The 288,358-nt window shown below is 42.1% G+C and overlaps 1 protein-coding gene across 1 annotated transcript; it reads left to right on the top strand.

Annotated features, from left to right (window-relative positions):
* Window positions 1-88,146: 88,146 nt before the first annotated feature.
* LOC130141923 (amyloid-beta A4 precursor protein-binding family A member 1-like) lies at window positions 88,147-225,463 on the top strand. Its single transcript, XM_056323222.1, has 13 exons — window positions 88,147-88,287; window positions 134,043-134,120; window positions 142,640-143,831; window positions 154,340-154,438; window positions 158,226-158,265; window positions 162,657-162,802; window positions 202,675-202,761; window positions 203,401-203,586; window positions 216,510-216,689; window positions 217,462-217,674; window positions 220,623-220,742; window positions 221,390-221,530; window positions 221,900-225,463. Exons 3-13 carry the CDS (start codon window positions 142,740-142,742, stop codon window positions 221,969-221,971), a joined length of 2,376 nt encoding a protein of 791 aa, XP_056179197.1. The 5' UTR covers window positions 88,147-88,287; window positions 134,043-134,120; window positions 142,640-142,739; the 3' UTR covers window positions 221,972-225,463.
* The last annotated feature ends 62,895 nt before the right edge of the window (window positions 225,464-288,358 follow it).

Raw genomic sequence — 288,358 nt, 5'->3', positions numbered from 1 at the left:
TTACCAGCAGCCAAGCCTGGAAAAAATATTGAAGCAGCAATGAATTCCTCATAATTCCATAATTTTACGTTATCATCACAGTCCTTTTTTAATTGGACCGTTGCATCTCTTTTCCAGCGTGTGGGATGAGTTTTATTGGGGTGATGATGTGGTAGTGCTAGACTTAAACGACCAAATGTACATGGGCCACCAATAGGTCAGAAAGGAATTCCATTCCATGCTCTATTACCACAAATAAGAAACAATCCGGTTGGCAATTTCCTTGGGAAGGTGGTAGCAGGTGTTAGACCCTGATAGGTTTTTGTGTCCCTTTTCTTGCTTGCTATTTGCTGTTGCTGTAGGTGCCCATATGCTGCGGTTCTAAGTTCCCATTCTTCACATCCTGTTTACATACCTGACAATTTGTGGCTTTCTTAAAGGTACACGGCTCAGTCTTTGAAGTCAACTAACTTGTCTGCAGACCCCAACAATTCCCCCTTTTTGTTTTTTGAACAGCTAGTACCAGGTTTGTCATGTTCTGCAGGGCCCTTGCAAACATGACGGCAACCAAGGTAATAGCAAACAAACAATACTGCCAACTGAGTGAATTGATGCCAAAATGGCTGACATTTTCTCAGATTTTGGTAACATGTTGCTGCAATGGGGCGCCTAAAATCCATGCAGCACATACCATCAAAATCCTCACAGCCATGTCCTTGAGCCAACAACAAAAACCATCAAGAATTTCAGTAAGATTCTTCATTCCCTGCATACATTCACTTTTTTGCAACAATGTCTGCAAGTCAGTTTCAAGGAAGGGCACACCAAACAAGGACTGGTTCAGTAAGGAGGCCACACATTAGTTGTTGGGTTGACTGCTGGCAGCAGTGCTCCCACGATCCGGTGCACTAAGCTCAGGCCACACACAGCGAGCAGGTATCCATCGTGGACCTTCATCTGCAGAAACACAAGCATAACCTCTCCCCCAAGTTAACAATTCATGCGGTCCCGACCAATGCCCAGTACGAGGGTCTTTCATGCGTACTGACACCTTCATGCTTTTGCTGCTTGTCACCAATTGACACAAAATGTCGCACAATGGGAAGCACCGCATAATTGACACAAAATGTTGCACAATGGGAGGCACCGCATGGTCGGCAGAGATTTTCAGAAAGTTCAAAACATAACATGTTTTCTCTAATCGTGCCTCTGGGGACATTCCCTTAATTCCCCCCCTTTTTTTTTATTTTGAGTTAGCGCCACTTTATTAATAGACTCACACCAATTTATACCCCCAGCTAAAAATACACACACTACGCAGGCTTTGTTATTTAAAAGGCGATGGGTTAAAACTACTCATTCACACGCTTCCACCTCCCCTATGATTGGTCCCAGTGTGGTGCCCACACGCTGCTCCTCCCTTGTGCAGGCATCCTGTTTTTTCTCATCTTTCTGTCCAACTCTCTTATCTCTCTGCGAATACACAGTTTCTTTGTCTCCCTTGGCCTTGCATATGACCTTCACAACACTTGCAGCTTGTTACAGTTTCGGCCTGCTCGGCCTCTTATTACAACAAAGTTACTTGGTCTGGATTGCTCACAATATGCCCGTTGTCTTCCAGCCATTCCACAAATCACCCTTTTTGGTTTTGAGCAATCCAGACCCCTTCTATCATTTTGTTCATAATTCTCATAAAGCAATTCCACACACAGATCAATACCATTAAAAAGATTACAATGGCAATTAATACCGTTATCCCGTGTAGACACAAATCTTTTAACCATCCAGTAATTCCGAAACTCTGTAGCCAGTCCATTAACCCGTTCTCAATCTTTATAGCCTGTACATTTTTTTTTAACTCAGCAAGCTGCTTATGAATACAGTTTGAGTGATCAGTCAAATTTATATGCTTTCCTTAGCGCTGTTCATTACAGGCTACTCTCTACTGTTCATGCTGTTTCCTTATCTTCTAGGGGTGAGATCACATTCCTCCTCTGTTTCTGTCTCATCCTAGTTTCTTCTTATACTCCCCCAAAGTTATTTAACTCTTTGCTACAGGATCTCAGCTGCACATCATTCAAAGCAAGGCCAAAACTGCACATTATCAATGTCAAAACAACCCACTGTCTCTGTTCTGTTGTTCTGTACAATTTTACAATTCCCTAATTCTACAGTTCTGCGGCGAATGAGGAGACGGGACGCAGCTTGATGCAAGCAAATGTCGGTTTATTGTACAGAAGCACAACTTTATATACACTTTCAAAGGCTGCGCGTCTTAAACCAATTGGTTCCTGAGGCTAAGCCTTGCATACTAGGCAATCCCTGATTGGCGGCTAATTAACAGCAAGGTGTTGCCTTTCCTTGGCGCCAACTTTGGCGCCATCCGTTTCCCGCTCCCCTGTGCTCTGCAAACAGGCCTCATCATGTTAATTGCTGTCTAGACAAGCTCATCATGTTGATTGTTGTCTAGACAAGCCCGAGCACATTCCCCTCAGCTAACTGATTGCCACGCATGGTCCTAGTTTCCAGCCTGCTCCTGCACAATTCCTTTTTTTTTATTTTCTTTTTTTTTTTAACAGCAAAATACATTTCAACCGCTGTTAATACAGTAGAGTATAGACAGCTTTTGTGCGTGACAGAACACAGTCACCCCGTACTGCGAAACAGTTTTTTGCAAGTCCTGTACTACTTTCCAAGCAAATGGTGTATGAACGTGAGGATTACCAGCAGCCGCATCTCCCAATACAATAGGATATGCGTGCGGTGCATCGGTGGAAGGCATAGGAAGATCAAGGAGAGGTCCGCCTATCAGTTCTACTAAATCCCAGTTCCCGTCTTCAAATGCCCCATCTCTTATAGCCTGCCAAAATCGCTGAGGGTCGCACATCATTACTGTACCACTGGAAACTAGATTTTTACCACCTCCACCTTTTTCATTGCCTGTGATTGATAACGTTGTCGTAGCTGGATCCGAATCTGGGTTTTTGGCATTTCCACCCTGGGCAGTCAGGGCCGGAGCCGAGGGGGCGGGTGGGACAGGAGTCACTGAGGACGCAGGCGGGGGGCCCGGAGCCGAGGGGGGAAGGCGTGCTGGCTGGGGGGAGTCAGGGGGGCTGGGATCGGTCCACCGAGGCTTCTGCTTGTCGTCCTCATCCTCGGAATCGGTATCAAGTATAAGTCGATGCAGTTGGAGAGATTTAGGGGATTCGGGGCATTGGGGAGTGCCGTCTGGTAAGGGACACAGACTCTCCCCCTCCCCCACCCCCTCATCCTCTTGTCTGTATTCTGGAGGGGGATACAGGGGAGGTTTGAACAATGTACCCTCATTCGCATTTTGCTGAGTTTTTAAGCCCCCACTTGCGTCTTGCAGACTTTGCAAGTCCCCACTTGCGTCTTGCGGACTCTGCAAGTCCCCACTCGCATTTTGCTGATTTGGCAAGCCCCCAATCGCAGTTTGCTGATTTTGCAAGCCCCCATTCGCATTTTGCTGATTTTGCAAGCCCCCATTTGCGTCTTGCGGATTCTGGAAGCCCCTTACAACATGTCTAAGCAGTCCCCATGTAGGCAAAAACCCGGACGCCTTTTTATTCCTTTTCCAGGGCTTCTGACAGTGTTGATCCTAAATTGTCCCAGGTCCACACACTAAGAGCAGTCGCGGGGGACATTTCCACTCCATGTGTTTTGGCCCACTTTCACCATTCTACCACATCAAAAAGTGAGTTGGGATCCTGAAAACACCCCTTTTCCTTTCCTAATGCAACTAAACCCAATAATTGCTTAATGCAATCTACACCACCTCGCTTTTCCAAAAAGTGTTTTAAAAGATCTAGGGCTACCTCGAGATCCATGTCGCCGGTACGCTTTCTGCTCCTTGATTAAGGCACTCGTTTTGCGCCTTGATTAAGGCACCTTGATTAGTCCTTTTACATAGTCATCTGTTGCAGCCTTTGCAGTAGCCCTCACAGACGGCGAACCCCTTTTGGATGGTTCAGGCTCCTTTGGTCGACACACCGAGCAAGTCAGTGTTCAGTCGATCTTCGCCCCCCGGTCGCTGCTACTACCGGTGCTTCTCTGTGTCTGCCGCTCCAAACGAAGCTGCATCAGGTCCCTGTTCGGGCGCCACTTGCGAGCGACGGGGAATAACATGCAGCCGACTCAGTATGAGTGATAAAGCATGATTCAATTTATTAGCCCGAATAGCTCTTATTTATACAGTGTATCTAATTATGCATACTCAGCAGATTGGCTAGGATCACTACCTACTCATTTACATGGTCCTCCTACTTGCAGTTAGCTAGCTTAAGCAACTTCTTTATCTTTACTACACATACTTCCTTAGAGTTGTTTGTGAAACTTGTTAAGGTCGCAGTGTCCTTGCAATTCTGCAGCCATCAGCATGGCTGGCAATTTCAGCTGAGGCCTAGTCTTGATAGCACACCGGTTAGACTTGGCTCTGCTCGTACAAATGCTCTAATGATCTGTGACCCTTCTCATCCAGCCATCCTTCAACATATGGGGACTTCATTCTGCTCCCCATCCCTGTCTTCCAGCTCAGGAAGCTGAGTACCCTGAGGGTAACTGGTCTTACTATTAAAGACTGAGGAAAAGAAAGCATCAAGTACCTCAGCCTTTTCCCCATCCTTTGTGACAATGTTCACACACACATGCATCCAATAAAGGATGAAGATTATCCTTGGATCTCCTTTTGTTTCTAATGTATTTGTAAAAATATTTTTTGTTATCTTTTATGGCAGTGGCCAGCCTGAGTTCTATCTGGGCTTTCACCTCTCTAATCTTTGCCCTGCAGAATCTCACGACTTCCTTATAGTCCTCCTGAGTTGCCTGCCCCTTCTTCCAAAGGTGGTAAACTCTCCTTTTTACCCTGAGTTCCAGCCAAAGCTCTCTGTTCAGACAGGCCGGTCTTCTTCCCCACTGACTCGTCTTTTGGCACATGGGGACAGCCTGCTCCTGTGCCTTTAAGGCTTCCTTCTTAAAGGATGTCCAGCCTTCCTGGACCCCTTTGCCCTTCAGGACTGCCTCCCAAGGGACTCTGTCAACCAGGCTCCTAAACAGGCCAAAGTCGGCCCTCTGAAAGTCCAAGGTAGAGGTCCTGCTGACCCCATTCCTCACTTCTCTGAGAACTGAAAACTCTGTCATATTGTGATAGCTGTGCCCAAGACACCCTCTGATCACCACATCACCACAAGTCCTTCCCTGTTTGTAAACAGAAGGTCCAGCAGGGCATCTCCCCTGCTTGGCTCACTGACCAACTGTGTCAGGAAGTTATCTTCCACATATTCCAGGAACATCCTAGGCTGTTTCCTCTCCACTGTGTTGTATTTTCAGCAGACATCCAGTAAGTTAAAGTCCCCCACAAGAACGAGAGCTAGTGATCGTGAGACTTCTCCCAGCTGCTTGTAGAATGTTTCATCTGCCTAATCATCCTGGTTGGGTGGTCTATAACAGACTCCCACCAGGATATCCACCTTGCTGGCCTTCCTCCTGATTCTTACCCATAAACATTCAACCTTGTTATTACCAACATTAAGCTCTATGCAGTTGAAACATTTCCTAACATACGGAGCTACCCCACTGCCTCTCCTTTCTTGCCTATCCCTTCTGAAGGGTTTGTAGTCATCCATTGCAGCACTCCAGTCATGCAAGTTATCCCACCATGTTTCCATGAAGGTGACTATGTCATAGTCTTTCTGCTTCACGATCACTTCCAGCTCCTGTTTGTTGCCCATGCTTTGGGCATTGGCACAGATGCACTTCAGCTGTGCTGTTGATCTTGCCTCCAACACTGACATGCCGCCCCTAGGTTCATCTTTAATGAGCCTGGTTTTATTCCTTTACCCTTTCAAATCTAGTTTAAAGCTCTCTCAATGAGCCCTGCTAACTCCTGACCTAGAATCCTTTTCCCCCTTTGAGACAGGTGAACCCCATCTGTTGTCAGCAGGCCTGGTGCCATGTAAACTGACCCATGATCAAAACCCCCAAAATTTAATGAGTGACACCAGGCCTGGATCCAGGTATTGATCTGTGTGATCTTCCAGTTACACTCACCATCATTCCCTGTGACTGGCAGGATAGAAAAAAACCACTACTTGTGCTCCTGATCCCTCAATCAGTCACTCCAAGGCCCTGAGGTCTCTCTTGATGCCCTCAGACTTCTTGTCTTTTGGACTTCATCATTGCCCACTTGGAAAACCAGTAATGGATAATAATCAGAGGTCCATACCAGACAAGGGAGTTTTCTGGTAACATCCTCTACCTGGGCCACAGGGAGGCAGCAGACTTCCCTGTGGGTTGGGTCTGGTCAGCATATTGGCCCTCTGTTCCTCTCAGAGTGGAATTACTGATGACAGCCACTTTTTTCTTAGCAGAGATGGTCATGATGCGTGGGGTTGACTGACTCTGCCCAGGCAGCTCCTCCAACCTGGACGGTCTTTCATTCCCATCATCATTTTCCTGGCCCTCAGGTTCCAGAGCTGCATACCTATTGTATAAGGGTACCTGGGAAGGTGAAGTAGGCCAGGAGGTGATTCGCCTGCTGCCCTGAGCAGGGACCTGTTTCCATTCCTCTCCATCTCTTAGGGCCCCACCTGCCTGGTGGTGAGTAGGTAGGGGAGCCTCCGCTTCTTGTGATGTGTCCATCCGGTGCATTTGTCTCAGTGATGATAAAGAGTGGCTCCACCAGTCTATCTCCCTCTCACACTCCCTGATACTCCTTAACCTTTCTGCTTCCTCTTTCAGCTCTGCCACCAGGCTGAGCAGATCTTCCACCTGCACCTCACACAGATGTTCTCTGCTGCCCTCCTGTAGCAGTGACAGGCTCAGGCACTCCCTGCAGCCCATGACCTGGACAGCTCCATGTTTATGTGGGAGCTCTGTCTGGGTTGCCACATGCCTTCTGGCTTCTGTTTTTTTTTTCTTACCGGTTGGGCTCCTGGTTTCAGCTCAGTTTTTACTGGATCCACGTTTTTTGCTCGTCTCGGGATCTCTAATGCCCAAATTAGTGATATAACTGCATCCAAAACTTTGTCAGGAATCTCCTCCTTCATAGGTTTTTCTTTGGTGAGCAGGCATATTTACACTTTCCATGAATTTTCTGGAAGAATATGCAACTGAGCAGAGTCCTGAGAAAAGGTTAATTGTTCATTCATTTTACAAAGCAGATCTCATCCAAGCAAAGAGTAGGGACATTCTGGTATATAACGAAATTTATGTGTTAATTTTGCATCCCCAGTTGTTAATTCCATTGGTTATAAAAACAGCCTGAGGGACTCCCTCCTTGTTGCACCAACATTTATTTTGGTTTTACTTAAAGGTCCCTTACAACTAGTAACTACCAAATTAGTAGCTCCGGTGTCTATCAAAAAATGTATTGCTTCATTCCCCAGCTGGAACCAGAGGATTGGCTGGGGAAATAGTAATAGATGTAATAGACGCCTCCAGTCCCCTTCAATCTAAACCAATTTCTGCCATAACTCCTACTGCTCCTTCTGACTCCCTTTTCTGCATACTAGTGGACATTCTTTCTTCCAGTGCCCCTCCTGCCTGCAATAGACGCATTGGTCAGTTTGCAGGGGTAGTTCACCACATCCTCACCCCCAACCTTGTCCTCTCAATCCTCCCTGTCCTCGGACACTCATTCCCCTTCCTCACCCTTGTTTATTAATTAAAGCAGCTAACAACAAAGTCTGGAATTTGGCCTGGCTCTTTTTCTCTTTTTCCTCTACTTCATCTTTATTATTATAGACTTTATAGGCAATGGACATTAGCTGTGAAATCACCATTCTGTCTGCCCCTTCAACCTTCTGAAGTTTCCTTCTAATATCTGATGCAGATTATCTGATAAAAATCATATTGAATAACATCCTACTTCCTTCGCTCTCAGGATGTAGATCAGTCCTCTTACAAGCTGCTTCACACAGTCTCATAAAAGGATGAAGGAGATTCTTTCCTTGTTTTACCCTATATAATTTTGTGAGGTTCTTAGGTTTCTCTATTCCACACAAGATTAACTTTTGATATGTTTTCAATAGATCTAACTCTGCACTCTTATTCGGGTGCCATTTTGGATCCTCTCTGAGGAGAAATTCATTGAGACTCAAGAGTTCCCGTTATTTTCAGATCCAAACTTTCAATTTTTCCTAATTACTCCTTGGGCTTTTTTCCAAAACCACCCTCTCTCTTCATGCGTAAACAGATATTCTAATAGACCTTGAATGTCTGCCCAATTAGGATTATCTGTTAATATCACCATTGTAATCATGCTATACATTCTGTCTGGATTACTACAAAATGATCCAATTTCTTGTTTCCAAAGTTTAGAAATTTGCCTTTTAAGGGTCTGGCTCATCCTCTCTACCTTCCTACTGGATTGAGGCCTCCAAAGAGTATGCAGATCCCATTTGACCTGTAAAAATTTTGAAATTCCTTGTACCATTTCTGCTATAAATGTGGTCCATTATCTGAAGACATTCCCTCTGGAATACCAAATCTCAGAATTACTTCCTTTAGTAATACCTTTACTACTTCCCTTGCTCTGTTGGTGCAACAGGGAAAGGCTTCAGGCCAACCAGAAAAAGTGTCCACTAGCACTAACAAATATTTATATCAGTTATATCTAGTTAGCTCTGAGAAATCTATCTGCCAGTATTCTCCCAGAGTAATTCCTTGCCTCACATTTCCTCCAGTAAGTCTTTTTTCAATCTTGGGATAATTGGCACAACAAACAGAATATCTTCTAAGAACGTCATCTGCATTTTGTATTTTTAGTCCTATAATATATTTTTTAATAGTCAGTACCAATGCATCAGAACCCATATGCATTTCTTGATGTAGTTTCTTCAGCAAAAATTCCATAGTCCTTTCAGAAATGAGTATCTGTTTCAAAGGTGTTACTCACCAATCCTGGCTGGTTTTAGTACTGTCTAATTGTTCCACTAATTGATCTTCCTTTTCTATATAAAAAGGTAAAGGTAATTTTAGGGGTTAGGTCCTTCTATCATTGACTTCTGTAGGGCCACTACCTTCACTACCACATCTGCTTTCCTATTTCCTTTAACCATTTTACTACTTCCCTTCTGATGAACCTTACAATGTATTATAGCAACTTGCTTTAGTTGAAACACGGCCTGTAATAGTTTCATGATTTCTGAACCGTATTTAATGGGAGTTCCTTGCAAATTCAATAATCCTCTTTCTTTCTAGATTGCACCATGGGCATGTACAACATGGAACACTTATTTTGAGTCTGTATATACATTTAGTTTATTTCCTGTACTCATTTCTTATGCTCTGGTCAGCACTATTAATTCTGCTTTCTGAGCTCAGGTATTATGAGGTAGCAGATTTGCTTCTAGTATGTGTTCAGCTGTCACTACTGCATATCCAGCACATCGCTTTCCATTTAACATAAAACTACTCCTGTCTGTAAATATTTCCAAATCCGGATCGGGTAGTGGAGTGTCTTGTAAATCAGGCCTACTACAGTATACTTGCTCAGTTGTCACCAAACAATCATGTTGTAGCTTGTCGTGATCAGAGATAAGTAAAAGGGTTGCAGGATTTAAAGTTGTAGTCATGGAGAGAGTAACATCATTTAGCTCTAATAAAATAGCTTGATATTTTGAAAGTAGACTTGGGGAAATCCAACGATGTCCTTTGTTTCCTTAAAGGATTATAACAGCGTGGGGTATGAACACTGTAACAGGCTCTCCTAGGATCAGCTTCCTTGCTTCCTCAGTTAGTATTAATGTTGCAACAACAGCTCTCAAGTGGACCAACCTTTACTGACTTAATCTAACTGGAGAAATAACCCAACGGCATTTTCCAACTTCTCAAAGTTTGGGTGAGGACTCCCAACACCAGTTGTTGCCCTTCATGTACATACAAATGAAAGGGCTTTACCAAATTTGGAAGTCCTAGTACAGGAACTTCCATAAGCTTTTTCTTAATTTCATCAAAGCTTTGTCAGCACTCAGCTGTCCATTCCAGTATTCCTTCTGACCCTTTGGTGGCAGCATAGAAGGGTAAAAAAATCAGTCTGAAAATGGGAATCCACAGTCAACAACATCCAGCCATTCTTAGAAACCCTCTTAGTTGTTTCTTAGACTTAGGCACTGCATGTAACAGGTTTGCATGGCAAGGCTTTAGTAGCGGGGGACCTACAGGAGTGGCTTCTGTAAGAAGATGCCAGAAGCTTCCCCTATGTCCAATGGAGCCAGTGCCAGTCAGCTCCAAGACAGATCCACTGCTGTCCAAGGCTGAGCTAATCAGTGACAGTGGTAGTGCCTCTGTGATAGCATATTAAGAAGGAAAAACAAAATCTGCTGTCACAGCACTCTCCAGACTATCAAGCTGCAATAAGGTCTTTTACCATCTCATACCAACATACTCTTCATATGCCAGTCCCTCTGCTGCCTTCTCCTCATCCAGAGCATGTGTTCTCTCTCCTCTTGCTTCTTCCTCTCTCCATCTTCCTTGGCTGATTCCTCTTCATTGGCTGCCCAACCACTTAACAGAAACAGCCACACCTGCACCTTGTCTACATCAGCCAATATGCTGCCCCTGAAGCCAGCCCACAGTTGTATATTATCAATGTTAATTAGCCCAGCTTCATTCCTCTACAATCTGCAACAGTAGGAAAAAGGAATGAGAATATGTGAGAGCAACAACTCTGCAGAAACCAAGGTCAATGAAGAAGGAAGGGAAGGGGCTCCATGTGCCAAGGCAAAGATTCCCCTGCAGTCTGTGGTGAAGACCGTAGTGAGGCAGGCTGTCCCCCTGCAGCCCATGGAGGAGCAGATATCCACCTGTAGCCTGTGGAGGACCCCACAGCAGAGTAGGTGCATGCCTGAAGGAGGCTGTGACCCCGTGAGAAGCCCGTGCTGGAGCAGGTTTGCTGGCAGGACTTGTGACCCCATGGAGGACCCACACTGGAGCAGTCTGTTCCTGAAGGACTGCACCCCTTGGAAGGGACCCACGCTGTGTGTGAATAACTGCAGCCTGTGGGAATGGTAAAGATCGGTGGCATCCAAACCCCCTTGCTTTCTAACCTCACCAAAGTGGGAAGCTAGGTGCAGCTGGGTAAGGAGTTTGATATAATAAAACTCAGTAACAGTGGACTGTTATTAAGCAAGGCATCCTTTATTGCAGCACTGGGGATAGCTCTACCATAAGTGCTCCAACAATCTGGCAAACTTTTAGAGACTATATACTATAAAGCTATACATATTCACAAGAATTCCAAGAACTCATTTACATACACATGAGATTTCCTGGAATTCATTAACATATGCAAATGTCTGGTCTGCATGCACAGTTGTCTTCCCTGGTGGTCTTTGGGTGGTCATCAGGGTCTTCAGATGAAGGCTTGTCGTCTTCTTCACTGCGCCCACTGATTGACCTTTACTTCTGCACAAACTCAGTTCTGGGATCAGTAGACCATATCCTTCGAGGATATTGTTGCCATTCTCTTGTATATTCTTATCTTTATGGTCCTGTGTATCTGTTCTCTGAGATTATATGAGTGCCCCCTTATCGTACACCCATCCCTTATCTCACAACCATTTGGAGCCTCTTCTGTTCAACTAAGTATCTAAAGTACTTACAATATCTTCCTTGGTTTTGGGGCCTTAACCCTTCCAGGAAGGAATCACATTGGAGAAGTTCATAGAGAACTGTCTCCCATGGGAGGGGCACCATGCTGGAGCAGGGGAAGAGTGTGATGAAGAAGGAGCCGCAGAGACAACATGTGATGAACTGACCATTGTTTTCCTGACTGACTGGATACCAAGCAAAAATGGACTCTAAATCAAATATAAGAATAAATGCAGTTTATTATATTACAATATAATAAAGGAAAACAGCATGCAATATGATAAAAGGAAACAGTACTAGTTATTATGCACACTATGATAAAAGAGCAATAGGAGCAAAGCATCAGATCATTACTGCAAAGTGTTACAGAGACTAAGAAAAGGATACATCACCAGTTACCACGTTAACATCATCCAGGCCCACACTTTGGCTGGGAAGCCTTGTTGCAGCTGGTGCTAGGAGTCTCTTGGTAACTGGGATGTTCCTATGCAGTGTGTCCACCCGTAGGCGAGGTTTCTGGCCCAGTCCTGGAGCTTGCCTGCTTTTATACTCAGTGAAAACAAACCATCTTACATACCTTGTGTGTGCAAGCTTTTAAGTTTATGCCAAGTGCAGGCACGCACTGTCTCATGATTCATAAGGCCCACACATGCCAGGGACATTGACCAGATGTCCAAGCATGGTCAAGTTACTGTCATGACACAGCTGCACACAATATTTATTGTCCGGATGGTCCTGCTCACATCCTGCCTTTTCAGAGGGCCCAGAACAAGCACCACATGTTGGATTCATTAAATGCAATTTATAGTTGTCCTTGAGCTCACTGTCCAAGTTAAACAATTCCTAATTAAATACATGATCAAAGATTTTTTCATAAGCAGTAATCAATCATTATTTAATAAACTCTCACCACAACTGTAATTCCCATTCCCATGCAGTGCTGAGGGGGAGGAGGCAGAGAAATCAGGAATTAAGTTAAGCCTGGGAAGAAGGGGGGGAGGGGGGGGAAGAAGGTGTTTATCAGATTTGAATGTTAATAAATTAAACTAACTTTCCCAAAGTTGAGCCTGTTTTGCCCATGATGGTAATTGCTGAGTGATCTCCCTGTCCTTATCTCAACCCACAAGCTTTTCATTATATTTTATCTCCCCTGTCTGGATGAGGACGGGAGTGATAGAGTGGTTTTGGTGGGCATCTGGCCTTCAGCCAGGGTCAAACCACTCATGGTGAAAATCTATTAAATTGATTACTGCTTATGAAAAAGCCTTTGTCTTTAATTAGGGCTCACTTAACTTGGGCAGGGAGCTTAGGGAGCTCAAGGACAGCTTTAATGAGCAGGTGGTGTTTGTCCTGAGTCCCCTGAACAAGCAAGATATCAGCAGGACTATCCAGATAATAAATATTGTGTGCAACTATGTCATGACGGTAACTCCACCACACTCAGGCATATGGCCAGCATCCCTGGTGTGTGTGAACCTTACAAATCATGAGATAGTGCATGCCTGCACTTAGGCTAAACTTAAAAGTTTACATATACTAGGTGTGTAAACTATTTTTGTTTTTCACTAAGTATAAAGGTGGGCAAGCTCCGGGACTGGGCCAGAAGCCTTACTTACGAGTGGACACACCGCATAGGAATTTTCCCAGTTACCAAGAGACTCCTGGCACTGGCTGAAAAGGGGCTTCCCAGCCAAAGTGTGGGCCTGGATGATGTTAACGCGGTAACTGGTGATGTATCCTTTTCTTAGTCTCTGTAACACTTTGCAGTAATGATCTGATGCTTTGCTCCTATTGCTCTTTTATCATAGTGTGCACAATAACTAGTACTGTTTCCTTTTATCATATTGCATGCTATTTTTCTTTTATTATATTGTAATATAATAAACTGCATTTATTCTTATATTTGATTTGGAATTAATTTTTGCTTGGTATCCAGTCAATCAGCAAAAAATAACTACACTGCGTTTCTGCATATTACCTGTTTTTGTTCTGCACTCAGTTCCTGTTGTCCTTGTGTAACCTCAAATCCCGTATATTGGACTTTTATCTTTGCAATTTGGGGCTTTTTCTTAGACACCCAATAATTTTCTAGCCTGAAAAAGTTTAGTAATCTGATTGTGGCCTCCAAACATTCACCATAATTATTAGAGCCAATCAGTAAATCATCAACATATTGCAGCAGCCATGTGACTGTGATTACCTTGCCACTGTTCCAATTCTTTAGCCAGTACATTACCAAAGTGGGGCTGTTCTTAAATCCTTGTGGGAGGACAGTCCAGCAAAGTTGAGATTTTTGTCTGGTAGTCGGGTTCTCCCATTCAAAGGAAATATGGTCTGGCATTGCTCATCAACTGGGACCCAAAATAAGACATCTTTCAAATCTAAAACTGTAAAATATACATTAGTTACAGGTATTGAGGCAAAGAGTGTATAGGGGTTTGGCACCACAGGGTGAACATCAATAGTTATCTGATTGACTTCCCACAGGTCTTGGACCAACCTATATTCCTGAGAATTAGGTTTTCTTACCAGTAGTATGGGAGTATTCAATTCTGACTGACATACTCTCAACAGTCCGTTCTCCAAAAAGGAGTTTATAAGTGGTTCCAATCCTCTTTGGGCTTCCAGCTTTATAGGATATTGTTTTTTCCTTATCAGTTGGGCTCCCAGTTTTAGTTCAGTTTTGCCTGGTCCCATGTTTTTTGCTTGTCCCAGTCTCCCTGTTGTCCATACCAAAGGTATTACTGCACTTAAAACTTCCTCAGGAATATCTGTATCCTTCTTGTCTTCATCTTCTTTGATCAACAAACATATCTGTGCTCTCCATGCATTTTCTGGAGGAATGTGTAACTGAATAAAATTTTCAGAGGTTACTTGTGCATTTAATTTACAAAGCAAGTCTCGTCCTAGTAGTAGCAGTGGACACTCTGGCATATAAACTCATGAATTGCCCTTGTGTTTCCAATAGTACATTCCATTGGTTGTAAGAATGGCTGCGAAGTCTTTCCCAGTGGTACCCACAACATTAACCTTTTATTCAACGGTCCCCTACACTGTTATTACTGAACAAGTTGCTCCACTATCTATTAAAAAATCTATTCTCTTGTTCCCCAGCTTTATTGGAACCAGAGGATCAGCTGGGGAAACTTTAATAAATTCCGCCAGTCTCCTTCAATCTAATCCTGTCTCTGTCAGCACTCCAGCATCCTCTTCTACGCTTCTCCTACTGCTCACAAGGCATGGGCATACATTTTTCCAATGGCACTTGTTTACAATATGCACACTGATTTGCTCCTAAAGGTGTCTCACATCGATCCTTGTCCCTGACATTTCTTCTGCCTCTTCCCCTACCTTTTAAGCTTCCTCATAAATTTCCTCTTCCTCTGCCTCTTCTTTGGCTTTCTGATAGGGCTGCTAACAGAGAAGCTTGCAGCTTCATTCAGCCTTGTTTCTCCTTCCTCTATACTTGATCTTAGTTATTACATACTTTATATGCAATTTCTATCAATTATGAAATAGACATCCCGCCAGCACCATCTACTCATTATAGGTTTTTTTCAAATGTCAGCCACCGATTGTCCAATAAACAGCATATTGAACATCTTTTGATTACTGTCTTCCTCAGGAAGACAAATCTGTCCACTTCTTTGCTACCTTGCATAGCCTTTCATAGAAAGTCAATGGGCTCTCATTAGGTTCTTGCCTAACTTCATATAACTTAGGTAATTTTTTTGGGTTTTGCATTCTGTATTGTATTTCATACAAAATCAACTGTTTTTATTCTCACGATCTTTCTAGCCCTGCAGAGATATTAAGGTCCCAACTTGGCTCCTCCCTAGGTAGATATCGAGTAAGTTCACCTGCCCCATGTCACTGATTACATTCCTCCCTAGCCTTCTCCAATATCATACTTCTCTCTTCAGTAGTAAATAAATATTCTAATAGAGCTTGGATGTCTCCCCAACTAGGATTATGGGTCAACATTACAGTTTTAACAATTCCATACATTCCCTCCAGATTGCTCTGGTAAGGCCCAACTGAATGTTTCCAGTTTAACAAATCAGAAGTACTAAATGTGACATGTACAAACACCAGTGCCCCTTTGGGTCCTACTGCTTGTCTAAGGGGAGCTTGGATCACAGGGTGTTGTCCTCTAGTTCTACCTACCACAAGGCTAACAACACCATCATCTTCCTCACTTGAGGAGTAGGGGTCTTGAGGCTTTGGGGGGCTACCAACAACTGGGTATCTTCCTCAATCCTGAAAACCTTTCCCAGAATTACAGCTGCTACAACAAGGGCTCTTTATCCTTTTTTCATTCAATGAATATATCCCATTCTGATATTTTGATCTAACCAAACCACATTTTGTCCTAGTATCCCAGTCATTTCTCAAAGTACTAAACAAATCTACATAAGGTACTTCATCCCATTTTCCTAGCTGTCAGCAAAACAACATCAATTGCAATACAATATTATACTTCAAAGATCCATTTCCAGGCCATTTTTCCCCATTGTCCAGTTTATAATTTGGCCACCATTGATTACAATATTGTTTCAGTTTTTCTTTGGTTATGGGGTCCCCTCTAAACCTTTTCCAATTCTTTAGAATTCATCCCAAAGAAGAGCAGGGAGGTACTTCCTGTGAAGCAGCTGAACCCATTTCAGTACTGAAAAAGAATTTCCTAATCCAACATTTCATACACTCAGCTCTGATTTCCTATTGGCAAAGACAAAGGATCCTTCCCTTTGTCATGTGTCTGCATGTAGAAACAAAGATATGCTGCTGCTGTGCATCTTCTTGATGTGTCTTATGCAGAGCTCAAAAAAAAAAGTCAGAACAAAATGCCAACTGCTTTTGCATGAGTTCTTCCCTTCCTCTCCCCCTTTTACCCTTGACAAATACCTCTTTAGATGCGTTGCACTGCTGTGTCGCTCACTGCCTGACAGTCAGAGAACAACTGGTGGAGCCCCCAATCAACAGGTCGGTGTGCACTGAAATCCCTCTTAGTCTGTATCCCCTTCCGTCAGGAACAGCAAGACGATCCAGGCAAGGCCATTAAGGCAGTCCCATCTGGGTTACCAGAAACTGTTGTCCCAAAAGTGGGATTGTTACCCAGCGTGCATTAGCCAAATCACACACAGAGTCGAGGTATTTGTTTATTTTACAAATCTTTGCAGAGAAGTGTGCTAGGCGATAATTTGCAAAGCTAGTGCACCAATCCTTACAATGTTCTTATATTTATACATTTAGATTTCTAGAGATACTCCCATTACACCCACTACCCTTAAATATTGGTTACAACTTTCCTCGCTTTAGTTTAAAGTTATAGTCAATGAATTTTTACTATGAATGTTCTCTGGGTGGTGGTCTTCTTCTGGAGGTGGGTAGCTTTCAATGAGGAAGTGTGTTTTTCTATTAAAATTAGTGTATAATGAGGATGGTTCACTTAAAGTTCAAAGCGTTTCAACAATTCTTGCCAAACGTCATGGTTTGCTAACTAGGTTCATCAATCTCAGGCCCTATCTCCGGGCCTATTCAAGTTCCTCTTCATAGGTAACTAATTCCTATTTTGTTTTGACAGACATCTTTCTTATGGTTTTCTTGACCTTATCCTTTGATTCATGCAATGTTCCATCTTACATCATTTACCCATGCAATGTTTCATCTTACAGTTGCAAGGGTCAGCAACTTGTCAAGGATTCTATGTCAGGTAGTATTTTTCTTTTCTTAGTCAGTGGTTGAACTTGCTGGAAGGAACTCAGCAGGAGCCAGGAACTGCTGTTTCCCAAGGGCAATATCCCATCACCATATAGTCAATAGTTCATCTGTATGTGAAATACTAGTTTCTGGCTATCACCAAGTCCTAAGTCAGGCAGTGAGGGCAGTAGCTTGTTAATCACATTTTCCTTTTCTTCCCTGTCCATATCTGCTCCTAGTACTTCTGTCTGTGGTGATGGTTCCAAAGATCGCAGTCTGTGATACCAGCCCACTGTATCAAATTTGCCTCCTGACACTGAGACATGCCCTGGAGGACACCAAATAAAGCCAGATGCAAAAGTCAGGGGAAGGAAATGTAGCTGAGCAAGAAAAGATATAAAGGAAGATGAGAGCCTGACACCTAAAACACTGCAGGAGAGCAGAGTGACAGCAACTATCAGGTCATCCCTGAGAACATGGAAGGTTCTAAGAAACCTTGAGCTACAAATAAACTGCAAAGCAACTTTAGACTATAACTTACACAACATTTGAGGAGTTTTCCTGGGGGTGGAAGTGGTGCACAAAGGCACTATAGGTCAGCTTTTTTCAAAATGAGATATGGAATACATATTTACACTAAACATAGGTACTTATTGTGAATGTACTGCTGTATTTCCAGGTATTAATGGTCTCTATAAAATATGCATATTCTTATTGATGCACAATTAAACTTGTAGTGTTATATATAAATGTAACATAAAAAAAACATCATGGATCTAAAAAGATATGATTAATATATTCCAGTAACCCTATAAATAGTATGCATTGGACAGTACATGGACTAATAGCTCAATCTTTAGTGATAAACTAATGAGTACCATAGAACTCTAAAATAATTTAGTAAATAATTTAGAAAGAAATCTCTGAAGGCACTGTGGTCCAATCCTCTTCTCAAAGCTCAAATTATCCACCATCAGCTCATGAGAGAACAGTGCACTCAACACATCCAAAGATAAGATTACCCAACTGCATGCTAATGTTTTTCAAACATTTAATTTAAAAGAACCAGCATATACTATTGCTGTTACATGTTGACATGCGTGTAATATACAGTATGAAGCTGCCAACAGGGACCTACCAGGAGAATGTGAACATAACCTGAGAAATTTTCATCAAATCAAATGTATTTAAAGTAATTTGTTAATGGCTCCTTTTGATTCAAGCTTATCAGGCAATTAATGAGTGACATAAGAATTTATAAGCATTTCTGAAATACATTTATTCACATTGCTAAGGATTGCATATAAAATATCAGGATAGTGAAAATATTAATGCTTCTTGTTCAATAAACTATCATCAGTGAATGAATTGGGGTTTTAGTTCATTCTGATTATCACAAACAGACATATAATAAAATTCAAGTAATATGTTATGAACTAAAGCTTTGGAGCAAATACTAGCAAGCAGTTTCATACAGGATCTATTCAGAAAAGGCACTAAAGTATGAACAGGAGCAGCCTATGTGTTTCAGGACATATTGATATTAACATGACTTGAACCTGATCTTGAATACATACATATCTCCAAGAAGATTCTCCCACACCTTAATTAAATATAGACACAATATATTTAAATCAGCATTTACAGGCTGAATAACAAGTGGCCCAAATTACAGAAGAAAGGAAGGGCAAAAGAAAAGGGACAGAAAAGTGACAAAGAAAGGAGTAGACGATGATATTGTAAAGAATGAGGGAGTGTTAGTCTACGATTACAGTAATGATTTGGTTTCTATGTTACATCATGTACCACTAACATTTGTCTGCCTTTTTCTTTAATCTTTTAGGACCTCTGATTCTGAGACAAGGTCTGCATCTTTCCACATGTTTATACACCAGCAAGACAATGAGCTCCTAGTCCAGACTGGGATATTTGAGTGCTGCAACAAAAACAAAAAGAAATCACAAAAAATACAAAATTATGTTCTTGGAAGTTAAAGCTTGATTATAAATATTCATGCCAGAATTTCAAGTAACAATGGCAATTTCTAAATTGCAGCCTTGGCTCTAGAAGCGATGCTTCACAACCCAGTGTAGGAGATGCTTTTAGGCTATGATTTATCTCTCTCTGGCTTATCTCTTAAGGCAAGTTTTTCCTGCTGTTGGCACTACAGAGGACTTTCAGCACTGCATCAGTCAATGTAACTATAAGGCAGCAGTGAATGAGGGATTCTCTAAAACAGAACTTGGCTTCAGTTTTATTGATGAGAATGTATTTCTTCATGAGTCCCACAGCCTTTCCTTGTAGCAACAGGCTCCAGCCCTTTGTGTTTTGTAACAGCTCAAGCAGAAAATTTCAAGCACAGGGCTGTCAAGATCCCATTTTCTAAATATGTTTCACTTTAAGGCAATTAACTATATAGTATTCCTGATAGCTCTCTTCCTGGAAATCAAGTGGTATCTCACTGTATTGATTTCTGTCTAACAGGTATATCATGGAAAAATATAAGAAAGATTTGTCAGTAGTTTGCCTGTAGCAGATTTCCCCTCTGTAAGCTCCATATACACAGTTTTTTCAAGAAGCTCATTTCAGGGGTGTTGGACTAGATAACCTTTAAAGGTCCCTTCCAACCCAAACTATTCTATAATTCTATGATCCTATACTGAGAAGTCACAAGCTGTAGTATCAGAAAGCCAATGTTTCCAACCATAAGAACAGCTTAATATATATGCAGCATGCTAGAACAGAATAGCTCTTCAGAAGCTGGGTGTCACCCCATGTGTGAATTCATGGGAAGCAAATTTATGGTTGTTAAAGAAAGTCGAGCTGAACATACCACAATCACCCTGTTCAGTATTTTCCAGTATTAGACAGCAGGACTAGCAGTTATGAAACAGAGCAACTTAAAGCATAAAGTTGTCATTTGTTATTACATCTTTGTGCACAGGAACATGTTAGCTGGTACTTCACTCTGCTTCAGTTGTGGCAAATTTTTTAATGTTGTGTTGCTCTATGATCTTGCTTTCCCTATAGAAATTAAGAAGTACGCCTTGAATTTAGAAGGATGAAGAGGTCAGTGATAGATCTTCCTAAGACCAGCCCTCACACAAACAAGTTATAGCCTTAGTATGGAGAGCTCCACTGTGCAATGGAGCAAGCACACTCTGAAGCCTAGTCAGGCACCCCCTGTGCTGTTCCTGCCATTCTCTGCAGTTGAGAACCAAGAATATGAGATCCATTTGAAATTCTGTGCCTTGTAAGCCAATTATCATACAACATGAAGAAGCATGTCATGTGATTTTGTTCTACACTAACCGGAAATTTGTTACAGCCTGTCCAAAACACAAGGTGTGAATAACCATGGCCAGTCATAATTTGTCTGACTAGGACTATTCCCTTGCTCACTGGGAATGATAGAAAGTGTCGCTTACATGTGTTTTTTAAGAGTTCAACATCAGAAAGGAATCCAAAATTACATCTATGTAATACAAACTGACTGTGAATATACATCCTGTAACAAAGGAGACTGAACCATGGCCTTGAGTTTCCAGAATGCCTTTTTCTATTGCTAGTATCACTTCTTTCAGCTCATATTCAGGCTCAGTTCAGCTATTCTTCACACATGACCTTATTTTGTCCAAACACTAGATTACCTTGGCAATGAAGGACTGACTGACATTTTCTGGAATACTTGTCACTGGCCATACTTGTGGCAATGTATTTGGAAGAAAAGGGACATCTGGCCTATCAAAAGTTGCTCTTGCTCTAGCAGCTTGATATGATTAAAAGCTTTATCTGCTCAGCAAGGCTGCAAGGTTGTGTGAGAAAGACACCTGGAACAAAGAAAACAGGATCTTTCGCAGTTAATCGGGCAGAAAAACAGGAGCTGAGCTGGGAACTGATGACCACAAGAATGTCAACAATTTTAATGATGGAACTAACCGATTGTATGCTTTTAACCAATTAGTATCTGTATAGCAGCATTTGAACAGTGTATGTAACCAATAGAATTAAGGTGTGACATGTGTACGAATATTAACATTGTATATAAGCTTGCAGAAACTTAAGTAAAGTGGCTTCAACTAGGATCATATTGATATGTCGTTGAGTCCATGATTTTGCTCCTGCAATTGGCGCCCGATTGTGGCTTTACATTTTCGCATTGAAAACGAGTTTGCATTGAAAGCAAGGACGCAGGAGGACCTGACCAGAGGACAGACCAGCTGGACTGGTATGGGAGAGTCAGAGGATGGCTCGGAGAAAGTTGCTGCAGTGAATCACCCAGCGAGGTGAGCGGTTGGGGGGGGGAGGAGAAAAGAGAAATGGGAAATAATTTGACTAAAGAAGAAGAACCAGCAGTTGTGAAACTCCTCCATATCCTCTCTAAGAGAGCAATTAAATATGATGAATCTTGCTTAAAGCGACTACTTGAATGGAGTAAAGAAAGAAATTTATTAACTGGAGTAGGAACGGCTTTTGAACTATGTACTTAGGAAGCACTTGGAGCTGCTCTGTGGGATGAGATCAGTGACGGGTCTAAAGAGGTGAAAGGGTTAGCTAACCTCAGGAAGCTAATTAAATTGACCTTGCAAGAAATGAAGGCAGAAAGAACAGCTGCCTCATCAGCCTTTGTTGCCTTGTCTCCAAATACTGGAGCTCATCCAAAAACTGCAAGTGGAGGAATTAGTATTTTTGATGCTGTAGATTCGCCTTCACTAGCATCAGCAGTTGCTCTACAAGGACTGGAACAATTCTTGCCTGGTACTGCACACAGACCGAAAGAGCAGCAACCCTCCACATTTGACCCTAAGGCTGATGTTGGAAGAAGGGTTCGCCGGAGTCAAGAAGTCGCTCAATATGAGTTATGCATCTTGCTCCACTTTATTAGTTTCTAACACTACTTATATAGAACCGATACACATGCATATTCGTAAAGCAGAAATATAATTGGTTAGTAGTCTCTAAGCGTGCGCGGTTCTCACACCCCTAATTATCATGACTAAAATAAGCATTCTATCCATGTAGCTAATTGTGTTGCTATGCTTCAGCCTTGTAGTTTGTTACTCCCTATATTCCTATATCGCTCCCTATCTTTCTTGGCCCTGCACCTGCTTTCCCAGCAGCTGTAGCTTGTTACAGCCACGGCCTGTTGGCACAACATAATTACTTGGTCTCAGGATTCAAGAATAGCTCAAGGCTACCTTTCTTGTTAACTTCAGCACAGCAACTTCAGTACAATTCTGATTACAGGCCTATTCTAATACCAGGCCTGGATTGTGCAGATCTTCAGAGATTCTAAGGCCATGCTTCTGCAGCCATTCTTCTACAGTTCCCCCTTTTTTCTTTTGCACAAGCCAGGCCTCATTGGTTATGTTAAAAACAACTCTCTTTAAACAAGAAAAAGCACAGCTAAGAACTAAAAGCATTACAATAATGATTATAACAAAGCGTATTCCTTCCATCAATAACCTCTTTAACCAACCTGTTATCCCCAATCCTCTCAACCATTCATCAAAGGGATTATCATCAGCAAGAATATGCTTCATGTTTCCCTGCAATTGTGACAACTTCTTGTGCATAGATATGGAATGATCGGAAAGGTTCACACAACACATCCCTTCAAAATCCTCACAACCGTGTCCATGTGCTAATAACAAAAAATCTACTGCAGCTCTATTTTGTAATGTAGCATGCCTAACACTATCTACGTCAAGCGATAATGAACTTAAAATCTGCGATGTAAGATTAAATTGTTTCTCTCCCCAACACGCTAACCTTCGGATATTCTTAGCATTTAATGAAGTCATTGCTCCTGGCATAAATATGGAGGCTAAGACATTTGCTGTTACAGACTGCAGATAGACTTGGTCATTACATGTTTCATCAAAGGTGCGCAGTGCCCTCCGTGATCTATGAAATTGTGGAGTCATTTTACTAAGTCTTTCATATGTGGAGCAAACAAAGTCAAACGCCCTAAATAACATGGTCCACCGACAGGATTCAAAGGAATCCCTGGCCATGCTCCATCTCCACATATTAAAAAGACTCCCAGCAGCAACTGATAGCCCCCTGATACATTTACATGGAAGACTCTAGTTTTCAATTCACCCCAAATAGGTGAACCGGTTAGATTTTGAAACCCTGTATAAAACCCCCGTTCACCTTGATGTGTTAGCCATAACTGCCACGGGTCACCAAACCTAATTACTCCAGTGCCATTTACGGGTTGAAGTGGTGATGACATGTGGGTACAGTCTGCCATATCAGTTGCAGTTACATTAACATATTCAACAGGTACAACGCTAGCCAATAGGTCTAACTCCTGCAAAGGTAAATTATGTGGCTGATTTAAATTCTCAATAACCATCTTCTGCCACGCTGCATTACGCATAGAAGGCCAAACAAATTGCCCATTCGGACTCAGGCATGTTCCCTTTTCATTGGAAGTCAGATTCAGAGCTGCAACATTCCAAAAACCATCAAAATCCGTTTCATTCTCCTGCTAGGGAATAAAAATTAAGCAAGTTCTAAAGGGTTTGTCGGCTTGCTGCAAACTTAAACAAAAGTCTGTTACCCCTGTAATATTCGCCCATGTCACCCATATGTTTGTCCTAGGCAAGATGGTAAAAATACCTTGGCCAATGGGTAAAAAATTCACCAAGACTGTAAACCAAGTCCACCATTTAAACATGTTTACTCCTACAATTTCCACCTTTTTTTTTTTTTTGTCACATTCCACCCCACAAATCTGTGCTTTCACAGATTCTGATGATGTATACTGTCTCCAATCAGCATGGTATTACACTAGTCATATGTTTTCTCTTGCTTCATGTCCGGTTACTAATCAAACACATACACTCTTTACACCATTTACATTTAAACTTTGGCTTACAGAACCGTTTTACCCCACATAGCATACATTGGCACAATACCCACGGGTTACATCCCCTACAACATAGACAGTTTATTCCATCTGCTCGCTCTGAGTCTTCTCTTCTGTCTTCTGATCCTGACATACAGGTCGCACAAACTTGCTAGGGACCCATATAGGTCCTTTATCCGTGGAGATACAAAAATAACCTCTACCGATAAATAACACCGGATTAGGTCCTTCCCATACACCTGAAGTCATATTTTTATACAGAACATTCAAACCAGGAACTGTAGTTGTTTGGTTCCCTCGTGCTGTTTGGTGATGTATAACAACAGGTGGTCCCTCTCTATCCTCCAAAAGGGAGAGATAGTTTAAGGTAAACAACACCTTAGTCAACTGTTTAGTTACATCTATGTCCTGCGATACTTTCTGTCTCTGAAGATAATCCTTCAGGGTACGGTTTGCCCTTTCAACAACTGCTTTCAGTTCTAAGGTTTGAAGGTTGTCCCGTGGTTCACCGGTGATCACATGTTTCTGCCACTGATTATTGGATTGCCAAACACACGCAGCCTTCTTCATCTTTTGTCCTGCATCTGTGAACACCGTTGGCCCTTCAGCTGGTCTTTTTGAGCATAATGGTCTTGCAATCCATTGATAATGTTCTAACATCTTCCAGAGAGGTCCTTTTGGCCGGTTGTTGTGTACAACACCTGTATACTCCATCAAGGCTTCCTGTATGGCTGTTGAATGTCTCAGGAGCCACTCATAATCCTCACCACGGACTGGAATACTGATATCTGCCGGTTCAGTCCCATCATTTTCAACAAACCTGTCTCTTCCTTTTCTCACCAAGGCTGCTACTGCTTCAGGGCGACTTAAAATACGATGTCTGGGTTGCAATGGCAAAAACAACCACTCTAAAATGATCGCTGTATTTTCCCCCTTTTTCTTTTGCCATTGCAAAATAAGGTCAAAAGGTGAAGTGGCAACATTAAAAAACAAAAAGGATAACAGATGATTCGCCATTCGGCGACCACACCAGCCAGTCTGAATCTTGCGGGACACAACTTCTAGGGCAGCCCGCTGTTCTGGTGAACAAGTTTGAGGACTGTTGGCTTCGGTGCCATGCAACCAGGATCGGAACGGTTGTAAATCATCCTTAGTGAGTCTCTTTGTGTGTCATCAGGGTGTAAGGGAATCGTGAAAAAAAACCAGTCTTTCAAGTCTGTCACAACAATTTGCCAATTCTGAGGGATCATCATAAAAGGTGGAAGAGCAGGTTGCAACACTCCCATTGCTAAAATCTGATCATTAACCTTACATAAATCATGTCCCAGTTATGTACATCAAGATTATAAATCAGTATTGGACAAGCTAACGAGCTAGTCACCTGCCAATCACCCTCCAAAATAGCATCACGTACAACACCAGACCAACGCTGTAGAATTGGATCTTTTCTCGAGTTCAGCATCGGTGGGGTAGTTGGGCTAACTGGAGGAATTACAGGTATTGAAGTAGTAGGCAGGTTCATTTTAACTCGCTTTACCCGGTTTCTTAATTTATCTATTAACTCCTGTAAGGATTTCTCTGTATTGTTATCACAAAGCTTTTCCCCGCCTTCCTCCTCAAATTCGTCAGATGATGTTTCAGGACGAGGAGGGTACGACGTTGCACGGCGCTTCTGCCCGCCCTGACGTGATTAGTGCAGCAGGACTCGCTGCCCCGCCCTCCTGGGGAGGCTCAGCTGCCTCTTCCGGGTTCGGCTCAGTTACCGCAGGCTCCCGAGGAGTAACTTCCGGTTTGTCCGCTGTCTTATCTAAAAGCTCCGGCACTGTTGAACACGCAGGGGCGGACATACCCTTCATAGGACGAGTATGCCCAACTCCGAAAAGTGTAGCTAAGAGAGAAGGCTTAGGTGAATCATCCTTCTGCTCCACCGACTTTTCTACACATCTCTCCCCAACGCTTCTATGGCTGCCGCCGCTACTTTTTTTTTTTTTTTTGCTTTCATAGTTTCCAGAGTGTTAACTATCGACCGCCACCCCAGAGGCAATTTCCCACTTCTCTTCATTCCGCAATACTAAACAATAACGCGGGCTCGGGGATCTTATTCTTTTTTTTTTTTCCGTGCCCAGCGAACTAAGGTCTACACTTCTGTCTCTTTAACGCCCTCCCCTCTCTTAAGGAGGATGCCAGTTAACAGTTTAATTGCCGCGTCTAATTCCATCGCGGTCTTCTCAGAGCTCCCCCCTTTCACAGAAAGGATATCAGCGCGGAGAAGCCCTGCCGCGATTTACTCGTCGCGGCCTTCCGTAGTGCCCCCACACACACACTCTCACAGAGAGGAATTTAGCGTAGAGTCCTGCCGCGATTTACTCGACGCGGTCTTACCACCGGCGGGGGTGCAATCTGCAGCTCTACACCGAACTCTGGACTCCCACTTTCGCCAGCAGCTGGGGGGATCCGTGGCGGTGGGTGGGTGGTCGGGCAAGCGGGGGGAGCTGCGGGGCACGGCACGGCACGCTGGCGGGGCGCGGGGTACCGTGCTGGTGTAAGAAGCAATCTGGCTAGGGAAGTACAGTCACTGGGTGTCATGATTTCAGAGTCAAACAAATAATTCAGCAGGTGCTTGACTGGTTCTGATTGCAAATCGTATTGTGTAACAGTTTGTCGTAGCTGCTGCATAAACTTCCAATCAAAAGGTTTCCACGCTGTGGCTGCTGAACCATCTGGTAAAGTGGTGGTCCGCACCGGACATGCAACAGCAGAAGCAGCCTGCCACTCTCCCTCCAATATAGCATCTTGTATAACCCCAGACCAACGACTTTGGGGAGCGGCAGGGTGGAGGATAACGCCTTCCTGGGTCAGGACCCAAAGATCATGACCGGCAGTAGGCAGATGACATTCGTTCAATTGCTGCTGCAAGCGGTTTAGAGTCCGGTCGGAGGGTTTTGTTCGGGGATGGGGCATCGGGGCAGGTGCAGCTGGGGTGGGCTCATTTTCTTTATTGGACTCTGTGCTCTCATTCAGAGGCGTGCTCGGACCCACTCTAGTACCCTCCTCCTCATCTAGCAGGGGGGGCGGCTGTCGGTGTGGAGCACCCGTTGCAGCGGCACCTAATAGCTCTGTCGCAGATTTTTAATAGACACAATTATGCCTTTTGCAGATGGAGCGCCTTGACCAAATAATTGGGTAGACTCCGACTCGATTTCCCGACCGAGGAGGTCTGAGGCAGCCATAGCCATTTTTTTCTCCGCAACCATTGATCATAAATGGTTCATGACCTCCCGCTAGGTAGTCCCCAAGTCCTTGGCCAACTTGCTGCCGCTAAGGATTGCATCTCAAAGGGAATCTCTGATCTCTCGCCACTCAGTCACACTAAACATCAGTTGCGGGTCTTTTAAGTGTCCTTTTTCATTCGCCCACCTACAGAGCTCATGGAGCTTCTTTGTGCTCACACTAGCCTCTCGCTTAGCAAGAATTTCAGATAATAGCGTGAATGCCGCCTCCCTTTCCATTATCGAGGGAAAAACAGTCTTACCGGTGCAGGTCCGCGCACAACGTCAATGCCGGATTCAGACGTTTTTACTCCTTACGGACGCCTTCCTGCTCGAACTCCTCTCAGCGACGCTCAATTCGCAAAGCCCACTGTCGCAATGCAAAGGCAGAATTTTTCCAGCTTTCCTATGGTTTGGGTGCCAATTGTTGGGAGAAGAGTTTGCCGGAGTCAAGAAGTCGCTCAATATGAGTTATGCATCTTGCTCCACTTTATTAGTTTCTAACACTACTTATATAGAACCGATACACATGCATATTCGTAAAGCAGAAATATAATTGGTTAGTAGTCTCTAAACACACGCGGTTCTCACACCCCTAATTATCATGACTAAAATAAGCATTCTATCCATGTAGCTAATTGTGTTGCTATGCTTCAGCCTTGTAGTTTGTTACTCCCTATATTCCTATATCGCTCCCTATCTTTCTTGGCCCTGCACCTGCTTTCCCAGCAGCTGTAGCTTGTTACAGCCACGGCCTGTTGGCACAACATAATTACTTGGTCTCAGGATTCAAGAATAGCTCAAGGCTACCTTTCTTGTTAACTTCAGCACAGCAACTTCAGTACAATTCTGATTACAGGCCTATTCTAATACCAGGCCTGGATTGTGCAGATCTTCAGAGATTCTAAGGCCACGCTTCTGCAGCCATTCTTCTACAGGCTGAGGCTATTGGTGACAAGTTAACTGATACGTCTGTATCACAATTGACTCTAGAAACTGCATAATTATTGCATGAAAATAAGACGACAGAAAAGACTCTGTCTCCACCACCCACCCACCCCAGACTCTGTAATCCAATTAGAGAAGGCTGATGGAGGATATAAAGATGATACCGTGACTGGTGGTACAGTCTCATCTTTGCATCCTCCTTTACCGCAAGCAACACCACCTACACCAGATGAACTTAATAATAAGACAGATTATTTAGAAGATCAAGTATGACAACTGAAAGAAAAACTAGAAAAATTAGAAGCGATTCGTCAGGAGCAACCTGTATCCTTTTGACAGGCCGTGCTTCCCCACCCACACCTTGTCTCCCTGTCCTCCCCCCGCCGTGCCCCTCCCCCTCCCCCCCATCCCCCGGACAGCTGGTGCCCCCCTGGGCAGCGCCGAGGAGGTGAGGAGGCTGCCTGTCACCTCAGCCCTGCCCCCCCCCGGGCACCGTCGCACCAGGACCCATGGGTTGGTGTTGCGACGGAGGGAAGACACAGTCGCTCAATATGAGTGATCAGCAGACTTCGTTTATTGTACCTTACAGTCACCTTTTATGCCTTCTTATAATTAGCTCATACATATTACAAAAGTTAAGCTCATTATTGGTTAGTTGCCTAAATACCAAGCCCACCCCTAGTTTCTCTTCTGTAGTTTTCTGTTCCCACCTGCAACATTCTTTTCCCACCAAAATCTTCCTGTTATTGTGTAACAAGGACAGCCAAAGACAGTGTATTTTGCTTTACTTCAGATAAGCTGAGAGCGATGTGCATTTTTGTCCAGCCAGCTGGACTATGTCTATGTGACCCTTTTCAGCTAGCCAGTTATCCACAGGTTGGTACTGGGGCTGCGAGAATGCCAGTCACAGTTCAGTATTACTGGACAAGCTCTGGGAAACTTCCAGCAGAGCACGAAAACCCAGCGTGCGCACACACAAATGCAAGGTGTTTGGACTGCGTCCCCTCCACAGGAAGTGCTGGAGTGGACGTGGCAACATTATGTCAAATATATGTGGCTTGGGCTTTAAAACCAATTAGAACAAACTATCCAGAATTATTAATTTATCACTATATGGATGATATCTTGGTAGCTAGTAACAATATGTCCACTACAACAATTTTATCAGAATTATAATTTTATCTGGACAGTTCTGGCCTTAAAATAGCCCCAGAAAAGATTCAAAAAACAAAACCTTGGGATTACCTGGGTTGGGTTATTAACTCAGCTCAAGTAAAACCCCAAAAGATTGCAATAAAGACATAAATATCTACAATGTCAGATTCTCAAAAATTGATTTGGGATATCCAGTGGATTAGAAATCTTTGTGGAATTTCGAATGAAGATTTGGCACCATTGTTGCCATTATTATCAACTAGTACAAATGCTAAGGAAAGTAGAAAATTAACAGAAATTCAACAAAAGGCTTTAGATCATATTGGACAGAAAATAGTTAATTCGGCAGCAGCTTGGTATGATCCTGATTTGCAAATACAATTGATCATAGTCAATGGAGAAAAAACTAGTAACCACCCTTTTGCTCTTTTGGCTCAATGGGATAAAAATTGTAACAACCCTTTTGCGGCGAATGAAGAGACGGGACGCAGCTTGATGCAAGCAAATGTCAATTTATTGTACAGAAGCACGAGGTTTTATACACACTTTCAGAAGCTGCGCGTTTTAAACTAATTGGTTCTTGAAGCTAAGCCTTGCATACTAGGCAATCCCTGATTGGTGGTTAACTACCAGCAATTAACAGCAAGGTGTTACCTTTCCTTGGCGCCAAGGATGGCACCATCCCTCTCCCACTCCCCTGTGCTCTGTAAACATGTCTCATCATGTTAATTGTTGTCTAGACAAGCTCCAGCACATTCCCCTCAGCTAACTGATTGCCACGCATGGTCCTAGTTTCCAGACCGCTCCTGCATCTCCCCCTTCCTGTTGCACAAAAAGAACCCCTGAAACCGAGCAAAAACAAGGCACAAGTAATAGAACAAATAAAAAACCAACTAAGACATATTATCAATGTCAAAATAACCCACTGTCTTTGTTCCGTACAGTTTTACAATTTCCCCTTCTTGTTTTTGAAAAGCTAGTACCAGGTTTGCCATGTTCTGCAGGGCCCTTGCGAACATGACAGCAACCAAGGTAATAGCAAACAAACAATACTGCCAATTGAGTGAATAGATGCCAAAAAAAGGCTGAAAGTTTCTCAGATTTTGATAACATGTTGCTGCAATGGAGCGCCTAAAATCCACGCAGCACATACCATCCAAATCCTCACAGCCATGTCCTTGAACCAACAACAAAAGCAGTGGCAATTTTGACTCACATTCTTAACTGCCTAACAAACAAGGTGATTTAACTCTTTAATGCTTTCCCTGCTGTTACTCTGGATAAGAGAAGAACCGCTGCGACACGTTCCCATCATAGCCTCCTACTACATTAGCATCTACAGAAAGACAATTATCGATAAAGTGTAAACAATATCAGCTTCTTTTAGATTAACATTATACATAGATGGAAGGGCACACCAAACAAGAACTGGTTCAGTCAAAAAGTTTGAAACATCGCATGCCTTCTCTGAACATACCTCTGGGGTCATTCCCTTCATTCCCTCTCTTTTTTATGCAAAGAGAAACACTTTTACCATAACAGAGAAGCCCCTATTTACATCTGAGACCGGACACAAACCGCAGCTGTATGCTCCACCAGGCTCAGGGCAGAAATCATTCATGTAGTTACATAACTATATATCTCTACAAGTATGCAGACACCTATTAAACACTAGATAACCGTGTTTATCTTTCCTAGTCTCCTTCACAATACCCAGCTGTTCTATCACCTCTTGTTAGGTCAAATATTCTCCAGCTTCCTCTCCTACATCTCTCTTCAGACATTCTCTGTCCTCCTCTTTTTTGCTTGTTAATTGCGACAAGGCAAAGGTTGTGTGTAGCTGGGTGACCATTGTTATAAATTGAGACCACAACGGATCATAATCCAATTAAAATTTTATTAATTATAGCAAGTAGAATATGAGCAAAAACAGCGCTGGACGGCAGGGGAGTCTGCGCTCCACCAACTGCCGTACTGAGCAGTTCAAACAGTCCCTTTTTATACATCTTTACTCCCGTGTTCATGAGGTAGTGGAGGTACTCTGCGCATGCTTCAGTTGTTGTTAGGGGGTCGTTTTCTGCCTCCTGGTGGTCGTTGAGGCCGAAGTAAGAAGTCTTCCTCCTTTGTCCCATAGTTGACCCCTCACTCATATGTCCTTATATGGGGTTGTTTGTCCTGTTTCTGTCGGTTCCTGGACATCTGACGGTTATCTTATCTTGCACAAGCGGTATCTGGTTTAGTTTGTGTAAGCGATTGCGGTTATCCTATCTTACACAAGCGGTGTCTGGTGGCTGTTTGCATAAGCGATTTCATATCTTTCGTTGCCTAACCTTTACATTGGGCTTAACATAAATCTTAATAAACAATACCCTAGTCCATAGTTTCTTACAATCCCCCCTTTTTCTTTTTTTTTATCCTTTTATTGTTTATTAAACACTACTTTCATTCTCGGCACTGCAAGCAAACCTTTTTCCACAATCCCAACATTTATCATAACACTCACAAGGTAATACCTCACAATTACAATAGGCGTAGTTCTCACGTGGCATAACGCATTCGCAACAATCTTCATCCTCATTAATAGATACACTCTTATATTTTGCCCCAGACCTCGTAGTTAAAATAAGCAGTTTAGCTATGTCAAACTGTTCTTTAATAAAGTGTAAAATATAGCGTAATATACAAGGCCCAAATATAAGTCCCAAAATCAACATGATAAGCGGTCCTGCTAAAGCGGACAACAAAGTGGTTAGCCAAGGTGAAACATTAAACCAGTTTTCATACCATGACCTGCCCGTCTCACGATCCTTCTTACGTTGATCTAACCTTTTCCGGAGTTCAGACATGGTGTCCTGGACTACTCCCGTATGGTCAGCAAAAGAACAACATTCTTCATTGAGAGCTACACATAACCCTCCTTCCTTTAAGAACAATAGATCTAATCCTCTTCTATTTTGCAGCACTACTTCTGATAGAGACTTTACTGAAGTGGCTAAATTTTGGATAGATTGTTCTATTCTTGTTAAATCCTCATTTACAGCCATCTGCAAACTTTGTAATTCCTGACCTTTTACTAGGGAGTGAATTGCCCGATTAGTTGACATGGAGTTACGTTGAATGTTGGGCTGCCAGGTCCTTGAAATTCACCAACGACTTGGCTTGTATCTAATTGCAATAATTTCCAGCTCATTGGCTCATGAGGGTTTCCATCTGCTTGGGTTATTATCAATAACAGAACTAACGGCATAACAGGAAAAAGGGTGTCTGTCAATTTTGCCAATTTAAGTATATTTTTACCAGTCCTGGGGAAGTTCGGCCATTGTTGCTTTTGTGTCCCATTGTTCTGGTTCTTTTCTCCACAGTTTGTTCCTCCTCTGCCTTGCCCGTCGACTCGGTTGCTTCGAGCCACGGGGTGTACCATCTTCTCGGCAGCAAGGGGATTCTTCAGGAGAACAGCTGTTTCGGGCTTTCTGCCTGTTTACATAGGCTTCCCACTTTGCAGCTTTAACTAATGGGGCAAAGCAAAACACGGTTAGTACTTCCCTTCTGCACTTTATAGCCAAGATTTCAGCTATAAAGGGGACTGGTTCGTTGGAGTGGTAACAATAATATTGAGGGTTTATTCCTTTGGCAAAAATTTCCCACCACTCATGGGATTCTCGAATAATTTCTTGTTTAGACTCTAATTGTTTTAATTTCCACTCAGTGAGAGTTCTTTGGATTTTTCCAACACTGTGTGCAAACTCCTATCGGAGGGTATCTACATTCACAGTGTGTCCACCATTTATCCTGGCATACCTTACACCTGAAACAAGCAAATGGATAACAATTGCAGTTCAAATTATTACACCTAATTCGTATATCTAGAGTACGTATATTATTTACATCAGCATATCTTCTATACTTAATATTGTGTGGTTGCATAAGTTTAGCAATTTCCTTCAACACACTTTGTACGCTTCCATATATAATAGATAAAAAAGAAATAATTATAGCAAATATAAACAGCAATACACACTTTATACCAAAAGGCAATGCGGCAAAATAATCAAATAAAGTCTCTATCATTACGTTATCTTTTCAGGGTTATCTTGGTGTCACCTGGAGTACTGATTACTTTCCAGTGGGGTCTCGTCACTGGGCCTTTAATGCGACTGGCATGAGTCCATCCACGCTCAGCAGTCCGGACAGCTGTTTCTTCCACTATTCGAGATGACCCATCTATGAAAAATATTTCTCCATGTTGTAATTCCTCTTCTTCTAGGTCTGGTCGAATTCGTGTTTGTTGTTCAATCGTTTGAAGACAATCATGTACTAACTCAGTACTTTCCCCTGGGTATAGAAATTCTGCAGGGTTAACCGCTCCGATAGTCCTTAGGGATAGTTTTGGAGATTCTATGAGTATTCCCTCATACTTTAGTAGTCAGCTATCTGTAAGCCATTTTTCTGCTTTTTGTTGAAGCACCCCCCTTATATTATAGGCGCATATAGGACAACTTCTCCATTAAAGGTAATACGATTCGTTTCTTCAAGTAATAGGGCAGCAGCAACAATGATTTGTAAACAACTCGGCCAACCCCTGCTCACAGGGTCCAACAGCTTTGATAAGTATGCCACCGGTTTCTTTTGTCCGGCCCATTCCTGAGTTAATACTCCGAATGCTGTTCCTTCATGTATGTTAACGAATAAATGGAATGGCCGCTTTAAATCTGGGAGGCTTAAAACCGGTGCTTGACTTAGCTCCCTTTTGAGACTGGCAAACTGCTCTTGATCCTGAGGGGTCCACTTGGGCATTTTGTCTTTAGACAGTTCATATAAGAATTTAACTTTAAAGCTGTAGTTCTCTATCCATTGCCTACAATACCCAAATAGCCCTAATGCCTGCCAAATTTGCCTCTTAGTGACAGGCATAGGTAATTCCAGAATTCCTTTAATGCGCTCTGGATCCAATATCTTCTTGCCGTTAAACAAATAATGCCCCAAATATTTCACTTTTTCCTCCACAAATTGTAACTTTTCTTGTGATACCCGTAGTCCCTTTTGTGCAAGAAAGTTTAGGAGTCGAATGCTTTCTTTTCTTACATCCTCCTTATTATTCCCTGCTATGAGCAGATCATCTACATACTGTAACAGTACGTTTCCTGTTTGTACTTGGTATTCTTTTAAGAGCTCTTCCAGGGCCTGTCCAAACAGATTAGGGGACTCAGTGAACCCTTGGGGGAGCACGGTCCATCTCAATTGCTGTCTACGGCCTGTCTCTATGTCTTCCCATTCAAAGGAAAATAATCACGGTATTCTTCTGCCAGTGGACAGGCCCAAAAGGCATCCTTTAAATCAGCCACACTATACCAGGAGTTATGGGGTCCTAGCTTGCTTAGCAGTGTGTATGGATTTGCTACTACAGGGAACCGGGTGATAGTTCTTTTGTTTATTTCCCTTAGATCATGTACGAGCCGATATTTCCCATTTGGTTTCTTTACAGGCAGAATGGGGGTGTTAAAGGGTGACATACAAGGCTCTAAGATTCCTTGTGCTAACAATCGATCGATTTCTGGTTTTAATCCCCTCCGTCCTTCTAGGGATATGGGATATTGCCTTACCCTCACAGGTATGTGGGGTTCGGAAATTTGGATTTTAATCGGTGGGATTTCCAGTCTACTAATTGTGTCTGGAGAGTACCAGACATCGGGGTTAATTTGTTTTTGATTATCCACGGTCAAAGGATAAGCAGACACCGTTAGTTCTTGATTTTTTACTTTAATTTCTAATTGCAATTCAACAATTAAATCTCGTCCTAACAGATTAAATTCTGCTTCAGGGACGAGCAAGAGTTCACCCATTCCAAATTTATTTTCAGTTTCGAATACCACATTTTTGATTTTGCTTACTTTAAAGGGTTCTCCTTTTGCCCCAATTACTTGTACTTTTTTCAGGGGAAGCTTTACATCCCTCAGGTATTTGCTTAATAGTCGATTTCTCAGCTCCAGTGTCTACTAAAAAGGTGAACCCTTGTTTATGGGGACCTATTTTTAATTTTATCAAGGGCTCATGATGACTCCGGTCCCCTAAGATATAGAGCCCCTGACTCTCCTATTCCGTTTTCAATATTTCCTCATCCCTGATCCTTTCTCTGCAATTCTTCTTTATATGTCCCTTCTTTCCACAGTAAAAACAACATCCCTGTTCCTTCTTTACTACTACGTTCCCTTGTTTCTTTTCAGCAGATCTGTGTTCACCAGTCCGCCCTTTGTGATTCTCTCTGACCGCTGCTACCATCATTTTTACTTGTCGCTTGCTGCTCTCTTCTTCCCGCCTTACGTAGACTTTCTGAGCTTCCCTCAATAATTCATCCAACCCTCTATTCTGCCAGTCTTCTAACTTTTCAATCTTCTTTCTGATATCTTCCCATGATTTTGCCACAAACTGAGTTTTGAGGAGCGCTTGCCTTAAAGGGTCGTCTGGATTTACCCCAGAGTACAGCTGAAGGGCTTTCCTCAGTCGTTCCAGCCACTCAGTAGGGCTTTCATCTTTCTTTTGCATTTCATTAAATGCTTTATTGATATTCTGGCCACGGGGTACTGCTTCCCTAATCCCCTGAATTACTATAGTTCTCAGGTCCTGCATATCAGTTCTATGCACTGGATCCTGATTATCCCAATTAGGTTTTTGAAGTGGCCATTTAATATCTGCTTGGGGTCCCTAGGCATGCTGAGCATCCCACAGTCTCATTCCTGCTCATCTAATCATATCTCTTTCCTCGGTAGTAAATGATTGACCAAGGATAGATTACATCTCATCCCAAGTATAAAGGTTTGGTCCCAAAAATTGATTTAATCTTTCTGCCACTCCGAGTGGGTCCTCAATTAAGTTTCCCATCTCGATTCTTTTAAAATCTCGTAGGTCAGCCAAGTTTAGGGGTACGGAAATATATCCGATCACAGGTCGAGGTCCCCCCATGGGTATTTCCCTTAGGGGGTATATCTGAGCTGCCCCTTTTTGACTTCTAGTTACGCGTCTAGGAGGAGGGGGAGACCCTTGTTCCGACTCTGGTGGGGGAGTGGGCGCTCTGGGGACCTCTGGAGGGGCTGCGGGAGCAGGAGGAGGAATGTAAGGAGGGGGGGTTAGAAGGGTTTCGTCTAACTCTTCCTTCTTTTTTCTTTGTTTAATTTTTATTTCATTCAGCGGGTAAAGTCTAGCTCCCGGTCTTTCTAGCCACACTTCCGCATATTGACTCTCCTCCGGGTTAAGGGGTTTTTTTTATTATTAACCCAGAGGTTTAATTGCTGTCTTACCCAATCTTCTTCTGACCCATAGACTGGCCAAAAGACATTTTTTAGAAATCTTCTTCCCTCCCCATATCTTAGTACAATATTCTATCATCTTCTGCTTATCTTTCCCTAGGGTTCCAGGGAAATATCTCCAATTGTCTAAGATATATGCCAGAGGGGTATTCTTAGGTACAGTGGGTACCCTTCCCATGGGAGTCGAAGGCTTGCTGCCCTTCGCCCCCATCTTCTGGTATATCCACAAACATACACTCACTTGCTCCCCTTGTTCCTGGCCCAGTCCCTCGCGGGAGATGGGAGACGCAGTACTTAAGAGTCCACACTCGCTTGGTTCAGTATATCGAACCTCTCACTCGTTATATCCCAGGAAACCCAATCCCGCCCGAACGGCAAACCCGCGAACAAATTCGCAATATACTTACGCGTCCTGCGTCTTTGTCCGGACTCCCGTGCACAGAATTTTATGGGATTTTACCGGTCCTTTTTTGCTCAATATCCTAGAATTTAGGTTCGTCGGTAAGGTTGGAGTAAGCTGTTGGTCGCGGGGCCGCGAAATGTCGCGGGGCGCCTCCCCGGAGGACCAAAGCCCACCGTTCCTTATCCGAGTCACGGCACCAGAAAATTGTTATAAATTGAGACCACAACGGATCATAATCCAATTAAAATTTTATTAATTATAGCAAGTAGAATATGAGCAAAAACAGCGCTGGACGGCAGGGGAGTCTGCGCTCCACCAACTGCCGTACTGAGCAGTTCAAACAGTCCCTTTTTATACATCTTTACTTCCGTGTTCATGAAGTAGTGGAGGTACTCTGCGCATGCTTCAGTTGTTGTTAGGGGGTCGTTTTCTGCCTCCTGGTGGTCGTTGAGGCCGAAGTAAGAAGTCTTCCTCCTTTGTCCCATAGTTGACCCCTCACTCATATGTCCTTATATGGGGTTGTTTGTCCTGTTTCTGTCGGTTCCTGGACATCTGACGGTTATCTTATCTTGCACAAGCAGTATCTGGTTTAGTTTGTGTAAGCAATTGCGGTTATCCTATCTTACACAAGCGGTGTCTGGTGGCTGTTTGCATAAGCGATTTCATATCTTTTGTTGCCTAACCTTTACATTGGGCTTAACATAAATCTTAATAAACAATACCCTAGTCCATAGTTTCTTACACCATGACCTGATTTATGTTACAATCAACTAAACACTGAATACAGGAAAAAAAAGGCACGGGAGACATAAGGCAAACATCAATAAGGTGGTTAAGGTGATAATTATAATAAATCCTGTAATACTTTTGAGTCATGGCCCAAAGTTTTCCAGCCGTGAGAAGAGACCAAAGGCATCCCGCCCCTGGCTCTGTTGCAGATCTTTGTTTTAAGGCTTTTGAGTTTTGTATACTTTTGTAAATTAATTCACAGTGGTCACTCAGATTCACGTAACACATCCTATCAAAGTCTTCACACTTGTGTCCCTGTGTTAATAATAAAAATCAATAGCAACTCGGTTCTGTAGCAACATATGATGGACAGAATCAACATCTGTTAATAAGCCAGAAAAAAAATAGCATTTGTAGTATTACTTTCTTTAGCAAGCTAGCAGCCTAATTCACTAAGCAAGTTAAGAGCGTGTACTATTCTTACAGAAGAGATTAGAGAAGCAAAAATCTGTTATGCTGCATTCCAGAACTCAGCCTGAGAATTACAGTCTGCTGTGAGTTCTGCATTAAAATCATTTGACACATGTTGGGGTTGCGATTGTGAAAGTTGCCCATTTACAATTTTCATTGACATTATCACAGCTAGTTGTTTTAAAAGCAACCCTTGAGCTTCCTGATGTTCGACTTGTTGCAAAATATTCTGAAGCCAATCAATAAAGTTAGTATTAAAGTTAGTGACTCTCTAGGACCCTGCAAGACTGTGGCAAGACACTGCCTTAATAGCCATCTCATTCATTTGCAAATAGTTGTCCCTGGCATACCTTGCCTGAGTCACAGAATCGGCACAATTATTTTCTCCAGCCAACTGCTCACAGTTAACAGCAATTCCCCGATTAAGGTTTTCAGTCAAGGCCACTACACATAGCTCACAAAAATCAAATAACCACATCATATACTGTATCAGTTAGTACCATACAAAGCAATAACTTCCAATCATGCCGTGTGAGTGTATAAGGCTCTGCCATCACTTCAAGAAGGGACATAGCAAATGTATTATGAATCCTCCCTTCCCGCACTGCTTTGCTTAACTCTTTACCAGCCTCGTATTGCACAGGCTGCCACTCTGCAGGTTGATTTGTCTGACAAAATACCGAACATGCCCTAGCGACTCCCAAAACCCCTCGCTTAAGTGTTTCCCACTTGCATTCCTGCCACCAATCCCTCAGGCTCCCTTTCACCCGCCCCAAAAATACAATCAATGCATCAGGAGAGACAAGGGGGTGGGGGAAAGGTCTAGCTCCTTTTCCAGATCTATAGGACCTGGATCAAAAGGTTTATCAGTGTCAATAAAATCATTGTCCGAGTTGTCCTGTTCCCGTGCTTGCTCCTGTGTTGTGAGGGTTGCTGCAATCAGTGACAGAAGCTTTGGGGGCAGAGGAGGTGTGGACGGAATCGCCATCGCTGACGGTGTCTTGAGAAGAGTCGCGCTGTCGGTGGAATTTACAGCTTCCTCTGGTTTAGCACCGTTAGTAGAATTAGTCCACACTTGGCAAAGAGTAGTCAGAATTTGCCACCAAGGTGTTAAATGCATTCCCGACACGGAGTTCCCCTCCGCGGCAGCATCATACAATTGGCTGCTGTATGTACACACTTTCATTCTTTCAAAGTCTCTAAAGTTTCTTGGCTGCTCACCTGTCTCGATGAATACAGGTGTTATCCTCGGGGTTTAGGTTGTCCGCCTGGTCCAGACAGCAAGACGATCGTTCAGCCAAGCCGTCTCCTCCGGAACGCAGCCCTCTTCCACGAGCTGTCTTTTTTCCGTCCTTATTCTTCCAAGGCTTCGGAACACCACCATAGGGGTCACCATTTGAGGAGACTGAGGCACGAACTCCCTGATCGGACTAGAAGACCCTTTATGAGTCCATATACGTCTCTTTCTGGGGACGAAGCCTGATTCCCCATTACGGATTTCCCACAGCTCACCTCTCAACTCCGGAGGGATTTATGGCCGGCTCCTGCTTCCTTTCAGCAGATCATTCAAAGTTCTGTGGGATTCGCTGCATGTCGCTCAGATAGGCGCTTCGAAAGCCCTTCATGTTAGATCCTTAAACGCATCACGTCGGGGTCACCAATTTGCGGCAAATGAAGAGACGGGACGCAGCTTGATGCAAGCAAATGTCAATTTATTGTACAGAAGCACGAGGTTTTATACACTTTCAGAAGCTGCGCGTTTTAAACTAATTGGTTCTTGAAGCTAAGCCTTGCATACTAGGCAATCCCTGATTGGTGGTTAACTACCAGCAATTAACAGCAAGGTGTTACCTTTCCTTGGCGCCAAGGATGGCGCCATCCCTCTCCCACTCCCCTGTGCTCTGCAAACATGTCTCATCATGTTAATTGTTGTCTAGACAAGCTCCAGCACATTCCCCTCAGCTAACTGATTGCCACGCATGGTCCTAGTTTCCAGACCGCTCCTGCAAAACCTCAAACAGTATCTGCTACGTGCAGTATTGCTCTTATTTACTGTTTCCTTGTTCTGTCTGCCTGTGCTATGTGGCTTCTTGGTGAGAGATTACTGCTGTAAACTTGGATCTTAATTTTTTTGAGGAGTTTCTGGAAATCTATTCACCAACAACCTTCTATGATTGATGTGGTGAGCCTGAATAGCCTTAACACCTTTCTGTGGTGGTTGTGGTGTGATCTGTCTGGCAACACAATGTTATTTTGGCTATAGTCTGAAATTGTCATCGTGAAAACAACCCTAAAATGAATATAGGTATGTGTCATGATGAGTTATCACCTACTCATTTGTAGGTCACTTGAACAGTAACTCTCACCTCCCTGAACTAGAGAGCTGGTAACTCCTCATATGACACATACGTGTATTCATTTTGGGGCTGTTTTCATGATTTATGAATCTTTTTTGATTAAAATAATTTTTAAGAGTTCTCTTCACTCAGAATGATTTCCATTTTTCATGATTGCTGATGTTTTTTCAAAAACTTATTCACAGGCTAGTCATAAAACAATGCTGCTGTTACTTTGTGCATATAGAGTTTGACTTCAGGGGAGTTATTAGGTTTTCATAGGACACTGCCTGAAGAATCAGTTTAAGATTTGGGCATAAAGGCTTAGTGCTTACGTTTCAAAATGGTAGCTGGATGTGAAGAGTAATAAAGCCCCATATGACTTGGGTATTAAATGGGGTGATCTCATGGTGTGTGAGTTTCTCATGTCTGTCTTCACTGAAGCAATCTCAGCATTTCAACAGGGATTTTCCTCTTTAACTCACAGAACATGTTATCTTAAGGACTGTCATCAGCAGTGGTTCTAAATTCAACATGTTGCTTTTACTGTGTAATATTTTGATAAACTTTGATTCCCTTGCCACTTTAGCAGACTTGACTATGAAAGTAACCTGACAAACTTCTAACATTTTCTTTCTCTATCTCCCTTTCCTCTTCGCTTAATGTTGTAATGAACTAGACTTGGCAAGGAAGAACTGTTTCACTTTGTGGTCCACAACAACTACATAGTAGAGAAAATGTTTATTTGGCTTTTTTTTTTTTTTTTAAATAAAATTCTGAACTGACTAGCTTCTTCAGTGTTAGTTCAGCATCATGTGGAACTTTCACCTTAGGTTCTTAATAGACTGTACCAGTTTGTAAAACAGAAGACTTTGGGCTGTCCTGTGTAATTGCTAAAACTTCTGAGTTTTTTGCTGTCCAGACTTGCAACTTAGTCTGAACTCAAAGTAGTCAATGGTGAAAAATTGATGTTTAGCAGCACTTCTTCTGAATAATGACCTTATGTCTTAAACTTCTGATATAGCTTATATGCAGGTGTGCTAGGATAGTTTTAAATTATTTTTTAGTAGCTAGTATGGGGCTATGTTTTGGATTTGTGCTGGCAACAGTGCTGACAATACAGGGATGTTCTAGTTACTGCTGAGCAGTGCTTATACAGAGCTAAGGCCTCTTCTTCTCACGCCACCCCACCAGTAAGTAGGCTTGGAAGGGCACAAGAAGTTGGGAAGGGACACAGCCAGGACAGCTGACCCAAACTAACCAAAGGGATATTCCATACCATATGATGTCATGCTCAGCGCATATAAAGCTGGAGGAAGAGGGAAGGGGAGGATGTTCAGAGTGATGGCATTTTGTCTTCCCAAGTACCTGTTATGCATGATGGGGCCCTGCTTTCCTGGAGATGGCTGAACACCTGCCTGCCCATGGGAAGTGGTGAAGGAATTTTGTGTTTTAACTGTCTTTATCTCAACCCACAAGTTTTCTCACTTTTACCCTTCCAATTCTCTCCCCCATCCCGCTGTGGGGGGAGTGAGTGGTTTTGTGGTGCTTTGTTGCAAGCTGGGGTTAAACCACAACAGCAGTTTATTTTTTAATAATGAAAGAAAGATGCAAGGCATACTTCATATAGGTCAATAAGACTAGACAAGATATTTAAGTACTGATATATCAATACCAAGCTATAATCCCATTCCTTAAGCATCAGCACATCCAAGCCATCTGTTTCTACAGATAAAGATAAACAGTATAATGTAAATAAAGTATCTATTCACAAGAATTAGAAACCAACAGCTGCATGATGGCCAATCTCAAGCCTTAACAGCAGTCTTTGTATGATTCACCAACATAGGTGCTTCAGTTAAGACTAAAATAATAGCCATCAATCACTCAGCAGAATCTTGATTTGTATCTATACCTGTGAGTTTATTACTTGAAGGCCACCAAAATTTGCTATACAAAGATTTTTATACTAGAAATATTGCTGATTAGAAGATTTGGCAATTAGGTTATAAGCATTTATATAATGTTTTACTAGCAAGACATTTATCATCAGACTATTTAAATGGAACTGAGAATCAAAAAGCCATTTTTGTTACATTCAAATACTCTTACTGGGCTAAGTATGAAAACTATAATACGGTTTTAAGTGCAATACATCTTTACATGTTCATTACAAGTATATGGTAATAACTAAACCAATCTATTTTTGCTTATTAGGAATGTAATGTATTCCAATATCTGAAAACTAAGTTTTTACCCACCCCTGCCTTTCTGCATTTTAAAATCCCAACTGGTTTCACAAATTTCAAATGAAGTCACATAGCAAATACAGCTAAACTCAGAAGAGTATTCTCTTTTTGTTTAGGTCTTCAGGCACTGAATAAAACCAGCACATAAGAAACTATTTCAGTGTCTTCACTTGCTCTGACATTTATCAAAAAACCTGCTTGCTAACTAAAGCTTGTTGTGCTCTATTAGGTATAGATCTAAATTATTAATTACATAATTAGTAATAATTATGTAATTCTTTAAAGCTATTTGAATTGCAGAAGGATCTGAAGCTCCCAAGAACCCTGATGCCAGCTACAAGCTAGGTGGCAAGAAGCAGCTCCACTTTCCTGCTAATTGCTAAAAGCAGCTGAACAGCAGCAAATGCAGCTTCCACACTGAAAAAAAAGAGGAAACAGATACAAAAGGCAAAAAAAGTTTTGGTTTTTTTTTTTTTAAAGAATGTTCAATATGTTTCTCTTGGAAAAAGTATTTGGTATGACAATCAGTGCCACATTAGAACAGCAGCAATGTCAGCTAAGTACTGCATCATTTTAAAGTTATTGGTTTTCTTTTTGGTAACTACTTATTTCAGGTTAAACAATATTTCCACAAAACTATTAAAAACTGCTGGTGTTTAAATCGTATGGCCCAGGTTAATAAAAATATACTGTAAATCACCTGAAGGAACATAAAAGCCAAGACTTAAAAAGCAATAGCCAACTTATAAGTAAGGAATAATATGGAGTTATCACAACTTTTCTTTAAAGTAAAATGTTTTTCATATGAATTCAAAATAAGATTAATCTTTTTAAATAAATGCCGTTTCTATATTCAGCTGTTTTCCAGACTTTGAACACATTTTATCTGTCCTGAGAAGACTGATTTACACATTGGAAACAAGTCCAAGTCTCAGCTATTTTGCACTTTGGAATTTTTAGTATCCCTTTCAAGGGAGCAAAGAAATTATCTAGTTTATAGTACTATTCCCCTGTACTCAGCTTCTGAAAGGCAGGAGAACTGAAACTCATGCTCCATCACCTGCAATGGAAGATTAGGTGGAAAACCCAGTCACCTACAGTACAGGAAACAAGCAGTTGTTACCATAGTGTCAAAAAATAAAATAATATCACACTGCAACTCAACACATAACTGATTTTAGTCTGGTCTGATGTATTTTACTTTTTCCCCTGCTGATCAATGAAGTTGCAAGATTGAAGTTACACACCTCTGAATCCAAAAAGCAGCTATCAAAATTCTTTCTAGTGTGTTAAAGAAAATGTATTTTGAATTAAGAAATTTAAAGTGCTGAAGCTACTAAATGGCAGAACCAGGCCTCAGCCCTTGTATAGCCCTAATCCAAGGCTGGTTTAAAACCCAGTCAAGTTAATCAGTGGGAGAATAGAAAAACAATAGATGATCAATTTGTGTACACAGGTGATCTCAGAAACGCAGATGTCTTTAGAAAAATTAATATAGATGAATAGGAATTGCTTGTTCAAAGACTAAGTGTGCTTGAAGGATTGTGTGAGTTAAAGCTAGCAGAAAGAAGATCATGATCCGAGGAGGACCTTGGAACAGAGGCAGACACTGGAACCAAATAGATGAATCAACTGGGACAGGGTCAGATGATGGATTCACAGAATTGACAAGACCAAAGAAAACTTCTGAAAACTTTGGATATTGTGATAGAAAGATTAGAAATTACTAGATTAATAGGATATGGAAAACTTAGAATAATTAAAATTCTCATTGTGTGTACAAAAAGGAGTTTCACAGTGTGAGTTCCTTGCCTCATTTGCAAAGTCACAGTATGACTTTGCAAATTAGGCTCAGTCCTGAGGCCCTTTGTACTGATAAGGTGGACCTGGGATGCTCTGTGTGCTGATAAGAAGACACTGGTATGCGAACATCTGTGCCTTGAGATAGGAAAACTGGATCTGTCCTGTTTTATGGTTTGGAAGAAACTCAAGGCACCACCAAGTCTGTGGGAAGAGTGAAGGTGAAAAGTTCAGAAGTTCAGAGCGAGGGAGACTACTAAGCCTTCATCCTAAACGACACCCCCCCCCCTCCCCCATGACCACCACCAGGAGACCAGGAGACAGTGCGCAAGCGCAAATGGGAGGAAACTTATGTTAATGACTTCGGTAGACTAATTATCCTAACCCAACCTATTCTCAGGCATCTATTGAATATGTATGAATGTATACTTTAAATCACATGTGCACAAAGAAGTCCGGGCAGCAGGTGCTTTTGGAATTATCCACCCTGATGCCTGCCGGTGAATTAAACATACCTGCTTTATAACCTATCCTGAGTTATAGAGTTTAATTTCGCACGTCAATTGACTAATGATTTTATAAGTGTATATAAGCTGTGCTGTATCCCTTTGTTCTCTGCCGCTCACTGATGTGGTGGCCCAACTGCTGTCACAGTTTAATCCCAGCTGGCAACTAAGCATCACAAAACCACTTGCTCACTGGTCAGGTGGGGTGAGAAGCGGAAGAGGCCTTAGCTCTGTATAAGCACTGCTCAGCAGTAACTAGAACATCCCTGTATTGTCAGCACTGTTGCCAGCACAAATCCAAAACAGCCCTATACTAGCTGCTAAGAAGAAATTTAAAACTATCCCAGCCAAAACCAGCCTAACTACATACAATCAAAACCAAGGCGTATTTCCTGTCATAAACTACAGTTTCTTTCTTTTGTGGTAGCAGCAAATGCAGCTTTTAAACTTTCCTTTCCAAAGAGTAATGTGGAGTTCCTTTAAATTTAGTGAGTTGCCTTTTATAGGGGTAATGCTCAGAAAATCTTGTTTTCCATAGCAGCTTTGTCAGATTAGTGAAAATAAAACTTAAGAAGCAGGGATGCTACAGGAAATCTCACCTCAAATCTTGGTAAACTTAAAAATTATGCGTTTAGTTTCTAGCTATAAGAACACAATGAGGTCTGCTTGTAGAAATAAGTTTGTGGACTAGATGTCCTATTTGTCTAAGTCAACCTACCTATTCCTTTAAAGATGCATAAATGTAACTAAACATAATAGAGCTTATATGGCTAGTGTCTAGAGAATGGTTGCTTGCTTTTAGTAATTCAGAGCTGCTTTATAACTGCAAGTTGAGAAATCCAGATGAGACTGGCTTCAAAGCAACTGATGTGGAAGCTGCCTTGTGAATGCTTCAGTTCCTCTAAACTGTTTTATAAAGTTGTCAGAAGGGAAAACAATGAGCTCTGCTGTAATACAGAATTAAAGAACATAAGATGTTAAACTATCCAACATTTGAGGAATTACATACTCCCTTGAAAGGTTTTTCAATTAGATAATGCTTTTTCTGTAGTAATCAACAGTTCTTGAAATTGAAGTGTTGTGCTTTATAACTCTTAAATTTACTTTAAATCACTTTTGTAAATAGTTTTGTGGTGAGTTGTTCTGAACCTTGTGTAAGGTGTTTATATCGGTGCCTTTGAAAGCTAGGTAAGTATGGTAATCATAATCAAATTCATAGGGTTCTACTTTAAAACATGAGTCACAGTGTTAGGTGCTCTATTTTAACTGATAACCTCCCACAGAAGTACCAGTGAAGTTTGTTTCCATATATGACAGTAAAGCCTTAAGCTCTGATGCAGTTCTTAAATTTGTAACTAAAGAGGCTTTAAACTATATCAGTTGTCTTAAATAGATACTAGATTTTATTATAGCAGTGAGTAAAATGGAAAGAATATGCCCTATTCTTTCTCTAGAGAGGGAAGATACTCTTTCAGGAAAGTAAACGTGCATACCTGAGAACTTTCATAGATAAGATATGAATTTGACAGTGACCTAAAGTGAAGAGTATAGACTAAATGAGGGGGGGGGGGGGAGGAATTCTCTGTTCTAGGAATTCTGTGCAGCATGTTTTCTGGATGGAACAGGGTGGCCTATGGCTTATATCTGTTCTTGAATATTTGTTCTCTTGAAGGTAAGACTTCTGTCTTCAAATGTAAGAGACTTGTAGAACTACTTTAATCAGATGATTGAAGTACATATTTGCTTTTTCTTTAGATACTTCTGGGGGTGGGGGGCAGAAAGTGAGATCTATTAGGATAGAGTGACCTAGGCTGTGCTCTTATAGTACAATAATGCAATGTTAAACTAATACTAACTTCTGCTTCCATTTATTACTTGTCTGTGTACAGATACAGTGAAGTGACTGGTCAGTGGAAGATTGCTTTGGTTCCACCGATATCACTGGAGTTGGTAACTATAGCAGACTGAAGTTTAATTTCACAAATACTAAATAGTATCTAAATGAAAGCATGTTTTAGACTAAACAGCTGCTAAAGTAATAAGCTATCAGTGAACTAGTGTTGTAGGCTCTCTGATCAGGTTAGAGCCACAGACCAATTGTATTGTATAGCAAATGATCATCCTGAAGACGTTTAGTATGGTGTCGCGACGGAGGGAAGACACAGTCACTCAATATGAGTGATCAGCAGACTTCGTTTATTGAACCTTACAGTCACCTTTTATGATTTTTATGACTTCCATAACACTATGTAAGCAAAAGAGGCTTAAGATGGGTTTTCTGAATACTAACAATTTATTTTAGACTGTCTAAACTCAGGGCTTGAAAGATTTCACTCTGCCAGACGTAGAAACACTGTTGCTCTCCAGTTGTGATATCCCTTTTCCCAAGTTGTCACATGCACATCTCGCTCAAGCAACAGTATTGTTTAAGTTTCTCTCTGCTACATAAAAGCATATTGCACTTGTAGATATAAAAGACAGCACCCTTACTTAGATTATTACCTTATTACCTCATAACTCTTAGTATACCTTGTATCTCTGATTTCATCACTTCAAAAATTCACCAGAAGCAGATAAAACCACAGCCTCAGACTAAACTACACCTTAACTGCTGATTCAAATAAAGGCATTCTCTTCAGATATGCCTAATGCTTACAAATAATTTTGGCTGGTTTTGATCAAAAAACTATTATTACAATAATGATCAAAAATAATAATCCCGTTTGCAAAATGCCTTTAAGCCAGCCTCCTAGTCCCAACCAATTTCCACATTCAGAATACAGCATAAATATAGAATACAGAATAAATTATCTCCATCAAGGCAAAAAGGCTTCTCTTTAAGCTCAGAGATGTTTGCTAGTTCAAAGCAGAAACCCATTTCTTGTAGGGGACATCTGAAGCACTTTTTTTGGTGGGTTTGTAATCAAGTCCGTATTTTTCCTTGAGAAGCTTAAGCTGTTCCTCTTGTTTCAGGAGTGTTTCCAACTCTGATTTGTCGAATAGGTCAGTATTTCCAAAAAAGATCATACATTTCCTCCGCTGTGATTTTATACGGCAGGTTCCGAATATAGAGGATCCGATTGACCTCTTGGGGGCAGCCAGATGTTAGCTCGCTTGGCCGCTTGCATCGCCATGGCGCCGATCGGAGGGGGGGGGGGGAGGGGCCTTGGAGAAAAACCGCGGCCGGGAAGAGGCCTGCCGGGCCGCGCGCCGCCGCTCGCCGCTGCCGCGGGGGTCACGGACGCTATCCCATACGCTAATAACCCGGGTAATTCCTTTTTACAATCTGTGTCCTGAATGCTCCGCTTTTCTAAAAAGCATATGAGCGAATCGTACGTCGCTTGTCTCTCCATACCTTCGTCAGCGCTGTTGCAGCCTTTGCGAGACTTCGGCGACGCGTGGCCGGCGGGACCCTCTGTAGGTGCTCCCGGGAGCGGGGACTGTGCCCTTCCGCCTCCTGCGCTGCTTTCAGGACCGGTACCCGAATCTCCGTCGAACCGTGGCTCGCAGGTTCAGCCCTCTCTAGGGTCCCTGTTCGGGCGCCATTTGTCGCGACGGAGGGAAGACACAGTCGCTCAATATGAGTGATCAGCAGACTTGTTTATTGAACCTTACAGTCACCTTTTATGCCTTCTTATAATTAGCTCATACATATTACAAAAGTTAAGCTCATTATTGGTTAGTTGCCTAAATACCAAGCCCGCCCCTAGTTTCTCTTCTGTAGTTTTCTGTTCCCACCTGCAACATTCTTTTCCCACCGCGATCTTCCTGTTATTGTGTAACAAGGACAGCCAAAGACAGTGTATTTTTGCTTTACTTCAGATAAGCTGAGAGCGATGTGCATTTTTGTCCAGCCAGCTGGACTATGTCTATGTGAACTTTTTCAGCTAGCCAGTTATCCATAAGTAGTATGGTGGCTGATTCAAGGCAGTATTTCAGTCAGCTGACCTTTCATCTTTAAAACTTGACACTTTTCTATTCATGTGTCTGTGTAGCAATAGTGACAGTTTTATTCTATTGAAGTTCCTTTGTAAAAAGAGTACTCATCAAATGTGCAGTTCACTATATATATATATTTTTCACTATAATTTGCAGATATTCCTATAGTATATGTATTGAAGCTTTTGTAATGATTCAGTTATTTAACTGTTTGCACATAACTCTTCTAAAACTAGTCACAATAAAGGTGCATGCTTATCCCATTTTTTTTCCTAACTTTCTCAACAGAAAATTAGTTACTTAACTGTAAGAGTAGCCTCAAGTATATTACCCATCTCCTTCAAAACAAACTAAACATTCAGTCCTTGACTCTCTTCTCTAAAGGCTCTTGTTTATTAATTGAGCTTTTTTTGCTTGGTAAAATACTTTTGCAAAGTCTAGGGAACACTACACTGGTTTTGCCCCTTAAATCTATGCTTGGTGGTCCATCAATGCATTTCAGTTTTGTAACTGTCAAGTAACTAATTAATTTCCTGCTTAGACACATGTTGTAATATTTTTAATGTTACAGTATTGTTGTATCAGCAATATTGATTATGGAATGCTCTGTAGTTTGTTGGGTTTTTTTAATTTGATGCCATTCTTTTGGTTTTTTTAGTTTCAGGTGGACTTGTACAGTCATGTGGTCATATCATCCCAGAGTCTCCTGTATTGGCCCTTGGTTCCAATTTCACAGCATTATGCATTTTGAATGAGAGCTGTTTTGACTTTGGCAATATATATGCTAATCAGGTTATCTAGAAAATTAAAAATAGAGTGGTACCTAAAGAACAGTATCATGAAATAAACAGAATGGTTTCCATTGTGACATTTAATTACACTTCTTTACTTGCTACTCCTCTGACCTGCAGTATTTTAGCAGATGGACAGATTGAGCAGAACATTTATGGAATTACAGTTACATTAGGCTGTAAGTACTGTTTTTCTTGTCTTTTATTCTGATCCTAAGAAAATTGCTTCTGAGAAACAGGCAAGAGAATGTGAACAATGGAAAGTGTACATGAGAGACTTCTATTTCATCAACTCCTACATAACTGTATAAAACCACTGTCCAATCATATGCCATCAAAGCTGGTAAATATGCACAGAATAAGGTTTTTAAAAAAATACTCTAGAGGATTTCATAAATAGAAAAATGTTGAAGCAGGAAGATTTAAATTTCAGAAAGATGGTGTGAATTTAACTGGCATAGGTCCTAGGAAACAAATTAACTTCTTACTACTTGCTGCTGTTTCAGTGTTCAAGGAAATACAATAAGGTCGTGTCCTGCTTAATGCTTTCTTCATTAATGGACTGAGAAATATTTAATCAATCTGTACAACCAAATCAGTCCTGAACTGCCTTAAGGATGGAACACACTATTTGGATTGCTTTACTCTTATGTGGAAGAAAATACTTAGTTATAAACCTTCCTTATTTAAGCACAATAGCACTTGCATAGTTCTGACCAAGTGCACTTTGAGACAAGACCAAGGTCCTCAGAAATAGAAATAACTTCATATACTACTGCTTAATTAGTTGGTGGACAGTTTATAAAATGATGGATAAGTGTTCATGTGTCTTATTCCTGAGTGTGAATGGCTGATGCATTATGTTACCTCCTAGTGTTGTCAAAAAGGTATTGCAATTGTTACATGGTCTGTATACAAAAGGCAGTCTTGAGTTCATAATTTAATGTGGTTTTAGCATGAGTTAAAAATGCTTTCACAGAAAAAACAATTTCTTCAATTTCTGGGGAGTAAACTTATTACTAGAAAAGATGGGACAGACAAAATACAAGGAAAGGTGAGGACAGATACAATATCCTAAGATGATAAAATGAATGACAGTACAGATAATATTCTGCAGTTGTAATTCACATATGAATCTTGATATGCATTTGTATTAAAGCTACTATGTCTTCATTCCATCAATTTAAGAAAAATTCTGTAGAGAATGAGAACATCAGCTTTGGTAATACAGCTATTCAGTAACAAACCTTATGAACATGCTTATAGTTAGTTCTATTTAAAATAGCATTTTCTGCTTGAAAAGAAATAAAATTCAAGTACACTACACTCTTGTAAATAGCAATTTCCTAAAAAGCTAGAAATAAAAGTAGTGTTATCTTTGTATGCTATGACTTGAATTCAAGAAGAAAAAAAATAATAATAATTCAGCTGTGCTCTGAAAAATGTTCTTATGTGCTACTAAAGTACACTGATAAAGATCCTTTATCTTTCCTGTAGGTGTTTGTAAGTAAAGCACCCCTCTTCCTTAGCTGGGGGGTGGGGGGTTAGAGCTCAGGTTATTGGCAAAGCCAGTATATGCCAATGCAGCTATACTGCTTGCTAGCATTTTTTTCCTGTGTGAATTAAAATAGATTTAGATGAGAAAGTTGATATCTCTTTCTGCCTCAATGAGAAATCTTCTGTGTGGTTTTTTACTGTCAGGTGCTTGTTCCTTATACTGCCTACTGTTTCTTAGAGCAGCTGTTTAAGCTTTGTGACTTCTATTGCTGGATGGTCTCTAGTACTTCTTACCCCCTTGTTTAGAAATTTGTATGACTAAATACTTCTGATGTTCACTGAAATCACTCTAATGGGACACTTAGCATGATTATTACTGGATTGAAAGGTGTATATAGGTTAATTATTGCTAACTTTTTCTGTACAGTGCCCCCAGAGAAGCCCAAGAACTTAAGTTGCATTGTGCATCAGGTGTCAAAACTTGCATATCCTATGACTTGTACCTGGAACCCTGGAAGGCATGTGTTCCTGGACACTCAATTTAGGCTGAAATACAGATGGTAAGTAGCTCTTGATAGAATATCTAAATACTGTTGAAGAATGCTTTGTAGGCTAAACAAAACTTCCTTGGAATTCCTTGATACTTTGGACAAATTATTAACTTAAATTCAGTTTTTTGAGTCATTGTTGTCTATTTTTGGGGGAAGGGAAGAGTTAAAGAAATTCACCTTTAAAGTAACTTAAGTTAGACTTTAAACTTTGCACATTTTTTTGGAGTAACAGCTATGTCCTATTTTTCCATTCTTCAAATGTGATCAGTGTGGCTTGAGCACAGTATGCATAATCATTAGGTGACTGGGCCCAAATCATGTATATTATGTTTTTTGTGGTGACAATCATATTCTAAACAAGTGAAGAAACCAACATATAGCGACTGGATTTTGTAGAGGTATTCTCTATTTGTCCCTAAGAATTCAGAATGGTTTGCTCATGATTAATCCTAACATGAAAGCTTCAGCAAAAGTCTTTATAAAAAGTAAATTAACTATTTTTTCAAACTCTTCAAATGGTCTCCTGTAGTTTAAAATGGAGTGGACAGAATTCCTGCTCCTCTTTGGAAAAAGGAATAGCTGCCTGCAGCTTTCAGTCTTCCCTGTTTCTCTGAAGTGTTTTGGTAATGAGTGTAGTAAAAGTATGGATAATGATATGGAAATCTCCTGATGATACTAGTACTGTCTGCTGCTAGTGCAGCAGAAGATGGTGAACAAAAATAATGATGTGTAATAGTTTTAACACTGTACTCTTGAAGGGTATGCAGATAAAACTGGCTATCTCCTTCTAATGCATGAGTATGCTTATAGTTACTAGACATATTGCTTATGATTAAATGTAACAATTCTTGATCTTTATTTTTTTAAGCTAAGTTGGGGTTTTATGTATTGCAATACTTTGGGTTATACTTTCAAAATATATGACAAGACATTTGATTCTAGTTTCTATTGTAATGCAACCTTGTATTTATGGCTGAACAATCTATTCTAATTTCTTTGCCTTTTCTTCCTGCTCACCCCTGCTTACAAAGATAAGGGAAGAGGGGGAAACATGAACTGTAAACTGATTGATCACTCTGATCTACTTAAAATGATTCTTTAAAGGAAACCAAACTTAATGCTTTTTACTGTGCTTCTCCTTTTTCTTGGGTTTTTTTTTTTTAATTCAGGCCAAGAGACAACTTTCCTGACTGCATACCAAAAGATGTAAATAATTCTTGTACCATTTCTGATGTTCAGTTCTTTGTTAATCTGGAAGCCTGGGTAGAAGCAGCAAATGCTCTCAGGAAGGCTGAATCTGATCCCGTTGTTTTTGATCCCATTGAGATTGGTAACTATATGCCTCTTAAACTTTGATAGTATGTACAACTGTGGCTTCTGTGCATATTGCTGACTTGGCATATTAATGTTTCTTCAGTATAAAAATTTACACTGCCAAAATATTGTTGACTAGACCTTCAACTGTGCTGGACAAAGGTAGGGAAGGTGAGAGATTTGATCACCATTCAGGTAGCAAGTTATTGTTAAGTAATCTGTTTTAGAAACTGACATGAAGTAGTTTGAGAGGTCTTAATGATAGTGTTACAGTACAGTGTATCAACAGCTGGAGGCATGATAAATTAATAAATTTGCAGAGTTGACTCTAACTTATTTTATAGTTAAACCTCTGTCTCCATACAACTTATCAGTCAACTCTGGAATACTGCCTACTGTTCTGAAGCTTTCCTGGGAGAACCAGATTTCAGCAGCTGTGATGAAACTGAAATTCAATATTCGCTATAGGATTGTTAGTGAAACAAATTGGATTAAGGTAATTGTCCTGGTGGTTAACTTTCTTTTCAGTAGCTGATACAATGCTGTGTTTTGGATTTGGTGTGAGAGTAATGATGATAACACACTGATGTTTTTGGTTGTTGCTAGGTAATATTTATACTAAGTCAAGGACTCCAGTTTCTTGGGCTTTGCCAGCCAGAGAGCTAGAGGGGCACAAGAAATTGGGATGGGACACTGCCAGGACAGCTGACCTGAATGAGCTAAAGAGATATTCCATAGAATAGAATGACATGCTCGGTATATAAACTGGGGGGTGTTGGTTGGGCCCTACTGATCACTGCTAGGGGACTAGCTGGGTCAGTTGATGGTGAGGAATTGTTGTGCATCACTTGAGGGTTTTTTCTCCCTTCCCTTTGGATTTTATTCCTCTCTCCTCTTTATTATAGTTATTGTTCCTCTTATCATAATATTTGATTTATTCCAACTATTAAATTGTTCTTACCTCAACCCTTGACTTCTACCTCTTTCCCAATTCTCCTCCCTGTCCTGCCAGGGGAGGGGGGGAGTGAGCGAGTGGCACTTAGTTGCCAGCTAGGGTTAAACCATGTCAGTCCTTTTTGGCACCCAATGTGGGGCACAAAGGGTTGACATAATGACAGATCTGACTAGAGTGTGTTTGAAGGAAATTGTTATAAGTACTCATTGCATTGCTTTGATAAATACTGGCCACAATGTTGGTTTCTTTGCTCTCAGAGTTGCTGCCCATGACCATGGGATTGCATTGTGTACTTGACTTGCAGTATGTGTTCCCTGTGGTGCCGTTTACTGTCCTTGGGGCCTAGGCTAAAGTTATGATTGTGTTGTACTATAGTGCTGGCTTCTGATATGATAGACTTGCTGGTTGTGAAATTAATCTGGTCTGTGTACTCAGCATTGCTGTCATCTCTGTACTTTGGGAGCCCTCTAATGGGAACTATTAACAATTATACCTTTTGCCTTTTCTCCTCGGAGAGCCAACCTATGGAGGAGACATCCTCCCACATCTTCCCCTTCCCGGCCAGGTTAATTACAGTAGCGTTTGACAGTTTTGAAAATTTTGAATATCCTTGGGATGTTGAAACCAGCACGATCCTACTTCTAGGAATGCTGAATGTGTTCCAGGTCTTGTTTAAGGTTAAACAACTATTTAAGAATGCCACCCAGAGATCTGTCCTGAAGTTGGATAGTTATGAGAGGCAGGGGGTGTGGGATAGCATGGGCAAGTACTTAGGACAGTGTGCACCTCCAGTGTTTTGGAATTTCACCCCTAAACAAGTGCAGAAGCTGGAAAAACTAGTAAAATATTTGGGAAAAGTAGGCTGTCACCCTGCCAATTCCAGAGAAGCAAAAATCACTGCAGCATGCTGGGGCCTAGCCCATGCCTACCGAGCCCTGTTCAACACTATTCAGTATCCTCAAGGGGAAGAGAAGGTCTCTGAATCTGATGGCAAAACGAGAGGCACTGCAGCTACTCCAACCCCTGTGACAGACAGTGCAGCTGAACCAGAGGACCAACTTCCTCCTCAGGGGCAGGACTCCTCAGACTCTTCCCCTGCTCCAGTGTGGGGTCCCTCCCATGGGAGACAGTCCTCGGTAAACTTCTCCAATGTGAGTCCTTCCCCCAGGATGCAGTCCTTCAGGAAGGGACTGCTCCAGCGTGGGTCCCCCATGGTGTCACAAGTCCTGCCAGCAAACATGCTCCAGTATGGGCTCATCTTTCCACAGGTCTGCAGGTCTTTCCAGGAGACTACTTCAGCATGGGGTCCTCCATGGGCTGCAGGTGGATATCTGCTCCACCATGGACCTCCATGGGCTGCAGGGGGACAGCCTGCCTCACCATGATCTTCACAATGGGCTGCAAGAGAATCTCTGCTCTGGTGCCTGCAGCACCTCCTTCCCTGACCTTGGTGTCTGCAGAGTTATTTTTCTTGTGTGTTCTCACTCTTCTCTCTGGCTGCAGTTGCTGTTGCACAGCAAGTTTTCCCCCTTCTTAAATATGTTATCACAGAAGTGCTACCACTGTCACCGATTGGCTCTGCTTTGGCCAGCAGCAGATCCCTGGTGGAGCCAGCTGGCTTTGTCAGACATAGGGGAAGCTTTTGGCATCTTCTCACAGTAGCCACCCCTGCTACCACAACCTTGCTGTGCAAGCCCAGTACACTCATGAACACATACATTGCTTGAAATGTACTGTGGCATTAAAGTAACTACAACTGTGTTATGAATTTAATATACTTTACAGCTCATTAAAGTCATTACTGTAGTTGTCACTAGTGAGGCTCTCCTGCAAGTTTGTCTTTACAGAGCCTGTGTGTTCTGCCACAGAGTTGTGCCAAAATCATTAGTTGGGTATGTTTAGTATTTTCTGTTACTGGTTTGTTTGGTTGTTTTGTTTTACAGCATTTCATGACTTGGCAACTGTAAACTCATACAAAGTAAAGTTGCACAACTACTGAGCAGTAATTATTGGAACACTGACATTAAAATCACACCCATGCATTTGTTACAGTATGAAAACTATTCTCAAATAGTGGATTTCTTAGTTTTCCATTAACTGAAATAAAACTATATGCAATATGTATATAACAACCTAGACCTATGCATTTGGCCTTTTAATTAGACAAACTAGGTTGTTTAACAAGTCGTATACTGCAATATGCTCATATAGGATCCAAACTATGATTTCCAAATAAAAGCACCTTTCTTTCATGTATAACTTATTTTTCTGTGGTCTATTTTCCTTTTCTTATTGATCTGAATATTTCACTTAGACTGAACTAGAACTAATTTAAGATCTTGAATAGATTCCTTGAGAGGTGCTAACTGGTATCTTCTTGAATCTGAACCTCTTGGTGTTAGAATACCCTGTATTAGTGTCTTGCTGCTTGCTAAAGGTAAAATGACCTAATTTCAGTGTGCAGTAAGCTCTTGGGGAATACCAGTCCTGTTAACTGTGATATGCTACAAATGTAAATACAGTCTGTTTTCTGCTGGTAGAACAGCATTGTAATAAATTGTTGTAGCTACAATTCCTAATAAGATAGCCACTCTTTTTCTGCATTGCTTGCTAATCAGTTAGTGTGGGGGTTTTTTTGGTATTGTAGCAATAAATTGACAGTGAAATAATTTCCTGTTTTGAGTTTACTTACAAACAACTTCAGAGATGTGGTCACCTCTTACTAATGCCTAGATGCACTTGCAAAGTTATAGGCTAGTGGGATAATTTAAGTTGGAAAGGACCTCAGGAGGTCTCTAGTTACCTAATCCTTTTTCTACTAAGTGTTGGGCTCAGACAAGGACATCAGGTTGCAATATTGGCAAAACCTGTTCCAAAATTTTATTCTATCTTTTTTTTATTCTACAGTTGCCTATTGCAAAGATCAAATGAAACAAGCAGACACTGGACACTTAGGTTACTTATACCATTGTTATTGCACTCAATCAAATTACAAAATTGACTTTTCAATGCTTTACTTTGTCTAAAACTATATTAGATCCATATCCCAGAAGATTCCACACCTACTTGCCTTCTCTGTTGCAGAATGGATGAAAGAGAACGGCCACGGTTCCATAGAAGGACTGTGTGATACAGCTTTTGACATAAGTCTGGAGTGAACCAAGCTAGGCCGCAGCAAGAAATTACCAGACTTGCTAGAAATGGAAAATTACCAGGCCTGCAATAAGGGAAGAGAGATAAGGTCATGCTGACCTTGTGCCTAATGTTGTAAATAACTTTGAGGAATTCGCGTAGACAAGAGAGGAAAAAAAAAATATATGTAGTTAGCTATCCGCAGAAACCGCAAATAGGAGGACGTATGAAAGTGTAACCCTTTAGAGCTTAGCCAATCAGCAGATGATTTGTAGGCATAATTAACTGGAACTGTATATAAGACATAATCGCGCTGTAATAAATCAAAGCTTGCTTTATCACTCACATTGAGTCGGCTGCTTGCTTCCCCTCGCTCGTCACTTCTCCATTCAAAAAAGTTGGTGTTTTTCTCAATAACAAACTGCAGAGATACAGGTGTATTTACCACTACTATGTTCAGTAAGGTATACTTCTATATTTCTATGTGGTTTTAGCCAAGTGTTATATACTGTAAATATCAAGTGAAGTTTCAATGGCATTCTTAAAAGCAAAGGTGCAAATGTACAATCATGATGTTGAACAGTAATGCAAGTGTTCTGGCAATGTTTAAATCTTTTGTCAATTGTTTCCTAATAAGGATTAGGTAGTAAAACATCTACTTTGTACCTCTAAATAATGACTGTAGCTGAGTGTCTTTATATATAGCAGAACAGGCTTGTTGTGTAGCCGTGTGTATCACAATGATATGCATCGTGATTTCTGGGGATTGTAAATATAGTAAGTCACTCTTAAAGGGATTTGACTTTAAAAAGCTTGTTTGGTTTCTTCCTAAAACATTAGCAGCAGCAGCACTGGGAATCACTTGCTGACTTCTGACTTTAAAGAGAATTAAATGATATTGGTAATTTATGTCTTGTTTTTCTAATGAAGAGCAAAACTACTTTAGCTTGGTCCTGTTTCCATTTAATTTCTATTTTTATGGACTGCGGGATTGACTTTGTTTCTGGTCTTTAGTGATCCTACCCAATATGGAGCCAATGAATGGACCTTCTGGTTGTATGCTTGATACCTAGTAGGGAACCTATTCTTCCCACAGATTACTGTAAATATTTTGTGATATCTGTTTAGCTTCTAAGTCATTCTGATTGCAGTTGGTGGGTGTTTGTGTGTGTGTGTGGTTGGTTTTGTGTGGGTTTTTTTGTTTTGGGAGGTGGGGGAATGTTTTGTTTTTTGGGGTTGTTTTTTAATGTACTTTAGCATTTCCTGCTTGCACTCTTCCTGGTCTGATTTCTGTAATATCCTATCTGTTCCTTAGTGATTTCCAAGGCGCCCTCTTCTTAAACAGTCTATATAGTTCAGCATTTCAGTGCATCTGTCTCCTAAACAGAGTTAAACCAATACAGGTTTCATTGTCCAAACACTATTTTGTGCTCAGAGCTTAACTGCACTGATTAAGAAGAAGTCCTTCCTTATTTATCTTAATTTAATTACCAGTAATGAGTTTTGATTGAGTTTACATGTCATTATATTTATGTCAGATAAATAAGAGAAACTGTAGTATATAGCCTACTTGTTTAAACAAAATGGAATTTGTGTACAAAATGGCGTTGTTTCAGCTCTCTTCAAAATTTATTTTCTCTGGGGGAGGTACTGTAAAAAGATTCTTTCAATATTCCAATCGCTTCTTTTCTACTCCTTATTACAGTATGGTTTTGGTTTGGTTTTGGGTGTGGTTTTTTTCTTTTCTGTGGTTACTGTCTCAACTTGAACAAGGATTTCAGGACTGCCTGCTTATTAGACTGCATTGCTGTTCTACTGCTGTGGTGACTGGCTCTGCAAAAATGCTGCTATTAGTGATTAAGTATCCATGTCTTATTATAGCCTCAGAACAAAGGTGTTACAGTAGAAAATGAATGTGAAGCAGGTTGTGTTGCAATCATGATTTTATATTAGGCAAGTTCTATAATTGGTTCTGTTTCACATGAATCAAAGTGGTGTACTCCAGTGAGATTGTTAAGAAAGAGCACTCTGCCTCAGTTCCCAGATCTCCTTCCCTCCTGATGTAAAGCATAAGAGACAAGATGCACCCTTTAGATCTGATATTACTTTTTGGAGGTAAAACAGTCAAAACTTGTAATATTACAAATGCAATAAAAGAACTCCTAGAGAAAATAGTCTAGCAAGATTATAAATGTAAATGCGTTTTAAGATAATCTCTCTTTCTATTATGGCTAAAGATCTTGCAAAGGATTGGACACTTTTGCTTTATATACTGTAATAGATTGATTCATTCTACTTAGAAATGAAATTTGTAGTGGAAATATCACTTGAATTTTTTGCAGTACTGGCACCAGAATGTACTGTATTTTTTTACAAAAGTACTGCAGTTCTGTTACCCTTCTTGGAATAAAGGATATAGGAGGCTTGGGGAATTCTGAGAGGAGAAGCCTGTCTCCCTGTTAACTTTTCTGCACTTTCCTTTTTTAGGTGACCTGATATTGAGGGTTGGGCAGAGTGTTGTAGCTACGGGCTATAGCAAGGTTTGCAGTATACAGAAGTGCAGGGCTGGCCTCTGGACATACACTGCCCAGTGTAGGTTTGGTTGTGCCTCACTTAGCACTGTTGTGTTCAGCCTGTTATTGCAGATGCACAGCATGGTGTGTGGGAAAATCACCTTGAGGGGGGGAAATTAGAGAAAAATTGGGTCCTAATAGAAGCGTAGTATTACAGAAAGCTTTTTAGGGTAAAATACAGCTATCACCTTTAGGATGGTTGGCATGCACAGAATCTACATCACCACAGTTCCCTAAAACACACAACCTGCTGTCTTAGAGGAGCAGTGGAGGATGGAGCGGAGTGGACACTGTGGCCAGGCTCTTCTGTACTCCCTGCAGGATTGGGGAACGTGATGGTACCATACAGCCATTACAGCATAGTGGCTGTAAAATATATGAGAAGATGTCCGTTGCTGGGCCAACAACTGTGGTGAAGATTCAAGCAGGAGCCTCATTATCTGCAAGAGAAGGTCGGGAACTCAGCCCTCTCAGCACTTCAAGAAGGGACAGTTAGTACAGATGTAGATGAGCTCAACAAGAATGTAAATTAGCAGTCTTCTGAGGAGGACGTGCTAACTGCTAAAAGAAAACAAACTGCTGAAGAGATAAGACTCAAGGATACTAGGGTAAAATAATTGTGGTAGTGGGAGATCGCGACCTCCTCCTCAAATGGCCCCCCTTAAAAGGATGAATCCCCTGCTTGGGGAGCATGCATAGTAAATTTAAAATTAACTGTATCTTTAAATGAAAGCGAGAGAACTTTGCAACAATGATAATAAAGGAATGTATGACTAGAGTCACTCAAGCTCCACCTAAGAGTAAAGAGAAGTATAAAAAGTGAATGAACGAGGGGAAAAGTGGGAAAGACACCACCGAGACTGACTCCTGGGATCGGCCGACAGGCTGAGCCTTTCTTCTCCCCCCCTTGGGATGCTTTGGGTGAGACTTAAACTAAGTGCTTCTTCAGGATACTTAGAAATATCTCTAGAGAGTTACTTTTTAGTATTTGTAGCCAGGCTGTATTGTTTGTAACTTTTCCACGCATTTTATACTTTATTTATTTGCACATGCCTTTTGCAGGCAGTCACTATCACCGGCAATCCAAAAACCTGTATATCTGTTGCACAAATAAAACTGCACTGTTAAGTAGCTGGTCTACGCATTTTCTCATTGAACGTGACCATACCCTAGAGTGTGGCTGTGCCAGTTCATGAGCACAACTGGACTGGTGGTGCAGACTGCTATTAGTGTATCCAGAACCGTGGTAGTTTAATATACATATTAAATGTGACTGGGCTGATAGTGGTAAATTGGACATCACTCAGAAATTTAAACCCAGCCGCACCTAATCGCACCTAATCTCGACCCTCGGTGAGGACAGTTGGAAGGTGGTGGTGATATGGAGAAATAGTGTGAAATGGGGACAATGGACATCGATCGTGATTGTATATGTCTGCTCAAGGAATGTGGGTATGGTGACTGGTCATGGGTGTGGTGTATGGTCACATAGTCACACAGCTTTGAGGAGACACCTACCCTTCTTCCTCTAACAAAGGGGCTATTTATAAAAAGGATGAGAAAAGGATGAGAGACATTCCAATGTTATCTAGAGGAAGGGAGTGCTAAGTCTCCTTGCTGGAGAAGATCAGATGGTCACAAGGACATGAATCACCTACAAACCTGCAAGACCACCACATTCCAGGCAAAGGACAGATAAGCTAATTAAACATATGAAGCGAGAGTAAGCGGGTTTAGGTAACGAATATGTATAGGTGTTAATTGAATATTCATTTGTTTTATTGTATAAATGTGAGATGGTTCGTCACTTTGGGCATGCACGCTTGTGGAGGAGCGATCCCCCGTGCATATGCACGCAATAAACATACCTACTTTATAACTTTCGAGTTATAGAGTCTAATTCCGCACGTCATTTTGGGGTGGGGTGGTGGGGTGTGTATTTTCTGCTGAATTACTCCATCCCCTTTAACCCAACACGCTGCTAAAGCACACATGTAATAATAGATGAAAAACAAGTGTATGGCACAACAGTCAACAGACAGCTAGGAAACTGGACTTACTCCTGCTTAGACTGAAGTCTCTTCTGCACCCAGAACCAACTGTTATTCACTGACAATTGCAGACACGGTAGATGAGCATTCACTGCAGCATTTGAAACTGGTAGCAACTATTGCTTTTCTTCATGCCAAAGCCCATTTGTAAATGAATACAGTCATGTTTGGATTTTTTTTTAATATACCAGACCTGTTCAGTGTCACATATAGCCTAACATTTTGATACAGCAATGGATTGTCTAATAACAAAGTGCTTTTATTTGGAGAGAGGGGTTAAGGAGCCTAGAGTCAAGGTTACCAGTCACCAAATAGTACTGTGCTGATGACGTACGGAATTAGACTCTATAACTCGAAAGTTATAAAGTAGGTATGTTTATTGCGCGCAGATGCACGGGGGATCGCTCCACCACAAGCGTGCATGCCCAAAGTGACAAACCATCTCACATTTATACAATAAAACAAATGAATATTCAATTAACACCTATACATATTTGTTACCTAAACCCGCTTACTCTCCCTTCGTATGTTAATTAGCTTATCAGTCCTTTCCCTGGAATGTGGTGGTCTTGAAAGGTTTGTAGGTGATTCATGTTCTTGTGACCATCCGATCTTCTCCAGCAAGGAGACTTAGCACTCCCTCCCTCTAGACAGCATTGGAATATCTCTCATCCTTTTCTCATCCTTTTTATAAATAGCCCCTTTGTTAGAGGAAGAAGGGTAGGTGTCTCCTCAAAACTGCAGGCGTCTCCTCAAAGCTGTGTGCCTATGTGACCAGACACCGCACCCATGACTAATCACCATACCCACATTCCTTGAGCAGACATATACAATCACAGTCGGTGTCCATTGTCCCCATTTCACACTATTTCTCCATATCAATCCCCCCTTTTCTATCAAACTAAGTAAATTCTTTTACTTAAGCAGTCTTCCCGTATGATATAAAGCATCATACATAAGCGTTACCCTTTTAAACATTCTCCAAACCCACAAATATAACATAATGGTTAGTATTAAGGAAATTCCTGAACTGATCAATAAGATCACAATGGGGTGTACCATAGTGTTAAGAATTCCTGTTGCAGAAGGTGACCAGCCAAAGAGAGTATCCCACCAATTATGGTTTCCGTCGGGAAATCATTTACATATTCATTACAGTTCCGGGAATTCATTTACATATTTCATTCCTGTGCAGTGTCCTTGAGGAGTGGTCGTCTGGGGGTCTTCAGGATGAAGATCAGGAGTCTTCCTCCAGTGAACCTTTTTTACCTTCTTGTTTCTGCGCAGACTCTGTTCCTCGATAGACTAATGAGCATGACTCAAATTCCTTGTTTAGGTAGCGTTATATACACAACAGAAGCTTAGGACCAGATGGCCTTTATAAAGATAACGAATCCAAGGACCTTGTGTCTAGTACATCCGTGGTGCTGACACTAAGGGTCTTGGTGTATTCATCATGTTGACAACAAGGGTCCTTGAACACCTCCCAACTTTGGATAATTATATATAAGCACATCATTTTCTAAAAAAGTAGTATACCATTCATCACTCATTGTACGTAGCTCATTATTCAATCCCCTGTTCTAAAAACTATCATTATGCTCTCTGATCATTATGCTTCCTGATCATTCTTCGACAGCACCAAACAGAACATTGAAGTAATAAGGAGTATGTAATTGCCAATCTATTCCCAATACTGTACTCACTTGTTGTACTATTTTGGCACAAAAGTGTGAGTCTCTATTGGAAGAGATTGTTGCCGGAAGCCCAAAGCGGGGGATAATTTCATTTAATAATCCCTTCGTTACCTCTCTTGCTTTATTTGTTCAACAAGGAAAGGTTTAGGCCAACCTGAAAACATATCAGACATAACTAATAAATATTGGTACCCCCCTTTTCTTGGGAGTTCGGAAAATCAGCTTGCCACTGTTGTCCTGGATAATTTCCTCTACTAATGTTCGCTAGTTTTATTTTATTTGCTGTATTGGAATTATTGCATAAACACATTTCACATTGCTGAGTCACCTGTTTTATTACAGTATACAAGTTTCACCCTATCAATTTCTGAATTAGACTTTTATATAAAGTATCAGCTCCCCAATGCGTTTTTTTAATAATAGGGCTGTGGTCCATATTAAATTGGATGGTACCACTATACGACCATCCCTTAAATAAGTCCACTTATTTATTTTTATTTTATCATTCATGTCCTGAATTACCTTTAAGTTTTCTTTAGAATAGTTTGTCTCCTGATCTGTACTTACAGTTTGGATTTTATCATCTGGTATTAAGGATAATTCCTCATTTCCTACCTCCTCTGTTACTTGTCTGGCCTCATGGTCGGCCAGGTGGTTTCCAATTTCCAAATCAGTGCCTCAATGGGCCATCTTATGTTCTTCCTTTTTGGATGACCCTCTTATAACAGAGGGGGCCATTCCTCACATCAAGGTCTGGCATGGCATATGTCCCCACCACTCAACGCCTACTGGGTTGCAGCCAACAGCGGAGCTCAAGATTCTTCTTGGTGGCAAACACAGAGGCCAACCCAGTCTTGCCCTTGACTATGGTAGGAGGCACCTGACCAACCTTATTCCTTGTACTTCGTTGTCAATGCAGAGTTTCATCTGCACATCCCATAACAAGTCACTGTCATGGAAAAACACACAGATTTACATTAGTAGAACTACTAGAGAGTGTATTTTATTTCAGTTTTTCTGCCAATATCCCCACAGCCTTGCTGACCAAGGGATATTGTTTTTATCTGAACTGGGCAAGCCTCCCCCTTATCATTTTTACTGTAACAGGGAAAGCATTTTTCACCTTTCCTGGAATTTATTTTCAGATACACCTGGTTAAAAATTTCTTTTACTTCAGGGAGGTCCTCTTTTCCTCTTTTCTGTTAAATTAAAGATAAGCTCAATATTTCAATTACTTGATCATTTTTAACTTTTAGTTTCATTTCCCCTTCTTTAAACGTCTAGATGTTCTAATAAATCTCATCCCAACAAAGATTTTGGTGAATTTGGCATTCTTATTTGTTTTCTTAGTTTGTACTTTAAAGGTTTCAGGATGTTTTCCTGGTGGCCAGCAGCTCCCACAACTGTAACAATTTATTTTTTTTACTGAAGTTTAATCATGCTTACCTAGTAACTCGAACCTTTATCTAGTCCTATTAGATCATCCTGAGAAATCTTTCATAACCAACTTTCAAACATCTAAATTTCCCATCAAAGATTCACCTTTATTCTCCTCAGACCCACTGCCTGCCCTAGAGGGGCCGTTACCGGTCCTGTTGTACTGCAAATGCTGCAGCAACTGGGGTGACATTGTCAGGTCCTTCTGCTCAATTGTCAGCAACAGCAACCCCCTCCCCCTTTACCAGCAGAAGGGTTCGGGGCAGGAGATGCTCTTCCTGCTCTGCAGGTTACACAAGCCTGCCTCTGCAACAGCACTTCTGTTTTAACTCTTTCTCACCCTGAATGCAAATCTGCTACTTGTTGTTTAAGTCTGTGTTCTTACATATCATGCCTTCGCAGGCAAATAGCAAACACCCTGCCATGCATCCCAGCATGATTCAGTCGCACCTTCGAGGGGGTACGGGGGTTTGTACAAACTCACCCCAATACTTTAACACTTTCACAAGGTCTTTGATGCTCCACCCTCCACCCCCTCAGGTTTTACATACATTAGTACAAGTTTTTATCTTACAACGTGTTTCATTCTGGTTGCTCCACAGAAGGAACCGCAACCTGAGCTTTTTAACACAAAAATTTCAACAAGAACATCTTTCTAGTTTAGGTCTCAGGTGTTTTTTTTCTATCCTTTTCTAGAGCCATCATCAAAGATCAGGTGATGTTAATCCCGCACTCTTTCTAGTGCTAGTACCATAGGATCCTGAGGGGGTACTATTCCACAGTCCTTTTGCCACTTGGGTTTGTCCTGGAGGACGAAGAACATGTCTGCATATGATACTTCATCCCATTTTCCTTCTATTCTCAGAAACAACATTAATTGCAGGAGAGTGTTATAATCTAACGTTATTCCCTCCTGAGGCCATTTCGCATCACTCTCCAATTTATACAAAGGCCACCACTGATTACAATATTTAATCAATTTCCTTCTATTTTCGGTACCACCCTGTCCTACGATATCCCTCCAATGTTTTAATATACAACCTAAGGGCGATTTTTCACAGGGCTTACTCCTTCCATTTCCTATTTCGCAATTTTAATTACTTTGTTTTTCTCCGGCCGCCTTAGCCACCCAAGGTCGGAAATGCGGATAGAGCTCCTTACTCGTTTTGCACTCAAACGTGTGTCTCAAGCACTCTTGCACTCACACTCAGTCAAAATAATTAATCTATACACGGAAAATCAAAATATGCATCTCAATCACACCATTCACACTCTCCGGGCAACCCTCAGTCACACAAGCAATATGTTATACGGTACCGTGCACTTATGTACAACTTTTAGGAACACTGACAGTTCACAAAGTATGCATTTCAATGAACAATTGCCAAAAAACAAACAACAAACAAAAAACCAAATTTTTCCTGGTCTTAAGCAGAGTGTTAAGTTTTCCGCTATTTGCCTAGAATTACCAGAATATTATTATTTTTCAACATGTTATAAATTGAGACCACAATAGATCATAATCCAATTAAAATTTTTATTAATTACAGCAAGTAGAATACGAGCAAAGACAGCGCTGGACGGCAGGGGAGACTGCGCTTCGCCAACTGCCGTACTGAGCAGTTCAAACAGTCCCTTTTTATACTTTTTTTACTTTCCTGTTCATGAAGTAGTGGAGGTGTTGACCCTTCATTCATATGCACAAGCGGCATCCTGGACACCTGGCGGTTATCTTATCTTTCACAAGCGGCATCCTGGACACCTGGCGGTTATCTTATCTTTTGTTGCCTAATCTTTACATTGGGCTTAACATAAATCTTAATAAACAATACCCTAGTCCATAGTTTCTTACAATCCCCCCTTTTTCTTTTTATCCTATTATTGTTTATTAGACGCTGCTTTCATTCTCGGCACTGTGAACAAACCTTTTTCCACAATCCCAACATTTATCATAACACTCACAAGGTAATACCTCACAATTACAATAGGCATAGTTCTCACGTGGCATAACGCATTCGCAACAATCTTCATCCTCATTAATAGATACACTCTTATATTTTGCCCTAGACCTCGTAGTTAAAATAAGCAATTTAGCTATGTCAAACCGTTCTCTAATAAAGTGTAGCGTAATATACAAGGCCCAAATATAAGTCCCAGAATCAACATAATAAGTGGTCCTGCTAAAGCAGACAACAAAGTGGTTAGCCAAGGTGAGATATGAAACCAGTTTTCATACCATGACCTGCCCGCCTCACGATCTTTCTTACGTTGATCTAACCTTTTCCGGAGTTCAGACATGGCATCCAGGACTACTCCCGTATGATCAGCAAAAGAACAACATTCTTCATTGAGAGCTACACATAACCCTCCTTCCTTTAAGAACAATAGATCTAATCCTCTTCTATTTTGCAGCACTACTTCTGATAGAGACTTTACTGAAGTGGCTAAATTTTGGATAGATTGTTCTATTTTTGCTAAATCCTCATCTACAGCCATCTGCAAACTTTGTAATTCCTGACCTTTTACTAGGGAGGCTATGCCTGTACCTGCTCCAACTCCGCCCGCTATCAGCAGTGTAGCTAGGGTTACCACTGTAATTGGCTCTCGTTTTTGCCTATTCAGGTCTCCTTCAAAGTGGCGTAACACCTCCTCAGAGGTGTGATAGATCAGACGAGGAACAATAATCACCTGTACGCAAAACTGAGATTGATTAAACACGTTTAGGGATAGGCAAGGCGTTACTCCGATGTCTGAACAAACCCATTTAGCTCCTGGTGTCGGGATAGCCCATTTGTCATTTTGATTCTTGTGTTTCTTTATGTTAGCTTTAGTGATTGTTTGATTACACAAGGGCTGATATTGTTCGGGCACTGTATCTATACATTTTCCTTGACCTGTTACCAATTGAATAGTAATTCCTTGCGTATGGTTCTTCTGGTCATCCCATGGGCATTCTTGTGGGTTTGAACCACTAGACCATTGAATCCTATCTGGTATTCCGATTGCCTCAAAATATGGTGGTCTAACATTGTAACATAACCAGCATTCCTTAGTTAAATTTGGTTTGCTTTCATTAAGGGTACGATAAGAGGCTTGCATTAAATCCCATAAGGGGTCTTTAGATTCTGACACTCCTGAATCCTTAACTAAAGAGGACTCAGTCACCGTGTCATTAGTTGTTCTATCTGTTACTGATAGGGAGTTTGGACGAGTGGTTGTAACACTTGTGGGGACAATCTTTTTCTTAGGGAAAGTGGGTGAATTCAATACTTTATTCGGCCCAACAGGGAGTGAATCGTATGGTATTTTAATTTTTCTTATGAGAAAGTGCCCTCCCCAATCTTTAGGAATTCCTGCATAGACACATATTCCCCATGTTCGTCCTACTAACCACTCGTCTTCTAGGGGATGCAATACTTGAAATTTGATGTGGGTACAGACTTTCTTGTTACGTGGAGCTACATAATCCACGTCAAGCAGACCTGTAAGATCTACACCCGTTTGTTCAGGTACACATCCGTTAGGAGTCCAGGTTGCTTTTATATATTTATCAGGAGCCTTTACTGTCCAGCCCGAGGCTATTGTCTCACATCCCCAATAACCACAATAATAGTGTCCGGGATAATTACAGTAAGGCTGTCCAGAGGCCGGGCATAAATAAAATGGAGGTCCTTTTTCACAAGGTATTGGTACTAAATCACAAAGTTTCACTACGAATTCAGGTGGCCCTGGGTTGCTAAAAGTGGCTATTGTTTTCGTTCCTTCCCAAGATATTAGTTCCCACTTAAATGGTTCATGTGGGTTTCCCCCTTTTGCTTGGGTTATTATCAATAGCACAATTAATGGCATACCAGGAAAAAGGGTGTTTGTTAATTTTGCCAATTTAAGTATATTCTTACCAGTCCTGGGGAAGTTCGGCCATGGCTGCTTTTGCATCCCATTTTTCTGGCTCTTTTCTCCACGGTTTGTTTCTCCTCTGCCTCGCCCGTCGACTCGGTTGCTTCGAGCCACGGGGTGTACCATCTTCTCGGCAGCAAGGGAATTCTTCAGGAGAATAGCTGTTTCGGGCTTTCTGCCTGTTTACATAGGCTTCCCACTTAGCAGCTTTAATTAATGGGGCCAAGCAAGACACGGTTAGTACTTCCCTCCTGCACTTTATAACTAAAATTTCAGCTACAAAGGGGACTGGTTCGGTGGAGTGGTAACAATAATATTGAGGGTTTATTACTTTAGCAAAAATTTCCCACCACTCTTGGGATTCCCGAATAATTTCTTGTTTAGACTCTAATTGTTTTAGTCTCCACTCAGTGAGAGTTCTTTGGATTTTTCCAACACTGTGTGCAAACTCCTGTCGGAGGGTATCCGAATTCACAGTGTGTCCACCATTTATCCTGGCATACCTTACACCTGAAACAAGCAAATGGATAACAATTGCAGTTCAAATTATTACACCTAATTCGTATATCCAAAATGCATATATCATTCACATCAGCATATTTTCTATATTCAATATTGTGTGGCTGCATGAGCTTAGCAATTACACTTCTTACTCTTCCATATATAATAGATAAAAAAAGAAATAATTATAGCAAATATAAACAACAATAAACACTTTATACCAAAAGGTAATGTGGCAAAATAATAAAATAAAGTCTCTGTCATTCAGGGTTATCTTGGTGCCTTACCCTCACAGGTATGTGGGGTTCGGAAATTTGGATTTTAATCGGTGGGATTTCCAGTCTACTAATTGTGTCCGGAGAGTACCAGACATCGGGGTTAATTTCTTTTTGATCATCCACGGTCAAAGGATAAGCAGACACCGTTAGTTCTTGATTTTTTACTTTAATTTCTAATTGCAATTCAACAATTAAATCTCGTCCTAACAGATTAAATTCTGCTTCAGGGACGAGCAAGAGTTCACCCATTCCAAATTTATTTTCAGTTTCGAATACCACATTTTTGATTTTGCTTACTTTAAAGGGTTCTCCTTTTGCCCCAATTACTTGTACTTTTTTAGGGGAAACTTTACATCCCTCAGGTATTTGCTTAATAGTCGATTTTTCAGCCCCAGTGTCTACTAAAAAGGTGAACTCTTGTTTATGGGGACCTATTTTTAATTTTATCAAGGGCTCATGATGACTCCAGTCCCCTAAGATATAGAGCCCCTGACTCTCCTATTCCGTTTTCAATATTTCCTCATCCCTGATCCTTTCTCTGCAATTCTTCTTTATATGTCCCTTCTTTCCACAGTAAAAACAACATCCCTGTTCCTTCTTTACTACTACGTTCCCTTGTTTCTTTTCAGCAGATCTGTGTTCACCAGTCCGCCCTTTGTGATTCTCTCTGACCGCTGCTACCATCATTTTTACTTGTCGCTTGCTGCTCTCTTCTTCCCGCCTTACGTAGACTTTCTGAGCTTCCCTCAATAATTCATCCAACCCTCTATTCTGCCAGTCTTCTAACTTTTCAATCTTCTTTCTGATATCTTCCCATGATTTTGCCACAAACTGAGTTTTGAGGAGCGCTTGCCTTAAAGGGTCGTCTGGATTTACCCCAGAGTACAGCTGAAGGGCTTTCCTCAGTCGTTCCAGCCACTCAGTAGGGCTTTCATCTTTCTTTTGCATTTCATTAAATGCTTTATTGATATTCTGGCCACGGGGTACTGCTTCCCTAATCCCCTGAATTACTATAGTTCTCAGGTCCTGCATATGAGTTCTATGCACTGGATCCTGATTATCCCAATTAGGTTTTTGAAGTGGCCATTTAATATCTGCTTGGGGTCCCTAGGCATGCTGAGCATCCCACAGTCTCATTCCTGCTCGTCTAGTCATATCTCTTTCCTCGGTAGTAAATAATTGACCAAGGATAGATTGCATCTCATCCCAAGTATAAAGGTTTGGTCCCAAAAATTGATTTAATCTTTCTGCCACTCCGAGTGGGTCCTCAATTAAGTTTCCCAACTCGGTTCTTTTAAAATCTCGTAGTTCAGCCGAGTTTAGGGGTACGGAAATATATCCGATCACAGGTTGAGGTCCCCCCATGGGTATTTCCCTTAGGGGGTATATCTGAGCTGCCCCTTTTTGACTTCTAGTTACGCGTCTAGGAAGAGGGGGAGACCCTTGTTCCGACTCTGGTGGGGGAGTGGACGCTCTGGGGACCTCTGCGGGAGCAGGAGGAGGAATGTAAGGAGGGGGGGTTAGAAGGGTTTCGTCTAACTCTTCCTGCTTTTTCTTTTGTTTAGTTTTTATTTCATTCAGTGGGTAAAGTCTAGCTCCCGGTCTTTTCTAGCCACACTTCCGCATATCGACTCTCCTCCGGGTTAAGGGGGTTTTTATTATTAACCCAGAGGTTTAATTGCTGTCTTACCCAATCTTCTTCTGACCCATAGACTGGCCAAAAGACATTTTTAGAAATCTTCTTCCCTCCCCATATCTTAGTACAATATTCTATCATCTTCTGCTTATCTTTCCCTAGAGTTCCAGGGAAATATCTCCAATTGTCTAAGATATATGCCAGAGGGGTATTCTTAGGTACAATGGGTACCCTTCCCATGGGAGTCGAAGGCTTGCTGCCCTTCGCCCCCATCTTCTGGTATATCCACAAACATACACTCACTCGCTCCCCTTGTTCCTGGCCCAGTCCCTCGCGGGAGATGGGAAACGCAGTACTTAACAGTCCGCACTCGCTTGGTTCAGTATATCGAACCTCTCACTCGTTATATTCCAGGAAACCCAATCCCGCCCGAACGGCAAACCTGCGAACAAATTCGCAATATACTTACGCGTCCTGCGTCTTCGTCCGGACTCCCATGCACAGAATTTTATGGGATTTTACCGGTTTCTCCTTTGCTCATTATTCTAGAATTTAGGTTCGTCGGTAAGGTTGGAGCAAGCTGTTGGTCGCGGGGCCGCGAAATGTCGCGGGGCGCCTCCCCGGAGGACCAAAGCCCACCGTTCCTTATCCGAGTCACGGCACCAGAATTGTTATAAATTGAGACCACAATAGATCATAATCCAATTAAAATTTTTATTAATTACAGCAAGTAGAATACGAGCAAAGACAGCGCTGGACGGCAGGGGAGTCTGCGCTTCGCCAACTGCCGTACTGAGCAGTTCAAACAGTCCCTTTTTATACTTTTTTTACTTTCGTGTTCATGAAGTAGTGGAGGTGTTGACCCTTCATTCATATGCACAAGCGGCATCCTGGACACCTGGCGGTTATCTTATCTTTCACAAGCAGCATCCTGGACACCTGGCGGTTATCTTATCTTTTGTTGCCTAATCTTTACATTGGGCTTAACATAAATCTTAATAAACAATACCCTAGTCCATAGTTTCTTACAAACATACATTTCATAACTCCAAGTTTTGAACATGTAACAAGACAACACATAGAACAAACAAGACACAGAGCGCTATTTCAGTTGTTACATTCTAGGAATTCCCCAATTCTTAAGACAACCTAAAGGAAGTTTTTAGCTTCCCCCTTTTTTCTTTTCCATCTTTTTTTTTTTTTTTTTTTTTTTTCCTACGCAAAAGTTTCCCTTTTACTTTTGCTATGACGTCCCTCTTGTTACTGTGAGATTCCACCTTATTCCGTCCCGCCCCCCGCTTTCCGTCACGAGGCCTCTGGGCTTTTAGGAATGGCAGTAACCTCGGGTTTGCTCGATCTGCCCTCAAGATCGCTAGCGGCCACCCCTTGGTCAGCAAACCCCCTCCCAAGGTACCTTTCCTCCTGGGGACTACGCTGCGCGCTGGACGTCTCCGTGCGTCTCACCAGCCGCCCCGTTTCTACACATACCGTTTTATCCGTGGATCCAGGGGTTTCTCTTCTGCTCCCGGGTGAACAGCTGAGAAGAGGAGGCTCCTCCGAGGAAATCTCCCGGGGCGCGCCTAGGAGCGTCCGCTCCGCAGCTGGTCCCTCAGCTGGTCCCTCAGCCGAGCAGAAATCCTCCTGCCTGGCTCGCCAAAATGACGTACGGAATTAGACTCTATAACTCGAAAGTTATAAAGTAGGTATGTTTATTGTGCGCAGATGCACGGGGGATCGCTCCTCCACAAGCGTGCATGCCCGAAGTGACCAACCATCTCACATTTATACAATAAAACAAATTAATATTCAATTAACGCCTATACATATTCGTTACCTAAACCTGCTTACTCTCCCTTCGTATGTTTAATTAGCTTATCAGTCCTTTGACTGGAATGTAGTGGTCTTGCAGGTTTGTAGGTGATTCATGTCCTTGTGACCATCTGATCTTCTCCAGCAAGGAGACTTAGCACTCCCTTCCTCTAGAAAACATTGGAATGTCTCTCATCCTTTTCTCATCCTTTTTATAAATAGCCCCTTTGTCAGAGGAAGAAGGGTAGGTGTCTCCTCAAAGCTGTGTGACTATGTGACCATACACCACACCCATGACCAGTCGCCATACCCACATTCCTTGAGCAGACATATACAATCACGATCAATGTCCATTGTCCCCATTTCACACTATTTCTCTATATCAAGAGGACTTTGATTAAGTACTGCAATCAGTAGTGGCCCCTGTATAAGTTAGGGGAGGGAGAGAAATGGCCCTTAAATGGGACACTGAATTATAATGTTTTATTACAGGAAATGGTATTCTTGAGGCGAGAGGAAAAATGGTATGAAGTAATGTGTGCAGATATGTTTGTTTGACAGGAGTGTGGGATTAACACCACCTGATTTTAGATTATGGCTCTAGAAAGGATAGGGAAAAATTGAGAGCTAAACTAGAAAGATGTTCTTGTTGAAATTTTTGTGTAAGAAAAAAAAAATAGAGAGCTCAGATTGTGGTTCCTTCTGTGGAGCAACCAGAATGAAACACGTTGTAAGATAAAAACTTGTACTAATGTATGTAAGACCTGAAGAAGGGGGGGGTGGGGGGTGGTGGAGGGGTGGAGAATCAAAGACCCTGTGCAAGTGTTAAAGTATTGGGGTGAGTTTGTACAAACCCCCATACCTGCTCTCAGGTGCGGCCGAGTCATGCTGGGCGCATGGCAGGATGTTTTCGGTTTGCCTGCAAAGGCACCATAGGTAAGAACACAGACTTAAAGCAACAAGTAGCAGATTTGCATTCAGGGTAAGAAAGAGTTAAAACAGAAGTGCTGTTGCAGAGGCAGGCTTGTGTAACCTGCAGAGCAGGAAGAGCATCTCCTGCTCCAATCCTTCTGATGGTGAGGAGGAGGGGGTTGCTATTGCTGACAATTGAGCAGAAGGACCTGAAAATGTTACCCCAATTGCTGCAGCATTTGCAGTACAACAGGACCGGTAACGGCCCCTTTAGGGCAGGCTGCGTGGGTGGGGGTCTGAGGAGAATAAAGGTGAATCTTTGATGGGGAAATTTAGATGTTTGAAAGTTCGTTGAGAAACACTTATCAGGATTATCTAATAGGACTAGATAAAGGTTCGAGTTGATTGTTACTAGATAATCATGATGTAGAAAAGTTGCTAAAAAAGGAACAGGGAACGTGTACAGAAGGTAAGAGAAGAAGAGCTGGGTCGTGCTAAACTGGTAGAAGAGAGAGGCAAAGACAGAGGAGGAATGTCAGGCAGAAGTGAAAGAGTGAATCCCTCTCCTATGGGATCGGATCACTGTGCATATTGTAGGGAAAGTGGGCACTGGAAGCAAGATTGCCCTATGCTGAAGAACCATCAAGGAGTTCTGGTGAACTAGGGACTAGGAAAAATGTGGGCTTATTTGACAGATGGTCATATAGTGGTACCATCCAATTTAATATGGACCACAGCCCTATTATTAATAAGACTCATTGGGGAGCTGATACTTTATATAAAAGTCTAAATCAGAAATTGATAGGGCGAAACTTTTTTACTGTAATAAAGCAGGAGACTCAGCAATGTGAAGTATGTTTATGTAATAATCCCAATGTAGCAAATAGAATAAAACTAGGGAACATTAGTAGAGGAAATTATCCAGGACAACAGTGGCAAGTTGATTTTTCCGAACTCCCAAGAAAAGGGGGGTACCGATATTTATTAGTTATGACTGATACATTTTCAGGTTGGCCAGAAACTTTCCCTTGTCAAACAAATAAAGCAAGAGAGGTAATGAAGGGATTGTTGAATGAGATTATCCCCCGCTTTGGGGTACCAGCAACAATCTCTTCTGATAGAGGCTCACACTTTTGTGCCAAAATAATACAACAAGTGAGAACGGTATTGGGAATAGATTGGCAATTACATACTCCTTATAGGCCTCAAGCAAGTGGGCAAGTGGAAAAAACGAACCGTTTAATTAAACAACAAATAGCAAAAACAGGGCAAGAAACAAATCTAACTTGGCCACAATCTCTCCCTTTAGCATTATTAAGAATTCGAACTAAGCCAAGAACAAAGGAAAATTTAAACCCTTTCGAAATATACGGGAGACTATACCAGTTACAATTTGCTGGAGAAGATCTAAGACAGTTGGGAGAGGGATATTTGTGTGAATATGTGAAGGCCCTCCAGGGATAATTAAAAGTTATAAATAAATATTAGGAACAAGGGCCAGAGGGTTGGATCAACCATTCCATTCCTTTAAATCTGGTGACTATGTGTATATAAAGACTTTTTCAGGGAAACATTTGGAAGAAAAGTGGTAAGGACCCTATCAGGTGCTGCTGACGACCTTCACCGCCATCAAGATAAGAGAACAACCAGCCTGGATTCACTATTCTCGGATTAAGAAGGCTCCTGAGAAATCATGGGCCGTTACCCCGACAGGACCCATGAAACTACGGTTCTTTAGATCGTAAAGAAATCTCCGGAGACACAATGGACTGTCAAAAAGGATCAGGGACATTTGTGTAAAGTTATTCTGATCTTAATTGTAACTGTTGTAGAGATATTAGAAACTGAAACATGGGTAAACAATACCTGTCTTCAAACATTGCAAATAATTGTTAATGCTACGAAAGCTAAGGAATGCTGGATATGTACCTCTCTTCGTAAAGGAGGCTTGATAACACCCCTGTATGGAGTGGCCTCTCAAAACTGGAATTATCTCAATAACAAATGGCCTACCTGGCAGAACTTTTGGAAAAAGCCAAACGATGGTGGAGGATATTGCCTATTTGATAATAAAACATATAAGTTGGGTCCCAGATTTGATTTACAAATATTAAACCTAACCACCACAGTAGTTATGAAAAGTGATAATAACTGTCATTGGAAAGCTCAAACAAGACAGGAGGAACATGTCCTGGAAACCCAGGGCAAAACACTTGTTCCCAATCTGATGGATGGAATGATTATTGGATAAATAAGACTACCGTCTATGTAAGAAATTGGAATGTGGATCAAATTGGAAACATAACAGTAATAAATTTTTGTAATAATACCCGATTACAAAGTCACAATCAATCAGGACAAGATGCTAATTGGGCTTATGGCTGGTATAAAGCAGGGAGATTCTTAGGAACAAATTTAACTGCAACACATGGACCTTGCAAACTTCCCCAAAGATATTGGTGGTTATGTGGGGATGGATTTAGCAGGAAACAGTTTCCCCCAGGATGGTCAGGTATGTGTACCATAGGATACTTAACCACCCAAGATCGAATTTATAACCAAACGTGTCCACCTTCAGGAATCTATCATAATGTCTGGAGATGTGTTAAGAGAAGTGAAAATCCCATTGTTGTGAGACATACTGGATACCACAGTTTTGTTAGGTGGTTTATTCCGTGGTTAGGAGTTAGTGAATTAGAAAAGACTGTGGTAAATATGTCTGCAGAAATTGAACAAATGTTTAATTTAATGACAGACGCAATCAGCCGATTGAACCAGGAAGTAAAATCTTTGAGTAAGGTGGTAATTCAAAACAGAATGGCCCTAGACTTAATTACCTTAAAGGAAGGGGGAGTATGCATGATAATAAACCAAAGTTGTTGTGTATACATAGACCAAAGTAATCAAACTGAAACAGACATCCATAAGATATGGAACAAGGTTCAGATTTTGCATGAAATTACTGAAGACAATTTCTCATGAAGTTTTGAAGCTATATGGAACAAACTGACTTCGTGGTGACCTAATTTAGAATGGTTAAAGCATGCTTTTGTTATAATACTTATAATAGTTTTAGGAATATTAATATGTATATTACTTCAATGTTTTGTTTGGTGCTGTTGAAGAATGATCATAAGATATGATGATTTTCTGTATTTGTAAAAGAATTTACAATAGCTGTTAGAAAAGGGGGGAATGAATAGTGAATGCTGTACCACTTATGTAAAGGATGACGCACCTATGTTTAGTTAAAAGTCGGGAAATGTCCAAGGACCCTTATTGCCACATGACGGATGTACAGACTGCTAAGTCCTTGGGTTGGTTATCTTTAGAAGGGATATTTGGTCTTAGATTCCTGTTGTACATGCAACGTGGCGAAGATGAAGACTTTAAACATGGCCGCTAAGGAATAGAATCTGCGTAGAAACAACTCCTCAAGGACATTGCACAGGCACGAGATATGTAAATGAATTCTCAGAACTGTAATGAATATGTAAACAATTTCTTGGAAAACTAATGAATAGGTATGAGTAGCTTGTATAAAGAGGGGACTGAAAGGTCCCCTCAGTGTGCATGACTTTGGTGGAGCAATCCCCCATGCACCCAGCGCAGCCGAATAAAGATAACCTCCACTCGCCTGCATATTACTGACTGATTCTTCAAATCAGGTCCTCAATCCAGCCCCCGGTATTTACAGACACACCCCGCCCCCCCGCCGGGGGTTGGGGGGGGAAACCAAGCAGCTGCAGATGACTTCCTGCCACTTAATCCACATGCCGGCCCCCTTTTAAAAAAGTTTGAGGACCCCTGCTATAAGTGAATAGGGCCAAATCCAGCAGCCTGAGAGAGCAGCTCCATGCCCTCAGGTCCAACCAGTAGAGAAGCCGAAGATGTATTCCCAGTAGGCACATGCACATAAAGGACATGTATACACCACATATATACAAATATACATGGCAAGCCACAGAAATCAACACAAACAGGCACATACAAATGCATACAGTATCAACAAACTCATCCTGCTCCCCTGTCTGGCTGAGCAGGATGGAGGTCCATTAGTGAGAATATATACACTTACGTACAATGTGGATCCCTCCAGTAGATAGGCTCCCACACAGTCTGCCCAGTAGTTACCCCTGGATCCCAGGCTTCTCTTTTGCTGGCACCTGGGCATACGAGCACCAGAGACCACTGTTCCACTCCAGTTGGCGGTACAGACCATCTTGCTCATACACATACATACACAGCTGTCCAGGACTCCCCTGTCCATCCAGTAGCCAACATCCCTGTGGTCTTGCCCTTAGAGACACACACACCTGGCTTCCAGGCTACTTCACCTACTGGCTGGCTAGTCCAGCTTGATCTTCACTAGCGATAACATACTCACACACTCGCTTCAAGTTGCTGACACCACAGACACATGAGACCCTGTGACCCTAGGTTCCACTCCAGTTGCTGGCACTCAGATCCCCATACACACACATGCACACAGAATAGAGTCCCTCATCCAGGAAGAGTTAGAAATTAACATAAGAAGAAGACAGGGAAGACTGCACTGACTAGGTGCAGAGCAAGGCCAGACAAGTGTACTGACCAGCAAACTATACACGACGGACTCTCTTTATCCCCTTACCCCTCTATTTTCCCATGCTTGTTCCTCCCCTAATCACCTAGATCTATCCTTTTCCCCACCTTTGGTTCCTCCCCTAAGCTTCCCATAATAAGTCTTGCGCAATCCTGAAATGCTCTCCTCCATCCCATAATGTGTCCCATACCCCTAGGCAGTAACCCCCCCTTCAGTCTTAAAGCTGATCCCTTTGACTCATCTTGATGGGTGTCACACCTACACCATGGGGACGAGGCTCTCCTGGGAGAGCTCTGGGAGGGGCCCAGACGGGATGTCCCTTCCTCTGAGCCTGTAATTTGGGTTCCCTCCCCACCTGCCTTTGGGTTTCCCTGCTCCTCTAGGCTTTTGGAGATGGGGCTTTGATTGCTGATGGGTCCTGTGATGGGCCTGAAAGGAGCTGGGGCAGAGTATTATTTGGGTTTCCTCTCCCCCCTGCCCTGCTCCTCCACTGCCATTGCCTCTCTGTGCTCCTTTATGGGTGTGCAGATGAGATTTTATCACATAACCTAACAAACACCAAGAGAACAAACAACATGAAAACTACTGCCACAGCACTTTGGGTGAAAAGTTACAGAGCTGAGCGGAAAACAGGCTACAGAGTTGCATATAGAAGTCCCTTAGCAATAAAAAAGGCTAAGACTCCTAAGGCACTGTGCAACAAAGCCAAACCTTTTTAAGCAAGAATCTAGTCATTTTGTGTTTGAAAATAACTTCCATATCACAAACCAGAAGAAAGACTGTTAGTAGTTGCTGAATCCAGTAGCTCAATAGAGGCAAGGTTCTTGCAGCTCCATGTTGCCATGTCCAGCCAGTAGCAAGGCTGACAACATATTCCTTATAGGCATTCATATACACAATACATATGAATATATATGTACATACACAGAGTTGACTACATAGATCAACAAAAACAAAAAACCACAGCACTCAGAAGCAAAAACAGCACTAAAGGCCTCATCCTGTTCCCCTCTCTGGCTGACTGGGATGGAAGTCCACTAGTGAGAATATATATACATATATACAAGGTGGATCCCTCCAGCAACTGGGCTCAGACACTCAGTCTGCCCCTGGATGCCAGGTTCCCTAGTTGCTGGTACCTGAACATACAAGTCCCCAAGGCCACAGTCCCACTCCAGTTGCTGGCACTGACACCCCACCCACCCGGCGTGCACACACACACGCACACACACACGCACACACGACCTCCAGTAACTGTCCTTAGATGCTCAGTCTATCCAGTAGAATCATAGAATCACAGAATACCTCAAGTTGGATGGGACCCATAACAATCGAGTCCAACTCCCTACTCCTTGCAGGACTACCTAAAATTAAACCATGTGACTAAGATCATCATCCAGACACTCCTTGAATTTTGACAGGCTTGGTGCCATGACCACTTCCCTGGGAAACCTGTTCCAGTGACTGACCACGCTCCCAGTGAAGGACCTTTCCCTAATGTCCATTCTGAACTTCCCCTGACACAGCTTCATTCCATTTCTTCGTGTCCTATCGCTGGTCACCAGAGAGAGGAGATCAGCACCTGCTTGATCAAGAGATATCCCTTAATTCCTTGTAGAATAATTCATCGGTGGCTGGCCCCTGGATCCCTTGCTGTCCCAGATACCTCACATACAGATACACATATACACATATACAATCTCTCTCTGCTAGCAGGTCCAGACCTATGGCCTTTCCAGTAATCAGTTCCCAGATCCCTTAGTCTCTCCAGTAGCTGTCTTAGACCTCCTGGTCCCTCCAGTAGCCAACTCTCAGACCCTCTGGTCTCTCCAGTATCTGTCCCGCTGTTGTGGTTTAACCCCAGCTGGCAACTAAGCACCATGTAGCTGCTTGCTCACTCCCCCCACATTGGGATGGGGGAGAGAATCATAAAAGTTAGAAAACTCATGGGTTGAGATAAAGACAGATTAATAGGTAAAGCAAAAGCTGCGCATGTAAGCAAAGCAAAACAAGGAATTCATTCACTACTTTCCATGGGCAGGCAGGTGTTCAGCCATCCCCAGGAAACCAGGGCTCCATCATGCATAACGGTTACTTAGGAAGAAAAACACCATCACTCTGAATGTTCCACCCTTCCTTCTTCTTCCCCCAACTTTTTATTGCTGAGCATGATGTCATTGTTGTGAATGGGTGTTTTAGATTGCTTAAAGAACTGCTGTAAAAGGTGTTAGAAAAAGTGTTTTTAATATGATGTTGCAAAAGCGCGACTTAACAAAGTTCATTGGCAAAGTTCACTCTGTTACTGTATGGCACAACCATTTGAACAATTATTCAAAATTACCAAGACAAAAATCAAAGTTACAAGGGCACAATTCAAAGTCACCATACTACAAGGTTATGAGCAATATCAGTTGCTTACCAAAGATCTGCTGTTGCTAAAAGGTCTCTCTGCCTCAAGGAGCAATCTTGAGAGGCATCCCAGCTCAAGGGGAGAATGCTGCCACGCAGCCATGCTGCCTAGCAGGGAGAGCTCAAAGAAGGCTCACTTAGGCTGTCATATTTATGGAATAAAGTGGTTGGCTTGTAGTCAAATTACATGCAACGGGAAAGGTATGTGTTAAAGAAAATGTATTTTGAATTAAGAAATTTAAAGTGCTGAAGCTACTAAATGGCAGAACCAGGCCTCGGCCCTTGTATAGCCCTAATCCAAGGCTGGTTGAAAACTTAGTCAAGTTAATCAGTGGGAGAATAGAAAAACAATAGATGATCAATTTGTGTGCACAGGTGCTCTCAGAAACACAGGTGTTTTTAGAAAAAAATCAGTATATGTGAATAGGAATTGCTTGTTCAAAGACTAAGTGTGCTTGAAGGATTGTGTGAGTTAAAGCTAGCAGAAAGAAGATCATGATCCGAGGAGGACCTTGGAACCGAGGCAGACACTGGAACCGAATAGATGAATCAACTGGGACAGGGTCAGATGATGGATTCACAGAACTGACAAGACCAAAGGAAACTTCTGAAAACTTTGGACATTAACTAATGATTTGATAAGTGTATATAAGCTGTGCTGTATCCCTTTGTTCCCTTCCACTCACTGAGGTGGTGGCCCAACTCTGAGTTATGCTTAAAGCAAGCCTAGTGGTACCCACATCTGTGTGAATTTTTCCTTTAATAGTATGCACGAGACTCCTTGTACCCACAACTTCATTCCTTTATAAATGAATCTTGGAAAAGCTACCCGCTATTCACGTGTTAATCATATAATCGGTGTTCCAAGCTCATATGCATTGATTCTCACTGTGTCACTCTGTTCCTTTGTGAGTTTTCAGAGTACAGATTGGAACTAGAAGAGTTCTTGGCCCAGCTATGGCTCAGGCCTTTACCTCCTTTGGAGCCTGTACCAAACTACTGCTAGTTTGGTTAAGGGGTCGAGTGTATCCGTCACAGTCATATCGTATGGCATATCCCTTTGGTCAGTTGGAGTCAGCTGTCCCAGCTGTGTCCCTTCCCAACTTCTTGAGCACCCCAGCCTACTCACTGGTGGGGTGGAGTGAGAAGCTGAAAAGGCCTTGTCACTGTGTAAGCACTGCTCAGCAATAACTAAAATATCCCTGTATTATCAACACTGTTTTCAGCACAGATCCAAAACATAGCCCCATACTAGCTACTATGAAGAAAATTAACTCTATCCCAGCCAAAACCAGCACAACAGGACAGACTGCACTGATCAGGAGCAGAGCATGGCCAGAGAACCATACCGATAAGCCACCCATTTACACATGACTGATTCCTTTTATCCCCTTCTCCCTCTGTTTTCCCACATTTGTTCCTCCCCAAATCACCTCAATCCCTCCCTTTCCCTGACTTTGGTCCTTCTTCTAAACATCCCATTATAGATCTTGTGCAATCCCAAAATACTCTTCCCCTGGATCCCATGAGTCCCATACCCCTGGAAGGCAGCAAACTCCATGTATGTAAGGTGCTATGGGGAAAGCCTATCCTCTGTACTCCTCTGGTGGGTGACACACCTGGACAACAGGCTGATGGCTCTCCTTTAGTAGCCCTGGGAGGAGCTGGGTCAGGGTGCTCTATTTGCCCTGATTAGGTTTTTTGGGTTCCTCCACCTGACATTGTTCTTCTGATCCTTTATGTTTATGGAGAAGAACTTTTAATCACATAACCTAACAAAGACGTTAACAATACCTGTTATGAACAACTCTAAAACCATCCTGCTGGTTCCAGCAACTACAGCCAGTTAGGACATAGCCAACACATCAACTTATTGAAATTAAACATATGTAGATAGATGGCCAAAGTAGAAGTAGAGGGCAAGGCAAAACAAGGTATTCCCTTATGTACCTGGAGAACATGAACAAGCCTAGATGGGTATACCAAATGCAAGGTACCATCTCTGAATTTAATGGCTCTAGTAAACTACCCATCATGTTTGACACTGTTCTGGATAAAAACAGCCCAAACTGTCGGAAATCAAGTAACTATTTTATAAAGCAACAAGATTGTCATAGGGAAAAAATTGTGAATCAGTGTGAATTGTTGACGCAGAAGGCTCGGACACAACTTATACAACCAATGTGATCAAGTTAGTGCCACTTTATTGAAAGACTTAGAGCAATTTATACTCTCAGCAAAAGATAAACATGCTACGCAGGCTTTGTTATGTAAAAGGTGATAGGTTAAAACCACTCGTTCACATGCTTCCACCTCCCTTATGATTGGTCCCGGTGTGGTGCCCACACGCTGCTCCCCCCTTGTGCAGGCATCCTGTTTTTTCTCATCTTTCCATCCAATTCTCTTATCTCCCTGTGAATACACAGCCTCCCCATCTCCCTTGGCCTTGCACATGTCCTTCACAACACCTGCAGCTTCTTAGGGCTGCGGCCTGTTATTACAACCAAGTTATTCGGTCTGGATTGCTCATAATATGTCCGTTGTCTTCCAGCCACTCCACAGTGAATTAAGTTATTTTATGCTCATGTGGGAAAATTACTTGGGGGGGAGGGGGGGGGATTAGAGAAAACTGTGACCTAATAGAAGCGTAGTATTACAGAAAGCTTTTGGGTGTAAAAGACAGTTATCCATTTCAGGGTGGTTGGCATGCACGGAATCTATATCACAATGGCTCCCTAAGCAACACATCCTGCCACTTCAGCACATGCTGATAGGAGTAAAGGAGGGTGCAGCGGAGTGGAGACACTGCGGCCAGGCTCTGTTGGTCTCCCTGCAGCAATGGGAACTTGATGGCACCACATAGCTGATAAGATGCATAGCAGTTGTCGCATGAAGAATCTATGAGATGTCCATGGCTGAGCCAACCATTGTGGCGAAATTACTTTCCTCAGATGAAATAAACTCATTGTAATACCAACGCACACCTCCATCCCAAAGTTACCTGCCTCCAAGGTACTACCACACTTCACTGGGCACGTGATACCAATCAGTGACAACAATCTGTATGACTAGAGTCACTCAAGCTCCACCTAAATGTAAAGAAAATGTACTGGTTGGTCCTGGACTGAAATAAGTCCAAAGGGGGGGGGGCGGAGGGGGGGGACACACAGACACTGTTGTCTAAACTCCCAAATTACCACACTAATTTAGTGTTTAACTATATGCAAAACACATCTGTGCACAAAGTTAGGTCAAGCTGACCCACTCTAAAGTTGTTACAAATGAAGGGACTTCTAATCAAGGGAGTCAGCCTTGGGAAGGATGAGTGACAAAGAACAGATGGTGAAAAGAACACCATTGTCTAAGAAAGAAGCATTCAAGCGAGGAAGTTCTAGCTAAAAGAGAAGACAAGCTGATAAGGTGTGACAACCCCCATACATCAACAGAAACTTAGTTGAAAGTAGGACAAAAGTAATTGTGGTAGTGGGAGACTGTGACCTCCAACTCAAATAGCCCGCCTGAAAGAGGGCAAAACCCCACTTGGGGAGCATCTGTAGTTAGTGAAAAACTTCAGTAGTGCTATCTGGGGATGCGTACTAATTTACATTAGAAGCGAGAAACTTGTAACCAGTCCTGTGTATGATAAAATATGATCAAATATAAAGGGTTTGAGGAACCCTCCCTTCTTAATGTGACAGCTCAGTACACAAAATAGTTCTTCTGACTGTTAAAACTTAAAAGAAATAAATTTTGTTTTTGTGAAGTTACCCAATAAAAGCTCATATATACACCCACAAAGGAGGTCAGGCTTTGGAGCAAAGACCAAGCCGGACTGGCTGGTGAATAGGTGAATAAGCCTGGGAGTAAGGGAGTGAATGGGTCTCTAAGGGCCAGCTCTGGGCGTGAAAATGCCTTTGTGTCTCTAAGGGTGAGAACACAGGGCATTGGGGATTGGGGTAGCTCCATCCAATTTGAGGTGTGAGACTGCTTGTATATCTCTAGAGATGAGAGCATGGCAGGGGGGCAGTTATATGGACCTGGAAAGTCCTGGCCAGCTGTGTGTGTGTGTGCGCAATGTGACAGTCTGTACCAGCCACTGGAACGTCACTGTGTCCTTGGGGACTTGTACATCCAGGTGCCAGCAACTGGGGAGACTAGGATCCAGGGACAACTACTGGGCAGACTGAATGTGAGCCCAGCTGATGGAGGGATCCTGTTGTGGTTTAACCCTGGCCAGCAACCAAGCACCACACAGCTGCTCACTCACTCCCCCCACAGTAGGATGGGTGAGAGAATTGGAAGAGTAAAAGTGAGAAAGGTTGTGGGTTGAGATAAAGACAGTTTAATAGGTAAGGCAAAAGCCACGTGCACAAGCAAAGCAAAACAAGGAATTCATTCACTACTTCCCATGGGCAGGCAGGTGTTCAGCCATCCCCAGGAAAGCAGGGCTCCATCATGCGTAACGGTTACTTGGGAACACAAACACCATAATGCAAAATGTCCCCCACTTCCTTCTTCTTCCCCCAGTTTATATACTCAGCATGATGTCATATGGTATGGAATATCTCTTTGGCTAGTTTGAGTCAGCTGTCCTGGCTGTGTCCCCTCCCAATTTTCTGTGACCCTCCAGTCTTCTTGCTGGCAGGGCCTGAGAAACTGAAAAGTCCTTGTCTTAGTATGAACATTACCCAGCAACAACTAAAAACATCAGTGTGTTATTGTCAACATTATTCTCATACTAACTCAAAAACACAGCATTGTACTGGCTACTGAAAAGAAAATTAACTCTATCCCAGCCAAAACCAGGACACTGCTCCTCTTCTGTTAGGCATGCCCCTCCCCACCTGACCTGCTGAGAACTGTAGGCCTGTGGTGGGCTGACCTTGGCTGGATCCCAGGTGCCCGCCAAGTCACTCTGTCACTCCCTCCTCAGCAGAATGGGGGGAGGGGGGGAAGAGAGAAAATAAGATGGAAAATAACCCTGTGGGTCAAGATAAAGGCAGTTTAATAAAGCAATAGCAAAGGTTGTCCACAGAAGCAAAGGAAAACAAAATATTTTATTGTCTACTTCCCATCAGCAGGTGATATTTGGCCACTTACCAGGAAGCAGGGCTTCAGGATGCATAGCAGTTACTCTAGAAGACAAATGCTGTAAATAACAAATGCCCCCCCTTCCTCTTAGTTTTTATATCTGAGCAGACATCATATGGTATGGAATATCCCATTGGTCACTTTGGATCAGCTGTCCTGGCTATGCCCCCTCCCAAGATCTTGCCCACTCCCGACCTAGTGGTGAGAGGGTGGGGAAAGGTTGGAGATGCTCACAAAGCCTTGATGGTGTGTGAGCACTGCTCAGCATTAGCCAAAACACTGGTATGTTACCACCCCCTTTCTAGCTACCAATACAAAGCACAGCACTATGAGGGCTGCTATGGGGAAAATTAACTCCATCTCAGCCAGATCCCATGTACCCTAATGTAAAGAAGGAGAAGGAAGAGTATCAGACCCATTGAGGATTGCTCTTGTACTAGTCAGCTGCATAGATCTTATGATCACTTTTCAAAAGATGTGGGAATGTTGGAAAAAGGACCACAAAAGTGTTCTGGGGCTGAAAAATAATCCTGAGAAATTACTGTTTTACAGGTTTCATCTATTCAGCTTGGAGAAGAGCAGATTGAGCTGTGATTCCTTGCATAGGGGCACAGGCATATGGAGAGGATGATGTAAGGCTGTTTGACCTTGCTGACAAAGGCATAAGGAAGAGGACAGTAATTTAAAAACCTTCAGATAACACATTGCTTCCAGTGAATCAGGGCCATTAAATACTATTTTATCAAAGGAAATTGCTTGTGCATGATAACCTTAATGTGAAATTTGCTCTTTAGTACACTTTGTAAGAAGTTTCTGAGCCTTTAGGGGTATGTTTGGGGCAGGGAAAAGGTATCTGGGTGCTGGTCACTTGCAGCCTTCAACTCCATTGAAGGAAAGATTTACCTGCATTGTTTACAGTCTCTTCTGCACTAAAGCAATTGAAACAGCAATAAAACTTCCTACTTCAAATGCTTCTCCAGGTGAGAAGGAATATTTTTTTCCTCTATAGTATGCAGTTTGGTGCCTGCTGTGAGTTTCTCCCTGCTTTCTATGTGGCTTTAGGTGAGCTAGTGCTAGAAATGGGCTAGTTAATGAATTGAACTGAGGTGCTACAGACTTTCTCAGCAGCTGTAATGGCTTAAGGCAGCCCTGCTGAGCTGTACATGCAAATCAGGTTAATGTGCATGTAACTATATAGCTAACCTCCTTAGAATTCATTGCAAGATCCATTTACTTGATTTACACTGATATCTGTAGCTAATAGACTGGTGCAATTACATAATTAGGCAGGTTTTTTGCATTTGCTGCATTTTTAAGTTCAAACATGTTAAAATGTACTGTCTGTGATGAAATTTGGATTAGCTTGTTAGGGGAGAGAAATAAACTTGTCAAGGTGCATGGAGGAAGCTTTCTACTGCAGCATGTTTTCCTGCATGGGCTGGGCTGACAGCGACTAAAGCAAGCTGCATACATACCCTTTCCTAAGCAACAGGATCCGATTTAATGCATTTGTTGCTCTTGCTGTTAGAGAGTGGCTAGGATCCTGCACCATCCTCTTCTACTGAGGGAAGGAATAGCTAGTTTCCTGCCTGCATCAGCTGTGCCTACCTCAGAAAAACAGCTTCATCCCGCACCCCTTTTGTTAGTGTTTTAGAGGCTGGAGAGAGAAAGTTAGTCACGTGGAGGGAGGCGGGGGGAGAGAGGAGTAGGCAGGAGCAGGCTCTGCTGGTGATTGTTAAGAGTAGGAGGGGAAAGAAGATGGTGGAGTTGGAGATAGCAGCAGTTGAAGGAAATGCTTGTTTCTTAGGCTTTCTGTCGTTATTTATGCTGTCAATTTCACTGGTGTCATAATTGCTGTCCTGCGTGCTGAGATAGTCTGCAAGGAATCAAGTCAAGGTATAAGGCGGCTGCTCTTTTTAGGGTTGGACTAGATAGGGGGAGGATTGGACTAGGAATAAAATGTGTGGGGGGAGGGGAAGGGGGAATCCCTGTCGGTTACAAATATATTTGCATGTTGTACTGATGATAGTTGTTAAGTTTTCCTGTGGAAGGATAGGGTTTATTTGGAAAAACAGTAGGAGAGTCTGGATGGCTGCATGTAGGATCACATGTATTGTGCTGGGGTTATATTATAAACTGCGTAACATTGTAGGAGTATATTCTTTGTTTCACGGGATTTCTTTTCAGCTAAGGATGCTGCAACTGAAAAAAATGAGGCAATGGCAGCCATTAGCATCAGGAGTGCAGTGCTGGGGCAGGTACTTGCTGTGTGAATTATGCACCAATGAGAATGTGGGAATGGATGACAGTAGGTTGTAAGACTGAATGTGTATGAGAGAAACTTGCATTTGCTTTTTAAGCTTTAGTGAAAGATATAAAGATATATTAATGCCCTGGGTCCAGCTGCAAATAATGGCTTCAACAAATAACTATGTCCACTGGGTTGTTTTAATAATATTGAGAGATGCATGGAATATTATTGTACAGAACTATTTGTACTCTAATTTTTTTTTATTCCTCTTCTGATTAAAAGGACAAATGGAGGTCAAGAGGAAACTAATTGCTGAGTGAGCAGAATGTGGTTGCAACAGGACAGGGTGTGAAGATGTGTCCTGATGGGGTCCTACTAGACTGCTGGCTTGTGGGAGGGGCTGAAGGGAGAGGAGACCTTCCCACCCCTATTTATAAGCTTCCCCTTCATCTTTGAGCTAGGAGAGGGACTTAATCAGCTGTTAGTATCAAATACTAATTTTTAGGAAAGGGAGACCTCTTGATTCCTCCTGGAGGAGTATCTGTGTAGTTTCTGGTGCAAATAGGGTGCTGATTGCTTAAGTTATCTTCCTAGTTGGTGCAGCCATAAATATTTTACCTTTTTTTTCCCTGGAAAGTTTATTCTTAGCAGAAGCCATTTACTGTAGCTTGCTTCACTATCATCACATGTAGAGCTGCATTTGGAAAGAGACTGAGGACTTGAGCCTGGGATGAAGGAAGGTTTTAATTTTTCTTTTCCTTTTTGGGCTGTAGAATTATAGTTTATCTTAGCATGCCTTGTGGATCTAACTGTCATAGCCACTAAGAAACTAAAATAGAAAGGCTGGAAGGCATAGGTTTTTCCCAAACTCTGCATATTAAAGGTGAGCTAATGTGGATGTGGGGTAGATCAGACATGTAGCACCAACTCTTATCTTTACTATGCATTACCATGTCAGGTGATAAAAATGCATCTATATGGCAAGGATTTTGATTATTCTTTTTAAACACTGCTCACAGGCTCCCAACCAACTTGCTTCCTAAAATATTCCAGTCACTGTTTTAAATTCTGCTGTGTTGCATTCAAGATCCAAACTGACTGTTCTTATCACTGCAGCCTGTACCTGTTGTACTTCCAGAAACAGATGTGTAATATATATTTTTATAAATGCTGAAAATAGCAAAGAATATTTATTTTCTAGGTGTTACAATTGTGATATGCAACTAATAAAAGAGGTGTATGTTTACCTTTTGAGTTAAAAACATCCCCCCAAAAAGCCTGCTGCTGTGAGTGCCCAGAAGTCTGCTTACCTATAATTTTTAATTGGAGTAATTTCTAATGGTGCATGTAGCTCTTCCATCCAGGTAGTTCAAAACAGGTTTTATTTTTTCCATTTACTTCAGCTTTTTCTCCAAATCTTAATATAAGATTTTCAGTAATTAACTATGTAAGAATTTGAGATTGCATGCTTGTGTATTTGCTCAAATCTTGTTCTTGTTAGTTCTATGGAACCACAGTCTAAATAGAAGAAGAAACATTTGTTTCTTTTAAAAACTATCCCTTACTACTTGTGAGTGACTGCCACCACTTCTAAGGGCAGTTACTGAGTGATTCTGTTACGTCATTGTATTTGTGTATATTTACACTGAAAAGTTAAGTCTCCAGTAAGTATTAATGCAAGACTGTGGAGAAAACTGTACAAAAGGAGTAAATCCAGCATTCTAATACATTTTAAGTAGTATTTTATGCATATCTAATGGGTGAAATACAAAACAGTCTGTTAAGAAGAAGAAAAGCAGCCTATATTCGGGGGGGGGAGAGTGACTAGAGGATGTAATTTGGTTGTGGTGGGATTGGGGGAGGCCTGTGGTGGTGTTTTATTTGGTTTTTGTTTTTATAGTTTTGAGGGGTTTTGTGTTTTGTTTTTTTTAGGAGGTTTATGAGCTTAAAGGCCAAATCGTTTTACCGAGTAACGACTAACTGAGGATAGTTGTATAATATGAATCCTGTAATTCGTGGTCTAGGTTTATTGGACCTCTTTAGATGTAGTTCAGTGATATGCTTATCATACATTCATTGTCCTCACTTAAATGTCCTCACTTAAAATACCAGTATTGTTTTTCTGACTACTCTGTCATCTAATGGACACAAGGACAGCCTTTTATAAGGTTATTATAGACAATATTCATAGACTTGCCTTTTGGTTAAAAAAAATAATAAAGAATGTCAGGGAAATTAGATGCAGTACACCTAGTTATCAACAAAAGATAGCTGTGGTATATTGGAAGGGAGAGATGTCCTGTTTAGAATTATTCTTTCAGTTTTATATTTATTTTAATACAGTATCCATAGGTCCTTTCGTTCTAGAATAGAATATTTCAGTTGGAAGTGTCCTACAATCATCATCTAGACCAACTTCCTGACCACTTTAAGGATGACCAAAAGTTAAAGCATGTTGTGAAGGACAATGTCCAAATGCCTCTTACACAAGGACAGTCATAGAGGATCAACTACCTCTCTAGGAAGCCTTTGCCAGTGTTTGACCACTCTCTTGGTAAAGAAATGCTTCCTAATGTCAACTCTGAACCTCGCCTGGTACAGCTTTGAACCATTCCCACACATCCTGTCACTGGATACCAGGGAGAAGAGATCAGCACCTCCCTCTCCACTTCCCCTCCTCAGGAAGCTGTAGAGAGCAATGAGATCACCCCTCAGCCTCCTTTTCTCCAAACTAGACAAACCCAGAGTCCTCAGCTGCTCCTCGTAGGACAAGCCTTCCAGCCCTCTTCACCAGCTGTGTTGCCCTTCTCTGGATGCATTCAAGGACCTTAACATGTTTTTTAAATTGTGGGGCCCAGAACTGCACACAACACTCAAGGTGGGGCCACACTGGTGCTGAATACAGAGGAATAATCACCTCTCTTGACCAGCTGGTTATACTGTGTTTGATGCATCCCAGAATGCAGTTTGGCCTCTTGGCTGCCAGGGCACACTGCTGACCCATATTGAGCCTGCTGTCAACCAGCACCCCCAGATCCCTTTCTGCAGGGCTGCTCTCCAGCCACTAGTCTCCCAATCTACACTTGTTTCAGGCATTACTCTGTCCCAGGTGCAGAATCCAGCATTTGGTCTTGTTAAATTTCATGCCATTGATGATTGCCCAATACTCCAATCTATCCAGATCCCTCTTCAAGGCCTCTTGTCCCTCAAGAGAGTCAACAGCGCCTCCCAGTTTGGTATCATCAGCAAACTGGATGTTATCTCCAAATGTGTAGTTAGAAGTTTGTAAGTTCTTATATCTTTGGCATGAACGGGAACACTACATTTTCTTGTTTTGTAGCTGTCCCAATGTTTGTTTAGATAATAGGAAGTAATGCATTGGAGGAGATTCTGTGAAGCTGAATGTGACAGAGTAGTGATGCCAGAGGTGAAAATTCTGGTGTAGTCAATTGTGCCCTTCCTCTTCCAGAATGAATAAAGTGAGTATGGATTTTCTGAGGTAAATATGAAAGTTTTGTTTGCTGTTTGTGGATGTTAAAAAATCCATAATGCCTTTAATTAAGAGAAATATTGCTAATTTCTAAGCTAAGCATTGTGAGAATTTAACCAAGGAACAGCTATTAAAAACTTATCTGAATGGGTTTTCATGGAACAAAGGGTTGAATTTTTTGTTAGTTTAAGCTGAAGACATAAAATATTTATTATTCTTAAGGTAAATCAAGCTATAAAAACCCACAACATGAGAATTATGTTTGCCTGTGAAATGTTCTTAATGTTTTGTTATTACAAGTAGCACTTATTAGTACTAGAGCAGAGATGGAAGGCATGAATGCAGAGGGGGAGAATAGAATCTCTTTTTTTTTTTTTTATTTCCTGTACTTAACATATAGCCATTTGTAGTGCTTTAGTCATTTATAGGTTGTGGGGTAGGGGGGTTTATTTTATTTTTTTTAATGGAAAATACGTTATTTGACATACTTGCTGATGGCAAAATAAGGGCAATAGATAGTAAACTGAAAAATATCAGATAGCAGAAGTAATATGTATCCATTGCCATGTTGCTATATAAATGTGAGGGCAGGATTAGACTAAACAAATTTTCAACTTTAAAATTATGTTTCTAGATTTAGTTTTTGGAGTACTTCAGGCTGACAATTAAAACAGAGGCTAAAATTTATCTTTGTGCCTAGGTACTGCAGGCCATTTTTTCCTTTGTATGTGAATAGCTCTATTGACTAATTATTTTTGACCCTCACTCGACTGTGCATGAGAATTGCAACCCCGTCCCCCAGGTGTCCCTGATAGTTGAACGTATGTTGCCAATTGGCAGTGTAGCATAATTGAGGCATAACTTCCTACAAGATTATATCAGCATAGATGTCAAACTCATGATGTAGTACCACACTAAATGTGGTTTTCTTATTGCAGTAGAAGCTGAAAAATTCTACTTGATATGAATAAGGTCTAGCAAGTTATTCTCTGATTATTTATCTCTAACATAGGGGGGTTGCTGCTACTACCATCATTAACAAAGTAGAATTTTCAGTGGTCTAAGTCTGTATAAGCAAGCGCTGCTGATCGTGGGGTTACTAGCTTCCTTTCTGAAGTATACAAAAGCAGTGCCATAGAAGTATTTAAAACAGTGAATAGTCTAGATAGACTGGGAACTTCCCTTTCTGTTATCTTGTAGTGAAAAGAGCTGACATTCTGTGAATTTGCTTCTACAACAGAATTCTCAGTAGTCACTGCATATCCTGCGTATCATATTCCATCCTCCACAAAACTACTACCATCTGTGTATAATTCCAGTCAGGGTCATCCAGTGGTCTATCCTTTTAAGTCTTCTCAAGTAGAATAGACATGTTCAATGGTCACCAAACAGTCATGTTCTAACTGTCCTTCTTCCTGCACTGAGTTCAAAGTGAGTTGTTTTCAAAATGACATCATCCTGTTCTGTCAAAATCACTTGGTATTTCATCATTTTGCTAGGGGATAACCAGTGACCACCTTTTTGTTCTAAAACAGTAATTACCATGGGTGGTACATATACTGTTATTGTCCTTCCCAATGTTAATTTTTGAGCTTCTTGTATTATCATCACTGTAGCAGCAACTACTGGAAGACAAGTAGTTCGTCCTTTACTTACAGTATCCAGTTGTTTGGAGAAATATCTAACTGGCCTTTTCCAGCTTCCCATTTTCTGAGTCAGCACCCCGAGTGCAAGATGTTGCCTTTCATGAACAGACAGCTGAAAATCTCTGGTTAGATCTGGAAGTCCCAATGCTGGTGCAGTCATTAAAGCCTGTTTTAAATCAAGAAATGCTTTTCACTGTACTGGGCCCCATACAAAAGTTACAACCTTTTGAGCTTCATGTAGCGGCTTTGCTATCAGACTGTAATTCATTATCTAGAGGCGACACCATCCAGCCATTCCCAGAAATGCTTTTAACTCATGAATGTTTTTAGGCTCGGGAATATTGCAAATTGCCTCTTTACGGTTTGTTCCAAATTGTTGTTGTCCTTTCGGAATCTCAAAGCCCAGATATATTACTGTTCAGCTTGCTATTTGTGCCTTATCTCTAGACACTTTATATCCATTTAGTCCAAGAAAGTTTAAAAGGTCTATTGTTACCTTCATGCAGGTTGGTCTCTCTTCTGTAGCAATCAAGGTGTCATCCATGTATTGTAGAAGCAGATGTCCAGATTTAGGCTCTGTATGACTTTGCTTCCATCTTTCCAGATCTTTTGCCAACTGGTTACTGAAGATCATCAGATTATTTTTTAACCCTTGTGGCAGTCTTGTCCATGTTAATTATGTCTTTCATCCTGTTTGCATATTTTCCTACTCAAAAGTAAATAATTTTTGGCTTTCCTCCTCCAGTGGTATACAAAAGAAAGCATGCTTTAAATCAAGCACTGTAAACCACTGATGATCCTCTCTCAATGCAGTTAAAAGTGTATATGGATTTGCAACTACAGGGTGTATGTCTTTGACTATTTGATTGATAGCCCTTAAATCCTGGACTAACCTATATTCACCTGAAGGTTTGCTTAATGGTAAAATTGGGGTATTATATTCTGACTCACATTCCTCCAGATTTCCAAATTTTAAAAATTCATCAATCAATTTCTTGATTCCATGTTTAACCTCTGGTTTAATTGGATATTGTTTAATCCTTACTGGTTTTGCTTGTTCTTTCAACACTATTTTTACAGATTGTGTTTTCTTTGACTTACCAGGTATGTCTATATTCCAGGCTATAGGTATAACAGCCTGCTCTATCTCCTGTAGTATTTGTTCCTTAACTTCCTCCTTTATCATTAATATTTCCCCCGTATTTGACTCTGATATCTTTAAAAGAATTTCTCCTTCCTCAAACACTATCTGCACGTTTAATTTGGACAATAAAACTCGCCCCAACAAAGGTACTGGACAGTCTGGTACGTACAAAAATTCATATGTAATTACCTTATTTCCAAATTTAAAATCTAGGGATTGAAAGAATGGCCTATTTTCCTGCTTCCAAGTTGCTCCAATTATACTGGCCATTTTGTTTCCTAATTTCCCTTTGCAAGTATTCAAAACAGAATATGTTGATCCTGTGTCCACTAAGAATTCAACCTTATCATATCCCAGCTTAATTATAACCAGAAGCTCAGCTGAGTTCCCCTCCAGTCCTCTTCAGTCGTCCAGGGTCTTGCTGCCTCTCTCCGACCCTTTTTCAATTTAGGGCAGTCATTTTTCCACTGCCCGTCTTCCCTGCAATATGCACATTGATCTGTTGCTAAGGGTGCATTTTGTTCTCTGTTTCCAAAGTTTCTAAAACCTCTTCCTCTGGCTCATCCTCTTCCCTTTACTGCATTCCCTGTTTAAAAGAGCCACCAATCTGCTATCCCTACCTCTTTCTTTCTTCTCTTTCCTTTGTTCTTCTTCCTTTTCTGATTGTTATAAACTTTCCATGCTACTTCAAGCATGGTATTTAAATTCCTAGAATCATCTCCCTCTAACTTTTGGAGTTTTCTTTTTATATTGGGTGCTGATTGTCCCGTAAAAATCGCAGCCAATTGTTGTTGTTCTGCCTCAGTTTCCAATTTTAAATCAGTATATTTTCTAACAGTCTCCTTTAATTTTTCCAAGAACACAGAAGGATATTAATTTTTATCCTGTTTGATTTCATATAATTTAGACCAATTTAAGGCTCTTGGCGTTGCATGCCTTACTCCATACAGCACCCATTTTTTATATCGATTTAACCTTCTTCTGTGTTCCACATTATTCAGATCCCACTGGGGATCTCCTGAAGCAAAATTGTGCTCCAAAGTTCCAGGGGGAATTTCATTCATATGTGCTGTTTCTGCCTGTCCCTTTGCAACCTTCAATACCATCTGCTTCTCAGTACTATCCAATAAATTATCCAATATTACATTTAAATCATTCCAGTCAGGCTCCTGAGTCTTAATAATTGTCTCTACTACTCTTCCTACCCTCTCTGGATCTTCTCTGTACACCCCTGCTGCTTGTTTCCACGCCATTAAGTCTGTTATTGAAAACGGCACCTTTACATATACTGGCCCATTCTGTTCTACTCCTTGTCTCAAGGGAGCTAATAATTGGGCTTGGTGTCTAGTTCTTCGAGACACTGGAGTATGAATCACTACTTCTTCCATCTCATCCCCCACTCCGCTACTATCCAGTTCTGTTTCAATACTTCTTTCTTTTAAATGTGAGGGAGGGAAATTCTGTCCCTCCCCTGGAGGTGCTATGCTACCTCTAGTTCTAATTCCATTTCATCCTCTTTTGGTACTATACACTTAATACACCTCTTTCCAATATCACAAGCCAAACCGCAACTCTTTGTTTTCTTATTTTCTGACGTTAACATCATCACCAAATTGTCTCAACTGATTAGCTTACATTCATTCTGCCAATCTGTTTGCTGTCTCAAATAAAAGAACAAATCTACATATGGCACTTCATTCCATGTACTTTCTCTTCTGCAGAACAATATTAACTGCAAAATAGTATTATAACTCAAGGTTCCATTCTTTGGCCATTTTTCCTGATCCTCCAAAACATACAAAGGCCACCAATGATTACAGTATTAAATCATCTGGCTTTTACGTAGATCATCATGCAAATCTCCCCAATGTGCTGACAGTCACCCTAACAGCGATGTTTTTGGTATCTTTTTGTCTGTCACCAAATTTCCAGCACTTTTTACTCTTAAACAATATTACAAATCCTGATGACATTATATATATATAAAAGATAATTACCAGAACAATCAAAGTCCAAAAGAAAAAGATAATAAATATATATATATACACACACACAAAAGGTAATTACCAGAACAAACCACCAAACAAAGTCCAACCCAGCAATAGCTTTCGCTTATGACTGACAGGCGGACGCCTAGGCTTCTGAATGCAAACGGGTACCCTCTTAGCTCTAACCCTGCGCTGCATCTTACAGGCAGGCTTTCTAACAAAATTCTTGCCTTGTTTTATCACAAGACAGGCTTTCCAAACAAAATTTTAAAGAAGTGCCTTACACCTTCTTTTTCCAGGGAATGTTGTGAGGAGCTTTATGAGTCAAGGGTGATGTTTCTCCCCGAGAATTACTTGGTGCCGGCTGGAGTTCAATCAGCACTCAATCTATTTCAGTCTCACTTGTAAGGTCCCATCTGGGTCATCAAAACTGTTAGCTGGGAAACAAAAAACCCATCTACACAAAGTAGATAAGCAGGCACTTCTTTATTGCAGCACTGGGTGCTCGGTGGAATCCCCACAAATCAAGCACACCTATGCCGATTTTACTGTTACATTTATACACAAAAATTACTAAGTAGTACACTCCCAGTTACAATGATTGGTGTTTAATTTGCATATAATTATAATATCTGCTGTGTCATCTTCTTCGGTTACTATGCTTGCGCAGAGGAAGAGTCTTCACCTGGGTGAGGGTCTTCTTGACCTGTGGGTATGTTCTTTGGTATTATAACGAAGGTAGATCAATTCAGGACACCTTAAAAGTATGTTTTGTTGCCAAGTTGGACGACTAGATGTCTGTCTTTCCAAATTGTCCAATAATTCATCTCATACACAATAGAACCTATATGCTCTGGTTATGGTCTAGAGATTAAAGACCGAGGTTAACATGGTCCAGAAAGCAGGGACTTCTAAATATCACAGCTTAAGTGACAGGGAACACAGCAACTCATACATCATTGATTAATAAGTACTAGCATAATGCTAACATAGAGACTTGATTCTTAAAATCAAGATATTCCTATAGCTAATTATTTTGCAAGCAAACACTAAATATACTTTTATTAAAATTTGAAGATACTCTACAATGGGAAGTAGAGAATAACATCTTTTGGTTTTCTTTGCTTCTGCATGTGCGACTTTTACTATTGTTTCATTAAACTGCCGTTATCTTGACCCACAAGTGTTTTTTCCATATTATTTTATTATTTTCTGCCCCCCCCCCCCCCCCCCGCCCCATTCTGAGGAGGGGAGTGATAGAGCAGCTTGGTGGGCACCTGGTGGCCAGCCAAGGTCAACCCACCACAGAGAAAGATTAATCTTTTGCGAGAGTAAATTCTAAATGGGATACTCACCAATCCAGGAATTCTTACTCCCTTTTGCTCTTGCACAAATATCTCTATTTGGGTGTTGCACCTTTTAGTCACTCATTGCCCTGACTTTAGAGGGAATCCAGAGGAGTCCACGATCAAGTCGTTAGTGCATGCTGGAGCTCTATCTGATCTGGTCCACTGTTGAGGATGGCAAGACGATCCCGGCAAGGCCTTATGGCCATCTCACTGGGTCACCAAAACTGTTATCCCAGAACTGGGTTCTTCACCAGATATTGCATGTCTGCGCAGAGATAGGTGCTAGGTGGTAAATCCACAAAGCTAGCACACCTCTTAATACATGATAAAACTTTTTATACACACTGAAAAATTGTTTATAATTACATTTAGTCACACTTAATTCTCGCTGGTTGTTATAAGTGGGGAGGGGACTTTGCTAATAGGGGGCTTTCTTTGCTCGAGGGTGGATATTTTAGTATGCTAATTGATATAGTTCACACATAGTTCAAGTAATTTTCTGTTTAGTCTCATTAACCACTTGGTTCTCCTTGAGTTTATCTTGTTCTTTCTTAGCTTGAGGTATTTATGGTGTCTGTTCCTTCTCCCAAGGCTGTGTTTTGTTAACTGTTTGTAAGGGTTGATTAACATCCTGTTTTTCAAATTCTTTCTTGTTTTCTTTAAAGTAAATTCTTGTATCCACATGGGGCACAGGGTATGTTTCCAGCCATCCCATGTTTCCTTCCACCATTGTAAGCACATGGCGCTTGCCTTGGTAGGTCTGTGGGGGTGTGATATAGTAAATATGCCAAGCTTCCCCATATTTATATTTTAGCTAGTCCTCCATACCATAGAAGCTTTAACCACTTGGCTTGTTTAATTGTAGCATGTTTCACATTCATAGATAACCTGTGCAATAGTGTCCATGGTCAAGTCCATCCCTCAATCCCAGGCCCATCTATATGTTTCATCTCTTCCTTGATGGCCTGAGGTGTCATGGGCTCACTGAGCTATGAATATTTTACCCTTATGTTGCCAATCCAGGTCTACCTAGGCCACTTCAGTCTTAGCAACCAGATCTACCTGCTGGTTGTTTTGATATTCTTCAGTGGCCTGACTCTTGAGGTACATAAGCATCTACATGACATACCTTTACAACCAGGTTCTCCACCCGGGCAGTGATATCATGCCACAATGCGGTAGCCCAAATGGATTTACCTCTGTGTTGCCAATAACTCTGCTTCCATTGCTGCAACAACACCCACAGGGCATTTGCCACCATCCATGAATCAGTCTAGAGGCAAAGTATTGTCCATCTTTCTCCTTCAGCAATGTCCAAAGCCAGCTGGATAGCTTTCACCTCTGCAAACAGACATGATTTACCTTCTCCTTCAGCAGTTTCTGCGACTTGTAGGGGACTCCATACAGCTGCCTTCCACCTCCGATGCTTTCCTACAATATGGCAGGACCCATCAGTAAACAAGGCATATTGCTTCTCATTGTCTCATAATGTATTATACAGTGGTGCCTCTTCAACATGTGTCATCTCTTCCTCTGCCTCTTCTTCAGTACCAATCACTTGTAGAGCAGCTTGAACCCCTTCATAAGCTGCCAATATCTTTTTCCATTGGAGTACAGCGGGTCTCTGATCTTCTATATCCCTGAGTACAAAAGCCCAAAGGTCGTCCTTGAGTTTCCTCTGGTCTTTTCTGCCAGAGGCTCCAGGTAGGGCCATTCTCCCTGCTGCAGTGTAGAGCATATTCTTTACATCTTGCCCAGTCTGGACTAGCCCAAGGACTACTGCTTGAACTATCTCCAGCTTAGTTTGTTCAAAGGCTTGTCATTGCTCAGGGCCCCATTTAAAATAATTCTTCTTTCAGGTCACATGGTAAAGATGGTTTACAATCAGACTGTAGTTTGGAATGTGCATTCTCCGAAAGCCCACAACACCTAGAAACTCAGGCTTTCTTTTCTTGTTAGTAGGTGGAGACATAGCTGTTGTTTTGTTGATCACATCCATTGGGATCTCATGATGTCCATCTTGTCATTTTATTCTAAAAAACTGGATCTCCTGTGCAGGTCCCTTGACTTTACTTTGTTTCATGGCAAAACCAGCTTTCAGAAGGATTTGAATAATTTTCTCTCCTTTCTCAAAAACTTCTTTTGCTGTATTACCCCATATGATGATGTCATCAATATATTACAGATGTTCTGGAGCCTCACCCTGTTCTAGTGCAGCCTGGATCAGTCCGTGGGAGATGGTAGGGCTGTGTTTCCACCCCCGGGGCAGTCGATTCCAGGTGTACTGGACGCCCCTCCAAGTGATGAAAGTGAGTTCTGGCCTGCACTCTGCTGCCAAAGGGGTTGAGAAAAATGCATTTGCGATATCAGTGGTGGCATACCACTTGGCTGCCTTTGATTCCAGTTCGTATTGAAGTTCTAGCGTGTCTGGTATGGCAGCACTCAGTGGTGGCATGACTTCATTCAGGCCACGATAGTCCACTGTTAGTCTCCATTCTCCATTAGACTTTAGCACTGGACATATGGGTGTATTAAAGGGTGAGCAGGTCCTTCTGATCACTCCTTGGTTCTCTAGTCAATGAATCAGCTTATGGATGGAACTCAAGGAGTCTCGTTCGGTGTGATATTGCTGCTGGTGCACCATTGTTGTAGCAATTGGCGCCTGTTCTTTGACTTTCAGTAACCCCACCACAAAGAAGTCTTCTGAAAGGCCAGGCAAAATACACATCTGCTTAAATTCCTCCATTTCCAAGGCAGCTATACCAAAAGCTGGTAACCTTTTGGGTCCTTGAAATACCTTCTCCTGAGGTCATCTATGCCAAGGATGCATGGAGGTTCTGAGTGAATCACAATGGGATGTTTTTGCCACTTATTCCCAGTCAAACTTATTTCAGCCTCCAATACAGTTAGCTGTTGGGATCCCCCTGTCACTCCAGAAATAGTAATGTTTTTTGCCCTTTCATAGCTTGATGGCATTAGGGTACACTGTGCACCTGTATCTACTAGAGCTTTATACTGTGAATCTAACATGCCAGGCCATTGGTGATGCCAAAACGACACAGAGTAACTGCTCAGAGATTAATTTTGTCTTTAAGCAGCAAAAGTATTTATTTCGTGCAATGTTGGGGAGCTAGCCGATTCATACCGGACAAACTAGCTCCAAAGTTTTCAGTGAAAAGTTAGGTATTTTATACAGTTTTCATGAGAGGTTACAACATCTTTACATACATATTCATTTGATTTTGACACTCAATCATTCCTTTCATAATAGATGGGATCTAGGTGGAATAGACCTTTCAATTTTCTTTGTTCAGCGATTTCCTGACTTGATGGTCTCCTTATCTCCTTCAGGTGCCCACCTTATCTTTTCTAATTACTCAGAGTACATTCGTTTCTCAACACACAACAGAGCATCACCCAGAGCATTGTACCAAACTCATCCTGACTAATCTTTTTTTTTTTTAAGACCTTGTTCTGTTTCATTGGATCCACACAGTCCAGTAAACCTGGTTATCCCTCTCCTCCACCTGGATGGAGGCAGGGCCCCTCTAATCCTGGTCATAGGACTCTCTACCAGGGTGTCAAGTGGTGCAGAGCAGATGTAGTGTGGGGCAGTCCTGCCCTCTTATGTCTTGCAGGAATGAATTAGAATTCTTTTTCATAAGTTTGAGAGTAAAATCAGCACTTCCACTCTGTCTGGGAAACTGCCCGCTGGAGACTGGAACAGCAACCTTTCTGAAAGAACACTTATTTGTGATTGGTTTTCCTTGCAATTAATGTACCTGTGCCTCCAGGGTTGAGGTAGGTTTTCCATCCCACCTTCTCATGTCTTCTCCGTGGTCCCGCAGGTAAAACCACAGGGTACCCCGTGGTGTGTATCTCCTATATTAATCCTCTTGAGCAGAAGGGCACTTACGGTTAATAGCTAAGATGCAGGTCATACAGGTGGGGAGCAGAATATATCCTCTTTGAGTTGCTGGACCTGTCTCTCCACAGCTGTGATAAAGGAGGTAGAGATGCTATCTTCATAGTCCTGAAGTTGGTGAGCCACTTCATCCACCATTGGTGGCGCATCATCTTTTCAGCTCATTACTGCTAACGAGTTGGCATATGATGATGGTGCACTTCGTACAAATTTCTACCATATGGGTTGTGTGCATACAACTTCATCAGGATTTGTGGGTAACTGCGTGTTGTCATGGTCATAACAAATCATCTCTTTCATGGCTAATTCCTTCAGTTACTGGGTACCTCTCTCTCTTGCAGTCCACTTGCCAGGACCACATGTAATATCCTTGAAGGGATACCTTTCCTTCACGCTTGACAGGAGTCGCCTCCAGAGGCTGAGGACTTGTGTCCCTCTTCCAATTGCCTTGTCAATGCCCCCTTCTCTAGTAAGTGATCACAAGGGGCTTGGCTTCCCTACCCTCTAATTCCAAACTATTAGCCCTATTATCCCAGCATTAAAGCAACCAGGTGACAATATGCTCACCTGGATGATGGGCAAAATCTTTTTACAAATTACACAGCTTACTCAGGGATAGGGATCATGTGGTTGCCTCTTGTTCTGCTTCTTCCTCCTGTTCCTGTGATGGCCCTGCTTTGTCTTCCTTTACTAAATGAGCATTTTTCCATGTCCATTTCTTCTTATGTATAGAGGCAACTGACAGTGACATGGATTGGTCTTCTGCATCACTCATCGTGGAGGCTGGAGTAGCTGCAATCCTTGCTGCAGGGGCTGGAGTAGCTTCAGTACCTACCCCAGGGCCAGGATTGGCCACAGTGCCTGTTGTGTGAGCTGGACTGTCTGCAGTCCTTGCTGCAGGGTCTGCAGTTGCCATGGGGGCTGGAGTAGCTGCCCTGTCTGCCACAGGGGCTGGAGTTGCTCTGGGGGCTAGATTAGTTACAGTTAGTTGCTTAATTCTCAACCAGGTCCAGGAGGTCAAAATCACATTCAGAATTCCTAGCAATAGGATCAGTACCTGCGATATACTGGTTCCAACAGTCCGAAGATATTCAGAATTTCCAAAAGTCTTAAATGCATCAGTAATTAGCCCTGGGGAGAAAGGGAAGGTGTACATCCCACCCATAGGTTGGCTCTCAAAAAAAGAAAAGCCAAAGGTGCAGTTGTTAGTACTCCCTGCCAGAGGGGACCCAACGTACATGGGCGACAACAATACTGAATAAACAGAGCAGATTAGTTTCACAAACTAATCTCTCATATCATAAACCAGTACTATATAGTACAACACGGTAACTTTAGCTCAGGTCCCAAGGAAAATAAATAAGCACAACAAGGAATACATACTGCAAGTAAAGTAAATAACACAACCCTGAGATCATAGGCAGGAACTTTAAGAGCAAAGAAAACATTGTGAACAGTGAGTATTAAACCAATATAATGAATACTTATAACATTCTAACACACGCTAGTCACATCTGTCATTATCTCAACCCTTCCAGTCCCACAATGGATGCCAAGAAGGGCTGTCATGGTTCAACCACAGTCAGCAACTAAGTACCACGCAGCTGATTGCTCACTCTCCCACCCCCACCCTAGAGTGATGGGGAAGGAGAATCAGGAAAAAGGTAAAACTGGTGGGTTGAAATAAGAACAATTTAAAAACTGAAATAAAATAAACCCAATAATAATAGTAATAACAACAACAATGATAATGAAAAGGAGGGAGAAGGGTAGAGGAATAAAATCCAAAGGGAAGGGAAAAGGAAAAAAGATGTGATGCACAATACAATTGCTCACCACCCTCTGACCCATGCCCAGCCAGTCCCTGAGCAGCTATCAGCAGGCCCTGGTCAACTCCCCCCAGTTTATATACTGAGCGTGACCTCCTACGGTATGGAATATCCATTTGGCTAGTTTGGATCAGCTGTCCTGGCTGTCTCCTCTTCCAATTTCTTGTGCCACTTCAGCCTTCTTGCTGGCAGGGCCTGAGAAACTGAAAAGTCCTTGACTTAGTATAAACATTACCCAGCAACAACTAAAAACATCAGTATGTTATCAACATTATTCTCACACCAAATCCAAAACACAACACTGAACTAGCTACTAAAAAGAAAATTAACTCCATCCCAGCTGAAACCAGGACAGTGTCCTCCCAACTTCTTGTGCATTCCCAGCCTACACGCTGGTGGAATGGTGTGAGAAGCAGAAAAAGCCTTGTTTGTGTGTAAGCACTGCTCAGCAATGATGAAAACATCCCTGTATCATCAATACTGTTTTCATCACCAATACAAAACATAGCCCCATACAAGCTACTATGAAGAAATTTATCTCATTTGAAACCAGTACATTCTCCACCCTTTATTCCATACCATTTATATCATGCTCAGGTCCCTCACTATCCAATGCACCCTCATTAACTACCACTCCTCTTCTCATCCTTTGATATATATATACACAGATATCATTCTGTTGTCGATGGACCACCCCTGTGAAACGTCTGTAAAATGTTCACAAAATTTCCACTGAGTTCATTTAGTTCATGATTTTGGACTCCATCTGTTATGGTGGTCACTCAGGACAGGAGAGGTGGTGTGTTGCGTGGAGTTATTTGGCACAAAGCCAGCTCAGGTTGTGTCACTGATGCACTTGCACTCCTTGTGAGGCTTGTCCTTCATTTTTTTGAGTGGTTCCTGCTATAGTCATTCCTATAACATGTAACTCAAATCATAGATTACAACAATTTAAAGGTATATCCATTAAAATCTCTGCTCCTGGTCCCTTTGGGCCAGGCCATAGGGTTTAACATTGCAATTAACTCCTCCCCTTGCTCCTAGCCTGTCTAGCAGCAAGGGGTTTCTGCTATAATACCTTTGATATATGGCAGCCAAAGCAGTGGTGACATGCAGCATCATGTAACATTGGCATCATACAACTCAAATCATGGATTATTTTCCCCCAGAATTAAATCACCTCGAGGTACACATTGGACTTCCCCATCCTTTCACATTACCTACCAGGTGCACCCAGATCCTTGAGCAAAATCAATCCCACAAATGCATTTGACTTTTCCTGAGGAAGGAATAACCCAGACTGTCTTTCCTAGCCAGTTCCTTGTATGTACTAAGAGGACCTTATCTCCTTCCACAGTGGGCTGGAGTTTTGATTGGGCAGGGCCAGGTTGACTGGCAAATCCTCTAGTGTTAACTAGCCAAGTGGCTTCTTCTAAATGTGTTTCCCAGTGCTTGAATGTCTCAGCACCCATTGCTCTCAGCGTAGTTTTTAAGAGTCCATTGTATCGTTCCATTTTCTTGGAGGCTGTTCCATGATAGGGGATGTGATGTACTCAGTGCCATGCTCCTTGGTCCAGGTGTCTATTGAGATTGTTTCAGAAATGAGTCCCATAGTCTGATTCAATTCTTTCAGAGATGCCATGTTGTCATAAAACTTGCTTTCCGAGGCCCAAGATAGTATTCTGGGCAGTGGCATGGGTCACAGGATATGCTTCCAACCATGCAGTAGCCACTTCCACCACTGTAAGCACATGGTGCTTTCCATGATGGGTCTGTGGTAGTGTGATATAATCAGTCTGCCAGGCTTCCCCATATGGATATTTCAGCCATTGTCCTCTATACCAAAAAGTCTTTAGCTGCTTGGCTTCTTTGATTATGGTACATGTTTCACATTCATGAATAACCTGTGCAATGGCGTCAATGGTCAGGCCCACCCCTCAATCACAAGCCCATTTGTATGTTGCATCCCTTCCTAGATGTCCTGATGTGTCATGGGCCCATCGAGCTATAAATTGCTCACCCTTATGCTCCCAGTCCAGATCTATCTGAGCCACTTCAATTTTAGCAGCCTGGTCCACATGCTCATTGTTTTGATGTTCTTCAGTGGCCTGACTCGGGTACGTGAGCATCTACATGATGTACTTTTACAACAAGGTTCTCTACCCAGGCAGCAATATCATGCCACAGTTCAGCTGCCCAGATGGGTTTACCTCTGTGCTGTGAGTTGCTCTGCTTCCATTGCTATAGCCACCCCCACAGAGCAGTTGCCACCATCCATGAATCAGTATAGAGGTAATGTATTGACCATTTTTCTCCTTCAGTAATATCTAAATCCATCTGGATGGCTTTCACTTCTGCACGCTGGCTGCATTCACCTTTTACTTCAGCAGTTTCTGCAACACATCCTGTAGGACTCCATACAGCAGCTTTCCACCACCAATGTTTTCCTACAATAGGACAGAATCCATCCATAGATAGGGCATATTGCTTCTCTTTTTCTGGTAATTTATTTTACAGTGGGGCCTCTTCATCACGAGTCACTTCCTGTGGTGACACTCCAAAGTTTTGGCCTTCTGGCCAGTCCATGATCACTTGCAAGATTCCTGGGCAGTTGGGGGTTCCCATTTGAGCCCATTGTGTTATCAGTGTGATTGACTTCATGTAGCACCAGTTGCATGATGCATGGAGTGGACTCTTTCACAGTCTGTTTTGATCTCTCAAATTTACAGGACAACATACTCTGAAATTAAACATTATTTTGTGAGCTTTTTAGGAAATAAAGCAAAGAAACATGACAAACAAGGGCTCAATCCCCTTTGCACAGACTATCATGTGAATTCACTAATTCACCACTTAAGTCATGAGGTTACTCACTTGCAAGTTCTCTAATTAATAACTTGCAACTCACAACTTGTAACTCATGTGTACCTATGAGAAAATAGTTACCTAGCTGATGGTAAGAGTGATCATCCTTCCTCCTCAGTCATGGTGTGGCTATCCCCTGTCACACTAGGAAGCACGAAACCATCAGCAGGCCAGCTGATCCACTTCAAAACTTTTTGGGCAAGTTGATGTTTTTATACCTTCCAGCTTGAAATTTTGGTCTGCACCATTTCCATGAGTTAGCAGATTCTGATGAAACTGCCAGACACTCAATATGCAAAGATGATGGCTGCAGGAGACAGCAAGCTGCAGTTGATAATGGCTGAATAATGGCCTTTTAGCTCCTGGCCATCTGTCCTGCCTATGTGGTACTCTTGCATTTGCCTAATGGCAGTGCTCCCAGCATACATTAGGCCTTAGTATGAGCTGTGTTAGCCAAAAATGTGAGCAGGAGTTGAGTGAAGTATCCTCCCTTTGAACATCCAGCCCAGCAAAGGCAATTGAATTGCCAAGAGGAGCTGTGCTTTAGTACCAACCACTTCTGAAATGGCTCAAACCTCTTCATATGCTGCTAATATTTCTTTTTGAGTTGGACTGTAATGGGCCTTGGATCCACTATGCCCCTGGCTCCAAAACCCTAGAGGCTGACCTTGAGTGTCTCCAGATGCTTTCTGCCAGAGGCTCCAGGTGAGACACCCTGGTTGCGGTGTAAATCATGTTTCTCACATTTTGTCGTGTCCAGACTGGCCCAAGGGCTATTGCACAAGCTATTTCATGTTTAATTTGTTCAGAGGCTTGTTTTTGATCAGGGCCCCATTTGCAACTGTTCTTCCAGGTCACTCAATAGAGAGGGCTTATGGTCAGGCTATAATCTGGAATATATATTCTCCAAAAAACCCACAATGCTTAAGAAAGATTGTGTTTCTTTGATGCTAGTTTGTGGAGACATAGCTGTTATTTTATTCATCAAATGCATTGGGATATGATGATGCCCATCTTACCATTTTATTCAAAAAAATTGGATCTCCTGTGCAGGTCCTTTGACCTTGCTTTGTTATATGGCAAAACTAGGGAAAGGAATAATCCAGATTCTTCTGAAAGCTTTCTCAGATATTTCCTCTGCTGTGTTGCCCTGCATGATGATGTCATCAATATATTGCAGGTGTTATCATAGAATCATAGAATATCTCAAGTTGGAAGGGACCCTTAAACGATCATCAAGTTCAACTCCCTGCTCCTAGCAAGACTACCTAAAATTAAACAATATGACTAAAAGTGTCGTCCAGACACTCCTTGAATTCTGGAACACAGTGGAAACACAGGCCTGGTGCCGTGTCCACTTCCCTGGGGAGCCTGTTCCAGTGACTGACCACCCTCACAGTGAAGAACCTTTTCCTAATGTCCATTCTGAACTTCCCCTGATGCAGCTTCATTCCATTTCTTTGTGTCCTATCGCTGATCACCAGGGAGAGGATATCAGCACCTCCCCCTCCACTGCCCCTCTTGAGTAAATTTTAGACTGAGATGAGGTCTCACCTCAGCCTTCTCTTCTCCAAGCTGAACAAACCAAGTGACCTCAGCCACTCCTCATAAGCCTTGCCCTCGAGGCCTTTCACCATCTTGGTTGCCCTCCTCTGGACACACTCTAATAGTTTGATGTCCTTCTTATATTGAGGCACCCAAAACTGCACACAGTACTCGAGGTGGGGCCGCACCAGTGCAGTGTAGAGTGGGACAATCACCTCCTTTGACCAGCTAGCTACACTGTGCTTGATGCACCCCAGGACATGGTTGGCCCTTTTGGCTTCCAGGGCACACTGTTGACTCATATTCAACTTGCCATCAACCCAACCTCCCGTATCTCTTTCTGTGGGGTTGTTCTCCAGTTTCTCATCCCTCAATTTGTATGTATAACCAGGATTACCCTGTCCCAGGTGGAGAATTCAGCACTTGCTCTTGTTAAATTTCATACGGTTGGTGACTGCCCAGTTCTCTAGTGTAGAAGAATGGCTGCAGAAGCATGGCCTTAGAATCTCTGAAGATCTGCACAATCCAGGCCTGGTATTAGAATAGGCCTGTAATCAGAATTGTACTGAAGTTGCTGTGCTGAAGTTAACAAGAAAGGTAGCCTTGAGCTATTCTTGAATCCTGAGACCAAGTAATTATGTTGTGCCAACAGGCCGTAGCTGTAACAAGATACAGCTGCTGGGAAAGCAGGTGCAGGGCCAAGAAAGATAGGGACCAGTATGGGAAAATAGGGAGTAACAAACTATAAGGCTGAAGCACAGCAACACAATTAGCGACATGAATAGAATGCTTATTTTAGTCATGATAATTAGGGGTGTGAGAACCGCGTGTGTTTAGAGACTACTAACCAATTATATTTCTGCTTTACGAATATGCATGTGTATCGGTTCTATATAAGTAATGTTAGAAACTAATAAAGTTGAGCAAGATGCATAACTCATATTGAGCGTCTTCTTGACTCCGGCGAACCCTTCTTCCAACACTTTAGCCTATCCAGATCTTTCTCTAAGGCCTCTCTAGCCTTGAAGGAGTCCACAGATCCTCCTAGTTTAGTATTGTCGGCAAACTTACTTAATGTACATTCGCATCCTGCATCCAGATAATTTATAACAACGTTAAAGAGCACTGGCCCTAAAACTGAGCCCTGGGGAACCCCACTAGTGACTGGATGCCAGCCTGATGTAGCCCCATTTACTATAAGTCTTTGAGGCCAACCTGTCAGCCAATTGCTCACCCAGTTTATTATGGACTTGTCTAGATGTGTGCTGGACAGTTTATCTAAAAAGATACTGTGAGAGACAGTATGAAAAGCTCTGCTAAAATCCAAATCTACATCTACTGGCTTCCCTTAGTCAACTAGATGGGTGACCTTGTCATAAAAGGAAATTAAGTTGATTAAGCAGGACTTTCCCCTTCTGAACCCATGCTGGCTATGACAAATGACTGTGTTGTCCCTCAGATTTTTTCAGTAACTCCCAAAATAACCTTCTTCTTAATTTTATCAGACGCTGAAGTGAGACTGACGGGCCTGTAATTACCAGGGTCTTCCTTCTTACCCTTCTTGAAAAATGGGACAACATTTCCGGGTTCTAGTCGACTGGAACTTCTCCAGACTCCCAAGATCATTTAAAAATGATGGAGAGAGGTCCCGCAGTGACATCAGCCATCTGTTTCAGTACCCTGGCATGAATCACATAGGGCACCACAGACTTATGTGCATCCACCTGGAGCAGCAAGTCTCAAAGAAGTTCAGAGTCATCTGGGAGTTTATCATCCCCTCAGTCACAGTCTTCCAACACAGAAGCTTCACCCTGTACCAGTGCAGTCTGTATCAATCCATGGGAAATGGTAGACCTCTGTTTCCATCCCTGGGACAGTCAATTCCAGTTGTACTGGATACCCCTCCAAGTGAAAGCAAGCTGTGGCCTGCATTCTGCTGCCAAAGGGATTGAGAAAAATGCATTAGTGACATGAATGGTGGCATACCATTTGGCTGCCGTTGACTCCAGTTTGTATTGGAGGTCTAGCATGTCTGGTACAGCAACACTCAGTGGCTGTGTGACTTTGTTCAGACCATGATAGTCTGCTGTTATCCTCTACCATCCATTAGATTTTCACACTGGCCATATGGAACTATAAAAGGTGATCAAATGTGCTGATCACTCCTTGGATCTACAGTTGTCAAATCAGCTTATGGATGGGAGCCAGGGAGTCTCAATTGGTGTGATATTGTCACTGGCACACCATCATGGTAGCAGTTGGCACCTGCTGTTCTTTAACCCACAGCAACCCCATAACAGAAGAATCCTCTGAGAGACTGTGCAAGCTAGATAGCTGTTTAATATTCTCTGTACTCAAGGTAGCTATATCAAAATCCCACCAGTACCCTTTTGGGTCCCTGAAGTACCCTCTCCTGAGGTACTCTGTGCCAAGGGTAAAGGGAGACTCCAGACCAGTCACAATAGGATGTTTTTGCCACACATTCCCAGTTAGGCTTACCTCAGCCTCCAACACAGACAGCTGTTGGGATCCCCTTGTCACTTCAGGAATACAGATGGATTCTGTGCCTTTGTAATCTGATTGTATTAGGGTACACTGTTGTGGTGGGTTGACCTTGGCTGGACATCAGTTGCCCACCAAGCCGCTCTATCACTCCCCTCCTCAGAAGAACAGGGGCAGCAGAAAATAAGATGGAAAAAAACACTTGTGGGTCAAGATAAAGGCAGTTTAATGAAGCAACAGTAAAAGTTGCATGCATGGAAGTAAAGGAAAACAAAAGATGTTATTCTCTGCTTCCCATCAGCAGGTGATGTTTGGACACTTCCTGGGAATCAGGGCTTCAGTACATGTAGCGATTGCTCCGAAAGACAAACAACATAAATAATGACTGCCCCCACTTTCCTCCTCCTTTCTCTTAGCTTTTATATCTGTGCAGATGTCATATGGTATGGAATACCCCATTGGTCACTTTGGGTCAGCTATCCTGGTTATATCCCCTCCCAAGATCTTGCCCACCCCCAGCCTACTGGTGAGGGGGGGAAGGTTGGAGAGACAGCCTTGATACTGTTTGAGCACTGCTCAGCAGTAGCCAAAACACTGGTGTGTTATCACCACCTTTCTAGCTGCCAATAAAAAGCACAGCACTATGAGGGCTGCTATGGGGCTCAGCGAGATTCAATACAATCTTCACCCCTTATTCCATACCATTTGTGTCATGCTCAGGTCCCACATAATACCTATATAGATCTTCTAACCACTCCATTGCATTTAATTTTCATAATTGAAATTCCTTCTTACCAACACTTACAACTTAAACTACATACTTAAACCATCTTTATACCCAACATAGAGATTTGTACATTCTCATTAACTACTATCCCTTGTCCTTTAACAGATAGATATTACTGTTCCATTCCATGAGCTTCCTCTACTCCTTCAGATATTCACAAGAGGCACACACTGGGTCTCCCCATCCTTCTGCATTGCCCACCAAGTACACCCAGGTCCTTGAGCGAAGACAATCCCACAAATGGGTTTTCCTTTTCCCATGGGAGGAGAAATCCACACTGCCTTCCCCAGCCACTTCCCTATGTGCATGTTGCGGTTTAACCCTGGCCGGCAACCAAGCACCACGCAGCCAGTTGCTCACTCCCCCTCACCCAGAGGGATGGGAAGGAGAATCGGAAAGGAATGTAAAACTCAAGGGTTGAGATAAGAACAGTTTAATAATTTAAACAGAATAAAGTGGCAAGAACAACAATAATAACAATAACAATAATAATAATAACAAAATGGAAAGGTGGGGGGGGAAAGGGTAAAGCAAAAGCTGCACACGCAAGCAAAGCAAAACAAGGAATTCATTCACCACTTCCCATTGGCAGGCAGGTGTTCAGCCATCCCCAGGAAAGCAGGGCTCCATCATGCGTAACAGTTACTTGGGAACACAAACGCCATAATGCAAAATGTCCCCCACTTCCTTCTTCTTCCCCCAGTTTATATACTCAGCATGATGTCATATGATATGGAATACCTCTTTGGCTAGTCTGGGTCACCTGTACTGGCTGTGTCCCCTCCCAATTTCCCGTGCCCCTCCAGCCCTCTGGCTGGCAGGGTCCAAGGAACTGAAAAGTCCTTGATTTAGTATAAACATTACCCAGCAACAACTAAAACCATCAGTGTCCTATCAACATTGTTTCACATCATAGCCAAAATGCAGCACTGTACTAACTACTAAGAAGAAAATTAACTCCATCCCAGCTGAAACCAGGACAGTGCTCTCTGGGGACCTTATCTCCTCCAGTGGTATGTAGGGGTTTTGTTTGGGCAGGACCAGGATGGTTAGCAGATCCTATAGTGTTAAGGAGCCAAGTGGCTTCTGCTAAATTTGTATCCCAATACTTCCATGCCCCATTGCCCAATGCTCTCAGCACAGTCTTTAACAGTCCATTATACCTCTCAATCTTTCCAGAAGCTTGTGGGTGATAGGGGATGTGATATACCCACTCAATGCCGTGATTCTTTGCCTGAGAGTTTATAAGGTTATTTCAGAAATTAGTCCTTTTGTCTGATTCAAATCTTTCTGGGGTACCATATTGCCACAAGATTTGTCTTTCAAGGCCTAAGATGGTGTTTCAGGCAGTGGCATGGTTTACAGGGTATGTTTCTAGACACCCTGTAGTTGTTTCCACCATGAGTGTAGTGTTTGTCTTGTTGTGTTCATGGCAGTGGTCCAATATAGTCAATTTATCAGGCCTCACCATATCAAAAACCCAGCCACCGCCCTCTATTCCAGGGAGATTTTACTTGTGTGGCTTGCTTGATCACAGCACATTTCACATTCATGAGTGACCTGTGTGATGGTGTCCATGGTCAAGTCCACTCCTTGATCACGATCCCATCTATATGTTGCGTCTCTCCCTAGATGTTCTGATGTCTTTTGGGCCCATCGAGCTACAAATAGCTGACCCTTATGCTCCCAATCCAGGCCCACCTGAGCTACTTCAATTCTGGCAGCCTTGTCTATCTGTTAATTGTTTTGATGTTCTTCAGTGGCTTGGCTTTTGGGCCATTTACATGATGTACTTTTAGAGCCATGTTTTTTACCTTGGCAGCAATGTCCTGCCACAATGCAGCAACCCAGATGGCTTTACCCCTGCGCTGCCAATTGGTCTTCTTCCACTGTTATAGCCATCCCCATAGGGCATTAGCCACCATCCAGGAGTCAGTATAGAGATAGAATACTGGCCACTTTTCTCATTCAGCAATGTCTAGGGCTAGTTGGATGGCTTTCATTTCTGCAAACTGACTTGACTCCCCTTCTCCTTCAATGGCCTCAATAACTTGTCATGTGGCATTCCATACAGCAGCTTTCCACTTCTGATGGTTTCCTACAACACAACAGGATCCATCAGTAGTCAAAGCATAACACCTTTCACCTTCTGATAACTCATTATATAGTGGTGCCTCTTGGGCATGTGTCACCTCTTCAGGCAATGCTCCAAAATCTCTGCCTTCTGGCCAGTCTTTGATCTCTTCCAAAATTCCTGGGCGGTTGTGTTTCCCCAGTTGAGCTCACTGTGTGATCAGCAGTACCCACTTACTCCATGTAGTGCTGGTTGCATGACGTGTAGAGAGGATGTTTCTTTTGAACATCCAGTGTAGCACAGGCAATCATGGTGCCAAGAGGAGCTATGCTTATGTACCAACAACTTCTGAAGTGGCTTGAACTTCTGCTAGAATCTCTTTTTCATTTGGGGTGTAGTGGGCTTCTGATCCTTGATACCCTCAGCTCTAAAACCCAAATAGCCCACCTTGAGTTTCTCCTGATGTTTTCTGCCAGACACTCCAGGTGAGATCATACTCCCCAGGTGCAGTGTAGAGTACATTCTGCACAGCTGGTCCTGTCCAGACAGACTCAAGAGCTACTGCACAAGCTATTTCCTGTTTGATATACTCAAAGGCTTGTTGTTGCTCAAGGCGCACTCAAAATAGTTCTTATTTCAAGTTACTCGATAGAGAGCTTACAAGCTGACTATAACTTTGAAAATGCATTCCCCAGAACCCCACAAGGCCTAGGAAAGCTTGTGTTTCCTTCTTGTTAGCTGGTGGAGACACAGTTGCTATTGTGTTGACCACATCCATAGGCACATGATGACGCCCATCCTACCATTTTATTCCCAAGAACTGAATCTCCTGTGCAGGTCCCTTGATGCTGCTTTTCTTTATGGCAAAACCAGATTTCAGAAGAATCTGAATTACTCTTTTTCCCCTTCTCAAATACTTCTTCTGCTTAGTTGCCCCACACAATGATATCACTGACGTATTGTAGATGTTCAGGGGCATCACCCTTTTCCATTGCAGTTTGGATTAGTCCATGACAAATGGTAGGGCTGTGCTTCCACCCCCTGGGGCAGTCGATTCGAGGTGTATTGCACACCCCTCCACGTGAAAGCAAAATGTGGCCTGCACTCTGCTGCCAAAGAAATTGAGAAAAACCCAGTGGCAAAGTCAATTGTAGCATACCACTTAGCTGCCTTCAACTCCAGTTCATATTGAAGCTCTAACATGTTTGGTACAGCAGCACTCAGTGCTGGTATCACTTAATTCAAGCCATGATTGTCAACTGTTAACCTCCACCCTCCATCAGACCAGTGTCTACCAAAGCCTTATACTTCTGTGGGTCTGATATGCCAGGCCACTGAATCCACATGGTCCAGTGTACCCAGTCATCCCTTTCCTCCTCCTGGCCAAAGGCAGGGACCCTCTATTCCTGTTCCTGGTCAGAGTATTCACTGTCTGACCCTTGCAGTGCTAGACCAGAAGTCCCCTCACCAGGATCAAGGGAGGTGATTTCAGTTCTTCTGTGTCTGGGAGAGCACTGATTGCCTTCTTGTGTCTCTACAGCCACTATAATGACAGCCTTCTTGGGTGACCCCTTCTTAACACCTGTCTTCCCTCTCAGTTCATGTACATGGTGTCATGTTTTAACCCCAGCTGTTAATTAATTGCCATGCAGCCACAGCTGCTGGCTCACTCCCCCTCACCCAGGGGGGTGGGGAGGAGAATGGGAAAGGAATGCAAAACTTGACGGTTGAGATAAGAACGGTTTAAGAACTGAAATAGAATAAAAATGAAAGAACAATAATAATAACAGTTGCAGTGAAAAGGAGGGAGAAGGGCAGAGGAATGAAGTCTAAAGGGAAGGGAGAAAAGAAAACTAGTGATGCACAATACAACTGCTCAGTACCCACCGACCAATGCCCATCCAGTCCCTGAGCAATGACCTGCAGTCCCAGCCACCCCCCCAGTGCCCCTGCAGCCCTCCCACCAGCAAGGCCTGAGAAATCAAGAAGTCCCTGACCACACTGTTCCCACACCAAATCCAAAACAGCAATGCACTAGCCACCAAGAAAAAAAATTAACTCTGTCCCAGCCAAAACCAAAACAGTATCTGCCCCATATTCCATACCATTTATGTCATGATACATTTTCCAGTACATCATCACCTCTCCTGTCCTTTAACATGAATACACAGATATCATTCCCTTAGTCTATGGACCATCCCTCTGAAGTCCATTGAGTTCATTTTGTCCATGATGTTGGGCTCCATCTGTTATATCAGTTTTTCAGTGCAGGGCAGGGAAGATGGTACGAGGTGTTGGATTGTTCCATTTTGAAGCCAGTTCTGATACTATTATGGCTGTGCTGATCTGGCTTACCAAACTCATTCTTCATTGGTGTGGCAGTTGAAAAGGTGTCAGGTTCAGATCTTCAAATCCAAAGTGGTAGAGATGCGAAGAGGGTCCTCCGGGGAGAGTTGGCCAAGTCACAACAATCACACCAATATGGCTACATGCCGTGCTCGCTTTATTAAACAAACAGGTCATAGTTATAACTTAAACCAACTGCTCACACGACTTAACACACAGGTGATTGGATAAAAGTTTCTGGTCACGTGGGCATCCGCGTCACTGATTGGTGAGCATGCTGCAGGCACCTGATCAGAGTGTGCTGATGAGAGTGTGTTGATTTCGCAGTTCCCAGGACTTGCTCTGTCCCTGGCTTCTTGTTTGTGCATAGCTTGTTTTCTTTCTCACCCTGCTTGTTCCAAGGACAATTTAAAGTTGCTCTGCAGCTTCAACTAACAGGCCTGGGTTGTCCAAGCCGGACAATGGTAACATATGTCCTCGGTCCTTTAAAAATCCCTCTACATATCCCCCTTTTCCTTTTTGGACAACCCATGTCTGTTTCACAATAGATGGTAAACCTTTCTGCAAACAAGAAAATAAACAGCTAAAAACTAAAGACATTACAACAATGATTATAACAAAGCGTATTCCTTCCATCAATAACGCCTTTAACCAACCTGTTATCCCCAATCCTCTCAACCATTCATCGAAAGGATTATCATCAGCAAAAACATGCTTCATGTTTCCCTGCAATTGTCACTACTTCTTGTGCATCGATATGGAATAATCGGAAAGGTTCATACAACACATCCCTTCAAAATCTTCACAACCTTGTCCATGTGCTAATAAAAAAAAATCTATTGCAGCTGTATTTTGTAACGTAGCATGCCTAACACTATCTACATCAAGCAATAACAAACTTAAAATCTGCGATGTAAGATTAAATTGTTTCTCTCCCCAGCAAGCTAACCTTTGTATATTCTTAGCATTTAATGCTGTCATTGCTCCCGGCATAAATATGGAGGCTAGGACATTTGCGGTTATGGAATGTAGATCGACTTGGTCATTACATGTTTCATCAAAGGTGCGCTGTGCCCTCCGTGATCTATGAGATTGTGGAGCCATTTTCAATAAGCCTTTCATATGTGGAGCAAAGTTAAACGCCCTAAATAACACGGTCCACCGACAGGATACAAAGGAATCCCTGGCCACGCTCTGTCCCCACATATCAAAAAGACTCCCGGTGGCAACTGATAACCCCCTGATACATCTACATGGAAACCCCCAGTTTTCAATTCACCCCAACTAGGTGAACTGGTTAGATTTTGAAACCCTGCATAAAACCCCCATTCACCTTGACGTGTTAGCCATAACTGCCATGGGTCACCAAACCAAATTACTCCGGTGCCATTCACGGGTTGAAGTGGTGATGACATGTGGGTACAGTCTGCCATATCAGTTGCAGTAACATTAACATATTCAACAGGTACAACGCTAGCCAATAGGTCTAACTCCTGCAAAGGTAAATGATGTGGTTGATTTAAATTCTCAATAACCGTCTTCTGCCATGCTGCATTACGCATAGAAGGCCAAACATATTGCCCATTTAGACTCATACATGTACCATTCTGATTGGAAGTCAGATCCACTGTTTTAACATTCCAAAAAACATCAAAATTTGTTTCATTCTCTTGCAGGGGAATACCAATTAAGCAAGTTCTAAAGGGGTTGTCTGCCTCTTGCAGACTTAAACAAAAGTCTGTTACTCCTGTGATATTTGCCCACGTCACCCATATGTTTGTCCTAGGCAAGATGTCAAAAATACTTTGGCCAATGGGTAAAAAATTCATCAAGACCGTAAACCAAGTCCACCACTTAAACATGTTTAGTCCTGCAATTTCCACAATTTTTTTTTTTTTTACATTCCACCCCACAAATCTATGCTTTCACAGATTCTGATGATGTATATTGTCTCCAGTCAGCATGGTATTACACTAGTTGTATGTTTTCTCTTGCTTCATGCCCGGTTACTAATTAAACACATACACTCTTTACACCATGTACATTTAAGCTTTGTCTTACAGAACTGTTTTACCCCACATAGCATACATTGGCACAATACCCGTGGTTTACATCCCTTACAACATAGACAGTTTATTCCGTCTGCTCGCTCTTGAGTCTTCTCTTCCGTCTTCTGATGTTGACATACAGGTCACACAAACTTGCTAGGGATCCATATAGGTCCTTTATCTGTGGAGATACAAAAATAACCTCTACCGATAAATGACACGGGATTAGGTCCTTCCCATACACCTGAAGCCATATTTTTATACAGAACATTCAAACCAGGAACTGTAGTTGTTTGGTTCCCTCGCGCTGTTTGGTGATGTATAACAACAGGTGGTCCCTCTCTACCCTCCGTAAGGGAGAGATAGTTTAAGGTAAACAACACCTTAGTCAACCGTTTAGTTACAGCTATGTCCTGCGATACTTTCTGTCTCTGAAGATAATCCTTCAGGGTACGGTTTGCCCTTTCAACAACTGCTTGCCCCGTTGGGGAATGAGGAATCCCTTTGATGTGTTTAATTCCCCAAGTTGTCATAAACCTAGCGACTCGTTGACTACTATATGCTGGACCATTGTATGTCTGTATTTCTACAGGTACTCCCATGACAGCAAAACAAGGCATTAAGTGTCTCTCCACATGTAATGCCTTTTCACCGGTTTGTGCCGTGGCCCATATAAAATGAGAATAGGTGTCAATTGTGACATGCACATACTTAAGCTTCCCAAAGTCAGGTACATGTGTTACATCCATTTGCCAAACCTGAAGTGCCTTCAGACCTTTTGGGTTAGTGCCCACCCCTAAACCAGGTCCATGATGACTACATTGAGGACAGGAGCGGACAATACCCTTTGCATCTGCTATTAGTATTTGATACTGTCGATGTAAAGACTTTGCATTCTGATGAAACATCTTGTGGCTGTTACGAGCTTCTTCAAACTTCTTTGTTGGAGGAGTTATTGCCAGACAGCTGACTGCTTCATCAGCTCTAGCATTACCTTCGCCCAAACCAATGGTCCACTGATGACTTCTAATATGCATAATACAAAATTCATGTTTTCTCTGTCGAAGAGTACTACGCAGTTGTATAAACATGTCACCAAGATGTTGATTCTTTGCCTCTCTCAGCAAGGCATCTTCAATGTGCTGTACTACACCAACTACGTACAATGAGTCTGATACTATGTTTACAGGTGTGTTGTTCCAGTTTCCCAATACCCAACACGCTGCTTTCAGTTCTAAGGTTTGAAGGTTGTCCCCTGGTTCACCGGTGATCACGTGTTTCTGCCACTGATTATCGGATTGCCAAACACACGCAGCCTTCTTCATCTTTCGTCCTGCATCTGTGAACACCGTTGGCCCTTCAACTGGTCTTTTTGAGCATAATGGTCTTGCAATCCACTGGTAATGTTCTATCATCTTCCAGAGAGGTTCTTTTAGCCTGTTGTTGTGAACAACACCTGCATAACCCATCAAGGCTTCCTGTATGGCTGTTGAATGTCTCAGGAGCCACTCATAATCATCACCACGGACTGGAATGCTGATATCTGCTGGTTCAGTCCCATCAATTCCAACAAACCTGTCTCTTCCTTTTCTCACCAAGGCCGCTACTGCTTCAGGACAACTTAAAATATAATGTCTGGGTTGCAATGGCAAAACCAACCACTCTAAAACGATCGCTGTATTTTCCCACTTTTTCTTTTGCCACTGTAAACTAAGGGCAAAAGGTGAAATGGCAACATTACAAACCAAAAAAGATAACGGATGATTCACCATTCAGCAACCACACCAGCCATTCTGAATCTTGCGGGACACAACTTCTAGGGCAGCCCGCTGTTCTGGTGAACAAGTTTGAGGACTGTTGGCTTCGGTGCCATGCAACCAGGATCGGAATGATTGCAAGTCTTCGTTAGTGAGGTTTTTTGTGTGTCATCAGGGTGTAAGGGAATCGTGAAGAAACAGTCTTCCAAGTCTATCACAACAATTTGCCAATTCTGAGGGATCATTGTAGGAGTTGGAAGACCAGGTTGCAACACTCCCATTGCTAAAATCTGATCATTAACTGTCCATAAATCATGTCCCAATTATGTGCATCAAGATTATTAACCAGTACTGGACAAGCTAACGAGCTAGTCACCTGCTAATCACCCTCCAAAATAGCATCACGAACAACACCAGACCAATGCTGTAGAATTGGATCTTTTCTCGAGTTCAGCATCGGAGGTGTAGTTGGGCTAACTGGAGGAATTACAGGTACTGAAGTAGTAGGCAGGTTCATTTCAACTCGTTTTCCAGGTTTGTTCATTTATCTATTACCTCCTGTAAGGATTTCTCTGTATTGTTATCACAAAGCTTTTCCCCGCCTTCCTCCTCAAATTCGTCGGATGATGTTTCAGGAAGAGGAGGATACGACATTGGACAGCGCTTTTGCCCTCCCTGATTTGACCTATGATCTGTAGCCACCCTCCGTTTTGGTCTTGCTCCACCCACAGCTCCAACTGGTGCAGCATGACTCGCTGCTCCTCCTTCCTGGGGAGGCTCAGCCGCCTATTCCGGTTTCAGCTCAGTTACAACAGACCTCTGAGGAGTAACTTCCGGTTTGTCTGCTGTCTTATCTAAAAACTCCTGTACTTTTGAACACACAGAGGCTGACATACCCTTCATAGGATGAGTATGCCCAACTCCGAAAAATGTAGCCAAGAGAGAAGGCTTAGGTGAATCACCCTTCTGTTCTATTGGCTTTTCTACCACATCTCCTCCCAATGCTTCTATAGCTGCTGCCGCTATATTTTTTTCCGCCTTCATAGTTTCCAGAGTGTTAATTATAGACCTCCACGTAGCTCCTAACGCTTTAGCTTCTTTTCCTTCTTTACCTCCCTTGATCGTAGTATCCCAGAGGCAATTTCCCACTTCTCTCCATTCCGTAATACTAAACAATAACGTGGGTTTGGGAATCTTATTCTTTTTTCGTGCCGAGCGAACTAAGGTCTCCACTTCTGTTTCTTTAATGCTCTCCCCTCTCTTAAAGAGGATGCTAATTAACAGTTTAATTGCCGCATCTAATTCCATTGCAGTCTTCCTGAGAGCTCCCCCCTCTCGCAGAAAGGATATCAGTGGAGAGCCCTGCCACGTTTGTTTTTTTTTGGCCGCGGCCTTCCTTAGTGCTCCCCCCTCTCACAGAAAGGGTATTAGCGGAGAGCCCCGCCGCACTCATCACGGTCTTCCTTAGTGCCCTCCCCTCTCTCAGAGAGGATATCAGTGGAGAGCCCTGTTGCGATTTACTTGTCGCGGTCTTACCTCCAGCGGGGGTGTAATCTGCAGCTCTACACTGAACTCTGGACTCCGCTTTTTGCCTTCCAGGTTCCGCCCGCCTCCGACCTCCAGCTCCCTAATCGGACAACTTCCCTTCGGGTCCGATGCATGGTGACTTCCGCATTTAAGTGAAAAACATTTAAGCTAAACCGCATTTAAACGAACCGCATTTAAGTGAATAAATGGGTCCCTGTTCGGGCGCCAGATGAAGAGGGTCCCCCGTGGAGAGTCGACCAAGTCACAACAATCACACCAATATGGCTACATGCCGTGCTCACTTTATTAAACAAACAGGTCATAGTTATAACTTAAACCAACTGCTCACACGACTTAACACACAGGTGATTGGATAAAAGTTTCTGGTCACGTGGGCATCCGCGTCGCTGATTGGTGAGCATGCTGCAGGCACCTGATCAGAGTGTGCTGATGAGAGTGTGTTGATTTCGCAGTTCCCAGGACTTGCTCTGCACCTGGCTTCTTGTTTGTGCATAGCTTGTTTTCTTTCTCACCCTGCTTGTTCCAAGGACAATTTAAAGTTGCTCTGCAGCTTCAACTAACAGGCCTGGGTTGTCCAAGCCGGACAATGGTAACATATGTCCTCGGTCCTTTAAAAATCCCTCTACAGAGATGGGTGCTACAAGATACCCAGTGTACTAATAGGTATATAGAAGTGACACAACTAAATTCATCGGCTGTTTTCATCCAAAATCAAATCCCTTTGAGGCATACATCGAACTTCCCCATCCTCCTCCATTACCCAGCAAGTGCTCCCAGGCCCTTGAGCAAAAGCAATCCTGCAAATAGTTTTGCCTTTGCCTGAGGCAGGAATAACCCAGACTGTCTTTCCAAACATATTTTTAAGGTGCACTACAGGAACTTTATCCCCTTCTACAGTTTTTAAAAGCTTTCATTGGGCAGGGCCAGCTTGGCTGGCAGATCCTCTGGAGTTGACTAACCAGGTGGCCTTTTCTAGATGTGTATCCCAGTGTTTGAAAGTCGCATCACCCATTGCTCTCAGTGTAGTATTTTATAGTCTGTTGTATCATTTATTTTTCCCAGAAGCTGATGCATGATAGGGGATGTGATATACCCACTCAATACCATTCTATTTGGCCCAAGTGTCTATGAGTTTGTTTCAGAAATTAGTTCCATTCTCTGATTCAATTCTTTCTTTCCATGTCGCCACAAGGCTTGTCTTTCAAGGCCCAGGATACTGTTTTGGGCCATGGCATGGTGCACAGGATATTGTAAGCACATGGCGCTTGCCTTGGTAAGTCTGTGGGAGTGTGATATAGTCAATCTGCCAAGCCTCCCCGTATTTATATTTTAACTATCGTCTTCCATACCAAAGAGGCTTTGACCGCTTGGCTTGCTTAATTGCAGCACACATTTCACATTCATGGATTACCTGTTCAATAGTGTCCATGGTTAAGTCCACCCCTTGATCTTGGGCCCATCTATATATTGGATCTCTTCCTTGGTGGCCTGAAGTGTCATGGGCCCACCAAGCTATAAATAATTCATCTTTATGAGTCTTCTCTTCTCTAGACTAAACAGGCCCAGCTCCCTCAGCCTTTCGTCATAAGGGAGATGTTCCAGTCCCCTAATCATCTTCGTAGCCCTCTACTGTACCTTCTCCAGTAGTTCCCTGTCTCTCTTGAAATGGGGAGCCCAGAACTGGACACAACACTCTAGATGCAGCCTCACCAAGGCAGAGTAGAGGGGGAGGATAACCTCCCTCAACCTGCTGGCCATGCTCCTCCTAATGCACCCCAGGATACCATTGGCCACCTGGCCACAAGGGCACACTGCTGGCTCATGGGCAACTTGTCCACTAGAAATCCCAGGTCCTTCTCTGCAGAGCTTCCCCCCAGCAGGTCATCCCCTAGCCTGTACTGGTGCACGGGGATGTTCCTCCTTAGGTGCAGGACCCTACACTTGCCTTTGTTGAACTTCATTAGGTTCCTCTCTGCCCAACTCTCTAGCCTGTTCAGGTCTTGCTCAATGGCAGCACAGCCTTCTGGCGGATCAGCCACTCCTCCCAGTTTTGTATCATCATCAGCCTTGCTGAGGGTACACTGTCCCTTCATTCAGGTCAATAATGAATAAGTTGGACAGGACTGGACCCAGTACTGACCCCTGGGGAACACCGCTAGCTACAGGCCTCCAGCTAGACTCTGCACCGCTGAACACAACCCTCTGAGCTCTGCCGTTCAGCCTGTTGTCAATCCACCTCACTGTCTGCTCATCTAACCCACACTTCCTGAGCACTCATCTAACCCACACTTCCTGAGCTTACCTATGAGGATGTTATGGGAGATGGTGTCAAAAGCCTCACTGAAGTCACGGTAGTCACATCCATTGCTCTCCCCTTGTCTATCCATCCAGTCATTCCATCATAGAAGGCTATCAGGTAGGTCAGGCATGATTTCCCTTTGGTGAATCCATGTTGAATACTCCTGATAACCTTCTTTTCCTCCACATGCTTCGAGGTGACCTCCAGGATGAGCTGTTCCATCACCTTTCCAGGGATGGAGGATGGTGCTTTCAGCCCAGAAAACCAACCAAATCCTGGGCTGCATCAAAAGAAGCATGGAAAACAGGTTGAGGGAGGTAATTCTTCCCCTCTACTCCACTCTCATGAGACCCCCCACCTGGAGTACTGCATTCAGCTCTGGGGCACCCAGCCTAAGGAGGACATGGGCCTGTTGGACCGAGTCCAGAGGAGGGCCATGAAGATGATCAGAGGGCTGGATCACCTATCCTATGAAGAAAGGCTGAGAGAGGTGGGGTTGCTCAGCCTCGAGAAGAGAAGGCTCTGGGGAGACCTTATAGCAGCCTTCCAGTACCTAAAAGGGGCCTACAAGAAATCTGGAGAAGGACTTTTTACAAGGGTATGTAGTGATAAGACAGAGGGTAATGGCTTTAAGCCAAAAGAGGGTAGATGTAGATTAGACATTAGGAAGAAATTCTTTACTGTGAGGGTGGTAAGGCACTGGAATAGGTTGCCCAGAGAAGCTGTGGATGCCCCATCCCTGGGAGTGTTCAGGGCCAGGCTGGATGGGGCTTTGAGCAGCCTGGTCTAGTGGAAGGTGTCCCTGCCCATGGCAGGGGGGTTGGAACTTGATGATCTTTAAGGTCCATTCCAACCCAAACCATTCTATGATAATTCTATGAATCTATTATTTTATGAAGTTCCCCTAGCCCCTCCAGTCCCTTCCAATATTGTGCACAGTATGTTTTGTAAACACATAACGTGATATTAATACATACGTGTGTGAGCACACACAGACCATGCATAGACATTACACTTGTATATCAGGGATTTGTTATTGATCACTAGGAAAAAAATAGGAAATATGTCCATACTCACTTTAGAGAAACAGGGTTTCTCTTTTTTGGAGAGTAACACCTTTAAATTGGATCTATTTCAATTTCTAAGTTTTTCTGTTCATCTTTTTCTTCTTTTCTCTTCATACTTTAGTGGATGTGTTAGTATCCAGCAGAATACAAGGACTCTATTTCCTAATCAACTCCTGAAGTTACCAAACTTACAATTAGTTTAAATTTGAAATTTAATTTTTAATTAAATTGAAATTACAATTTGGCACTAAGTTTTTATCTCTAAATTACTATTTTGTTTTGCTTTGCATCCCCCCTTTTGCTGCCTTTAAGGGTATTGGGTAGTCATACTGGTAAATGTAACAGTTTAAAAGGTACCCAATGTACTGCACACAGTTTTGAGTTCTTTAGGGGAGGGTTTTGGTAATACTGATGATTTAAATTTTGCATATTGGTTAGATTTGGAAGTAGTTTTGCAAGGATCCAGATTTCACGCATTTTCTCTTCTGTTGAATAACCCAGTTCCCCAGCCTAGCATTTTATTCTAAAAAGTCAGGGAATAGATTATTCTTATTATTTGGTTCTTCTAAGGGCATAAGTTTTAAGGATTCCTGGCTTGGGGGATGGGAAGGAGGAAGGGTGTCCCTAGCTGCTGCTGCTGCTCTTTTCTTTTCTTTTCTTTTCTTTTCTTTTCTTTTCTTTTCTTTTCTTTTCTTTTCTTTTCTTTTCTTTTCTTTTCTTTTCTTTTCTTTTCTTTTCTTTTCTTTTCTTTTCTTTTCTTTTCTTTTCTTTTCTTTTCTTTTCTTTTCTTTTCTTTTCTTTTCGCCTTAAAGAACCCCTTGGCTCAAGGTCCTTCTCCAAGCATCCTTGCAACACAAATTTCCTATGCTGCTTGCAGAGTTATACCAGACTATCAGGCCCCAGTGTGCTCTGTTCAACCACTTCTTGTTAACTAGCAGGGGTGGCAAGTATTTGTCTAGTGACGGAAGCCGTGGGTTGTTAGATATTTTTAATAGGTACATTATTTACAGGGTTTAAAGGATTAAGCAGTGTTTTATAGCAAAATGAATCAAAAAGGGAGGAGGGGATTATTGGAAAAAGGGAGGTGAGACACAGACAAGAATTAGGTGTTTCTTCATAGGAAAGTGGAATTGATTTCTGTATGCTTTACCTTTTACAAAGGTTTATAGTTTGTTTTTTTTCCCTTTATAACTCAGAGTCTGAATGCTCAGTTCTGTATAAATTGAATCTCTCTTTAGGTTGAGGAGACATCCTTTTGCAATTGTTTATTTTTCTTGTATAACATTTTCTCACATTCCAGGGACTAGTTTGCAGAGAGCTCAGCCTCTGGGTCTCTGTCTGCTTTATGGCAAATATAGCAAGGCTCAATAATTGTGGTGTTCTTTAGCTTTCAATAGACCCTCAATATACTCCTTCAAGTGAATGTTACACATTTTGGTTTCAGACTCTAATGATTTGGACACATTTGCAAAAGGAGCAGTCCCTTCCTCATTTAGAGGTTCTGTACCAGCCATTCCCTCCTTACAACAGTTGTTAAGGGGCAGCCAAGTTCTGTGGACTTTGCTTTAGGGTCATCTCACCTCTTTCAGTTTGCTAGGGCTTCTGCTTTTCCCAGGTCTGAGCATAAATTCCCAATAGGCACAGGTATGGTCAACCATCAATAGATCAACAAAGATGGAAGAACAGTGCTTTTACAGCCACTACATACACATATAAACATGGACAAGACAAATGTCCTGATCTTCCTCTTACTCTCTGGTGAATCAGACTCAGTGCTGGCCAGCAGATCTCATGCACTCATTTGCAAACATCTCATCTTTTTGTACTCCTTGGCTTGTACTCACAAACAAGATGCCAGATATTGCAGTATATCTGCATACTGTTCACCTGGCACCCTGAAACAAGTGTTAGTTTTAACCAGCTGGTTTGCAATCCCAATTGCTTGGTTACAAATGCTACAGCACTCTGCATCTGACTATGGTATGAGGTTATACTCTTTTTGGGAAACACTGATATCTCTCACATCACACAGACCCCACATACACCTGACAAACAATCATACATATTACAGGGTTCCATGCTGTTTTGCTGATTGACTGGATACCAAGCAAAAATGAATTCCAAACCAAGTATAAGAATAAATGCAGTTTATTACATTAAACTATAATAAAGAAAAACAGCATGAAATATGATAAAAGGAAACAGTACTAGTTATTGTGCACAGTATGATAAAAGAGCAATAGGAGCAAAGCATCAGATCATTACTGCAAAGTGTTACAGAGACTAAGAAAAGGATACATCACCAGTTACCACATTAACATCATCCAGGCCCACACTTTGACTGGGAAGCCCCATTGCAGCTGGTGCCAGGAGTCTCTTGGTAACTGGGAAAATTCCTACATGGTGCATCCACTCGTAGGTGAGGCTTCTGGCCCAGTCCCAGAGCTTGCCCACCTTTATACTCAGTGAAAAACAAAAATAGTTTACACACCTAATATATGTAAACTTTTAAATTTAGGTTAAATGCAGGCATGCACTATCTCATGATTCATAAGGCTCACACACACGCCAGGGACATTGGCCATATGCCTGAGAGTGGTGGAGTTACTGTCATGACATAGCTGCACACAATATTTATTGTCTAGATGGTCCTGCTGATATCTTGCTTGTTCAGGGGTCTCAAGACAAACACCACCTGCTCATTAAAATTGTCCTTGAGCTCCCTGAGCTCCCTGCCCAAGTTAAGTGATCTCTAATTAAAGACAAAGGCTTTTTCATAAGCATTAATCAATTTAATAAATTTTCATCACATATGCAAACACTTGTTCCTTATTATATGTCCTCACCACAAAGAAAACAAAATTCTGTGCAAATACCTGTACTCAGCCTATGAATAGACAGGGTCTCAAACAAGCATTCCAAGGGCTGTGGTCCTACTCAGATTGTCAAAACACAGTATGTGAAAAGGCTTGGGTTGTACACTCAATACACAACAGAAAGAAATCCCCACAAATGCATTCAGTGTGCAAAATTATAGAATTCCCTGAAAACAAAGGTGCCTAACATTAAAAAAGGAGAATTCAATACCACTGATACTTTGGTTAAAAATTCAGGCATTTAGGGGTAAGGTAACAGCAGGAACAGAACCACATCACTCAGTGACATGAAATTTATCAAGTGTGATGAGTATAGTGGGGGGGATAGTGATTTCTATCCTAAGATTCCTCTTCTGTGACGTGCTTGTACTTCACACTTGCAGCAGTCTAGGCTGCTCCCTCTCTCGTCCAGTTTAGATAGGCACCATGGACTCTAGGGGAACTAGACACCCATTCTGATTACTTGATGTGTCTGGATCCTTGTTAGTGGCCCTGCCATTATGTGTTACTGTTACACTGTGTGTTCAGACTTCTGTGTGGTGTTGGACATCTGTGTATTGATGTTCCCCATAAGGGACTATACTCTTCACTGTTTATTGCTTTTGAACTTATGTGGTTGGCCTAAGCTATTGTTGGCCTCCGTGGTTGCATCACCCCACACCAATATCTTTGACTTACTCCATATCTAAGGCCAATTAGCAGTTGTTTACCTGGGTTGCTGTCTGGTGTCCTGCCCTAAATGTGTTCTAAGGATGTAAAGTTATTAAGAGTTTATCTGTGCTGCTTTGTTTCTTTCCTGTGCATGCCTAAACTGTTAGAGCAGAGTAGATGGAGCCCAGAGATTTTGGGTAAGTCTTCTCCATAATAGTTACAGACTATTTGAGGTTGGAAGGCACCTCTGGAGTTCATCTAGTCCAACCCTCCCTGCTCAAAGCAGGACTAACTAGATCAGGCTTCCCCAGGACTGTGTTCAGTTGGGTTTTTAATATCTCTAAGGATGAAAACTCCACAACCTCTCTGGGCAACCTTTTTCAATGCTTGACAGTCCTTGTGGTGAAAAAGTTTTTCCTTGTATCCAGTCTGAACCTTTCTTGTTTCAACGTATGCTGGTTAGCTCTCATACTCCCACCATGCATCACTGTGAGGAGCCTGGCTCTGTCTTCTTGATGATCTCCTCATGGCTACTGGCAAGCTGCTGTTAGAGCCCCCTGAAGCCTTCTCTTCTCCAGGCTGAACAAGCCCTGTACTCTCAGCCTCTCCTCATAGGGCAAGTGCTCCAGCCCCTGACCATCTGATGGCCTTCTGCTGAACTCACTCCAGTTTGTCAATGCTTTTCTTGTATTGGGGGGGGGGGGGGGGGGGGGAGTGAGGTGGGGGGGGGGGTGGCAAAACTGGATATGGTATTCTAGAGGGTGGTCTAATGAGTGTTGACTAGAGAGGAAGAATCATTCCCTGAAATTTACTGCTTATGCTCTTTTTAATCCTGCCCAGGATGCTGTTGTCCATCTTTGCTTGCCAGGGCATACTGCTGGCTCATGTTCAGCATTGCTGTCTTCCAAGACCCCCCCCCAGGGCCTTTTCAGCAGAGCTGCTCTCCAGCTAGTCTGTTCCCAGACTGCTTTGTTGCCAAGGTTTCTTCCTTTGAAGAAGTACTGACAGGGATGTAAACACAGTGGAAGAAAACCCACTGCATCCAAAACTTTATCAAATTGGAGAAGCAACATGGACCCCCTGCTCAAACATATTTAAGAAAGAAATCAGAAGGCATGGATGGTTGGATACTGTCTTGGAGGGATGACTCTGTGCCAGAAGGGGGGAGTACGTACAGGCCTGTAGGGATTGTGACCTGTGGGTGACCAACACCAAAGCAGATATGCTAATAGTGTGGCAGGAAGAAACTCTTATGCATATGACCCTCAACCTACTATGCTGCTTATTGACTCTCCCCTTCTTAGTGTCAACTTTCTGTGTTTTTGCCATGGGTCACACCTGGGATGTCTCCAAGTGCATTATCCAAGGAAATTAGCCAGAAGGGATAAGACACAAAATAGTAGGGGAGAGAGATGCTGATTTGCTGTGGAGGTGTATCAGTACATATTGTATGTTTCAAGTAGAGCTCAAAAAAGATTGGAATGCTTAACAAAGGTCACAAATGGAGGTGATGTTTTCTAATGGAGTAATGGTTTGCCAAAGGAAGCATTAATGAGTGCTCAGTGCAAAGAGAGGTGCTTGATCAGAAGTTACCAGCTAGTAGCATTGAGCTGGCAAAATTAAAAGCTATGTGCCAAGCTTTCTGTGCTGCTAGGAGAACAGTCGGTGAGGTTAAAGGTGACTGCCATGGACTGGGATCCCAAAACTTGGGAAAACTGGAATGGTGAATTTAAGGACTCTGATGATGAATTAAAGCAGAGTCCTATCAAGAAGCCCCAGTTACAGCAATTAGGCAGACCTATGAGAAATGAAATACCATTCCCCATAATGTGACCAGACAGCATGTGTCCTTTACTCATAGCAAGATTAGGGATATATAGAAAACTTACAGCCACTACTATGAGGAGACACCCTTGCAGTGGCTATAGATGTGCTGGGAAACTGGAGACAACAGGATATAGCTGATGGCTTGAGAGCAGGCTTCTGGGGGAGTTTGGTGCCTATGCCACTTGTAAATGTTCCCCTGCACAACGGAGGTGGGCTTTGGGCTTGGCTGATGGAGGGATATGTTTAGCAATAGGCCGATCCTGTTGAGTCCATGAATATGGTAACTCTCTGGAGGGACTAAGAAGAGGGTAATCAACTACAGTTGCTCGTGCTGCTGGAGTGTATCTACAGGCAAGAGGGGAGGGACCCCAAAAAGTTGGTGATCACTGATGCTATGGCCTGAACACTCCAATGGGTAGGCAGGGTTAATAACACCCCTCTCTTATCACCTGTTAACTTGTTGGGATGCCTTATTGATCAAGGGAGTGATCTATATGTATCATATGGGGGAGGGGGGCAGTGGATGGACAGAACATGCCAGATTAGTGTGAGATCAGCAGCACAGCTAAGGATAATGCTTAAGAGTCCAATAGTAGGCTGCATCCCTGATTTTCCAGGTAAACTCATTGTGTTAGCAGATGTGAATCTCATTTTAGTTGGGACTTTAACAAAGAGATTTAATTTGCAAATATATTAGACTATAAATAGACTGTGAAGCTTAAATTTTATATTTTCATCCATTCTTTGTGAATGTTAAAAAAATCTGCATCTCTTGTATGCTCTTGCTTATCTATTTAATTTCTGTGCATGGAAGCCTTTGAGGTTCATTGGCTCCGAGAAAGGAGAGGCAAACTATTGAATATTTAAAATCTGCTTCTCAGTAATGTAATCCAAGAATATTTCAGATCCTTGAGAAGGAAATGTAGGATATAGCAGCAGTAAAATTTGAATTAATTTGATTTTGCAGGGGGAGAAGGGGGAGTGGGAATGAGCTGATGTGCTCACATTAAATACCTTGAATTTTTATACTCGCACAACTCACCTGTTCTCTTCATCTCCTCCCTGATGTACATATAATTCCCACATCTTTGTTGTTGTCCTTTTCAAGCCTTTCTAGAAGTCTTTAACCACACCACCCCCACCCCCCAAAGAAAAATAATATTAGGGTACTAACTCTAATTGAAACAAAGGTTTTGGACCTTCTATTTCTCTAGAATTTAAGGATTTATAAACCTTTTTATTTTATTTTATTTTAATTTATTTTTTTTAAAAAATATGGTTCTCAGGCAGTGGTACATTTTAGCTGCACATTACAATATAAAAGGTAAATAAATTATGTAGTATTCATTGGCTGTTCCACTCAAAGTCAGAAGTGACATTGACATTTGTGGAATAAAATTGTAAGGACCTGGAGCACAACCCCCTTCTAGAATTTAGTTGGCTAAGTAAAAGAGTTTAGCTGGCTGAGTCCAAGGTCAGCTCCTTCACTGATAAGAGCTGTTGTGAAGAAAGCTAGAAGTGAGAGCCTGATCCTCCTTTTCCCCTGGGAGCTGCTTTTAAGGTGAAGCATTACCACTGGCCCCTGCCTGTGCTACATTGCTATATCACAGATGTGTAGCAGCTATGTTTGTGTCTGGTCTTGGATCTCTGTGATTCTGACTGTGACCTGGACCTACTGGCTTGCCTTCCTAGCTTGGCCTTGGACCTGCCTCTGACATGCAGAATCAGACTCCACAGTCTATCAGATTGTAAAGTAGGTATGTTTATTCAGCTCGGGGGGGGGGGGGGGGGGGGGGGGGGGGGGGGGGGGAGGGGGGGGGAGGTTGGTTGTCAGGTTGTCTCACCTGTGCACACCTGGGGCAACAATTTACCTCAATTTATATAATCAAAATGTTGCATATACATAAGGTTTCCAAATACACCTATACATATTCATGACCTATTCCTGCTTCATATTAAAATTAGTTCCAAGAAGTCATTTCCATAAGTCCCTCCCAACTGTGCTTGTGTGGTGCCTCTTTGTGGGGGTCATGGGGATGAAGGCTTGGTAGTCTCCCTCGATCTGAGCTTTTTACCTTCTCTCTTTGTGCAGACTCAGTTGTTCCTTGGTCTTTGTCCAAACTATAGAGTTGGTTTTATCTAGTTCTCATCAGGAACTGTCCTTCAGGAGGAACTGCAGACTCCTTGCTTCAGTTAATTTACACAATGGTTAGTAAAAGAAAGCATTATTTATCAACAACAATCTAGGTAATTGTTAAGCAATTAGATCTACTAAAATTTCTTCAACCCCTTTCCTCACCTCATCACTACAGACTTGCTGGGTGATCACTGGACTGCCTCTGACCCCACCTACTGTCTCTAGCCCTAATCCTGACCTGGATTTACTGCTCCACATTATGGCTCCTTGTTGGTGAGGTCACTGCTCCTGCTTGCCTTATTCTTGTGCTCCAATCCTGGCACACTTGATTGCAGAGCAGCCAGCCTTTGCTGCTCTCGGACAAAAATGAGACAAAGAAGAATCAGGTCCCACTTCCTTTTATATTGTATGAATCCTGATGGCTTCCCATGAGGGAATATTCTCTTAGCTTGAAGTTTTCAAGTATAACCAATTCCTCAAAAGGAATTTATTTACTGAATGTGTGACAGAAGCTAACTGGAAATTTACTGAAGTTTCAACACTTTTTGATTGATATTGTGCTCTCGACTTTAAGTTTGGTCTAAGAAGCAGTAAGTCTTTAGATCAAGAGCCTGTCTTGGTAAATACTAAAATTATTTCTTTGTAATAAATGCCTTTAAGAAGTAAAAAAAATATTGCTTAACTGTTCTAGAGGCACTTCAAATCTTGTATATGCTTTGTATTCCATTACTTTAGCCTTTTAATGCTTTTTTCTGCTTTGAAACAATCTGGAACAGCATTCTGTAACTTGCTGCACTCTATCCAAGGAGCTTAATTGGGAATGATCTCTCTAATAAAGATTAAAGCTAGCCTCATTATAATATTGATATTCACTTAAATGATATTCTAATTTCTCTTTTTTCTTTGGAAACTGACTTCTTAATAATTATGATTTAAATGCCAGTGTGGCATTTCCAGTGGTCAGAATTGTAGGCTATCTTGGCAACTAATTTAAGATACAAGCTATAATAAACCCGGGGGGGGGGGGAAAAAAAAAAAAAAAAAAAGAAAAAAAGAGTAAGCTATCAGTGAATAATTGTGTGGTAAAACCCAAACAAGAAAATCAAATTTCCCTAGCTTAGACTTTTATACTAGTAATTTCATCTATGATGCTTAAACTGTAACTTCATTTGGCAAGAACAAACACATTTATTCTCTGTACCACTTGCTATTTAGGATTTGTTGATGTCTTTTTTATCATTTTTGATCCAGTCTGTATGTGAAATCCATTGTTACAGAGATGGACATCTGTGGAGGCTTGCAAAGATTTTTGTCTTCACTGCTTTTGGTTTGCTAGTACTTTGCGTTATAACATTGGGCAACCTTTCTATGGTGGTAGATAGATGGTATCAAATCCCTCTTGAGTTCATTGGCTCTGTTTCTTCTGTTGGCAAGACATTATTGCTAAGAAAGGCCTATTCCTTTCCTGAGCAGAGATTGCTCATACATGTTCTTTCTTTTTCTCTGTCTCTCTCTTGTGTCCTAGAGATTGTGGTGATGCAGGTCGAGGCAGACTGAAAAAACATTATGTCTGTGTAGTTGGGTTCAGACAAAATGGCCTTTATTGTTTATACAAATTATTTATATATCTTAGACAGTACATTTGTCAGACCCTGATAGATTTTTGTGTTCTTCTTGCTTGCTATTTGCTGTTGCTGTAGGTGCCCGTATGCTGCGGTTCTAAGTTCCGATTCTTCACATCCTGTTTACATATCTGACAATTTGTGGCTGTCTTAAAGGTACGTGACTAAGTCTTTGAAGTCAACTAACTTGTCTGCAGACCCGCTGCAGACCCCAACAAGAGATGACTGTCATTTTGTTCTCATTCACTTGTATACATTGATGAGGTCTGGTGTATCTGAATTGAAGATTTGCACCTGAATCATGTTTTTTAAAACTTAAACCTAGATCAAAACAGAATAGAAACTGGATATTGGGACTTCCAATTGGAAGAAAAGATGAACATTAATGGGGGTGACTTAATTCTAGGTCTGTTACTTTTTTTAATTATAAAGGAACTTGTGGAGTTTGGCTATGTCAGGTGCAGGATCCTTTCAGTTCCTTTCTCCTCAGATAGAGGGGGAGATGTGGGCAGGCAATGAAGGGACTTTTTTACCCTGCATCTGTTAGACTGGCTTCATTGTTGACTGTATACTAGCTGTGTATCAAGTAGTCAATAAGTATAGGTTTAATGTATTAAAGGATGTTAAGACAGGCATCCCCTTCAGCCACTCTGGCTCAGGACTCCTTCCTGATTTGTTATCCCAAATCTGGGTTCTTCACCAGGTGTGCAAGAGCCAATCCACACACAGAGTCAAGATATTTGCTTATTGCATGTCTGCCCAGAGATGGGTGCTAAGTGGCAAATCCACAAAGTTAACACACCTCAACACATAGAAAAACATTTTATACACTTTGAACAATTCTTTAGAATTACATTTAGTCACACTTAATTCTCATTAATTCTTACAAGCCTTGTCTCCATTTAAAGGTACAGCATTCTTTTTTTTCACTGCCTATGTTCTGTGGGTAGGGGGCTTTGTTAGTGAGGGGCTTTCTTTGATCGAAGGTGAATCTTTTAGTATGCTAATTAGCATAGTTTACCCATAATTCTAATAATTTTCTGTTTAGTCTCATTAACCACTTGGTTCTCCTTGAGCTTGTCTTGTTTCCCAGCTTGACATATTTATGGTGTCTATTCCTTCTCCCAAGGCCATGTTTTGTTAACTGTTTGTAAGGATTAACTAACATCCCCTGTTTCTCAATTCTTTCTTGTTTTTCACGGGTTCCCTGTTGCACCATCTGTGCTTATATTCTTATTGCTTAGCTACCCCTCTAAAGTGTTCAGAACAGAGTAAGTAGCCCCAATATCTACCAAAACATCAACTTCATTTCCCAGCTCCGCTTTAACCAGAGGTTCTGCTGGGAAAGACTCCTCCAGTCCCCCTCATTTCTCACTTACTGGGAGCAAGGGTGCAGAGGTGGTCCAATTCTTAAGTGGCACTCTTGTTTCCAGTGTACATCCCTTTTGCAGTATGCACATGGATTATCACCTAACCGAAACCCAGGCCGGAGACCACCTCTCAGGGGTCCACCCCATCCTTGGCCCCTTCCTCTGATCCTAGTATTTTCCTCTAATACCACCACCAATCTAATATTTACTCTTTCCTTTTGACTAGCTCTATTTCTATATGCAATCCAAGCAACATCCAACAACTTTCCCCAATCTCAAACATAATTTCCTTGTAATTTTTTTCTAATATTATCCAAGGACTGCCCCACAAATAGAGGGGCTAATTGATTTTGTCCCTTTTCCAATTCAGGGTCAATATTTGTATATTTGTGGGCTACCTCCTTCATTCTATTCAGGAAATCTGTGGGGGACTCTTCTATCTTGCCTAATCTCATACAATTTAAACATGTTTATTGCCTTAGGCATAGCATTTTGAATTCCAAGCAAAATCCATTTCTGATATTGAGTCAACAGTTGCCTGGGTCCGTTAATATTTGGGTCCCAGTTTGGATCAACAGAGGGGAAATGATGCTCCACAGTTCCTTGTAAAATTCCTGAGTTAACCTGAGCTTCCACATGTATTCTAGATACTCAATAAATTGTCTCCTTCTCTACTATCAAACAAAACCTGCATTATTGCCTCTATATCCTTCCAGTCTGCATCCTGTATTTTAACCATCATTTCAAAAGCACTAGCCACCTTCTTGGGGTCTTTCCTGTAATTCCCAGCCATTGTTTTCCAATTATTCAAGTCTGTTATTGAAGATGGGACCCTCACCATAATGGGTCTTTCATTTCCCACAGCCTGGTGCAGGTGAGCCTGTATAACTTCCCCTTGTATGGCCCATGCCCGCCCTGCTACTGGGCTAAAACTTTCTGCCCCACTAAATCGCTCTCGCTGTTCATAGTGACTTTCCCTGCCACCAGCCTTACGAGCTTGCCTATGACCATTTTCTCTTACCCATGTCACATCAGTAATATCATCGTCAGAAGTCTCCCAATCTCTGCTGGGGAGCAACCATTCACTCAAATCATCTTCTTCCTTTTGTTCATATAATTTTAAACATCTTTGTCCTATACTACAAGCAGAGCAGCACCTTTTCAAAGACCTGTTCTTATCCTTTTCCAAAGCCAAGAAAAAAGGATCACTGGGAGGTAAATTTATACCACACTTTTTGCCATTCAGGATGGTTCTTTAAAGTGAAAAAAATATCAGCATATAAAATATCATCCCATTTCTTTTCTCACCTTAAAAACAACATCAGCTGTAACATTGCATTATAATTCCAAGTGCTGTTCATTGGCCATTTTTCCCCATCATCCAGTTTATACAATGGCCACCACTGATTACAGTATTTAACTTGGTTGCTTTTAGTTACATTTCCCCCAGAACCACCCCCTATTTGTTTCCAGTGCCCCAAATATCCCAACAGATATTTCTTTAAAATACCCCCTTTAGACTGACCAGTGCCCATTTTCTTTTAGTGTGCTTAAAATTTTATAATAATAGACATGTATATAAATATATTCAGATGTTCAGAGTGCACTATACCAGACAGAAATATATATATATACACACTCGAGTATGTCAGGCAGAAATTTTACCAGACAGATTGTTTTCAGGGGAGCCCTCAATAACCCAACCCAGTGGGGCTTTCACCTCAACTTATGGGCAGGTATCCCAGACCAGAAAGAATGTCTTACATCTTACCAGGGAACTTTGCTTTGCAGCCTTCGTTCAGGGGATCAGAGGTCTTCCCCAAGAATCCCTCAGTGCCCGCTGGAATTCCTGTGATCCCACAGATCTGCTGATGCTCAATAGCAGAGTCCCACCTGGGTCACCAGAAGATACTATAAAGTTGGTCATGTAGAAAAACCCTCTAAGACTTGATTTGAAGTTTTAGAAGGCAGGCATTCTTTATTACAGTGCTGGGAGCACGGGGGAATGTTTCCTCCAAGCATACTTAACAAGTTACTCGAGGGTACACATTATATACAGTAGAGTACTTGCACATTCATAGTGTATTACATATTCATTTTCATTCATGTACAGGATTGGTTACAAGTTTCTCACTTCTAATGCAAACTAGTATGCATCCTCATATAGCACTACTGAAGGTTTTATCAGCTACGCATGCTCCTGAAGCAGGGGTTTGCCCTCTATTGGGGAGGCTATTTGAGTCAGAGGTCACGATCTCCCAATGTCACAATTACCTTTGTCCTACTTTCAACTAATTTTCTGTGGATTGCAACATCTTATCAACTTGTTTCCTCTTTTGCCAGAACTTTCTCGCTTGGAGGCTTCTTTCTGCATAATTTATATAACTGTGTTCTTATCATTATCTGGTCTTTGTTTCCCAAGGTTAACTCCCTTGACTGGAAGGCCTTTCATTCTTCAGTTTTGATGACTTGAGAGTCATCTTGGCCTAAATTTTGTGCACGGATTTGTTTAACATATAGCTAAACACTAAATCAGAGTTTGCTAATTCTGCAGTTTATTCATTTTGTCCCTTATATGACAGATCAAAAGGTTAAGGCCTTTTGCTGAGCCAGCAACCTTCCCTTAACAGAGTACTTTGACATAAATGTATATACAGTGGTGTTCATACAGTGGCATCACTACTCACTGGCTAGTCCAGCTTTATGCTCATTAGTAAAAGTGTATGCACTCTCACACACTCATTCCGCATGCACTCCACATTCACAAGTCCCCCTGGGCATACCAGCATGGACCCTTGCCTGCCTGATACCCCTGTCCAGACCCAGGGCTTCCTACTAACCATGTAGTCTAGCTTGAAAGTTAGCTAGGAAATATGCATGCACACCCCACACACCAGGTTTGGAGAAGATACATTCTGCCTGTACCAGCAACCAGTATGCTGTGCCTGGCATTCCTGATCCAACTGCCAGTGCTTAGCCCCTCACTTGCCTTACTCTGGTCCCTCCCAGTAGCTGGTTTTCAGGACAATGAAGAGAAAATTCTAGTTGTAACTGATATGGAGAAATAGTGTGAAATGGGGACAATGATAGTGATTGTATATGTCTGCTCAAGGAATGTGGGTATGGTGACTGGTCATGGGTGTGGTGTATGGTCACATAGTCACACAGCTTTGAGGAGACACCTACCCTTCTTCCTCTAACAAAGGGGCTATTTATAAAAAGGATGAGAAAAGGATGAGAGACGTTCCAATGTTATCTAGAGGAAGGGAGTGCTAAGTCTTCTTGTTGGAGAAGATCAGATGGTCACAAGGACATGAATCACCTACAAACCTGCAAGACCACCACATTCCAGACAAAGGACAGATAAGCTAATTAAACATATGAAGCGAGAGTAAGCGGGTTTAGGTAACGAATATGTATAGGTGTTAATTGAATATTAATTTGGTTTATTGTATAAATGTGAGATGGTTCGTCACTTTGGGCATGCACGCTTGTGGAGGAGCGATCCCCCGTGCATCTGCGCGCAATAAGCATACCTACTTTATAACTTTCGAGTTATAGAGTCTAATTCCGTACGTCATAACTGCTCAGCAGTAGTAATTTGTGACCGAGGAATGATCTAGCACGGAGGGCAAGAAGGCCCAACTGTAAGAAGGGGTTAAACGGTCTGGAAGCAGAAATGCCAGAGATAGAATGACTCCTTGCCAAGGGAGTGAGATAAACAGCTGCAGCATTGTGTTTTAGCCATCCTGGAATGCAGGGATCACTCAGGGTCCACCTTTGGGCAGCAGAGCTGGTGCTGGGGGATGGACCCAGGGCCAGGCTGGGGTGCCCCATGCAATGGCTCATGGGATTGAGCTGGTGCAAGTGTATATAAGAAATCTGCTCATGATGCATCTTTGCAGACTCCTTGTAGAACCACTTATGGTGGTAGGACTCTGTGCAGTGCACTGTTCATTAATATTTTTTTATATATTTAAGCACAAATGTGTTTAAATCACTTTAAGGGCTACAATAAAAATTCCCTAACACTTTTGTGAGAAGAGGCCAGAGGCTGCCCTGTGAAGGTCACAGCTGGTTTCAGCTGGCTTGGCAACAGATCCACTGAATGCCAAAGCTGAGCCAATCAATGAAGCTGATGGTGCCTTTGTGAAAACATATTTAAGAAAGGGCAAAATGGTGCACAGCAGAGTGAGAAGTGAGGAAAAATGTGTGAGAACCACCAAGGTCAGAGAAGAAGGAGGGGCAGGAGGTGCTCCAGGCACTGATTCCCCTGAATCCTGTGGAAATTTTAGAAGAGATCACAGTGAAGCAGATATTTCCCTGCAGCCTTTAAAAGGAGACCACTCCAGAACAAATATCCACACTGCAGCCCATGGAAGACCCCATGCTGGAGCAGGTGGATATTTCCTAAAGGAACTGCAGCCCATAGAGAGCCGATCCTGGAGCAGGGGAAAAGCGTGAGGAGGAAGGAGCAGCAGAAGGGAACTGTTATGGACTGACCTAAGTCCCCTGGTTTCCATTCCCCCTGCATTGCTTGGGATGTGGGGATATAGAGGAGTCAGGAATGAAGGGGTGAAGTTGAGCCTGAGAAAAGGGGTGGGGAGAAGGTGTTGTTTAAATATGTTTCTCATCATCCAAATCTCTTTTAATTGGCAGTAAATTAAAATAATTTTCCTCAAGTCTGTTTTGCCCATGAGTCATTAGTAAATGATCTTCCTGTCTTTATCTTAACCCATGAGCTTTTCCATCTTATTTTCTCCCCCTGTCCTGTTGAGGAAGGGGAGTGAGAGAGTGGTCTGGCAGCCAGCCAAGGTAAACCCACCACAGTCCATAACTTGATGTTCAGTTAAAGATATGTAGCAGGATATAAATTATAAACATTTCAGAAAATTTGTCATTCTGTGTGGCTGTGTGTAACTTCATTTCTCTCTACTACTACCCTTTCTCTGTGAGTGAGCCACTGGCTCTTACCTAGATGTCATTGGTGCTTTGAGTGCAACTGATTGAAGGCAGGATTTTTGAATAACATTCTGATTAGGCCCAATTATTTGTCTTTGTAAATCAATGGGAATTTTACCACAAACTTCAATGCAAAAAATAAATTATTGGAATGGATTTTTCTAAACCCTAATATTCCTTATTATCTTCACTTTTCTTTTTGTTTAATTTATGATTAAGATTTAAAATTCTTCAATGCTGTTGTTCTTTATAGTGTTTTTATAGTGTTTCTTTAAACAATATAGCTCTAGTAATCTGTTTGGGGAGTTCTCATTATTTATAATGCATGTTGTAAGAAATCTTCAATTTCTCCTCAGTTCTTAGAAATCTTGGATGAAAAAGGCATTACCCTGTCAATGGAGGGCACTTTCACTTTTTCAGTTAAAAGAACACCTCCCCACCCCCACCCCAATTTTCTAATATTTTTGACGCAAGTGTAAATAAATGAGCTACTTCTGTTTGCTGTTCGTTTACATGAAGTCCTAGTTTTGTGTATGGTATGTTTATCTGTTCAATAATGTTTTTATGTGATTTCTTAATTAGTATTTTGTATCTATGTATTATGAATTAAGTCCTAGGTTTGTTTTCGGGTTTTTTGTTTGTTTTTGAGGAAGGTGGGAAAGGCATGTATTAGAGGCTAAGTATAGGATGTTAGATTTGTGCAAATTATGTCTGTGTTACTTCTGGAAATGAAAAAAGTCTGTCTGGAGCCTGGGCCAAGATTTCCTTTTCCTCTATTTTAAGGACTTAGTTTTAAAGACTAAAACAATGGGTATGGCACAACAAGGTGAAACACTTGCTGAAATGGAAGCTACACCTGCTGGGGGTTCCTATAGAGATGTAGCACAAATAACTCCTAGCTGCCCTCCCCTGCCCATCTGACGAACAGCAGATGAAATCACTATTGCTTTTTCTCTGCAGGAATAAAAAATAATTAAAAAAAACACAAAAAAACCCCCAACAACCAAACTAAAAACCCAACAACCATTTCTGTGGCTTTGCACAGAGCTTGTTTAGTGCAGCAGTGTAATTTAAGACTCTCTGCCTGAATTCACTAAATTTTGTTCAAGTTCTATTCTATGTGTTGAATTGATTTTTAATTATTATTGGTATCTGACATATTTTATAGCATCATTTTATATAACAAAATATAAGTCTTCTGACAGGCATTTCTCCCCCCTCCCCCTTATATTTGGTAGTAAACCACAGGCTAAAATTATATTTCTCTCATGGCTATGCAATAACACTTGAAATACATGATATGGTTTTCTGACACTACATTTTAAAACACTGGACAAGGTTCAGAATAGCTGCTATTTGTAGGTAAAACCTATACCCTCTGAGCTAGGTAAACTTGGTTGCTTTGAGAAACATCTAGAGGATAAGCTGTATTCTTATAGGTTTATCTTATTTCCATGCTGTATATAATTATCATTGTTGGCAGACCTCTATTGTAATTATGTCATCATTTAAGTTTTTTTTACTCTGAACAGAACACATTTGATAAAACTAAAATGTCTCACTAGTCTCAATGTAGCAAGGGTCACAGTTATGAATATTTGTAATGTCTCACTGTTTTAGGAAAGACATTTGGGGCAGAAGTATTTTTGCATAATTTTAGATGTATTTAATGAAGATGTCTATACTAGAGCTAGCTATCTTATGCTTCTCTAGGGAAGAGAAATAGGCACTTTGCATTGTACCCTAAAAGTCTTTTTTTCTCTCCATTGACTGAAAGGTACCTAGAATGAGGATCTTGGTTGAAGATATCATGTTGGAAATGTCTAGTCTGCAAAGGTATCATATATCTGACCAATTGCAGACTACTGCAATGGGATAAAATCTCTGTCATTTTACACTGCCACATCCTACCACAATATCTCTACCACAACTGAGCCCCTGGTGAAAGTTAGTTGCTTTGATGTGCATTTTTTCTACATTGTCTAGATGTCTGGATATTCCATAGAAGCACCTCTTGGACTGGTCTGAGACAATGGATTCTTTCCCAGAGAATTTGTCCATAAAACTGTAAACTGCAATTCTCAAAGGAATTGTGGTCCCATCTCTGATTGAATGGTGCTGGTAGAAAACAATTTGCATTGGAAGGTCATGCTGTTGTGCTGGTTGTCCTCTGACTTCAGAGCTGATGAAACCAAAACTTTGTTGGAGAAGCAAGGGTGCCTTTGGTTACTCTGGGGTTGTTTGTTGTCTCCATATTGTGGGGCTTTTTTGTTTGACTGTTTTGTTTGTGGTTGTGTTTGGGTGGGGTTTTTTAATACCATCACTTTCTTAATTTCTTTCCAGTCCTGGTAGACAAAATGTCTATAGAATAAGTGGCCTACACACCAGAACTTTCCATGAACCATCTGAGGTGGAGGTGAATGAAGAGCCAGCAAATGAAGATATGAATGAATCAGTGGAAGCTGACTTGGAGCACTCACAGATAGAAGAGGAAGGACAGTCTCTGATCTGCTATTCAAGCCACAGAAACAGCAACCAAGGGGTACCATTTGGGCAGGAAGAGGAAGGGATGCTAGCTCGATCAGCCAGCACTGAGAGTGATTTCCACAATCACATGGACATGGTAGAAAGGGATGTTATAGCCACAGCAGAGCATGGCTATGATGTAGATATAGTACAGGAGAATGAGGATGAGAGTATATATGCAGTGCAGTACAGGCCTGAGTCTGAGGAGTACACAGAAAATGCTGAAGCAGAGCACACTGAGGCTGTTCATAATCAAACACTGCCTGATCATGTACATTTCCACTCCATTGAACATGAAGAAACCATGAATGCAGTGTACTCAGGTTATGTCTACACTCACCAGCCCCTCCGCCAAGGAGAGGATGAGCAGTATGCTGAGCCCTATGCTGACTATAGGCAGCAGGAGCATGTGTATGAGGAGATTGGGGATGTGCTGGACCTTGATGTTAGGGAGGGGCTTCACCTCTATGAGTGGGAAAGGGAGGAAGCTGACAACTATCGCAAGGAAGCTCTTGGTGCCCGCCTTCACCATTATGATGAACGATCTGATGGAGAGTCGGACAGCCCTGAGAAAGAGGCAGAGTTTGCTCCATATCCAAGAATGGACAGCTATGAACAAGAGGAAGATATTGATCAGATCGTGGCAGAGGTGAAACAGAGTATGAGCTCTCAGAGCTTGGACAAGGCTGCTGAAGACATGCTAGAGGCAGAGGAGAGCTTGGAGCATGTTCAAGCTCTCCCTGGCAGGGAGCATGAAAGCAATGGTCAACTGTCAGCTGGCTCTAGGGCCACAGCCAACTCAGGAGAGTCAGTACAGAGGTGCAAAAAGGAAAAAAGGGATGCAATATCACTGGCCATCAAAGATATTAAAGAAGCTATTGAGGAAGTAAAGACAAGGACTCTTCATTCTCCTTATACCCCTGATGAACCAAAAGAACCTATTTGGGTGATGAGGCAGGACATTAGCCAAACCAGGGACTGTAATGATCAGAGGCCACTAGATGGATACGTAAGTATGCAGAGCTATAGGCTCACATGTTACAAATAAAGGAACAGGGACCATGTAATACACATATGGTTTAACCCTGGGCAGCATCCAAGCACCACGCAGCCGCTTTCTCACTCCCCCTCACCCAGAGGGATGGGGAGGAGAATCGGAAAGGAATATAAAACTCAAGGGTTGAGATAAGAACAATTTAATAGGTAAAGCAAAAGCCATGCATGCAAGCAAAGCAAAACAAGGAATTCATTCACTACTTCCCATGGGCAGGCAGGTGTTCAGCCATCTCCAGGAAAGCAGGGCTCCATCACATGTAAAGGTTACTCAGGAAGACAAATACCATAATGCTGGATGCCCCCACCTTCCTTCTTCTTCCCCCAGTTTATATACTCAGCATGACGTCATATGGTATGGAATATCTCTTTGGCTAGCTTGGGTCACCTGTCCTGGCTGTGTCCTCTCCCAATTTTCTGTGCCTCCCCATCCCTCTTGCTGGCAGGGCCTGAGAAACTGAAAAGTCCTTGACTTAGTATAAATATCACCCAGCAACAACTAAAACCATCAGTGTCCTATCAACATTGTTCTCACATCATAGCCAAAACACAGCACTGCACCAGCTACTAATAAGAAAATTAATCTATTCCAGCTGAAACCAGGACAGCATCCACAATTTATTCCATACCATTTACGTCATGCCACACTTTCCAATACAACCTCATTAACCACCACCACCCTTCCTATCCTTTGATATAATACACAGACATCATTCCCCTAGTCTATGCACCATCCCTGTAAAAACATCTATAAAATGTCCACAAAATGTCCATTGAGTTCATTTAGTACATGAACACGATCTCTTATGGTGGTCACTCAGGAGAAGAGAGGTTGTGTGTTGTATGGGGTTATCGGGCATCGAAGCCAGCTCAGATCAGGTCACTGCTGCACTTGCACTGCTTCTTGTAAGGCTTCTCCTCCAATGGTTCAGGTGGTTGCTGCAATAGTAATTCCTATAACATGAAACTCTAATCATGAGTTATAACAATTTAAATGTATATCCATTACAATCTCCACCCCGGTCCCTTCAGATCAGCCCGTAGAGTTTAACATTGCAATGAACTCCTCCCCTTGCCCCTGCTCCGGCTTGGACTTACCCACAGACTGCAGTCCCTTAGCGATGTACCTGCTCCAAGTGGAGCCTCAGCAATGAGCCACAGTCTCTCCAGGGGTATATCTGCTGCAGCATAGACTCATCCACAGCCATAGTCACTTTGAGGTGCACCTGTTCCAACATGGTCTTATCCATGGGCCATCACCATAGACCTGCTCCAACATGGGCTTACCCACAGCCACAGTCCCTTCAGAAGTAAATCAGCTCCAGCATGGCCTTATCCCTGGCCACTATCATTCCAGGGCTGTACCTGCTCTGTCGTGGTCTTATCCATGACCACACACTTTGAGGTGCTCCAGCATGACCTCATGCACAGCCACTGATGCTTCAAGGTGTACCTTCTCCAACATGGACTTGTCCTTGGGCCACAATTCTTTCAGAGGCATATCTGCTGCAGCACAGACATAACCATGGCCACAGATGCTCTGAGATATACCTGCTCGGGCATGGACTTGTTCACGGCTACAGATGCTTTGGGGTGTCCTGATCCCACATGGACTCATCCACAGGTCAGAGTCCCTTTGATCTGAGTTCACACTAGAGTTCCAGACTGTCCAGTACAGCAGCACAGAAACAGCAGCAATGCCCTGGCCATCTGCCAGCCCAGGCTCATCGCCATTGCTGTTATCAGAATGTTCCCAGGCACAGCACAGTAAGATGATAAGCAGTACAGCAAGCAGTGAAAGCAAGAAGCAGCCAATAACAAGCAGTAGACTCTAATATACAGGAAGGTAAGCAAGCCCCATGGTAAGCACAGAAACCTACCCCTTAATAGCTAAACAGCAATAACAGCTATAAATTCGAACTAGCACATTCTAATCAAATCTGTTATCTTGAACCCTTCGTTCCCCATGTTGGGCACCAGAAAGGACCATCATGGTTTAACCCCAGCCGGCAGCCAAGCACTACACACCCACTTGCTCACTCCCCTCTCCCACCCAGAGGGATGGGGAAGAGAATCGGAAAGGAATGTAAAACTCAGTAGTTGAGATAAAAACAATTTAGTAGGTAAAGCAAAAGCTGTGCACACAAGCAAAGCAAGTCATAGAATTCATTCACTACTTCCCATGGGCAGGCAGGTGTTCAGCCATCTCCAGGAAAGCAGGGCTCCATCACACGTAAAGGTTACTCAGGAAGAAAAATGTAAAAATGTCATAATGCGAGATGCTCCTCCCCCCCACAGACCTTCCTCCTTCTTCCCCCACCTTTATATACTCAGCATGACGTCATATGGTATGGAATACCTCTTTGGCTAGCTTGGGTCACCTGTCCTGTCTGTGTCCTCTCCCAATTTTCTGTGCCCCTCCAGCCCTCTCACTGGCAGGGCCTAAGAAACCCAAAAGTCCTTGACTTAGTATAAACATCACCCAGCAACAACTAAAAACATCAGTGTCCTATCAACATTGTTCTCACATCAGAGCCAAAACACAGCACTGTGCTAGCTACTAAGAAGAAACTTAACTCTGTCCCAGCTGAAACCAGGACAACACATTACAGTGGAACTGAGAGGGTTACACTGTTCTGTGAGTCATTTTATTCCTCAATAAATTATGTAATTCTGTACCTATTTTACATTTTTATTCAAAAAAAGGCATAAGGAGAATAGATATATGTTATCAGTGCACCAAATTTTCCTGAAATGCTGCTGTCTTCATTAGAGTTGTACTAGAGATTAATTTGACACAAAGCTCTATTGACTCTTTCTGAAACAAGTGCTGCTACATTTTTTACCAAATATCCACTGGATAATTAGAAGAACTATGAAATAATTTACATTACAGTATAGAACCTTGGTGTTTCTATTAATTGTGGGCTTGACAGTTTTGATTTCTGTCAGATAATAATGCTAAAAGTTTCTATGAAAAACTTATTAATATTATTTACTATTAACATAAATGTAATATTACAGATACAGATATGAAAAGATTCAGATTCCTAATCTGCTTGCAGTCTCTAGAGGTTTTCTATGAATCCTCATGCACTGTATTATATTAATTAATATTATATAATATATCATATCATATTATATTATATCATATAATATATCTTTTCACATCATATCACATTATATTAAATTATATTAAAATATTACATTACAATATAATATATTGAATGATATGATATGATATGATATGATATGATATGATATGATATGATATGATAGTTCATTTGGAAAGGACCTACAACAGTCATCTAGTCCAACTGCCTGATCATTTCAGGGCTGACCAAAAGTTAAAGCATGTTGTGAAGGACAATGTCCAAATGCCTCTTAAACACGGACGGTCATAGAGGATCAACTACCTCTCTAGGAAGCCTTTGCCAGTGTTTGACCACTCTCTTGGTAAAGAAATGCTTCCTAATGTCAACTCTGAACCTCGCCTGGTACAGCTTTGAACCATTCCCACGCATCCTGTCACTGGATACCAGGGAGAAGAGATCAGCACCTCCCTCTCCACTTCCCCTCCTCAGGAAGCTGTAGAGAGCAATGAGATCACCCCTCAGCCTCCTTTTCCCCAAACTAGACAAACCCAGTGTCGTCAGCCGCTCCTCATAGGACATGCTTTCCATCCCCTTCCACCAGCTTTGTTGCCCTCCTCTGGACGCATTCAAGGACCTTAACATGTTTTTTAAATTGTGGGGCCCAGAACTGCACACAACACTCAAGGTGGGGCCACACTGGTGCTGAATACAGAGGAATAATCACCTCTCTTGACCAGCTGGTTTATGCTGTGTTTAATGCATCCCAGAATGCGGTTTGCCCTCTTGGCTGCCAGGGCACACTGCTGACTCATATTGTGCCTCCTGTCCACCAGCACCCCCAGATCCCTTTCTGCAGGGCTGCTCTCCAGCCACTAGTCTCCCAATCTACACTTGTTTCAGGCATTACTCTGTCCCAGGTGCAGAATCCAGCATTTGGTCTTGTTAAATTTCATGCCATTGATGATTGCCCAATACTCCAATCTATCCAGATCCCTCTTCAAGGCCTCTTGTCACTTGAGAGAGTCAACAGCACCTCCCAGTTTAGTATCATCATCAAACCTACTAAGGGTGCATTCAGCTCCTGCATCCAGATCATTGATAAAAATATTGAGCAAAATTGGCCCTAGAATTGAACCTTGAGGAACACTGCTGGTGACCACTTGCCAGCCAAATGTAGCCCTATTCACTACAACCCTTTGAGCCCTGCCCTTCAGCCAGTTCATCACTCAGTCCACCATAAACCCACTCAACTCACAGTTGGATGATTTGTTCAGAAGGATACTGTGAGGGTTAGTATCAGATTTTGGAAGGGGCCACTGGAGATTGTCTCATTCAGGCCCCCTGCTCAAAACAGGGGCTGCTTGAGTGGGTTGCCCAGGATATTGCCCAGTCAGGTTTTTAATATCTTGTAGGATGCAGACTCCACCATCTGTTCCAGTTTCCAATGACCCTTATGGTGTATTTAAAAAAAAAAAAAAAGAAGTGTGGAATATCCTGTGTTTCAGTTTGTGCCCATTGCCACTTGTCCTGTCACTGGGCACCACTGAGAGGAGTCTCGCTCTGTCATCTTTACACTTTCCCATCAGCTTTTTATATAGATTGTTAAGGCCCCACCAATCCTTCTCTTCTCCAGGATGAACTTTCCCAGCTCTCTCATCCCCTCCTTGCATGAGAGATGCTCCAGTCCCTTAATCAACTTCATGGCCCTTTGCTTGACTGGCTCCTGTATCTCCATGTCTTTCTTGTACTGGGGACCCCAGAACTTGACACAGGACTCCAGGTTGGCCTCACCAGTGCTGACTAGAGGAGAAGGATCACCTCCCTCAGCCTGCTGGTGACACTCTTCCTAATGCATCCCAGGATGCTGCTGGCTGCCTTTGTTGTGTAGGCACATTGCTGACTCATGTTCAACTTGGTGTCCATCAGGATCCCCAGGTCATTTTCTGCCAAGCTGCTTTCCAGCTGGGTGGCCCCCAGCATGTATTGGTGCATGTTTCCTCCCCAGGTGCAGGACTTGGCATTTCCCTTTGCTGAACTTCATGAGGTTCCTGTCAACCCATTTCTCAGTTTCTCAATGTCCTTCTGGATGGCAGCACAATCCTCTGGACTGGAGTATCAGCCACTTCTCCCAGTTTTGTATAATCTGTTTTAAAATATAATATCAGTTCATTTTTCACAGCAGCAAGAGTTATGATATCGAGAAACTGACACTGTATCAAAAAGGCTATGCAGATGCAGTTAGATTAGATATTCTGTGCATAGAACTGGAGAAGTGCAGTTCATGCCCTCATGATGGACTGGTATGGATTTTTTGGCACATACACATCAGGCAGAACAGCATAGAGGCATTCCCTTTAGAACAGGGGTCCTCAAACTATGGCCCCCCAGGGTCCTCAATCCGGCCCCCAGTATTTACAGAACCCCACCCACCCCCCCTCCGACAGGGGTTGGGGGGGGAAACCAAGCAGCTGCAGATGACCTCCTGCCACTTAATCCACGCACCGGCCCCCTGTTTAAAAAGTTTGAGGACCCCTGCTTTAGAAAAAGCCATGGTTCTCCTAGGTATATGCTCTCATCCCTCTGGAAGAGAAGGGCCCTGTATCTTCAAAGTAGTCTCCTAGGGAAGAATGATGTGCAAGTGATATCTCCACCCAGAAATTGTATGTTGTGAATGCTCTTAGTTAAGTATGGGAAGGAGGCATTTAAAGGTACAAATAGAAGATGTATGCAGCGCACAAATCATAGGTCTTGAGATATACTGCTGCAAAAATTTGGTAAACAGCATCACTCTTCTAAAACAAGCAGATTTTAGTATTAGAAGACATTCTAACCATCTGGGTTGAGCAGGATAAGTTGGATGCAACATTTCTATTGTCTTTCCTATTGATTTTTGTTATTAAATCCCATTGTAAAGGGCAGTGAAGTACTCTCAGGTGAAGTGGATCACATTGTTAGACTGAAGCAATGCAGCTAAGATGGAGAATTTTTGGATGTACTGGGCTAAAAGTGAAATGTAGGTAGGTCTTCAAGGAGGAGGAAAAAAAAGGTTGCAGGTGCTTATTATTATTAAGACTCCTTGAAAAAAGCACTTTAAAAGTCCGTAGCAAAGTTTTCTATGGTAATAATAGAAAGACTGACATTCATTTATTGTTTGTATCTTGACAAAGTTTTAGTTAGGATTCTAAAGCAGTTCTGTTAACTCTTAAAGAAGCAGTATTGGACATTTGTTTTAGATATTAGATTATACTGTTTCAAGTAGCTGCATAAATTGCCTGTCCTCCATGATTTCTCAAATATTTCTAGCTATTGGTATAAAAGCTACTTGTGGGCTGTAGTGTATATTGCATATTGTACCTCTGTATTTTCATTTTGCTGAGGAAAACAAACAGGCAATTATTCTTCAAAGACAAAACTTGGCCATACAAGCATTTTTCAGAATAACTCTAATTGCATGTCTTGTAGCACACTGTAGATTGTATGATATTTGGATTTGGGGGGGTGGGGGTTGGTCAGGCTGCAATAGTTCTTTCAGAAACTTTTGTAGCACACATGGAAAGACAGTTCCTAGAAGACCGCTGTATGATCTTTCTGATTGGTCAATAAGAATAATATTCTGTAGACAAGACTAGCTTAGGATTTTTGTGATGCTACTGGAACAACCATTAACATATTTAAGCAGTGCTGAATTTCTATATGTCAGCAATTAGATTAGTTTATGTAAAAGCTTTTTTAATTATTATTTTTGCATATGAATATGAGAGCTTTCAGGCTTTTCAGAGAATTCTTTGTGGATACATTTGGTGTTGAAGGATTGTATGCTTTATTTTTTTTGTCCTTGCTTACTGTTTAAAGCTCAGTCTTCCAATATCTGTATATGATGTCAGTTAGATTGACAGTATCTCACACCTTTTATGTTTAACTGTAATATAAACAGCATTATGTATCTAATGGGAATAGGAATGTGATGGGAATGCTTTCCCAAGGGAACAGGTGTACTGGGTTTGCATGGCAAGGTTTTGGTAGCAGGGGGGCTACAAAGGTGGCTTCTGTGAGAAGCTGCTAGAAGCTTCCCCTATGTCTGATAGAACCAATGCCAGCCAGCTCCAAAGACAGACTCACCACTGGTAGTGCCTCTGTGATAACATATTTAAGAAGAGGAAAAAAACCCATCTGCACAATAGAAACTGCATCTGGAGAGAGGAGCAAGAATATGTGAAACAACTCTGTAGACACCAAGGTCAGTGAAGAAGGAGGCAGAGAAGGTGCTCCAGGCACCAGGGCAGAGATTGCCCTGCAGCCTGTGGTGAAGACCACGGTGAGGCAGGCTGTCCCCCTGCAGCCCATGGAGGTTCATGGTGGAGCAGGTGGATGCACCCAAAGGAGGCTGTGACCCTGTGAGAAGCCCACACTGGAGCAGGCTCCTGGAAGGACCTATGGAGAGAGGAGCCCGTGATGGAGCAGTCCATTCCTGAAGGACTGCACTCCATGGAAGGGATCCATGCTGTAGCAGTTCGTGAAGAACTGTAGCCCGTGGGAAGAACCCACACTGGAAAAGTTTGTGGAGGAATGTCTCCTGTGGAGGGTTGCCACACTGGAGCAGGGGAAGAGTATGAGGAGACCTCCCTCTGTGGAGGAAGGAGCGACAGAAACAATGTGTAGTAAACTGACCTTGACCTCCATTCCCATCCCCCTGTGCTGCTCAGGGGGATGAGGTAGAGAAAATCTGGAATAAAGTTAAGCCCAGGAAGAAGGGGGGGGGGGGGGGGGGGGAGTATTTTAAGATTTGGTTTTATTTCTCATTATCCTACTCTGATTTGATTGGCAATAAATTAAATTAATTGTTCCCCAAATTGAGTCCATTTTGCCCATGACAGTAACTGGTGAGTGATCTTTCCCTGTCCTTATCTCAACCCATGAGCTTTTCATTATATATTCTCTCCCTTGTCCAGCTGCGGAGGGGAGCGATAGAGTGGCTTTGGTGGGCACCTGGCATCCAGCTAGGGTCAACCCACCACAATAGGAAATGCTACTTGTGCAGTTGAGTCAGCACAGAACTGTAACATTTTGTGTCACATGGTAAGTTAGGAAGCATATAACTCTCTCAAAGTACTTGTTAGAGTGCCAGGGATCTTATGCGTTACAGATGTTTCAGCATTTTCATAGTACAAGTATATTCCCATATTCTAGGTGCCATTTTACAAAATCACCTTTTCTGTATGTCTCTTTTTGCCCCACAGTTGTGAAAAATAGCAATAAAAAAATAGAAGCAAGGGCTACTGTTTACCTAGGATGCATCTGTATAAAGAATTGTTTTCTAACTCTTTGGTAGCCTCTATTAGTTGAATGTGATTCTGGAATTTATTTTTAGCAAATATACAAGATAGGCCTTTTAAAGAAATGAGGAAAAGGAAGAAGGGGTGGATGTTTGTTGTTGCTGTGTGTTTGTGAAGAAAAAGCAGCAGAAATTAAATTTTATAGCTTCATATTTGATATAGCTCAAAATTTGAGCTGGGGTGGGTATGCAGCCAAGAATTTGCTTCTGGATTGTTGCTGATGCCATCTCAAAGCAGAAATATAGTCATATTGCAGTGTTATAACACTAGCTGCCTTAGAGAAGGTATGTAATAATTGTTTATGAAGTTAGAAGGATAGTATTTGACTGTTTTACTATTAGTGACAAACTGTACTGATCTGGCAAAGCAAGGACAAATATTTCTATGTTGAAGGAGACTAGAATTTCAGGGCTGCTGGGCTAAAAACAACCCAACAGTGTGCAACTAAAGCTTCCTCTGAGAGTTCACCTTATGACATCTGCACTGCCACATCTCCTAAAAATTTGGTTTTGAAATACTTGCTGGGTCAAAGCTTTATGCTCTTTTACATGCTGTATTTTTGTATCATATTTGCACTGAAGTACTTGCTACTCTTGACTTTAGATACCTAGCTATAGTTCTTTAATATTAGCAGCATTCCATAGGAGTGTCCTATTAGTATAATAACATTTCTTACAGCAGTTTACCAAGGTATTTGCTGGTGGATCACATAGAGATAGAAAATTCATGATACTGGTTTGCTGTGCTGTTTGCTTTATTTTTCTAATATGACTTTCCCAAGTATATGATATCTGATGGAGGTTTTATAGTTGGAACAGAGAAGAACATTCTTTATGATAGTGAATGAGTGGGGGAAATAGTATGAAAGATGGTTTCTCCATTAAGATTTAATTAAGGTTTTGGTAGCGGGGGTGGCTGCAGATGTGGTCTCTGTGGTAATAGGTATGGGGCTGCCCTGTGCCAGACACAGCTGGTTCCAGCCAACTTGTTGATGAACCCACAGCAGGCTGAAGCTAAGCCAGTCAGTGAAGTTGGTGGCGCTTCTTTGAAGACATTTAAGAAAGGACAAAAATGCCAGATGATGAGCAGGAGGGGGGGGGAATTTAGAAACAATAATATAAAAATCAAGGTCAGAGAAGAAGGAGCAGGAGGAGGTTCTTCAGGCACCAGAGCAGATATTCCCCTGCAGCCTGTGGAAGAGACCACACCAGAGCAGATATCTACACGGGGGCTGTGGATGACCCCATGCCAGAGCAGGTGGATATTTCCTGAAGGAATTGAGGCCTGTGGAAAGCCCATGCTAGAGCAGATTTTTCCTGATAGGAACTGCAGTTTCTGAAGAGGCCCTCTGCTGGAGTAGGGGAAAAGTGTGAGGAAGGAGCAGCAGAAAGGAACTGTTATGGACCAACCTAAGTCCTCTGTTTCCCATCCTCCCGGTGTTGTTCAGGGTGTGGGGAAATAAAGTAGTCAGGAATGAAGGAGTGAAGTTGAGCCTGGGAAAAGGGTGTGGGGAGAAGGTGTTGTTTTAATTTGTCTTTGTTTCTCACTATCCAAAGCTATTTTAATTGTCAAAAATTAAAGGAATTTTCCTCAAGTCAAGTCTGTTTTGCCCATGACAGTAATTGGTAAGTGATCTTCCTGTCTTTATCTTGACCTATGAGCTTTTCCATCTTCTTCCCCTGTTCTGTTGAGGAACAGGAGTGAGGGAGTGGCTGGGTGGGTGTGTGGCAGCTGGCTGAGGTCAACCTACCAGTTGTCTATCACTGAGGGCAGCTATTAATATTTCAACGTGCTTAATTGAATAGTTTATTGACAAAGAAAAAAAGTTTTTCTTTGATGATTTAGCTGTTTAGATAAGTCTCAACATCCCAATAGACTGTGTGTGATCACTGCAATGAAAAGGAAGGGCTATAACACTTCAGAAAGTGTTTGTCATGTTTTGGTGTTTTCCTCATTTCTTATTCCCACTGCCAAACCAGAGATATTTCTACATCAGTCACTCAAATTATGTAACTTTATTTTCTTACCATGTCTAGTCTCTATCTCCTGATTCCTCTCCACCCTGGGGTGCAGAACCAAGTAGGCAACATCATCAGGATGTCTGCAGTACAGCAGAGACCTCCATTAACAAAGAGGTAGTGCAATCTTGTTAAAAGCCACCGTCTTGTCTGTATCACTTATGCCTTTCTATTTTCTTTACCTCTTTGTACATGTATAATCTCCTCTCTTTTACCAAAACAGCAACAAAAAGAAAAAACTGGTTTGACATTTTTCCTTTGTGCTTGCCTCTCTGTCTGACTGAATGCATAACACAGGGTATCTAAGACCATTTGTGATGGCATTCCTTACTCTGTGTTTGGCTGCACCAGCACTTGTTTAACAGGCTAGAGGGTATTGATTTATTGAGGAACACTGCCAACATAACCTCTGTATTCAGGGCAAGAGGAGCTAGCCCTCTTCCTTATCTCTGCAGAATATCTTGCCATAAAGAAAACAACATTTCTCAGCCAGGTGAATAGGCCCTTCCAATGTAGTAATTTAATGCTGCCCACTATCTTATTGATCAATCTGACCTATCAATCTGATCTATCAAACTGAGCCATAGGAACAAGTAAGTGATTTCTTGATAGCCTGACAATGATTCACAAGCAGAACTGGAACTACAGTCTAGGAGTCCTGACTCGACTCTTTGAAAGCAAGCTATACACTTCATTTTTTTTGTCAAGGCCTGTACTAGGCAGGTTTCCACACTGGTATAGTTGAGCTGAGATGAGAGATGAGAATTTTTTTTTCAAACTTCAATGTTAGATTTGTTAAGAGAGATCTATAATCAAGTAGACACAGTTGCTGATAAATAACTTGTGCTTAGCAGTCAGCTAAGAGCATGATATCTTCTACAAATGAATAAACCAGTGTACTATAACCAGAAGTATTGGCTGAAATTTAAGACTTAGTCCATTCTTTTTTTTTTTTTTTTTTCTTCTTTATCATCTAGGGGGGGAAAAAGCTTGTAGCCTGTGTATATTTTAATTTAAATCTATGCTTGCATTTAGAAGGGGATGGAAGCTTTCAGAAGACTTAGGAATTTTATCCTTAATTTATCCTGCACCAAAGCCTTCATCAGTATTGGACTGTGTCATTATGATTTCATCTACAATATTCTTGAGCTTGCTAAAGCCTCTGGCTTTATCCAGTTTACAGATGTAGTTGCTTTAGAATCATAGAAACACTTAGGTCAGAAAAGACTTTTGAGATCAAGTCCAGCTGTTAACCCAGGACTACCAAGTCCATCACTAAACCATGTCCCTAAGCACCATGTCTATGTGGTTTTTAAACACCTCCAGGGATGGTGATTCCACCACCTCCCTGGGCAGCCTGTTCCAATGCGTGACCAACCTTTTAGTGAAGGAATTTTTTCCTAATATCCAATCTAAACCTCCCCTGGTGCAACTTGAGGCCATTTCCTCTTGTCCTATTGCTTGTTATCTGGGAGCGGAGACCCCACCTGTCTACAAACCTCATTTCAGGTAGTTGTAAAGAGCAATAAGGTCCCCCCTGAGCCTCCTTTTCTCCAGCCTAAACAACCCCAGTTCCCTCAGCCACTCCTCATAAGACTGGTGACAACTCTAAAGTAATAAACTTTCGGAGTAATTTCAGTCAGATGTGTTGTGGGGTTTTGGGTTTTTTTCCATGCAAATAAGCAACACTGCATGGTTTAGTATCTTCCTTACAAAAATTATAATGACAAAGCCTCATCATTTTTGTGAAACACTTATAGGTCTTAATAAAATCTTTATTTAAAATATAAATTTTACAGTGTTCAGTTGATGGACAAACCCAGTAATTCAACATTAATGTCCTATTTTTTTTTACTCATGGATATATAATTAAAAATTGATTCCCCTTTTTCAGTAACATTATCTGATACCTTGTTATTACTTTAGTTTTATCAGTGTTTCTTGACATGGATATTGAATGAAAAAAATTGTCTGTGTAGAGCCCTTGTAATAAAAACATTAATTTTATATTAGTTTACACAGCTTTATCCTGAAATGAAGTTTTATTGGCTAGTCAGATTACTGGATATCTGTCAAACCTGTAATTATATACATAAAATTTAATGAGGCCTTGAGTCTTTTAAAAACAATTATATGTATGCTTTGAAAAGTATACTTATGTGTATAAGCTGCCTCTGATTTTTTGGAAGTGTACAGTTGTTTTGTTCTCTAGGCCTGTCAGAATCCAGCTAATTGAATCTCTGCTAGCATCACAGTAGCAGCAACTGCATTGAATTGGGTATAGGTGGCACAGTAAAAATAAAGTCATCACAACAGATTGAATAGCCAAAGAACAGCAAATCCTGATTTGAAAATAAAATATTGTGTCCTCTCAGCACTTGATTTCCCTTAAGCATTTTGACAGCAGGTGGTCATTACTTAGTCACAAATTTCTCTCTGCTGATACTGTCTCTGAGAAGAATCATAGAATCATTTAGGTTGGAAAAGTCCAACTGTAAACCTAACACTGCCAAATCCACCACAAGAGCTTTCATGGTTTTGCTGGACAACTCAGCAACTCTTTCATGAGGAAAGGCCAAGTATTTTAAGGTTCTGTAGGCTCTGTTTTCTGTTTTATGCACCTTTTTTTTTCTACCACCAGTTATTTTGCAGTGAAGACAGTTTAGTAGGATGAATAATATTACTTATTCCTTGCAGCCTTGTAACAATAAATGGAAAAGGCTCACCAGATTAGTCATTTACCTGTCACATAAGTGTGTACTTCCCAAGTGACTGATTTGTCACAAGCGTACAAAAGCTGTTAAACAGCCTATCATAAAGGAAAACAACTTGGTATATATGTGAATATGTAAATGCAACTGAACCTCTTCTGAGACACTGGACTTTATCCTGATCATACATGGATCTTGTTTTGTTATATATATATAGCAGTTGCTCCAATTTTAATGCATTGTAGAATGAGGTTCAGATTTGTCAACATCTTGTAATGCTTGACTTATCCAAAAGTTTTATTTCATAAAGGTTTAATAGTAGCATATTCTTTAGTATACCTATTGCCATGGGGTTTTTTATACAAAGTTGTCTAGTAAATTCTCCCATATCTATATATTGTTGAATATAACAAAATGGTGAGTGTCCCTGAAGTTATTTTTTCTAGATGTTTTTATTTTTACCACAGAGTCTTTCATATAAAATTACAATTGGAAGTGAGGTATTATTTTAGTCTGTGTATTTACAAGTGTAGGATGGATGTTCTTGTTTTTTTTCTGTAAGTCCACCTTTCATGAAAGTGAGATTTTACTTGATTAAACAAACAAGGAATAAATGCCTTTCTTGCAGTTTTCATTGTCTAAATCATGCACGTTTATATGTGCTTTTGTGCTTGTTACAGAATCAGTGTAGGACTGTTATTAAATGCATTTACTCCAGCAGATATAGGTGGCTACATAGTCTGTCAAGAACAATCCTAATAAGTAATTAAATTTTGTCAAGTCAATGCTTTTTGTCATGAATAATAGTATTGGTCCATTTTAAATATCTCCATATGTATTTATTTGAAAAATGTCTTTGAGAGATTATGTTTTTTTCCTGTATTTCTGTTTGTTAAAGAGAGCGCAGCACTAATTAGTAGTCAGGAAGTGTGTTGCCAAATACCAAGAGCTAATTCAAAATAATGTTGTGTGTTGCCTGCTTAATGAACATGTTAATAGAATGTACCGTATTTAGGGATAATAACTCTCTAATAATTGGTCAGACTTTTTATTTAAAAGTAAATATTTTCCTAATAAACTCTCACCATCTTTTGCTGATAACTATTACTGTGATTTAATTTTTATGGAGGAATTTTTAATGTGCATTTAAGCATATTTTGTTCTGTTTGAAATACTATTTGTCTTGATTACAGTCCAGAAAAAGCTTGGTTTCATTCCCAACATATGTTGAAGGTAAGATATATTTCATAACTTAATTTTCTTTTCATTATATGAACACCAAAGTTTTTAATGTATATAATTTTATTTTTATGTGCAGAACATAAAACTTGCTAAGGTTAGATGAACTGATTTAGATTAAAATGTGTCCAACCTGGAACTATATTAAACCCTTGTAGGCTTTTTTGGAAGCTGAGTAAAATGTCTCTCTTATTTTATAACATTTTATTGATGGCTCTTGCCACCTTTCAACTGGGTTGTTATTGATATCATTTAAATCACTGATTAAAAAACCCCAAACCGTGGAATTCCTAATGTTTGTGAATGTGTGTAGAGAGTAATTTGTTGCTTGATAAGGAACAGAGGTTAGACAAAACAGTCAATATTTACACAAAACTGAGATTTAATTAGCAGGCAAGTAGGAGTAAACTTGCACTGATTTTCAGGTACTTATCTTCTGATTAAATAACCCTTATGCTTTATAGAACGGCCAAAAAAATTTTAAAAAGCTGATGTCATATTTAATTTAAAATATCTTTAAATTCCTTGGTTGTTTTACAGTGTGCTGTAAATTTTAACATTGGTTTAGTCTTTAAAAGTACATGTTGTATATTTTAGAACCCATGACCAGATGAACTGGTGTACATTACATGGATTGCTTTGAAACTAGCTGAGGTTTGGAAATTCAAACCAATGAAGGATCTCTCTTTGGTAGACAGCCCTTTCTTTGTCAAGACCATCTTAAAGTGTGTCCCTGCCCCCCAACAAAGAAAAAAATTTCTTAACATTCTTTGAGATATTGGTCCAGTGGGCAGTTGCTTAAAACATTGAACACACTATTTTTATGCAGGTAATTGATAGTCTGAGAAAAACTTTCACCTATACTACACTTATTCAACAGATAATTCTATACTCTAACATAATGTATGAAGGGGGGCTTATGAAGAACAATACTGTTGTTCTGCAAGTGTGTTCACATCTCATAAAAATAAAACATGTTCCTCTTTCCTTTTTAATATGCTTCCTGTCTTATCCATACCTCTTTCTAGGGTGAAAGATTTTTAATATTTTAAGATTTAAAGATGTTTAAGATTTTGTGTTTTGATCAAGAACTGTGCTATAAAGGGTTTGGTAATGGAAGTGCTGATAAGGCCTTTATGCATAAAGTAATAAATATCAGCAATTGAAATACTGTATAATTTCAGGGCTTGAGCAATAATATGCCAATATGTAGCATGTCTAGATGCTATGTGGTTGCTTGAAAGTGGTTGGTAAGATGCTGATGCTGTCAGGTCTGGAACAGGCACCAACACAGTGATATCCAAATGCATGCTTTATCCCACTTGGGTGTTCCCCTGATAGCCAGGGAAAGCACCTCAACTCCCCCAGTCATCCTGATCATGGAAGCACGTTTGACATGTCATATGGTCAGAACAGAAGGTTTTCTTCATTGTCCAGATTTAGACTGCAGTGACTGATCAAGCACAGGATTGCCCAGGGAGGACCCACAAAAAACACAGATCACATGATTTACATACTTTATTATCCTTTTTCCCACTGCTTGGCCCTTCTTTTTGTATCTCCTTTTCTAATATCCATGCCTGGACTTGGTGCTCTCACCCACACCTTGAGTCTTTCGAGATGCAGGTCTCCTACTTGACAGCTAGTCCAGCTTGATGTGTGCTAGCAAATTATACACACACACACACACACACAGAGTATTAAAAATCATTAGGGAAATATAAATTCCTCCACTTGCTGGCACCTAAACCTATGGGCCCTGTAACTTGTGGCCCCTTCTCCAGTTGCTGGCACTTAGACCTTACAACGCTCACATAGGATAGAGGGTGAGAGCACACAGAAAAAATAATTGAGTAAAAGGATTTAATAAGAAGACAGGACAGACTTCAGTGATAAGGCACAATGCTCAGTCAAACAAGTGTACTGACTAGCAGCCTGCTTACATGTGACTGGCCTCTTCTAACCCCCCTTTTCTCCATTTTCCCATGCTTGTACTTCCGCCTCCATCTAATTTGATCTCTCCCATTCTTCACCCTGGTCTCCTCTCAAATATAAAACCCTGCCTCTAATTACTCTTTGCCAACTGGTCTGTTTTGCTACATCCATGCCCAGATTTGGTATTTCTGATGCCAGTCCCGAGACACTCTCAGCATTATATGCTACAGTTACCCAGGCACCATTGGTCTTGCAAGGTTCCACTTCCCCAAAGGCCCCCAATGCTCCCTGTCACGTATCTCTGAAGTCACACGTAGCTCCCCCTTAACCACCAATGCAATCCAGCCATCCCTCATGGTGCTGCCTGTAACTTTTGGCAACTTATCACTCTGTTACCTGTCAAATCTGGCAGTTTCTCATGCCATGGCCAGTAGTTTTCCACATCCTGTTCAACTAGCTGAACCTTGGGCCACAGCCTAATCAGCAGACCAATCATTTCCCTGCAGCCCTAACAATATAAATTCTATTCCTTTAGGTTTCATTCTTGAACATGACTAGTGATCATAATTACTTTCATTTTTGGGGTGTTGTCATGGTTTAACCCCGGCTGGCAACCAAGAACCATGCGGCCACTTTCTCACTCCCCCTCACCCAGAGGGATGGGGAGGAGAATCAGAAAGGAATGTAAAACTCAAGGGTTGAGATAAGAACAATTTAATAGGTAAAGCAAAAGCTGCGCATGCAAGCAAAGCAAAGCAAGGAATTAATTCACTACTTCCCATGGGCAGGCAGGTGTTCAGCCATCCCCAGGAAAGCAGGTCTCCATCATGCATAACAGTTACTCAGGAAGACAAATGCCATAATGCCAGATGCCCCTCCCACACACACACCTTCCTTCTTCTTCCCCCGGTTTATATACTCAGCATGACATCATATGTTATTGAATACCTCTTTGGCTAGTTCAGGTCACCTGTCCTGGCCGTGTCCCCTCCCAATTTCCCATGCCTCTCCAGCCCTCTCACTGGCAGGGCCCAAGAAACCCAAAAGTCCTTGACTTAGTATAAACATTACCCAGCAACAACTAAAATCATCAGTGTGCTATCAACATTGTTCTGCATCACAGCCAAAACACAGCACTGTACTAGCTACTAAGAAGAAAATTAACTCTATCCCAGCTGAAACCAGGACAGTGTCCATTTATGTAGTATCTGAATAGATTGAGTACACTCAAGGTACATCTAAATCAGTAGTCTTAAGCTTTCATCTACTTATTGGGAAAGCCTCATGGTAAAGATTGTATATGTACTCGTATTTGTGTGTATATTATGAGTGTGATTAACATTTAGCTCTAGCTAGTAATTTTTTTTTATTAACTTATATTGCATATATATAACATTATTTTGGGGGTAAAGATCTCAGTCCTTGTTAATGTCATCTTTGGTGAATTAGAAGAAAATTGGCATTTTTGTGTTATGCTCAACTTCAGGCTTTAGCACCTCTTAAATCTCAGGCTAACTCTTGAGTTGACTAAAGACTCTGTTCTAAAAGGATCAGGTTTTGTTCCTAGAAAAACAGAGAGCAAAATCAGTTTATACTTCTTGATATAATATAGACAATTCTACAAATTCTCTCAAATGATGATTATCTGTACTTTTTCAGTGGCCTTAAACAGATTTTTTTCTTACTTGTAGCAAAACAAGAAGCTTCTTCCAAAAACCTTCCTTTTTCTCAGATCATGAGAATTTTAACATACAGAGAGAAAAGCCCTGTCTTCAGCAGATATAATCCTCAAACACCTGAAAACCTGTGTATTATACATGTTTCTTTGTACTGATTTGTGAGATGATTTTTACTTTGACTTTTAACTTTACACAGAAGGTGATGAGAGCTGAAGTCATTAAATATTTTGCAGGACTAAGACAGTAGCTTTTTCAAAATGCAAGAGCTCTTGCTCTGTATATTTACCATCAAAATCTTTTTGTATAACACCTCCCCCCCTGCCCCAACACAATACCCTTGTTGGGAATGAGTGCAATTTTGATAATATTAAACTCCTCTATTATGGAGGGGGGTGTGTGTATCATAATTGTAAAGTATTCTTGAGGAGATTCCACTACCCATTCAAAGTGCTGAGAGAACAATTTAAGTATTCTTGTTTCTATGTAAGAACAAAACTAAAGAGGTTATTTTGCTCTGGAGTGAACCCTACCTTATAGGACAATGATCTATTCTGAGAAATTGCATTAGCAAATAGTTTCTGCTGGAGAGATGTTGGGAAGACATGCTCGGTGTTTTGTATTCCTTGATTAAAATATTGCTTGTCATACCATCATGCTAAAATGAAATAGTTCAGTGGAGCATTTACAGCTCTTAGGTACAGGCTCAAGTGATCAGAATATATTTTTTTTTACCATGGTTTAATGTGATTTTTTTTGCTCCTGTATTTGTAGTTCCTGGACCTTGTGATCCTGAAGACTTGATTGATGGAATAATTTTTGCTGCCAATTACCTTGGCTCCACTCAACTCCTTTCTGACAAAACTCCCTCCAAGAATGTGAGAATGATGCAGGCACAAGAGGCTGTCAGCAGAATCAAGGTGAGGGACAACTCTTGCTCTTTCTCAAGTTGGTGTTTTAGAGCTGCAGATGTGAACTTTTTGTACACTCAAGTCTTCTCATGTTGGATTATCTGTGGTTTCAGAAACATTAAGTGACTAATCTTTCTTTTTGCAAGATAAACCACTTATTTAATGCTGCTTTTGGAACAAGGGTGAAGGAAAACAGTTCCAGATAATTCTAATTTGTACAGTACAACTACTGCTCTATTCTGTTAGCCAAAAATCTGTAATTGTCAGGGCAGGCCCAAAATGAGAGACAGACATGTGATTCAAAGTCTCTAGGTAAGTAATAGCTCAAAGAGGCTGAGCAATGTCTGCTAGCCAGATTTATTAGCTATCCTGATAACAAACCAAGGGCAGATGTAGACATACTATTTATAAAACATCATCTCCTTTGGACAGATACAAGCATAAACCTGACACCACCACCACCCTCACCAAGGGTGTGCCCCCCACACCCTCCAGTGGACCTGGCTTAGCAGGATAATGGACACAAAAAGCCTGAACCTCAGCTGGGGTATGCACCTCTGATGCAGGCTCCAAGGAATGGTCCTCTGGGCCATACCATGCCCAATCAATCAAATACTGCAGGGTACCCCAGGATATCCTGAAATCCAAAATAGCCCAGACGTGATATTTTCTCTGGCCCTGGACCATAATTGGGGGCAGAGGTCAAGGTTGCCACTAGAAGGGATCTGAGTGAATGGGTTTTAATGGGGAGATGTGAACAACAGGGTGAATCTTGAGAGCACGTGGAAGCTGCAGACAAAATGTGACCGGACTAACTTGGGCTGTGATTTTATATAGTCCAAGATAACGAGTCTAAATTAGAAAAAAACTGCGCCAAATGAACATGTTCACCAGACAACCAAACGTAGTCCCCAACCACAAAGTCTGATGCTGGTCACCAACATCTATCTGCACAGTCTTTGTAAGCAGCCTTTGCTTTTTCCAGCTGCTCTTGAAGCAAATGTATATGCCACAACCACTTAAAGAAGACCCTTCAAGGGAGTCCTCAGGGGTATAAAAGTCAGTTCACTGGCTGAGGAGGGAAACAAAGATGCTTAGCATAGAATTACCAAGGGAATTTATTCTCTTACTTTTGCTATGCGCACAGGGGTGCCCCAGCCTAATGCATGGAGGACCTTGATACAGTGTAAAGCAGGTTTTATATATGTTACAGTACAGTTGTGTAGACCAATCAAATTACTTCTGTTACAGGGTGGGCTAATCGGTTACTATTGCTTGTGTAATCAGTATGTAATTGTCCCATGCAGGATCAGTACATGCTTGTCCCATGCAGGTGGTATGGATATATGTGTCAGTGGTGTGTTAATTGTTCTAAACCAATGTTCTGTGTAGAGGAGTGCATGTGTGTATACTGGATTCTGGTCAACTGCATTTCTGGCCATGGTTATATGCCTGGGGGTTTTTGGAAAGTAAATCTATTGTTTTATTATGGGTATGGAGTGGTGTCAGTCGGTGAGAGCCAGCTTAGGTTGGGTCTTCAGGTCACGTTGACCCTGAGGTAAAAGCTCATAGTCTCAGGTACTGTTCGTACTTCTAAGGAAGTCAGCATCTTGCCTTTCACAGGGGAAACCCCCTGGACAGCCTCCAGAGTAGCGGGGTGGTCATGGGGATGAAAACCATACTTCACATAAAAAGGAGTCTGCTGCATAGAAGAGTGGACATTGCTGTTATAGGCAAATTCTGCCAATGGTAAGACAGAGCTGCAGTCATCCTGATGTTAATTAATATAATAATGGAGATACTGCTGCAGGATCCAGTTGACCCACTCCATATGACCATTAGATTGTAGGTGATACAGGTAGGAAAGACAGAGTTGCACCCCCAGCAGGGCCATAAGCTGCCTCCAGAACTAGGCAGTGAACTGGGCCCCTTGATCCATCGCCATGCTATCCGGCAGGCCATGGCAGCAAGACACATGCTGCAAAAACAAACACACAGTCTGAGGGGCTGTGGGCAGTTTCTTTAGTAGAACAAAAAAAGCAGCCTTCGTAAACAAGTCCACCACCACAAGCACCTCTGCCTGCCCCTGAGACACAGGCAAGTTCACAATAAAATCCATTGAAATAATTTTCCATGGTCACTCAGGAGTTGGTAAGGGATGTAGTAGACCCTGCAGCCTCTGTCGGTTTCTTGGCCTGGGCATTGATGTTATAAGCAAGAACATAGCTTGTGACATCTGCATGCACAATAGGCCACCGGTATATCTGTGTGACTTGATGCAGAGTCTTCCAATGACCATCATGCCCTGCTGTCAGCATGTGATGACAGTACTGAAGGAACTGTGCATGCAGTGGTCCAGCAGGGATATATGGCTGCTCATCATGATACAGTCAACCATCCTTCTCCTGCAGATTCTGTGAAGTATCTCCTGCCTGAAACTGCATGACCAAAGAATCACCAACCATTGCCCAAAGCGCAGAACTTAAAAAAGCATGAGCCAGCATGGATGCAACAAAATTCTGCAGAGAGAAAAAATTACAGGGAGGTGGATCTGTCTCAGCAGCTCATGAGAGATTATCCACCCTACCATTCTGTTTGCCCAATTTGTAGGTGATATTAAACAGAAACAGAGAGAAAAGTTGCCCAACAAGTCAACTGGGGAGAGGCACTTGAGGTTCCTAAAATATTCCAGATTTCGATAGTCAGTCAGTACCAAAGTAGACTCGGCAGGACCCACAAGAAAGTGCCTCCACTCAACAAACACCTCATGGATGGCCAACAACTCTCCCAGATATCATAATTCCTCTCTGCAGCAGTCAACTGTCAGAAGAAATAGGCACAAGGATGAAGCTGTCCATTTGATGGACCACGCTGAGAAAGTGCCACCCCAATGGCAGGGGAAGAAGCATCTGCCTCCAATGCAAAAGCATGACTGGTATCTGGGTGGGTCAAAACCTGGGCTGTCGTAAATGGCTGCTTCAACTCTTCAAAGGCCCCCTGAACCTCAGGCATCCACTAAAAAGGGACAGGCTTACGAGTCAGTGCTGTGAGTAGAGCAACCTTTTGAGCAAAATTCTGAATAAAACACTGATAAAAATTGGCAAAGCTCAAAAAGCGCTGCACATCATTGATGGAGCATGCCAATGAAGAACAGTGTTGATCTTCATGTCCATGCTCATGCCTCAGGATCGATTGAGTATCCTGAGACATCTATACACTGTTGGAAGAAGGCATGCTTCTCCAGCTTGGCATAAAGGCATTGGTGCTAAAGGTGGGAGAGAACGTCCCAAACATGAACAACATGTTCCTCCTATGTGGTCAAGTAAACTAAAATGTCATCCAGATATGCAATGACATAACTGTCCAACAAATCACAGAAGACATCATTCATGAAGTGCTGAAAGGTGGCAGGGGCACTACACAAGCCAACAGGCATCACATGGTACTCAAAATGGCCGTACTTGCAAACAAAGGCATTTTTCCACTCATCACCCCGACAAACACAAATAAGATTATAAGCCCCTCTCAGACCCAGTTTAGTAAACCAGTGGTGTGCACTGCAACATTCCAGTTGCAAAACAGCTCAGGAATGAGAGGCAAGGGCTACCAGTTCTTGATGTTAATATTATTCAGTCCCTAGTAGTCCACACATGGCCTCAAGTCTCCATCCTTCATACAGCTATGGCATCATACAATTCAAGTCATGGGTTATTTTCCCCCAAGGTTAAATATCCTTGAGGTACACACTGGATTTCCCCATCCTTCCACATTATCTACCAAGTGTATTTGAGTCCCTGAGCAAAAGGAGTAACCCATGCTGTCTTTCCCAGCCAGTTCCTTATGTGCAATATGAGGACCTTATCTCCTTTTGCAGTAGGTAGGGGTTTCATTTGCACAGGGCCAGGTCAGTTAGAAGATCCTCTAGTGTTAACCAGCCACATGGCTTCTGCTAAATTTGTATCCCAGTGATTGAATGTCCCAGCACTCATGGCTCTCAGTATAGGTTTTAATAGTTCATTGTATCGTTCAGTCTTTCCAGAGGCTGGTGTGTGATAGCAGATGTGATGCACCCAATCAATACCATGTTCCTTTGCCCAGGTGTCTATGAGGTAGTTTAGGAAAATGAGTCCTGTTGTCTGACATGATTCTTTCTCGGGTGCTGTGCTGCCACAGACCATGCATTTCAAGGCTCAGGATGGTGTTTCAGGTGGTGGTATGGGTTACAACAATTTAAAGATATATCCATTACAGTTTCTACTCCATCCCCAGTATGGCCTCAAGTCTCCATCCTTCTTCTTTACAAAAAATATGGGGGCACCAAGGGGTGGAGTATTGAATAAAACCCTGGGCTAAGCCATTCTCACTATAAGCCTTCAAAGCCACCACCGCTGGCCATGTCTCATGGTTTAACCCTGGCTGACAACCAAGTACCACGCAGCCGCTTGCTCACTCCCCCTTGCTGAGGCAGAAGGCTTGGACACAATTTATACAACCAATGTGATCAAGTTAGTGCCACTTTATTAATAGACTCACCGCAATTTATAGCCCCAGTTAAAAATACACATGCTACGCAGGCTTTGTTATGTAAAAGGTGATAGGTTAAAACTACTTGTTCACACGCTTCCACCTCTCCTATGATTGGTCCCGGTGTGGTGCCCACACGCTGCTCCCCCCTTATGCAGGCATCCTGTTTTTTCTCATCTTTCTGTCCAACTCTCTTATCTCTCTGCGAATAAACAGTTTCTTTGTCTCCCTTGGCCTTGAATATGTCCTTCACAACAGCTGCAGCTTGTTACAGCTTTGGCCTGCTCGGCCAAAGTTACTTGGTCTGGATTGCTCATAATATATCCGTTGTCTTCCAGCCACTCCACACCCCCTCACCCAGAGGGATGGGGAGGAGAATTGGAAACAAATGTAAAACTCAAGGGTTGAGATAAGAACAATTTAATAGGTAATGCAAAAGCTGCGCACGCAAGCAAAGCAAAGCAAGGAATTCATTCACTACTTCCCATGGGCAGGCAGGTGCTCAGCCATATCCAGGAAAGCAGGGCTCCATCACGCATAACGGTTACTCGGGAAGACAAATGCCATAATGCCAGATGTCCCCACCTTCCTTCTTCTTCCCCGGTTTATATACTCAGCATGACATCATATGTTATTGAATACCTCTTTGGCTAGTTCAGATCACCTGTCCTGGCTGTGTCCCCTCCACGTTTCCTGTGCCCCTCCAGCCCTCTTGCTGGCAGGGCCTGAGAAACTGAAAAGTCCTTGACTTAGTATAAACATCACCCAGCAACAACTAAAAACATCAGTGTCCTATCAACATTGTTCTCACATCAAAGCCAAAACACAGCACTGTACTAACTACTAAGAAGAAAATTAACTCTATCCCAGCTGAAACCAGGACACCATGACACAGGATAGATACAACCCAAGGGGAGAGAACCGTCTGGTAGCAGCACGATAGAACAATCATACACCCGATCGGGAGGCGGAGGGTCAGGTTGCTACTTGCTTTTGCTCACAGGCATCCAAAAATCCCTAAAATCTGGCGGCAGTGCCCCCAATAGGCCAGCAGATGGCTTGGGGAAATTGATGCTGCTGGTATGGGACACCTGGCAGGCACTAGTGCCTTCCTGGAACCCTGGACAACTACTGCCACCAGACACCTGCTGCGGCGGGAGGAGAGCAGCAGCAGCACCTGCCTCAATGGCAGGAAGGTAAATCCATCTCTGTGCCCAACAAACCCTCAGCTCATGCTGGACTAACCAAGGCATTCCCAGGATGATTGGCTAAAAGGGCATAGAGAGGACAGAACAATAAATAAACTCCCAAATCCTGGGGCAACAGCGAGCTGCAGAAGCGGGTTGCGCTACTCTGTGGGACAACTCTGCCCCCACCCCCGTGGAGGGTTTTCCGTCAGTTTCCTGAGTCCACAATGGTAGGCGCTGAAGGGAGTGATTCAGAAAAGGGTAGAAAATCCCAACTGTCCCCAAAGGTAGCCAAACCAACTGTCTCCTCTGCTGAGTCCTTAGTAGGGGGAGAAGGGGCCTGGGCAAACCCTGCCCCGACTTGCATCGGTTCTACCCACTACCTTGCTGCGAGCATCAGGACTAGGGGTGGTAGGGTGGACTTGGGGCATGGCAACATGGGCCCCAGCTCCGGCACTGGCAGCATGGCACTGGCTCCGCCCCCTCTGCCAAGCAGAGAGGGCTGCCAGGAGAGCGGGAACCCAATGCCGGAGCAGAACCAGGCAAGTGTAGGATGCATGTTTAATGGCAGCCTGCAAATCTGCTGGCACCAGCCCCCGGGCTACCTCTCTAAGACATCACTGGCCAGGCCATGAATACAGAGGAGTAACAAATGGTCATCCCCCCAATTCAGGTCCAATGACATGTGGATTGACATAGGATCACAGACTCATAGAATCACTTAGTTTGGAAAAGACTTTTAAGATCGAGTCCAACCGTATACCTTACACTGCCAAGTCTATCACTAAACCAAGTCCCTAAGCACCACATCTACACATCTTTTAAATACCTCCAGGGATGGTGACTCAACCACTTCCCTGAGCAGCGTGTTCCAATGCTTGATAAATCTTTTGTTGAAGAAATGTTTCCTAATATACAGCCTAAACCTTCCCTGGCAAAACTTGAGGCTGTTTCATCTTGTCCTATTGCTTGTTACCCAGGAGAAAAAAGACCAACACCTACTTCCCAAAAAGCTCCTTTCAGGTAGTTGTAGAGAGCAGTAAGGTCTCCCCTCAGCATCCTTTTCTCCAGGCTAAACAACCCCAATTCCCTCAGCTGCTCCTCATAGGACTTGTTCTCTAGACCCTTCACCAGCTTCATTGCTCTTCTTTGGACACACTCCAGCACTTCAATATCTTCCTTGTAGTGAGGGGCCCAACACTGAACACAGTATCTAAGGTGTGGCCTCATCAGCACCAAGTACAGGGGTACGATCACTTCCCTAGTCCTGCTGGCCACAATATTTTGGATACAGGACAGGATGCTGTTGGCCTTCTTGGCCACCTGGGCACACGGATGGCTCATGTTTGTCCAGCTGTCGACCAACACCCCCAGGTCCTTTTCTGCCAGGCAGCTTTCCAGCCACTCTTCCCCAAGCCTTTAGCATTGTGTGGGGTTGTTGTGACCCTAGTGCAAGACCTGGCACTTCTTCTTGTTGAACCTCATACAGTTGGCCTCTGCCTACTGATCCAGCCTATCTAGATCCCTCTGCAGAGCCTTCCTACCCTCAAGCAGATCAACACTCCCCTTGCAACTTGCTGTTGTCTGCAAACTTACTGAAGGTGCACTCATTCTCCTCATCCAGATCATTGATAAAGTTTTTAAACAGGACTGGGCCCAATACTGAGCCCTGGGTAACGCCACTTGTGGCAGACCACCAACTAGATTTAACTCCATTCACTACAATTCTTTGGGCCTGGCCATCCAGTTTTTTACTCTGTAAAGAGTACACCCATCCAAGCCATGAGCAGCCAGTTTCTCCAGGAGAATGCTGTGGGAAATGGTGTCAAAGGCTTTACTAAGTTCCAGGTAGACAACATCCACAGCATCTCCCTCAGCCACTAAGTGGGGGGTCACCTTGTGATAGAAGGAAGATCAGTTAGTCAAGCGGGACCTGCCTATCAGAAACCCAGGCTGACTGGGCCTGATTGCCTATTTTGTCCTGTACATGCCGTATGATGGCACCCAAGATATCTGCTCCATAACCTTCCCTGGCACCAAGGTCAGGCTGACAGTCTTGTAGTTCCCTGGATCTTCCTTCCTCCTCTTCTTGTAGATGGGTGTCACATTTGCTAACCTCCAGTCTTCTGGGACCTCCCTGGTTAGCCAGGACTGCTGATAAATGATGGAAAGTGGCATGGTGAGCACTTCTGCCAGCTCCCTCAGGACCCTTAGGTGGATCCCATCCGGCCCCATAGACTTGTGTGTGTCCAAGTGGTGTAGGAGGTCGCTGACCATTTCCCCTTGGATTATGGGGGCTTCATTCTGCTCCCCATCCCTGTTTTCCAGCTCAGGGGGCTGGGTACCCCAAGAACAACTGGTCTTACTATTAAATACTGAGGCAAAGAAGACGTTAAGTACCTCATCCTTTTCCTCATCCTTTGTCACTATGTTTGCCCTCGCATCCAATAAAAGATGGAGATTCTCCTTTAGCCCTTCTTTTGTTGTTATTGTATCTATGGAAACGTTTTTTCATTGTCTTTCATGGCAGTAGCCAGAAAAAGTTCTAGTTGGGATGTGGCCCTTCTAATTTTCTCCCCGCATAACCTCATGACATCCTTGTAGTCCTCGTGAATTGCCTGCCCCTTCTTCCAAAGGTGGTAAACTTTCTTTTTTTCCCTGAGTTCCAGCCAAAGCTCTCTGTTCAGCCAGGCCAGTCTTCTTCCCCGCCAGCTCGTCTTTCGGCACATAGAGATGGCCTGCTCTTGAACCTTTAAGATCTACTTCTTGAAGAATGTTCAGCCTTCCTGGACTCCTTTGCCCTTCAGGACTGCCTTCCCAATGGATTCTGTCAACCAGGCTTCTAAACAGGCCAAAATCTGCCCTCTGGAAATCCAAGGTGGCAGTTCTGCTGACCCCTCTCTTTACTTCTCCGAGAATCAAAAACTATCATTTTGTGATCGCTATGCCCAAGATGGCCTCCAACCATCACATCACCTACAAGTCCTTCTCTTTTCACAAACAACAGGTCCAGCAGAGCGCCTTCCATAGTTGGTTCACTCACCAACTGTGTCAAGAAGTTATCTTCCACACACTCCAGGGACCTCCTAGACTGTTTCCTCTCTGCTGTATTGTATTTCCAGCAGACATCTGATAAGTTGAAGTCCCCCACAAGAAGGGATAGTGATCATGAGACTTCTCCCAGCTGCTTATAGAATATTTCATCTGCCTCTTCATCCTGGTTGTGTGGTCTATAACAGTCTTCCACCATGATATCTGCCTTGTTGTCCTTTCCCCTAATTCTTACCCATAAACACTCAACACTTTCATCACTGTTATCAAGCTCTTTAGACAGTTAAAATACTCCCTAACATACAGGGCTACCCCACCGCCTTTCCTTCTTTGCCTATCCCTTCTGAAGAGTTTATAGCCATCCATTGCAGCACTCCAGCTGTGTGAGTCATCCCACCATGTTTCCATCACTGCAACTATATCATAGTTTTCCAGCTCCTGTTTGTTGCCCATGCTGTGTGCATTGGTATAGATGCACTTCAGTTGGGCTATTGATACCACCACCTTTTGTGGGGGAGAAGCCCTAGTTCCTGTGACCATTCTCAGGCACTTCTGTGGTTTCTAACACATCAGTAAATGTTGTGTCTTTTATGCCTCATAGATCTCCATCCCCTACCTCCACTGAGATGGCAGACTAAAAAAACCTCTCTAGCACACTGTCCCTCAAACACTGGCATGCTGCTCCCAGGCTTATCTCTAGTGAGATAAGCATGGAAATCCACTGTACTCTGTGCCACACTGCCCCCTCTGGCACAGACTGAACAGAGGGATAGAAAACGAGGTTGAAGCACAAGTTCCCCAAAGAAATTGATCATCCTCACAAGCAAGGAGGTGAATTATCCAAAACCCCATCTCCTTGAGCATGCAAAGACCTAGCCCACTGCAAGTCTTGCCCCTAAATTGGACAAATTAAAGCTGACCTTTGTACGATCACTGGGAAAAGCACTATCCCAACCCTCCAAGAAAACCACCACAAGAAATGCAAAAAGAGAGGGAAGGTTCCATATCCCCAGTAAATGGGGAAGGAGAGAACAAGCAGACATAGGGAAAAACCAACACCATGCAAAAGAATAGTAGTAGGGGGAGAACAGGGAGGTGAAGCAGAGCCTCCCCTTTCTAGAGCCTCCATATGACAACAAAGCTGCTCTACTGAGGCTTGAGTCTTCTCCCTGTAGTGGGTTTGAGTGGCAAGTTTTGGTAGCGGTGGGGCTACAGAGGTAGCTTCTGTGAGAAGCTGCTAGAAGCTTCCCGTATGTCCGATAAAGCCAATGCCAGACGGCTCCCAAGACGTACCCACCAATGGCCAAGGCTGAGCCAATCAGCAACAGTGGTAGTGTTATCGATTTGTTAATAAGTTAAGATTATTTGACTTTATTTGATTAATTAATTGATTTTATAAAATCATTTTATAAAATTAAAATATAGAAGGATAAGAAATATTTTAAATGAAACTTATAGTTGCACAGTAAAAGCTGCTATGAGATCTTCTGTACATCCTGTACCAAGGCTAGAAGAAGGGGCTAGAACCATTGTTAAAACTTAGGTAATAACTTTAGGGTTTGAAAGGTTTCTTTGTATTTGACCAGTCTTCTGTATGTAGAAGTGTATTGAAATGTCAGAATATGAGATTAATGGAAACCGGGGAGAGTCGACTGGAACAGCTTGTAGCTACCTGCCAAGAAATCGTGAACTTTAGTAAAAGGTAATTCCGGCAGGGGAAGATCGCGACCACCGACTCATATACCACCTACCCAAATCGTACCCCAGACCCATTTCTAGACCTTTCTAAGCTTTACTGCGCAGAATCGGATATAGGAGGAGAATATGTTAATGATTTACGGGAAGTATCATGGTTATGCATTAATACTTAATGAATATGTATGAATAAGTTCTATATATGGTGTCTGATTGTGAGACCTGGCGTGCGTTGATCGTGAGAGGACTCGCTCACGCACCCGGCCGTTAATAAAGAAGTGTCTGCTTATCTACATCAAATTGGTGTTGATAAGTTCTTCATTCCGAGATTTCGGTAACAGTTTTGGCGACCCAGGTGGGACCTTGCTGAAGGAGACCAGAGGAGTCGGGGACCTGATCGGTTCCAGCCGGCACCGAGGATTTCTCAGGGTTACCCATCGATCCCCGATCCGTAAGGCTCTTCGTGACATTCCCTGAATTTTTGGTAAGACACTTCTTTTTCTAATTGTAGTAAGTGGGTTGGAGTCCCACTAAAGTAAGTAAGTGCACTAAAGGAAGTGGGTAGGAGTCCCACTATAATAAGTGTATGGTAAAGAGTGGGAGGGAGTCCCACCAGTGGGCTGGAGTCCCACTGAGTAAGTCTGCCTGTCAGACGCGGTGAAAAAGCTGCGCAGGGTAGGACTAGGAGTCTGCCCGTAAGACATAAGCGAAAGCTATTGCAGGGTTGGACTAAAAGGATCCTTGTGGAAGTGGAAGCCTAGGCGTCTGCCCGTAAGACATAAGCGAAAGCTATTGCAGGGTTGGACAAAAGTGGAAATAAGAGAAACTATATGCTATAGTGTTCTCTAAGGTAGTGCCTCTAACAAGAAGTTAGAAGGGGTTTTGTCGACGGTGAGGGAAGTCAAGCAGGCAAACTCAATATGAGTGATAAAGCAAGCTTCGATTTATTACGGCGCGATTATGTCTTATATACAGTTCCAGTTAATTATGCCTACTAGTCATCTGCTGATTGGCTAAGCTCTAAAGGGTTACATTTTCATACGTCCTCCTACTTGCGGTTTCTGCAGATAGCTAGCTACATATTTTTTTTCCTCTCTTGTCTACGCGAATTCCTCAAAGTTATTTACAACATTAGGCACAAGGTCAGTGTTTTTCTCAGCTTCCTTATCAGCATGCCTCAGCACAGCTGCAAGGCCTGCTTCAGCTAACTTACGCTAACTTTGTTTCACAAAGATCTTTAAGGGAGTCATGGCCCATGTGATCACACAGCCATTCTGCAACAGGGTTTTTGGTTTTTTTTGTTGTTTTTGTGAGTTTGTGTATTAAGAAGAAAATTAAGAGGTACAATATTGTGTTATATGTTTGTTTAAAGTAACTGTGGGAAAGTGTGAGTGTGGCTGTAAGGGTGAGACATGCAATTGAGCACGAAAGCGAGTGTGGAGTGTGGATCCGCGGATCGGAGTGACAGAGTTGAATAATTGTGTATTGTATTGTGAGTGATTATACCATGGCATCTAAGTTAACTCGGTTGTTTAAAAGTAAAAGCATGGGTAATCTTGCTGTAAATGACAAACTCTGGAAAAATTCTTTGTTGGGATGTTTATTGGCACATTGAGGAAATTTACATGATGATCTGCGAAAGAGCCAGATGATTGAGTATTGTAATAATTTGAGTATTGTAATAATTGGTGGCCTTTGTATATATTGGATGATCAGGAAAAGTGGCCCATGAATGGGACACTGAATTATAACACTATTTTGCAGTTAATGCTGTATTGTAAAAGAGAAGGGAAATGGAATAAAATGCCAGATGTGGATTTGTTCTTTTACTTAAGACAAAGAAAGGATTGGCAGGATGAATGTAAGCTAACTATTAGAGATAATTTTGTAATGGCTATAACTTCTGATAAGAAAGTGGAAAAAAAAATGTTGTTCAAATTGTGAGATTGGGAGTGGATACAGGAGCGACATTTTTTTAATTAAATACCTGTAAAGGAAAAATTGGAACAAAAACAGGCCATTCCTGCAACCCCTGGATTTGAAATTTGGAAATAAGATAATTACACATGGATTTTTGTATGTACCAGAATGTCCGATACCCTTCTTAGGAAGAGATTTGTTATCCAAATTAAATGCACAAATTGTTTTTGACAAAGGAGAACTTTTCTTGAAAATACCTGAGTCAAAAACGGGAGAAATCCTGATGATACAAGAAAAAGTAAAGGAACAAGAAATTCCACTGGAGGTGGATTTGGCAGTGATCCCTACTGTATGGGAAACAAATATTCCTGGTAAATTGAAACTAGCAGAACCTGTTAAAATAGATTTGAAGGAAGGCGCAGGAACAGTGAGAATTAAACAATATCCAATCAAATCAGAAGTGAGACAGGAATTGAAGAAATTGATTGATAAATTTTTGGAGTATAAAATTTTGGAAGAATGTGAATCTGAGTATAATACTCCTATTTTACCAGTCAGAAAACCCTCGGGTGAATATAGGCTGGTGCAAGACTTGAGAGCAGTAAATCAAATAGTTAAGGATATTTATCCTGTAGTAGCAAACCCTTATACACTGTTAACAGCATTAAGGGAGACTTATCAGTGGTTTACAGTACTTGATTTAAAAGATGCTTTCTTTTGTATACCTTTGGAAAAGGGAAGCAGAAAACTGTTTGCTTTTGAATGAGAAAATCCTCAAACCGGGCGAAAGATGCAGTTGACATGGACTAGATTACCCCAAGGATTTAAAAACAGTCCAACTATTTTTGGAAATCAATTAGCAAAGGAACTTGAAATCTGGAAACAGGATAAATCAAGACCTGGGCATTTACTTTTACAATATGTGGATGACATACTGATTGCTACAGAAGAAAGATTTACTTGTATACAGGTGACTATTGACCTCTTGAATTTCCTGGGACTAAATGGGTATAAGGTATCCAGGAAGAAAGCCCAAATAGCCTGTCAGACTGTGATATATCTGGGCTTTGAGATTTCAAAAGGACAACGACAATTAGGAAAAAATCGCAAAGAAGCTATTTGTGGTATACCTGAGCCGAGAAATATTCATGAACTCAGAGCATTTTTGGGAATGACAGGGTGGTGTCGCCTCTGGATCATGAACTATGGGCTAATAGCTAAACCGCTGTATGAGGCCCAAAAGAACTCTCCCTTTGTATGGGGCCCACAACAACAAAAGGCTTTTGTAAAGTTGAAACGTGCCTTAATGCCTGCACCTGCCTTGGGACTGCCAGATCTAACCAAAGATTTCCAGCTGTTTGTACATGAAAGACAACACCTTGCACTGGGCGTGTTAACCCAGAGGATAGGAAGCTGGAAACGACCAGTCGGATATTTCTTTAAACAACTGGACACAGTGAGTAGAGGGTGGCCAAACTGCCTTCGAGCAGTAGCAGCAACAGTGATGCTCATACAAGAAGCTCGGAAATTGACTTTGGGAAGAACAATAACAGTCTATGTTCCACACATGTGGATAACTGTTTTAGAACAAAAGGGGGGACACTGGCTGTCTCCGAGCCAAATGATGAAGTACCAGGTGGTATTGACTGAACAAGATGATGTGATTCTAAAGACAACTAACCTGGTAAATCCTGCAGTGTTTTTAAGTTCCATACAGGAAGAAGGACAACTGGAACATGATTGCTTGGCTACCATCGAGTATGTTTATTCCAGTTGTGAAGATCTGAAGGATGTACCATTGGAGCGACCAGACTGGGAATTGTATACTGATGGAAGCAGCTTTATGGAACAAGGAGTCCGATACGCCGGATATGCGGTAACAACTGATACTACAGTTATAGAAGCAGGAGCATTGGCGAGTACCACATCAGCCCAGAAAGTGGAACTTATTGTCTTGATTCAAGCCCTAGAATTAAGTAAAGACAAGAAAGTAAATATCTGGACAGATTCAAAATATGCCTTTGGGGTAGTGCATGTCCATGGGGCTTTGTGGAAAGAAAGAGAGCTATTGTCCTCTCAAGGATCAAACATTAAGCATCAAACAGAAATTTTACGATTATTGCAAACAGTTCAAAAGCCAGATCAAGTACCAATCATGCACTGTAAGGCACATCAAATTGGGAATACAAAAATAATAGCTGGGAATAATTTAGCTGAATAAAACAGAAAAAAAAAAAGTAGCAAAGAAACAAGCATCGCAAATGGCAATAATTCCTTCTAAAACAGTAACCCTTCCTAGGGAAAAACAGAGATATTCAGAGGAAGATGACAAATTGGGTCAGTTATTAAATGCTAAGAAAAACTTAGCTGGATGGTGGATAACTCCTAATGGACAGGTAGTAATTCCACCTCTTTTGATGAGAGAGATAATTCAAACGAGACATCAAGAATGTCACTGGGGGACAGAAGCCTTAGTAACATCTTTACGAAAACAAGTAATATCAGTTAAGATGTTGGGAATAGCTAAAATGGTAACTGCAAAGTGTGAAGTATGTTTGAAAAATAATCCAATGATTAAGAAAAAGGTTCAAATGGGTAGACTGAAATCTGGTACAGAACCTGGAGATTACTGGCAAGTAGATTTTTCAGAGCTGCCTAGACAAAATGGGTACCAGTACATCCTGGTAGGGGTTGATACTTTTACAGGATGGCCAGAAGCCCTTCCCTGTCGCACCACACAAGCAAAAGAGGTTGTAAAGTGGTTATTACAAGAAATAATTCCGAGATTTGGAGTTCCTATTGGAATTTCCTCTGACAGAGGTCCACACTTTGTTGCTGAAGTAGTCCAAAGTGTTAGCAAAGTATTGGGTATTAATTGGGATTTACATGCGTCTTGGAGACCACAATCTAGTGGGAAAGTGGAAAGGATGAATCAAACTTTAAAAAGACAAATAAGTAAAATTTGTCAAGAAACCAGTCTAAAGTGGCCTCAGGCACTTCCATTGGCGTTATTACGAATCAGAGTACAGCCAAGGAGTGGAACCTCAGTCAGTCCTTATGAATTATTATATGGAAAACCATATGAGTCTCCAGAACCAAATCCAAACATACATGTGAAAGGAAAGCAGGATGTATATAACTATTTTCTTTCTCTAGGAAAAACTTTGACTGCAATTTGGAGTGCAGTAATTTGGAATAGACCTTTATTCCAGGAAAATTCAGTGCATGATTTCCAACCAGGAGTCTATGTCTATGTGAAGACCTGGACCTCCGAACCTTTGCAGGAGCCCTGGAGAGGACCTTTCCAGATACTGTTAGCCACTTTTACAGCTATCAAAATTGCAGAATCGGATGCTTGGATACATTATACTCGAGTGAAGAAAGCACCTACTTTGTGGAAGATTGTTAATCGTGAACCAGAGACTTTAAAATTGACTTTGAAACATGTTTAATTTTTCATATCAGGTTATGATTATTTTTTGGATTTTATTTTGATCGGTAGTGTTGGTGGGATCATGGGCTGGCTTGGTGGACAGGAACAAAAGACAAGTAGAAACAGAACAAGTGATTGAAATTCCCAAACAAATGGCTGAGGAAAATTTGATGGTAGGATTGACTAAAAATTTGCCAATTTATAAAATGTCACTCAGATCACTGCTTGTTTGCCAATACCGAGGGCAGTAGGTGAATCTATTCCATGGGGAATTTTAACCATGAATCTGACCAATCTGGAATATAAAAATGAGACCACCTATTGTGAACAAAGGCCAGTAACTCAATGGTATGAACAAGTAAAGGTTATTAGAAAACAGTGGAAGTCGCCAGGTAAAGAAACAGATTGTAAAAAACTATTGAATTATGATTTTATAACAGGATCCTGACCTAGTGCCATAGCTCGAGTTCTTCTTCCTGGGGGTCCAAACCCCCAGTTAGGATAGTGTTCTTATGATGAACAACTTAAAACCAATGTGAGCAGAAGTATCATGAAATGGAAGTGTAACAAAACTGGCCAAGGTACCCAATTAGTAGAACAATGGGACTCTATATGGTCTATGTCCATATTTTCCCATTTTCAGTATATGGCAAGAATTTCTTGGTGTTTTACCTGGGATGGAAAAGTTTTTTTCAGTATTACCCTGGGTCAATGATAGATCAATTTCATCGGGAGAGAAGGAAAATAAAATAGTGCTGTGGTGGAAATGTGAAAAAGTGTATGATTGCAGTAATGCAGACTTAGTAATCTAAAGAATTCCTCCGTTGGCCGCTGTTTTAAAATATGGTTGTTTTTGTCGAGGTCTTAAGAACACTCTCAATTTAACCAGCACTTTTACAGTTAGAAAAGGAACTTTGTTTAGTTGTAGAAAAACTACTATTCGAAGTCCAGGACGTTTAGTTTGGGCATTAAGTGATGGAACCTGGACCACACATTTACCATTAGATGGTAAGGTGAAACAAATTACTTCAGGCATGCCAACATTGTGTCCAATTTGGAAGAAATCACCATTTAGAGGATCCTTAGAGAATTTAGAATTGAAACAAATAAAGAGATCTGAGACAAATGATGATAATTGGAATGAACCATTTACAGGAGTGAAAACTGGTCGGGCACTTGAATCACTTTTAAATCCTATAGCTTCATATAGAAACAGAGCATGGCTCTATCATTTAACTGGTCAAGTGGAAAAATTAGCAAACGTTACCAAAAAGGGGTTTAAGGAATTGAATATACAATTACAGGCAACTTCCAGAATGACTTTACAAAATAGAATGTCACTAGATATGCTCCTACTTAAAGAACATGGAGTATGTGGATATCTCAAGGATAAATTGGACCACTGTTGGATCCACATTCCAAATGTCACTCAGGATGTGGAACATGATATAGACCTATTAGGAAAAATTGAAAATAAAACTGAAACAATTCAAAAGGATATGTCAGAAGATTGGCTTGGGAAAATTTTTAACAAACTGGGATGGAATTTGAGCTCTTGGATACAATCTATAATTAACATTTTGTTTCTGTTACTAATTGTCTTTTTGATGAGCATGCTAGTATATGCATGTTTGAAGAAACAGTTTACCAATAGAATTGCAGTAAATCGTATGATTATGAGAGAAGTACCAACTATTTTACCAAGACATGATCCATCACCAAAATATGTTGAAACGAAAGATATATGAATAATGTGAAAGTATCGAAATAATGATTTTCAACACTTTCAAAGGGGGGAAATGTTATCGATTTGTTAATAAGTTAAGACTGAGTGACTTTATTTGATTAATTAATTGATTTTATAAAATCATTTTATAAAATTAAAATATAGAAGGATAAGAAATATTTTAAATGAAACTTATAGTTGCACAGTAAAAGCTGCTATGAGATCTCCTGTACATCCTGTACCAAGGCTAGAAGAAGGGGCTAGAACCATTGTTAAAACTTAGGTAATAACTTTAGGGTTTGAAAGGTTTCTTTGCATTTGACCAGTCTTCTGTATGTAGAAGTGTATTGAAATGTCAGAATATGAGATTAATGGAAACCGGGGAGAGTCGACTGGAACAGCTTGTAGTTACCTGCCAAGAAATCGTGAACTTTAGTAAAAGGTAATTCCGGCAGGGGAAGATCGCGACCACCGACTCATATACCACCTACCCAAATCGTACCCCAGACCCATTTCTAGACCTTTCTAAGCTTTACTGCGCAGAATCGGATATAGGAGGAGAATATGTTAATGATTTACGGGAAGTATCATGGTTATGCATTAATACTTAATGAATATGTATGAATAAGTTCTATATATGGTGTCTGATTGTGAGACCTGGCGTGCGTTGATCATGAGAGGACTCGCTCACGCACCCGGCCGTTAATAAAGAAGTGTCTGCTTATCTACATCAAATTGGTGTTGATAAGTTCTTCATTCCGAGATTTCGGTAACAAGGCCACTACACATAGCTCACAAAAATCAAAAAACCACATCATATACTGCGTCAGAGTTAGTAATATACAAAGCAATGACTTCCAATCATGCAGTGTGAGAGTATAAGGCTCTGCCATCACTTTAAGAAGGGACATAGCAAATATATTATGAATCCTCCCTTCCCGCACTGCTTTGCTTATCTCTTTAACAGCCTCGTATTGCACAGGCTGCCACTCTCGAGGTTGATTTGTCTGACAAAATACTGAACATGCCATAGCAACTCCCAAATCCCTTCGCTTAAGCGCTTCCCACTTGCATTCCTGCCACCAATCCCTCAGACCCCTGTAGGACAAGGCCTCAAGGACAAGAGTCCAAGTACTGATAGCCTGATGAATAGAGACTTGTTAGAACTTGTAGGGCACAAGCCCTGGGAGCAAAGGAACAAGCTAACTGCAGACCCCTGAGCCGTCACAGCTGAGGAGGCAACCAGACGGACAGAGAAACAAGTAGCCAGATAAGGGAACGGATGGCGCCAATATGTAATCAAGAAAGCCGCGTAGAAAGAAACTCCCTAACCTTGGAATAGAAATTATTGCTATGTCAAGATAAACTAGTAAGTTCCTATTGTTGTAACGGTGTGCCTTAAATATCAACCAATCAGTGTTTTTTACGCTTAAGATTTAACCAATCAGTGTGTAATATGTAGAAGGTAGAAACGTATATAATTGTAAGAAAATCACTAATAAATGGACAACTTGCTTGCATCAAGCTGCGTCCCGTCTCTTCATTCGCCGCAGACCCCCTTTCACCCTCCCCGAAAATACAGTCAATGCATTGGGGGAGGCGGAGGGGGGTGGGGGGGGGGGGTGGGGAAGGTCTAGCTCCTATTCCAGATTAATAGGACCTGGATCAAAAGGTTTATCAATGTCAATGGAATCATTGTCCGAGTTGTCCTGTTCCCATTCTTGGTCCTGTGTTGTGAGGGTCGCTGCAATCAGTGACAGAAGCTTTGGGGGCAGAGGAGGTGTGGATGGAATCACCGTTGTTGACAGTGTGTTGGTGGAATTTACAGCTTCCTCTGGTTTAGCACCGTTAGTAGAATTAGTCAACACTTGGTGAAGAGTAGTCAGAATTTGCCAACAAGGTGCTAAATGCATTCCCGACGCAGAGTCCCCCTCCACGGCAGCATCATACAATTGTCTGCTGATCACTTTCATTTCTTTCAAAGTCTCTAAAGTTTCTTGACTGCTCGCCTGTCTCAATGAGTACAGGTTTCTAAAGCTTCTTAAAATTTCTTCAAATATTTAAAATCTCTAAAGTTTCTTGGCTGCTCACCTGTCTCGATGCATACAGGTGTTATCCTCGGGGTTTAGGTTGTCTGCCTGGTCCAGCCAGCCAAGACGTGTCCTCCGGAACGCAGCCCTCTTCCACGAGCTGTCTTTTTTATCGACCAGTTCCGTTCTTATTCTTCCAAGGCTTCGGAACACCACCATAGGGGTCACCATTTGAGGAGATTGAGGCACGGACTCCCGGATCTGACTAGAAGACCCTTCATGAGTCCATATACGTCTCTTTCTGGGGACAAAGCCTGATTCCCAATTACGGAATTTCCACAGCTCACCTCTCAACTCAGGAGGGATTTCAGGCCGGCCGGCTCCCGCTTCCTTTCAGCGGTCCATTCAAAGTTCTGTGGGATTCGCTGCAAGTTGCTCAGACGATTCGAGAGCCCTTCACGTCGGATCCTTAAGCGGATCACGTCGGGGTCACCAGTTTCCGGCGAATGAAGAGACAGGGCACAGCTTGATGCAAGCAAGATGTCTATTTATTGTACACAAACACGAGTTTATGTATGTTTTCAGAAGCTGCGCTTTAAACAGATTGGTTCTTTAAGCTAAGCATTACATACTAGGTAATCCCTGATTGGTTAACTACAAACAAAGGACACTTTAAGTAAGTTTTTACAGTCATCAATTAACAGCAAGGCGTTACTTCTCCTTGGCCCCTCTGTTCCTCATTCCCTTATCTTCTCTCAGCATGACTCATCCTGTTGATTGTTATCTATTCACATTCCTTGTCCTCCCAGGGTTTGTGGCCTACAAGCTCAAGCACATTCCTTTCAGCTGATTGTTACTTATGGTCATGATTTCCAGCCCCCTCCTGCACCTTCCTACAGACTGCAGCCCTTCACAAACTGCTGCAGCATCGGTCCCTTCCATGGGGCGCAGTCCTTCAGGAATGGACTGCTCCAGCATGGGTCCCCCGCAGGGTCACAAGTTCTGCTAGAAAACCTGTTTCAGCGTAGGCTTCTTTCTCCACAGGTCCACAAGTCCTGCCAGCAAACTTGCTTCACTGTGGGCTTCCCAGAGGTCATAGCCTCCTTCGGGCATCCACCTGCTCTGCCGTGGGGTCTTCCATGGGCTGCAGGTGGATATCTGCTCCACCATTAACCTCCATGGGCTGCAGGGGGACAGCCTGCCTCACTATGGTCTTTACCACGGGCTGCAGGGAAATCTCTGCTTTGGCACCTGGAGCACCTGCTCCGTCTCCTTCTTCACTGGCCTTGCTGTCTGCAGTTGTTCTCACTTCTCTCTGCACATATTCTCACTTCTCTCTTCCTCTGCAGTTTGTTGAGCAGATTTCTTTTTTTTTCCTTCTGAAATGTGTTATCACAGAGGTGCTACTGTTACCGAAATCTCGGAATGAAGAACTTATCAACACCAATTTGATGTAGATAAGCAGACACTTCTTTATTAACGGCCGGGTGCGTGAGCGAGTCCTCTCACGATCAACGCACGCCAGGTCTCACAATCAGACACCATATATAGAACTTATTCATACATATTCATTAAGTATTAATGCATAACCATGATACTTCCCGTAAATCATTAACATATTCTCCTCCTATATCCGATTCTGCGCAGTAAAGCTTAGAAAGGTCTAGAAATGGGTCTGGGGTACGATTTGGGTAGGTGGTATATGAGTCGGTGGTCGCGATCTTCCCCTGCCGGAATTACCTTTTACTAAAGTTCACGATTTCTTGGCAGGTAGCTACAAGCTGTTCCAGTCGACTCTCCCCGGTTTCCATTAATCTCATATTCTGACATTTCAATACACTTCTACATACAGAAGACTGGTCAAATACAAAGAAACCTTTCAAACCCTAAAGTTATTACCTAAGTTTTAACAATGGTTCTAGCCCCTTCTTCTAGCCTTGGTACAGGATGTACAGAAGATCTCATAGCAGCTTTTACTGTGCAACTATAAGTTTCATTTTAAAATATTTCTTATCTTCTATATTTTAATTTTATAAAATGATTTTATAAAATCAATTAATTAATCAAATAAAGTCACTCAGTCTTAACTTATTAACAAATCAATAACAGTTTTGATTGAAAACCTTAATCGGGGAATTGCTGTTAACTAAGAGCAGTTGGCTGGAGAAAATTAACTGTGCCGATTCTGTGACTCAGGCAAGGTATCCCAGGAACAACTCTTTGCAAATGAAGGATATGGCTATTAAGACAGTCCAGATGCGGGAGTCTTGCCACAGTCTTGCAGGGTCCTAGAGAGTCACTAACTTTAATACTAACTTTATTGATTGGCTTCAGAATATTTTGCAATAACAAGTGGAGCATGAGGAAGCTCAAGGGTTGCTTTTAAAACAACTAGCTATGATAATGCCAATGAAAATTGTAAACGGGCAACTTTCACAATTGCAACCCCTACACCTGTCAAATAATTGTAACGCAGAACTCACAGCAGACTGTAACTCTCAGGCTGAGTTCTGGAATGCACCGTAACACATTTTTTTGCTTCTCTAATCTCTTCTGTAAGAATAGTACGCGCTCTTAATTTGCTTAGTGAATTAGGCTGCTAGCTTGCTAAACAAAGTAAAACTACAAAAATTATTATTTTTTTCTGGCTTATTAACAGATGTTGATTCTGTCCATCATATGTTGCTACAGAACCGAGTTGCTATTGATTTTTATTATTAGCACAGGGACACAAGTGGGAAGACTTTGATAGGATGCCTTATGTGAATCTGAGTGACCACTCTGAATTAATTCACAAAAGCATACAAAACTTACAAGCCTTAAAACAAAGATCTGCAACAGTACCAGGGGTGGGATGCCTTTGGTCTGTTCTCACAGCTGGGAAACTTTGGGCTGTGGATCAAAATTATTACAGGATTTATTATAATTACTTTAACCACCTTATTGATGTTTGCCTTATGTCTCCCATGCCTTTTTTCCTGGATTCAGTGTTTAGTTGATTGTAACATAAATCAGGTCATGGTCACGCACCTACACACAACCTTTGCCTCTTCGCAATTAACAAGCAAAAAAGAGGAGGACAGAGAATGTCTGAAGAGAGATATAAGAGAGAAAGATGGAGAATATTTGACCTAACAAGAGATGAGAGAACAGCTAGGTATTGTGAAGGAGAATAGGAAAGATGAACATGGTTATTTAGTGTTTAATAGGTGTCTGCATGCTTGTAGTGATATATAGCTGATATGGAGAAATAGTGTGAAATAGGGACAATGGACATCGATTGTGATTGCATAGGTCTGCTCAAGGAATGTGGGTATGGTGACTGGTCATGGGTGTGGTGTCTGGTCACATAGTCACACAGCTTTGAGGAGACACCTACCCTTCTTCCTCTAACAAAGGGGCTATTTATAAAAAGGATGAGAAAAGGATGAGAGACATTCCAATGTTATCTAGAGGGAGGGAGTGCTAAGTCTCCTTGCTGGAGAAGATCAGATGGTCACAAGGACATGAATCACCTACAAACCTGCAAGACCACCACATTCCAGGCAAAGGACAGATAAGCTAATTAACATACGAAGTGAGAGTAAGCGGGTTTAGGTAACGGATATGTATAGGCGTTAATTGAATATTCATTTGTTTTATTGTATAAATGTGAGATGGTTCATCACTTCGGGCATGCACGCTTGTGGAGGAGCGATCCCCCGTGCATCTGCGCACAATAAACATACCTACTTTATAACTTTCGAGTTATAGAGTCTAATTCCGTACGTCATTTTGGCGAGCCAGGCAGGAGGATTTCTGCTCGGCTGAGGGACCAGCTGCGGAGCGGACGCTCCTAGGCGCGCCCCGGGAGATTTCCTCGGAGGAGCCTCCTCTTCTCAGCTGTTCACCCGGGAGCAGAAGAGAAACCCCTGGATCCACAGATAAAACGGTATGTTTAGAAACGGGGCGGCTGGTGAGACGCACGGAGACGTCCGGCGCGCAGCGTAGTCCCCAGGAGGAAAGGTACCTTGGGAGGGGGTTTGCTGACCAAGGGGTGGCCGCTAGGGATCTTGAGGGCAGATCGAGCAAACCCGAGGTGACTGCCATTCCTAAAAGCCCGGAGGCCTCGTGATGGAAAGCGCGGGGCGGGACGTAATAAGGCGGAATCTCACAGTAACAAGTTAAGAGGGACCTCATAGCAAAAGTAAGAGGGAAACTTTTGCGTCGGAAAAAAAAAATAAATAAAAGGAAAACATGGGAGTAACAAAATCTTAAATACTTCATAAAGATCTGGGAAGCTAAAACTTCCTTTAGGTTGTCTTAAGAATTGGGGAATTCCTAGAATGTAACAACTGAAATAGCTCTCTGTGTCTTGTTTGTTCTATGTGTTGTCTTGTTACATGTTCAAAACTTGGAGTTATGAAATGTATGCTGAAAAATAATAATATTCTGGTAATTCTAGGCAAATAGCGGAAAACTTAACACTCTGCTTAAGACCAGGAAAAATTTGGGGTTTTTTTTGTTGTTTGTTTTTTGGCAATTGCTCATTGAAATGCATACTTTGTGAACTGTCAGTGTTCCTAAAAGTTGTACATAAGTGCACGGTACCGTATAACATACTGCTTGTGTGACTGAGGGCTGCCCGGAGAGTGTGAATGGTGTGGTTGAGATGCGCATTTTGATTTTCCGTGTATAGCTTAATTATTTTGACTGAGTGTGAGTGAAAGAGTGCTTGAGACGCGCGTTTGAGTGCAAAACGAGTAAGGAGCTCTATCCGCGTTTCCGACCTTGGGTGGCTAAGGCGGTCGGAGAAAAACAAAGTAATTAAAATTGCGAAATAGGAAATGGAAGGAGTAAGCCCTGTGAAAAATCGCCCTTAGGTTGTATATTGAAACATTGGAGGGATATCGTAGGACAGGGTGGTACCGAAAATAGAAGGAAATTGATTAAATGTTGTAATCAGTGGTGGCCTTTGTATAAATTGGAGTGATGCGAAATGGCCTCAGGAGGGAGGAATGTTAGATTATAACACTCTCCTGCAATTAATGTTGTTTCTGAGAATAGAAGGAAAATGGGACGAAGTATCGTATGCAGACATGTTCTTTGTCCTCCAGGACAAACCTGAGTGGCAAAAGTACTGTGGATTAGTACCCCCTCGGGATCCTATGGTACTAGCACTAGAAAGAGTGCGGGATTAACATCACCTGATCTTTGATTATGGCTCTAGAAAAGGACAGGAAAAAAAACCTGAGACCTAAACTAGAAAGATGTTCTTGTTGAAATGTTTGTGTTAAAAAGCTCAGGTTGTGGTTCCTTCTGTGGAGCAACCAGAATGAAACACGTTGTAAGATAAAAACTTGTACTAATGTATGTAAAACCTGAGGCGGGGGTGGGGGTGGGGGTGGGAGGGGTGGAGAATCAAAGACCTTGTGAAAGTGTTAAAGTATTGGGGTGAGTTTGTACAAACCCCCGTACCCCCTCGAAGGTGCGACTGAATCATGCTGGGATGCATGGCAGGGTGTTTGTTATTTGCCTGCGAAGGCATGATATGTAAGAACACAGACTTAAAGCAACAAGTAGCAGATTTGCATTCAGGGTAAGAAAGAGTTAAAACAGAAGTGCTGTTGCAGAGGCAGGCTTGTGTAACCTGCAGAGCAGGAAGAGCATCTCCTGCCCCGAACCCTTCTGATGGTGAGGAGGAGGGGGTTGCTATTGCTGACAATTGAGCAGAAGGACCTGACAATGTCACCCCAATTGCTGCAGCATTTGCAGTACAACAGGACCGGTAACAGCCCCTTTAGAGTAGGCAACGGGTCTGACGAGAATAAAGGTGAAACTTTGATGGGAAATTTAGATGCTTGAAAGTTGGTTATGAAAGATTTGTCAGGATGATCTAATAGGACTAGATAAAGGTTCGAGTTACTAGGTAAGCGTGATATAGAAAAGTTGATAGAAGGAACAGGGAACGTGTACAGAAGGTAAGAGAAGAAGAGCTGGGTCGTGCTAAATTGGTAGAGGAGATGAGGCAGAGACAGGAGGAATGTCAGGCAGAAGTGAAAGAGTGAATCCCTCTCCTATGGGATCGGATCACTGTGCATATTGTAGGGAAAGCGGACACTGGAAGCAAGATTGCCCTAAGCTAAAGAACCATCAAGGGGTTCTGGTGAACTAGGGACTAGGAAAAATGAGGTGGAATTTTAGTGAATACAAAACCAACTTATTTGTTAAACTTCAGTAAAAAAAAATAAAAATTGTTACAGTTGTGGTAGCTGCTGGCCACCAGGAAAACATCCTGAAACCTTTAAAGTACAAACTAAGAAAACAAATAAGAATGCCAAATTCACCAAAATCTTTGTTGGGATGAGATTTATTAGAACATCTAGACGTTTAAAGAAGGAGAAATGAAACTAAAAGTTAAAAATGATCAAGTAATTGAAATATTGAGCTTATCTTTAGTTCAACAGAAAAGAGGAAAAGAGGACCTCCCTGAAGTAAAAGAATTTTTTAACCAGGTGCATCTGAAAATAAATTCCAGGAAAGGTGAAAAATGCTTTCCCTGTTACAGTAAAAATGATAAGGGGGAGGCTTGCCCAGTTCAGATAAAACAATATCCCTTGGTCAGCAAGGCTGTGGGGGATATTGGCAGAAAAACTAAAATAAAATACACTCTCTAGTAGTTCTACTAATGTAAAACTGTGTGCTTTGCCATGACAGTGACTTGTTATGGGATGTGCAGATGAAACTCTGCATTGACAACGAAGTACAAGGAATAAGGTTGGTCAGGTGCCTCCTACCATAGTCAAGGGCAAGACTGGGTTGGCCTCTGTGTTTGCCACCAAGAAGAATCTTGAGCTCCGCTGTTGGCTGCAACCCAGTAGGCGTTGAGTGGTGGGGACATATGCCATGCCAGACCTTGATGTGAGGAATGGCCCCCTCTGTTATAAGAGGGTCATCCAGGAAGAAAGAACATAAAAGAAAGAACATAAGATGGCCCATTGAGGCACTGATTTGGAAATTGGAAACTGCCTGGCCGACCATGAGGCCAGACGAGTAACAGAGGAGGTAGGAAAGGAGGAATTATCCTTAACACCAGACGATAAAATCCAAACTGTAAGTACAGATCAGGAGCCAAACTATTCTAAAGAAAACTTAAAGGTAATTCAGGACATGAATGATAAAATAAAAATAAATAAGTGGACTTATTTAAGGGATGGTCGTATAGTGGTACCATCCAATTTAATATGGGCCACAGCCCTAACAGAACATAATAAGACGCATTGGGGAGCTGATACTTTATATAAAAGTCTAAATCAGAAATTGATAGGGTGAAACTTGTATACTGTAATAAAACAGGTGACTCAGCAATGTGAAATGTGTTTATGCAATAATCCCAATACAGCAAATAAAATAAAACTAGGGAACATTAGTAGAGGAAATTATCCAGGACAACAGTGGCAAGCTGATTTTCCGAACTCCCAAGAAAAAGGGGGTACCAATATTTATTAGTTATGTCTGATATGTTTTCACGTTGGCCAAAAACCTTTCCTTGTCAAACAAATAAAGCAAGAGAGGTAACGAAGGGATTGTTAAATGAAATTATCCCCCGCTTTGGGCTTCCGGCAACAATCTCTTCCAATAGAGACTCACACTTTTGTGCCAAAATAGTACAACAAGTGAGTACAGTATTGGGAATAGATTGGCAATTACATACTCCTTATTATTTCAATGTTCTGTTTGGTGCTGTCGAAGAACGATCAGAAAGCATAATGATCAGAGAGCATAATGATAGTTTTTAGAACAGGGGATTGAATAATGAGCTACGTACAATGAGTGATGAATGGTATACTACTTTTTTAGAAAATGATGTGCTTATATATAATTATCCAAAGTTGGGAGGTGTTCAAGGACCCTTATTGTCAACATGATGAATACACCAAGACCCTTAGTGTCAGCACCACGGATGTACTAGACACAAGGTCCTTGGATCCGTTATCTTTATAAGGGCCATCTGGTCCTATGTTTCTGTTGTGTATATAACGCTACCTAAACAAGGAATTTGAGTCATGCTCATTAGTCTATCGAGGAACAGAGTCTGCGCAGAAACAAGAAGGCAAAAAAGGTTCACTGGAGGAAGACCCCTGATCTTCATCCTGAAGACCCCCAGACGACCTCTCCACAAGGACATTGCGCAGGAGCGAAATATGTAAATGAATTCCCGGAACTGTAATGAATATGTAAATGATTTCCCGACGGAAACCATAATTGGTGGGATACTCTCTTTGGCTGGTCACCTTCTGCAACAGGAATTCTTAACGCTATGGTACACCCCATTGTGATCTTATTGACCAGTTTAGGAATTTCCTTAATACTAACCATTATGTTATATTTGTGGGTTTGGAGAATGTTTAAAAGGGTAACGCTTATGTATGATGCTTTATATCATTTGGGAAGACTGCTTAAGTAAAAGAATTTACTTAGTTTGATAGAAAAGGGGGGATTGATATGGAGAAATAGTGTGAAATAGGGACAATGGACATTGATTGTGATTCTATATGTCTGCTCAAGGAATGTGGGCATGGTGACTGGTCATGGGTGTGGTGTATGGTCACATAGTCACACAGCTTTGAGGAGACACCTACCCTTCTTCCTCTATCAAAGGGGCTATTTATAAAAAGGATGAGAAAAGGATGAGAGACGTTCCAATGTTATCTAGAGGAAGGGAGTGCTAAGTCTTCTTGCTGGAGAAGATCAGATGGCCACAAGGACATGAATCACCTACAAACCTGCAAGACCACCACATTCCAGGCAAAGGACAGATAAGCTAATTAACATACGAAGCGAGAGTAAGCGGGTTTAGGTAACGAATATGTATAGGCGTCAACTGAATATTCATTTGTTTTATTGTATAAATGTGAGATGGTTCATCACTTTGGGCATGCACGCTTGTGGAGGAGCGATCCCCCGTGCATCTGCGCGCAATAAACATACCTACTTTATAACTTTCGAGTTATAGAGTTTAATTCCGTATGTCATAGCTATGTAACTGCATGAATGATTTCTGCCCTGAGCCTGGTGGTGCATACAGCTGTGGTTCGTGTCCAGGCTCAGAGATGCAAATATGGGCTTCTCTGTTACGGTAAAGTGTCTCTGTTGCATATATATATTTTAAAAAAATAAAAAAAAAGAGGGAATGAAGGGAATGACCCCAGAGGCACGTTCAGAGAAAGCATGCTATGTTTTGAACTTTTTGACTGAACCAGTTCTTGTTTGGTGTGCCCTTCCTTGAAACTGTCTTGCAGACATTGTTGCAAAAATGTGAATGCATGTGGGGAATTAAGAATCTTACTGAAAGCCTTGATATTTGGGATAATTGATTACCTCTGTATAATGTTAATCCAAAAGAAGTCAATATTGTTTGCACTTTGAATGTCGATAATTGTCTTTCTGCAGATGCTAATGTAGTAGGAGGCTATGATGGGAATGTATTGCAGCGGTTCTTCTCGTATCCGGTGTAACAGAAGGGAAAGCATTAAAGAATTAAATCACCTTGTTTGGTAGGCAGTTAAGAATGTGAGTCAAAATTGCCACTGCTTTTTGTTGTTGGTTCAAGGACATGGCTGTGAGGATTTGGATGGTATGTGCTGCGTGGATTTTAGGCGCCCCATTGCAGCAACATGTTATCAAAATCTGAGAAAATTTCAGCCTTTTTTTGGCATCCATTCACTCAATTGGCAGTATTGTTTGTTTGCTATTACCTTGGTTGCTGTCATGTTTGCAAGGGCCCTGCAGAACATGACAAACCTGGTACTAGCTGTTCAAAAACAAGAAGGGGAAATTGTAAAATTGTACGGAACAGAGACAGTGGGTTGTTTTGACATTGATAATGTGCAGCTTTGGCCTTGCTTTGACGATGTGCTGCTGCGATCCTGCAGCAAAGAGGTAAATAACTTTGAGGGAGTATGAGAAGAAACTAGGATGATACAGAAACGAAGGAGGAATGTGATCTCATCTCTAGAAGATAAGGAAACAGCATGAACAGTAGAGAATAGCCTATAGTGAACAGCACTAAGGAAAGTGTTTTATGAATTTGACTGATCACTCAAACTCTATTCATAAGCAGCTTGCTGACTTAAGAAAAAAATATACAGGCCATAAAGATTGAGAATGTGTTAACGGACTGGCTTTCAAGCCTTTCAAGCCTTGGGTTAGGGGGCTGGTTACAAAATATAATCAAAGGAGCATTGATGGTATTGACAGTATTGTTGGTTTTAGTATTATGTGTTCCTTGTTTGTTTCAGTGCTTACAAGGAGAACCCATGTTTAAAACAAATGAGATTTGGATTGCTCAAAGACAAGAAGGGGGAGATGCAGGAGGGGGCCTGGAAATCAGGACCATAAGTAACAATCAGTTAGCTGAAAGGAATGTGCTCGAGCTTGTAGGCCACAAACCCTGTAATGTGAATAGATAACAATCAACAGGATGAGTCATGCTGAGAGAAGATAAGGGAATGAGGAACAGAGGGGCCAAGGAGAAGTAACGCCTTGCTGTTAATTGATGACTGTAAAAACTTACTTAAAGTGTCCTTTGTTTGTAGTTAACCAATCAGGGATTGCCTAGTATGTAATGCTTAGCTTAAAGAACCAATCTGTTTAAAGCGCGCAGCTTCTGAAAACATATAGAAACTCGTGTTTGTGTACAATAAATCGACATCTTGCTTGCATCAAGCTGTGCCCCGTCTCTTCATTCACCGCAGGAAGGACTCATGTTGGAGAAGTTAGCAGAGAACTGTCTCATGGGAAGGACCTCATGCTAGAGCAGAGGAAGAGTGTAAAGATGAAGATCTGACGTACGGAATTAGACTCTATAACTCAAAAGTTATAAAGTAGGTATGTTTATTGCGCGCAGATGCACGGGGGATGACTCCTCCACAAGCGTGCATGCCCAAAGTGATGAACCATCTCACATTTATACAATAAAACAAATGAATATTCAATTAACGCCTATACATATTCGTTACCTAAACCCGCTTACTCTCACTTCGTATGTTAATTAGCTTATCTGTCCTTTGCCTGGAATGTGGTGGTCTTGCAGGTTTGTAGGTGATTCATGTCCTTGTGGCCATCTGATCTTCTCCAGCAAGAAGACTTAGCACTCCCTTCCTCTAGATAACATTGGAACGTCTCTCATCCTTTTCTCATCCTTTTTATAAATAGCCCCTTTGATAGAGGAAGAAGGGTAGGTGTCTCCTCAAAGCTGTGTGACTATGTGACCAGACACCACACCCATGATCAGTCACCATACCCACATTCCTTGAGCAGACATATAGAATCACGATCAATGTCCATTGTCCCTATTTCACACTGTTTCTCCATATCAGAGCAGCAGAGACAACTTGTGATGAACTGACCATAACCCTTATTCCCTGTCCCCCTGTGCGGCTCAGGGGGAGGAGGCATTGAATTTGAGTGCAGTTAAGCCTGGGAAGAAGGGAGGGGTGGGGGGAAGATGTTTTTAAGTTTTGGTTTTATTTCTCATTATCCAACTCTGATTTGAATGGTAATAAATTAAACTAATTTGCTCAAGTCAAGTCTGTTTTGCCCATGATGGTAATTGCTGAGTGATCTCCCTGTTTTTATCTAGAACCATGAGCTTTTTGTTATATTTTCTCTCCCCTGTCTGGTTGAGGAGGGGAGTGATAGAGGAGCTTTGGTGGGCACCGAGCATCCAGCCAAGATCGAACCACCACACTCCCGTATCTCACCTGGTAACCATCTCAGTTCATGTGAATACTGTGACTTGAGCTGTTGCATCTGTTCCATGCAACACCTCAGAGCTTTAACAGCATCCTCTGCAGACACACCTGCAGGGGCTTGGGGATCAGACCTGGTATTCCCAGTGGGGAGGGTCTCTTCAAGATCTTTAAGCTAGTTTTCAGGACAGGCCCAGTACAAGAGACAAAACCTTAGAATTCAAAGGCCCTAGCAGGCAATAGCTCAAAGAGGCAGAGCTCTGCCTGCTAGCCAGTTTTACTAGGTCCCTTGATTATACAACAGCAGCAGCTGTTTTCACAGTATTTACAAAAATTCATCTCTGAATGTGTAATCTTGGCAATGCCTTGGTGGTTCATTGTGTGAAAACAGGTTTTCAGAAAACTAGTGTAACCATCACATATCTAGGAGTGCCTTACCTCATAGTAGTTACTAACATGGCCTTTGCTTTTCTTCATTAAACTGCCTTTATCTCGACTCACAAGTTTTTCATCTTCTATTCTCCCCCCTGTCCCGCTGAGGAGGAGGAGTGAGAGAGAAGTCTGGTGGGCACCTGGTTGCTGGCCAAGGTCAACCCACCATACTCATTTCACAAATTAAATTTCTACTGTGTGCATCCTAATAAATGAGTAGCCATGCGCACGGCTGTAGCAAATTTATTTTGGAATTGAGGTCCATGTAATTGCATTTCTGTCTTGGTAAAACCCTAGGATGTACATAGGAGCTTTCTGAATCCATGAGTGAATTTCAGAAGATGACTTCTTTATTGGAATGAACTGTGGGGCATATAGTGCCACTACACATTTGTTTGACAGTTACTTCTTTATTGCTTCTAGGTGAAATTCATGAAACTTACTTATAAAGCCCTGGGCCTTAGACTCTCCAGTAAGGCAGAGAGAATCAGAAAGGTAAAAGTGAGAAAAGTTGTGGGTTGAGATAAAGATAGTTTAATAAGTAAAGCAAAAGCTGCGTGCACAAGCAAAGCAAAACAAGGAATTCATTCACTACTTCCCATTGGCAGGCAGGTGTTCAGCCATCTCCAGGAAAGCAGGGCTCCATCACGTGTAACGGTTACTTGGGAAGACAAACACCATCCCTCCCTTCCTCCTTATTCCCCCGCTTTATATGCTGCGCATGATGTCATATGGTGTGGAATATCCCTTTGATCAGATGGGGTCAGCTCTCAACTGTGTCCCCTCCCAACTTGTTGTGCACCCTCAGCCTCATCATCCACTTGTCTGCCAGGACTCCCCGGTTCTTTTCTGCAAAGTTGCTTTCTAGCCAGTTGGCTCCAACCTGTCCTGTTGAATGGGGTTATTCCTCCCCAGGTGCAGGATTTGCTTTTGTCTTTGTTGAATTTCATGAAATTATCAGTTCATTTCTCCAGCACCAATATTCCTGTTGCCTAGCTGCTTTGTGGAATGTTTCTTGTGTACAATTTTTTAAAGTATTCAAACAGTAATTGTGCTTTTAGCTATATCATTTAAATATATACCTGCCAAAATACAGGAGGGCACTTGGAAAAGAAATAGGGTTATAGGGTTGCATACTGGAGATCATGGTTTAGGTCAAGTAGACCATCCACTCTGAATTCCTTAAGTCCCTTTGGAATGTTTTTCATCCTTCAGTCCCCCAAGGATAATTTGTTTCCTGCAACACTGGTGAATGCTTTTTAGGAGTGACTTCTACACTGACATGAAAAATCCTATGGCATATTTTTGCATTTACTTAAAACTGCCATGCCATACAGCTGAGCATAACGAACGCTAGGGAGGTTTGTATACCTTTGTAAAGTGCCTCTGCAAAATCCTAAATTGCTGCCATTTTGGAGCAAACGGGACCTCATCAGCCTTTGAACCAACAGAATACTTTTCAAGCCTTTAGTTTAGAAATATTGTGATGTCATAAAACCAGCTTTATCTGTTATCTAACCTCCTCCATGCACTGCAGTTTGTAAGTAATGCTCTAAAATATCACTTTTAAATAAGTGACAGATTCTGAGGCCACATTTATGGATTATGTTTCTTCAGATTTTACTTGTGAAATTTCACTTAATGCATGGGATAGCACAATGGAGCTTTGTTTTTAAACAGTCTGTAATGTGATCAGAAATAATAAAAACATTTTTCATGGGCTGTATACAAAAGGTAAGAGTCTGCAGGTTGCAGTTTGGGAGTACCTGCTCTAGATGAAGTAGCTTCTGAATTAACTCAGGTTTGCTCATAATTTAAAACTAGGTCAGAACCTTTAGAACATTTGGTTTCCACCATCTTATGGCTATATCATTCTTGTAAGCTTATTTCAAATCATTGCTCTGACAGTTGTGCAAACATCCCTATTTAGAGTGGTAAGAGACTGAGGTTGTGCTTGTTTTCTAAAACCAAAAGACATATTTGAATACTTCACCAATAATAAGCGGCTTAGTTAATCTAAAAACTGATGTAAATGAATTTGTTTTGGACAAAAGCCACTCTTGGTAACTTTCACCTCCTGCAAATATGGTGCCAAGTATTTGGTGGAAGCTTAGCAGATCTGTTTTCAGTGTCTGTACTTGGTCTGTTAGCTTATCAAACTGTTATATGTTGTACAGTACTTTCTGAAAATGCAAATGTCAGATTGGATTAGTTTAAAATTAGGTCAGTTGTCAGTATCATTTCCCACTGTCTTAGTGCTTACCCTATTCTCTTCCATAAATTTCATACAGGGTGTTTGTTCCCTTTGTTCTTACTTTAATAGAATACATGAAACAAAGAAAAAGAACAGTTCTTTTGTCTTGTAGCTGCAAACATTGTCTGAACATTCCACAATGATGTAAACTTATTTTAACCTAATGGATTTACTGTGGAAAAAAGTTCAACTTGTGGATGTTGTCTACCTTGGCTTCAGTGAGGCTTTTGACACCATCTCCCATAACATCCTCATAGGTAAGCTCAGGAAGTGTGGGTTAGATGAGCAGACAGTGAGGTGGACTGAGGACTGGCTGAATGGCAGAGTTCAGAGGGTTGTGATCAGCGGCACAGAGTCTAGCTGGAGGCCTGTAGCTAGCGGTGTTCCCCAGGGGTAAATACTGGGTCCAGTCCTGTTCAACTTATTCATTACTGACCTGGATGAAGGGACAGAGTGTGCCCTCAGCAAGTTTGCAGATGATACAAAACTGGGAGGAGTGGCTGATACACCAGAAGGCTGCGCTGCCATTCAGCGAGACCTAGACAGGCCAGAGAGTTGGGCAGAGAGGAACCTAATGAAGTTCAACAAAGGCAAGTGTAGAGTCCTGCACCTAGGGAGGAACATCCCCGTGCACCAGTACAGGCTAGGGGCTGACCTTCTGGAGGGCAGATCTGTGGAGAAGGACCTGGGAGTCCTGGTGGACAACTAGTTGCCCATGAGCCAGCAGTCTGCCCCTGTGGCAGAGAAAGCCAATGGTATCCTGGGGTGCATTAGGAGGAGCATGGCCAGCAGGTGGAGGGAGGTTATCCTCCCCCTCTACCCTGCCTTGGTGAGGCCACATTTGGAGTGCTGTGTCCAGTTCTGGGCTCCCCAGTTCAAGAGAGACAGGGAACTGCTGCAGAGGGTCTAGCAGAGGGCTATGAAGATGATTAGGGGACTGGAACATCTCCCTTATGAGGACAGGCTGACAGAGCTGGGTCTGTTTAGCCTGGAGAAGAAAAGACTGAGAGGGGATCTTATCAATGCATACAAATATCTTAAGGGTGGGTGTCAAGAGGATGGAGCCAGGCTCTTTTCAGTAGTGCCTAGTGACAGGACAGGGCAACGGGTACAAACTGAAATACAGAAAGTTCCATCTGAATATGAGGAAGCACTTCTTTACTTTGAGGGTGACAGAGCACTGGAACAGGCTGCCCAGAGAGGTTGTGGAGTCTCTTTCTCTGGACACATTCAAACCCCACCTGGACGCGATCCTGTGCGACCTGCTCTAGGTGAACTTGCTTTAGCAGGAGGTTGGACTAGATGATCTCCAGAGATCCCTACGAACTTTGACCATTCTGTGATTAGGTTTATGAAATATTAGAAAATCATTTACTGAGAAGCTGAAGTAAATCTGCAGTCTGATGCTGTTCCCATTGAATTTGAAAGCAGAGTTCTGAATGAAGTGCATAATAGGGTATTTTGCGTCACCTTTGACATAGTGTTTGCACTGTGGAGTTCTGACTCAAGATTTCTTTCCTTTCTGTTTTTGACATGTGTTTGGTGTTTTTTTTCATGTGTGAGATCCATCATTGTGTATAGTTTCTAGTTTTGTCTGGAAAAGAATCTGATTTTGGGGAACATTTACAATTGTTTATCTGGGTAGTTAAAAAACCTAAAAATAAATCCTACCAGTTGTCCTGGTTTCAGCTGGGATAGAGTAAGTTTCCTTTGTAGTATCTGTAGCTAGTACAGTGCTGTGTTTTGGCTCTGATGTGAGAACAATGTTGATAGGACACTGATGTTTTTAGTTGTTGCTGGGTGATATTTATACTAAGTCAAGGACTTTTCAGTTTCTCAGGCCCTGCCAGCAAGAGGGCTGGAGGGGCACAGGAAACGTGGAGGGGACACAGCCAGGACAGGTGACCTGAACTAGCCAAAGAGGTATTCAATAACATATGATGTCATGCTGAGTATATAAACCGGGGGAAGAAGAAGGAAGGGGGGGACATCCAGCATTATGGCGTTTGTCTTCCCAAGTAACCGTTATGCGTGATGGAGCCCTGCTTTCCTGGAGACAGCTGAACACCTGCCTGCCCAATGGAAAGTAGTGAATTAATTCCTTGTTTTGTTTTGCTTGCATGCGTATGGCTTTTGCTTTACCTATTAAATTGTTCTTATCTCAACCCTCAAGTTTTACATTCATTTCCAATTCTCCTCCCCATCCCTCTAGGTGAGGGGGGAGTGAGGAAATGGTTGTGTGGTGCTTGGTTGACAGCAGGGGTTAAACCACAACACCAGTGTGTGCAGAAGCTGTTGTTCAGGATATGTGTGCTATTTCTTAATGTCAGTGTCAATTAATTTAATAGAGAGCCTTCAGTATGAGCCAGTTCCGATTGCTTTTGCAATAGCCTGGTAATAGCAAACTACAGCATATTTCTCTGTCTAAAAAAGATTATTAGAAATGTGAAAATGTTTGGTTTTGTTTGTAAATAAGTAACAGAATCTAATGTTTCACTGGCCGCTTTCACACTAGTTTAAATCTGGTAGACTTAAGTTGTGAGCATAAACATGAAATGCTGAGTGTGTCCATGATTCAGGCTTGCTTTCTCCAATTCCTAATACTAATTAGTCATAAATCTTTACCTCTAAAGTGTTACCCTGTATTCCTGTAATACTGTATTTCTATGGGTAGCTTTGTGTTGAGTTTGCAAGGCCTCAGGACTGAAGTTTGTCAGGATTGCTCTGTCTGAACTTTTCTTGATCTGCCCATAGCTTTGTTTTAACTTGGTTTAGCTGTAACAGCAATTTTTATAATTGATGAGGTGTCTATGAATAATATAAATTTCTTTTGTTTATCTTTGCATGGTGCCACCATGGTTTTATGATTCTAACATAATAATGTAGTGTAGAGAAATACAGGCCTGGTATGATAGCTGGGGCCTTGAGAACTGGAGACAGGATGCAGTGTAGAGGAGTACAGGCATGAGATGATAAGAGATGAGTCATGCACAGGCCCATGGCTATAAACTCACCAGTGGTCAGTTAAAGAAATGCAGACCTGGAGCTCAACAAAACTGATTTTAGGGATAACAGATAATATTGAAATAGTACCTAGCATCTGTAAAAAGCCACCATATATAGTACATTTGGATGTAACCGGGAGCTGTAGACCAATGAAGAAAGATCAAAGATTGTAAAAGCATGTTAGCAAACATATACAAATTACCCTGAATGGATCCTGTAGTCAAGAAGCAGCCACCAACATGAACACCATGTTCTTCCTGGTGAAGGACTCCAGATGCTGACAACTTGCTGTAGCACTCCCACCACCACCCCCAGACTGAAACCACTAACTTTAGGCACAAGAGGAGCAGTGGAAGGATGAACACACCACCAGGAACAGGGCTAGAAACTAAATTGTTATACACCCATTCCTTAAACTTTACTATTATTCTTTCTTTTTCTGTAACAATTAGATCTGGACTAATAATGGTTAGACTGTTAAGACTTAAATTATATGAACAATAAATTTTTGAATATATATATTTTTTTTAAAAAGTGTGCTTCCTTTTTTACTGTAAACAAGATTTTGAGCATAATAGGCCCTTGCCCCCTCGCAGAACACCTGTTAATTATCTAAGAAGAGATGTTCATCTTGGAAGTAAAAAGGATATCTTCCAGCAGGGTGATTCTTGCATTTCTTCAACAAACAGGTCCATAAGATCAAGTCTTTAGAGTCCCTGGGTTTATCTTTAAACCGACTGCAAAGCAATAGAATGGTAATGATACTTATTTTCAATTGTTGTCACAGTAATAGTACATAAGAGGTTTTCATGGGATTGGGATGAAATATATTTGGGTATAAAGCAGTTAGAGCTATGCCACAATGAGAGACAGGACACTGCTTGATGCAAGCAAGATGTCAATTTATTGTACACAATCACGAGTTTATATATGTTTTCAGAAGCTGCGCGCTTCAAACAGATTGGTTCTTTAAGCTAAGCATTACAAACTAGGCAATCCCTGATTGGTGGTTAACTGCAAAGGACACTTTAAGTGTTTACAGTCATCAATTAACAGCAAGGTGTTACCTCTTCTTGGGCCATCCCTTCCTCTCTCAGCATGACTCATCCTGTTAATTGTTATCTATTCACACTCCTTGTCCTCCCAGGGTTTGTGACCTACAAGCTGGAGCACATTCCCCTCAGCTAACTGATTGCCACACATGGTCCTAATTTCCAGGCCCACTCCTGCAGAGTTACAGTAATACTGCTTCATGATAAAAGACAATATCAGGTGTTTATGAAGTATATTATCTCCCCCATTCTTGGAAGAATGAAATGGTATAGAAATATCTTTATGAAGGTATCACAGAAAATTCTGGTCTCCAAATGTATGGGTGTATTCACATAGGAGGAGGTGTAGTTGGGGGAAGAAGGGCTCAGTCATATATAACTTCTATTTTCTTTACAGGAAAATTTAACATATTTTTGTATTTGGGATTAAAGATTGCATGCTTTGGGGTTTATGATTCCATGTGTGTGAGACCATTAAGCAATTTGTATTTAAATTCTTTAAATCTGAGAAAGTTGGAATAATAATGGGTGGGTTTCTTTTCTTGCATCTTATACTGACTTTGCCTTGGAGGAGACACTCTCAATTTGTACTGCTGTAAATGAGGAAAGGCTTTTGGAGAGTGGGGGAGGAAACTGTTTCTTCAGAGTAATGTTTAAATGGGGGGGAAAAATCCTTTTATATACTCTTCTGGTGCAGATCTCTCTTCATTTATTAAAAACTGTTAAATGTGAAATTTCTTTTTTTTCCTTAAGCCAAAAAGCAAAGGAGGAAATTAATGTAAGCAGAGATTAATCCATAACTACTAATAAATTGAACCCTGTCATTAGTGTATAGATTCCTGTTTGACTTAAGAGTCTTTGCAAGTTCTTCTCTAACTATTTTCCATCTCTGTTTATTACATGCTAAACAGATGGCCCAGAAATTAGCCAAAGGCAGGAAGAAGGTGCAATACAACTACCATCGGCTTGATGTTATGTCTGTTCTTTTGTTTGCTTTGTTGGGTTTTTTTGCCTTTTTATTTTGTGCTTTGCTTTTCTGCATCCAGCAAGGCTTTTTTAGTTTTATTTCTGAACTACCATACCTGTTAACATTTCTCAGAAATCAATTGCCTTGTTTGTTATCATTAGTCATTGCTTATCATTAGGCATTTTGTGTTAGAAATAGTGTAAAGGTTGGATTTATCAAAGGGATACAGGTAGTACCGAAAATGCATACCAAAGAAATAGCACTGATGTGTCATAGGTTTTATTCTGTAAACTGGTAAAATAAAAAGAAAATGCTTTTTTATTCCTCTATATAGATTGATTCACAGCTGTGTCAAATAACAGAAAAAGTATAGACACTCAATTATATGCTGACTCATATTTTAGTAATATGATTATGGAGTTCTTAAATAGTTATCAGATTTTTTTAAAAGGCATTTAAAATTACAAGCATTTGCTTTTTGTTCACAAGGGTACGACTTCTGGAGGGAGTTAGCAGGTTAATAGTATGTTGTCTGACTGTGAAGACTCTTGCCAGAACTGCACTATAAGTTATTTTAAACTGCACCTGTGGTCCACATTTTTCTATTTTTCTGAGCAGCCACTGTTCTTAAGCCCTTGTATGGGAAGGGAGGTCAGAGTGTTTTTTATGGGATTTAAAATTTTACAAATTGCATCTAATCCACTTTCCTATCTAATACAGGGTTTCCAGATCTTTTTGTTTATCTTTAGCTTCTGCAATGTAATACTTTATTTTTAATTGCTGTTCTGGTGACTGTGTCTTGTTTGTGATCTAATATCATCATTATTAAGGCTTTTACCTAATGTTATTGACTCTATTCCATTTATTTGCAGGCTCCAGAAGGTGAATCTCAACCCGTGACTGAAGTGGACCTCTTAATTTCTACACAGAGAATAAAAGTATTGAATGCAGACACACAGGTATGGACAAAGAAGCACCTTTGCCAAGTCAGACCTTGTCAGTGTTATAATAATAGTCCTTTGAAATAAACCTTCATCTACCTGCCAAAATTTGACTTTCAGGGGGTGCTGTCTCTTATAGTTCCCTCTAAGACTTCCTGGTCAGAAATCTATGCTCAAGAACCACGTCACACATGGAATTAACCATAGTTATCTGACTGATTTGGCAGGTATGCTAATTGCAGTCAGCCCAAAAGACAAGAAGCTTTCTTCACATTATACAGCATTCTAGGCAGTCTAGTACCATAACATGACAAGTGCCAATTGTCCCCAGACAAGCCTGAAATATTTGGTTGTGATAACTAATTTGAAGGCCTTAGTCCTCAGCATGTTGTGCGTGTTCAGGCCAAGATACCAAAGTCTTTGTGTTCTTTTCCACAGTAACTTTCATTTTCAAAATGTGCTTTTTTTGGTTTGCTTTTTCTGAAAGTGAGTCTGTTGGATCCTCGGTACTTCCTTTCATACGGGAGACTTTTGTCCTTTTTGAATACATTTACTTAATAAAGGTGTCATACTGTCATTAATCTCTTTATAAAACACCAAAAGTGCAATAAGAATTTGTTTAAAATAGCATCTGATGCCATTTTTCCTATCCTCCAGGAAACTATGATGGATCATCCTCTAAGGACCATTTCTTACATTGCAGATATAGGGAATATAGTTGTTCTGATGGCTCGTAGACGAATGCCACGATCAAATTCCCAGGATAATGTGGAAGCATCTCACCCCTCCCAAGATGGAAAAAGGCAATACAAAATGATTTGCCATGTCTTCGAGTCTGAGGATGTAAGGATTTTTTTATCTTGTGATTTTTCTAGGAGAAAAAATGTGAGCACATCTTGACAGGCTTGAAAGTCTATACCAAATGGCCCTGTTTGGCTTGTTTGTTAATTGCATAGGAATATTTCATCTAAGTAGCAGAACTTGCTTTCTCTTTGCATAATGGAACCCAATGTTTTACTTGTAAATTCAGTATTTATAAACTCCTTTTTTTAAAAAAACTAAATGTAATACTTTCCTAGAGACAATGAGGAGCGGATTCTAAAAGAACACTGTTGCCATAGCTTATATATACCAGCTCAGGATCTGTGAGAGTGAGCATCCATGAAAGCAGCTTATTTTCATAGGGAGCTTCCATTCCCTAGTGTTGCCACAAGAATTGCTGATATATGACATAAAGGGGTGTTCTGGGGTTTTTTTTTTGTTTATTTGGTCTTCCTTTTGATATGATGATGGAGTTCAGAAGGAGTAGCTGAAATTATTTCCCACACTCAGTATGATCCAGTGGTGCCCAGTGACAGGACAAGAAGCAATGGGCACAAATGGAAACACAGAAAATTCCACTGAAACCATAAAACACACTTTTTTACTGAGAGGGTGTGGTCAAATACCAGAACAGGTTGCTCAGAAAGGTTGTGGAATCTCTATCCTTGTGGATATTCAAAAACCCAACTGGACACAGTTGTGGGCAACCCGGTCTAGTGGACCCTACTTGAAGCAGAGGGCATGGACTAGATAACCTACAGAGGTCCCTTCTAACCTCAAGCATTCTGTGATTATGTGATTTGTGATTATTTTATGATTCTTGTCCAGGACACAAAGCTTCTTTTAAGGAGGCCATTAAAAAAAAGACCTTTATAAACTTAAAACTAAAAATTAAAACAGAATAAATAGTTCAAGTTGGAAGGAACACACAATGATCATTTAGTCCAACTGCCTGATCATTTCAGGGTTGACCAAAAGTTAAAGCATGTTGTGAAGGACAATGTCCAAATGCCTCTTAAACGTGGACAGTCATAGAGGATCAGCTACCTCTCTAGGAAGCCTTTGCCAGTGTTTGACCACCCTCTTGGCAAAGAAATGCTTCCTAATGTCCAGCCTAAACCTCCCCTGGTACAGCTTTAAACCATTCCCACACATCCTGTCACTGGATACCAGGGAGAAGAGATCAGCACCTCCCTCTCCACTTCCCCTCCTCAGGAAGCTGTAGAGAGCAATGAGATCACCCCTCAGCCTCCTTTTCCCCAAACTAGACAAACCCAGTGTCGTCAGCCGCTCCTCATAGGACATGCTTTCCATCCCCTTCCACCAGCTTTGTTGCCCTTCTCTGGATGCATTCAAGGACCTTAACATGTTTTTTAAATTGTGGGGCCCAGAACTGCACACAACACTCAAGGTGGGGCCACACTGGTGCTGAATACAGAGGGATAATCACCTCTCTTGACCAGCTGGTTATGCTGTGTTTAATGCATCCCAGAATGCGGTTTGCCCTTTTGGCTGCCAGGGCACACTGCCTGTAGAGGAATGAAACTGGGTTAATTAGCATTGATAATATACAACTGTGGGCTGGCTTCAGGGGCAGTGGGACGGCTGATGTAGATAAGGTGCAGCTGTGGCTGGTTAAGTTAAGAAGTTGGGCAGCCAATGAAGAGAGAGAAGCCAAGGAGGAGAGAGAGTGCCCTGAGTGAGGAGAGACTAGGAGAAGGCAGCAGAGGGACTGGCATGAAGAGTATGTTGGTATGAGATGGTAAAAAGACCTTGTTGCAGCTGGCTAGTTTGGAGAGTGCTGCAACAACTGCTGACTCATATTGCGCCTCCTGTCTACCAGCACCCCCAGATCCCTTTCTGCAGGGCTGCTCTCCAGCCACTAGTCTCCCAATCTACACTTGTGTCAGGCATTACTCTGTCCCAGGTGCAGAACCCAGCATTTGGTCTTGTTAAATTTCATGCCATTGATGATTGCCCAATGTTCTAATCTATCCAGATCCCTCTTCAAGGCCTCTTGTCCCTTGAGAGAATCTACAGCACCTCCCAGTTTGGTATCATCATCCACTAAGCTGGTGACCTTAATGTATAAGGATATCAAATTAGTTAGACAGGACTTTCCCTTTGTGACCCCATGTTGACTGTGCCTGGTGAGTGTGTTGTTCTTTAAATGCCTTTCAGTAGCACCCAGTATGATCTTCTCCATAATTTATGCAGGTACTGAGGTTAGACTATCAGGTCTGTGGTTTCCTGGGTCTTCCCTCATGCCCTTCTTGTAAATTGGAATAACTTTGGCTAGCTTCCAGTCAGTGGGCACCTCCTCGGATTCCCAAGACCTTTGGTGGATGATTGTGAGGGGGTCCTGCTATGGCATCTGCAAGTCCTTCAGTACTCAGGGATGAATCCCATTAGGCCCTATGGACTTATGAACATTCAGCTGATACAACTGGTCCCTTACAATTTCAGTGTCCACAAATGGAAAGTCATGGCTCCCACATTCATGGTCCTTCGACTTAGGGGCCTGGGCAGCCCAAGGTCTGTCAGTATTATTAAAGACTGAGGCAAAAAAACCCAAACATTGAATACCTCTGCTTGTTCTTCATCCCTATTAGTCAGATGACATCTTCAACAAGTATCAGTCCAATGTTTTCTTTAGACCTCCTCTTGCTATTAACATATTTTAAAAAGCCTTTCTTGTTGTCTGACACAACCCTGGCCAGTTTCAATTCTAGTTGAGCTTTGGCCTTTCATGTCTTCTCCCTGCAAATATGAACCATGGTTCTGTAATCTTCCTGCAAAGCCTGACCTCGTTTCCAGAGATCATAGTTTCTTTTTCTGCCTGAGTTCCAAGAGGAGTTCCCTGTTCAGCCAAGCTGGTCTTCTGCCCCACTTGCCTGATTTGTGACACAATGGGATTGCCTGCTCCTGTGCTTCTAAAAGGTGGTTCTTAAAGAGTGACCAGCACTTGTGGACTCCTAAGACCTCAAAAGCAGATTCCAAGATACTCTGCTAAATAGCTCCCTAAATAGCTTAAAATTTGCTCTCTTGAAGTCCAGGGTAGCAACTCTGCTGTCCTTTTTTCTCCTTCCACCAAAAAATTTAAACTCAACCATTTCATGATCGCTGTGGCTAAGACAGCCATCTACCATCACATCCCCCATGAGTCCTTCTCTATTCACAAGTCTAGGAGGGCATCTTTTCCTAGTTGGCTCACTGAGTATTTATGACAAGAAGCTATCTCCTACAAACTTCAAGAATTTCCAGGACCTGCTTGTCACAGCGGTATTATATTCCCAGTTGATGTCCGGGAGTTGAAATCTCCCATAAGGACAAGGGCTACCAATCCTGAATTTTCTCCTCATTGCCTATAGAATAACTCATCACTGCTTATATGCTGGCTGGATGATCAGTAGTAGACACCCACTACACCACCTCTTTTGTTTTCCCTAATCCTCACCCAGAGGTTCTCAGTCACATCTTCCCTAACTGTAAGGGCTGTATAATCAAACCACTCCCTTATGTATAGTGGGACACCTCCACTTCTCCTGCCCTGCCTATCCCTTCTCTACAGCCTGTAGCCCTCCATCCCAGCACTCCAATAATTGGACTTATTCCACCAAGTCTCACTAATACCAATAGTATCATAGCTCTAGGAGCTGACCAATGCTTCCAGCTCATCCTGTTTTTTTTCTCATACTGCGTGCATTGGTGTACAAGCATTTCAGATATGCTCCTGAGACCTTCATGCTCCCAGGAGCAGTGCAAATGTTCCCACTAGCATTGCCACCCTCAGGCAATGCCATGCCAACCCTTCGTTTACCTCCTGAAGCTCATTTTCATAGGGAGCTTCTATTCCCTAGTATTGCCACGAGGATCGCTGATATATGCCATAAACAATTGTTTTGGGCTTTTTTTGTTTGGTTGGTTTTCCTTTTGATATGATGATGGAGTTCAGAAGGAGTAGCTGAAATTATTCCCTTTCCAAAAAAAAGCCCGGTGTATAATGTTGGGAATTCCAGTAGAGTATCCTTTGTAATTACAAAGTCTCTTTATAATTCCTCAGTTGCTGTTTAAATCAGGTGATGGTCATCTTCCTCTTCATTGTTATCAATTTGGGAAAAATGCCCTCTCAGACAGTTGTGGATGTCCCATTCACACCCACTATTACACTCACCCACTGTGGTGGGTTGGCCTTGGCTTGCTGCTAGGTGCCCACCAACCTGTTGGAAGAAGGGTTCGCCGGAGTCAAGAAGACGCTCAATATGAGTTATGCATCTTGCTCAACTTTATTAGTTTCTAACATTACTTATATAGAACCGATACACATGCATATTCGTAAAGCAGAAATATAATTGGTTAGTAGTCTCTAAACACGCGTGGTTCTCACGCTCCTAATTATCATGACTAAAATAAGCATTCTATCCATGTAGCTAATTGTGTTGCTGTGCTTCAGCCTTGTAGTTTGTTACTCCCTATTTTCCCATACTGGTCCCTATCTTTCTTGGCCCTGCACCTGCTTTCCCAGCAGCTGTATCTTGTTACAGCCACGGCCTGTTGGCACAACATAATTACTTGGTCTCAGGATTCAAGAATAGCTCAAGGCTACCTTTCTTGTTAACTTCAGCACAGCAACTTCAGCACAATACTGATTACAGGCCTATTCTAATACCAGGCCTGGATTGTGCAGATCTTCAGAGATTCTAAGGCCATGCTTCTGCAGCCATTCTTCTACACCAACCCACTGTCTCACTCTCCCTCCTTGGCGGGACAGGGGGAGAATATAAGATTAAAAGCTTGTGGGTCAAGAGAATGGCAGTTTAGTGAAGAAAAGCAAAGGTTGCGTGCAGAATCAAATCAAAGCAAAAAGATTTATTCTCTACTTCCCATCAGCAGGCAATGTCCAGCCACTTCTTGGGAAGTAGGGCCTCAGTATGCGTAGCGGTTGCTTCGGGAGACAAATGCCTGAATAATGAATACCTCCCCTCTCCTCCTTTCTCTCAGCTTTTCTTGCTGAGCAAGACATCATATGATATGGAATAGCCCTTTGGTCAGTTTGGGTCACCTGTCCTGGCTATGTCCCTTCCCAACCTCTTGCCCACCCTCAGCCTACTGGCCTTTGGGGGCAGGGAGGGTTGGAGAGACAACCTTGATGTTGTGCCAGCACTGTTCAGCAGTAGCTAAAGCACTGATGTGTTATCTACACTGTTCTAGCTAAAAATACAAAGCCCAGCACTGAGGGCTGCTGTGGAGAAAGTTAACTCCATGCCAGCCAGACCCAAAACACCCACTCACACTAGCATCTTATCATCTGTTCTTACCCAGACCATTTTACCAAGTGTGGGTGCATGAGCACCCCCACAGAGGGCTGAGTTGTCTGTTATCAAACCTGATGTCCTGTCCTCACTAATTAAAACCCAAACATTTTGAGAAAGAAATATCAATGCACATAACTTGCTGATTTTATATAGTTTATTTTTCTTGAAAAAAACAGTTGGTGGACTGTCACAAATGGCGTTCCTCAGGGCTCAGTATACGGCACAATCCTGTTTAAAAATTTTATCAATGATCTGGATGAAGAAATTGAATGCACCCTCAGTAAGTTTGCAGATGATAGCAAGTTGCATGGAGAGTGTTGATCTGCTTGAGGGCAGGAAGGCTCTTCAGAGGGATCTAGACAGGCTGGGTCGATAGGCAGAGGCCAACTGTATGAGGTTCAACAAGAAGAAGTGCCAGGTCTTGCACTAGGGTCACAACAACCCCACACAATGCTAAAGGCTTGGGGAAGAGTGGCTGGAAAGCTGCCTGGCAGAAAAGGACCTGGGGGTGTTGGTCGACAGCTGGCCAAACATGAGCCATCCGTGTGCCCAGGTGGCCAAGAAGGCCAACAGCATCCTGTCCTGTATCAAAAATATTGTGGCCAGCAGGACTAGGGAAGTGATCGTACCCCTGTACTTGGTGCTGATGAGGCCACACCTTAGATACTGTGTTCAGTGTTGGGCCCCTCACTACAGGGAAGATATTGAGGTGCTGGAGAGTGCCCAGAGAAGGGAAACAAAGCTGGTGAAGGAGCTAGAGAACGAGTCTTACGAGGAGCAGCTGAGGGAACTGGGGTTGTTTAGCCTGGGGAAAAGGAGGCTGAGGGGAGACCTTATTGCTCTCTACAACTACCTGAAAGGAGTGTTAAAGGGAAATTTCACACAGATGTGGGCACCACTAGGCTTGCTTTAATCACAACTCGGAGTTGGGCCACCACCTCAGTAAGTGGCAGAGAACAAAGGGATGCAGCACAGCTTATATACACTTATCAAATCATTAGTCAGTGTCCAAAGTTTTTAGAAGTTTCCTTTGGTCTTGTCAGTTCTGTGAATCTATCATCTGACTCTGTCCCAGTTGATTCATCTATTCAGTTCCAGTGTCTGCCTTGGTTCCAAGGTCCTCCTCAGATCATGATCTTTCTGCCTGCTTTAACTCACACAATCCTTCAAGCACACTTAGTCTTTGAACAAGCAATTCCTATTCACATATACTGATTTTTTTTCTAAAAGCACCTGTGTTTCTGAGAGCACCTGTGCACACAAATTGATCATCTATTGTTTTTCTATTCTCCCACTGGTTAACTTGACTGGGTTTTAAACCAGCCTTGGATTAGGGCTATAGAAGAGATGAGGCCTGGTTCTGCCATTTAGTAGCTTCAGCACTTTAAATTTCTTAATTCAAAATACATTTTCTTTAACAGGAGATTGTTGGGAGGTAGGTGTTAGTCTTTTTCCTCCCAGGTAACAAGTGATAGGACAAGATGAAACAACCTCAAGTTGTGCCAGGGAAGGTTTAAGCTGGATATTAGGAAACATTTCTTCACCGAAAGAGGTGTCAAGCATTAGAACAGGCTGCCCAGGGAAGTGATTGAGTCACCATCCCTGGAGGTATTTAGAAAATGCATAGATGTGGTGCTTAGGGACATGATTTAGTCATGGATTTGGCAGTCCTGGGTTAACTGTTGGACTTGATGATCTTAAAGCTCTTTTCCAACTTAAATGACTCTATGATTCTCTGATATTTGTGTCAATCATGATCCTTTCTGTGCCAGAAAATATTATTCTGGAAAGTACGACATGTCTTTAGGTCTAAAAAAAGAATTGATAACTTAATAGTCTGAACATATTCTGAGGATTTTCAGGACATGAGCATTCCACAGTCATAGAAAAAATTAAAAATAGCTTATAAATATTGTAAAAAATCCAAACGAGTAGGAAAAAATATAACTCGGAAAGAGCTAAGATAGAAATATATCTGTTAGCAGCAAAGAGATTTCTACACTAAAGAGCTTGTAAATCAAATGGAGTAGTAAAGCCTCTTTTATATATAAATTTCACATATTTCTCTGTCATCTTTTCTTCTTCTGGGACAGTTGGGTATCTAGAAGACTTTATCTAGTTAAGCTGACTACGATCCTTCTTAAGCTTTCAGATGGGTGATGGTCAAAATGTGTCCCTGCTTGGAACTGTCTTTATCTTAAAAAAAAATGCAACAACAACAGATTTTCCAAGTATAGTTGGTACTGGATATTCAGAACAGCTCAGCTCCTAAAACATGGCCAAATTCTGGTTGTCTAAATGGCAGTTGATCTCTTCTTGGATGTCCATGTTGGTATATGCACCTGAATGTACAAGTCCATATTTATCTCCTCTCTTGCAGATAGTGCGCTGAACTAATGAGTTGCAGTGCACTCAACTTCTTGCCATATTGTTCTTGCCATCAAATTGTTTTTATTTGAAAGTTTGCAAAATAGTGGAAGTCCAAACTCTGTGTGCTGTTGACCTTTTCAGTGCCAGCGATCATGGTTTTGTCATCTACATGTTTAGAGCTAGCTTGAGTAGATGTAAGATACAAACAGTTTTTATTTGGGGATTGGGAACCTTTTCCTCACTGGGTCCTGAATTGGACTGTATGTAAAAACAGTTTAGCTGTGTTCCTACATCCCCAGCACACCCCCACACCATAGGCTATGGAGTCCTCCTGTCCTCTTTCCCCCCTCTTCCCTCTAACCAGAAATACACACCAGAGGGCAGTTTCATTCCACACTGTGACCAGCACCCCTACACTCCACAGTGCTTCCTGCACCCAACAGTCTGGTTATGCACAGCACTGTTCCACACTGTTTCCTGCACTGCTCTCATCAGCTCTGTGCTCATGCCATGTTGCTTTCCGCTTGTAAACAATATGTATATCATTCTAAATTTACCTTGATCACCTCACAATAAAGGATTCCACTAGCCTGCTCTTTTCAGCTGCTTCCTTGCATGTCACAGAGATTAGAGCTTTCCTTTTACATGCCTTTGTTTTTCTACTATTACCAGTAGCAGGTGGTAGGAGCTAGAATCATAGAATGGTTTGGGTTGGAAGGGACTTTTAAACATCATCTAGTCCAACCTCTTGCCATGGACAGGGACATCTTTCACTAGATCAGGTTGCTCAAAGCCCCTTTCAACCTGACTTTGAACACTTCCAATGATGGGATATTGACACCCTGCCCCTTGACCAGTATCAGTGGTGTAGACAGACTGCCAACACCATGCCCTTGACCAATATCAACAGCATAGACAGACTGCCAACACCCTGCCTCCTGACTGACATCGGCAGCATAGGCAGGATGCCACCCACATTATTCAAGTATGGTATAATTCTCTCAAATCACAGTACCATTGGTGGAGCCATGGGGTGGCACGACTCTTACCCACATTCAAAAGGCATTTGCACAATTGGCTGTTGCTGCCAGATGACCTGGACACCAAGTGTCCCTGGCAGGCCACCAGAGCCATGGCATCACTTATGATCCTGTGTTTGCTATTGGCGATCAGGTGAGTTGCCATATTGATACTGAAAAACCGGCAAAAAGAAAACCCTCTAGACTTCATTTTGTAAGTTTAGAAGGCAGGCATTCTTTATTGCAGCGCTGGGAGCATGGAGATTAGCATCTCAAATCATGCGCACCTATCTGACCAGCGTTCCTCAATTTATTACAACAAAACATACATATTCATCATATTTCCCTGAAATCTAATACATATTATAACTACTTCCCCAAAATGATTTACATATGTGTAAGGCACTTGGGTATGCACACTTCGCTCCTGGGGGTCTTCCTTGGGATATTTTGAGACCCCTGGTGGTCGACAAGTCGGTGAACTTCAGCTGAACTTTCTTGGGGAACATGCGTACTACTTGTTCTTATGTAACTTAATTTGTTCTCTGCACTATATGGTTTTGACTGCAGTGCTCCATTACCCCACTTCTCTTGTCTATTGTTATATCCCAGGTGTCTCAGAAAGCTAGCTACATCTTAGTGAGCTTATTCAATAGGTCGAATTAATCATTGCTTTAATTTCAGCCTCTGTTAGTGATTCTTTATATCTTAATTATATTAGTATGGACGTGTTGTTGCTCATCTTTCCTACTGCCTCAGTAAAGCTTTGTTTTACAACACATTGTCAGACTCCATTACCATTTGGATCACAGACATCTGCAACTTCTCTGGGCAACCTGTTCCAGTGCCTTACCACCCTCACTGTAAAAAATTTTCTTCCTTATATCTAATCTAAATCTACTCTCTCTCACTTTAAAACTTTTGTCCCCTGTCATGTCACTACAGGCCTTGGTAAAAAGTCTCTCTCCATCTTTCTTATAAGCCCCTTTTCTATATTGAAAGTCCACAATAAGGTCTCCCAAGAACCTTATCTTCTCCAGGCTGAACAACCCCAACTGTCTCAGCCTTTCTTCATAGGAGTTTTCCAGCCTTCTAATAATTTTTGTGGACCTCCTCTGGACCCGCTCTAACAGGTCCATGTTTGTCTTGTACTGAGGACCCCAGAGCTGAATACAGTACTCCAGGTGAGCTCTCGCCAGAGCAGAGTAGAGGGGCAGAATGACCTGCTGGCCATGCTTCTTTTGATGCAGCCCAGGATACGATTGGCTTTATGGGCTGCAAGCATGCATTGCTGGCTCATGTCCAATTTTTCATCCACTGATATCCCCAAGTCCTTCTCCACAGGGCTTGCTCTCAATCAATTCAGCAGCCAGTCTGTACTGATACTGGGGGTTGCCCCAACTGAGGTGCAGGACCTTGCACTTGGCCTTGTTGAACTTCATGAGGTTTGCATGGGCCCACTCCTCAAGCCTGTCAAGGTCCCTATGGATGGCATCCCTTCCCTCTAGTTTATCAACTGCACCACTCAGCTTGGTGTCATCTGCAAACTTGCTGAAGATACACTCAATCCCACTATCTATGTCATTAATGAAGATATTAAACATTATTGGTCTCAGTACAGACTCTTGAGGGATACCACTTGTTACTGGTTTCCACATTGAGCCATTGACTGTAACTCTTTGGACATGGCTATCCAGCCAATTCATTATCCATCTAACAGTCCATCTGTCAAACCCATATCTCTCCAATTTAGTAGCAAGAATGTTGTGGGAGACAGCACCAAAGCCTTACAGAAGTCCAGGTAAATGGCATCCATAGCTCTTCCCTTGTCTACTGAAGCAGTCACTCCATCATAGAAGGCCACTAGATTAGTCAGGCATGATTTGCCCTAGGTTAAACTATATTGGCTGTCTCTAATCACCTCCCTATCTTCCATATATTTCTACATAAGTTCCAGGAGGATCTGTTCCATGATCTTACCAGGCGTGGAGGTGAGGCTGACTGATTGGTTGTTCCTGGAGTCCCTCTTATTACATTTTTTTAAAAATGGGCGCAATATTCCCTTTTCCTCAGTCACTAGAACAGCTCACAGGGAGTAATGCAGCAGTGAGTGAAAGCTATGGATCATCCAGTAGCTTTAGGAGCAGAGCAGCCAAGAGCAAGCTATAGGCATAGGAGTGAGCCATATAGACTAGGCAGAGTGGGCTGGAAATCCACTGAACTTCATTCATGAAATTCAACAAGGACCAATGACAAGTCCTGCACCTAAGGAGGAAGAAACCCTGGCAACAAAACAGGCTGGGAACAGACTAGCTGGAGAGCAGCTCTGCTGAAAAGGCCCTGGGGGGGGTCTTGGAAGACAGCAATGCTGAACATGAGCCAGCAGTATGCCCTGGCAAGCAAAGATGGACAACAGCATCCTGGGCAGGATTAAAAAGAGCATAAGCAGTAAATTTCAGGGAATGATTCTTCCTCTCTAGTCAACACTCATTAGACCACCTCTAGAATACCATATCCAGTTTTGCCACCCCCCCCCCCCACCTCACCCCCCCACCCCCCACCCCAATACAAGAAAAGCATTGACAAACTGGAGTGAGTTCAGCAGAAGGCCATCAGATGGTCAGGGGGCTGGAGCACTTGCCCTATGAGGAGAGGCTGAGAGTACAGGGCTTGTTCAGCCTGGAGAAGAGAAGGCTTCAGGGGGCTCTAACAGCAGCTTGCCAGTAGCCATGAGGAGATCATCAAGAAGACAGAGCCAGGCTCCTCACAGTGATGCATGGTGGGAGTATGAGAGCTAACCAGCATATGTTGAAACAAGAAAGGTTCAGACTGGATACAAGGAAAAACTTTTTCACCACAAGGACTGTCAAGCATTGGAATAGGTTGCCCAGAGAGGTTATATAGTCTGTCTCAAGATTTTCAATACCTAACTAAAAACTCTGAATAACCTGGTCTGACCTCGTAGATGATTGCTTTGAACAGGAGGTTGGGCTAGAGATCCTCTGAGGTCCCTTCCAACCTGAATGATTCTGTGATCATGGACCACTTCCAGTCACATTAAGGACTGAATCTGCTCAATTGGCCAGTGGTTTCCACCCTTTCCATACTTTATCTGGCAGTAACTTCAAATATGATTGTGAGATTTTTAAAGGAAAGCATTGGTAAGAAGGAAGAGTAGGAAATACCATATATGTATCATAGCATAGCTAAGGTGGGACAGCACCTCTAGAGATTGTCTAGTTGAATACCCCCTGCTCAAGCAAGGTCCACTAGAACAAGTTGCCCAGGACTGTGTCCAGTTGGGTTTTGAATATCTCTAAGGATGGAGACTCCAAAACCTCTCTGGGTAACCCATTCCAATATAGAGTCACACCCTCATGGTAAAAAAAGTGTGTTCTAGGTTTAAGTGGAATTTTCTGTGTTTCTGTTTGTGCCCGTTGCCTCTTGTCTTGTCACTGGGCACCACTCAAAAGAGCCTGACTCCATCTTCTTTACATTCTTCCATCAGGTATTTGTGTTTATCTGTAAGATCCCCCTGATCTTTCTCTTCTCTAGGATGAACAGCCCCAGCTCTCTTAGCCTCTTCACATATGTCAGATGTTCCAGTCCCTGAACCATCTTTGTGGCCCTTCTCTGGACTCCAGTATGTCCATGTCTCTCTTGTACTGGGGAGCCCAGAACTGGACACAGGACTCCAGGTGTGGCCTCACCAGTGCTGAGTAGAGAGGAAGGATCACCTCCCTTGACCTGCTGTGAACACTCCTAATAAAGACCTTTTATAATAAAATACTTTTACCTTCTTTTAAAGGCCTTCTCATTATCTTTTAAAACACTGTTGTGTGTTTCCTAGAAGGTGGTGGGTTTTTTTATTCATGGCTTGCCTTTGTGAAAGTGAAAACTAGCACAGGTGAGAGCTCAAGTTCTCCCTCTGGAGTCTCAATTTCAAGTAATGCAATGGGTATACCTTTATGTTAGCAGTAGTTAGCTGTGAATGGAAGGCTTTACTTGTGTTTCTTATGTATAGTTACTTGTTTCATTGGGTTCACTGCATGGATGACTATGTTGATATACTGTTCTGCTTTTTTAATTATTACTTTAGGTTAATTTTTAAAAACATTTATTACATTTCCTTAACTTGTAGGCATGATCCATTTTGTAGTGTGTTTATAACAGAGAAAGTATCAGTGAATGAAAGCATTGGAATGTTTGATGTTCTTTTCTTCTTTGGGAATTACTACAGGCACAGCTGATTGCACAGTCTATAGGTCAAGCATTTAACGTGGCCTACCAGGAATTTCTGAGGGCAAATGGAATCAATCCAGAAGACCTAAGCCAGAAGGAATATAGTGACTTGCTCAATACCCAGGACATGTACAATGATGACCTGATTCATTTTTCCAAATCTGAAAACTGCAAAGATGTATGTCTCTGCTTTTTTTCCATAACACCACTAAGCTCATGTATCCTGAGTTCAGGTTTTCACTGGCAACAATCAGAAAGCTATTAGTGCTTCCAATAAATAACCTCACTGAGGTAATTTCTATTTTTCCCAGTAGGTTTATCCTGTGGGCAATTCTGTTTTAAAAGCAAGCAGTGAATCCTAAATTTATCAATAGTTGAATGATTACTGTCTCTGTGTGGTTTTTACCAAACAATTTTCTCATTTGAGACATTAGATGTCAGTGAAGTGAATATACAGTGGACAGTATAAAATTTTTGGAGGCACTGAGGTTGATAAGAGTGGCTGACCCCAGATTTTAGAAGTCTATATATTTGCTGCTGGTTTTATTAATAAAGATGAAGTAGTGTAACACTGCAACACACGGGTAGTTGTTTCCAAAAACACAGTCACAAGTACGTTAAATCCCTCCCTGACTTAGTTCTGTCCACCAGAGTCCATCATGCCAGGTTTTCTTCTATACCAGCTCCCTCCAGCCATATGAACTGATGAGTTCTATTTGGGGGGGATTTTGAATTAAACAAAATCTCTAGTTTTAATGTTATTTGGTGGTTGAAGGCATTTAAACTATATTAAACTATATACCCTATTGTGTTTTGCCTTTGAATAAGAAAGGCATTTTGCAAATAAGAAGCCTGTGTTTGTTTATATGGAAACATATGGGGGGTGGGATCATCAGTTCTATAGATGAGAAAAAAAGTTTTTGTTTGAAACTCTCTTTCTTATGATTCAGGTTTACATTGAAAAGCAAAAGGGAGAAATTCTAGGTATAGTGATCGTGGAATCTGGCTGGGGATCCATTTTGCCTACAGTTATCATAGCCAACATGATGCATGGAGGACCAGCAGAGAAGTCTGGGAAAGTAAATATAGGGGATCAGATCATGTCAATTAATGGGACCAGTTTGGTTGGCTTACCACTTTCAACATGCCAGAGCATTATAAAGGTACAAAGAATATTCCTGGATATTGCATGTTTTTAAACCTTTATTGGAGTCGTGGGAGAGCAAAAAGTATAGAACTATTTGTTGTCTAACTCTGATCTTGTGCATTTTATAGCAGTTTCCTTTTGATGACTTTAAAGTAGAGGGCAAATTCTGATTTACCTGTTTTCTGAGCCCTAAGAAGGGAACTATGCATTTAGCTGCTTAGATCAAGTCATGGTGCAGGACTTCAGGCCCCAAGGGAATATTTGGGACCAAAAGGAAGATGTTTGTTACTGTCTGGAGGCACCTAAACTTCATAGGGCAGTCTGAGACATAGGTGTCTAAAATCTACAATGGTGCAATTTTAGCCATTTAAATTATTCCTGTGATCTAGTTTCTAGAGAAGTGAGTATTTTTTTTCAAAAGATTGGGTTTTTAAAACATATTTTAACATTTTTCTGAACTTTGGATAAAAAAAAAAATTAAACCTATTTATTTTCTGTAGGAACAACTTGAGCGCATTGGAAAGTATAATGTTTCTTTGAATTTGGCTAAATGGTGGGAGTTTTTAATTGGAAGAACTTTTTTTTAATTGACATGAGAGCATGTAAATGCAAAAAGCAGGCTAGTCAACTGGAAATTAAGAGCCTCTGGGGTAGATGAAACATGCAAGAGTGAGTAATTAAACATCAAAGTTTTAGGAGGGCGAAAGATGCAATTTTTGAGAATGTTGGAAATTCAGCTAAATTGTCTTCTGGGTTACCTATTGAAATAGTCAAACACCACAGGACTGCTGCATATTGTAGCATGTAGACATGCAATGTAATGCTGTATATGACTATAGAAATCCTTCCGTGTCCCTGCTGGGTAGTGGTGTTCTGCAGTAAAAAAATGTTTGTTTAGTAATTCACAAAATAAGTATGTCTTTGTTGCCCATGAATTCCTTTCTTAATGCTTGAACTAAAAAATTCACTATAAAAACCTGATATTCTGGTTTCTGAAAATGTAAACACCGTGCCCTAACAAGTAATAGATATTTAAGTCTCTGAGAACAACCACTCTGGATTCCATTAATTCAAATGATATCTTGTGAATGCAGTATATTAAAACCTTGGTAACAGCACTCTTTTTTTTTTCTTTTCTTTTTTTCTTTTTCCTGAAGCAGAAAAAAACCTTAAGTACCTCTGCACCAAATTCAGCAGAACAAAGCTCACCACCCTTCATGTTATCAGCTTTGTCTCATACTTATTTTCTATCCCATATCAGATTTATTTCTAAAACTGATATATGCTTTTCTCATACAGATGGACTTTTCCTGTGATGCGTTAAGAATCTTCAGCACTTTCACAAAATGAAAACAATCAAAAAGCTAGCTTTGCTGTCTCCTGCCTTTAGAGGCCTTTCCACTCCTTTTTCATGAGGCTGTTACCAGAGGAACTGCTAGCCATTTATCTTTCTGTTAAGAAGGTAGTCGGTGCATTTGCAGGTCTTTATAGCCATACATCTAGAACTGTTTATGTAACATTTTTGGGTAACACAAATGAACCCCCAAATGAAACATCGGTCACCCAAGTATATATTTCAATGTTGCAGAAGTATCCTTTTTGTAAACTTTTTTAGTATTTTTTAGTATTCTATAAGGACTCCTATGAAAAGATAAGCATTTTATATAGATGAGAAGAATATCTTGCAAGTACTTCACATACGGTTATTTTTAAATTAGAGATGTAAGCCTTGTTACTAATTGACTATAAACCATTTACAAACTGACAGATCTAGGAAGAAACTTTCTATATGTGTTGGTTATTCCCTAATTATATTATGCTACTTCCATCTTTTTCAGAAGCATCTGATGCTAACTACTATCAGAAACAGATTCAGGGACTCTGCAACCATCATATCCAGGCAGTTAGAAGCATTGATTTTTCATCCCAGCAGAATGTTAGTCTCAAGTCTAGAGTTAGGCTCAGCAAAATCAGCAGCAGTAAACTGCATGTAGAGACATCAGTCTATTACCTTAGCTGTAATAGGAGTTATTTTCCTGAATGAAATCCTAATCTTGTTGAAGTCAGTGGCAAGCAACCCACTGTTTTCAATGGGACCCATATTTGACTTCGTGCATATGAAAGTCAAAAGCAGCTGTTGGAATTGGAATAAATGTTAACATGATTGAAGCTTGAAGCTGCCATATTCTCTACATAGCATCTCTTTCCCATATGGGTTCTATGTATTGAAGGCTAAACATGTGTAAATGCAACATTTAAGAGTAATGTGTATTCAGTTATATATAAAAAAGTAATCTAACATTGGAGTTGGTTTTATCTACAAGAAACAGCTCTGAATGCCTGAATATGTGTAACGGTCAGACTCTACAATTATCTCCAATTTTATGTTTGGGTTTTCCTTCTTCATTTAGTTCTTCTGGTAGCAAAGATATAAAGGTGAATGTGATAAATCCAGTTTAGAAGGGAGGGGTAATGTAAATGTGAGTATTGCTTATACATGGACTTGATGTTTGCATTACAGAAATGAATATAACTGCACCAGGAAAGCCACTTATTTGTATCTGTCTATCTTAGCTGCATATTTTAAATTTCATTTCCCAGCCAGAATGTTTGTCAATTTTCTGGTCAACTGCATAGACCTGCTTTTTATTTCCTTTGCTTCTTTAGAACAATAATTCGTGTTCTCAAACGAAGAAATTTCCAACAGGAAGCTAGATATCTTAAAACAACCACATCAGCTTATTGACAAGAAGAGGTTTATACTGCATCATTCAATTCACTGAGCATCCTTTTGCTTCTGTCTGGTATTCAGGAATCCTGTTTCATAATGATACATTCAAAGAACTGCTTATTCAGGGCTATTCCCATGTTAACATTCTAAGCATTGTTTTTCCGAGTGCTTATGTTAAATTGTTTCACCCCATTTTTGTCAGCATTTTTCATGGTGATGGTTATTTTTTTCAGGGTTTGAAAAACCAAGCCCAAGTTAAACTGAATGTAGTTAGATGTCCTCCGGTAACCACAGTCTTGATCAGGAGACCTGACCTCAGATACCAGTTAGGCTTCAGTGTACAGAATGGGATTGTAAGTAGCTTCCAGACCTTCTGGTGATGCTTTTACATATGTTAAGGTTTACATATGCAATGAATTGTGTTTTTTCCCTCACTGCAGCAGGGGCTCAGTATACATTTTAAGTCTAAGACACAAAAGCTGAACTGGTCAAAGTTATTCATCTGACTTTTTTCCAAGTCAAAAGCAGGGAAAGAAACTTTATTTCATAGCTTTAGAATCAATCAGGAGTAAAAAGGCTGGTTTAGGTTAAAGAAACAAAAGTGTATGGAGAAGGCTGCTTTCAGTCTGCATCATTTGTGTCTCTGACCAAACCATTGTATATGGTCTCAAAAGAAAGAGTCTGTCTTTGACTGTCTTTTAGTGCAAGGCTTATGCACTTTGAAGTTTTTGTAAACTATGCTTCTTCATACACTCTTAAATTTTCAAACCATGAAGTAACAAGTATTATACAGATAGCTTTTGGTGGATGGTTTCTTTTACTTTTGGAAGAGAATGTGTAGTACACATTATTAATATGCTAATAAATGTTACTTTGAATCAGTGAACCACTACATTTTAGACTTCCCTGCAAACACATGTATGTAAGTACTGAATTATCATTTGTGGTCAAAAGTCTCTGTTCCATATCAAAACTGATGATTTTGTCCTTTCCCTTCCAGATCTGTAGCCTTATGAGAGGAGGTATAGCAGAGCGAGGAGGAGTACGAGTTGGCCATCGTATCATTGAAATCAATGGGCAGAGTGTTGTAGCAACACCTCATGAAAAAATTGTTCACGTTCTCTCAAATGCTGTTGGTGAGGTAGGAGCAAGAAGTGTGCCTAGACAGTATTGCATATTGCGTCATCATTGCCTCTTTTGGGTTGTTACTGTTCAAACATAAATACTAGAAGTGAGAGTGAGAACCACCAAGGGTTTTCTTATTATTGAAGTGCCTACAACTTCAGATAAAATTGAGATGATTGGTAGATACTCAACACCTTAGATAATCCTTTTTCTCTAGACCTTAGTATGGATATGAAAATTATCAGGCTTTCCCTTTCCCTTCTGTCCTGTGTTACCTCATCTAGTTTCTTCCCTAGTACTCCCTAGGGCCTAGGCTATTGAACACTCATGGTTTTGGTAGCATGCCTAATAGGAGTATTGATTAACACATCTTATTACCTTCTAGATTCATATGAAGACCATGCCAGCTGCTATGTACAGACTGTTAACTGCGCAGGAGCAACCAGTTTATATCTAAAGCTGACATCTCACCTTCACAATATGCATGAAGGATAGTTTTCCTCATTACTACTTCTGTTTCTAGTTCTGCATTTGTATCCACAGATACATTTCTCTCTCTCCCCAACATTTGCTGTGTATAGAGGAGGAGGGAAAATATAGCCATGAGACTTTTTGGTTGCATCTCTATACAAATAAAGCTTTATGCAACTCCACACACAGGGTAAATAGCAACAGCAGCAGTGTCCATGGTAAAATTCACAAAAAGATGACTTACATGTCTATGAAGAATGAGTAACTGATGCTGTCATAAAACCAATTGTTCAAATGCACACCTTTTAGTTTCTATCCTTCAGTATAGTAGAACCCCAAAAGGTGCTCCATGAATTGGTATAGATAATGCAATTTTGACATGTTTTGGCAAATAATTCAGGATATGTGATTTTTTGCAGTTGGGTTCCCTATTTTTCTAATCTTCGAAATACTTTTTTTTCAAATGCAATGTCTTTTATATGCTCATTTCAGAGGTTAAATGAGGCAGGAGGTGAGTGATCTCTAGATATCCAGCAAGAGTAATATTGAGGGGGTTTTCTGAGAAGCTATACATTCTAAGTTCTTAATTACAGATTTGGTACACACAACTGTGTGCTTGTGTATACTGACATTTTTAAATTGTGATTGATATTTATGAAGCTTGAAAATAATAGTTCTGCACACTAAGTAATTTTGTTACACTGAGCCAGTTTAAAAGTATTTTTTGTTGAAAGACATCTAGTTTTAATGGCATTTGTTTAGACAGATAAATGGGAGAAGTAAACGTAAGGTAGGAATAAATTTATTTATTTTGCTATGTAAGTTAATTTGTGTTTTGGTTTTCCATATGACAGAGAATGTGTGAGTGTTACATGGATTTTTATGAAGAAATGTAGAGATGTATGAAATGCAGGATTTGATTGGTCTATAACTTATATCAGGGAAAAAGGGGAAAACCACTAAAATAATAAAGCAGCTGATGGCTCTTTTTCCTCAATAAGAAAACATTCTATTTTGTGTAGCTACATTTTGTCTGTACTGCATACTGCTGTTTACACTGAATTTGAACCATATATTTAGACCAGGCTGATGCACTGTATTTTCTGAAAGCAACAGTTTCTGCCTTGTCTTATTTTGATATAAAGGCTCGGTGTGATTAAAAACAAGATCAGAACACATATAGGGAAAAAAAAATCCCATCCTTTTAGCTTGAAAATGGTGTGATGCTTATAGCCATTAGTTTCTCAGTTACTGTGGAATGGACTGCGGAGTGCATTGTGTTTGGAAACTAGTAATGATACCTGGACTTTATTCCAGAGATTTTGTTTATATGTGTATACACATGCACACTTCTGTTGATGAGATCCATGAAAACTCTGTTTTTACCTGAGCACTTGGTTTCCATCTGTGGTCAGAGGTTTATTGTTGCCTTTCAGAAACCATGGACATACATGGGATGAACAGAGAGAAAGAGAAAATAAGCTTTATATTTCAACAGGCAGTAAGGGAGATAATAGAACAGAGCATAAGCTATTGTACTAATGAATACATTTTAGTTTGAAAATCAATGACTTGATTTACTGCAGTTCTTGTTGCATAATTCAATCTTGATCTCTGGAATAGCAGATTTTGCAAGCAAATGGTGTTAGTATTCCAGGTTAGTATTTACCTCTGCTATCAGACTGATGTAAATAGATTGTGAATGACTTGTGATTAGAATTTTTAATTGTAGATATCTGGATTATGGAGATAATTTGAAAATTTTCATAACTTCTTATAAATATAGTAATATATCTAAATATTATATATAAACATATATTGTTTAGTAGGTTATATACAGTGCAGCCTTTCCATGTTGCCTGAGGAAACTCAGTCTTGAAGACAGTTATCACACTTCTGATTCCTGCTGTGTTTTACACCCTCAACTTCACTTGTTTTTATGGTTCTGTCCAACTCATGTTGAGGGGTTTTCCCATTGACTTCAATGGGAGATGAAGAAAACCTAAGCACACAAAAAAATGAATAATTAAAAACAAGGCTGTTTTCCTGTAATTAAGCTTACACCTAGTTATAAGCACCAAAGTACCTAACCTGTTGACTTCATGGTAAACAGATGCTTAAAGCTAAGCATGTGAATGCTTATAGGATTGGAGTCTAGTAAAGAATCTTCATTGTTCCAAGTAATTGTAATATGTGTATTAAATTTCTACACTGGGAAGTTTCCAGTGTGCACTCCAGATAAGTCTTGTAAACAATCCCACAGTTTTAGTTTGCAAAAGTAAAGATAGTTGCAAGAAAAATGAGCTGTAAAGGAAGAGTTAACAGTTTTCTATAGTAGTGCAGTAGTTTATTAGATTAGATGTGTGAATTCTTCATGGATTCAAAAGAATAAACTGCCATTTTGCATTCTTTCTTCTGTATAAAGGTCTGAAAAGTTTTTTCCCTCTTCACTATTTACTATATTCTTATTAATGCTTCAATAGTTACATTAAGGATGAAACATTCTTCTTGGTTTTATTAGCAAGTTTCCCCAGTTGTTCTGAATCTTGTTTTGATTTGAGATTTGATTGGAATTTCCAGATTTGTTTTGTTTTGTGTGGTTTTTTCCTTAATTTTCTAAATGAATTCAGTTTCTGAAGATGGCAATGTGCATGAGATCTCTTGCACATATTTTGTGCAGTGCCTAAACTCTCTTGTATTATTGTTCTGTAAAAAGGTTGAATGGGAATTATTATAAAGTATTGGAAACACTGAACTTGGTGATCTCTGTCTCTGTGTAAATGAGCCTAGAATGTGAGTGTGCACATCTGAATGTAATTCCTCTGATGTTTTTTGTCAGAGGTCTTTGACCCTTTCTCTGTAATGGAACTGCAAAGGTTTCATTTGGGGGTGTGTGTGTGTGTGAGTTTGGGTTGAGGAGGAGTTGCCATCCATTTTGTTGTGATGTATTTACTGTGCTACATTCCTTTATTTAGCAGAGCACTAATGTCTATAAGAATTGTAAAAATAAAATATAGAACAAAAATACCTCAGACAAGGCTGAGAGTTTGCTGATAATAATTTAGGGCTTACCCCACCCCACCCCCACCCCCTCTTATTAAATATGTTATCACAGAGTCGCTACCACTGCTGCTGATTGGCTCAGCCTTGGCCAGCAGTGGATCTGTCTTGGAGACAGCTGTCGTTGGCTCTATCAGACATAGGGGAAGCTTCTAGCAGCTTCTCATAGAAGCCACCCCTGTAGCCCCCCTGCTATCAAAACCTTGCCATGCAAACCCAATACAACTGTGCTGCTTATGAGTCTGTTTCACTGTGCCTGGGAACATTTTGATAAAAGAACTAGCCATGCGCTTTCCCCTGGCATTGATGCCATTCCTTTGCTGGATGAGGCATCTTGTGGAGAGAATGAGGGATTACACCTCCCACTTCTTTGGGCTTGATGTGTCTAGTTTTGTTAAGTGGGCTCACAAGGTTCTTGTACATCCTTATGTAAACTTTTTGAATCTGTTATCTAACATTGTTGGCTTTTTATTGGGTGTGTGGAACTTGGTTTCATCTTGGCATAAGAGGAAACAACTTGTTAGTAAAGTGACAAAAAAACGTCCTGAGGTGGTTGATCTGTGGGTGGCAGGGTGTGTGGAAGGATTTGGGAAGGTTCCTAGGGTGGTTATCACCTCCCATAGGCTGGGATTTTATGCCTGAACAGCCATGTAATCCCATTGAATAGGTGTGCCACTTGATGGAAGGGTGCCTTCCCTACCCCAATGAGACCCAGCAGCTCTTAGCACTGTTTTGGTGCTTGGCTATTGCCTATCAAGCCTCCGTTCAGCACCATCACAAGACCATGGTTGAGACAGGAATCCAAGCCCTAACTACAGTAGTCATCTCAGCAGCTGAAAAAGAAACTCTGGATGCTGAGGTTGACAGGTCTGTACCATCGATCAGTAAGAGAGGTGGAGGAGGGGTCTGATCAGGAAGCTAGTTAGTCCTTCAGCAAGAAAACAGGAGGAAGAAGCAAGACAAATCACCCAAGAGGGCAAAACTACCTGGTCCCTAACCCTGTGTGAACTTCAAGACATGCAGAAAGATTATGGCCGCCAGCCAGGCAAAAGGTTTGCTGCCTGTTTGCTCTGATGCTAGTATACTGGGAGCCAACAGTGAGGAATTAGAAGGGAAGGAAGCCCAGAAGCTTGTGATGTCCAGGAGGTCAGGTGAGAATTCAACACCTATCACTCAGAAAACACTGGGTCGCTTTGCAGCACTTTTAAGGGAAAGGAATATGAGAAACTGTGGATACTATGTGAGTTAAATTAATCATTACTAAGAGTTGGATAAAATCCCCTGTATCCATGACTAGCCCAACAGGATGACCATGCGGTATCACTGGGACATACATCAGGCTTTGCGTGCTGCTGCAAGATACAGCCGACAATGTCTGCGAAAATGGAAAACCAGAAGAAAATGCCAACTCCAAAAGAACATGTGTGTGGGGACAATAAGGAAAAGATCCTAAGGGGATCCCAAAAAGTACCACGTGAACCAGAAGAACCAGTCAATGGGCCCATGAACTGCAAACTGGATTTTGATCTGTGTCACACAGAGAGGGCCAGTGGTGGTGGAGGAGCTCCCTTTCCCCATGGTTGTGGGGGATCTTGCAGCTACCTGTAAGACCATTCTGGGGTGCAGGTTTGTGCTATATGTGTTTCCTTGTCTATAGGTTGATGCTTCAAATAAGAAGACTGAGTATGCAATCAAGACTGTCCTGTTAGACTGTCCTGATTACTGCAAAAGCAGCCAGACCCAGGCTTTGGGGGGCAGACTGCAGCCCCATGCTTTTGGAGACCACAGCTGCTGCAGATCAGTAAGAGCAATGGGAACAATGCAGAGCTAAAAGGCCATGATTGTCATGTGGTACAGAGGAGTAGCCAGCAGGATGCTGGTGAGAAAAGGGCAGGCAGTAGTGCTATGACAGGCTGTCGGAAGTCAGGGGGGTAGTCATACAAGTGCTAGCTGTGCTGATAAGGCTGTGGCTACTATTCACAGGACATCAAAGCAAAACGCAATCAAGGACGCTAATTAGTACAGCTAAGCCAGTTTTTCACAGGGTGCTATAGTAAGCAAATGGTTTTAGCATTCAAAGACTGTGATGATTTTTTGAGCACAGATGAGTAGCAGGCAGGATGAAAGTGCTGGTGGGGCTGTTAGTTCTGAGGCTTTGACTTACAGGTTAGCAGAACAGAAAAAAACCTGCTAAAATGAAGCATGTTAATTTGGAAATCTACATGAGTTTTGTGTTGCTGCAATCACCTTATTGGCAAGGGGCTTAGAGGATCACAAGGGCCCTTAAATGCAAACATGGTGGGCCAGTGACCACATCTCCCACAAGGGTAGAAGATGATGCCCTGGAAGTGACTTCCCAGTTGCTGTAGCCTCCTGCAGAGCAAAAGGCTGTCGAACACAATGAGGATGTTTCCCAGGGGAGGCTGTCTGCTGCACTTGAAAGGCCTGAAGGGGAATTTGAAAGCCTCCTACCCTCAAATGTAGCAGGTGTGGTGGAGCAGGCAGCAGACCACCCTGTGGCTTCTGTAGAGCGTGTTAGGCAGTGGAACTGGCTGACCCAGAGGTTCAGAGCTAAACAATATGTAGAAGAACACAGATTTGTTAATTTAGATCAGGTATCACTACACAAAGCTTATGAAACGCTTGACATGTAGAGCAAATTTCCGATCATTTATGCCAACTGTTTGACCCTGGTGATTAAAATCAGCTACATCTTGAAGCTGTCAGCATGCATGACTCTTTGAACAATATGAGTACTGCAAAATTTTCAGACTTGGGTCAGTACTCTCCTGTGCTGTGATTTGATCACTCTTTCTACCTGGGTGTCATTATTGTAAAAGCTGTTGAGGATGGGGTATGCAGAAACTTGCAGTCTCTCCCCCATTCCAAAATTATAGACAAAGAGCAGTGTTATTTAATTGATCTAAAAAAAAGTGACAATAATATCTGTTTTGCTGAGAGTCTCACAGTGCTTACAGCTGTGAGGGACCTGACAGATGCAGCACTGTTAAGCAGAGCTGACTTGGGGAATCAGACTCCACAATCTATCAGATTGTTAAGTAGGTATGTTTATTCAGCGCTGGGCAGCACTGGGGGTAGTCCCACCAAAGCCATGCAACAACTTGCCTCAATTTATACAATCAAATGTTGCATATACATAAGGTTTCCAAATACACCTATACATATTCATGACCTATCCCTGCTTCATATTAAAATTAGTTCCAAGAAGTCATTTCCATAAGTCCCTCCCAACTGCGCTTGCATGGTGCCTCTTGGTGGTGGTCGTGGGGGTCGTGGGGATGAAGGCTTGGTAGTCTCCCTTGATCTGAACTTTTTACCTTCTCTCTTTGTGCAGACTCAGTTGTTCCTTGGTCTTTGTCCAAACTGTAGTTGGTTTTAGCTAGTTCTCATCAGGAACTGTCCTTCAGGAGGAACTGCAGACTCCTTGCTTCAGTTAATTTACACAATGGTTAGTAAAACAAAGCATTATTTATCAACAACAATCTAGGTAATTGTTAAGCAATTAGATCTACTAAAATTTCTTTAACCTCTTCCCTCAGCAAAAGAGCTACATGACCAACTGGGGTGGCCTATACACAGGAAGGTCATGCTGAGTGACATCCTTTTCCTTGAGGATCTGCTGCACTTTAAAATACACATCATACTCCTATTTGAGGGGAAAAAGGGTTGGGGGATTTTTAAGCCAAACGACAGTCTTAGATATCCCGAGACCTGTTTCCTCCTTTAACATGATGAACATTATTATGATGTTAAGGAAGTCAGGAAGGTGTTTTGGTGAGAAACTTTTGTGAGCTTTGTCAGACATTGTATAACCATGACCATAGCTGTAAATATTATTGCTGATTCTGCTTGTCTCCTGACTGTGCATTTAACTTGGGGACAAGGATAAGGTACCCTAGCTGCCAGCTGCTGTGCAGGTTTGGGGAATGCTTACAGAGGCACAGGGCCCTGGCTACCAAGAAAGAAATTGTTTGGCTATGATTTTCTGTGAAAAGTGTAAGGCCTATCTAGAAAACACAGCACTGGCAAAGCAAAGGCTGGAAGTGCAGAATATGCTATATGACCAGATCTGTAATGTAAACCAGCACCAGTGTTTCATGCCTGTGATCAAAAAATCCACAAGAAGGGCGGGGCTATATTAGCTATGACATAGAATGCATGCAGAAAACCAGAACACATATCTCAAACTACATCTTTTCCATGAAGTTAGCACCAGATGCCCCTTGGGATGAAGAAGATGGGGCAGAAAGGAAAACTGAAGGAGAATGGGAGTTTAAAGGGGCCACATATCTTGTGGACTTTATTCAGTTGTTTCTCGACACAAAGTTTCAGGGCTATACTTTCCTAGCACATAATGCCAAAGGTTATGATGGCTATTTTGTTGTTAGTCAGCTTCTGAAGGAAAAAAAGAATGTGCAATTAATCACCTAAGGGGGTAAACTCATGTGGGTAATACTCAAGTACACAGTCTGAGTATATGTTTCATAGTTTCTTTAAATTTTTACCTTTGACTTTCGAAAATAGCTAAGTTACTATTACCAACAATGTAAAAATTTTGAGGGAGGGCTGCCAATCATACAGGAATGAGATTATGGTGATAACCTGTTGCACATTGTCATGGTTTAACCCCAGCCGGCAACCAAGTACCACGCATCCGCTTGCTCACTCCCCCCCCACCCAGAGGGATGGGAAGGAGGATCGGAAAGGAATGTAAAACTCAAGAGTTGAGATAAGAACAATTTAATAAGTAAAGCAAAAACTGCACATGCAAGCAAAGCAAAGCAAGGAATTCATTTACTACTTTCCATGGGCAGGCAGGTGTTCAGCCATCCCCAGGAAAGCAAGTCTCCACTGATGACAAAAAGCCTTGGAATGAAGAAAACTGCTAAGAGACTTTTTGTACTTTTAGCAGCAAGTTATTTATTATCTGTGCAGGGGAGGAGGTAGTTCACACCACAGAAACTCGCTCCGAAGCATAAGTGTTAAACAGGCTAATTTATACATTTGACATACATGATTGCAACATCTCTTCATATATTATTCATGTAATTGCAACATCTCATTGCATATTAATGATAGGTGGAGTCTAGGTGGAGCCTGGGCAGAGTTTAGACGGATTCTTCTCTTGGCATCAATTCTGAGAGGGTCGTTTCGGCCTTTGGCCCCGCTCAGGTGGTCTTCCTCAGAGTTGCACTTTTCAACTTTCGTTCATAAGTGACCCTGCCAGGATCTTTTACATAAATCTTGTCTTGCTACCATTTTCTTCTATTGACGTGTCTAACTTTACCTAATTTATGATTTCTCGTACCTGGTACAGAAATTTCCAACAATTGCTTAGGCCTGGGTACAGTGAGCAACAACAGGGCAGTTCAGCACTACATGCTATGGTTCCTCAGTAAACAAGTTGAGTAATTTTGCAAGGCACAATGGGGTTTTTACAGACCTGAGACTCTTCTCAGGTGGATCTTTAGGTTTTTAGTCCTTATTCCTTTTCACCATCATGTGTAACGGTTACTTGGAAAGACAAAAACCATAATGCCAGATGTCCCCCCCTTCGTTCTTCTTCCCCCAGTTTATATACTCAGCATGACATCATATGGTATGGAATACCTCTTTGGCTGGTTTGGGTCAGCTGTCCTGGACATATCCCCTCCCAATTTCCCGTGCCTCTCCAGCCCTCTTGCTGGCAGGGCCTGAGAAACTGAAAAGTCCTTGACTTAGTATAAACATCACCCAGCATCAACTAAAAACATCAGTGTCCTATGAACATTATTCTCTCATCAGAGCCAAAACATAGCAACGCACCAGCTACTAAGAAGAAAATTAACTCTATCCCAGCCAAAACTAGGACAGTATCCATCCCTTATTCCATACCATTTACGTCATGCCACACTTTCCAATACAACCTCATTAACCACTATCACCCTTCCCATCCTTTGATATAATACACAGACATCATTCCTCTAGTCTATGCACCACCCCTGTAAAAATGTCAACAAAATGTCTATAAAATGTCCACAAAATGTCCACTGAGTTCATTTCGTCCATGAACACGATCTCTTATGGTAGTCACTCAGGAGAAGACAGGTTGTGTGTTGTATGGGGTAATCAGGCATCAAAGCTAGCTCAGGTCAGGTCACTGCTGCACTTGCACTGCTTCTTGTAAGGCTTCTCCTCCAATGGTTCAGGTGGTTGCTGCAATAGTCATTCCTATAACATGAAACTCAAATCATGGGTTACAACAATTTAAAGGTATATCCATTGCAATCTCCACCCCTGGTCCCTTCAGACCAGCCTGTAGGGTTTAAATGAACTCCTCCCCTTGCCCCTGCTCCGGCTTGGACGTATCCACAGACTGCAACCTGCTCCACGTGGAGCCTCAGCTAAGATCCACAGTCTCTCCAGGGCTATACCTGCTGCAGCATAGACTCATCCACAGCCATAGTCACTTCGAGGTGCACCTGCTCCAACATGGCCTTATCCATGGGCCATCACCATAGACCTGCTCCAACATGGGCTTACCCACAGCCACAGTCCCTTCATAAGTAAATCAGCTCCAGCATGGCCTTATCCCTGGCTGCCTCCAAGGCTGTACATGCTCTGTCATGGGCTTCTTCATGGCCACACACTTTGAGGTGCTCCAGCATGACCTCATGCACAGCCACCGATGCTTCAAGTTCTACCTACTGCAGTGTGGACTTATCCACAGCCACAGATGCTTTGAGGTGTACCTTCTCCATCATGGACTTGTCCTTGGGCCACAATTCCTTCAGAGGCATACCTGCTGCAGCACAGACACAACCATGGCCACAGATGCTCCGAGATATACCTACTCAGGCATGGGCTTAGTCACAACTACAGATGCTTTGGGGTGTACTGCTCCTACATGGACTCATCCACAGGTCACAGTCCCTTTGACTCGAGTTCACACTAGAGTTCCAACCTGTCCAGTACAGCAGCACAGAAACAGCAGCAATGCCCTTGCCATCTGCCAGCTCCAGCGCATCGCCATTGCTGTTATCAGAATGTTCCTGGGCACAGCACAGTAAGATGATAAGCAGTACAGCAAGCAGTGAAAGCAAGAAGCAGCCACTAACAAGCAGTAGACTCTAATATACAGTAAGGCATGCAAGCCCCATGGTAAGCACAGAAACCTGCCCCTTCATAGCTAAACAGCAATAACAGCTATAAATTCAAACTAGCACATTCCAAGCCAATCTGTTATTATCTCGAACCCTTCGTGCACCACGTTGGGTGCCAAAAAGGACTGTTTTGGTTTAACCCTGGCCGGCAACCAAGTACCATGCAGCCGCTTGCTCACTCCCCACCCACCCAGAGGGATGGGAAGGAGGATCGGAAAGGAATGTAAAACTCAAGGGTTCAGATAAGAACAATTTAATAGGTAAAGCAAAAGCTGTGCACACAAGCAAAACAAAGCAAGGAATTCATTCACCACTTCCCATCGGCAGGCAGGTGTTCAGCCATCCCCAGGACAGCAGGTCTCCATCATGCACAACGGTTACTTCAGAAGACAAACGCCATAATGCCAGATGTCTCCCCCCCTTCCTTCTTCTTCCCCCAGTTTATATACTCAGCATGATGATATGGTACGGAATACCTCTTTGGCTGGCTTGGGTCAGCTGTCCTGGCCGTGTCCCCTCCCCATGTCCTGTGCCCCTCCAGCCCTCTCACTGGCAGGACCCAAGAAACCAAAAATCCTTGATTTAGTATAAACATCACCCAGCAACAACTGAAAACATCAGTGTCCTATCAACATTGTTCTCACATCATAGCCAAAACACAGCACTGTACTAACTACTAAGAAGAAAATTAAGTCTATCCCAGCCAAAACCAGGGCAGACATTCTGTGAGGAAGAGGACAGTAAAAAGGTGAAGGTTTATCACTGTAGAGACCCTTTTCAATATAGTATGCTGGCCTTTATTTGCATGTCCGGTTTATGTTCCTTAAACCTAACATGGTTGTGCTCCTTCCTCCAGATGGTTATCAACTGAGGAAAAAGAGAAATTCAGCTCTCTCTGTTCAATGGCTTCTCTATGTGGCTGAAAAGGAAAATATTCAAATCAATCATGCATTACAAGCTGGCAAATATGAAGTAGGAACCTAGTTCTTGGATGGTCATTGATGGAGTGCCAAGAGCTTTTGAATTTAATGTGTGCTTTTTTCCATGGCTGTATCAAATGCTACAATGAAAATGTCTGGAACCCTCTGGTAGGACCACCTTTGGACATTTGCTTTACACAATACAACAAAAGATGGACCATCTAAGGAGAGCGGGTTTCAACATCAGATCTATATGAGAGCATGAGTGGGTCACTATGACAAAATCTGATGGGGAGCTTGCAGAGTTCTTAGGTGGGACCAAACTGTTCACACCTCTGTCCCCCAGAGATGCTCTTTTTGGTGGCAAGACAAATGCCATTTGCCTCCATTACAAAGCAGCCCCTGATGAAAATGTACATGACTATGATTTTACTAGCCTCTATCCCTTTATCAACAAAACAAAACAATAACTTTGAAGGGTATTTTTTGAGAATTGTGACACCCTGACAGCCTAATTCGGGCTGGTCAAAGGAAAGGTGTACCTACTTCATGGGCTCTTTTTCCCTGTGCTTCCTGTGAGGGTAAATGGCAAGCTATTGTTTCCTCTGTGACATACTTGTGCTGAAACCTGCTAGACCCTCTGCACCCACAGTGATGAAGAGTGAGCCCTTGTGGGTACCTGGTGTTCCCCAGAACTGAACAAGGCTTTCAAAAAGGGCTACAGAGTTTGTGAAATCTATGAGGTTTAGCATTTTGAACAGAGAGGTAGCAGTTTTTTCTCAGATTATATGAAACTCTACCTCCTCCAGAAACGGGAAGATTCAGGCTGTCCAGTCTGGTGCACAGATAATGACAAAAAAGCTAAATATGATGAAGATTACAGACAGAAAGAATACATCATTTTGCAGCCTTAACATATTAAGAAAAACACCGTGAAATGCAAAATTGCAAAACTGACATATAATAAGCTGCACTAACATGCTGGTTAACTGCCAGCATATCAACACAATGATCACTGAAAAAGTGACAAGAGCAAGCATGGCTCATTTTACTTTGGGAAGGTGATTACATCTTTGGCCTCAGAAGCCTCTGATGTTTTAAGAAACCCCACAAAAATGGTAGTGGTAAAATATTATGGGGGTGTTTCCAAGACCAAGAAAGATGACCAAAGAATGGAATTTTAAGATACAATACCATATTGCAATTGATGTTATCTTGTTGACGAGAGGGAAAATGGGATGAACTCTCATTAACATGCTATGCCAAAGGTGATCAATTGGTCCAAATTGTATGAAAAGAAACAAGAGCTGAACGAACCACTATTGGCTTTTATGGAAAGGTTAAAAAGAACTGCTAAAAATATATATACTAATTTAGATCCAGAAAACCCAGAAGAAGCTATTCAATTGGCCTCTATTTTTATGGGGCAATCATCCCCAGATATAAGAAAAAAATTCAAAAATTAGAAGGGGTGGATTTAAGGGATCTGTAAAAAATACTGGAAGTAGCGTGGGCTGTTTTAATAATTGAGAAAAGTAAAAAGGGACACTGGAAGAGGGAATGCCCTAACTTGGATCATGCTTTGCAGACCATTAAGTTGATGACATTAAATGATGAATCTTGAAGGGGACCGGGGAAGTCATTCCCAGGTGAACCCCTGGTTATATTGAAGCTGGGGAACAACAAGATAGAATTTTTGGTAGATGCAGGCTCTGTACTCAGTACTTGTAAAGGTGGTCTTAGTCGAGAGACTGTAAATGTTGGTGCCACAAGGAGAAGCAAGAATTGACCCTTCCTGCGATCCTTAAAAATTAAGTTAGGAAAGCAATGTGTAACTCACCAATTTTTATATATGCCTGAATGCGATGCCTTTGACAGGAAGGGATTTATTGAGTAAGCTGGATGCGCAGGTAGTCTTTACTAATGGAGAAGCACAATTGTTAATACCTGAATCAAATGCTGTGGAGGCAAAGATTTTTATGTTACAGAATACACAGAGATCAAAGGAAGAAATCCCTTAAGAAGTAGAAGACACAGTAACCTCTTTGGTATAGGCTAGTGGAAACCCAGGTCGATCCAAGTTGGCCAAGCCAGTAAGAATCATTTTAAAGTCCAAAACCAAACTGGTAAGACAAAACCAGTATCCCCTTAAGTGGGAGGCTAGGAAGGGATTGGAAGAGTTAATAGTGAAATTTTTAAATTATGGATTGTTAGCAGAATGTGACACTCCAATATTGCCAGTAAAGAAACTGAATTGGGAGTATAGATTAATTCAGGATTTAAGAGCTATAAATCAGATTGTCCAAGACATTCACCCCGTGGTAACTAACCCATATACCTTGCTGACATCCTTAAAGGAAAGATACTAGATCTTAAGGACGCCTTCTTCTGCATACCTCTAGACAAAATTAGTCAGGTGATATTTGCCTTTGAATGGGAAAGCCCCACCACCGGACGCAAACTCAACTTACTTGGACAGTATTGACGCAAGGTTTCAAAAATAATCCAGCAATATTTAGCAATCAGCTGGCAAAGGAATTGGAATTGTGGAAAAAGGAAAATCCAGAAGGAATAGTATTTCAGTATGTGGATATTTTATTGGCTGCAGAAACCCAAGGAGAATGCTTACACATGACTATAGCTTGTTAAATTTCTTAGGACAAGGAGGATCAAAGGTCAAAGCCCAAGTAGGAAAAGAAACTGTGCTCTGTCTAGGATTTGAGATTTCCCAAGGACAATGGAAACTGAGAACCAACAGGAAAGAAGCAGTCTGCCAAACTCCAGAACCAAGAACTGTGCGGGAGATGAGAGCATTCCTGGGCATGGTTGGATGGTGCAGACTGTGGATCCTCAACTATGGACTACCGGTAAAACCCCTTTATGAAACCCTGAAGGGGTCAAAAGAGAACCACTTACTAGGGACCCCCGAATGCCAAGTAGCCTTATTAAGGACTTAAAAAGGGCTCTGAATTCAGCACCTGCATTGGGACTACCTGATTTGTCTAAGCCTTTTGAGCTATTTGTATATGAATGGCCTTGGGCATGCTGACTCAAAGACTGGGAACATGGAGAAGAGCTGTGGGATATTTCTCCAAATAGATAATGCTAGTAAAGGATGGCCAGGATGCTTGTGTGCTGTGGCCACAACTGTTCTCTTAATTCAAGAAGTAAGAGAATTAACAATGGGACAGAGAATTATAGCATATGTTCCGCATATGGTGGTTTCCGTTTTAGAACAAAAGGGGGGGCATTGGTTGTCTCCAAGCTGCATGCTAAAATATCAAGTTATCTTGTTGGAACAGGATGATGTGGAACTTAAAACCACCACAGTGGTTAACCCAGCAATGTTTTTGAATTCGGAAGCAAAGGACTTCATATCCCCATATCATGATTGCTTACAAACTATTGAGCATGTATATTCAAGCAGACAGGATCTGAGAGATAAAACATTAACTGATCCTGATTTGGAATTCTTTACTGATTATAATAGCTTTGTATGAGATAGAAGACAGATGGCTGGATATGCAGTGGTTACAATTACACAGGTGATAAAGGCCGAGACTCTACCCATCAATATGTCACCAAATATGCATTTGGGATAGTCCATGCACATGGGGCTATCTGGAAGGAAAGAGGACTGTTTTCAGGCCAAGATCTCCTATTAAATACAAGGAAGAAATTCTTAATAATGCATTGTAAAGCACATTGATTTGGAAAAACTGCAGTAAATGTGGGTAATTGATTGGCTGATAAAACTGCTACGGAGGTGGCTGAACAAAGCATCCTTGCGTTAGTGCCAGCAAAGCAGGTACAGCTTCCAGTTCTGAGGCCAAATTATAGTGAGGCAGATCAACAATTGGCATCTCTGTTAAAAGGAACCATAAACAGAGAGGGTTGGTTAATAACCCCCACAAAACAAGTCATTGTTCCGTCGCAAATAATGACTGGGATTATAGAAAAGAGACATGAAGAAACATATTGGGGTAGTGAGGCTATGAACTCTAGTCTTCAAAATTTGATTATATGTGTAGGAATGACTGGAATAGTAAAGTGTGAAAGTGTGTAATAGCAAAGTGTCCCATTAGTTTAAAAATAATCCTGTGAATAGGAAAAGACCACCCCCAGGGACCACTAAACAGGGAAATTCACCTGGAGATTACTGACAAGTTGATTTTTCTGAACTACCAGGACAGAATGGGTATAGGTGTATCTTAGTATTGATTGATACCTTCTCGGGATGGCTGGAAGCTTTCCCCTGTCACACCAACAAAGCTAGAGAAGTAACTAAGGTATCACTCAAAGAAATAATACCAAGGTTTGGGGTACTGATAGGAATGTCCTCTGGTCAGGGTCCACATTTTGTAGATCAGAATTAGGCAATTTAGGTGAGACTTGCAAAGAGAATCACTTTGAAAATCTGACTTAAATAAATGACACATAAGAAATTTATTAAGTCTCAAAGGGGGGAAATGTTACAGAAGGGTTGAGGTATACATGTACTGCATAAAAAGAGCTACCCGAGAGAAGGAAGCCATGCACATTAGGTGGAGCGATCCCCCATGCATCCAGCGCTGCAATAAAGAATGCCTGCTTCTTAATGCTACATTGATGTTAAGGAGTTTCATATTCCCGATTTTGGTGACATAAAGGGGTCCTTTCTGAACCTCATGACTCAATGGGAGGGTGTCCCTGTTAGTGACCCTGTCCTCTATGCAGTAAATCATTAAGCGTACCTTTCCATTGAGTCTTGTTAAAACACTGTTGCATTTACTATCAAACTTTGTTAAATCGCTGTTTTATACCAATAAACATACTGCTGCTTCTTTCTTACTAGTGAAGTGTGTCACTCCATCCATGACAAAGCAATGGTCTTCTGGGTTTTCAAGACATTCCTGTGATATATGGTGCAGGCATAGGGGATATACTCCATATGCTGTTTAGAAAGGCCATCCCACTTGTGAAACGAGGTTTGGAAATTGTTAAGCCACACATTAAAAGCACCACTCAAGATATTACAAAAAACATGTTTAGACATGTTTCCAAGGTTGCCATGGGCCAGTTGGAAACATTGTCAAATCAGGAGTGTCAGGACTTGTTTATATTCAAAGAAAAAGCCTTAAAAGAAAGAGAACCATGTCATGCCCCTAGAGGGAAAGTTCTCCCCAGCACCTTAAAAGAAGAAGGAAGGGTGGCGCCAGTGAGCATTCTGGCCAGGACAAGAAAAATAAAAAGAACAAGCCAGGCTGAATGGTCCAAAAGAAATGGAAAACCCAGAAAAAGAGGTTCTGTTCTGCTGCTAGAAAAGGAAATATATTTTTAAAGGGCTGGCTTGCTTTCATGACTGCTCAGAAGAATGTACAAAAACAGAACTGGATTTGTTTGAAGCGTCTCCAACACAGATCAGCATTGAGAAAAGCCTGTTAATCAAGATGCCTCTACTTTCCACGATTTCAGAGTCTACACCTTTGGACTTTTTCATAGCTGAGAACAGGGAAGATTTCAGAGAGCTAAACAACACCCTGCTGTAGTTTTTCTGCAAGACTGTAAAAGCTGACAGGTCCAACTGTTGTCTCTAAAATGTGAGTCCATTCCCAGTGTGCAATAAACCAGTCTTACACACTGAGATGAGATATTGTTTTATTACAGAGTTGTGCAAGTCTGCATGCTAGCAAACAAAGATAGCATACCACAGTACAAAGTTACAAATATTATATACAATATCTTATCGCACTTTCCCTGCCCAGAGGTCAAGTACATATAGATGATTTGCTACACATTTGCATATCCATTACCTAACTTATTTTACTACCACACATGCTCTCTGAGGAAGGGTCTTTTAGTGGGCCTGGATCTCTCCCTTAGGGGGTGTGATTAATGAGGATAGTTCACTTCTAGGGCAAGGCTAAAGACCATAAGAGCTAACTAATCAGAGTTTAACATGAACAAGATCATCTAAGTACGTATGGTTTACATCATGAAGATAGGCTGTTCTTTGTTTTATCTCTCCCAAAACTGACTCTCTTGATTAGAAGTCCCTTCATTCATCATTCTCAACAACTCTAGAGGGTCAGCTTGACCTAAACTCTGTGCACATATTTGTTTAACATATAGTTAAACACTAAATCAGAGTTCAAGAATTTGGGAGTTTAGACAACACAAACCTTGGAGGCAGTAAGGACATGGGTCTCATGAATTACCCACTGGCTTCTATTTTCAGCTAGCTGGATGTTATTCTGGGGGACCGACTGATAAGCCAGAGCAACAACTGCTACCCATATCTGTTCTCATTTTGGCCAGGATAGAGTTAAATTTCTTCATAGTAGTTTGTATGGGGCTATGTTTTCGATTTGTGATGAAAACAGTGTTGATAATACAGGGATGTTTTCATTATTGATGAGCAGTGCTTACACAGAGTCAAGGCCTTTTCAGCTTCTCACACTGCCTTGCCAGTGAGTAGGCTGGGGGTACACAAGAAGCTGGGAGTAGACACAGCCAGGACAGCTGACCCCAACTGACCAAAGGGATATTCCAGACCATATGATGTCATGCTCAGCAATAAAAGCTGAGGGAAGTAGAAGGAAGAGGGGGATGTTTGTGTTACCGAAATCTCGGAATGAAGAACTTATCAACACCAATGTGATGTAGAGAAGCAGATACTTCTTTATTGATGGCCGGGTGCGTGAGAGAGTCCTCTCACGATCAATGCACACCAAGCTTCAAAATCATACACCATATATAGAATTTATACATATTCATTAAGTATTCATGCATAATCATAATATTTCGTGAAAATCATTAACATACCCTCCTCCCATATCCGATTCTGCACAGTAAAGGTTAGAAAAGTCTAGAAATGGGTCTGGGGTACGATTTGGGTAGGTGGTATATGAGTCGGTGGTCATGATCTCCCCCTGCCGGAATTAACTTTTACTAAAGTTCACAGTTTCTTGGCAGGTAACTACAAGTTGTTCCAGTCGACTCTCCCCAGTTCCCATTAATTCTATATTCTGACATTTCAATACACTTTCTACATACAGAAGACTAGTCAAATACAAAGAAATCTGTAACATCCCAAATTTGTTATCTAAGTTTTAAACAATGATTGTAGCCCATTCTTCTGGCCTTGGTACAGGGCTGTACAAAGGATTTCATAGCAGCTTTTACTGTGCAACTACAAGTTTCATTAAAATATATTTCTTTTTCCTCTATATTTCTATTAAAATGATTTTATAAAATCAAATAAAGTCAATTAATTCTAACTTATTAGCAGATCTGTAACATTTGGAGTTATGACGCTTGTCTTCCCAAGTCACCATTATGTGTGGTGGAGCCCTGCTTTCCTGGAGACAAATGAACAGCTGCTTGCTGATGAGAAGTAGTGAATTAATTCCTTATTTTGCTTTGCTTGTGTGCGTGGCTTATGCTTTCCCTTTAAACTGTCTTTATCTCAACCTATTTAGAAGGTTTGCATGGCAGGTTTTTGGTAGCAGGGGGGCTGCAAGGGTGAATTGTTGGGGTCTGCAGTGGGTCTGCAGATGAGTTAATTGACTTCAAAGATTTACTCATGTACCTTTAAGACAGCCACAAATTGTCAGGTATGTAAACAGGATGTGAAGAACCGGAATTTAGCAGCATATGGGCACCTACAGGAACAGCAAATAGCAAGCAAGAAGAAGAACACAGAAAGCCTATCAGGGTCTGACACATGTACTATCTAAGATATATAAGCAATTTGTAAAAACAATAAATGCCATTTTGCCATTTTGTCCGAACCCAGCCACGCAGACAGTGTTTTTCAGTCCGCCTCGACCTGCATCTCCACATTTGATGACCCCGACATGCCGATGTGATCCCAGTAAAGGGTATCAAAAAGAGACCCTGAGACTGTGCCGATGTGACCCTGGTAAGGGGTGTCAGGAGCAGATCCTGAGACTGTGACCAGCAGGTTGCTGGGGAGGCGGAGCCTAGTGAAGTGGAATAGCACAGTGGGCAGCTGCAAGATCCCCGGAGACCGTGACGCTGGTAAGGTGAGCCACCAGGGACAACATGGGAAGTAAGTTATCTAAAGAAGATACCATGGTGCTATCAATGTGGAAATTAGTATTAGAGAAGCGTGGAATTACTTTAGATGGGCTTCGGTTAAAAAATATTTTATTGTGGGCCAAAACACATGGAGTAGAAACGTCCCTCACGACTGCTCTTAGTGTGTCGACCTGGGACAATTTAGAATCAACACTGTCAGAAGCTGTGGAGAAAGGGTACAAAGAGGTGTCGGAGCTTTTGCCTACATGGGGACTGCTTAGACATGCTGTAGGGGGCTTGCAAAATCATCAAGGTGCGAGTGGGGGCTTACAAAGTCAGCAAGATGTCATTGGGGGCTTGCAAATTCTGCAAAAAGCAAGTGGGAGCTTGCAAAATCAGTAAAATGCAAGTGAGGGCTTGCAAAGTCTGCAAGACGCAAGTGGGAGCTTGAAAAGTCAGCAAAATGCGAATAAGGGTACATCGTTCAAACCTCCCCTGTATCCCCCTCCAGAATACAGACAAGAGGATGAGTGGGTGGGGGAGGGGGAGAGTCTGTGCTCCTTACCAGACGCCACTCCCCAATGCCCGAATCCCCTAAATTTCTCCAACAGCATCAACCTATACTCGATATCGAGGATGAGGACAAGCAGAAACATCAGCGGACCGATCCCAGCCCCCCTGACTCCCCTCAACATTTGTGCCAGCCCACACTCTTTCCTCCCCCAGCTGCTCTTCCCTCCTGCCTGCCCCCTCTGCTCCTCCCCTGCCGATGCAGGATGGAAATGCCGAAAACCCGGATTCGGGTCCAGCTACGACAACATTATAAGTCAATGAAGAAGATGGAGGTGGTAAAAATCCAGTTTCCAGTGGTACGGTAATGATGTGCAACCCTCGCCGATTTTGGCAAGCTGTAAGAGATGGGGCATTAAAAGAGGGAAACTGGGATTTAGTAGAACTGATAGGCGGACCACTCCTTGATCTTACTACTCCTTCCACCGCTGCACCGGATGCATATCCTATTGTAATGCGAGATGCTACTGATGGTAATTCTAATGTTCATACACCATTTGCTTGAAAAGTAGTGCAGGACTTGCAAAAAACTGTTTTGCAGTACAGGGTGACTGTGTTCTGTTCACGCGGAAAAGCTGTCTATAATCTACTGTATTACAGTTGTTGAAATGTATTTTTCTGTTAAAATAAAAAAGGAATAAGGAATTGTAGAATTGTACGGAACAGAGACAGTGCGTTGTTTTGACATTGATAATGTGCAGTTTTGGCCTTGCTTTCAATGATGTGCAGCTGAGATCCTGCAGCAAAGATTTAAATAATTTTAAGGGAGTATGAGTAGAAACTAGGATGAGATGGAAGCCTGTGAATGAGTAGTTTTAGCATATCACATTTTAAATAACAAAGTCTGCATAGCATGTGTATTTTTAGCAGGGGGTATAAATTGGTGTGAGTCTATTAATAAAGTGGCACTAACTTAAAAAAAAACCAAAAACCAAAAACCAAAAAACAAAAAAAAAAAAAACAAAAAAGGGGGAATGAAGGGAATGACCCCAGAGGCACGATTAGAGAAAGCATGTTATGTTTTGAACTTTCTGAAAATCTCTGCCGGCTATACGGTGCCTCCCATTGTGCGACATTTTGTGTCAATTGGTGACAAGCAGCAAAAGCATGAAGGTGTCTTAGTACGCATGAAAGGCCCTCGTACCGGGCATTGGTCGGGACCGCATGAATTGTTAACTTGGGGGAGAGGTTGTGCTTGTGTTTCTACAGATGAAGGTCCGCGATGGATACCTGCTCGCTGTGTGTGGCCTGAGCTTAGCGTGCCGGATCGTGGGAGCGCTGCTGCCACCAGTCAACCCAACAACTAATGTGTGGCCTCCTTACTGAACCAGTCCTTGTTTGGTGTGCAACTTCCTTGAAACTGACTTGCAGACATTGTTGCAAAAAAGTGAATGTATGCAGGGAATGAAGAATCTTACTGAAAGTCTTGATATTTGGGAAAATTGATTACCTCTGTATAATGTTAACCCAAAAGAAGTCAATATTGTTTGCACTTTGAATGTCGATACCTTGTTTGTTAGGCAGTTAAGAATGTGAGTCAAATTTGCCACCATTACATACAAAACAGAGCAACTATTGGCTTTTTGTTGTTGGCTCAAGAAAATGGCTGTGAGGATTTTGATGGTATGTGCTGCATGGATTTTAGGCGCCCCATTGCAGCAACATGTTACCGAAATCTGAGAAAATGTCAGCCATTTTGGCATCCATTCACTCAGTTGGCAGTACTGTTTGTTTGCTATTGCCTTGGTTGCCGCCATGTTTGCAAGGGCCCTGCAGAACATGACAAACCTGGTACTAGCTGTTCAAAAAACAAAAAGGGGGAATTGTTGGGGTCTGCAGCGGGTCTGCAGATAAGTTAGTTGACCTCAAAGACTTAGCCGTGTACCTTTAAGACAGCCACAATTTGTCAGGTATGTAAACAGGATGTGAAGAACCAGAACTTAGAATCGCAGTATACGGGCACCTACAGCAACAGCAAATAGCAAGCAAGTAGAAGGAAACAAAAACCTATCAGGGTCTAACACCTGCACTGTCTAAGATATATAAATAATTTGTATAAACAATAAAGGCCATTTTGTCCGAACCCAGCCACGCAGACATAGTGTTTTTTTTCAGTCCGCCTCAACTTGCGTCACCACAAACCAGTACCTCCTGGTGCAAAACATTCATGCAGGAAAAATCATGACCCAGAAGACATAATTTTAACAGGAGGAGAACTAAGACTGCACCTAATTGCCAAATGAAGTAAGGATAGTTTTTGAGTTTAGATCAGTGCAAAACCACCTTTTCGCACAAATCTTCCTATAGCTGGAGAGCCTTCTTTCCTTTACTCTTGTACTTATATAAGAAAATAAATGCTGTCTGATGTCCATTCCTTAATAGAAGGGAAGGAGGAAAATAATAATTTTGCCATTTGAACATCTGGTTCAAATTTCCAGCTGAAATTTTTCCAGATAAAATATGTAAATTCAATTAAAAATACATTTTCCTAATAAAAAATATTAATGCCTATTTTTTCAGGAAGAAATGTCAAAATTACATTTTTCTATTTGAACTGTTATTTTTTTGTGAAATATCATTTGAGTGTATCTGAATAGCAACTTGCAAGAGTTTCAGTACAGCAAAAGCAATAGAGCCAATCATGAAAAAAGAAGCTGATTATGACAGTGATCTAGTTCATCAGCATCAATTACAAAATAACACTTATCACAAGATTGGAACTTTGTTATTGTTATTTCAAGGGATGATATGAATATTAGGGAAATAACAGGTTAATTTGTATGATGCAGGATAATTCATTGGGCTGCTCCAGGAGGAATATGATAAGGTATAAACTTATTATTAGCTAGGTTAACATGACACAGTGTGTGTGCACCAGATGGAGATGTTATCCCATAGGCAGGCTTGTTACCCAGTGCACAGCACCAATTCACACACTAAGTTGAGGGATTTCTATTCCTTTATTCTTGTTTGAGCAAAGTAGGGAGCTAAGTGATAACCCAGAAATGCCTAGATCCCCGACTGTCAAAATGTTTACACAGTTTAGCATACAAAGACATCAGCCTTTATTGGTTACAAGTTACCTAATTCCTTAATTACTTAGTATTCAGTTTCCTATTTGTCAAATAATTCTCTCATTTCTCATGTTAATTAGTTCGCATGCTCAGTCTCAACTTTTTTTGGGGTCTGAGGGATTTCTTGAGTCTGTGGTCAATGAGTTGGTGGTTGCAATCTCCCCCTGCCAGAATTAACTTTCCCCTAGTTTCTGCTGAGCTCATTCCTCATGGTGGACTTCCAGTTAGCTCATCTGTCTTGTGAGGGTGCTTCCTTTTGAAGTTATTCTTCTGGACAAAGGATTTATCAGTGCTTAACGAAGCACTTGGCAGAATATAGAAAAATACTTATATCTTGAATTAATTAACAACTCATTTGTTTCAACTGTCTTAAAGTCAAACTTCTAACAATACGTTTGATTTTATTAATCATTCTATTAATCATTTGATGTCAGAGATATTACTCTTTATGAAGTATTATGAATGTATCATATTTGCATTACTCATCTTTGCTTGCAGACAGTCTGAAAGTACTTGTCATTAAGCATATGTATCGACTTAGTCAGTGTGCCCTAATAGATTAAGTGGAAAATATTGTCATAGAGGGCACTGATAATTCAAATACTGCAGCTCAGTAAATTAATTCTGATATTTATTTTTAATTCTTCTGTTCACTTGTGTCACAGTAACTTCACCATCCAAAGAAACTAAAGTATGATCCGGAAAACTGTGCAAAAATTGGATAGTATGGGCCTAGTATCTATACCGCAGGAGTCCTGAATTTCTCCCCACTGCTTTTTGTGCTAAGTTCATAGAACAAAAGGCCTTGATGACACTCTGTGCTCACAATGCCATCTCAGTTTGCACTTTCTGATGTTTATACCCACAAATGTCAAATGATGTTGTGTGGCTGTACTCATCCATGTTCATTGTGCAGTTGAATCATCCACCTCTGTAGTTACTGAACTAAGCCACATATACAATACCCCCCTCCCCCAGTCATATATTTGGAAGTGTCATAGGCAAGACCTAAATCCCTTGCCCAGAACCATTATCAGTCATGAGCTACAACTGGATATAGACCCTTGCACTCACAATTTTAAAAATACAGTGTTTTTTCATTTAACAGTGTGAGGAAATGGCACAGCAGGTTAATAGAATGCTTTTATATTTCCTCTGGCAGGAAAATATCCCCACTTATATAATATTGTTTCAAAACAACTGAAACAACCCTAAGGATCCTAGCAGCTGTGGGCCCTGAAATCTGTTGTCTTTCATAGAATTAAAGAATCATTTAGTTTGGAAAAGACCTTTAAGATCATCGAGTCCAACCGTTAACCTAACACTACCAAGTCCACCAATAAATCATGTCCTTAAGTGCCACAACTACACATCTTTTAAATACCTCCAGGGATGGCAACCTGTCCTGGTTTCAGCTGTGATAGAGTTAATTTTCTTCTTAGTAACTGCTACAGTGCTGTGTTTTGGATTTAGTATGAGAATAATGTTGATAACACACTGATGTTTTAGTTGTTTCTAAGTAGTGCTTACTATAAGGACTTTTCAAGTTTCCCATGCTCTGCCAGCGAGCAGGTGCACAAGAAGCTGGGAGGGAGCATAGCTGGAACAGCTGACCCGAACTAGCCAAAGGGATAATGCAAAGCATAGAATGTCATGCTGAGTATATAAACTGGGGGGAGTTGGCCAGGAGCTGATGATCACTGCTCAGGGACTGGCTAAGCATCAGGCGGTGAGCAACTGTATTGTGCATCACTTGTTTTTCTTCCTTTGGGTTTTATTCCTTCCTCTCCTCTTCATTACAATTATTGTTACTGTTGCTCTTGTTATTATTATTATTTTTACTTCATTTCAATTATTGAACTGTTCTTATCTCAACCCACAGGTTTTACCTTTTTCCAGCACTCCCTATCTGAGCATGTGTATGGGTGGTGGGAGAGAGCAAGGGGATGGGTGGTACTTTAGTTGCTGGCTGGGGTTAAACCACGACAGTCCTTTTTGGCACCCAACGTGGGGCATGAAGGATTGAGATAATGACAGATCAAATCAGAGCATGTTAAAACAAATGTGTTATAAGTATTCATTATATTAGTTTAATAGTCGCTGGTCACTATGTTTACTTATTTGCTCTCAGAGTTGCTGCGTGTGATCTCAGGGTTGCATTATGTAATACCTTGCAGTATGTGTTCCCTTTGGTGGTGTTTATCATCCTTGGGGCCTGGGCTAAGGTTTTAATTGTGTTTTACTTTATGATATGATAGAATCACTGGTGTTGAAACTAACCTGATATGTGTACTCAGCATTGTCATCACCTCTGTACTTCGGGAGCTGTTTAGTGGGAACTATTAATAATTGCACCTTTTGACTTTTCTCCTCAGAGAAACAACCTATAGGGGAGACATCTTCCTTCCTTCTTTCTGACATCTTCCCCTTTTTCTCCAGGTCAATTACAAAAGCGTTTGAGAATTTTGAAAACTTTAAATGTCCTTGGGATGTTGAGACCAGCCTATTTCTGGTCCTGGTCCTGTTACTAGGAATGTTGAATGTGGTTCAGATCTTATTTAGGGCTAAGCAACTATCTGGGGCTACTCCAATCCCTGTAACAGGCACTGTGGCTACTCAAACTCCAGTGACAGGCACTACAACTACTCAGACGCTGGTGATGTTTGATCCATATGAACCAGAGGATCAACCTGTGCCAGTATCATTTGCCCTTATACACACAAAGAAATGGATATGAAAGTCAGCTTGTTTAGTAAAGGAGGATGAAGCAAGGCCACCACAGGATCAGGAGGAAGAGGCAGAACAAGAGGTAACCCCTCGATACCTATCCCTGAGTGAGCTGAGTTGACCAGGTGAGCACATTATCACCTGGTTGCTTTGATGCTGGGATAACAGGGCTAATAGTTTGGAATTAGAGTGTAAGGAAGCCAAGCAGCTCGGATCACATTCTAGAGAAGGGGGCATTGACAAGGCAATTGGAAGAGGGACACAAGTCCTCAGCCTCTGGAGGTGACTACTGTCAAGCATGAAGGAAAGGTATCCATTCAAGGAAGATGTTATATGTCACCCAGGCAAGTGGAGTGCAATAGAGAGAGGTATCCAGTACCTGAGGGATTTAGCCGTGCTAGAGGTGATTTATTATGACCCAAACAACATGAAGTTACCCACAGATCCAGATGAAGTCCAATCCACATGGCCCATGTGGCAGAAATTTGTACGGAGCACACCATCATTGCCAACTCATCGGCAGCAATGAGCTGGAGAGACAAAGTGACGTGGATGAAGTGGCTCACCAACTCCAAGAATATGAAGACAATCTCACGTCCCTCTTCCTCCATCATCTTGGCTGTGGAGAAAGTGGTCCAGCAACTTGATAAGGATAGATCCTACTCCCCACCTATACAGATCCGTATCTCAGCTATTAACAGTAAACACCCTTCTGCTTGAGAGGGAGTATATAAGAGACACACACCACAGGATACCCATTGGATTTATCTGTGGGACTATGGAGAGGACATGAGGAGGTGGGATGGAAAACCTACATCAACCCTAGAGGCAAAGATACATGACTTGCAAGGAAAACCAATGTGGGTTCTTCCAGGAAGTTTGTTGCTCCAGTCTCCAGTGGGCAGTTTCCCAGAAAGAGTGGAAGGGCTGATCTTACTCCTGATCCTATGGAAAGGAATTCTAATCTGTTTTTAAAAGAAGTAAGTGGAGAATCCTATGACCAGGACTAGAGGGGCTCTGGCTCCAGCCAGGTGGAGGAGAGGGACAACAGGGCTTACTGGACGATGTGGATCAGATGGCCTGGCACGTCAGAACCACAGAAGTATAAGGCTCTAGTATACACCAGTGCACAGTGTACCCTAATGCCATAAAGCTATACAGGGGTGTAGAGGAATTATAGAGGACTGTATGATAGCTTGGAGAGTGCTGCGACAATTTGTGCCCCGTGTGAGGCCCTTCAGATTATGAGACTGAGTGTAATGAGTGATGACAGAGGTGATGGCTGTGTTGGGGGATGTTTGAAGTTTTGAACAGTGATGGTGGTGCCCAACGTAGCGGAGACAGGTGGGGATAGCCTGCGATCGAGATCACGTTGAGATAGGCGGGAAGAGCCTGGGGATCTGGATCAGACACTGGTAAAGGTGAGCCGCTGGGATCAAAGAGAAGGAAGCCTGACTGCTGTGGAGTTAAGAGACTGAGGGTAACAGGCGATAATGGCAGAGTACATGGCCAGACGTGGCAGCAGCCCGCAGCAGTGGTGGGTCCAGAGCAGGTCCAGCTCGACAGTGGTGATGGCTGTGCTGGGGGAAGGCGCGGGAGCAGCGCGGTGCCATGGGCAGCTCCCACCGTTGCTGCTGCTGCTCGGCCTGGTGGTATTCTTGCCGGTGTTTATGTGCTCATTGAAGGTGTCTCCAGTTAAAGAAGAAATGGGCCACCACAAGGATGTTAAGAAGTTTTTCAGGACACAAAGATGTGTTAGTGCTGTATTCTAGATCTACTGCTTCTGAAAGCTCACTCAGGTTACTGTCCAGCGTGACCCAAGAGGTGAAAGGACAAGGCACTATAAGTTCATCAGAACCCCCCTCTAAAGAAAACAAAATCCTGGAAGCTAAGAAAGCAGATAAGAAGAAAGGTGATCAACCTGTAGAAGCTGAAAAGCCCAAGATAAAAGTGAAGAAGAAATTCAGGGACAAGTTGTCTGGACTGTATGAAAAGTTTATTTGTAAAAAGGTTATGATGATTGTTAAATACCTAAGGTATGAAATGATAAAAAGGAAAAAAAAAAAGAAAAAAAAAGGGGAAATTGTAGAGGAATTAGAGGACTGTATGATAAATTTATTTGTAAAAAGGTTGTAATGATTGTTAAAAACATAAGGTATGAAATGTTAAAAAACAAGGGGGGGAGAATTGTAGAGGAATGAAGCTGGGTTAATTAGCATTGATAATATACAACTGTGGGTTGGCTTCAGGGGTGGTGGGTTGGCCGATGTAGATAAGGTGCAGCTGTGGCTGGTTCTGTTAAGTGGTTGAGAGCCATTGAAGAGAGAACAGCCAAGGAAGAAGCAGAGAGAGGAAGAAGTAAGAGAAGAGAGAGTGGGCCCTGGGTGAGGTGAGGTGAGGTGAGGTGAGGTGAGGTGAGGTGAGGTGAGGTGAGGTGAGGTGAGGTGAGGTGAGGTGAGGGCAGGGCAGGGCAGGGCAGGGCAGGGCAGGGCAGGGCAGGGCAGGTGAGGTGAGGTGAGGTGAGGGCAGGGCAGGGCAGGTGAGGTGAGGTGAGGTGAGGGCAGGGCAGGGCAGGGCAGGGCAGGTGAGGTGAGGGCAGGTGAGGTGAGGGCAGGGCAGGTGAGGTAAGGGCAGGGCAGGTGAGGTGAGGGCAGGGCAGGGCAGGGCAGCAGAGGGACTGGCATGAAGAGTATGTTGATATGAGATGGTAAAAGATCTTGTTGCAGCTTGATAGTTTAGAGAGTGCCGCGACCCAGGGGCACAACCCATTTGTATTTCTGGAGTGACAGGGAGATCCCAACAGCTAACTGTATTAGAGGCTGAAATAAGCTTGACTGGGAATGAGTGGCAAAACTAGCCCATTGTGACTGGCCAAGAGGCTCCGTGCATCCTTGGCATAGATTGTCTCAGGAGAAGGTAATTCAAGGAACCAAAAGGGTACTGGTGGGCTTTCAGTATAGCTGCCTTGGAGATGGAAGAAATCAAACACCTGTCTACCTTGCCTGGTCTCTCAGAGGGCCTTCTGTTGTGAGGTTGCTGAAGGTCAAAGAACAGGTGCTGGTCACTACTACAGCAGTGCATCAGTGGCAATATTGCACCAACTGAAACTCCCTTATTGCCATCCATAAGCTGATTCGTCGACTGGAGTGCCAAGGAGTGATCAGCAAGACTTGCTCACCCTTCAATAGCCCCCTATGTCCAGTGCTAAAGTCTAATAGAGAATGGAGACTAACAGTGGACTATCATGGCCTGAATGAAGTCATACCACCGTTGAGTGCTGCTGTGCTGGACATGCTAGAACTTCAATATGAACTGGAATCAAAGACAGCCAAGTGGTATGCCACCACTGATATCACTAATGCATTCTTCTCAGTCCCTTTGGAAACAGAGTGCAGACAACTTTCACTTGGAGGGGCATCTGGTATACCTGGAATTGACTGCACCAGGGGTGGAAACACAGCCCTACCATCTGCCATGGAGTGATCTAGGCCACACTAGAACAGGGTGGAGCTCCAGAACATCTGCAATACATTGATGACATCATTGTGTGGGGCAATACAACAGAAGAAGTTTTTGAAAGAGGGAAGAAAATAGTTCAAATCCTTCTGAAAGGTGGTCTTGCCAGAAAACAAAGTAAGGTCAAGGGACCTGCACAAGAAATTCAGGTTTGGGGAATAAAATGGCAAGATGGATATCATGAGATCCCAATGCATGTGATCAACAAAATAAGTTATGTGTCTACCAACTAATAAGAAAGAAACTCGGGCTTTCTTAGGCATTGTGGGTTTTTGGAGAATGCATGTTCCAATTACAGTATGATTGTAAGCTGTCTCCTATCAAGTGACCTGAAAGAAGAATGATTTCAAATGGGGTCCCAAGCAATGACAAGCCTTTGAACAAATTGAACAAGAGATCATTCAAGCAGTATCCCTTGGGCCAGTCCGGACTAGGCAAGATGTAAAAAAACGTGCTTTGCACCACAGCCAGGGAGAATGGCCCTACCTGGAGCATCTGGCAGAAAGCACCAGGGGAGACTCAAGGTCAACCTTTGGGCTTTTGGAGTCTGGGATAGAGAGGATCAGAGGCCTACTATACTCCAACTGAAAAAGAGATATTGTCAGCTTATGAAGGGGTTTGAGCTGCTTTGGAAGTGTTTGGTACTGCAGCACAGCTCCTCCTGGTACCCTGATTACCAGTGCTGGGCTGCATGTTCAAGGGGAGGATCTCCTCTACATATTATGGAACTGATGCTACATGGAGTAACTGGATCACATTGATCACACAATGTGCTCAAATAAGAAGTCCCCATCATCCAGGAGTCTTGGAAGTGATTGTGGATTGGCCAGAAGGCAAAGGTTTTGGAATATCTCTAGAGGAGGACGATACAAGTGCTGAAGAGGCCCCACTGTATAATAAACTGCCAGAACATGAGAAGAAATATGCCTTGTTGACTGATGGGTCCTGCCATATTGGAGGAAAGCATTGGAGGTGGAAGGCAGCTGTATGGAGTCCCCTACGAGAAGTTGCAGAAACTGCTGAAGGAGAAGGTGAATTGAGTCAATTTGCAGAGATGAAAGCTATCCAGCTGGCTTTAGACATTGCTGAATGAGAAAAATGACCAATACTTTAGCTCTGCATTGACTCATGGAAGGTGGCCAGTGCTTTGTGGGGGTGGTTGCAGTGATAGAAGCAGGGTAACTGGCGGCACAGAGGTTATCCCATCTGAGCTGCCGCATTGTTGCAAGATATTGCTGCCTGGGTGGAGAACCTAGTTGTGAAGGTAGATCATGTAGATGTACCCAAGAGTCAGGCCAAGGAAGAACATTAGAACAACCAGCAAGTAGATCAGGCTGCTAGGATTGAAGTGGCTCAGGTGGATCTGGATTGGCAACATAGGGGTGAATTATTCATAGTTCTGTCGGCCCATGACACCTCAGGCCATCAAGGAAGAGATACAATATATAGATAGCCTCCTGATTGAGGGATGAGCAGGCAGTGAGCAATTGTATTGTGCATCACCCATTTTTCTTGGGTTTAATTCCCCCCCCTTCATTAGAATGTGTTATTGTATTATATTTTATTTCAATTATTAAACTGTTCTTATCTCAACCCAAAGGTTTTACCTTTTTCTGATTCTCCTCCCCATCCCACTGGGGGTGTGAGGAAGAAGGTGAGAGTGAGCGAGCAGGTGCAGGGTACTTAGTTGCTAGCTGGAGTTAAACCACTCCCCTGAGGAGCCTGTTCCAATGCTTGAGAACCATTTTGGTGAAGACATTTTTCCTAATATCTAGTCTAAACCTCCCCTGGTGCAACTTCAGGCCATTTCCTCTCATTCTATCACTTGCTACTTGGGAAAAGAGACCGACACCCACCTCCCTACAACCTCCTTTCAGGCAGTTGTAGAGAGTGATAAGGTTTCCCCTGGGCCTCCTTTTCTCCAGACTAAACAACCCCAGTTCCCTCAACTGCTCCTCATAAGACTTGTTCTCTAGACCCTTCACCAGCTTTATTTTCCTTCTTTGGACATGCTCCAGCACCTCAATATCTTTCTTGTAATGAGGGGCCCAAAACTGAACACAGTATTTGAGGTGCAGCCTCACCAGTGCCGAGTACAGGGGGATGATCGCTTCCCTAGTCCTGCTGGCCACACTGCTTCTGATACAATATTTCTGATTTCTTTCCTCTCCCTGTCAGCCATATACAAGTCAAAAGGGGCCAAATTCTTATAAATTGTAGTAGCTATAGATGCATTAGGAGTCTAAAACTTTTGAAAACCTCAAAATTATACCTGCAATTCAAGCATTGGAGGGTGCATCCAGAGACACAACACCCAGGGATTCCATTTCTTTTGCAGAGAGTTTCTAAGTTCTGAGAGTTGCCAGAATCTGGTTTCAGAAAAGTACTTTCCTTCCTTCTTCCTGCTGATTCCTTGCACTTGGTTAAGGCAAGAGACTGTCCTTGACTAGTGTCCATGATTCTAGACCAATGTTGAGGAAATGGTTGTCCAGTGCCTTCGGGTCCTCAGCCCTTGGACCACCTGCATGCAAGAATACCACAGGTTTTCCAGCATTTTATCATGGGTGAACGATTGAATGATGAGTGAGACTCAAAGGGTTATAGTAAACGGGGTTACAGCAGACTGGTGACCAGTCCCTAGTGAGGTTCCCCAAGGCTCAGTTTTAAGGTCAGTGCTCTTTAATGTTTTTATAAATGATCTGGATGCAGGATGCAAATGTACATTAAGTAAGTTTGCTGATGATACTAAACTAGGAGGAGCTGTGGACTTCCTCAAGGGTAGAGAGGCCTTACAGAGAGATCTGGATAGGCTAGAGAGCTGGGCAATCACCAACCATATGAAATTTAACAAGAGCAAGTGCTGGGTCCTGCATTTGGGACAGGGCAATCCTGGTTATACATACAAATTGGGGGATAAAAGGCTGGAGGGTAGCCCCACAGAAAGAGATCTGGGGCTTTAGGTTGATGGAAAATTGAATATGAATCAACAGTGTGCCCTGGAAGCCAAAAGGACCAACTGTGTCCTGGGGTGCTGTAGAGGAATGAAGGCAGTGGGTTGAGTAGCATTGATAATATGCAGCTGTGGCCTTGCCTTAGAGGCAGTGGGTTGATTGATATGAATAATGTGCAGCTGTAGCTTGTTCCTGCTAAATAGTTAAATAGCCCTAAGGATTGTGGGAGGGGTGGTCAGATGGAGGAGGAGCAGTGTGGTCTGACCTTTGGAGGAAGGAGAAACAGCACAGACAGTAGAATCTGACCAATGGTGGTAAAAGCCTTGTTGCAGCCTACTAGTTTGTGCTGCAACAACAGGGTACATCAAGCACAGCATAGCTAGCCGGTCAAGGGAGGTGATTGTCCTACTCTACACTGCACTGGTGCGGCCCCACCTTGAGTACTGTGTGCAGTTTTGGGTGCCTCAATATAAGAAGGACATGTCCAGAGGAGGGCAACCAATATTGTGAAGGGCCTCGAGGGCAAGGCTTATGAGGAGCGGCTGAGGTCACTTGGTTTGTTCAGCTTGGAGAAGAGAAGGCTGAGGGGTGACCTCATCACAGTCTGCAACTTCCTCAAGAGGGGCAGTGGAGGGGGAGGTGCTCATCTCCTCTCCCTGGTGATCAGCAATAGGACACAAAGAAATGGAATGAAGCTGCATCAGGGGAAGCTCAGAATGGACATTAGGAAAAGGTTCTTCACTGTGAGGGTGGTCAGTCACTGGAACAGGCTCCCCAGGGAAGTGGTCACAGCACCAAGCCTGTCAGAGTTCAAGGAGCATCTGGATGACACTCTTAGTCATATGGTTTAGTGTTAGGTAGTCCTGCAAGGAGCAGGGAGTTGGACTTGATGATCCTTATGGGTCCCTTCCAACTTGAGATATTTTATGATTTTATGTGAGCTGGAAGAAAATCAGACTTTTTTTGAACAGAATCCTGATGATATTTCATTTTATAGTCTTCACAACCAACATAGTCTTCCAAAATATTTTTGGGTTTCAACAAAATGGCAGGGGGTCCCTGCTAATGGCAGGGGTGTTGGACTAGATTATCTTTAAAGTTTCCTTCCAACCCAAACCATTCTATGATTTTATGAAAATCAGATTTTTTTGCAAAACTTTTATCCTCAGACATTTTCCAGACTGAATAATACTTTTAAAATTTTATTTCAATATTTTCTTGCTACTCAGTTTCTTGGTTTGAGCCTACTTGACTTTGTATTCCTCCTAAACATTGCACATGGCTTTGGATTGCTTAGCTTTAAAGATCAGACAAGTTTACACATGGTTGAGATAATCACTTTCACCAAATCAGTGTAAATAGGAAAATTAGCTAGTCTGATTAGTTGAAGATGGCAAGTAGTTCCTACCAAATATTGAATGCTGTTGATGACTCATAACAGTGTTTTAAAGGGATGCTACCCTTTTCTCATATTCAGTAGAAAAGCTTTGGAGTTGAGCAGATCTAAAAGGGCTACTTACACTGGTTGAAAATAACCTCTGAAGCTTTTGTTGTGGATGTTATGACACTACACGCCAAAACTGAATGGATCAGTTGAGTTTATGGGGCACTTCTGTGAAAACGTATTTAAGAAAGGGTGGTAACTGCTGGACAAAAGACACAGCAGGAGACATGAGACACAACAGGACAGGAGAGATGGCTAAGCAGGAGCAAGGGAGAAACAAGCAAGACGCCAGGAGAAACAGTAGAGTAGGAGAAAAACACTGAAGGAACAAAAGAACCACCTGAGCAGGGACAGAGAGGAGACTCTGGAAGAGGTATGATTCTAAAGGGACTGCTGACCAGTGAAGGAACCCATGCCAGAGCAGCTGAGTAAGAAACAAGGAGTGATAAAAGGAACCATAATGCACTGACCCAAATCTCCTGTGCCTCACCAAAGGGCCTGAGTATAACATGCAATGAGGGGATTGGAGACCAGGAAGAGGGGAGGAGAGGTGTCTGGAGGGAAGCTGAGGTGTTTTCCCTAAGTGTTTGTTTTTATTTTTCAATACCAGAATCTGTTAATTTGCCATAAATTAAATTAAGCAAAATTCCCTGACTCGAAACTGGTGTTTTGGTTTTTTTTGCTTGTGGCACCCTTTGCTGTTTAAACCTTCCTGTAATGGAAATTGAAAGAATTCTGCAGCTGGATGATTATGATGGGTTCTTAAAATGTCATGTTTGTCCCTGGGCATTTATATGTTGCAAGTACACAAATAGCTTCTTAATGTAGCCTTTCTATATAATATATATTTCTATTATAATTTCATTCTATTCTTCAGACTCAAGCTTCAGCTGCTGCAATAAATATCCAGTTGTAAAACATACCAATAGCTCAGTATGCCAGAAGCCTGTTTTAAAAGACCAGAATCTAGAGAAACAATGTAAAGTACTTGTATTCACTGCCTACCTTCCTACCTCCACTCCTCCCACTACAAAAGGGACAATGGCATAGAAATTTGAAGTGCTTGTGTGGCTGTATCATTTTCCCTGAAGTGACTTCAGCATTTGATTTAATTGAAATCTTCATATGCCCCTGTCATGGTTTAACCCCAGCTGGCAACTAAGTACCACGCAGCTGCTCACTCCCTCCCACCTACACCTACTAATTCCCCCCCCCCCCCCCCCCCCCCCCCCCGAGGAATGGGGAGGGGATTCAGGAGGATATAAGTGAGTAAACTCATGGGTTGAGATAAAGACAGTTTAATAGGTAAAGCAAAAGCCATGCATGCAAGCAAAGCAAAGCAAGGAATTTATTCACTACTTCCCATGGTCAGGCAGGTGTTCAGCCATCTCCAGGAAAGCAGGGCTCCATCACACATAACAATTACTCAGGAAGACAAAGCCATCTCTCTGAACATCCCTCCCTTCCTTCTTCTTCCTCCAGCTTATACACTCAGCATGATGTCATATGGTATGGAATACCTCTTTGGCTAGTTTGGTTCACCTGTGCTGGCTGTGTCCCCTCCCAATTTCTTGTGCCCCTCCAGTCTTCTCACTGGCAAGGCCTGAGAAACTGAAAAGTCCTTGACTTAGTATAAACATTACCCAGCAACAACTAAAAAAGTCAGTGTGCCATGAACATTGTTCTTGCAGCAAATCCAAAACACAGCACTGCTCATGAAATAAAGTTTAATTCACAGAGTATGTTGTCCTGTAAATTTGAGAGATGCAAACAGACTGTGACACACGTAAAACAAATTACTACATATTGTGTTAATATTCATTTGCATTTGGGTAATTATGATGATGTGTTTAGCATGTTCTCCTCAAACACAGACAAGAGGCAGTTTAAATACACACATAATCTTTATTGCATTTAAGAAGGGATTGAAATTATGGCCCTTGTATAATGAAGTAAGCAGGAGCTAACTGGAGGACAAAGAGAAAAAGTAATTTTATGTCACAGTAGTCAAACTCAGCAAATGTGGGCTTCTCTGTTAAATTTTGGTTTTGTATTAAAAAGAAAGCTGGACAACAAAATGAAGACAATTAAATTGTGTTCAAAATGGCAGCCTAATTTTATTTTCATGCACTTAAATTACACTTTCTTCTCAGATCCACTGAGGGAAAAGAATTCTGACATTTGTACAACAATAATGAAGCAGTGAGATAAATGCCCTGTATTTCCCAGCCATTTGCAGGCAGGCTTTTTGAATTAGTGTTAACAGAATTTGTAGTTCCCTTGCTAGGCAACATCACTGAGCGCAGTGATGGTATTCAGCAGGCCTTGCAGCTCAGCCTCATACTTTGACATGGACATAACTCTGGCCTGGGGCATTTTATGGCAACACACAAATCTTGCAATTGTGTAGATAAGACATAACTTGCAATAGAACTAGGAGGACAATAAAACTTTCATTTAACATAATCAGTCTGTGATTAGTAGGTAATTCTAGGTAGCTTTTCCCAGTTATTGTAGTAATGAAATAATGTTATCATAATTGCTGCCGTCTTATAGCTGGAGCCTTGGTGCAAAAAGGCAACAGTATTCCCAGACTGCTGAATGCATATATATTTTTATTTGCTAAAGAGAATTTCAGTTCTAATGTCATGGACAAAATTATTTGAGCCCATCACCTTGAGATCACATCAATCTATTTTACACCTTTGGAAAAAGCAGTCTAGAGCGATTGCAATGAATAAATACAGCTCAACTGTGCAAACCTATTTATTTCAGTGTCATCATCACAAGCTAGTGTAGAAAAAGATTTAGAGCTTGTCTCCACTCTTGGGGTTACATAAAGATGATGTACTTCATTTTAAGTGTATCATCTGAATGAGCACATAGTGGCTGCATCCCAATGGCTTTACAGTGAGTTAGTGTTTTCATACAAGGAAGGTGCCTTCTGATGCCTGTACTTCTTTATACCATTTCTGGTGTCCGTTCACTATGGCATTTTTCTAGCAGTGCATGGTAGGATGTGGGCCATGAAGCAGTCAAAAACTGCTGTGCACCACCTCAGGATAACATATGAAAAATCCTTGAAAGTTCTCCTGTTGTCTCATAATCTGATTCTTTTGAATGGTGTCGTGGTTTGACCCCAGACAGCAACCAAGCACCATGCAGCTGCTCACTCACTCCACCCTCACCCAGAGAGATGGGGAGGAGAATTGGAAAGGAATGTAAAACTGGAGGGTTGAGATAAGAATAATTCAATAGGTAAAGCAAAAGCCACCCATGCAAGCAAAGCAAAACAAGGAATTCACTCACTACTTCCCATGGGCAGGCAGATGTTCAGCCATCTCCAGGACAGCAGGGCTCCATCACACATAATGGTTACTTGGGAAGATAAATGCCATAATACCAGATATCCCCCCTGTCCTTCTTCTTCCCCAGCTTACATAATCAGCATGATGTCATATGGTATGGAATACCTCTTTGGCTAGCTTGGGTCACCTGTCCTGGCTGTGTCTCCTCCCAATTTCCTGTGCCACTCCAGCATTCTTGCTGGCAGGGCTCAAGAAACTGAAAAGTATTTTACTTAGTATAAACATTACCCAGCAACAACTAAAAATTTCAGTGTCCTATCAACATCGTTCTCACATCAGAGCCAAAACACAACACTGCACCAGCTACTAAGAAGCAAATTAACTCTATCCCAGCTGAAACCAGGACAAATGGCTAGTGCCAGTGAATAACCATGAGCTGTCCTGACAGACCACTGTAGAGGCAATTTGTGCTTCAGTCTGATAGTCAGGAAGACGCATGCACACACAATGTGTATATATTCGATGTGATGCTGATCAATGCAAGCTGGTTGCAAGCCAGAATCACAGGTTCCTCTGTCTCATCTACAGTTGCCAAAGATGGAGCACAATAATGAGGTCAAGGAAGGGGAACCTGGGTATCTGGTTCAGTAAGGACAACACAATAGCTTCATTTAGTGCATAATTGTTCTGGGAGTAATAGAGGCATTGACAGTATTTATTAAGAGTTAATAAAAATTAACTTCTGTCACAAAGTAGTTCTTGTGAAATTTAAGAGGGGTATTTTTAGAAAAGGAGGTCAAATGTAAATGCAGCCCTACAAACTCACCTGAAATTAATCATGACACTGCACATAAATCAGCCATCACACTATTTGTACGTACTTTCATAGTATCTATCCAGCCTACAGCAGCACTGCCCACAGATTTTTAACCAATTTACATCCAATGCATGTTTCTTGTGCCACTGGTAATGTCCCTGGCCTACAGACATCCCTGAAAATGTCCACTCCTTTTCTCCAGACTAAAATGAGATGTTTCCCAATTTGTTTTTGCTCAGTGAATGCCATATACGCAGCGAGGAAAAAATATACTGTATTTGACAACATATCATGAAGTATCCGTGCTGTTTCACTGATGAGGAGCTTTCCAGGATGATGCTGAAAAGATTTAATGGTTAAAGCTCAGCAGAAGATTTGACAGAGAAATGAAACAAAAGGGTCAGTAGCTGAGTCATTCTTCAGCACCCCTTTGTGGATGACTCCAAGGCTCACTGCGTATTGGATCTGGGTTTCTCAGCTAACCATTTGTGCAAAGTATTTTATCTACACAGATAATTACTAACATGGGAATTTATTCCAGCATAATTATAGCATTATAATTAGATCAATATAGTTCTACTGGTAAATTTCCTATCTGGAAAGTGTTATCAAAATTACTAGAAGAAACAATACAAATACACCTTGATTTTTTTAGCCACATTTCTTCACTTCCATATTTGCATATAGAGGAAGGAAAATAATTTTATCCTCTGTATAATGCAGAAGGGGGTTTTAATGTTATTTGGTATATATTTTTCTGTGTTAAAATTAATTGCTATAAAATTTCATACCAAGCATATGGTAGTACAATATGACTCAGAACTCAGAGAATCAAAAACTAATACTTTTTTTTCTTTTTTTAACCTCCCAAAAGACTCAATAGAACTCAACGAGCTAGGATTAAGGGGGAAAATGGCAAATTTCCAATTTGCACTAATTAAACCTGATCACAGCTGACAAGTAACTGTTCCTCTGGGGGCTAATCAAATCATTTGAAAGCTCTAATTCAAGATTAAATTACAGTACAAACAGTTTTGAAAGGCATCAGACAGAACATGGTCACCACTGGAATATTAAAATACATCAGCCATCTGACACAAATCAATTGATTTCTTATCATCTGGCCTGTTCTTGTTGTGATGAAAAGCCCTGTTCAACTCATTTCAATACCATTTTTCTTCTCTGCCTGCACTCAGTAATTTTCTCCACAGCCAGCAACCACCTGTGGAGGTGGAACAATGAATTCTTTCATGGTAAGAAAGAGAAAAAAATAAAACTCCTTTCACTGGAAATATTTTGCTCTTGGTGTCTCTCTTCTGAGACAATGTCTGTCTATGCATTTTCAAAAATGAAAAGACTAAAGAAGTAATTATTAAAGTTATCATGATCAAAGAGGACACTTTTCATAGCAAATCTCTTATATATAATTTTGACATACAAAGAGCTAGATCCTTATCAATGATAAACTGGTATCAAGTGCTTGAGGATGTCTGCAGGCACTCACAGTTTGACATGATCTCCTTGTACACTATTAGGCCTCAGTGCTGCAAGGGACTGTATAGGAATGGGTCCTTATGCCCATGGTCAGCAGCACTAACATTGGCTGTGTTTCATTCAGACACAGGACGCTGTTGTGCTTGTTTATCAGTTTGGGTAAATGAAGTTAGTGTTATCCATGGCATATCATTCAAGAGGCTGTTCCCTCTGGATATGTAGTGACCTTTGGGCTTTGATTTATGGTTCTGTGTCACTCCTTACTTCCATGCATACATGGAGAAAACTAAGGTAGTCCTGTTGCATGACATGCTTGGTGGATTAACACAATGATCAGATGCAGTACTATGGCACTATGCAGGCACTGGGCTACCTCACATTTGCTGTGCAGGCACCTCATTTTCTTGGCTTGTCAGACTCACTCTAGCAATGTCATCATAATCATAAAACATCCCTAACCAACATAAGTATATGTTGGTAAAACTATAAAGCAGAGACCAAGCCAAACACTGAGGTTCCCCAAAGCTGCTGGATCTCTCAGTTCAGAATGTTACCCAAAAATCAGTGGAGCTCTTGATCAGTAAAGGCATTTTCCAATATGGAACAACTCATGACACTGGGGCTTTCTTCTCTCTTTCAATGGTGCGCTAAGAAGGTCAAATAGTGATTTCCATAAGGATTCCTGGATTTTTTTAATTAAATACCAACAGAAGTTTATGGTTTTAATTATAAATTGTAGAGCTGAAATCTGTATTTTTTTATTTTTAAAATATGCTCTTATTGTTCTTCTGAGTCTTTTAAAACACCTGCCTTTCTTTAATAATAGTGTCTTAGGCTGACTCCAGGTCTTTGTTTAAATATTAATACATTTTCACCTCCAACAATTTTGTTTTTTCATTAGAAAAATACTTTGTCATTTACTAAATGGTCTGGTTATTCTGAGAAGTACAGCAGCTCCTGAAAAGTGCAAGTATTTAGCTTCTTATAGGAGATGCTCAAGACAGCATTCCTCAGGGAGCACTAAGGAACCTGGGAAAAGGCTTAATGCAATTGCCATCAAAAAAAACCCCCACAACAGGTGATTAGCTGTTATGAGAACAAAGGCTGTATTAGTTCACAGAAAGAATTGAAACTAATCCACTAATATACACCTGGAAACTATTCTTTTTGAAACATCTTCATGTCTATATTCTCTCTCCCAAACTGGGAAAGGAGAGAACATTATATGTCATATAGGAAATAAGGTCTAAAATCCAGTCTACTTTAAATATCTTTGGCTTACTATTTATCACTTCATGAAACTTAAACCACTTGGACTTCTACTGCTATCAGTTATTTTATTTAGCTCAATTAGATGAAAACAGTGTCCTGATTCCTTATGTCTGTTTAGGACACGTACAGAAGATGGTCAGGAAATCTGAACAAGATTATTTTTTCAGCTTAAAGAATGACTTACATTAAGATTTTCTATTGGGTTTGCATGGCAAAGGAGCTACAGGGGTGGCTTCTGTGAGAAGCTGTAAGAAGCTTCCCCTGTGTCCGACCGAGCCAATGACAGCCTGCTCCAAGACAGACCCGCTGCTGCCCAAAAATGAGCCAATCAGCAATGGTGATAGTGCCTCTGTGATAACGTATTTAAGAAAGGGAAAAAAACTGCTGCACTACAGCAAGAGGAGTAAGAATATGTGAAACAACTTTGCAGACACCAAGGTCAGTGAAGAAGGAGGGGGAGGAGGTGCTCCAGGTGCCGGAGCAGAGATTCCCATGCAGCCCATGGTGAAGACCATGGTGAGGAAGGTTGTCCTCCTGCAGCCCATGGAGGTTAATGGTGGAGCAGATATCCACCCACAGCTCATGGAGGACTCCACGCCAGAGCAGGTGGATGCACCTGAAGGAGACTGTGAACCCATGGAGAGCCCATGCTGCAGCAGGCTCCTGGCAGGACTTGTGACCTTGTGGGGTCCCATGCTAGAGCAGTCTGTTCCTGAAGGACTGCACCCCATGGAAAGGACCCACACTGGAGCAGTTTGTGAAGGACTGCAGCCCATGGGAAGGACCTCATGCTGGAGCAAGAAAAGCGTGTGAGGAGGAAGGAGCAGCAGAGACTATGTGTGATGAACTGCCTGAAACCCCCATTCCCTGTCCCCCTGCACTGCTCAGAGGGAGAAGGCAGAGAAATCAGGAGTGAAGTTCAGCCCAGGAAGAAGGCAGGGGTGGGGGGAAGGTGTTTTTAAGATTCAATTTTATTTCTCATTTTTCTACTCTGATTTTGTTTGGTAATAAACTGATATCCCCAAGTTGAGTCTGTTTTGCTGGTGACAGTTATTGGTGAATGATCTCTCCCTGTCCTTATCTCAATCCACAGTCTTTTCATTATATTTTCTCGCCACTGTCCAGCTGAAGAGGGGGAGTGATAGAGCAGCTTGGTGGACACCTGGCATCCAGCCAGGGTCAACCCACCACATCAGGAAATTGCATCCTCCCATTGTCTCTTTCCTCCACAACAAAAGAAAATTCTGATGCTAGCAAAAATACTGCAATGTCAAACACAGAAAAGTTCATCAACATTGGCATTATTGCAGCCTAGGCAAAATTTTGAGTAGAAAAAATGTATGCAACAATATAATTAATGCCTGTATTATAATGCATAAACTCAAGGACCCTGAAACAAGGCTGCCCCAGCAGTCCTGATTTTTAAGTACTAGATTTTACAACCTTAATATTTCTTTCTCCGAGGGTTTTGGAGTGTGGTGTATATTTATATATATATGTATATATATATACACACACACACACTCAGCTTTGCTAGTGAGATGTATGGAAAGCAGCACTTTTAAATAATCGGATTTCAAAGACAAAATTGAAAAAGTTGATATTTATATTCATAGCATGGTTTGGGTTTGAAGGTACCTTTGAAGATCATCTAGTCCAAACCCCCTCCCATGGGCAGGGACACTTTTCAACAGACCAGGCTGCTCAAAGCACAGTCCAAACTCACCTTCAACACTTCCAAAGATGGGACATCCACCAGTGCACACCTCCATCCCAAAGTAACCTGCCTCCAAGGTACTACTGCACCTCACTGGGCACATGATACCAATCAGTGACAACAATCTGTATGACTAGAGTCACTCAAGCTCCACCTAAATGTAAAGAAAATGGACTGGTCCTGGACTGAAATAAGTCCAGAGGGGGGGGGAAATTGTTGTCTAAACTCCCAAATTACCACACTCTGATTTAGTGTTTAACTATATAAAAATCTGTGCACAAAGTTAGGTCAAGCTGACCCACTCTCTGAAGTCGTTAGGAATGAAGGGACTTCTAATCAAGGTAGCCAGCCTTGGGGAGGATGAGAAACACAGAACAGAGAGTGAAAAGAACATCATTATCGAAGTTGTGCAGAAAGAGGCCTTCAAGTGAGGAAAATTCTGGCTGCAAAAGGAAACAGGATGACAAGGTGTTGCAATCCATTGACAGCAACAGAAAATTAGTTGACAATAGGACAAAGATAATTGTGGTAGTGGGAGATGGTGACGTCCGATTCAAATAGCTCCCCCAAAAGAGGGCAAAGTTCCACTTGAGGAGCATGTGTAGTTAGTAAAGAACTTCAGCAGTGCTATCTGAGGATGTGTGCTAATTTGCATTAGAAGTGAGAAACTTGTAACCAATCCTGTCTATGATGAATGAATATGCAATGTACTATGGAGTATAAAAAGTGGACAGATGAGGGGAGAAGTTAGGGAAGACTCCATCATAACTTCTGGGATCAGTCGATGGGCTGAACCTGTCTTCTCCCCCATAAGGATGCCTATTGGGTAAGAACTTTTTTCTACGGCTAACTTATGCTAGCTCTTATTAAGTGTATTGTTTTAAGCTTGTTTTGCAGTCAGTGTATTATCACTGACAGTCTTCAAACCTTAGTCTGTCACAAACTTGCATTTTGTATAATAAAACTCTTCATCTGAAGTTCATTTTGTATAAGTCTCCGGAGATTTGAGTATTTGTGATAAGGGATTTGACTCAGAGACGCTGTCAGTGGGGGTCCCTGAATAGGTTAGTCAAATCACCCTCCTATACAGTGGGCTGTCAAAACGCAGGTAGCAGACAGGCTGGTCAGACACAAGGGTCTCATCTTTCTTGGGGAACTCACAAGCTGATCGAGTATAAAGGGTTTGAGGAAAACCCCCTTCTTAACATGACAACTGGGTGCCACCATTTTATGGAAGGGAGCTGCTATATTGTTATACGTCATAACCTGCATGTTTTCATACTGCTCTGTGATTGGCTGATGGCCATTTCTTGACACTGTCATGCCCACGTGTTCTCAGGGAGTGCTGTGATTGACTGGCAGGACCATCCACCCCTTCCTGTTTATCCCAGAATGATATCAGAGCAGAAGAAACCTTCCCTCTAATTATGCAGGGTCTGTCAAGTTGTTTCAGCCAACAGTTTGTGGCTGGTAGCCACCATTTTCAACAATGTCATGCTCCATGTGTTTTCATACTGCCCTGTAATTGGATGGCAGGACTAGCCTCCACAACCAGTGTACCCGGAAGCATGTCAGAAATGGAAGCACCCTGTCATTACATACAGGGAAGCTCCCACTTTTGACAGTGTTATTCCCCACGTGTTTTCATACTGCATTGTGATTGGCTGACAGCTATTTCTTGATACACTCATACCCATGTGTTCTCAGGCTGCCTGCTTCCTTTGGATCAGGAAGTGCTCAGATATAAAAATATACATATTTATATACAAGATATTCATACATAGGGCTATATATATAAAGAGGTGTACAAATATGTATGCATAGATATATTTTTATTTACAGATAGATACACTCTCATATATATATTTCTCTATATATTTATATAAAAAAACATAGGTATGAAATTGATAAAACATTTAATAAATTTAATGGAAAAAATATTTAAAGATAAAATGGGAATAGAATATAATTAAGCAAGAGTAAAAGGCAGGGTTGAGGTCCCCCACTTTACCAGGCTGCAGAACAAGAGAACAAGCCCTAACATGTCTGGGGCGGGGTGGGGGAAATTTGAGAAGGTGAAGGGGTGCCAAAGGTGTGTGGGGGGAAGGGCACAGACAAGTTGGAACATGCCTGAAGGCTACAGATCCTTCCCAGGAGGCACACCAAGGGGCCCCCTGCTCAAACGCTGTCAGAGGCAAATAAAAGACTAAACCTGTGAGTTGGACTGAGGCCCCTGCATCCAGACCCAGTTCAACATGCATGGCTGTGCAGGATTACTAGGGCAGTTTGGGCTTTGCACAGTGCTGCAAAATACAGACAGCACTATCTGCAATAGTGGAAAACCAGAACCAGATGCCGACTTTGGAAGAACATGTGTGCAGGGAAAATAAAAAAAAGACCATAAGGGGTTCACAAAAATGGCCATGCAAACCGGAAGAAATGGCCAATGGGCCCGTGAATCTGTGAATCTCAAACTCGATTTCGAGGTAAGTGTCAAGCAGAGAGGGCAGGTGGTGGTTGTGAGCTCCCTTTGCCCATGATTATGGTGGACCTTACAGCTACCCGTAAGACCATTATGGAGTGCATACTGGTGCTATATGTGTTTCCTGATCCTTAGGGCAAAGAAGAGGCAGGAGACCGAGCATGCAATCAAGGCAGTCCTGTTAGACAGTGATTACTGGAAAAGCAGCAAGATCCAGACTTTGGGACACAGACCACAGCCCTACGCTCTTAGAGATCACAGCTACCACAGAAAGAGCAAGCAGATCAGTACGAGCAATGGGGTGCTGCAGAGCTGAAAGACCATGATCATTTTCAGGCACAAAGAACTAGCAGGACGGATGGTTGTGATAAAAAGGCTGTTGAGTCTGTTAGTTTTGAGGCCTTGGCTTACAGGCTAGCAAAACAGAAAAAGCTGTTAAAAAGACTGCTAATTAGGAAAGCTAAATTAATTTTGTGTTGCTGAAAATGTCTTGCTGGCAAGGGGCTATGGGGACCACAAGGGCCCTTAAATGGAAACTGTTTTTCTGAACATGGTGGGCCAGTGAACATGTCTCCCACTGGGGTAGAAGATGACACCCTGGAAGGGACTTCCTGGTTACTGCATCCCCCTGCAGAGCAAGAGGCTGTTGAACACAATGAAGATGTTTCCTAGGGGGCCACCTGCTGCACTCCCAATGCCTGAGAGGGCATTGAAAAGACCAACTTTACCCCCACCCTCAAATGTAGCAGAGGCGATAGCAGACAGCAGACCACCCCTTGGCTTCCATGGTGCATGTTCCGCAGTGGGACTGGCTGATCCAGAGATTCAGAGCTAGGTGGTACATAGAAGAATACAGTTTTGTTAATTTAGATCAGGTACCACTACATGAAGCTTTTGAAACATTTGTTTGAGGTGTAGAGCAAATATCTGACCATTTACGTCAACCGTTTGAACCTGCTGATTAGGCTCAGCTCCATCTTGAAGCTGCCAACATGCATGACTCTATATTCTCCCACCATTAATTTAAACAATATGAATGCTGCAAAGTCTTTATACTGGGTCAGTACTCTCCTGCAAAGTAAGAGTGCACTGTTTTGATCAGACTGGCTATCACTATTGTAAAAGCCATTGGGGGTGGGCTATGCAGAGCCCTGCAGCCTATAATCCCCCATTACAAAACTACAGACAAAAAGCATCACTATTTAATTGATCTAAATAGCAGCAACAATAATCTCAGTTTTGCTGGGAGTCTCACAGCACATACAGGAGTGAAGGATCTGACAGATGCAGAACTGTTAAGCAGAGCAAAAGAGCTACATGACAAATTGGGGTGGTCTGTGCACAGGAAGGTCATGCTGAGTGACATCCCCTTGTTTGAGGATCTGCTACATGTTAATATATGCATCATCCTCCTTTCTGAGGGGAAAAAAGCTTGGGGGATCTTTAAGCCAAATGACAGTCTTAGATATCCCAAGACCCGTTTCCTCCATTTACATGATGAACATTATGGGGTTAAGAATGTGAGGAAGGTATTTGGGACAAGAAACTTTTGTGAGCTTTGTCATACATTGTATAACCATGGCCATAGCTGTAAATATTATTGCCTGTTCTGCTTGTCTCATGACTGTGCATTTAACTTGGGGACAAGGATAAGGTGTCCCATCTGAAGGCTGTTGTGCAAGTTTGGGGAAAGTTTACAGAAGCACAAGGCCCAGGCTATTAAAAAAACAAATTAATTGTTTGGCTGAGAGGTGTAAGGCCTATGTAGAAAAACATCATGAATGTAAAGGCTGGAAGTGCAGAATGTGCTATAAAAAGGTCTGTAATGTAAGCCAGCACCATTGTTTCATGCCCATAATCAAAAATGCAGAAGCAGGACAGGGCTCTATTATCTATGACATGGAATGTATGCAGAAAACCAGAACACGTATCCAGAACTACATTTCTGCCATGGAGTTTGCTCTGGATGCCTCTTGGGATGAAGAAAGGGCAGAAAAGAAATTTGAAGGAGAATGGGAGTTTAAAGGGGACACATGTCTCATGAACTTTATTCGGTTGTTTAATGACACAAAGGTTTAGGACTACACTTTCCTAGCACATAATGCCAAAGGCTATGATGGTTACTTTGTTTTTTAGTCAGCTTCTGAAGGAAAAAAATGGGCTTGCAATTACTCATCCAATCATCACTTCCCCTTGGTGAAGCCATGCTGATTACTCCCAATCACCTTCTTGTCCTTCATGTCCCTGGAAATGGTTTCCAGGTTTAGCTGCTCCATCACCTTCCCAGGGACTGAGGTGAGGCTGACCAGCCTGTAGCTCCCTGGGTTGTTCTTCTTGCCCTTCTTGAAGGTAGGAGCGATATTTGTTTTCCTCCATTCCCCAGGCACCTCTCCCAGTCGCTATGATTGTTCAAAGATTATTGAGAATGGCCTTGCAATGACATCTGCCAGCTCCCTCAGCCCTCCAGGGTGCATCCCATCAGGGTCCAATTTGCTTCCTTGACCTGATCCTCTTCCACCAAAGGTACATCTTCCTTGCTCCAGACTTTCCCCCTGGTCTCTGAGATCTGGGATTCCTGAAGGCCAGTCTTGCTAGTAAAGACTGAGGCAAAGGCGGCATTCAGTACCTCAGCCTTTTCCATGTCCCATGTTACCATGTCCCATTCAGCAGGGGGGGCACATTTTCCCTAGCCTTCCTTTTGTCACCTGTGTACTTAGAGAAGCCTTTCTTGTCACCTTTAACAACCATTGCCAGATTCAATTCCATTTGAGCTTTGTCTTCCGTAACCCCATCCCTGCATGCTCAGACAATGCCTCTGTATTCCTCCCAGGTTACCTGTCCTTGCTTCCACCCTCTTTATACTTCCTTTTTGTGTTTGAGCTTGGCCAGTGTCTTGGTTTAATCCCAGCCAGCAACTAAGCTGCCACTTGCTCACTCCACCCCAGTGGGATGGGGGAGGGAATCAGAAGAGTAAAAGTGGGAAAGAAACTCATGGGTTGAGATAAAGACAGTTTAATAGTTAAAGCAAAAGCCATGCGCACACAAGCAAAGCAAAACAAGGAATTCATTCGCTACTTCCCATCGGCAGGCAGGTGTTCAGCCATCTCCAGGAAAGCAGGGCTCCATCACATGTAATGGTTACTCAGGCAGACAAATGCCATAATGCCGAATGTCCCTGCCTTCCTTCTTCCTCCAGTTTATATACTCAGCATGGCATCATATGGTATGGAATATCCCTTTGGTCAGTTGAGGTCAGCTGTCCTGGGTGTGTCCCCTCTCAATTTCTTGTGCCACTCCAGCCCTCTCGCTGGCAGGGCCCAAGGAACTGAAAAGTCCTTGATTTAGTATAAACATTACCCAGCAATAACTAAAACCATCAGTGTCCTATCAACATTGTTCTTGCAGCAAATCCAAAACACAGCACTGCACCAGCTACTAAGAAGCAAATGAACTCTATCCCAGCTGAAACCAGGACAAGCCTGTAGGAGGTAATGCTTGAATATTAACTGGCTTTCTTGGGCCCCTCTTCCTTCCAGGCCCTTATCCCCTCGGACTTTATGAAGCAGATCCTCGAAGTGGCCAAAATATTTTCTCCTGAAGTTCAGGGCTGTGAGATTGCATTTTGCCCTGCTCCCTCCTCTCAGGGTCCTCATCTCCATCATCTCATTGTCACTGCAGCCACGGCTGCCTTTGACCTTCATATCCCCAACGATCCCTTCCTTGTATGGGAGTATGAGTTTCAGTAGAGCACCCCTCCTCGTCGGCTCCTCTATCACTTGGGTCAGGAAGTTGTCATTGATGCTCTACAGGAACCTCCTGGATTGCTTATGCACCATGGTGTTGTTCCTCCAGCAGATATCAGGGTGGTTGAAGTCCTCTGTGAGGACCAGAGCCCGTGAGCATGAGGCTGCTTCTAGCTGTCTGTAGAAGGCCTCATCCACTTGTTTTTCCTTGTCAGGCAGCCTATAGCAGACACCCACTACAGCATCACCCATACTGGTCTGCTCTTTAATCCTTACCCATAAGCTCTCAGTTGGCTCCTCATCCATCCCCAGGCAGAGCTTCATACATTCCAGCTGTTCTCTCACATAAAGGGCAACTCCCCCTCCTTGTTTTCCCAGCCTCTCCTGATTTTGTGATCACTTCCTGTCACATCATGTGCATAGCATAGAAGTACCCTGCCTGAGTATATGTCATAGACCCTTTAAAGTTTGTACCCATGAAACTAGACTCCTGCCTTCCCCAACCTTTGGGTATCGAGGACTGCAAAGGTTATTTTAGCATTGCTGGAAATAAAAGTTATGTGGGACCTCTTCTACCACCAGAAAATTATGGAGTGGTGAACATTTCAAAAAGCTGCAGCTGACTGACTGAGGGGGAGCAGTCAGAAGTGTGCCATGACTTGTCTGCATTCTTGTCTGAGCCTGCAGCAGCTAAAGAAAGGAGAACAGATATAGAAGTGTGTAGTGGGTTTGCATGGCAAGGTTTTGGTAGCAGGGGGGCTACAGGGGTGGCTTCTGTGAGAAGCTGCTAGAAGCTTCCCCTATGTCTCATGGAGCCAATGCCAGCCGGCTCAAAGATGGACCCACTGTTGGTCAAGGCCGAGCCAATTGAAACAGAGCAAGGTCTTAAAGGATTAATAAGGATGGATTTGGTACCATGCTCTGGGTGATGCTCTGTTTATGTTGAGATATAACAGAGACAGCACGGCCTGTTCTGTTCCGCTGACGGTACTAAAGTAAGAGATAGGAGGAATGTACTCTGAGCGATCTAGCAGTTGTAAATAAAGATAAGGTGGGCATTTGAAGGAGATGAGAAGGCCATGAGTCAGGAGGTTTTGCAAGCTCCAGCCGAAGAGTCAGGAGGTTTTGCAAGCTCCAGAAACTAGGACGTTGAACAAAGAAAGTTGAAAAGTTCAAGCAAGGAGGAACATTGAGTGACCCCCAAAAGTGAGGCCGAAGAATGGAACGACCACCCAAAAGTCTCCCCAAAAGACGATTCTAGAAGACTCCACTTCAAGCTCTGCCTAAACCTCGCCTATTATGAATATGATGATTAGATGTTGAAATTAAATGAATACATATGTAAAGATGTTGTAACCTCTCATGAAAACTATATAAATTACCTGACTTTTCACTGAAAACTTCAGAGCTAGTTTGTCCAGTGCAACTGGCTAGCCTCCCCAACATTGCATGAAATAAATACCTTTGCTATTTAAAGACAAAATTCGTCTCTGAGCAGTTACTCTATGCCGTTTTGGCATCACAATCAGCAACATGGTAGTACCTCTGTGATAACGTCTTTAAGAAGGAGAAAAAACCCAACCTGTGAAACAAATTGCAGTGGAGGACAGGAGTGAGAATATGTGAGAACAATAACTCTGCAGACACCAAGGTCAGTGAAGAAGGAGGAGGAGGAGGTGTTCCAGGCGCCGGAGCAGAGGTTCCCCTGCAGCCCATGGTAAAGACCATGGTGAGGCAGGCTGTTCCCCTGCAGCCACAGTGGAGCAGATATCCACTTTCAGCCTGTGGAGGACCCCATGCTGAAGCAGGTGGATGCCCAAAGAAGCTGTGGACCTGTGGAGAAAGGAACCCATGCTGAAAGAGGTTTGCTGGCAGGACTTGTGACTTTGTGGAAGGGACCCATGCTGGAGCAGTCCATGGGAAGGACTCACATTGGAATAGTTCATGGAGAACTCTCTCCCATGGGAGGGACCCCACGCTGGAGTAGGGGAAGAGTGTGAGAAACCCTGGATATATTTAAATTAAAATTCCAAACCATTAGGCACTTGAGTGCCAAACCCTTGGATTCAAAACTCCACAGTCTCTGTAGATAAAATACCAACCGAGGGGTCTAGTGCCTTTTTATTACAGGCCGCACCTAAATTACTTAAATGTGCCTTGACTCATGTACAACAATACCATATTAGCTCTGAAGCTGCACTAGGCATAACTACTCTTATTCAGGATTTAGAACAACAATTCAGAAAACTCATTCCCCATATAACTACCCTACGTGGCCTGTCCAGAAGCTTAATGGCACCTGGTGTTTGACAGTAGATTATCATAAAATGAATGAAAATACTGGACCCTTACGTGCTGCCGTCCCATCTATCACAGATCTTGTTTTCACTGTAGAGTAAGCAGCCCATCCTTGGATGGCAGTCCTGGATGTAAAGGATACACTTTTCATGGTCCCATTACAACCTGAGTGTCAAGAGAGATTCATTTTCACTCAGTGCGGAACACAGTACACATTTACCCGATTACCCCAAGGATTCAAACATAGCCCTACATTGTCACATCAGGCTTTAGCTTGGGAAATAGAACAAGTCCCACAGGAACCAGGGGTGATAGTGTATCAATATATAGATGACATTTTAATTGGAGGGGATTCCCTCAATAATGTCCAAAGAATGCGTGATCGCACCCTGGTCCATCTGGAAAATAAGGGAATTACTATCCCTGAAGATAAACGACAGGGGCCTAGCCAAACGGTTTGATTCTTAGGCATAACTTGTCAAAGTGGCAGGCAATGTATTCCCTCTGATACTTTGCAGCAAATATCTGAGTTGAGCTCACCCTCCAATAAGAAGGAGCTCTGACAAGTCCTAGGAACTTTAGGGTTCTGGTGAGCCCATATTCCAAGGTTTAGTACAATTGCTTGATCCTTAAACGATCTGTTGAAGAAGCGTACTACCTGGGAATGGACAGTTACTCATAAAAAGGCACACTGTTTATTAATATGCAATGGTTTAGAAAATCAGGCTATGGACCAATTAATACCAGAGCTCCCCTTTAGACTACATATAGGACTCACAGACAAAAGATATCAATGGAGATTGTGGCAACGAGCTCCCAAGAAGGCCCAATTGACTCTCATATGATTTGGGTCAAAGGGATGGCAAGGTTCACCATCATGGTACTCACCCTGGGAAAAATTGCTGCTGGCTACTTATGTAGTCCTATTAGATACAGAACCCATCACATTAGATGCACCCTTAGAAATATGGACCCTGTTCCCCATCCTCAAAAGAATCAGAGTCTGTTCCCGTTCCCCAAGGAATTGCACACTCCAGTACAATCCAGAAGATGGTAATGTACATAGCACATCACAATTGAGTCGAGGGGAGAACAGGACTTACAGGGAAATTGACAGAGTACAATATCCAATGGTCAGGGAGTGCCAAGCCATCCCTTGACATGCTGCCCTCACCCATGCAAAATGCACCACCCCCATCTGATTTACAAAAGGATACCAAAGTTTGTTCTAGTATCTGGTTGTATTTGGCTTATGTGGCAAGGGGGGAAGGGTGGTGGTGGTGGGGTGTGTGTGCTGCAGGGGTAGTTTCTGTGAGAAGATGCCAGAAGCTGCCCCCATGTCTGACAGAGCCAGTTCCAGCTGGTTCCAAGATGGTCCCAACGCTGGTCAAAGCTGAGCCAATCATCAAAGGTGGTAGCACCTCTGTGATAGCATATTTAAGAAAGGATAAAAAACATGGTGCAGCAGCTGTGAGAGAGAGGAGTGACAAAATTGTGAGAGAAGCAACTATGCAGTCACCAAGGTCAGTGAAGAAGGAGGGGGACTGATAGAGTGGCTTGGTGGGCACCTGGCAGCTAGCCAAGGTCAACCCACCACACTGGTTTACAGGTGGATGTCATGATTTAACCTCAGCCAGCAACCAAGCACCATGCAGCCACTTCTTCACTCCCCCCACTTGGAGGGGTGGGGAGGAGAATCAGAAAGGAATGTAAAACTCGAGGGTTGAGATAAGAACAATTCAATAATTTAAACAGAATTAGACAACCAGGTAAGAACAACAACAATAGCAATAATAATAATAACAAGAGTTATAATGGAAAGGTGGGGAAAAGGATAAAATCCAAAGGAAAAGGGAGAAAGGGAAATAAGCGATGCACAGTACAACTGCTTACCACCTGCTGACCAATGCCCAGCCAGTCCCTGAGCAATGATCCCCCCCAGCTAACCCTCCAAGTTTATATACCAAGCATGACATCCCATGGTATGGAATACCTCTTTGGCTGGTTCAGGTCAGCTGACCTGGCTGTGTCCCTTCCCAATCTCTTGTGCCCCTCCAGCATTCTGGCTGGCAGGGCCCAAGAAACTGAAAAATCCCTGACACAGCATAAACATTACCCAGCAACAACTAAAAACATCAGTGCATTATTAACATTGTTCTCACATCAGAGCCAAAACACAGCACTGTACTAGCTACTAAGAAGAAAGTTAACTCCATCCCAGCTGAAACTAGCTAATAATGAACATCCTTTTACACTGCATTGTATTAGAACATAAATGCAAACAAATGTTATTAATCCCAAAAGGCCTAGAGTAATAATTTTTCTTACCCATAATTTCAAATCAGGAAACCAGGAAGTTAACCATGACCAAATTTCTTGAAATCCATATGTGGTGTCGTCCTGTATTTCATGTAAAGGTTTTGTTTGCTTCCAAATTTCTTTTAAATCAGTGGCAACACAACTGCTTTGATCTATGTACACAAAACAGCTAGAGTTAAGAACTGTATGCACCCCTCCTTGTGAGGCTAACATCATATCCAATGCCATTCTATTTTGTAGTGTAATTTTAGCCAAATCAGAAATTTCTTCTTGCATAGCTTGTATACCATCATAAGTTTCATTCCCAGTAGTTTCTACTATGGCTGAGATATTCACTATTGGTTTTTTCTAATTCACTAACCCCTAACCAGGGAATAAACCACCTTATGAATTAATAGAATGCTGCAGGTATCTCAATTAAGGGGTTTGTTTGTTTTTGTCTTCGCATATATGAGTGAATCCATCCGTTGGATTGTGGTTGACTTAGTATGGTAATGTTAGGAATTAAAGCTCCCAGAGTACAGGTACCAACCCAATTTGAAGGCAAGATCTTTCTAGCTTGATTTCTGCATACCAAATACCATCCTTTCCCATAGGGGGCTTTCCATCCAATACGTCTCCTGTTACAAACTGCATCTCCTACTTTTACTATAGTAGTGCAATATGGATAATTTCCAATTTTGACTGCATATTTACAGATTAGATCATGTCCAAAAGGACTGGGTCTGGAATTAATACATCTTTGAATGCATCTCCCATATTTTATTATATTTGGGTTACTAATTTCTATATCCCAAATTTGTCTTTCATCTGTCTTTGGGTAAATACATGCACTATTATCTGAGAATGTAGGAGTCCAACCTGCATTTCCAGGCAACGGTACTGCTAGCAGAGACAATCTTTGTTGTGAATGTTCACGGAATTGTGTACAGATCCAACAATTTTATCTATTAGCAATTTGAGCTGTTCTTTGGATTAGTTTTATGTGGATAACTGGCTAGCTGAAAAGGGTCACATAGACATAGTCCAGCTGGCTGGACAAAAATGCACATCGCTCTCAGCTTATCTGAAGTAAAGCAAAAATACACTGTCTTTGGCTGTCCTTGTTACACAATAACAGGAAGATTTTGGTGGGAAAAGAATGTTGCAGGTGGGAACAGATAACTACAGAAGAGAAACAAGGGGCGGGCTTGGTATTTAGGCAACTAACCAATAATGAGCTTAACTTTTGTAATATGTATGAGCTAATTATAAGAAGGCATAAAAGGTGACTGTAAGAGACAATAAACGAAGTCTGCTGATCACTCATATTGAGCGACTGTGTCTTCCCTCCGTCGCGACAAATGGCGCCCGAACAGGGACCCTAGAGAGGGCTGAACCTGCGAGCCACGGTTCGACGGAGATTCGGGTACCGGTCCTGAAAGCAGCGCAGGAGGCGGAAGGGCACAGTCCCCGCGCCCGGGAGCACCTACAGAGGGTCCCGCCGGCCACGCGTCGCCGAAGTCTCGCAAAGGCTGCAACAGCGCTGACGAAGGTATGGAGAGACAAGCGACGTACGATTCGCTCATATGCTTTTTAGAAAAGCGGAGCGTTCAGGACATAGATTGTAAAAAGGAATTACCCGGGTTATTAGCGTATGGGATAGCATCCGGGTCCCCCGCGGCAGCGGCGAGCGGCGGCGCGCGGCCCGGCAGGCCCCTTCCCGGCCGCGGTTTCTCTCCAAGGCGGCACCATCCCCCCCCCTCCGATCGGCGCCATGGCGATGCAAGCGGCCAAGCGAGCTAACATCTGGCTGCCCCCAGAGGTCAATCGGATCCTTTATATTCGGAACCTGCCGTATAAAATCACAGCGGAGGAAATGTATGATATCTTTGGGAAATACGGACCTATTCGACAAATCAGAGTTGGAAACACTCCTGAAACAAGAGGAACAGCTTAAGCTTCTCAAGGAAAAATACGGAATTGATTACAAACCCACCAAAAAAAAAAAAAAAAAAAAAAAAAAAAAGTGCTTCAGATGTCACCTACAAGAAATGGGTTTCTGCCTTGACCTAGCAAACATCTCTGAGCTTAAAGAGAAGCCTTTTTGCCTTGATGGAGATAATTTATTCTGTATTCTGTATTTATGCTGTATTCTGAATGTGGAAATTGGTTGGGACTAGGAGGCTGGCTTAAAGGCATTTTGCAAATGGGATTATTATTTTTGATCATTATTGTAATAAGTTTCTTGATCAAAACCAGCCAAAATTATTTGTAAGCATTAGGCATATCTGAAGAGAATGCCTTTATTTGAATCAGCAGTTAAGGTGTAGTTTGGTCTGAGGCTGTGGTTTTATCTGCTTCTGGTGAATTTTTGAAGTGATGAAATCAGAGATACAAGGTATACTAAGAGTTATGAGGTAATAAGATAATAATCTAAGTAAGGGTGCTGTCTTTTATATCTACAAGTGCAATATGCTTTTACGTAGCAGAGAGAAACTTTAACAATACTGTTGCTTGAGCGAGATGTGCATGTGACAACTTGGGAAAAGGGATATCACAACTGGAGTGCAACAGTGTTTCTATGTCTGGCAGAGTGAAATCTTTCAAGCCCTGAGTTTAGACAGTCTAAAATAAATTGTTAGTATTCAGAAAACCCATCTTAAGCCTCTTTTGCTTACATAGTGTTATGGAAGTCAACTGCTATTGTAGAGAATTAATGATTTTTTTTTAATACATATTAACAAATACTACTATTTTAACGAGGCAGTTGAGTGAGAAATACTCACGTGTAGCATTTGAGGGAATGTCAGCATAAATCGCACTTACAGTAAGACTGCATTTTTAATTACCGTACTCGTTAAGATTCGATGATGCCATAAGGCTAAGGCCTTTTATCACAGATCGGTTCTGAACTAAAAGGTGTGTGCACATGTAGATATGCACATTTGTGTTATTTTCCTTAATTGGCTACAAAATGATATAATTAGGTTGGGGACTAGATCTTGGGAATTTGTCTATTATACTTCTGTTTGTTAAGGAACGTGCATAACATACAGCACCCATGTAGGCTTGGCTTGTGGCATAGTTGTCAAATTTAGCATAGACATTCAGACAGATAAGCAACGTACTCTTCTTGTGTGTATCACCTACAAGCCATTATGGCTTAGTGTGTAAATCTGTATGTAACTATTGAAAAATCCACTTATGAATGTATATAGCTTAGAACTAATTTTTCCCCTTTGTTAATTCTTTGATATCAATGAGGTATTTTTCAGAAAATGTATGGACTGGTTGGTTGCATAAGGGCAGTTGTTATTTGGACGGAAAATTGTTAATGGTCAGGGATTTTCCACTAAAATATTTGCAAATATTCCTAGTCAAACATCAATTTGGTTTCTTTTTGGGTTTTGAGCTTGCATTAGTCCATGTTCAGAACTTTAAAATTACCTTTGAATTTTTTAAACTTTTTATATCACTGGAACAGAAAGAGCATCTAAATTAAAACTTCAAGCTAACTTTATTTTTCAAGTATTTCAGGAATTATACTTCTGAACTGAGATTTTATAAGTTGGCTGTGTATTTTCCTGTGTTAAAACGCTGTTATTGAAAATGGTCAACCAAGCCTATGTCGCCCAAATTAAAAACGGGGGAATTGTGGATAACTGGCTAGCTGAAAAGGGTCACATAGACATAGTCCAGCTGGCTGGACAAAAATGCACATCGCTCTCAGCTTATCTGAAGTAAAGCAAAAATACACTGTCTTTGGCTGTCCTTGTTACACAATAACAGGAAGATTTTGGTGGGAAAAGAATGTTGCAGGTGGGAACAGATAACTACAGAAGAGAAACAAGGGGCGGGCTTGGTATTTAGGCAACTAACCAATAATGAGCTTAACTTTTGTAATATGTATGAGCTAATTATAAGAAGGCATAAAAGGTGACTGTAAGAGACAATAAACGAAGTCTGCTGATCACTCATATTGAGTGACTGTGTCTTCCCTCCGTCGCGACAGTTTTAGATGCAGATTGTGATTCCAGAGTTCTTGATTTGAACTTATTATACCGTGTAATAGAAAAAGATCAATCATTATACCACCCATTTTTACACAAGAGTCTTATTAAAAAAGTTATTGTGATTATCAATATTAAATACAATGTCACTTCTCCTGGGATACAACTGATCTCTAGGTATGATTCAAATTCAGACCATGTGCAATTCATGAAACCTTTTTCAGTTTCAATTTTAAAGGGTTTCTTCAACAGACCATTTAATGTCTGGACTTCTTTTCGCTTGAGTGTAATGTGTCCATGAATCAATCCCTGAAACCTTAACCACAGTATTAGTTACCGATAACACCATTTAAGGTCCTTTCCAGTTCTCCTTCAAGGGTTCTTCCCTCCATGTCCAGATGTATGCTTGATCTCCAGGCTGAAATGGATAAACCGGAGTGTCTAAGTAGGGGATACCTTTCCTTAATGCTTGACAGGAGTCGCCTCCAGAGGCTGATGGCTTGTGTTCCTTTTCCAATTGCCTTGTCAATGTCCCCTTTCTTTAGAAAGTGATCCCAGCTGCTTGGCTTCCTTACCCTCCAATTCTATACTATTAGCCCCATTATCCCAGCCTCAAAGAAACCAGGTGATAATGTGTTCACTTGATTGACGGGCATAATCTTGCTGCATATCCCACAATTCATGCACAGATAGGGATCGAGAGGTTACCACTTGTTCATGTTCATCTTGTTCCTCTGATGGCCCTACTTCATCGTCCTCCTTTACCAAACTAGCTGCTTTCTGTTTCCATTTCTTGTTCTGTATAGGGGCCACTGACACTGATTGGTCTTCTGCATCACTCGATTCAGGGGCTGAGGTAGCTGCAAAGCCCACCACAGAGGCTGGAGTAGCTGCAGTGCCCGCCACAGGGGCTGGAGTAGCTACAGCGCCTGCCAAAGGGTCTGGAGAGGCTGCAGGAGTTGGAACAGCTGTTGTTTCTGCCACTGAGGATAGAGTAGCTATAATTAGTTGCTTAAATCTCCACCAGGTCCAGGAAGTGAAAACCACATTCAGTAGTTCTAGCAGTAGGGTAAGGACCTGCACTATGGTGCTTCCAAGAGACCAAAGATATTAAAAATTTCCTAAAATTCTAGATGTTTCATTAATTAGCCCTGAGGAGAAGGGAGAGGTGTGGATCCCACCCATAGGCTGACTCTCTGGGAAAGCAAAGCCCAAGGTGCAGTTGTTTGCATTCCCTACCAGGGGCCACCCAATACACAGGGGCGACACCACCACCAAATACACAAACCAGATTAATTTTATAATCAGCAAGTCCATCATATCATAAACCAGTACTATATAGTACAACACAATGATAACTTCAGCCCAGGTCCCAAGAAAAACAAACAGCACAACAGGGAACACATACTGTAAATAAATTAAATAACGCAACCCTGAGACCATGGGAAGCAAATTCAAGAACAGAAGAACCAGAATTGTAGCAAATTATTATTATTCCAATACAATTAATACCATCAACAATTTTGTTCTAACACAGTCTGATTAGACCTGTCATTATCTAAACCCTTTGAGCCCCACGTTGGGCGCCAAAAAGGACTGTTGTGGTTTAACCCTAGATAGTAATTAAGTACCACGCAGCCACTCGCTCACTCCCCCCTCACCCAGAGGGATGGGGAGGAGAATTGGAAAGGAATGTAAAACTCATGGGTTGAGATAAGAACAATTTAATAATTGAAATAAAGTATAATAATAACAAAAATAACAACAATTGCAATGAAAATGAGGGAGAGGGAGATAGGAATAAAATCCAAAAGGAAAAAAACCCAAGTGATTCACAATACAACTGTTTACCACCTGCTGACCTATGCCCAGCCAGTCCCTGAGCAGCAATACACATGCCCCAGCCAACCCCCCACCCCCATCCCTTATATATTCAGCATGAGATTCTATTGTATGGAATATCTCTTTGGCTAGTTCAGGTCAGCTGTCCTGGCAGTGTCCCCTCCAAATTTCTTGTGCCCTTCCAGCCTTCTCGCTGGCAGGGCCTGAGAAGGCCAACAGTCTAGCATAGACAGAAATGTAATTAAAATTACCAACTTTTATTGGTTTATATCCCAATCAAAACAATCTGATACAAAATGCTGTGCTAAAGCAGCTGTGAGAGAGGAGTGAGGGGAAAAAAGTGTGAGAGAAACAACCCTGCAGACACCAAGGTGAGTGAACAAGGGGAGGAGGTGCTCTAGGCACCAGAGCAAAGATTCCCGTGTAGCCCATGAAGGACCATGTTGGAGCATGTATCCGCCCTGCAGTGTGTGGAGGACCCCATGCAGGAGCAGATGGTGATGCCCTGAAGGAAGCTATGACTCAGTGGAGAGCTCATGCAGGAGGTTTTCTGGCAGGAACTGTGGCCCATGGGGGATCTCACTGGAGCAGTCTGTTCCTGAAGGACTGTATCCCATGGGAGGGACCCACGCTGGAGCAGGGGAAGAGTGTGAGGAGGAAGGAGCAACAGAAATAGTTATCAACTGACTGCAACCCCCATTCTCCATCCCTACTATGCCACTCGTGGGTGGAGGAGGTAGAAGAGTCAGGAGTAGAGTGAAGTGGAGCTTGGGAAGAAGTGGGAGGTAGGGGGAACTTGTTACTTTAGTGTTGTCTTCGTTTCTCACCATCCTACTCTATTTGCCTGTGATAGTAACTGGTAGAGTGATCTCTCTGTCGTTATCTTGACCCACAAGCTTTTTCATCTTATTTTCTTTCCCTGTCCTGTTGAAAGAGAGTGATACAGTGGCTGGGTGGTCATCTGGCCAGGGAAGGCCATTTACACAACAGTTGATCCACTCAACTCACACAGCCATTTAACTAAATCAAAGGCCACCAAGCAGTCCCCTTTGTGTTAAATTCAGCTTTCTTTCCAGTAGCTGTGGTCGCTCCCTATATTCTTCTCTGAGCTTCATGAAAGCCTTCTTCATTGTAGGTTTTTGTTGATCAGTCACACATATGAAGAAATTTTATACTTTGAAGCAAATCCTTTTTTTTATGTTAATTTACAAGGTTGTCACCTTGCACATCTGCAATTCTGAAAAAAAGCAAGTCCTTAGGGGCAATGCTTTGGTATCCATTTTAGTTCACCCTGCCATCCTGAATATTTTTCAAGGATCTTCGCACAGGAGTTAGCAGGGCTCATTGAAAGAGCTTTAAACTAGATTTGAAGGGGGAAAGGGATAAAACCAGATTTGCTAGAGACAAGATTGGGGGCCGCACACCAATGTTTGAGGGACAGTGTGCTACTGAGGTCCTTCAGTCTGCCATTTCAATGGAGGTAGGGGATGGAGGTCCATGCAGCAGCAAAGACGCAAGGGCTGTTGATGTTAGAAACCACAGAAGCGCCAGAGAATAGTCATGTAGGAATTAGGGCTTCTCCCCTTCTCCCCCCAAAAAGGTGGCAGGATCAACGGCCCAACTGAAGTGCAGCTACACCAATGCATGCAGCATGGACAACAAACAGGATGAGTTGGAAGCCACTGTGCAGCTGGAAAACTATGATATAGTTCCAATCATAGAAACATGGTGGAATGACTTTCACAACTGGAGTGCTGCAATGGATGGCTGTAAAATCTTCAGAAGGGATAGGCAAGGAAGGAGAGGTGGTGGGGTAGCTCTGTATGTTAGGGAGTGTTTTGACTGTCTAGAACTTGATGATGGTGACAGTGGGGTTAAGTGTTTATAGGTAAGAATCAGGAGGAAGGCCAACAAAGCAGATATCATGGTGGGAGTCTGTTATAGACCACCCAACCAGGATGAAGAGGCAGATTAAATATTCTACAAGCAGCTGGGAGATGTCTCACAATTGCAAGCCCTTGTTCTCATGGGGGACTTCATCTTACCAGATGTCTGCTGGAAATATGATACAGCGGAGAGGAAACAGTCTAGGAGGTTCCTGGAGTATGTGGAAGATAATTTCCTGACACAGCTGGTGAGTGAGCCAACTAGGGAAGGCACCCTGCTGGACCTGCTGTTTGTGAACAGAGACTGGTGGGTGATGTGATGGTTGGAGGTTGTCTTCAGCACAGCTATCATGATGATAGAGTTTTAAATTCTTGGAGAAGGAGAGTGGCTAGCAGAACTGCTATCTTGGACTTCTAGAGGGCAGACTTTGGCCTTTTTAGGAGCCTGGATGACAGAGTCCTGAAGGGCAAAGGAGTCCAGGAAGTCTGGACATTCTTCAAGAAGAAAATCTTAAAGGCACAGGAGCAGGCTGTCCCCATGTGCCAAAAGATGAGCCTGCAGGGAAGAGGACCGGCTTTCCCAAACAGAGAGCTTTGGCTGGAACTCAGGAAAAAAAAAGTTTACCTCCTTTGGAAGAAGGGGCAGGCAACTCAGGAGGACTACAAAGATGTCATGAGGTTATGCAGGGAGAAAATTAGAAGGGCAAAAGCCTAATTACAACTTAATCTGGCTAATGCACTAAAAGACAATAAAAATCATAGAATCATAGAATCATTTAGGTTGGAAAAGACCTTTGAGATCAAGTCCAACCGTTAACCCAGGACTTCCAAGTCCATCACTAGACCATGTCCCTAAGCACCACATCTACACATTTTTAAAACACCTCCAGGGATGGTGATTCCACCACCTCCCTGGGCAGCCCTTTCCAATGCTTGACTACCCTTCCAGTGAAGAAATTTTTCCTCATATCCAATCTATCTAAACCTCACCTGGTGCAACTTGAGGCCATTTCCTTTTGTCTTATCAATTGTTATCTGGGAGCGGAGACCTAGCCCCACCTTCCCTACAACCTCCATTCAGGTAGTTGTAGAGGGCAATAAGATCCTCCCTGAGTCTCCTTCTCCAGACTAAACAACCCCAGATCCCTCAGCTGCTTCTCATAAGACTTGTGCTCTAGACCCTTCACCAGCTTCATTGTCCTTCTCTGGACATGCTCCAGCACCTCTATGTCCCTCTTGAAATGAGGGGTCCAAAACTGAACACAGTATTTGAGGTGTGGCCTCACCAGTGCCGAGTACAGGGGAAAAATCACTTCCCTTGTCCTGCTGGCCACACTGTTTCGGATATAAGCCAGGATGCTATTGGCCATCTGGGCCACCTGGGCACACTGCTGGCTCACTTTCAACCGGCTGTCAACCAGCACCCCCAGGTCCTTTCCCACTGGGCAGCTTTCCAGCTACTCTTCCCCAAGCCTGTAGCGTTGCATGGGGTTGTTATGACCCAAGTGCAGGACCTGGCACTTCTCTCCTTGTTGAACCTCATTCAACTGGCCTCAGCCCATGGGTCCAGCCTGTCCAGATCCCTCTGCAGAGCCTTCCTACCCTCAAGCAGAACAACGCTCCATCCCATCTTGGTGTTGTCTGCAAACTTACTGAGAGTGCACTCAATCCCCTCTTCCAGATTGTCGATAAAGGTATTAAACAGGACTGGGCCCAATACTGAGCCCTGAGGAACACCATTTGTGACTGGTCACCAGCTGGATGTAACTCCATTTACTACCACTCTTTGGGCTCAGCTGTCCAGACAGCTTTTCAGCCAGCAAAGAGTACACCCGTCTAAGCCATGAGCAGCCAGCTTCTCCAGGAGAATGCTGTGGATAGGGAGGAGAATCAGGAAAAAGATAAAACTCATGGGTGGAGATAAAGGCAGCTTAATAGGTAAAGCAAAAGCCGTGCATGCAAGCAAATCAAACTAAGGAATTAATTCACTGCTTCCCATTGGCAGACAGGTGTTCAGACATCTCCAGGAAAGCAGGGCTCCATTACACATGATGGTTACTTGGGAAGATAAATGCCATTAACTGAATGACCCCCTGTCCGGTTTTCAGCTGGGATAGGGTTAGTTTTCTTCTTAGTAGCTGGTACAGTGCTGTTTTGGATTTACTATGAGAATAATGTTGATAAAAGATGTTTTTGGCTGTTTCCAATCAATGTTCATATAAAGTCAAGGACTTTTCAGTTTCTCAGGCCCTGCCAGGAAGAAGGCTGGGGTGGCACAAGTAACTGGGAGGGGACACAACTAGGACAGCTGACCCAAACTAGCCAAAGGGGTATTCCATATCACAGAATGTCATGCTGAGTTTATAAACTGGGGAGAGTTGGCTGAGGTCTACTGATCATTGCTTGGGGACTGACTGGGCATTGGTCAGTGGGTGGTGAGTAACTGTATTGTGCATCACTTGGGTTTTATTCCTCTCTTCCCTTTGGATTTTATTCCTCTCCCCTTCTCCCACCTTTTCATAAGAACTGCTGATGTTATTATTATTGTTACAATTATTATCCCCCCACCCTTTTTTTTATTATTATTATTAAATCTCTCTTATCTCAACCCTCAAGTTTTACATTCCTTCCTGATTCTCCTCCCTATCCCTCTGGGGAGTGGGAGGATGAGTGAGCGAGAGGCTGCATGGTACTTAGTTACTGGCTGGAGTTAAACCACAACACCCCCTTTTACTTCTTCTTCCCCCAGCTTTATATACTGAGCATGACATTCTATAGTACAGAATGCCCCTTTGACTAGTCCGGGTCAGCTGTCCTTGTTATACTCCCTCCCAGCTTCTTGTGCACCTGCTCACTGGCAGAGCATGGGAAACTTGAAAAGTCCTTGATTTAAAGTAAGCACTACTTAGCAACAAACAAAACATCAGTGTGTTATCAACATTATTCTCATACTAAATACAAAACAGCACTGTACCAGCTACTAAGAAAAAACCTTAACTCTATCCCAGCCAAAACTAGGACACTTACCTACATAATTTTTTCTCAGGTATATCAAAAGTAAACAAACCCAAATTTAGCCTGCAACCACAATTTTAGTGTTGCCTCATCCATTTTAGTCCTCCACAAAAGCTACCAAAACCAGAAGCTGAGGCTGCACACAGCTTTTCCAGTTTGGTATTATTGTTTGCTCAGCAGTTACTGCTACAGTACATCTGAAGGACAATATCTAGTATATTGAGAAGTAATCTCTATATCTAAGTCGCAGCTCTGTTTGCACTCTATTATGTAAAATATCTGAGTAACTTATCTGCCGTCTTAGATGACTGGTATCTAACTAGGCTAGAGCACAGGCAGATACAGGAGGAGAGTTTGGAAGTGGACAGTGATTTAGATGAAGGTGCCATGTGATAGAAAGCAAGGCATCTGATCCCTAGGCAAATCTGAGCCAGCAAACACTACCACTGAGATGAAAAGGCCTTAAAACAGCAAACACACACCTTGAATATGAAAGAAAACACATGCTGCTTCTGTGTAACCATTACACATGATGAAGCCCTGCTTTAGATTGCTAAACACCTGCCTGCCGATGGGAAGCAGTGAATTAATTCTTTATTTTGCATTGCTTGTGCACGCAGCTTTTGCTTTGAGTATTAAACTGTCTATATCTCAACCCATGAGTTTTTACGCTTTTACACTTCCAATTCTCTTCCCAATCCCAATGGGGGGGAGTGAGCAAGTGGTTGCGTGGTGCCTATCTGCCCACCAAGGTTAAGCCATGACAGCTCCCCAGCCCCATTCTGTCAGTGGGGGCACATTAGTGTACCAACAAATACCTTGTAGCACCTCATAAACAAGGCAATGGCACCTATACATTGCATGTATTGTTGCAAGCTATTTTCTTTGGTGACTCTGTGGTCAAGCTTTAGGGACTCTTTGAAAGATGCAGAGATATTTATTCTGTCAACAAACAGAGCAGATGGATCCTTCTGGCACCAGCCCAGGATATACAATGTGTTTTGAATGCTTCTCTGGAGCACAGGAAACTAGTGACAGGGACAAATGAGTCTCTGCAGAGAGCAATCCAAGAAGCAGACAAACTCAGAAGCAGTATTTGGCAGGCATGTTTGAGGTTAAGTTTAAGGAAGGAAGGGGTTAAGGGGTTAAGGAAACCCCAGGAAGGAAGGAAATCTAGAACATATCCAGCATGCTCATGTGTGGATAACTGGCTAGCTGAAAAGGGTCACATAGACATAGTCCAGCTGGCTGGACAAAAATGCACATCGCTCTCAGCTTATCTGAAGTAAAGCAAAATACACTGTCTTTGGCTGTCCTTGTTACACAGTAACAGGAAGATTTTGGTGGGAAAAGAATGTTGCAGGTGGGAACAGAAAACTACAGAAGAGAAACTAGGGGCGGGCTTGGTATTTAGGCAACTAACCAATAATGAGCTTAACTTTTGTAATATGTATGAGCTAATTATAAGAAGGCATAAAAGGTGACTGTAAGAGACAATAAACGAAGTCTGCTGATCACTCATATTGAGTGACTGTGTCTTCCCTCCGTCGCAACACTCATGTGCTGTGTTATAAGCAGGGTAAGAATGCCATTTTCAAAAAGCATAATATATAGGTATGTGTACACAAGTGTACACACACACATAACTGCTCACTGGAATTTCCTGGAGCTAAGAAATAGCTTTTATTTTGGCCACATATTTGGTGCTGTGTATGACATAAATCCTTCTGATGAGAACATTGGTGCCACTCAACATGTTTTGCAGAGGACAGACCGATCTTACTGCTATTTTGTCTTACAGTGCATAGCATTTCTTGCAGTGATGTAGTTTGTGTATTTTTCCCGCTGTTTCTGCACTAGAATCAGGACAACTAGACTCAGAGCTTCTGAGAAGTGCATACTTCTATAGATCCACGACATCCATACAGAAAGAGCTTCAATGTTTGGTAACTGCTCCCTGGAAGTGCAAAAAATGTTAAGGATGCATACATAATCCTCAAACCAAGGGTGGGTTTTTTTCCCTCTATGGTCATCTTCCTTTGTGAGTATGTGCAGAAAAGCTGTCTGTCATCTCCTTGGGGTAACATTTTCCAAAGCCTTTAAATTAGCTTTTAGAAATAGCTTGAACATGAAGGAATATAGCTCTCATCTCAAGTCAATAGCTGTGTTCATAATAGCAATTTTCTTGCAGTAGCTGAACCAAAACATTGAGGCAAAGCAATTGTTGCTGAGCTTTTCACATGTCCTTTATAAGGAGATAATTCAGATTTCAATACTTATGTGAAATACTCAAGATAGTTCTGCATAAAATTGATAATGAAGACATGCTTCAAGATCTTTATAATCTACATACTTCAGTTACGTTTGAAAATAAGACTCAGAATCCAGGGTCACTTTACAAGCTTCAGTTTGTATTGTGGAAAAAAGTAGATGTGGAAAAATGTCTGCTTCCTGTCATACACAACTGGTTGCTGTAGTAATCCTGACAGACATTAACCAGAATGGTGTGTAAAAGGATGTTTGCACCTGCTGTTGCAGGAAAGTTAAAAAAAGGTTATATTGTTTAGACCTGAGGGACCAAAGATGATCACCAAGCCTAGCAACTTATAATTACTTGGTAACAAATTAACAGCTTAAAATGCGCCTACACTCTTAGTTCTCAAATAACACAGATTCACAGAATTAAAAAATGGTTGAAGTTGGAAGGGACCTCTGGAGGTCACCTGGACCAATTCCCCTGC

The sequence above is a fragment of the Falco biarmicus genome, chromosome W, assembly GCF_023638135.1.
Source record: "Falco biarmicus isolate bFalBia1 chromosome W, bFalBia1.pri, whole genome shotgun sequence".
Taxonomy (NCBI): Eukaryota; Metazoa; Chordata; class Aves; order Falconiformes; family Falconidae; genus Falco; species Falco biarmicus.
The sequence above is the reverse complement of the archived record's forward strand: the minus strand, read 5'-3'. Positions and strand labels throughout refer to the sequence as shown.

What these genes read in the sequence shown, in the direction of transcription:
- LOC130141923 (XM_056323222.1), top strand. Translation starts at nt 142,740, where the DNA reads ATGAATGAATCAGTGGAAGCTGACTTGGAGCACTCACAGATAGAAGAG. An exon ending in AGGCTGTCAGCAGAATCAAG is followed by an intron (nt 162,803 to 202,674) that starts GTGAGGGACAAC and finishes ATTTATTTGCAG; the next exon opens with GCTCCAGAAGGTGAATCTCA. An exon ending in ATGTCTTCGAGTCTGAGGAT is followed by an intron (nt 203,587 to 216,509) that starts GTAAGGATTTTT and finishes GAATTACTACAG; the next exon opens with GCACAGCTGATTGCACAGTC.